General features: G+C 47.6%; 3 protein-coding genes across 4 annotated transcripts; 1 reads left to right on the forward strand and 2 right to left on the reverse strand.

Moving 5' to 3' along the window:
• Nucleotides 1-4,837: 4,837 nt before the first annotated feature.
• SLC15A4 (solute carrier family 15 member 4) lies at nucleotides 4,838-33,460 on the reverse strand. Its single transcript, XM_041728520.1, has 8 exons — nucleotides 32,898-33,460; nucleotides 26,774-27,069; nucleotides 22,708-22,876; nucleotides 22,231-22,308; nucleotides 21,613-21,781; nucleotides 12,728-12,883; nucleotides 11,487-11,645; nucleotides 4,838-5,827 (listed from the first exon to the last, which is right to left on the reverse strand). The coding sequence occupies exons 1-8, from the start codon at nucleotides 33,420-33,422 to the stop codon at nucleotides 5,679-5,681; spliced, it is 1,701 nt and encodes a 566-aa protein (XP_041584454.1). The 5' UTR covers nucleotides 33,423-33,460; the 3' UTR covers nucleotides 4,838-5,678.
• Nucleotides 33,461-42,772: 9,312 nt separating this feature from the next.
• Nucleotides 42,773-133,024, forward strand: GLT1D1 (glycosyltransferase 1 domain containing 1). 2 transcript variants are annotated; one of them, XM_041728522.1, is made up of 12 exons: nucleotides 42,773-42,927; nucleotides 55,824-55,972; nucleotides 74,515-74,620; nucleotides 79,091-79,142; nucleotides 89,701-89,737; nucleotides 91,400-91,456; nucleotides 99,084-99,179; nucleotides 99,744-99,793; nucleotides 110,897-110,940; nucleotides 112,219-112,339; nucleotides 124,177-124,275; nucleotides 132,429-133,024. In XM_041728522.1, the coding sequence occupies exons 1-12, from the start codon at nucleotides 42,860-42,862 to the stop codon at nucleotides 132,588-132,590; spliced, it is 1,041 nt and encodes a 346-aa protein (XP_041584456.1). In that variant the 5' UTR covers nucleotides 42,773-42,859; the 3' UTR covers nucleotides 132,591-133,024. The 2 variants fall into 2 exon arrangements, with proteins under 2 accessions (XP_041584456.1, XP_041584455.1); XM_041728521.1 differs by lacking the exon at nucleotides 42,773-42,927 and adding an exon at nucleotides 43,166-43,412.
• A 47,671-nt stretch (nucleotides 133,025-180,695) lies between these two features.
• Nucleotides 180,696-192,384, reverse strand: TMEM132D (transmembrane protein 132D). The gene is made up of 4 exons (XM_041728463.1): nucleotides 192,179-192,384; nucleotides 189,919-190,195; nucleotides 187,082-187,273; nucleotides 180,696-183,920 (listed from the first exon to the last, which is right to left on the reverse strand). Exons 1-4 carry the CDS (start codon nucleotides 192,340-192,342, stop codon nucleotides 182,739-182,741), a joined length of 1,815 nt encoding a protein of 604 aa, XP_041584397.1. The 5' UTR covers nucleotides 192,343-192,384; the 3' UTR covers nucleotides 180,696-182,738.
• Nucleotides 192,385-256,167: the final 63,783 nt, after the last annotated feature.

The following is a 256,167-nucleotide window of genomic DNA, read 5'->3' on the forward strand; positions in this document are numbered from 1 at the left end:
AGCAGGGCCAGGATTAGGGTGAGGACAGTGAGGTTGAGTATTGCAGAGCAAGGAGCTTGTGGCCCCTCCTTCCATCTTCCAAACCACCAGTGGCATGACTCTGCCCTCTACTTCTGTCCTCACTTCTGATTCTGAATCTCCTGCTTCCCTTCTTCACTTATAAGGACCCTGTGATTCCAAATCTCCCCAGACAATCCAGAATAATTCCTACATCTCAAAATCCTGAACTTGATCACATCTGCAAAGTCCCCTTTGCCACGTAAAGGAAACATATTCACAGGTTCCAGGGATTAGAACGCAGATATCTTTCAGGATGGTGGGTGGAGATTATTTAGCCTATGACAACGCCGATCTGAATTTTAGCCCACAGCTAACAGAATGGAGAAAAAACTCATCTATTGCTGGCACCCAAGAAAACTAATTATCTCTAAGAGGCCACCTCCAGGGCCATGTGCCACCATTTCTAACCTTCACTGCTGTGTGCAAGCCACAGGCCAGCTGTCCCATGTGCACCTGTTCATTTAAAATGTCAGGCAGTGGGAGTGGGGGGGGGGGTCGCGGGGGCAGTGACACTCTTCCTCTCACAGCAGGTTCCAGGTGGAGGCCAAGCCCCGCCCCAAGGGCAGTGAGGGCAGCAAAGCCTTTACCATCTCAGCACATTTCTGCTTCAAAGATGTCCCCTGGTGACAGCCCCAGAGCTCCTCTTTCCCACTTCCCTGGTGGATTTTAAATTGCGGTGAGAACACGAAGAGCAGCCGTACGGATGAGCATTCTGCCTGGCAGAGACAGGATTCTAGTTGGAGCAGTGAGGGTAATAAAGCGCTGTTTAATCTGCCTTAATAAGCAGAGTAAATGTTTAACTATCAATTGATATAAATGGCCTGTTGTAATTTTCTTGACTTTGGGAACATACCACTTTTGTGCTCAGGATGTAAAAAAAAAATCAAGAGTCCTTGACCAAAAATGATAAGTTGACATGACTGTGCGTGTTTTCTGGCTGGTGCGCCGTGCTCGGCATCTGGGGGGCCTGACAGTATGGGATTCATGGGAGCACCCATGTTCTTCCTAATTCAGTTTCTCACATACGCTAGTTTGTTCATGTCCACATCTGTACCATGGGAATGTATGTGATAATATAAAGCATAAAAATTCATGTCTGGATCTGTCACGATATCTTTAATTTCGCTGGCTATTAGCACCAGTGGACCTAGAGGGAGTGATGGTAGCATTTCACCGAGTGTGTGTGCAAGGTACTTTGATGGATTAGGAACTTCTCCCGTGACATGTCAGAGCCTCACACAGTGGCTTCGACCTTCTGGAATCTGAGTTGCCGGCCAGCCACTGTGGTAGGCAGAGTAGCGGCACATGCAAACACCTAAAACCTGTGAACATGGCCATACAGGCACCAACTAGCTGGCTCTGAGAGATTTCTAGGCTGCAGAACCATCAGGGGATTCGTCTCCAGTGTGCTGATCCACCCAGGTGGTGGACCAGCATCAGGGCGGCCCCAGGTAGCTGTTGTGCTCAGGGCAAAGTCCCACACAGTGGAGGGTCTGGAACTATAGAAATTCCCCCCCTCACACTCTGGAGGAGAGCCCCTCCTGCCTTTGGTGCTGCCGGTCACCATCGGCCTCCCGTGGCTTGTGGAGATGTCTCTCAGGTCTGTGCTGGTGGTTCTTTGGATGCCTCCCTGGTGCTCGCTGCTCATGAGGATGCCAGTTGTACTGGATTCAGGGCCCACCTAACTCCAGAGTGACATCTTGATTCTGGAAATAGGAAGATCCTATTTCCAGTAAGGCCACAATCACAGGCTCTGGGTGGACGTGACTTTTGGGGGACACCATTCACCCCAGTACCGCAGCCAGTTATTTCTCTGCCAGGACAGATACCAAGGGGGGGCGGGATCTACTACAAGCAGGGTCCAGGCTTCACACCCTCATGGCTGCATGTCTCACAGGGCCCACTTGGCTCTGCATGCACACCTGTGGGCAGCACCCAGTGTTTTCACACCCTTCTCCATTCCTTGCATTTCTGCTTAGGTTTCTGCTAACAGAGTTGAGGACACAGAGGCAGTATCCTTGACATACCGGGGCTCCTGTGTGCAGGTTTACGTCATGCCACATACAAGGGGCCTCCAAACATTCCCACCTTGACTCTTCTTCCCTCTCAGGGGACCTGAGTCCTGCCCACCTGAGGCAGGGAGGACATCACTATGGTGTCCAGCACTCTGCCACATCCCACATATCCCCTCATATAGAAGCTGAAATCTCCTAAAGCTTCTGATTCTCCATTCTGTAAGAGTTAGAATGACCACAAAGACCTCCCTTTGCCTGGTACTCTCGGAGGAAGGAGGAGGGCCGGGAGAGAGAGAAGACAGAAATGGAAAGAAGGAAGGGACAGAACGGAGGACCACCTCTGCCCCCACAGCCCGTGCTACAAGCCCCCTCCCTCTGGGTCCCTTCAGGGCAAGTGGGCACCTTGTCCACCTGCACAGCCAATGCCCTGCAGCTGGGCTCACCACTCCGCAGAAGGCGGTCATCCCACTTGGCAGGGATGTGGGGCAGACGCTCTCTCTCCAGGAAACACTCCTCCACCCTCACCTCCTTGACCTCAGGTCCTGGGAGCAGCCAGGGTTGGATCCTTCTCAGGGAGGCTCAGGCATCAAGCATCACCTCCCCACAGATGACTCCGAACATGGATCTCCAGCCCCAAGGAGTCAGCAGTCAGGTGGAGAGCCCTGATGGACATGTCCAGGGAGGTCTCCAAGCTTGAACTCCATATGTGTTACTAGTGACTGAGATGCTGATCTGATTTTAGGAACAAGTGCTGAGGGCAGCTGGCCCTGGGCCTGCCGGCAGTTAGGGAAGGTGGTGGAGGCTGTGTCAGTGGCAGGTTGCAAATGCTGGAGTCCTGCAGGCCAAGGGGCTGACTGTGCACTTCTCAAAAACGCCAGGCAGTCTGTCACCTCCTTGGCTCCTGATCTGGCCCATTTTGCTGGGTCCCGAAGTCTCTGGAAAATCAGCAGGGCATAGAGGAGAAAGGACAGGGTTCCTGCAAGGTCCCTTCCCTGCCCTCCGGGAGCCTGTGACTCTGTGATGCGGAAGCTCCACAGAGCAATGCTGGTTTGGAGGGCTGGGTAAAGTGTGTTGGACAGATGTAACCCCCAGCTAACACCGCGCTGGCTTCCCTTCCAAGGAGCCGTGGGCTTGCGGCCGATCTGAAAATTAGCGAACGCTGATTTTTCAGTTATGTGGCGTTGTTTCATGTGACTATTTTCCCCCTTTGCTCTCTAGTTTGTACTTCTCACTTAATATGTTCTGTTTCAATCAGGCACCCTGTTTCCTCAAAAAGGCCCTGTTTCCAAAAGAGCAAGGTGTTAAACATTCTAAAGCATTTGCTCCAAGGACTTCATTCAACTGGAAAGCGCCCCTACAATACTGGGCCTATTTTAATAACAGTGAATCACATGGTGTACACAGCAATCTCAGGTTATGACAGCACTGTGTTCCTCTTAAATGCGCTTTGATTTTTAAGTGATGGGGTCATTCTGCACCAATGGAACACTTTGGTATCAGATTCCAGAGAATCTGGCAGCCAGTGGGGGCCACTGCAGTCCTGCGAGGTCACACAGAGGACAATGTGTTCCCATCCACTGACAAGGGGCGTCTCAACCTCTGCCCAGTGAGGTGGCAGGATGCTCCACTGGACACCATCCCCCACCTCCCCAGGTCCCAGAGAGACAGCAGGACATACGGACTGGGCCATACCTGAACGTCATGGACAGGCTTCACAGGTCCCTTTGAAACCAAAATAAGGTTCTGTTCCCACAAGCTCGTGTGGGAAAGCTCCGTCTTATTAAAACCTCCTCTATGAGTCTGCTCCAGATACTGGGGAGAAATGAAGAGTCCCACCCTGCACACCCTCAACATATAAGGCAGGCGGGAGCGTCTTCAAATGGAGCGCGAGCGTTGGCCCTCCGAGGCTGACACCAATGAGCTAAAGACATATCCCATCTTCAGGGTACAGCATTTCTAAAGTCTCCCATGACAGGATATTGGTTTTGTGTATTTTTTTTTAATCTATTACTGCTTAGCGCCATAGGGTGAACCCGATCACCTACAACCTAATTCAGCTGAGACAGCCTAAAAGGCTGTCCTTCTGACTGCTTTGTCAGCCCTCCAATGACCTGGGGAGACTTTCCTGGATGGCCTGGACAGATCCAGGGATGCTCACAGGACATGTGTCCAGGGCGTAAACACTGTCAAGTGCACGGGGTAGGGACCGCCTGTCCCCATCACCCAACCCTCTCTTCCCTTTCCCCGCCACTTCCTTCAATGGGTTAACAGTATGGGTTAACAGTTTTCAGTATATCCTGAAGACATAAACTATATCTCTAGTGGACACTATTTCTGAGGGTGGTGCTTTTCACCCCAGACTCACACTGTCAGCCCCACTGACAACTGGTCATCTGTCTTTGCTCTGCCTGAACTCCACCAGTCAGAGGACTTCCTTATGGTTTTCCATACTTTCTATTACATACAAACAAATAACAGAGCAGGGGTTTTGTGTTCATTTTTTCCTCCAGGTATAAAACTGTATTTTAATACAGAGCAGGCTTAAGAATCACTACGTTGGAAAAATCAAAGAGCTGTGACAAGAGCAGGTATTAGAATTCTTGTCAATTTTTGATTCAAGAAACTGCACCTCCCACGTGGCAGTTTATGAACCCCTATAACGTCCAAAGCCAAAAAAGGGAAAACCAGGTACAAACCACGAAGAGAAGTAGTTAATGGGTCTCACATTTGAGGGACTTTTCATAATAAAGTTATACCAAAAATACAGCAACAGATAAAGAACAGTTTATTTGACAAAATTAGAACCCCCACATCCATGTAAGAGAACAATACAAAAGCCGGTGACTATCACACAGTTGAAATTCACAGGTAACGTTTAACACTGCCAACGGTCTTGAATGACACTAATTCTGTTCAAAGTAAGGTAACATTTCTCCATGACTGGTCTTCAAGCTCAAAGGCGTCCAAAAGGAAATGTCACAGGAGGACAGACTAAGCAAGGTTTAAAATACCCTGTAAGTTGCTTTGTAGCTTAGTTAGGACACCTGGTCTTAAATAGGTCCTGATGCAAGCTCTTAAGAAAAAAATTCAACGTCAAGAGTTGAAAAGGTAAGTCATTTCTGAAGCAGCAGATGACATACGCCCAGTACCAGCCTGCGCTGACAAGCCAGCAGTGGCAAGATTGGTGGCTTATGAGAGACCTTCACACAAAATCTCTGCAGCATCAGATTACATTTTTCTCTCTTAAAAAGCCCTCCTATTTCTCAAGATGTTTATTAATGAAAAAGGGGAAAAAAAAGTGAGATCATCCTGTCTGCAGGGAGGGAATGGTCACCCTCGTCTAACACGGGAAGACACCGACCAACACACTCGCAGTCTCCTCGAGCCCCTATCACCTTGCCACAGCTTCTGTCGAGGAGGAGCTTCGCATCTGCTCCAGGGGGCCCCGTGTGATGGGAGACCACAGAAAGGCACTTACCCAGCTCATCTGGGAGAACACGACAAACAGTCTAGGTGCCGCATGTGCACGGCCAGCAAGGTGGAGAAGCATCTCCTGCTTGGTGCATGGCCACCTACGGTCCACCAGACATGGCCTCGGGGGTATCAGGTCCTCCGGCTGGCAGGTACCCCATTTGCCCGTGACCGTTGCCGGTCGTACCTCACAGAAACAATCAGGAAAAGCAGGAGGGTGGCTCCCTGAATCGCAGCCAGGAGAAAGAAGTAGTAGTTCAGATGGCAGCCATTGATATTGCCTAAGAAGACACAAGAGAGAAACACATCAGATGCACTTAGGGACTTCTCAAGATTTTATCTATTATGTTTGGTTCCTATCAAGGTCAGGGTGATTTTTAACTGCAGTTATTAAAAAAGAAAGGAAATGAAAAAAATTGTATCTTTGTAATTCAAAACACACAAGCATTTTGTTTCTAAAACCACAGCAAAAGTCACTCTGAAGCCAGCTGTGTGTCTACCCCAGGCTCTGGACCGCAGTCTCTGGCATGAACCACACTCCCTGCTCCTCAAACATCTCCCCACTGGACGACAGAGGGATGAGGCCAAAGCCCCCGGCCATGGGAATGCAGTGACAAGGCCTATTTCTGACCACATCCTCCAGAGAATCCATGCAATGGGCTGAAGAGAATCTGAGGAGGTGAATGAGGTGAGCGTCCACTGGCCACAACTGAAACCATGTGGAGAAAGTCTTTTTTTCTTTTTTTTCCTTAAATTTTTCCAGCACAGAAAGTTTGGGGAAAGTGAAAAAACCACCCCACTGTGTTCCTGCCCCCACCCTAGAAGCAAACACTGGACGGGATGGTGTTTCGTCTTTTCCAGCAGCTCCCTCCCCTTTAGGACTGACAGCTGGCCTAGCATGGACAGCTGTTCCAAGGAGGCCATCCTCATGCCGATCCTGAAAGCCATGTTCTCCACGGCTCGGGTCTAGAATCTGGATCCTTATCAACACACTTCGATACAGCTTGGATGCCATGTCCAGTCAGGAGTTCTGGATGCCTTGTGCCATTCAGTAATTCAGGTATAGTGAGCACCCTCCGACACATGTGCCTTTCACAAGCTAGGGCGGGTAGCTGACATACACTCCACATACTACACGTAGATAGTGTGTTTTTAAAACTCTTCTCCCAAATGTTCAGGTTTTAGCATCCTCAAGGTGATACAGGGACACACTTCATCTCAGCAGCTAACCTACTGTATGACTGACTTTGGCCCAAGCACTAAGCATGGCCTTTCACACACATTGTTCCGTTTAGCTCCCAATACATCCCAACTAGGCTGAAGAGGTTAGAGTCACAGACCCTGAAGCTCAACCAACAAAGCTCAAAGCCAAGAGGCCTGCTGTATCTGGGCTGTTTCCCCATCTGTGAAACGGGGAAAACATAGCAGCTAGCAGACAGTGTCATCGTGAGGGCCAAATGTGCAGGTAACATACACAACACTGGACCCAGGACGCACTAAGACTGTACTGTCGCCTGCCTCTTACCATCCTCACTGTACATGTGGGTCCAGGACCGTCAGGTCTGTGAACTGGGAGGCTTTCTGATGGAGAACCGAGTTTTCAAGGCACCACTTACCACAACCACTCAATGTGGAGAAGTAAGAATGTATTGAAATACGATGTTCGTATTGAGGCATTCAGAGCCACTCACAGCACGTCACCCTGAGCTCCCTACAAAGCCTGACCCCCATCGCCATGGCCCACAAGTGTCCTACCATTTACACCATTTGTCACCAACTGAAAAGGCTGACACATTTCTTGACAGATGAGCAAAGAGATGTACTTGGTCAGCAGTGTCTCCAGAGAAAGCTGTTCTCTCACGTGTATCACACGCAGCTCTCTGATTCGCTTAATTTAAAAATCGAGGCTTCCATTTGTCTTGAAGGGCTTTGGAAAGCTGGGTTACTCTGGAACTTCCCTTCTGTGTCTGAACAAGTACTAATGGCCAATGTTTTATGGTGCTTGTATTTGTAAGCACAATTAAGGATCTATATAACACATATTTGTACAAGCGCTCAAGCAGGCTGCAGAAAACAGTGACTTCCCCACATGGATTGGTTTGGGAAGGGATCTGGTAATACTCAAATTTCTAGCAGACCATCTACAACAGATAGTTAAGAATGGTGACTGATTAAAAAAAAACAAAAACAAAAACGGTGACTGAGCCCCTACTGTGTGCTGGGCTCTGTCTCAGGTACTGGGAGGCCTGCACACCCCGTGGAGCCCAGGGTACACTGTCACCACTGCTGTGTTAGCTCCGTGCTACCAGAGGAGATTGCTGTCAGGATAACAATGACGTCATTCTACGCACTGATACTGAAACATGCATCTCCCCAAATTAAGGAGTCATTTAAAAGTTGTGAAGCTTGGGCACCCAGGTGGCCAGTTGGTTAAATGTCTGCCTTTGGCTCAGGTCATGATCCTGGGCTCCCCTGGGATTGAGCACCCCACTGGGCTCTCTGCACAGCGTGGGGGGGGGGGGGTCTGCTGCTCCCTCTTCCCCTCCTCACTACTCACTCTCTCTCAAATAAATACATTTCAGAACTTCTGAAGCTCACAGCTGGCATACCAAGAAAACTACACGCTGTTTTCCCTCTTTGGGTTGACCTGTGTGGGATTAGGAAGGGTGCTCAGAAGCCAGTTCACTACCTGTAAGCAGTCACCCTGTACTTCCTTGGGCTTCTTCGCAGACCTAAAGGTAGTAAACTCTGGGTGACAGATTCCTGGGCCCAGGAGCAACAATCTCACACAATGTCCCCAGACACACGTGCAAGAAGGTCCTTCACGGCTTTACTCATGACAGCCTCAAACTGGAAACATCACACCCAGCAAGAGCAGATCAGATCAGTGAACTGTGACTGACTCATCCACCAGCTACTCCTCAGAAGAAAGCAGTTATAGGGGATGATTCACAGATGTGTGGAATGGAGCTGGCCACAGCAGCACAAAATCAGCAGAGTCCACAGGGCCTGACATTGCAGAACATGGTGGTGAGTGGACAGGGTACACTGGGCCACAGGGAAGCCCCCTGAAATGTCCTGCATCCTGACCTGGATTAAATATGTTTCAAATTGTGCTTAAGACTGGTGTGCTTTGGGCAGCCTGGGTGGCTCAGCAGTTTAGCACCTCCTTCAGCCTAGGGCGTCGTGATCCTGGAGACCCGGAATCTAGTCCCACGTCAGGCTCCCTGCATGGAGCCTACTTCTCCTTCTGCCTGTGTCTCTGCCTCTCTCTCTAATAAATAAATAAAATCCTAAAAAAAAAAAAAAAAAAAAAAGACTGGTGTGCTTTAGGGGAGCCTGGGTGCTCAGTGGTTCAGTGTCTGACTCAGTTCTGGCTTAAGTAGTGACCGTAGGGTCATGGGATTTAGCCCTGCATTGGGGTGTGTGTGTGTGGGGGGGGTGTTCCCTGCTCAACATGGGATATGCTTGAGGATTTTCTCTCTCTAGAAAAAATAACAGATCTTTAAAAAAATCCTTAGGCACCTGGGTGGCTCAGTGGTTGAACGTCCGACTTTAGCCCAGGTTGTGATCCTGGGGTCCTGGGACTGAGTCCTGCATCAGGCTCTCCACAAGGAGCCTCCTTCTCCCTCTATGTCTCTATCTCTCTCTGCGTCTCATGAATAAATAAAATCTTAAAAAAAAAATCCTTAAAAAAAAGATAAAGATTGCTGTGCTTTAGTCTGAATTATCCTAGATCTAAATGATGATGTTCATGAAAACTTGGCCTCCTGAGAGAACAAGTACAGAAGGGAATGGTGTAAGAACAGGGGCTCTTCCACCACACCACATCCTGTAACTACACAGGATGCTCTAAATCTACCTGCTTCCTTCATCAGCAACCTGAACCCATATACAGAAAGGAAGCTGTGGAAGAGCAGAGCCAGGAAGAGCACAGTCCGCACAGAGACACACACAGAGCCCAGGATGACACCTGCCACTCCTTCTACTGAAGCAAGATTTTATTCTGGTGTGGGGGGTGGGGGCTTACCTGGTCCCATCCTCCCCCCAAATCCCCAGTGGGAGGGAGCTGAGAGGAGCTGCCTGACCCACCGGGCACTTCCCCCATCTGCATCCTCTTCTTGCCAAGTGGGCTGCGGGCATGGTTCACTGAACCTCTTCTCACTGGTGTGAAAATAAGGACAGGACAGGTCTCCTCGTGCCACGAGATGTGGTGTGGGGCTGGCTGTTCTAGGACACTGCTATGAAAATAACACTAACACACAGGATCCAGCTTAAACCCCATGTCTGTGCCATGCCTGACAAGTGGAGATGAACCTCACAATGGATGGGCTGGAAGCCACCTTGTCAGAAGTCAAGGGCCAATGACAGTAAAGTCAGAGATACTAAATCAGCAAAGAGGGGCTGAAATCACTCAAATTAATCTTTCAGAATACGCTGAAAAATAAGACAAAGAAACAGAAGAATCACAGAGTTCTGGTCTCTGTGGCAAAGCTTTCTCTGAAGGTTTGTCCTGTACGCAGAAAAACAGATCACAGGACACCAAGAATCCACGAAAATTCCCAGAAGCCACCATGCACCTGTTTCCTATTCCACAGCTGCTTATTGTCCAAGGGGCCCGGGAATAAACACCAAAGCCCCAGAGCCTCCTGCTCTCTTCAAAACAACCAGACCTGAGCCAGCCGTGAATATGCTCTGACAGCTGGAACGCAGTGTGGCCAAGGCCAAGGGCTTCGAGGGTGGCTTAGGTTTCTAGAAGTTACACTGGGACTCCATATCCTAAACTCACCCCTGAGGACAGGAATTTTTTTTTTTTTTTTAAAGATTTTATTTATTTATTCATGAGAGAGAGAGAGAGAGGCAGAGACACAGGCAGAGGGTGAAGCAGGCTCCCTGCAGGGAGGCCGATGTGGGACTCGATCCCGGAATCCAGGATCATGTCCTGAGCCGAAGGCAGATGCTCAACCACTGAGCCACTCAGGCATCCGTGAGGACAGGAATTTTAACTCAATCTGGGAGGGGCCTTTGGAATTCTGTATTTTCTTGGGGAAAGTCCCCAGGCTTTCATCAGAGTTACATGGGGATTTATTACCTAAAAGTAGAAACCTTCACCTCCTGCATCCAGTTAAAAGCTACCATAAATTGGGAAACAGCAAAACTCTCATCTTTTGTGAGTGATTTTGCTCAGCGCCCCATTAGGGCTATGTGCCACCTAACAGCATCAGCTATAAAATCCCCTCATGATGGTCACCAGTCATAGCTGTAATTAAAGTAAGGAAATTATCTGTCCATGTTATTAAAGGCAGAGAATTTGGGACGTCTGGGTGGCTCAGTGGTTGAGCGTCTGCCTTCGGCCCAGGGCATGATCCCGGAGTCCCTGTATCAAGTCCCACACTGGGCTCCCAGTATGGAGCCTGCTTCTCCCTCTGCCTGTGTCTCTGGCTCTCTCTCTCTCTCTCTCTCTGTGCATCTCTCATGAATAAATAAATGAGACCTTTAAAAAAAAATAAAAATAAAGCAGAGAATTTAAAGGTATTGTCAGAAAAAAAAAAAAAAACCCAAATACAAACCCAGGTAAATAAAAGGAACTTGGTGATACAGACTCTATTTGCCTCACAAAGATCGTGGCAGATATTAGGTGGAAAAGGCAGCCTACTAATGAAGGAGATTTCAAGTAAGTGGCAGCCCTGCAGACCCAGCACACTTGGCTGAGGCACTTCTGTCCCCACAACAGAATGAGGCTCATCTGTGTCCCAACAAACTCGTGAGGATGTGGGAGATCAGGTGGGGAGTAGTCTCAGGCAGCTCCAGGACCTACACATTAGCAGCTCCTGGGCGGCTGTGCTCTGCTAACACGACCTCAAACACTTGGGACACCCGCTGCAGCCCAAGCCCAGGTCCTGTCAGAGGCCATGTTCAAACACACAGTGCAGCCCTTACCAAAGTCTGTGTGGTTGCTCATCCACCCGATGGCTTTGATGGACACCAGCTCCAACAGTCCAGACCCCACGAAAGAGCCAACACCAGAGAAGAAGAAGAACAAGCCCATTATGGCGCTCTGCATGGATTTGGGGGCAGCTGAATAGGCGAATTCTAGACCTATAAAAAGAAGAGGATGGTTTCCGTGAGAGGAGGGCTGACCCCCTGCCTACATACGGTGGGGTTAGCAGGGGCCCCACTTGGGGACTTGGGAAAGCGAGGCAGCTCCCTTCCCTATTTGGAAGACTGTATTTAACACAAGGTCAAGAAATCAAGCGCCCCTTCTATTCACTGTGACAGTCTTTCAAGTCATGGAGCAAAACGTCAATTTGTTGCTCTCAAACTTAAGGGTTATTAACATCTGACTTGTTGGCTCTAGTATTTCTTCATCTGAGGGTTAAAGAAGCAACTAAGGAGACTGAAAACAATGTATACAGACTAAAATGGGGATTCTATGTAAGACTTCTACCTTAAAGGCAATAGGTTTTAAAATAATTTCAACATGGACATCTAAAAATTCTGATTTTTATAACAACTGCATGTAGAGATTTATAACGTACTCCGAATGAAGGACCAGTCTGATTTATTTCCTTTACAGATTCATGAGTCCATTCTGCTGAATCTGGTGAAGGTGAGGAGGAAGAACCACCACCTACATACCCCCGACAATAGATCGGCTCTGGTCATCGTGAATTTTCTCCCTCCCATCCAGCATCCGGGAACAGGTCTGCACACCATGAACTTGTCCACACCCCACAGAACCTTGCTCATAGGAGAGGCCTATGCGAACAGCTTTTAGGAATCAGGTCTGCCGCCTGCACAAAGCTGACCTCACACACTCAAGAGCTCTGGTGGCTCGGCTGCTGCAGTGTGACCAAAGGGCTGAGGTTAGGAAGTATCCAACCCGGGAGAAACCACCCACCACAGGCTCTTCCTCCTCCTTTCTCCTGTGGCATCTCCAAGGCAACAGACGATGTCATGGACATGTCTTTGGGAACCCTGTTTTTATATCTAGAAACGAGAACCTCAGCCAGGGTACCACTGAACAACTCACACCATGAACCACAACTGTTGCCATGAAACAAAAGGGGCAGCAGGGCATTTGTGTCTCCGTGCATTCTAACAGGGTGTGTACAAGACACCATGCTCCTGTTCATTTAGGCTCCTTCGAGCCCCAGAGCTGGGAAGGAGGGAAGCCTCACCTGCTATGCTGGCGAATATCTCACTGATGCCAATCAGCACATACTGTGGGACCTGCCACCATATTGGCAGGTCAGCAGCATAATACACCACTTTTCCGATGGTCTGATTGATGGTTTTCTCTTTAACAAGGTCCAGCCTTTTGCTCTCCAAAATTCCTAGAATTCATAAGCAGGTTAATAGAACACTGGTTCACTAACGTTTGCAATTAAACTACATGTTTGCTACATGTTTATTGACCATTCTGAAAAGTAGAAGGGATGAGGCCCAATGACACACCTGCTCCAAAACCACCCGACCTAAGGGACCTCTTGACTTCCTAATTACTCAAACACTGATCGTAACAGATTCTTTCAGGCGGGCGCTTTCCACTGCCTCAGGCAACAGATGCTCTACACACGTGGTTTAATCTTCAAATGTCTATATGGTGCACCTGTACTCTTCTGTTAAATAGTCCTACAGTAAGGACAGTGATAATGCACCCACTTCTGAGACGTTTTTCTCGCCATGGCAATGGATTTAGGCTGGTCCACTGACCTATTACCCTTATGACTACAACCCAGGCTACTACTGCTGATGCCAGTTCCCCTACTGGTGAACAGTGAACAGACTATCTAGCAGCCCTGTGAAACTACTGGTCATTTTTCAAGGTAAACAAAAAGACACAAGGACATGAGCAAGAGCAAAACCACTCCTTGTGAAACAAGTAATAAACCAATCAGAATGAAGTTTAAAAGCAAGAACTGTAGAACCAAGTTTTTAGGTTACAGAGGTCACCAGTTTTGTTTCTAAAGAACTCTGTGAATAGAATAATAAGCCCTAGTGCTTAATATATACGAAAACACTTAGTATTTAAAACCATGAGTATGAGGAAGGATAGCTGTCTGGGAGAGGACAATGGACTCCATCTATTAAAAATACGCATTTTTAAACCTGAGAATGAGAAAGGTCCAGGCTACCAGTAACAAGAGGAGGGGAAGACGAATTCTGGAATCTGTCCCCAAGCCTAAAGGTCATGTGAAATGTCCCAACAAGAAGTGTATCGAACTAGGGGTGGTAGAAAGGGAGGTGGGCGGGGGGTGGGGGTGACTGGGTGACAGGCACTGAGAGGGGCACTTGATGGGATGAGCACTGGGTGTTATTCTATAAGTTGGCAAAGTGAACACCAATAAAAAATAAATTTATAAAAAAAAATGACTCAGAAATGGAAAAAAAAAAAAGTGTGTATCAAGGGAGCACAGTAAGGACAGGCCCAGCTCCATCAGAAACACCTGCATCCCTTCCCTGGAGGCACATGGAGGGGCCCTAACCCCTGCACCCTGTCATACAGGGTGAAGCGTAGGAGCAGACCTAGAGCTGTCTGCCTGGCACTCCTAGCTGCTCTAGATGGGTTGTTTGAGGAGTGGCAGTGCCATGGCTATCTTTGCCACGATGCCGGTGGTGGCACCAAGTGCCTTAGCCACAAGTGACAGCTGTCCTGTGTCCACAGGACAAAGTATGACCAGCTTCCTCTGGGTTAGCCAAGGTTCCCCTCACTATAAGGTCACTGTACTGACCACCAGTGTGCAGCTGAAAGGTTGTGGAGCAATTCTAGTGTAGCTGGGTCTGTAGGGAGGGACCCTCTCAACCAGTCCTGAGGGATGAAAACAAGCTGGAGAAAAACACTCTCATCCATAGGGAAGGCAGGGAAGTTGAGAGGATTTGTGCATTTGTGTGTGGGGCAGAGGGGTTCCACTGGGGACAAGACATGCTCTGTGGTCCTACCCACAACACAGATGCTGTGCAGACGGGGGGAGAAGAGACAGAAATGAATGGTGCTGGCTGGGGGCACACAGAGGACAAGGCTGGAGCAGAACCTGTAGAAATAAATGAGAGCTGTCCTATGGAGGGCCAGGAAGGATAGGGAGGTGTGGCACACATGGCTGACCCTGCAGAAGGCAACAACAGAATGGGGCGCTGCCCGCAGGAGCTGCTAGGGGAGGAAGGGAAGCCAGCAAGCACCGACACTCCAGGTCCAGGGCATCCTGAGTAACAGCAGAACTGACAAGGAAGCATCAATATTAATGTGAAGGAAGGTGCCAGGACAGCCAACATGGCACCCTCTTTGTTGACCAACTGCACTCTGCAGAGATCAAAGCCAACCAAACTCATCAGTGTGGGCAGGATGGGGGCGTAATGCATACCAGCCCGGCTGGGATCAGGTGAGAGGAAGGACTGGCCAAGATACAGCTGGCAGTCACCAGCAAAGGAAGAGGTGATGCCACGTGACAAGAACAGGAAGGTAGATTCAAAAGAAACACACAGAAAAACACAAATTTGCTCCATTTCATTTCACAGACACGATGCCATTGGTGATCCACAGAAGCCAGAGATGCAAACAGCACCATGCTCCTGAAACATGAGTGCACTAAATCTGGCCTTGCTCCCAGACTCAGGATTCCAGGTGCACCACCTCCCCACCAAGGGGCCATCTTCCCATGGGAACACACCTAACCCCGGAGAAGACAGAAACATGTGATGAAGTGACGGACACACACCTCTCCAAGTCCTGGTTAGAACAAGTAGACAAACCCCACGAAGGCTTCATTTGGTGCAAGGGTTGCCATCTGGACATTCAAAGGCAAGCCCTGGCCTCCACTGATATGACACACAGCTCAGGACTCACTGAATGGAGACAGAAAGGTCAGTGCTCACGGGTTACTCTGGGAGACGCACACATCTGGGTGGGGCCCGTGCCTCCATTCACCTGACGATGCACAGACCACCACAAATTCCGGGACCGTGAGCACATCCACAGGATCCATGGGACCCCTGGGCCCCGCACAGGCACTGGGTTCAGAGCACTTGCCAGAACATGTCTGATGAATACAGCTGATGGCACTACAACAGAGGAACCATCATCCTAATCGGCTCCCTGAAAACATTTCCAGAAAGGAAGGCGTGAAGTCTGAATGCAAGGACTTACAAAGCCATCGTCTCCTCCAACACCACAATTAAACTAGGCTTCGTGAACAGATGGATAAACATCAGTCCTACAGAAGCAGTTCTCTGGAATTAGTCTTGGGTCATAAAGGAGGCAAACACCCAGGTTCAGTATTCTTAGAAAACAAAAATCACAGCAAATCAAAGCACATGAGACCTGACAAAGCAGCACTGACAGGCTAATTCATACCGTTCTGTGGTTTTCACCATTAAACAGGGAAGAAAAATCAAAAGTATATGAATACTCTAACCAATGAGAGAGAAAATCACAAAACAAACCCAAGGTAAAGAGAGAAATCATATTTTAATTTTTCTCTATTACTAGAAAACATAAAGTCAAATAGATAAATGCAAAAGATACGTCTATGAAAAAAATCATAAAACACAGTTTTGACAAGCCTAATATAAGAAAAAAAAGAGCACATAAATACATGAAACTAGAAATGAGGAAGGAAACACAACAGAGTTATTTATTCATGAGACACACAGAGAGAGAGAGAGACAGAGACGGAGACGGAGGGAGAGAGGGAGAGAGAGAAAGGGGGAGAGCGAGAGGAAGAGAGAGAGAGAGAGAGAGAGAAAGAAAAGGGCAGAGACACAGGCAGAGGGAGAAGCAGGGAGTCTGACATGGGACTTGATCCCGGGACTCTAGGATCATGCCCTGGGCCGAAGGGAGGCGATAAATCGAGGAGCCACCCAGGGATACCCTACTTGGGACTTTCTTTGAAGAACACTTAAGTGATTTAAGAGAAAACACAATCTGCACAAAATTGAGAAAAAGATGAAAACATCACCCCATTTCTCCTGAGAGTAACAGGCTCACCTGGGAGCAGACAGATAATTCTCCCCCTGCTGAAATATTCCCCTGCTCAGAGAAATCAGAATCTACTAATACCTTTTTTTTTTTTTTAGATTTATTTATTCATGAGAGACACAGAGACACAGGCAGAGGGAGAAGCAGGCTCCACACAGGAGCCCAATGCAGGACTCGATCCCGAGACTCCAGGATCATGTCCTAGGCCGAAGGCAGGCGCTAAACCACTGAGCCACCCAGGCATCCCTACTAATTCCTTTTATGAAGCTATATGACCCTGACACCAAATCACAGACTGATGTCAACTATGGATGGAGGCACATAGCAGAGACTGCACACAATCAAAGTCAGCCCTCCAGGGATCCCTGGGTGGCGCAGAGGTTTGGCGCCTGCCTTTGGCCCAGGGCGCGATTCTGGAGACCCGGGATCGAATCCCACATCAGGCTCCCGGTGCATGGAGCCTGCTTCTCCCTCCGCCTGTGTCTCTGCCTCTCTCTCTCTCTCTGTGACTATCATAAATAAATAAAAATTAAAAAAAAAAAAATCAAAGTCAGCCCTCTGGACAAACAGGTTTGTTTTAGAAACGCAGAAATGAGTATCAGGAATCTAATGTAAATTAAAAAAAACATGAACACCGGGTGTGTGTGTGTGGCGGGGGGGGGGGGGGGGCATAGAATCCTATTAGAAACCAAAATATGTTACCAGAGAAAAACTCAACATTTCTGCCAAAAATACTCAGTAGACTTGAAATAAAGTTTAGAAATTTAGCATCGCCATGAATATGTATCTCAAACCCAAGTTCAAAGCTTCCCAGTGAGCTGCCCTGGAGATGCCCCCGTTAAAGCCCAGGTGGGAGCAAGTTCTCCATCACCAGCAGCTCTACCAGCACAAAAGAAAGTCTCGCCAACACCACCTAACAGAAAGGGAGGGAGAGTCACCAATGAAGGCAAGAAAATAAACTATGTTATTTGAAGAAAATAAGTGACCATTTGAAAAGAATTCATCTGAACTCAGAATTTTAAAAAATCGCGTATGTGAGCAAGCAAAAATACAAAAGTAGTTAGGAATAAACCTAACATAAAATGCACAGGACCTAAAAGAAATGCATAAAACTGCAGGATACCATAAATTAAAGAAAACATGAAAACATTGTAAAGAGTATTCCTCAGATGAAAGTTCTGATTACATATCAACACGAACAAGAAAGGCTCGGCACAGGGGCCTGGAGGGCTCATTTGGTGAAGGGTCTGCCTTCAGCTCAGGTCATAATCTCAGGGTCCTGGGTTTGAGTCCTACACCAGGCTCCCTCCTCAGCCAGTAGTCTGCCTCTCCCCTCTGCCCCTACCCTCTGCTCATACTCTCACTCACTCAAATGAATAAATTAAAAAAAAAAAAAATCTTTAAAAAAAAGAAAAAGCAAACCTTGCTACAAAATGCCCCAGGGCATAAGTGTACACAGAATCTGATGACTGATATTGTGGGAGGGGAGCATCATCATAAAATACACATCAAAACGAAGATACACTGTATTTAAATCCTTCAGGTAAGAGATTCACAGAAAACGTAATGAGAAGGGAGCTGACAGGGCAGAGCTCATGGCCTGAGCACTTTCAAGTGGAGGAACCCACTGAGAGGACAGCGGGCTGAGAATACATGTGGATGCGGGGGTGGTGCACAGACTGGACGCAGCTACCTGCATACTATGAAGGGACTGGTCTAAAAACTGATGGTACATTTAACAAGAGAATATGATGCAGTCGTTAAAAAACACAAACGTGTAAATGACAAAAACGGTACAGATGCAACATACAAAAACAATTAAGTTTACACTGTGAATAGTTGGTTTCATTTCTTTTTAAAAACAAATGAATGTAGCTGTCCAGAAACTGTCTCAGGAAGATGTCACGCAGTCGTCCTGGACAGTGGGATAATGGCACACAGGGGTCTCCCCTGCTCTTCTGGGTGTTTGTAATGACCATGGACTGACTATGTGATAGTATGTCTGAAAACCCTGCTGCAGACCAGTGGTTCTTAACTAAGCAAGGTATGACCCAGGGAGAGGCTCTCAGTGGACTCTGCCCCGTTTCTGATGCTCTCTGGCCCTGAAGCCTGGGCACGGACTCCCACGTACAGCCCTGTGTGACGGGATACGCAGGATACCACCAGTGGGAGGGGGAGCAGGCAGGCGGACGGGAGGGCACTGCCAGCCTGGGATGATGGTGGAGTCACTACCTCTCTGAAGATCCTTCTGTCAGATTAATAAAAGCCTTAAGAGGATGCCACGGTTACACTTGTAGATATCTGAAGAGTAAATCAATCTCCCTGTAGTAAGGACTATAGTCACAAACCCAAGCACCCAAAAGCAATCCCCAAGAGAAGAGGACTACAGAAGAACGTCTGATATGGGAAGGATATTTGTGATACATTAGGGCTCGTTTTCAAAGTGCACACAAAGGAAATATAAACTATCTACCACATAACATGTATGTAATTTTCCCCAGGCATCTGAAAAATGGTAATTATTGGTTTCTTCAGGTGGTGGAATTACAAGTGCTTAAATGTGTGTGTGCGTGCACATGCAATGGCTCCTCTGTATCTCTGGTTTTTTTCCCTCCTTCTCTGTAGCATGCACAGCTTTTATTATACTCTTAGGGTTTTTCTGACACTTATTTTTTTTTCTCAATCAGGCTCATATCAGCTTGCACAACAGGATTTCGTTTTTGCAACAACACGGAGAGTATGTGTACACACACACACACAAACAAGATCAGAGAGGTTCACAACACCCCAGTGGGTGTTTCCTTAGAGCACCTCTAAGGAAATTACAGTTAGTTTTTATTTTCTTCTCTATGCTCCCAAGACCACCTTTCCTCCAGCAAGCATCTATTGCTCCAATAATTCAGGAGGATACACACAGTTCTTTAAAGGGAAAAGGAAATCTAACCAATGAACATACTTCCTTTTTCCTTATAAACACTTGAAAAAACCCCCAGGGCCTGCCTGATTCTCATCTGAGAGACCAGAAAGAACCATTACCAGCAGCCATGGTTCTACATGGAAGATACTGATTGGTTATGGGGGAGGGTAATAAGTTCAAAGGCAAAACAGTTCCCTTTCTATTAAAATTTTGGTTTGCTAGGATGGTTGCAAGTCTCTACTCAAAACTTATTAATGTTCCAACTAAATAATACCCACTAGAGCTGGAAGTACAATTGTGCGAAGCTCTGGCTACTGTTACATTACATTTAATAAACTATGCTTAAGTCAAGTACCACATACTTACTACCTTGGAACCAGTGACTTTGAGGCTCTTTCCTACTATTTAAGAACACAAGCGGGGTGCCTGGGTGGCTCAGCGGTTGAGCATCTGCCTTGGGCCCGGGGCATGATCCTGGAGTTGTGGGATCGACTCCTACTTCCTGCATGAGGCCTGCTTCTCCCTCAGCCTATGTCTCTGCCTCTCTCTCTGTATCTCTCATGAATGACTATATAAAGTCTTAAAATAAATAAATAAATAAGAACACAAGCATCGTGGGTGTCTTTCATTTCTAAGAAAACAATTCTACCTCAGAAGCCTGAGGGCCACATGACTGTATAGCTCCCCCTACCTGGGGTGCGGTGGGCAGGCAGAGCACAGACCATCCTGCCCATGCTGGGAGTGAAGTGCCATGTGCCACTGACCCTGGGGAAAGGTGGATGCCATGCCCACCGTGTGCTGTCAGTGGTCAGCCACCACATGCTGCCTCCTACACAAACACATGCAGAACACCTGCTGTGGTTCTCAGGGAGGCCGCCAGAAGCCACCTAGCCCATAACCAAACCAAAACACAAGATGGTATTAAAGGAGCCCTAAGCCAGAATCTCCTAGGAAATGCCTGTAAACCTCGAACACCTCCCTTCCCAAGGGGAGGGACAAGGGGAGCTGTGGGGCCAAGCTGAACCCATGGTGGGTGCTCAGAGGAGGTAGGACAGACAGCATCCCTGGGCAGCTCTGTTAGCCCAGACGGCCCTGAGGACCTCTGACCCTGCTTCACGAGACCCCAGCTCCAGCACCAGCATGGTCTGTTTGGTTGTTATTTGCTCCTGCTTACTCCTCACGTGCCACTGGGCTGGAGAAGTGGAATCACGGATGGAGCACACAGTATAAACATCATGCACACACGACCTCGCTGTAATTATCTGTTTGATCAAGAGAAAACCTAATTGTCTTCTAAAATGTCTCAGTCCCTGGAATATAGATTTCTTAAGCCTGGGGACTCATTTCTTTAAACCTATGAAGTACTCTATCAATATGTTCACTCCGAGGATAGTGCATGGAGGCTGCTGGGAAGCACTACTAGAGAATATTAAATTCTGTCTCAGCAATGCTTAATGTTCAATTTCTCATAACCCTGGGTGATACATAGTTGGTTCCAGAGTATCAGCTTTTCTGTTCTTATTATGTAACTGAGCTGTCTCACAGTTCAATGATTTTCAAATATTAATGAAGGAAGAACTCCAGAGTGAGTTAACCAAGCCAGCGGTATCTCGGCTCTATCAGCAGAAGGTATTCCAACTCTCAGCTCAGAATGTTAAGAATCACAGAAACACAAAGGGCCCCCAAGGGAAACTCCCCTCATCAGGGTTTTGGCGCTTCAGGCTAGGGGTTGGGGGCGGGTCACGAGCCTAGTTTGATAAAACCCTTCTCCTGACGGAAAGCACAGGCAATTGTTGAGGGGCACCAAAGCCTGCTTCTGTACCCAACAGGAAGAGTGCAGAGATGAACCCAGGTCTTGAGAATGATAGAAAAACTCACCCAGTCAGCAATCTCCATCAGAAGAGAGAACAAACCTCCTCTGATGCAAATCAAGTCACTTTGCAGAGCACTTTCCTGGTTTCAGCTCAAGAAGAGAAAGAGCAGAGCTCTAAGGAGAAAATCTTTCCCTTCACAAACAGAAACTAGAAAGTGAACACCACCTGTTCCCCAACAACTCCTATCTGTTCTCTTTCGGGGTGTGCACACGCGGCATGACCGGGCTGGTCACAGTACTGAGTCATCCACTGCTAATGCCAGTTTCAAGCCCCAGAAACGAGACAGAAATGCCTCCCCACCTGCAGCGAAGGCAGAACACATCACAAAGAACATTCCAACAGCGATCCTTTTTAGGGATGACGGGAGTAAGCCGTGTCTTCTCAGAATGGGATCAACCAGTTTATCCTTCAAGGGAATTAACAGGAGGATGAGAACCGCGTCAAACATGGTCAGCCAGGCCGCGGGGAACTGGAATCGAAACACACGAGATAAGGTTAGTTTTCTGAAAGAGTAAGTTGTCATTTATCTCATAACTCATAACGTATAACTGGGAAAATCTTATTCTAGAAGAGTCCATTATTAGCGTATAACCTCCTAGGGAAAAAGCCTCACTTTCAAGATGTTGGAATTGAAAAAGATTTTCATCTCTAAGTGCATTTGCATTTGTTCTTCTGTGCTTTTAGGGAGAAAAAAAATCAGATAGGAAATTAGTGTTTGGTTGACATTGGTCAACAATCTAATAAACAACATGGACAATAGAAGAATAGTCCCTAAAAGAAGCAGAAGTTCCATTCCAACGAGAATACTGCTGGTTCGTGCAACCGCTGATATCTGTGAAGGACCTAACCTGGCTGAAGGAACCTGCCTGTTACATAAGCTCTGCATGACAATTTTCAGATCGTTTCAGTTATTCTCACCGTATGAGGAGTGGCTGTAATACTGGATATTGCTGGAATCTTCAAATGAAGACTCTGCAGAACATACGTTGTCTGCATCTGGGTGTAAAAAGTGGTATTGTTACAAAAGGGAACACTCCAGCATGCTGCCCACCCCCAGACCGCTCCGTGAGGACATGCACATGGCTGGGGTCTGAAAACAGATCAATTATTTAGTCATCATACAAGTCATCTGGAGATCAACTTTCGAAAAGAAATAACAGAGGAATTAAACTCAAAGTCGGGGCCTGGAAAAACAGAAATGCACCCATTCTTAGCTTCTCTCATGGGAAGGTTCTCAAAATGCCCAACTCAGCAGAAGTGAGTTCCACGACTGGAAACAGGACTGCAAGATCCCAGAGACTCTCGGAAAGGACACCACAGCACCCTTGCACTCTAGTGGTGGCCAAAGCGAGCGTGGGGACAGAAAGTAATTTTCCCCCGACTATCACCACTCACTTGAAAGTACACTGTCCAGTATGGTATCAAAGCCAAGAAAACAGGGATGATCTTCACAAGGGCCTTCACGTCCTCCACTGTGTCTTCTGAAAACGGCCCTCCACGAGACCTCTTACATGAATCAAACAGACTGTGTTTAGAAGAGTGCTGAAGGACTCCAAGGCCTTCACTTTGGGAGATAAAATGAAGGAGTTAGTTTTCTTCCACCCCTGGAAATCAAGTACTTGGCAACAATTTAAGTTCGGAGGCAGGAAGCCAGCTTACTATACCCATCTGCTTTAACGCCATCCTATTCCTGACTGACCGCACACACTGAATACAGCAACCTAGGCTAGCCGGGAACACAGCACTGTGGACACAGCTGGCAGAGGGTCCCATCTGGAAGCACACCCATGCCTCCTGCCTCTGGACGAGGGTATAGACACAGCACGACTGTTTGGAACATGACTGCACTCTTCCCCAGCTCCGCTCACTCAGGCTGAGAAAGACCTACCATCTCACCTGAAGCTGCCCACTACTTCAGCTACATCGCTGGATTAGTGTTTGAGGAAAAAAAAAAAAAAAAAGGGCTGGATTGTTTGGATTTTGAATCCAAACAATTCAAATGTGAAAACTTCACAACCATAATACCGATGCTGTTAATAGAGGCATTTATTTAAATGCAGCCACAGATAGGACCATAAGGAAAGGTTCTGCTCTGGCAGGGAGAGCTGTGATCATGATGGTAACATGCCAATGTCACTGGCAGCAGGTGGCACTCAGTGCTTGCTCATTACCCTGGACCGTGCCCCTGTGAGGCATCAAGACCAGCTTATGGGCCCCAGGGCAGAGAACTGGGGCTGGAATTTGAGCCAGGCAGCCCAGGGCACACTACCTGCTCCTCTGTTCCCTGGCCACAAGCATCACCCCCATGCTCAGGTGTGTTGGTTGTGTTGAACCTTGTGGTCCTGGCTCATGCATTAGCAGCTGCACCTGCTCACTTATGCTAGGACAGTTTCATTAATTATAAAATGAACAGGTCCCAGTGGGTAGCTCCAAAACACTCTATTGGACATGTTCTTAGGGACAAAACAAAACAAAAATTGTTTTATTTGCCAACTATTCTCTAAAACTAGAAAAACTAGGACATAATTAATTACCATTAAGAATTCTTCCAATTCTGGGATGCAGCTATACATGGCAGTTGTCTGCTTTTTAGTTTATAAACGCCTATCCAAAGTAACTAAGTTACTACTATTTTAAATCATTTTTGTCTTATAACATTGACATTTTTTCATCTGAATATTGAGTGGGGGGGGGGGAGATAACCAAAAAACTGAAACCACAACTTAATATTTTAGCCAAATTTTGCATAGGACAACTAAATTCAATTCAACAAATATTTATCGAGCACATACTCATTATGCCCAGGTCTGTTATGCCTGGGTGCTAGAGATACACAAATAAATTTTAAAAAGATACTACTCCACTACTCGCATCATATGTAGCTTATCTAGTAAGGAAAATATCAGGAAAACCACACTCAAAGAGAAACTCTAAACTCCAAAAATACTATTCATACTGTCATTTGAAAGTATTCACAGCTTCTCCATTTTTGCGGGGGGGGGGGGGGGGGGCAAAAAAGAAGAATATGTGAAGTCCTTACAGAACTATTACAGAGCCAATCAGTGACTTACTACATCATACTACATGTGTTTCTCTAAAAACATGTCAAAGTCAAGTAACCAATCCATTTTTACACATAGAATCACTCAGACATGTTACTGGTTACATTACTTACTTTGTATCATTAAAATATTCTGGGAAGTACTAAGTCCACATGCACTTCAGGCTCTCCCTACCTCATACACATGGCTAGTGCATTATTATGAATACACAAGGGTCCAACATGGAGCCACAGACACAAATGACACGGAACAGATAGGACCAAATGGTGACCTAGCTCCACCGGGCCACTGCCCCCCTAGAACTGTCTGCAGAGGCTCTATGTGCACAGAGGCACTCTCCCGGGAAGGGGGGGGCTACTAATTTTCAGATTCTCAACTCAAAGAAGTATCCATCTCAAAAAAGGTTTAGAACTATTCCCAGATGAACTGAACAGATACACATGGATGTCTCACGTAAAATGACTGTTAAAACTAACCTTCGAGACACTGATCCACCTATACCAGCAAGAAACCAGAACTGGGCCACATGAAGGAAACAATGACCGATGTTGCACCTCTACAGAGCCGACTTTCTGCAAGAATATCCTAACCAAGTAGTTCATATCAATGGGGCTCTCATCACAGACCAGGCATTCCTGAGAACTGCACACACTTCAGTTTCTCAGGCCTCATGACAACCGTGTGAGATGAACCCCACATCCACTGTACAAAAAGAGAATGCAGGCTTGGCAAGATCATTAACCTGTCCAAGATCAGAGCTCAGAGTCTGTGTACCAGGAGAGCATAATGTGAGAATTCTCTGGACCACTGACCTCTCTGCAAGATCATCCTTTTTATCTTAACTGTGCCAGTCGTCAAAAACAAATCTAAAGGGAAATCAGATTCTGAAGTAGAAGTGCAGATCTTTCTCGTCATGACATCTGCGCGCTTAAAACCCAAAAATGTCCATGAAGCAGGACTGTCCTCTTGCAGAAATGTCTACCAGGTACCACCCAGACAGACACACAAACTTTAAAGGCTGTTCCTTCAAAAGGATGCATTTTGCTCATGAGTAATCAATCTACAGAACAAACATCTGGGCCATGAAACCCTACTTCTGCCTAGCTGAAGCAAGGCTCTGGCAAAGCAGCAGAAAGGCAGCACTATTTTAATGCTCAAAAATTTGTTGGTGTGGTGCCACCATTGTGGTTCTGAATGAGGAGTCTGAGTGCCACACTGACCCACAAGGATGCCAGGACTGGCTGGGAGATTGGCGGGAGCTCCGTGCAGGGACAGCTGAGGAACCAGAGTAGCCTGGAGCCAAGGGGCACAGCCACAAGAGCTATTCTGGTACAGCTTCAAACCTACTGCATGGAAGCAGGTATCAGACATTCACAGGACTCCAAGGGCATACATAAGATACATGCGGACCAGCCACAAAGGGGCAGAACTTTCCTGCAGCCAGGGCCCCCCGAGCAATGAGCGTGCTGCCCTGACAGCAGCTAAATGGTTAGCCTCTGGCTCAGGGACTGACCACCCCTCAGGAATGCCTACTTTGATCAAAATATTACTTGAGGAGAGTCAACTACAAAGGTTCCCAGGAACTTCTCTAGGGTGATGGAAATATTCTATATCCTGAGCGCTTGGTGGTTGCACAATCACATAAGGCTGTCATAATTCCAGAACAGTAAAGTTGAGAAGCCTGCACTGCACTGCACGTGGATTATGCTTCAATAACAAACACCAAAACTGCTGAAGTCTCTTCTCAGGCTAAATTCTGGACTTTCCTCTATTAATATGCAGCTGGGGTGACCTACCACCTGTCCCTATTTGTCTGGGACTTCCCAAGGATGTGGGGCTTTCGGTGCTGAAACAAGGAAGTCCCACACAAAGGGGATGATGTAGTTCCCCTGCCTGCATCTCAAAACTCTGCTCTTATGTCCTTCTGTCACAGAGTGGCTGCAGTGACCACGGGATGACAGGCCCAATCTAACCCACTCAGTGGCCCACTCAGAGTAGGAACAGGTTAGTATTTAAGGAATACAGAGAGGTACCTACAAAGCAAACAACTGCTTGATTTTTCATTCAAATGAATTTCAAAGCTTTTTAAAATACAAAGAGAAATGTACACCGTATGTGTAGTGTCTCTCCCATGCTCTGCCAATTTCTTTATAGAAGCAACAGATCCATCCAAATCAGCAGTAAGAGGAAATTCAACGTGGAAGTTAGACACCAAAAGTCTGCCTCTATGAGGAGAACAGACACCTTACAGCACCTTCTCAAACTGATGTGGGACATTGAAACCCACTGGCCCAGTTCCCTGCACACAGTAAGCCTGCGTCAGACACACACGAGTACTTTATTGACAGCAATGGGGAAGTCGTGTTAGGTGAAGCCTATGATCATAACCTGGTACTTACCCACTCTGACTGTGTTCTCCGATTCGCTTCTGGGGACGACACGAATATGCCAGTATCTTGAACATATAAGTGAAGGCACTGCCATCGGGAGGCTTGGTGATAAAGACGCTCTGGCCGCAGAGGAAGACCAGGAAAGCCACGCCAATGCAGACAGCTGGGATGAGGTAGCCAGTCACAAAGCCCACGTTCTGCTGAATGTAGGCAATGCCTCCCAGTGAAATGATTGCTCCCAGATTAATGCTCCAATAAAACCAATTAAAAAACCTTCTTGTGGCTTCTGGACCTCGGTCTTTAACCTAAAACAACAGGGAGGAAACAGATTTTAAAACATGGTGATCTCAAGGATGGAAAGCCTGTATAATGTGGGCACCTGGATGGCTCAGTTGGTGAAGCGTCTGCCTTTGGCTCAGGTCATGATCTCAGAGGCCTGGGGTCAAGTCCTATGTTGGGCTCCCTGCTCAGCAGGGAGTCTGCTTCTCCCTGTCCCTCTGTGTGCCTGCATGCACTTGCTCACATGCATGCGTGCTCTCTCATTTTCTCTCTTGCTGTCTCAAATAAATAGATAAATCTTAAAAAAAAAAAAAAAAAAGGAAAGAAAAACAAAAGCCTGTATAATGAAGTGACTAAATGACTAAGGTCACTGGAACACAATCGACTGGTGTTTACAGATACATTCAGTGTCCCTGACAAAGGAGCACCCTGTAACTTCCAATCACTATACTTTCTGGATTAGTGTTTTTCTCAATTATGCTTAAATCCAAGAAATCCAAGAGAGTTTCTCAAAGTAACATCTAGGGACCGCCTTCTCTGGAAACACCGGAATGCTCCCTAAAAGTGCTGATTCACAAGCCTCTCTGGCCAGAGCTAATGAGTCATCATCTCTGGGATTCGGACCCAGGGATTGGCCTTTTAAACATTTTCCAGGCAACTTCTGCTCACAGGTAAGTTTTAGAACCACTGCTATAGAGCTCCACGCACAAAGGAGATTCCAGACTGAAACTAACCCTATATACTCTTTCAGACCAGGAAGGCTATGGAGGGAATCAGAAGACATTCTGGTAAGGACAGAGATTCCTGGAGGCTTCAACAATCCCTCACCTCCTGAACTTTGACAGAAGTAGGGGGTAACACTGTTCACAGGACTACTGCCACGGGCCCCACGGTGCTGGTGGCACTCCACGTGGGGACAGGCGCCCCACACACCTTCCCTTCTTGCCATGACATCCACATCTACACAGATGCCACCTCTACACTAGCTGGTGATCTCATACAATTTCTAAACCAGCTTACTACCTAAAGGCTGACACTAGATTGCATACAAAGGCTGTCCTAGGAACCTCTGTTGTCTCCTCCTTACAAGTTACAAAAAGGAAGATTTCTATTTCAGTCACAGATGTGACGTGTTCCATGAAGCAGTCCCCACCTGCAGAGCACAAAGAAGGTTACCCATGGGGGCCCAAAGAACCAAGGGCCAGACATAAAAAAGCACCTTGTTAGCAGTCACATAACTTGATACAATACTGTAAGCTCTATTTTTTGAGATCAAAATACAGGTATAAAACAGTCAAAATTGTGTGCTCCTTAAAAGAAAAAAAATATAATCCAAAAGGATTAAATGTGGCTGTGTTGACAAGAGACATGCTTAAGATAACGACATGGTAACCAGCACCCCAAACTGAAAATCTGAGTTTTAAATAAACCACAGGTTTCAGGAGGAGCTTTGACTCTAGCCTATGTCAGATCTGGGTAGAGGTCCTAGACCAAATGCTGGCATGACGAATGAGTGATTCATTCTGGGAATTTCTCTTATTTCTAAGACAGCTCTTCATCGGGACACGATGCATATGAATGGTACTAAACTGGACACAAACATTCACTCTATCCCAGAGGCAGATCAGAAGAAAGAAACATCATAAGCAGAGAAGCGGTTACAGGGAAAATATAACTAAAGATATAAAACCCAGTAATGGGGCGGGGGGGGGGGGCGGGCGGTGCTCAGCAAGTCTTAAAGGGAAGAGAGCCGGTAAACAGACCATCTAAAATTATACAGACAACATACGTATTGGCTGAAGTACATCAGGCCCTTCCCATCGCCTGTGTCAGGCGCACATGGTCCTGTGTGAACTTGGCAGTCCCTGTTTTGAACGTCCAAGTGTAATTCTCCAACGTTACTTAAGAAAATGAAGCCTCTTACTAAGGCCTCAAATAACCACAAACCCGTGATTTTTTTTTTTTTCCCACAAATGGGAAGCTGGCTCCTATAAACTGCAAATCACATGCTTCTGCGCCCTGAGCTGGCAAGCCCACTGCCAGTCACATTACATCATCATCCGATCATCTGCGCAGGGACCTCCTGCCCTTCCTGGGCGAAGGTAAACAAGCCTCTCATGTGACCAGTCACCAGATGCAGCTGCCGTTAGTTCAGAAAAGCACAGCTAAACAGGATGGTGTACAGTAAGTCAGACAAGTTGGCTGGTTTGGAAAAATTCCTTAAAATGCACAAAACTGCCACTTTTTTCCCCACTATAAAAAAAAGTTGTATGATTTGCTTTCTGCATCTGTAAAGTAAGCTTTTCTTCTTTCAGTTCACTATTTGAAAGGACAGTGTGACCTTTGAAACAGGTAATGCACCGGGGAGGATGCAGGGGCTGGCACGATTTGCATCAGCCTGGATCACCTTGGACTCCTTAGTGGCCTACCTGCTGTCCCAGGTCAGCAGAGGCCTCCCAAAGCTGCACAGCCTGCGCCCGCTCATCTCTCGCTCAGAATGTTCCCTAAACGTCCTATGTTGGAGATAAAGGGGGAGTGACAGAGAAGCCTAAGAAGTACCTCAGAAACACAGTGGCTTCTGGAAAACAAGGGGAGCCAAGAGATGAGGAGCTAAGTTCCTCTGAGGACCAGCCCAGACCCAGGTCTTGGAGCCAACCCCCTGCCCCCACACACATACAGACAGCCCCTGGCATGGAGCAGGCACCCTGGCTGAAGGGTACCCACATTTTTCCCTCTAAATGCTTTTCACTGATACAGTCCACACACAAGAGTCAACCATTTTGAAACGCACAGCTCCCAGGTTTTCAGCCGACCCATACTTGGGCGACCACAAGCACTATCCAATTCCACATTTCATCACACCACTTCCCATTCCTTGTCCACTGCTCCCCACTACCACTCCTCTTCCAGTCTTTATGGATTTGCCCATTCTGGGCACTTCTGTACAAGAGGAAGGAAAGAATGTGTGGTCCTTCATGTCTGGATCTTCCCCCTGGCATGGTGTTTCCAATGTTCATCCCCACTGTAGCACGTACCAGCGCTCAGGGTGGAGGGATGGCCCCTGTACCATCTACTCTATCTATGCATCATGCAAGGACATCTCCACTTTTTACTTACATGCTTTAATCTCATGCAAAAGTTGAAGGAACAGTAAAGCATACACTTTTATATACACTTCACTTAGCTCCTTGGTTCTCTTTTTCTCTAGATTCAAGGACGTTATACTTGAGAAACAAAGGCAATGTGTGTGTCCTGATTGGATTCCCGGTGCTTTTCATTTATAAATGAAATACTCTTGAGGCTTAATGATTTAAAAATAAATTGCAGCATAACATTTCGGCCCATATGAATCTAAAAATAAAGCCACTCTTCCACAAACCATTATCACACCCAAGAAATTGAACATCAATGCCATTTTATCTAATGTGTGGTCTATCATCAAATTACCCCAATTGTCCCTCAAAATGGCTTAAAAAAAAAAAAAAAAAACAGGGATCCAATCAGGACACACACATTGCCTTTGTTTCTCAAGTCTAACATCCTTGAATCTAGAGTGGCCCTATTTCTTTCAGGATAGTGTCATATTTGAAGAGATTAGCCCAGTTAACTCATAGAAGAGAGCATTTTTTTTTTTAACGTTGACCCGTTCTTACACATCCTGTCACGCATTCTCGATAACCTCTATAAGACCACTCCTTCCTTTATGAAATGTTAATTGCTCATCCATCATGGACTGGAGACAACTGACTTCATGCTGGCCTGCCCAGGTCCAAACACAGCTCCTATTGCCCTGCTGTGGTTCTGGGCCGGTCAAACGTCCTCAGCCTGTGTTAAGATGGACACACGCAGTCTGTAGAGTGTCCTGAGGCTACGAGAAGGCAAAGTAACAAGTACAGTGAGGACACGACAAACATTCACATGGCATGTGGGCCGTGTCTTTCAAGGGGCTTCACTGAGCTGCCAATGCTGTGCCTTCACTGACGACACCCAAGACGGAAGCCATGAGCCTGGGCTCTGAGACCCAACTATGACCCAGCTGTGCTAGGCAGGTCTCAGAAAGCACATCTCGAAGCCATGGTTAAAACAGAGGTCAGGAAATCAGACCCGGACTACAACCGTGGCTTGCCCACTCACTACACGAAGTCATCTTTTGTACCTCCGCCTCCTTGGGGGATTCAATGAGGTCATGTGTGTAACACATGCTCATTTCCTGGTGCAGAGAAGAATCTGGAGCATGAGGCAGCGATCTCTCAACATTATTGAGATTCAGCAAGGCGCCACCTCACTGTAAGGGGTAGCCCGACAGGGTCCACTTAAAGCTCAGACTAAGGACAGGCACCTGCATCCTGGCTCAGTCAGGCACTAGCTGTGTGACTTTGGGCAAATGATTTACCTCTCAAGCCTTATGTATAAAATGGGCACAAGAGCAGCAGCAGCGTCACAACAACTGATGAAGCATGGAGAGAGGGCCTGGAGAACAGTAAGCCGCAGGGACCGTCACATGAAGTTCAGCACAAACACCTGGGGATCATCTTCCCTGCGGCTGCCGACTCCACCTCCATCCACCCTCCTCACTCTGTGTCCATTCGACCCACCTCCGTCCAAATCCCTCTCTGTGACCCGGCCAGCACGATGGACTCCGTTCTGGTACGCCTGTGGTCCTCACTTCCCTCCCTAGTCTCCACACATCGCAAACTTCTTCTGTGAACGTGCGGGGCGCAAACATTTTAGGTATTGAGTTGAGAGACATCTGGCCTTTGTCGCAAGTCCCCAGGCGTGCTACTGCAAGGTGACAGCGGCCACTGCACGGCTGGTATGGGACCAGCAGGTCGTGACTGTTCCGATGAAGCTTTAATCACAGAGACCGACATCTGAGTCTCATAAAAATTTTACCATGTCACAGGAGACTCTGCTTTTTCCTTAACCGCTTAAGAACCTAAGAACCACTCTCGCTGTTGGCTCGCAGGCCCCCCCGCCAAAAACAGGAAGTAGACCAGATCTGGCTGCCGGGACACAGCTGCTGGGCACAGCTGCGCTCTGGAGGACCCGCTTCTAGAAGACACCGCTCCACGCGGGAAACCCACAAAAGCTTCCTACTGTGCTCAAAACACACCTCCAAGTCTTTTGAAAGCTCCATGGGACCTGGCCTCAGCCTGCCAGTCCTTTCCCACTTCTGTATTTGTTTTTCATTTTTTATTTTTTAATTTTTATTTATGATAGTCACAGAGAGAGAGAGAAAGAGAGAGAGGCAGAGACACAGGCAGAGGGAGAAGCAGGCTCCATGCAGGGAGCCCGACCTGAGGTAGGACTCGATCCCAGGACTCCAGGGTCACGCCCTGGGTGGAAGGCAGATGCTCAACTGCTGAGCCACCAGGGCATCCCCGACCTTCTTTTTTTTTTTTTAAAGATTTTATTTATTTATTCAGAGAGAGAGAGAGAGGCAGAGACACAGGCGGAGGGAGAAGCAGGCTCCATGCACCGGGAGCCCGATGTGGGATTCGATCCCGGGGCTCCAGGATCTCGCCTCGGGCCAAAGGCAGGTGCTAAACCGCTGCGCCTCCCCGGGATCCCCGTGTCTGTTTTCTTTGCAACATACCGTCGGCCTAAGCGCGTGCCTCTGTGTTGACTTGACAGTGATGCGCCGTGGCCTTGAGCATCACCCAGGTCCCGGGATCGAGCCCCTGCTCCTCCCTCTGCCTCTCTTTGCGCCTCTCGTGCGTAAATAAATAAAATATTAAAAAAAAAAAAAAAGGGGGGGGGGACCGCCGGAGCGTCGCTCGTCGCCGGCCCCGCGGCTCTGCGCCTGGAGGCCCCGAGGTCTCCTCCTGGGGCCCCCGCCCGCCCCCGCGCTCACCTGGTCGGCCCCGAAGGGCGTGACGTTGGCCTTGACGGCGCCCACGCCGAGGCCCACGAGCGCCAGCGCCGACAGCGCGGCCGGGGCGCAGTAGCGGGCGGGCGCGTCGGGGCAGGGCGGCGCCGAGCAGTTGCGGACGCGCGTGGGGCGCGGGGCCCCGCAGAGCGCGGCGCGGGGGGCGGGCGCGGCCAGCAGCGGGAGGGCCAGCATGCCCAGCAGGTAGAGCGCCAGGCTGAGCAGGATGGCGCGCGCCCGGCCCAGCTGCGCGTCGGCCAGCCAGCCCCCGAACGGCGACACCAGGTAGGCGAGGCCCACGAACAGCAGCAGCGCCTGGCTGGCCTGCGCGCCCTCCCAGCCGAACGGCGCGCCGTTCAGGAACAGCACCAGGTTGGCCGTGACGCCGTAGAAGGCGGCGCGCTCCAGCAGCTCCGTCAGCAGCACGGCCGCGCACGCCGCCCGCCGGCCCGCGAACGCCCCCGGCCGCGCGCCCAGCAGCGGCGCCCGCTCGCCCGCCGCGCCCGCCATGCGCCCGCCGACACCCGGCCGCCGCGGCCGCCGCCCTTCTCGCGAGACCCGCCCGTCGCGCGCCCCTCCAGGCGGCGCCGCCGCCCTTCTCGCGAGACCCGCTGGGCCCGCCCCCGTGCGCCGCACGCCGCACGGCAACTTCCGTTTCCGCCCGGAAGCCCGGCGGGGCGGGGCGGGGCGGGGCGGGGCAGCTTCCGCCCGGGCCGGGGCGCCCGCCCGCGCTCCTCCTCCTGCTCCCTCCGCGGCGGCGGCGGCGCCCGCACAGCCCCGGCTCCAGGAGCGCGCGCTCACGGGGCTCCTGTCCCTGTGCCCGCTGCACCTGCAACAGCGACGGCGCCCCGCGACACCCCACGGTCGCTCCGGCCTCCGGGCCAGCCTGAGCGGTGGGCGCGCAGGTAGGGACCTTCCCCAAGGCCTCGGCGGGCGGCTTACCCCCTAGACCGCCTCCCGCCTCGGGGCCGGCACGCAGCGGGCGGTAGGGACCGTGACCGGACGGAAGCCCGGGGCGCCCGGGGGCTTGGCTGAGCATCTGCCTTCGGCCCCGGCTGTGATGCGGGCCCGGGATGGAGCCCCGCGTCGGGCTCCCTGCATGGGGCCTGCTTCTCCCTCCGCCTGGGTCTCTGCCCCTCTCTCTCTCTGTCTCTGCCGTGAATAAATAAATAAAATCTTTTTAAAGAAAAAAAAAATAAAAAAAAAAAAAGAGGAGCCCTTGCGTACCGGTAGGACCTTCACCCACAATGCATCATGCTCATCACTGTCACTTCTGGAGCTCAGATGTCGCGTTCCCGACCCTCCCAGGAGAGGGCAGATCCCTTCTCGTAGGCCCTTGGAGCACCCTGCACCTTTTTCTTCACGGCACCGTTTACATTTATGATCACAATTTTGCAAAAGTGACCTAACGTGTCTGCAAACCGGGAGGGATGGGAATTTCTTTGTCCGTTCCCCGCAGTCCCCAGGAATCCAGCACAAATCCTCGCAAGCGGTAAGTACATGTGGAATCGAACAAATGAGTCTTTGTTGATTTTTAAGTGGTGCCCAAAGAAAATTTTATGTTCGTGTTTTTTTTTTTTTTTTTGGAACGTCCCTGATGTTCTAGAGCATACATTAGGTCTCCTAATTTAGCTGAAAGGCAAACTGTCTGGGATCATACACTCAGTAGAGCGGAGTCTTCAGTTAAAGGCTTTTACTTAATTCCCCATACAAGGCTCTGCCTCTTCCGCATTCCGGCTGGAATCTGAGACCGGACCTTCGAGTATTTGCTAAAAAGACTGATAAAAACTGACACCCTCAGGCAAAGTGCAGAGTGGAAAGGGGATAAAAGTTAAGCCACTTGACTTTGTGATGATTTAGGGTGAAGCTCTGGCCAGTGCAGATGGGCCATTTCAGATGACGGCAACGAAACTGAGTTGGATCATCTCAGCTGAGAAGTACAAAGCTAAGTTCAGGATGTACCCGAGGAAGGAACTTTGAGCAGTTCCTCTCGTGGGTAAGGAAATCAGCCGTACGCTGCAGTCTCCGACACCGTGAAGCTGCAGAAACAGTCCAGTAGGAAGAAACGGTTTGCTTTGGTTGCCTTGTTTTTTAAAAGCCAAACCAGGTTTGTGACTTGCTTTGGTAAGGAGAATGTAGTGGAGTATCCCTGGGCAAGATCTGTCCCTAAGCCTTAGGAAGGTCTGGAAGCTTCTGCTTTTGTGCCTTCAAAGCCGTGAGCCACCACCACGTAAGAAGTTCAGGCACCTCGCTGGAGAGACCTTATTGAAGAAGACCCTGCAATCAAGTCCAGAGGTGGTCGCCATCACCCCAGCCGACCTGCCCGCTGCCCGCTGAAGGAAGCTACATAAGTCATCAGCAGCAAGATCAGCAGAAATTGCCCCAGCTGAGCCTCAAACCAGATTACAGAATTGTGAACAAATGAAATACTTGTTACTCTAAATCGCTAAGATCAGGGCAGGATCGTTAGGCAGCATCAGATAACGAAAATACACATCTTCTCCCATGGCCACAACCTGTGACACCAGGTAGCAGCCACCGTCTTATGTGGGGCACATACTTTACTTTTATCTGAATCCTGCTCACTCGCTGCTGTCATATCTTCTTACTGCAGAGAAATTTTCTCTCTGCCTGTCTGGTGCAGCAGCCGCTAGCCACGTGTGGCTATTTGAACTTAAATTACCACAAGTTTAATAAAATGAAACATTTTGTGCGTCAGTCACACCTGCCACATTTCAAGTGCCCAGTAGCCTCCTGTGACTGGTGGCCACCATGGTGAACAGCACAGTATACATCACCCCACTGCAGAAATTTCTGTTGGGTTAGTATAAGCACTGCCTTATACTAACGTGCAGTGGGCACCACACCCTTGATTACTGCTTGTCCAACATGCACACCCTCCTGTCCTTCCAAAGAGAATCCCGATTCCATTCAGCTGTCTATTTTTTTTTTTTTTTAATGTGGAGGTTTTTTATTTATTTATTTTATTTATTTATGATAGTCACACAGAGAGAGAGAGAGAGGCAGAGACATAGGCAGAGGGAGAAGCAGGCTCCATGCACCGGGAGCCCGACGTGGGATTCGATCCCGGGTCTCCAGGATCACGCCCTGGGCCAAAGGCAGGCGCTAAACCACTGCGCCACCCAGGGATCCCACAGCTGTCTATTCTCAATTTGTCCTCACCCCACCTTGCTCCCTACCATTTATCTATGTATCCATGTAGCTATCCATGTAGCTCAGGAGAAGCTGACTTCATCTTTGTTTCTAAATCTGACTATTCAAAGCCAATGCTAGTGTCTCATACCTCTTCACAATGACTGGTTGGGAAACCCAGACTGCAACCATTCAAGACAAATTCCCCCAGGGCCCAGCAGAGGACAGATAACATAAAGTGGCCCAGTCGGGCTAAAAGAAAGGACTTGTTCCATGACTGCAAAGAAGACACACTCTTCAAATGGGGCATGGATTCACAAGCCTAAATCCCTAATTGGTGCAGGCAGCTGTCTCACAAGCACGAGAGGAACCAGCTCAGGACGTGGATGGCACAGAAAATCAGAGAGAAGTTAGATAGTAAAAGATCATAAATCCTACCCTGTTCAGGCCACTGTGTTGGGTTTTCTGTTACTTGTAGCCACAAGCCACCTGTCATGATTCTATCAAAAAGCAGGAAAACAAAATAATAAAAGAAGGCAGCCTTAGAGTTTCTGCCTGGCCTGTGTAACCAATGTGTTCGGAGCTCCTGTGCTAAGCCCCAAGGATTGTAACGCTAAACTGACGTGAGTTGCTCACCACTTTATGGCGTACACTTGTAATATGCCCGTGTTTATGAAAGTAATCATGGGAGTCTCTCTTTGGCTGTCGAAATAAATAAGTAAATGACCGAACTGAAACAGCTGGTGTCTGGGGATAGGTAACATTATCTTGCAGAGTATATTTCTGTGGGCTGTCTCCACCTCAAGGGCCCTCTGGGAAAGAGGACCTTTCTGCAAGAATGCTTGCAGTGTGGGCTGAAATGCAGCATGTACTCCAAGACACTGGGCCCTTCTCTGTCACCGCCTATCCCCTGTTCTTGCTCAGTGTGGAACCCATAGGAGATGCTATCTGATGGAGTGGATTCAGAAACCAGTGAGGAACTGAGGACATTTCAGGGGCTGTCAACTTTCTCACGGTATTTCTGCTTCTCATTTCACATCAGCATGGCTCAGCCCTTGCCACCACACAGCCACGTCTGCTTATTCAGTTTCAGCTTCCTCAAAACTTTGGTTTACAAGTAGGCATTATGGATGTCCTGTACCATCTGTGTGTCACTAACCAACTCTTCTCCACATGTCAGGACGGCTCAATGTCAGCACTCATGGTGGATGCTTCTTCTGGCTCTCCGGTTGCATCCCAGGGATCACAAGAGGCCCAGCTCGTCTCTGTGTGCCAGGCTGTGCTATGAGGCATTAGCTGCATTAGAGTCAGGCCATCTTGTCCATCTTTTACTCTACTTAGATATGGAGTAGTCATAATTTCTGTTTATTTCAGGGAGTCCCTGTTGTAATAGTTTTGTCTGGCTGAAAATGTAGGTAGAAACAGAAAATAGAAGTAAAAACAGGGTCAACCCATGGGACAGAGTTAGGCCTTAAATTCCCAAGTCCAAAACAAAGCCACACTAACCTGCTGTTGTGTGAATTCATTTAGCTCTCACAATGACTTGTGTTTTATTTTTACAGGGGAGGTGAGACTGTGTGGCCAGGATGGGTTTTGGTTTGACTTTTTTCACTCATTTTCTTTGACCCTTGTTAGTAGCAACCTCTTTGGGTTCCTTTTCTCCTGTGCTTTAAAAAAAACTGTGAGACTTCTGCAAGAGGCAGGCATTCACCTACAGAAAGAGGGAGGCAGGAGAGAGAGTAGGTGAAAGAAAAGGGACTTCTGCTTCCTTCTGTTTGAAGAAGTGCAAGACGCAGGACTGAACCTGCCTGTTCAATGGCAGGATTCCATCTGTTGATACAGTGATTGGCTCAGATGGACTGTGACCCATTCTGATCTAGTCAAAGCCAATCCCTTGGCTTATTCTAGAGGACCAGGAGTGAATGTTCCTTTTGTTGGATTTGTAATCCTAAAGATAGAAGTCTGGAGTTGCCAAGGGCCATCTTGTAAAGCTTAAGAATGAAACAACTCAAAAAAGTAGGGATGCAGAGAGAAAGACCTTGTTTGCAATGGACATGTTCTGGGTCTAGGTTCTGCCCATCCTCTACAGGAGCTTTTTCCTGGACATTTCTGTGGTGAGCCTGTGACTTCCCTTTCTGATTAAGCAACTGTGACTTCTAGTTCCTTGCGATTGGAAAACTTCCAACTAATAGAAGCAGTACATATCCATGCATGCACCCACATGGGGGAAAAAAAAAAAGACCCTTCGAGGGGAAAAAAGTCAAATTACACCAGTAATTTAAAAACAAAAAGAGGGGACATGTCACTTGAACTGAAAAATAGTTGTGGCAATAGTTGGGCGGTGAAGTGAGTGTACTCAAGTGATCCGTGGAAAGGTAAATTTGTGTAGTGTTTCTAGAGGGCAATTGGCTATGTATATCAAAACCACAGTTGCCTGCATTCTGAATGTGCAGTGCCACTGTTAGGAATTTTAAAATGCATGTGGAGACTTAGCATGGACTTAAATGTTCATGGCAGTGTTGCTTAAAATAGCAAAAAGATTGGAAACAGCAGTCATGGATTAAATTGTCCATGGGTACACTGGGAAAGTATGTAGTTACTCAAATGGTACAGGATTCTGAGGTAGAAACACATTCGCAGTCTAGGGTTGCAGTCTACGATCCTGTTCACATTCTATTGTCACAAAACAAGTCACAACAACTTTGTTGCTTCAGATATCACCCATGTGTGAGCTCACAGCTGTGTGAGCCATAAGTTTGGGCATGGCTGACTGGTTCCCAGCCTGGGGTCTGGGGAGCAGAAGTGAAGGTGCGGGTTTGGCTGAGACTTCATCTGGAGCCCTTTTTGGCTTCTGTGATTGTGGCCAGATGTAGTTCTGTGAGAGGGGGTAGTAGAGGGCCCCACTTCCTGCTGGCCGTCAGCTGGGAGCTGCTCTCAGCCCCGAGAACCCCCAGTACCCCGTGCACCTGGCCGCCTTTGGCCCCAATGCCAGCAGCAGAGACTCCCTGACGTGCAGTCCCTCTCGCACTGGAGTCTTGATGACATCAAGAAATGCCCAGGGCCTTTACAGGGACAATGACTGGGTGAGACTCACCCTGTATGACCTCCCTATCTCAAGGGTGACTATTTTGGGAATTTATTCTACGAATTCTGCACCCCATCACCTGAATGGGCATCTGATGGAATAACTGGAAGAAGACCTAAATCAGGAGGCTAGAAATCTTGGGGCCATGTTACAATTTTGCCTACCATGATTATCAAGTTTTACAAATTGAGCAAATAACAGCAAAAAAACTCATATAAAGCATTTTTACTTTTTGTAGTGAAATGACAAACACAAACCAAAAAAAAAATTTGTTCATCTGCATATGTTAATTATATGTGAGTGTAATAAAAATAAAAAGGGGTGCCAGGGTGGCTCAGTCAGTTAAGCGTCCAACTCTTGATTTCAGCTCAGGTCAAGATTTCAGGGTCCTGAGATCCAGCCCTGCATCAGGCTCCACGCTCAGCGGGGAGTCGGCTAGGATTCTCTCTCACCCTCTGCCCCTCCCTCTGCTCAAATCTCTCTCAAATTAAATCTTAAAAAATAAATAAAAGTTTAAGAATAAATACAGGTCAGTACATACAACAGGCTGTTACTAGCAGCAGTTAAAATATCTTCTCTTTAGGGATGCTTGGGTGGCTCAGCAGTTGAGTGCCTGCCTTCGGCCCAGGGCATCCTGCATGGAGCCTGCTTCTCTCTCTGCCTATGTCTCTGCCTCTCTCTGTGTCTCTCATGAATAAATAAAATCTTAAAAAAATAAAAATATCTTCCCTTTAGTCAACCTCTGATGCACAAGCATTGGACATCTGTTTCTTGCATTATTAGAAACAGGAAGCCTTATAACTGCACCAATGCTGTCAGACGTCCTGTCCCATTTTGCAATGAGAAGCTTTGAGATGAGCGTCCTGGTGCTGTAGAGTCAAGAACCTGGTATGCCCCCCCCCCCCCCCACACACACACCCTTCATTCAGCACAACAATGGGAAGTCCTGCTTTTTTACCAAAAGCTCAAAGGGAAAACTGTCTAGTTCGAGTTGACTTCCCTGTGTTCATTAGGCATGACTGGAAGAAACTAGTTACTTGAGACCAATAACTTGTTCTTGCATTTGGTCACGTAGGACTGCTGTCAGTGAGAGACAGGAAAAGAGCACGTAACCAGGCCTCTCAGACCACAGTTCTGCCTGTGGCTTCTGTTTTTAGGAGGATCTTGCTTGCTCGCTCTCTCACATACACACCCCCCCCCCTTGTATTTATAGTTCTCAGTACTACGGTAGGGAAGAATGATGGTACAGAGATTGGGATCTGCTAGAAAAAGAGAATGAGAGTGCCCCACTTGTTAATGTCAGGAAGGCAAAAAAAGAAAGAAAGAAAGAAAAAAGATGTCAGGTGCTGATTTTTATCATGAACCATTTCTAAAGTCAATATGCCCATGGTGCTCTCCCCTGAAATGCTATCACTTTTCAGAGTAGATAATATACACAGGGTAGATAAATAAACTTTCATTTTTCCCTGGTGCCGTGAACTAGAGAAATGGTCTGAGCAAATACTATGATGAAAGAAAAAACAGATTTTGCTTTCCATATATTTTAAGACCCTTGAGTTAAAAGCATCTAAAGAAATCTTAGGAGATGCTTACAGCCTTTTCTGTTCTAGTCTTGCCCCCCCCCCTAATTATTTTTATATTATCCCATAGTAGCACATTTGTCTCTGTACCCTTTTCTATTATCTACTTGGGAGAATCATAACTAACTTTACCAAAATGAACTAATTAGTTGTGATACTGTTTACAGTCTTGTCTTATAAATGGGTGAACTGAAGCAACGGATGAATACAGTAATGGGCCCTCACGGATACGTCAGAACCTTTCACCTTACAGAGCAGGTGTATTCCAGAAAAATCGAATGAAAGTGAATTTCCAGTCTAACAATTCTATTGTAGCACCAACTTCCATTAAAAAATCAGGAATGCATTATCATAGGAATAAAATTTCACAGCAGTGCAAATCCAGTGATTTCCTTTAATTCAACAAACATCCACAGAGTGTCTTCTCGACATACAACATCATTCCAAGCAAGTGGAGGTTGCAGCCACGAGTGAGCTCAGACCCAGTGGAGAGGGAGAGGCCAGCTGCTCTGTGATTATTAGAATGGGACCAGCCTAGGGGAAGGGACGAAGAGCCATGGGTGTAGGAAGAGTGGCGAATAGTCCCTGGTGTGTGAGGCAGGGCCTTCATACAGTCATTTTTGAAACGCGGCAGTTAGTGGGTCGAGTTGCCCAGATAGATAGATCCACATCCAAGTCCCTAGAACCTGTGTTCTCTCTTAGTGACCACCATTTGATTCAGGGCAGCAGTGCGCCCAGCTGACAGACTGCCTTTCTCAGCTGCCTTGGACGCAAGATGTGGTCACGTGCACAATAAGATAAAGGCCTCAGGGTTGTATGACACTCCAGGAGGAGCTCCTAAAGTTAAACGCACCATTTTGGGTGCATCCTTTTCCTTGTCCTCTCTGCCGAGTGTGAACGTGATGTGCGGGGCTCCAGCAGCCATGAGAATGGAGGCCATGGTAATGAAGGTGCTGGGGCGCTGGAGCGAGCCAGAGAGAAGCCCGGGTTCCTGCTGACTGTCGAGCCGAGAAATAAACTTCCATTTCTTCTTAACGTTCAGGTGGAGATCGTGAAGGAATTGCCGTGAGCCCTCCTCCACTGTGGGGGACTGAAGAGCCCAGGTCCCATCTGTCAGATGATAGCAGGAGGCCACTAGACTGATGGGCCTCCAGGGCCTTGTGTACCAAGCCAAGAGGGAACCCTGTCAATGCCTCATGGTTAAGGTCACAAAATTGGAAGTAAGAATGACCAGTCACAAAGAGCCAAGCAGGCTTTAAGCTGGAGCCAATTAGTAATAGACTTCCTTTGTTTCAGCATTTTCTGTATAAAAGCCTCTCCTGGATCTCCTGCTCCCCACCAGCCACTTCCAGCTTAGTGCTGCTCTATTGAAACCAACGTTTTTGCAAATAAACTTAAAATGTTTAATGTGCCTCAGTTTATCTTTTAACACATCGAAAGGGCACAGCTTCTTCTTAGATCTAGTCGGTTTCGGAAATGATGGCTTAAGATTGCCACATCTCTGATTTTTCCAGCAACGTGAGATCCCCGGTGCTGGTAGCCCTAGGACACCTCTGACCACCCTGGTGCCAGTAAGAGTCTATCCGTGGCCGCCTTCGGTTCCAGAGGGAGGCAGTGCGGTCCCCCTGCTGTGGCCCCCGAGGAAAGGGACCCAGCGCCTCGTAGACCCCAAGGGAGCCCCTGCAGGTGCCCCGGGCCCTGTGGGGTGTGGGGTGGGGGCGGGTTGGTGGTAGCCGACCACCGCCTGCGGACAGGGACCTGTAGCCACCCCTGCTGACCCTGGGAGGGGGCCCCCTGAGAGCGGCCCTCTTCTCCCCTGGACCCAGGAGACGGCGCCCTCGGTCCCTTCTGGTTCCCCTGGGAGGTGGCCCGGGGGGCTCCGGGGTCCCGGTCCCTCGGAAGCGGTCTCGCGCTCCCGCCCGCCCCGCCGCTCGCGCGCCCAGGTCCCCGGCGCCCGAATCCCGTGAGCGCGGGCGCGGCTTCGGGAGCGGCGGGCGGGACCGACCAGGCGCCACCGCCCGCGCCCCGGCGTCCCGGCCCGGCCCGGCCCCGGGCCCGCCCCCGCCCCCGCCCCCGGCCCCGGCCCGAGCGGCGGCGGGGACGGCGGGGACGGCGGGGACGGCGGAGGCATGCGGCTCCTGTTCCTGGCCGTGCTGCGGCGGCACACGGGCAACGCGGTCACCGCCCAGCGCGTCCGGTAGGTGCGGCGCCGCCGAGCATCCGCGGCGGGTGGGCTCTCCGCGGGGCCCCGGGCCGCGCGCCCAAACCGACCGGCCTGCGCGCGGGGGCGGGGGCGGGGGCGAGGGCGCGGGGCCGGGATGCGGCGGGGGCGGGGGCGCGGGCCGGGATGCGGCGCGGGGCCGGGATGCGGCGGGGGCGCGGGCGGGGGCGCGGGCCGGGATGCGGCGGGGGCGCGCGGTCAGGGCGGCCGCAGCCCGGGCCCTCCGCGCCCCGCAGGCCTCCGGGGTTGCCCTGGGGAGGGTCGGCGGCCGAGAGGCGCGGGGCGGCAGGAGGGTGGAGAGGGCGCGGCGGGGCTGCCGGCTGCTGCGCACGCACACGGATGCCCTGCCCGGGAGGAGGGCGCAGGCCCCGGGCTCCGCGAGGACTCAGGTCGGGCTGCGCCACGGCTGCACCCGGGGGCCAGGGGGCGAGCGCGCAGGATGCCCAGGGCGCGCTGTGCAGGTATGAACGTGAGCGGCCGGGGCTGCGGGGGCGCGGGGGCTGCTCCAGGCAGGGGCCCTCTGCACAGGGGCCCCTGGAAGCCTGGGGCCGGGGTGCGCCAACGTGCAAGCCCTCCCTCATCCTCCGTGGGCCCTGACCCCGAGGGGCCCCTTCCCGCGCCCCCAGCATCCCAGGTTCCCATCTAACTCGTCCCGTGCGCCCACCTTCCCAGCGCTCACCTTGTTCTGCACTTGTCTTGTGTTCTCAAGGCTCTGTAGGCCCCGCAGGGCAGACTTGGAGCAGATTAGTGCCTGGACCTTAATGGAGACCTTTTTTTTTTTTTTTTTTTTTTTATAACTGACTTGCTTCATAAAATTTCTCAACTCACTTCCCTTCTCTGGGTCAGCTTCCCCATCATTAAAATGAGCGATTGGGGCAAAGCCAACTCTTTAATTTGCCCCTTTCCACAAAAGGATGCTACAGTTCTCCAGCTCATAAGTGGCAATGTGATAGAGGATAAATCAGTTCTCTGAGGTGTGCAATTAGGATTTCACAATGAAGATTTTCATCTACAGGTTTATCTTCGATCTAATTCCCGTGCCCCTGCTCTCACTCCTGGGCACAAGGAGGGAGGAAGTGCGGTGTGGCCTCTGCTCTGATGAAGCACATTCCAACAGGGGAGACAGACTGCAGGAGTCCACAGAATTACAGGGGGCAGTTTCAGGCTGTGACTAGTGCCCGGGGCGGGGAGGCTCTCTGACATGGTGAGATTCCAGCTCAAACCTCTGTGACCAAAGGGAGCAGCCACTCTGATCTGGGAGGATGGTTTGGGAGGGGCTAACAGCAAGAGAACAGGTCCAGAGGCCAGACAGAGCTTGATGTGCCAGAGAAACAGAAAGAAGGCCAAGCTCTCTGGAATCTAGTGCCTGGAGGGGGCGAGTGCGGAGAAGGGAGATCAGAGAGAGATGCCAGGTCCCATAAGAGAACTAGAGAAAGCATCTCTTTATTTAACATTTTGCTCCCAATGTGGATTGTACACATGAACCCCAATATTCCAAAGGCCCTCAGGCGCCCCCAGCCAGAGAGCCATTAGGAGAAGTAGGCAGGCATGTCCACGGGACCACTGACATTTAGCTGGGATGCAGGCCCCTTGAGCTACTTGTCTTTAGTTTTCCTGGCTGTGCACGAAGCATGACGACAATGGCTCTTTGTGCTTTTGTCTCTGCAGAGCCAGCTTTGTCTCCCCTTTACTCCAGAGGGAATGCAGAAAAGGGAAAATCAGAAGTTGCAAAAGACATCTTGGGTCCTGTAGAAATGGAGGCTCCTTGAGGAAAGAATGCCAGGTGTCCTGGAAGGGGAGGGGATCGAGGTTCCTATGGACAGTTTCTTGTGGAGCTAGAGCATCTCCTCACACTTTCTCTGCCAAAGACCTCTCTGATCCTCAAGTGACCCAGGGCCCAGGGAGTCCCTCAAATGAATAAGATTGGAATTCCCTTCAGTCTAAGAGAGGAAGGAGTCTGAGTTAAAGATTGGCTTTTTAAAATGAAGAAATGGGTCCATTCTTGTGCATCTGTCTGTGGTTGTAAATTAACACCCGGTCCATAAATCGCATTCCTGAATCCTGATGAGTACATGGATAGGGAGGTGTAAGTGCTTTGGGAGCATGTAGGCAGGTGACCCATCCCAGGCCGGACATGGGGAGAGATTTGGGGCCATTGCAAACTGGGGCCATTTGGGGCCATTGCAACAAGCTCTGGAGTTGCCTTCACATGCCGCTCCCCAGCAAGGAAAAGGTAGGCTGGGTTACATAAATGCTTTGCTGCTTAGTGTTCTTATCCATGAAGAAGGTATGCCGCTATTACCTGCCTCATAGGTTTGTTATGAGAATCAAACATGAATTAGTACATTTTCAGTGTTTTAAATCATAGCCAGGTGCTTAGTATGCATTTAATAAATGCATTCGACGGGGATCCCTGGGTGGTGCAGCGGTTTAGCGCCTGCCATTGGCCCTGGGCATGATCCTGGAGACCCGGGATCGAGTCCCACATCGGGCTCCCAGTGCACGGAGCCTGCTTCTCCCTCTGCCTTTGTCTGCCTCTCTCTCTCTTTCTCTCTCTATCATAAATAAATAAAAATCTAAAAAAAAATAAATAAAAATAAATGCATTCGATTCATGATACCATGGACTTTAATTGCCCAAGTGAGCAAGGGTTGGTAGGAAGGGAGGATGGGTGTCCCAGGCAAAGGGGCAGCAGGTGGGATCAGGGGGATGGCATATCCCTTCCAGATCTGAGGTGTGCAGCCTTAGCAATGTCAAATACACTAGGTAAGTGATTCTCAGTGGGATCCAGGGCTGGAAGGATGTGCAGAGGAGGAAGGAATGATTTTGCCCCAGGGGACATTGGGCAGTGTCTGGAGCCATTTTTTGGTTGTCATGCTGGGCATGAGAGGCCACTGCCATCTCTTGAGTAGAGGCCAGGGGTGCTGCTAGACACCCTGCAGTGCCTAGGACTACCCCACAGAAGAGAATGATCTAGTCCAAAATGTCAGTAGTGCTGAGACAAACCTCACTCTAGGGTGGAACGGGTAGACGTGGCTGCAGAGGTGGGCAGGATCCATGTCAGACTGGATGTATGGTTTTGTGCCACAAACAGAATTAAGCCACCAAGAGCTATCCAGTTTTAAAGATATTTGAGCTGCATTTTGAAAGATGGATCGGGTCAGGGGCAGAGGAAGTGAGCCTTTGGGTCTGACATATTTCAAAAGTAAAATAAGCAGTGCTTGGTTATTGAATGTAGTGAATGTCAAGTGAAAAAAAAAAAAAACATTTAGTAAAGAGTTTGATGTCTTTAATTCGAGGGAAAACAACCGATGAGTCAGGCTGCCCTGCCTCACAAGCAGGGTCGCACTTCCGAAAGATTTGAGGCTAGAGGGAGTTTCTTTCTTTCTTTCTTTCTTTTTTTTTTTTTAATTTTTATTTATTTATGATAGTCACAGAGAGATAGAGAGAGAGAGGCAGAGACACAGGCAGAGGGAGAAGCAGGCTCCATGCACCGGGACCCCGACGTGGGATTCGATCCCGGGTCTCCAGGATCGCGCCCTGGGCCAAAGGCAGGCGCCAAACCGCTGCCCCATCCAGGGATCCCAGTTTCTTTCTTTCTTTCTTTCTTTCTTTCTTTCTTTCTTTCTTTCTTTCTTTCTTTCTTTCTTTCTTTCTTCTTTCTTCTCTTTCTCTCTTTCTTTTCTTTCTTTCTTAAGAACGATTTTCATGGAGCCTTAGAAGCCACACTCTGGGGACAGTCCTGGCTGGCTAGGAGGTCAGGGTTCCTCTAAAGCTAGTAGATCCTGTCTGTTAGGGTGAGATGAGTTAGCCAAACTGAGTTGGAGGAGCCCGATTGGCATGTGTTAGGCTTCCCCAACAGTGATGCATTTCCTGGCTGACTGAGGTTCAGGTTTGGGATGTAGGCCAGGCCACTGGGCAGTCTCCATTTTGTGGGTCCTGATAGATGAAGTACGTTAGCAGGTGCAGGTGATAGCTGGGAAGAAGGCATTTGGATGGGGATCAGTAACTTAAGAGTGACTATTTTATTGTCTGTGTGGCACTTTGCCCTTCCAGAGACCTGTGTGCCATGCATGGAAGTTCACCTTGTGTTCTAAATCGGGGACTGTCAGCATTTTTTAAATACCCTAATTGGGCACCTACTTCTAGATTTGTTCCCTGAGCCCTGTGAGTGTTTGTTCATTAGTAAAGGGTTGTTCATTAGTAAAAAGCATCTCAGAAGTAATTACTGGTGTTGAGGGTCTTTGGTGTGCTGGAAAGGTTATGGGGTCCCTGTGTGAACATGAAGTCCTCACGGCGGGACTATACTAAACTGCCAAGGCTGGGGGTCTGGCTCTCCGAGTGGTCTGGCAAGGGCACCTGCAGTTCCCCACCCACCTCTGACCCCCTGAAGCTGTAAACATTTTTCAGAAGAACCTGACAATGATCCCAACAAGCCTCTAAATCAGGCAAATTGGTTCAGGTTAGCTCCTAACAAAAAAAGGTCACAATGAGAAGTTGTACCGGTAAATTGAAAACAGGGTCAGAAACCTAGGGAACAGGGATCCTTTGGCCTTTGGCCCAGGGCGCAATCTGGGAGACCCGGGATCGAATCCCACGTCAGGCTCCCGGTGCACGGAGCCTGCTTCTCCCTCTGCCTATGTCTCTGCCTCTCTCTCTCTCTCTCTCTCTCTCTCTGTCTGTCTCTGTCTCTGTGAGTATTATAAATAAATTAAAAAATTAAAAAAAAAAAGAAACCTAGGGAACAAAGTTAATTTCACTGGTGGCAGAGAAATAAATTGCACAAGTAATGGATGTGAAAAAAAAGTATTGACGCAATTGTTATAGTGAAATAGTGGCAAACCCACAGTATCAGAGAGCACTAACTAACATGGGAGTCTGGCCCTCAGAACCCTTGAAATATTCTTCTCAATCAAGGCTGGACAGAGTTGTGCCCAAGGGCCACGCAGAGGCAGCGCCTGTGTGGTGAGGAAAATCTGGAGGACAAGGTTGTGCCCAGGGGTGCCGGGGGCTGCTTCCTCATTTCCCCACCATAGTGGCTGAGCTGAGTGCTAGGACAGGGACCGTCTGCCCCAGGCCCAAAGATATGCACTCTCTGGCCACACTTCCAGGAAAGGATTTCTGACCCCTGTCCTACACCAAGCTGTGGGATGCTTGCCAGAGTACTGGGTACCAGTCCTGTAGTGTTGTCTGCAGAGCTCCTAAGGTCACAGTGAGGGGCAGAGGGTTCAGGTCCCTCCAGTCCAGAGGAGGGAGTTCTGAGGGTTAGTGTTGATGAGCCTATTGGCACCCGCATGAAGGTGAATGTCGCCACGTGGGAGCCGGACTTTGCGCGGAGGGTGGTGCTGCCTTGTTCTCTTCCTCCCTCGGGAACACGTTGTGTAACGATGGCAGCCACTTTAGATACCAGAAGCAAACAGGATCCTGCCTGGAAACATACTGTTGGGGAGGGAGAGGAGGAAGTGCAGACGCAGCCGTGCAACCAGCACAGCACAGACACCCAGCCCCACTGCTCCCTGCCCTTGTACCTCTGGAGTCTGCTGTGATTGCCCAGCCTTCTGGAAAGAAAAAAAGGCCCGAAGGAAAGTTTTCTAGTGTTCTAGCTTTTCTTTAGCAGATGCCAAGGAAACTGCACATGTACATTAAGTCAGTAGCAAAAGGCTTTCTCATTTTTCCCCTGGAGTAATCATTTTTGAAAGTCACTAATGTTTTCATTCCACAAATATTTGTTATTGAGCATCTCCAGTAGGCAGGGTGCCCGCGGGTGCCCTCCACCTCCCGAGCGCACAGCCATTCAGCCACACAGTCCTTAACACATCAGCTCAGTGCTCAGCAGATGATGGCAGAAAAGGTTCTAGCATTTCTGCATGGCAGATGAGCACATACATTTGCACAAATGACTCAATTTGCCTTGTCATCAGTGCAGGAAGAAGTGCAGGGTGATGAGAGGAGCAAGCCCTTCTGAGGGTCTGGCGAGTTCCCGTGAGAAATAGGTTTTTCTTTCTCCTACAGTTTGCTTTAAGATATACTTCACATATCAAAAACTCACTTTCAAGGTGTGCAGTTCAGTGATCTTTAGTATATTCATAAAGTCATGCATCATTGCTACTGTCTAATTCCAGAACGTTTGCATGTGTCTCACTGGACACCGCACACTTGTTAGCAGCCGCTCCCCAGCCCCCACTCATCTGCTTTCCGACTACGTGGATTTGTCTCTTCTGCACATTCCTGTAAATAGAATCACACACCATGTGGTCCTTTTTAAGGACTTTGCACACGTTTCACTACTAAACCCTTCGATGGCTGAGTCATACTCCAGTGGTGGGCACAACACATTCTGTTTGTCCCATCCTCCATTGAAGGGCACTTACGTTGCTTCCACTGGGAAGTGGAAATGAATAGTGAACACGTTGATATATGAGTTATATGGTGGATAACCGTCTAAGCCAGAGCCCTGTGGGTGAGCTAACTGAGGATAGAGAGCGTTGGGAATAGCATTCCGGGCCATGGGAACCATGTGTGCAGAGGCCCAAGGGCCAGAGACGCGGAGGTGCTGAGGTACAGCCAGAGAGCAGCTGGCCTGGCAGGTGGAGCCATGGTGAGGGTTCTGGACGCAGAGTGCTCATAGGGCTGCAGGCCGCTGCGGAGGCCCCTGTGGAATGGGAGACAACAGGGGTCTGATAGCGATGGGAAGGGCCTGGGAGAGAAGAGGGCTGCTTCTGCTGCCTCATGTGCCCATCGGGCCCAGGGCTCTGCGGCCAGGGGGACGCCCCGACCCAGGGTGGGGTGTGGGCATCCAAGCCAGGGTGGCAACGGACAGACACCCAGTGCTGGAGAGCAGGTGGTGCCAGTTGCAGGGGGAGCCGAGGGAGAGGCATGTGCCGGTTCCCAGTGCTGTGAAGGGTTCCTGAAACCGAGGGCCCGGGCTGTGACCATCACATCCCATCTCATACTCCCATCTCACTCTCCAACAGTGGCCACTAAGGCGTGGTGGCTGGAGCATCCCGGGCTGGTGCTTCCTGCCATGGGCACCTCGGATGCTACCAAAGGCCATGGGAGAGGAGAGGTTCATGTATTAACAAGAAAAATCATGGGAATGACAGGAAAGGGAATCTTTGCGGGATTGTGAGAAAACGTGCAGGCGGGGCTACTGGAGGCCAGGGTCTGGAAGGTCTGTGCGGTCAGAGGTCTTTGTGGTGTGAGTGATTGAGGAGCCCGGGGGAAAGATAAGATTGTGGTCAGAGACTGGATGGCTGTACAAAGAGCTTGATGTAGCAAGCAGCTTCTGTATGAAACACCAATAAAAGCTCTAAGCTGCTTGTCTATAGTGGTATCAGAGATTTTCAGCTTTAAGTAAGTGGAAACCCAACCCCAACTGCCCCAACAATGAAGGGAATTGAGCGGCTTATCCTATAAAAGGTCTAGAGGTGGGGGCAGGCTTCAGGCTTGATGTTGCAGCTAACATGATAAGCACAGGAGTCCACTGCTTGCCGCTTCTTGGGTCCACTTCACATTCTTGCTAGATTTTTCCTAGCCGGCACCTCCCACCACAGGCCCAGCAAGATGGAGCACCTGAGTCTCTGCAAATACAAGTGAGCACCCCGCCCCCCGCCGCAAGTCCATGGTGGAAGCATGGACACTGGGATGCTCTGATTGCCATAAGCCAGCAGGAGCACCCCTAGACTTGGGGGTGGGGTGCACCCCACTCAGATGGGTGATACGGACATTCAAGGTTATCAGGAAGGGGGGAACATGGGAATGCGTGCTCCAGGAGCCACACATATCCAGATATCGTGGGTGTGAAAGCTTCACTAATCCCTATAAAGAGAAGGAGAAAGCAGATCTCCACGAACTTTTGAGATTTAAGGGAATAACAAACGTTGGCATTGAAGGAGCAAGAAATACTTTGGGAACATTAAAATCAGGAAGTTTTCCATACAAATTCAAATACCCACCTTCTTTTAGTAAAATGACAGAACCAGCAATGGTGAGGAGCATGTCTGTTTGGTACTGGTTGAAGCAGTGTGAAGGCTTGTGTCATTTTACATATCCTAGGGGTCACATTAAGCACAGCAAAAGAAATGGATAAAATTAATGGTAATAATATATTCTTCTGAACTGATTATTTCCAAATAGCATGTCAACATGCCATCACTACGCAAATTATTAATGAGCTGTGTGCATATTTTACACTCGGAACATCTATTCAGGCTAGCTCATCACATCTCATGGTTTTCCCTAGCCTCCCTCCTTTCCCCCATTCATTTGTTTATTTATTAGTCCCATCTCAGCAGACATTGGGGCTTGGGATACTTTCTGATCTTGCCATTTTGCCTGTTTTTTTTCATGGGATTCCGCTGTCCTTTAAAAAGACTGGCTTCCCGATAGCAAATCTCTTAACTACCAGAATCCTATTAGAATCTCATTTAAAAAGTAGATCCCCTTTACAGTTTATAACACACATTGACCACATTATTCTAAGTAACACCCTGTCCTCCGAATGTGCTATTATCTCACTTAATCCACAGGAAGTTATGTGTGGTGCAGTGTCTTTGCTAGATCACTCTTCCAAAACTAGGGCCTGCGAGTTTGTGCAGGCATTCACAAAGGGCCTCCATCTTCATGAGCACTCTCATCGTTCCAAGGCCAGCGTGATTCCTTTTATACATCAGAAACTCTTGAAATACTGTCCAAGGGCAACATTTTCTTCAGCCCAGCCAACCTTTCCCCACCAGAAGTAGCACATCTCTGCTTCCCCCACAAGCTGCTGTTGAGGTGGCTGGCCTGCTAGTAGATGCTATGTCACTGGGCCTGGCCAGGGGCTCACACACTGAGAGGCCCACAGGGTGGGACAGCCCCAAATTGTACTGGACCTGTGTTCCTATCTCAGGATCATGCAGGGGTGCATGGAGATGGAACGGAATGCCCTTGGTGTTGCCCACTCTCGTTAAGTTCCTCCTGCAATATTTTGTATTCCAGACATCATAGTTTATGCAAATTTGCATACATTAAACACAGAAATGATCAAGGTTCTCTATTCCCTCAGTTAAAGAGGATGGCTTTCAGCCAGGTGGAAGCAGGTAAGACCGATTGAGTCTGGAGTCGGCCATGTGCAGATAGGTTCATCACTTCCTAGAACTACCAAGTAGTGCTTAAAATCCCATAATTTGTTAGAGATGATTCCTTTCTCAAAAAAAAGTCTTCAGTCAAATAAACGTGAACCCCTTGGACATATTAGGTGCTCATGGAGTTTATATTGAATCAAGTGATCACTTATAGAAGAAGAGGGCTAGAGCAATTTCAAGGCATTAAAAGTCAACCAGAAACAAGGGTAAATTCTTAGTCATAGATAATTAAGATATAAAAAATTATTTTGGAACATTTATAAGATAATGAACTTAGTGTTGAAATGCCATTTAAAAATAATGTGTTTAATAGATCAAGAACAACTCATTATCTGTACCTAACCACCTCCATTCCATATGTCCTATCTTATCAGTTTTGCATAAACCAAAAAATCTCAGGAATGGATTCTCTAGTAGGATTCAAACTGTTAATTTTCTGTTTATCAACATGTTTGTTTTTGGTTTCTTATTTCCTAGAGTTTTAAGAAAATGGAATAACAGTTATTCACTTATGCCCAGAAGCACGTTGAATTCTTATCTTATTTTTGTAAAACATTAACTTTTAGGCTGATCTGAGCTAGCTCTGCTTGTCCGTTGCCTGCAGCCCTTCCAGAGGAGTTGAGGTGGGGTGAGGTGGGGAGGGGCAGTGTTATTGGCTGATAATGATTGATCAGCATAGCAGTGGAAATGATAAGATCAGGATACTCCTTGTACTTCAGTAACTTAAGCAAGATCTCAGCTTTTCTGTATTTGTCCAGTGATAGCTACAGCAATGTGCATTTAATTATAGTCCAAAAAAAGAAAAAAAACCAAAGAGAATAATTGTCATTTGCAGAGTAGTGCAGGTGATGATTCTCACCCTACTCCCCAGAGTGGGTGTGAGCAAGATGTCTGAATCTGCTCTTTCCTCAGAGTTCCTGAATTTGCCTGAATTTCCCACATTGTAAACAACTGGGCCATTTTATGACCACTCTGCTCAAAGATTCTAGTTCCTTCATTCTTTTATTCTGATCTTTGTTTTGTACACTATTTCCCCTAAATACAGGCCAGCTAATGCACCTGGTGTTTAGCTGAAGAAATAACAATCTGTTTTATTGCTGGAGAAAAAAAAGAGCTATGTGGGATTTGAACTTTGTGCTATAGTGACTTCTGGATGATTTAAGAGATGCTCAAGGGTAATCTTAAGTGTACTTGATTGTCATCTCTTTGTAATTGAAGCCTAAGTGCGATGCAACTCCCTTGTTCGTACACATGCAGTACAGAAGGATCAGGAGCGAGAGAGGCTCAGCACGATGGTATTGGGAGGACAGGTATGTGGTGGGAGCAGGAGCCATCGGATCTCACTGCGAGGAGCTGGCAGTAGGAAACGGACAGTCGAATGCCTGATGTGCTGGGTGTCCTGCAGGTGGAAAAGCAGGTCTGGAGCCAAAGTGGGTGGAGTGGGGGCGGCTGGCACATGGGCTGTGAAGGGCACTGTGTGCTAGGGTGAGGTTTTTGGACTTGATCCAGAGATGTCTTCCGCCATTAGTTCATTCAGGAAGCAAGACAGATCCGGGCCTGTTCTCACAGAGTTGACAGCTGAGCTGGCTACCCTGAACTATGGCAGAGTTTTAGTCAAAGAGGCCTGGGTGGGTTCATTGTATATACACAGGCACACACACCTCCAACACTCATAATATCTGACCATGGTAGAAATATCCAGCAACATAAAAGGATATGTTTGTCCTCTGTAGACCTAATCATTGCCGCCTCCTGCTTGTGCGTCCTGCAGGTATTCTGTGCACACACACCATATATACACAAAGTGTTCTTCGCTTTCTCCTCATTAACAGTATGTCTTGGAGTTAATTCTAAATCACACTTGACCCTTGAACAACTTGGGGTTCGAACTTCATGGGCCCACTTAAACACGCAGAGTTTTCTCCTATATAAATACAGGACTGTAAATATATTTTCTCTTCCTTATGGTTTCCTGAGGAGCATTTTCTTTTCTCCAGTGTATTGTAAGAATACAGTATATAATACATATAACGTACAAAATCTGTATTAATCAGCTGTTTATGTTAGTGGCAAGGCTTCCTGTCAACAGTAGGTTGTTCGTGAAGTTTTGGAGGAATCAGTTATACATGGATTTTCGACTGTGTGGGGGAGAGTTGACGCCCCAAACCCCCGTGTTGTTCAGTGGTCAACTGTACTTCACTGTGGTCTACTGCATTCCTTTGATGGAGGCAGAGCTTGATTGTAATGAGTCCCCTACTGACCAGCACTGAGGTCTCCAGTCTGTTTGGTAAGTGAAATATAGCTGCAGAGCCTTGTCTTGGGCGCATGTATTTTTTTTTTTTAATTAATTCCTAGAAGTGGAGGTGTTTGGTCACAGAGTTCGTACATTTTAAGTACTCTAGCTGTTTCTTCATTGCCCACCAAAGAGGTTGTACCCATTTACCTGCTCAGAAATAATATAGGAGAGTGTTTATTTCACAAACTTTCAGCAGACTTCTTTTTTTTTTTTTAAAGATTTTATTTACTTATTCATGAGAGACAGAGAGAGGCAGAGACAGGATAAGCAGGCTCCATTCAAGGAGCCAGATATGGGACTTGATCCCGGGACTTCTGGATCACACCCTGAGCCGAAGGCATACACTCAACCACTGAGCCACCCAGGTGTCCCTAGGCTTGTGATCCTTACAATATTCTACGTAAAAAGGGTGACTGAAGTTGAGCACCATTTCCTACATCTAAAAGCCCAGTTGAATTTCTTTTTCTATAGCCTTTGCTCTCAAGTTATTATTGTTTTTTTCTTATTATTGATTTATGAGAGCTCTTTATTTATTAAGCAAATAAGCTAATTTTCCTTTTGTAAGTGGTGTAAGTAGTTTTTCTCAGTTTATCTGTCTTTTGATTTTGCTCATACTATGTCACCATTCAGAATATTTCTTTTATTAGATTTTTATTTCAGATTTATGTTATAAGAAACCGAAGCAGGATGAGAAGAAAGATATGTCTGAAAGATGTTTTGGAGGTAGAATGGAAAGGGCACATGAACTATCTTTGGAAGCTATGATAATGGGTGACTTTTGAAGTCTTTATTAAGAACTGAATTTTATTTTATTTTTTAAGGATTTTATTTATTTATTCATGACACACACAGAGAGAGAAAGAGAGAAAAAGAGAGGGAGAGAGAGGCAGAGACATAGGCAAAGGGAGAAGCAGGCTCCATGCAGGGAGCCTGAAGCAGGACTTGATCCCAGGACTCCAGGATCACACCCTGGGCGGAAGGTAGTCGCCAAACCACTGAGCCACTCAGGGATCCCAAGAACTGAATTTTAGATGCTTAAAAGCAAACTTTCAGTATCATCCATAATTAAGGGACAGGAGAAAAATGCAGAATCAAGGAGATTAAAAAAAATATATGGAACTCTGGTCCAGCAAATACCATTGAAAAATGTCAGTGTGTGTCAGCATGTGCCTTTTGTCTAAGGGCTGCCAAGAAGACTTCCTGAATTAGCCCTCATCTGACTGGCCTTGGTCTTTGCCATAGTCTCAGGGACCGGACACTGGTGGGTGAATCATTACTGCCATTGATGATGAGCCTTGTCCTGTATTTTAGGAGGATTGCCCCTACAGGGCATTTCAGAAGATGCATTTTATTAACTTTTTGATTTAAAATGTTAATCACAGTAGCCGCCTGTGACATATTTATGTTTTGCCCTCACCATTTTCTTTCCCTATTTATATTTTTTGGTAAAGGGAGCATCTAGAAGCCGCAGGCCACATATGTCTTCTGAAAGATACCTCTGACCTGGGGAGCTCGTCTGAAATCGCCCACTTCATCAAGGCAGAGAACCTCGAGGCGGCATTGGCTCTTCACCTGTACCGGGGAGGCCGACTTTTGCAAGGTAACCCTCTTTCTCTCCAAAGGTGAAACATGAGAAATCATGAAAACCAGAAACACATGCAGCGTCCGGTAAAACAGAGCTGAGACAGCTTAGCCTGTTTACCCGGTTCAAACCTGGAGGGAGCACAATCATCTGCTTTGCTCCGTCCTTAGTAACTAATGTTCTGGAAGGAGAGAACTATGCCTATCGAGAGGGGCTGTGTGTTGTTTTACTTCATTAAGGGAACTATCCTGAATATCTTTGAGGTATAGTTTCCAACTCAAAGTATGATTTTCAGAAGCCAAACATTTATGAGTCTTTTACAAACATAGAATGGGCACGTTTGAAACATTTTATTCCACTGATTTACTAACAAGGGAAACGCTGAGATCTAAAGCCAATTTAGAGCACTATTGAGGAGCTGGGTGTTAAGCAGGTGATGTAGTGGAGAGTGTCAGGATCAGTATGCCAGCTTAGCTGCAGAGCAGATTCATGTCCAGCGTGCCATGTAGGAAGCTCTGGGGCTGTCCTTCCCAGAGGTGCATTAGTCAGGGCTCCCCAGAGAGATGAGACCACTAGTGCATATCCAGACACATGGAAGAGGGGATTTACGGTAGAGATTGGCCTGCGTGATTACTGAGGCCCAGAAGTCTCATAATCTGCTGTCTGCAGGGGGGAGAACCAGAACTGCCAGTGCTGCCCTTCAGTCTGGTTCAGCAGGTCTGAGAATCAGGGGGCTCCGGAGCCAGAGTCTGAAAGCCTGAAAACCAGGAATTGGGATGTCTGACGAGCACAGGGGAAGACGGATATCTCTGCTAAACCGGGAAAGTGAATTTGCCCTTCCTCTGCCTTCTTGTTCTCCAGGGACCTGCAGCAGATGCCTTAACACCCACTTGCATCGGGGAGGGCATCCTGTCTTCCCCTCAGTCTACCAATTGAAATGCTAATCTCATCCGGAAACACCCCCACAGACACATCCAGAAATCATGTTCCACCAGCTGTCTGGTTGTCCCTTAGCTCAAACATAGCTTAACATCACAACCACACAGAAATGACTTACATCGCTACTTTACCCAAAGCTGCAAAGTATGTATAATTTTTTTGAGTGAGCTGTATGTACAAGATGGTGCTTGAACTCAGGACCCAGAGATCTTTCCATTTGCAATGACATGGCTGAACTAGAGGGTGTTATGCTGAGTGAAGTAAGTCAACCAGAGAAAGACATATGCTGTCACTCATATGCAGAATTTAAGGGGAAAAAAAACCAGATGAATATAGGGGAAGGGAAGGAAAAATAAAATAAGATGAAATCAAAAGGAAGAAAAACCATGAGAGACTCTTAACTCTGGGAAAGAAACTGAGGGTCACTGGAGGGGAGGGGAGTGGGGTGACGGGGTAACTGCGTGATGGGCATGAGGAGGATGTGATGACCACTGGGTGTTATATGCAGTGCTGAATCACTGAACTCTACTTCTGAAATGAATTGAATTGAATTGAGTTGAATTAAAAAGTTAAAAACAGGGCAGCCTGGGTGACTCAGTGGTTTAGCGCTGCCCTCAGCCCAGGGCCTGATCCTGGAGACCCGGGATCAAGTTCCACATCGGGCTCCTGCATGGAGCCTGCTTCTCCCTCTGCCTGTGTCTCTGCCTCTCTCTGTGTGTCTCTCATGAATAAATAAATAAAATCTTAAAAAAAAAAAAAAAAACAAGAGAGTCTAATGGTTTCCAGATTGAGTCAGCCAGGCGCCCAACTTCACAGAATATGAGCTCTTAATTAGTCATATAGAGTGAAGTTGATAACAGTACTCTCTCTTAAAAAATTAATCAATCCATGGGGAACCTTAAATCACTGATCCCTAGATCACTGAGGGGGACATGCACCCTTTTAGCTCTAGCTACATTTTGGGGATATTTCTTCTTAGCATCCCAAGACCAGCTTGACTTCAGTGAAAGTATAGAGACCTCCAAGTGAAGGCAGAAGAAATCACTGTGTTGTAGCCAAGCAACAAGTGCCTCTTCCCCAAAATGAATTCACTGACATGGCAGTGGTAGCACACTTCAGGGGTGTAGTATGTCATTTGAGGGCCAAAATTCTCTACAAAGATCTTCACATTGGGATAGAGCTTCAGGCAACAGGATAACAAGCTTCTGAAATTTTTGGAAGTTTCATTGCCAAAGGTGACTTTCTACTTTTCCACACTGGATCAAGCCTCGCTTCATCTCCCTGGTCTCCCTCCTGCCCTCTGCACCTAGCTGGGACTTAGGTCCTATCTGGATACTTACTTCCTAATTTTTTTTTTTTTTTTAGGTTTTTTTGTTCATTCATGAGAGACCTAGAGAGAGACAGAGACATAGGCAGAGGGAGAAGCAGGTTCCCTGCAGGGAGCCTGATGCAGGACTTGACCCCAGGACCCCAGGATCATGACCTGAGCCAAAGGCAGATGTTCAACCACTGAGCCACCCAGGCTCCCTCCCTTCATAAATTTTTAAAACTTAAGCTGCTATGCACACATATTTAAAAAATTCCTCCCAGCACGGAGTGAATGTAACTAAATGATAAAGCACAAAAAGTAAATCTTTCTCCCACTTCATATTCCAACTGTCTGATTTCTTATCCCCTGAGACAACTAGTTATTGTTTTCTTGTGTATTCTCCTGGAAATTTTTATAGGTACTACACTAGTTATCTGTCATTACGTAACGAATTACCCCCAAAAGTGAGTGACTTATAGCAGTGCATTTATATGGAATAGTTTCTGGGAGGGAATGGCAAGATGGAGGAGCAGGTGTCCTCAACTCACCTTTCCCACAAACTTACCTACATAACTTTCAAAACATCCTGAACACCTACGAATTCGACCTGAGATTTAAAGAGAGAACAGCTGGAATGTTACAAAGAGAAAAGTCTTCACTTCTAACAAGGTAGGAAGGTGGGGGGAAAAAAAAAGAATAAACTGGGGGAGCAACTAGCAGGGCTAAAGAAGGGTGGCAAAAGATTCAGGGGCATGAAAGCCCAGCCCTGGAGAAACGAGAACTTTAAAATCTGAGTCGGAGTTTTCCCTGATGGAAAAGTGCTTAGCAGGGAAATCGGGCAGACTCGAGAGAGGGGCAGTGAAGCCTCAAGATTCCTGGAGTCATTATAAGAAGGAGGCCCAGGGGAAAGTTCACCACAAACCGGGGTCTGATATCGGTAAAGGGCTGGAGCGCCGCAGCCCTCGGAGTATTTGGGAAAAGCCAGTCGGTCAGGTGGGCCCGCGGAGCTGCCTTTACCCTAGAGGCTGCCAGCGTGTGGAGGGGGCTGCCCTCTGTTCCTTGCGGGAGAGCGCGGGTCCAGCAGCACGGGCCCCGGTCCCAGGGCGCCCAAGCAGACAAGGCCTGCGATCCTCCGTGCCGCCTGGGACAGTCGGAAGTGGGGAGGGCAGGGGACAGCAAGGACTCTCACCTGCTACCAGGTGCCCCCAAGCTGTGCAGATCAGTGCACCTGTGCCAGCCCTGAGAGCACCTAGGCCAGTGCGGACTGGGAGACTGGTTAGTAACTTGCGGAGAGCTCAACTTCAGAGCTAGAAATCTGGCTGCCACCAGTTTTTATTTTCCTCTTTGTTTCACCTTGTGTGTGGGAGGGATGGGGCCGCCAGGGAACAGAGGCCTCCCAGGGTAAACAGCTCCCACTGAGCCCAGCACCTGGTGGGGGGGACATCTCCGCCCAGGTACACACGCCTGAGAGTCAGCACAGCAGGTCCTCCCCCAGAAGACCAGTTGGAAGTACAAGGGAAGAGCAAGTTTACTGAACAAGCAAGTTTACTGAACTTAGTCTGGAAAGCTCCAGGACTAAGGGTTAATAGTATACAGAACTAGGCGGTCCTTTTTTTTTCTTTTTCCATTACGACTCGTTTTTATATCAGACTAAATATTTCCAATATTTTTTTTCTTTTCCCACCTTAACTACAATATTTTACCAACTCTTCATTTTTTAAGTTTATTCCTTTTTGATTTTCATATTTCTATAATTATATGTCTTAGATATATTTTTCACTTCTGGATTCCCTTCAACATATTCAATTTAATTTTGGTAGATACATGAGATATGGGTTTTGTTGGCCTTGTTTTGTTTTACAATGGTGGAAGTTAGTACCTTCTACAACACGACCAACATAAACCTAGAACCAAGTGGAACCCTGTCGTGGTTCATTCTGTGAGATTATATTCTCTTTTCCTTCCCATTCTGCCCCCCCCTTTTATCTTGTTTACATTTTTATGATCAATGTTGGGACTCTGTATAAGTATTGCTGGTTTATATAAATTGGAGACTGAGCATCTTCTAACATACAGAACAAAATACACTCAGAATCAAGAGGATCACCCTCTAGGACCCCTCATTACACTACATTATTTCTCCATCATCATTTCCTCACCACCACCACAATCCATCCCCCCTTTTTTTCTCTTTTCCTTACTATTTTTTCTTTTTCTTTGTTCTTCTCCTTTGTTTTTGACTTTTTTTTTTAAATTTTTTTTATTTATTTATGATAGTCACACAGAGAGAGAGAGAGAGAGGGGCAGAGATACAGGCAGAGGGAGAAGCAGGCTCCATGCACCGGGAGCCTGACGTGGGATTCGATCCCGGGTCTCCAGGATCGCGCCCTGGGCCAAAGGCAGGCGCCAAACCGCTGCGCCACCCAGGGATCCCTGTTTTTGACTTTTAATTTTAAAATTTGTTTTTCACTTTAGTGGTCCTTTTGTTTTATTTTGTTCTGTTCTTCTTTTTCTTTTATTTTCTGGTCTCTGACCTCCTCAGAATCCTCTAGAGTGTATTTTACCTAGGTCATGGTTGATATTTTTGAGTCAGTCCACTAATACAGCCACTTTGCACTGGACAAAATGACTAGAAAAAGAAAAGAAGGGATCCCTGGGTGGCGCAGTGGTTTGGCGCCTGCCTTTGACCCGGGGCGCGATCCTGGAGACCCGGGATCGAATCCCATGTCGGGCTCCCGGTGCATGGAGCCTGCTTCTCCCCCTGCCTGTGTCTCTGCCTCTCTCTCTCTCTCTGTGTGGCTATCATAAAAAAAAAAAAAAAAAAGAAAAGAAAAGAAAAGAACCAGAAAAGAAAGAACCAGAAACAATACTCTCTGCCACAGAGTTACAGGATTTGGATTTAAATATGATTTCAGAAATTCAATTCAGAAGTATAATTATAAAGCTACTGGTGGTTCTGGAAAAAAGTATAAAGGATTCCAGAGACTTTGTTACTGCAGAATTGAGATCTAATCAGGGTGAAATTAAAAATAGATCAAATGAAATGCAATCCAAACTGGATGCTCTAACTGCTAGGGTTAATGAGGTGGAAGAGAGAGTGAGTGACATAGAAGACAAGTTGATGGAAAGGAAGGAAGCCGAGGAAACAAGAGAAAAACAATGAAGAACCCAAGAAGAAAAGTTTAGGGAAATAAATGATAGCTTGAAAAGGAAGAATATACGTCTAATTGGGATTCCAGAAGAGGCTGAGAGGGAGAGAGGACCAAAAAGTATATTTGAACAAATCATAACTGAGAACTTCCCTAATCTGAGGAAGGAAACAGGCACTCAGATCCAGGAGATAGAGAGATTCCCCCCCCCCACAAAAAAATCAATAAAAACCCATGCAACACCTTGACATTTAATGGTGATACTTGCAAATTTCAATGATAAAGAGAAAATTCTTAAAGGTGTGTGAGACAAGAAATTCTTAACTTATAGGGGAGAAATATCAGATTAAAAGCAGACCTCTCCACAGAGACCTGGCAGGCCAGAAAGGGTTGGCAGGATATATTGAGGATCCTAAATGAGAAGAACATGCAGCCAAGAATACTTTATCCAGCAAGGCTCTCATTCAGGATAGAAGGAGAGATAAAGAGCTTCCAAGACAGGCAGAAACTAAAAGAATATGTGTCCATCAAACCAGCTCTGCAAGAAATATTAAGGGGGACTCTGTAAAAGAAAGAGGAAGCCCAAAGAAATAAGCCACAAAAACAGGTACTAAATAGGTATTATGATGACACTAAATTCATATCTTTCAAAGGTAACTCTGAATGTGAATGGGCTTAATGATTCCACCAAAGATGCAGGGTTTCAGACTGGATAAAAAAACAATACCTATCTATTTGCTGTCTACAAGAGACTCATCTTAGACCTAAGGACACCACCAGCCTGAAAATGAAATGTTGGAGAATCTTTTACCATTCAAATGGTCCTCAAAAGAAAGCTGGAGTAGCAATCCTCATATCAGATAAATTAAAGTTTATTCCAAAGACTGTAGTAAGAGATGAAGAGGGACACTGTATCATATACTTGATCATATCAAAGGATCTATCCAAAAAGAGGACCTAACAATCATGAATATTTATGCCCCTAAGGTGGGAGCTGCCAAATATATCAATCAATTAATAACCAAAGTAAAGACATACTTAGACAATAATACACTTACACTGGGAGACTTCAACACGGCGCTTTCTGCAAATGAAAGATATTCTAAGCACAACATCTCCAAAGAAACAAGAGCTTTGGGGATTATAAAAAATAGTAAAAGGGAATAAAGGGGAAAGAAGAGAAAATGAGTGAAAATATCAGTAGGATGACTGAACATGAGAGACTCCTAACTGTGAGAAACGAACAAGGGGTAGTGGAAAGGGAAGTGGGCGGGGGGTTGGAGTGACTGGGTGATGGGCACTGACGGGGACACTTGAGAGGATGAGCACTGGGTGATATGCTATATGTTGGCAAATTGGACTCCAGTAATAAAAAAGAAAGAAAGAAAGAAAGAAAGAAAGAAAGAAAGAAAGAAAGAAAGAAGAAAGAAAGAGATTTAAATGATACACTGGACCAGATGGATTTCACAGATATTTACAGAACTTTACATCCAAATGCAACTGAATACACATTCTTCTCAAGTGCACATGGAACTTTCTCCAGAATAGACCACATACTGGGTCACAAATCAGGTCTCAACTGATATCAAAAGATTGGGATTGTCCCCTGCATATTTTCAGACCATAATGCTTTGAAATTAGAACTCAATCACACGAAGAAATTTGGAAGAAATCTAAACATGTGGAGGTTAAAGAGTATCCTGCTAAAAGATGAAAGGGTCAACCAGGAAATTAGAGAAGAATTAAAAAGATTCATGGAAACTAAGGAGAATGAATATACAACCATTCAAAATCTTTGGAATACAGCAAAAGCAGTCCTGAGAGGGAAATACATCGCAGTATAAGCATACCTCAAAAAATTGGAAAAACCTCAAATACACAAGCTAACCTTCACCTAAAGGAACTGGAGAAAGAACAGCAAATAAAACCTACACCAAGCAGAAGAAGAGAGTTAATAAATATTTGAGCAGAACTCAATGAAACAGAGACTACAAGAACTGTAGAACAGATCAACAAAACCAGGAGTTGATTCTTTGAAAGAATTAATAAGATAGATAAACCATTAGCCAGCCTTATTAAAAAAAAAAAAAGAGAAAAGACTCAAATTAATAAAATCATGAATGAAAAAGGAGAGATCACAACCAATACCAAGGAAATACAAACGATTATAAAAACATATTATGAGCAGCTATATGCCAGTAAATTAGGCAATCTAGAAGAAATGAATGCATTTCTGGAAAACCACAAACTATCAAAACTGGAACAGGAAGAAATAGAAAACCTGAACAGGCCAATAAGAAATAATCCACAAAAACAGGGACTGAATAGGTAATATGATGACATTAAATTGATATCTTCCAATAGTTACTCTGAACATGAATGAGCTAAATGATCTCATCAAAAGACACAAGGTATCCAACTGGTTAAAAAAGGAAGACCCATCTCTTTGCTGCCTAGAAAAGACTCATTTTAGACCTAAGGACACCTCCAGACTGAAAATGAAAGGTTGGAGAACCATTTACCATTCAAATGGTCCTCAAAAGAAAGCTGGAGTAGCAATCCTCATACCAGATAAATTAAGGCTTATCCCCAAAACTGTAGTAAGAGATGAAGAGGGACACTATATCATGTTTAAAGGGTCTATCCAACAAGAAGACTTAAGAATCATGAATATTTATGCCCCTAATGTGGGAGCTGCCAAGTAAATCAATTAATAATCAAAGTAAAAAGATACTTAGATAATAATACATTTATTTTTATTTTAAGATTTTATTTATTTATTCATGAGAGAGAGAAGGAGAGAGAGAGAGAGGCAGAGACACAGGCAGAGGGAGAAGCAGGCTCCATGCAGGGAGCCCGATGTGGGACTTGATCCCAGGTCTCCAGGATCACACCCCAGGCTGAAGGTGGCACTAAGTCACCGAGCCACCTGGGCTGCCCAGATAATAATACATTTAATAACCAAAGTCAAGAGATACTTAGATAATAATACACTAATAGTAGGAGATTTCAATATGACAGTTTCAGCAAATGACGGATCTAGGAAAAGCACCACCAAAGAAACAAGGGCCTTCAGTGATACACTGGATTAGACGGATTACAAAGATATATATATATATATATATATATATATATATATATACAGAACTTTCCATCTGAACGCAACTGAATACACATTCTTCTCATGTGCGCATGGAATGTTCTCCAGAATAGATAATATGTTGGGTCAAAAAATCAGGTCTCAACCAGTACCAAAAGACTGGGATTGTCCCCTGCATATTTTCAGACCACAGTGCTTTGAAACTAGAACTCAATCACAGAATAAATTTTGAAGAAACTCAAATACACGGAGGTTAAAGAGCATCCTACTAAAAGATGAATTGGTCAACCAAGAAATTAGAGAAGAATTAAAAAGATTCATTGAAACTAATGAAAATGAAGATATAACTGTTCAAAATCTTTGGGATACAGCAAAAGCGGTCTTAAAAGGGAAATACATAGAAGCCTCCCTCAAAAAATTGGGAAAAAACTCAAATACACAAGCTAACCTCGCATCTAAAGGACTTGGAGAAAGAACATCAAGTAAAGCCTACACCAAGCTGAAGAGAGATAATAAAGATTCAAGCAGAACTCAATGAAATAGAAACCAGAAGAACTGTAGAACAGATTAACAAAATCAGGAGTTGGTTCTTTGAAATAATTAATAAGATAAATAAACCATTAGCCAGCCTTATTAAAAAGAAAAAAGACTCAAATTAATAAAATCATGAATGAAAGAGGAGAGATCACAACCAATACCAAGGAAATACAAAAGATTTAAAAAATGTATTATGAGCAGCTATATACCAACAAATTAGGCAATCTAGAAGAAATGGATGCATTTCTGGAAAACCACAAATTACCAAAACTGGAACAGGAATAAATAGAAAACCTGAATAGACCAATAACCAGTGAGGAAATTGAAGCAGCCATCAAAAACCTCCCAAGACACAAAAGTCCAGGGCCAGATGGCTTCCCAGGAGAATTCTATCAAATGTTTAAAGAAGAAACAATACCTATTCTACTAAAGCTGTTCCAAAGGATGGAAAGGGAAAGAATACTTCCAAACTCCTTTATGAGGCCAGCATTAGTTGGTTCCAAACCAAAGACCCCACCCAAAATTAGAATTATAGACCAATATTCCTAATGAATATGGATGCAAAAATTATCACCAAGATACTAGCCAATTGGATCCAAGTGTACATTAAGAGGATTATTCACCATGACCAAGTGGGATTTATCCCTGGGATGCAAGGTTGGTTCAACAGTCATAAAACAATCAATGTGATAGATCACATCAACAAGAGAAAAAACAAGAACCGTATGATGCTCTCAGTAGATGCAGAGAAAGCATTTGACAAAATACAGCATCCTTTCTGGTTAAAACTCTTCAAAGTGTAGGGATAGAGGTATCATTCCTCAGTATCTTAAAAGCCATTTATGAAAATCCCACAGCAAATATCATTCTCAATGGGGAAAAACTGAGTGCCTTTCCCTAAGATCAGGAACACGACAGGGATGTCCACTCTCACACTGTTGTTCAACATGGTGAGGCTAGAAGTCATAGCCTCAGCAATCAGACAACAAGAAAGTAGTAAAAGACTCAAATTGGCAAAGGAGAAGTCAAACTCTCCTTCTTCACAGATGATATGATACTCTATATAGAAAGCCCAAAAGATTCCACCCCAAGATTGCTAGAACTCATATGGCAATTCGGCAATGTGGCAGGATACAAAATCAATGCCCAGAAATCAGTGGCATTTCCATACATTAACAATGATACTGAAAAAAAAGAAATTAAGGAATAAATCCCATTTATAATTGCACCCAAAAGCGTAAGATACCTAGGAATAAACTTAACCAAAGAGATAAAGGATCCATACCCTAAAAACTACAGAGCACTTCTGAAAGAAATGGAGGAGGACACAAAGAGATGGAAAAATATTCCATGCTCATGGATTGGAAGAATTAATATTGAGAAAATGTCAGTGTTACCCTGGGCAATCTACATGTTCAATGCAGTCCCTATCAAAATACCATGGACTCTCTTCAGAGACTTGGAACAAAGAATCTTAAGATTTGTATGGAATCAGAAAAGACATCATATAGCCAGAGGAATATTGAAAAAGAAAACCAGAGCCAGGGGCATCACAATGCCAGATTTCAAGCTGTACTACAAAGCTATGATCATCAAGACAGTGTGGTAGTGGCACAAAAGCAGACACATAGATCAATGCAACAGAATAGAGAACCCAGAAATGAGCCCTCAACTCTATGGTCAACTAATATTTGACAAAGCAGGAAAGAATATCCACTGAAAAACGGACAGTCTCTTCAATAAATGGTGCTGGGACAATTGGACAGCCATGTGCAGAAGAATGAAAGTAGACCATTCTCTTACACCAGACACAAAGATAAACTCAAAATGTTTGAAAGATCTAAATGTGAGACAAGATTCCATCAAAATCCTAGAGGAGAACACAGGCAACACCCTTTTTGAACTTGGCCACAGCAACTTCTTGCAAGATACATCTATGAAGGCAAGGGAAACAAAAGCAAAAATGAACCATTGGGATTTAATCAAGATAAAAAGCTTCTGCACAGTAAAAGAAACAGTCAACAAAACTCAAAGACAACCTACAGAATGGGAGAAGATATTTGCAAATGACGTATCAGATAAAGGTTTAGTATCCACGATCTATAAAGAACTTACTAAACACCAAAGAAACAAACAATCCAATCATGAAATGGGCAGAAGACATGAACAGAAATTTCACCAAAGAAGACGTACATGTGGCCAACAAGCACATGAGAAAATGCCTCGCATCACTTGCCATCAGGGAAATACAAATCAAAACCACAATGAGATCCCACCTCACACCAGTGAGAATGGGGAAAATTAACAAGGCAGGAAACAACAAATGTTGGAGAGGATGCGGAGAAAAGGGAAGCCCTCTTGCACTGTTGGTGGGAATGTGAGCTGGTACAACCACTCTGAAAAACCGCATGGAGCTTCTTCAAGGATTTAAGAATAGAGCCACCCGATGACCCAACAATTGCACTGCTGGGTATTTACCCCAAAGATACAGATGTAGTGAAATGCCAGGGACACCTACACCCCAATGTTCATAGGAGCAGTGTCCACAATAACTACACTGTGGAAAGAGCCATGATATCCTCTGACAGATGATGGATAAAGAAGCTGTGGTCTATGTATACAATGGAATATTCCTCAGCCACTAGAAGCGACAAATACCCACCATTTGCTTTGACATGGATGGAACTGGAGGGTATTATGCTGAGTGAAGTAAGTCAATCGGAGAATAACAAACATTATATGGCATCATTCATATGGGAATATAATAAGTAGTGAAAGGGATTATAGGGGAAAGGAGGGAAACTGAGTGGGAAAAATCATAGAGGGAGACAAACTATGAGAGACTCCCAACTCTGGGAAACAAAGGGTTGTGGAAGGGGAGGTGAGTGGGGCATTGGGGTGACTGGGTGACGGGCACTGAGGAGGGCACTTGATGGGATGAGCACTGGGTGTTGTACTATATAAAAACAATGTAAAAAATATATGTATATATATATATGGGATAGTTTATGTGGGTCTGGAATTTAGAAACAGCTATGCTGGGATTCTGTCTCAGGGTCTCTGGTGAGGTGGCAGTCAAGACCACGTACTGTGCGTTCCGGCTGGGGCTGGGTCTTCTGGAGGCCTGACTGGTCCCACAAGGGCCACTTGTAAGGTAGCTGTTGGCAGCAGCATCCTTGTGATGTGGCAGCTGGCTTCTCCAAGAAAGGCCCATCTAGGATAGAAATTGGAAGCTGACTGGTCTATCCTGACCCATCCTTTGAAGCCATACAGCATGAGTTCCAGAGCATCTGGATCACACAGATCAGCCCTCTCAGGCGTGAGATGGAACCTCGTTGGTCGTGACCTCCGGGAGCTGGCCATCTTGGAGGCTGGCTGCTGGATAAACGTGTACACATATTTGCATGTATCTCTTCCTTTACAAAAAAACATGAAAGGGAGCATGCATACGTAGTCAGCGTCTTGTTTTTACCACCGAACAATGCATCTGGGAGGTTTTTCTGCAGGCGGCACGTATATAGAGCTACCTCATTCTGTCAATGCTTGCCTAGCATTTTATGCATGGGAGTGCCATCATCTCACCAGGCTTCAATTAAGGGACATTTAAGTTGCCTTCAATATTTTTTTTTTCTCCCACAGTCATTGCAACAAATATATCTCTGTATGGACATTTTAGCCTGTGAATCTGAGAATATACCTGTGCTTCCATATTTTTACGACACTGCCTGAATCATCCACATGAATTGTTTTCCATCAGTAGGGAAGGGATTCCTGAAAGCATTACTCCTGGATACCTCTTTTCTGCTGACCAAGTATGACTTTGAACTCTGTTGCAAGTGTCCTAGGACACATCCTGAGGTTGATCTCAAAATACAAAAGAAGCATATAGGCCAAGATAAAGTTCATAGCTCTTAAAGCTCCTTGGGAATCTTTAAAATGTTGTCACTGACTGGTAGCTGTACTTTGCACTCACAAGGCATCAAGCACTGGGGCTGGTCGTTCTGTTGACCCTTAGATGTATTACTGTTTATAAAATATATTTTTAAAATGTCTTACACACATACACGTGGAGCATATTTATTTCCACAAATGTGATGTTTCCGTATATTTAAGCATGTATTTTAGTGATCCTTCCAAATCAGCAGAGCTACTTCTGCCTTTTTCTTTTTCCTCGCTGTGTGGTATTCCACCTGAAGAATGCACCATATTTATTAAATGTCTCTTAGGTTTTGCTCTTGGACGTAATGCCATAGAAACTTTGATTATATTTTCTACTTCACTGTGTGGGGGTACTGGTGGTATAAACTCCTTGAATAAACCGGTGGCCAGAGGACCATGTATTTTTCATTTGGATTGATAGCAACAAACTGTCTCCCAGAAAGGCCATTCCAGTCCGTGCCTAAGCAACAAATAGAAGGACCTTGTTTCCTCTCACTCTGGTCACATCACTGCATTTTCTCCTTCAAACTCTAGGTTTTCTCTATTTTAAAGAAGGCTTTCCTCCTACGACTTGTGAGAGAAGCAAGGCTCTGGGTGACTTTGTCCTTTCCCTACATTTATTTGAAGCAAAGGCCAAGAAATGGCACCCTTCTTTAAAACTGTTGCACAAGGGAAATGAGTCTTACTGCTCTTCAGTCTAACAGATGCCAAGAACTGAAGCACCAGCATTATTCATAAACATGGTTCTGCTTTTATTTGTCTATTCCTAGCCGTTGTCTTTATGGTAGTTACTTTTTTTTTTTTTTTCTGAGCATCGTCTCTTTGAAAGCATGCTGCCTCTGAGCAGTGATCCATAAGGAGCATTGGAACTGCCATCGGCAAATAGTGAGGATGCCACGCACCTTGTGATTCTCGCCCGATGCATTGGGGGCCTCTTTCCTCTCCTGTCCCTATAAGGAGCTGCCCTGTGCTTGTGTGATTTCATTCTATGAGAGGGCCAGATATTTCTGAGATAGTCTTCTATAAAATATATATATATATATATATGTATATATATATATTAAGATGCGTTTTTTTTTTAAGATTTATTTATTTTAGAGAGAGTGAGAGAGAACCTGAACCAGAGGGGCAGAGGGAGAAGGAGAATCTCAAGCAGACTCTCTGCTGAGCAGAGAACCTGGTGTGGGACTCCATCTCAAGACCGTGAGATTACAACCTGAGCCGAAATCAAGAGTCAGACACTTTACCGATTATGCTACCCAGGTGCCCCTCAATTAAACTGTATTTTAAAACATAGCATTTATGATTTTTTAAAAGATTACCTAAGCACATGATTTGGAAACTTCTTAAAAATACAAAGATGGAAATACAGCACTTTGCCTTTCACTACCCAGATGTGACCAATGTTTCCTGTGCATGTTTGCTTTCATTGATTTTTGTATTTTTATTCAAATTTAAATTTACAGAAGGAGATCCACTCTTACAATATAAACTTGCAGCTTCTTTTAGCCAACTATTAACTGCTGCTACCTGGGCTGAGTGCTGTGGTAGGTGCTATAAGCACAGAGATGACACTGTGTCTCACATTCTGGTCTGTCTCTCTCTGCAATTTCGATGTGTATTTTTAAAATCATGGTCATCTCCCAGCTCAGCAATCTGTCTTACCTACTGACATGTTAGGAACATTTCCTCGTCATTGAATGGTCTTCCACAGCATGATTATGAGCGGTCATATCCTATTTCCATCTTCCCCCTTGACTGTAAGCAATGTTGTGATGGGCGAGCATCTGCAGAAGCCCTGGTAACCCGTTCACTTTAGGATTTTCTAAGAGAAACACAGCCATCTCATAGGACATATCTGTGCATTTTTACTGCAGACACATATTGCCAGTGAATAATCAGCCACACTTAACATGTGTGTGCCTAGTAAATATAACTAAATAAAACCATAACGGCATGGACAAATGGAAATTTGCTTTTCTTTTTAAAACCAGTATTTACTGAGCAAATAATTAGGTAAATAAATTGCTAAGAAGACTTCAAGTGATGAGAAATAGCACGTTAGCAATATTAATATTTATTATAGCTAAATTACAGGTATACACGGTTTAAAAAAAAAAAAAACATGAATCTTAATGCTTTATTTAAGTCACGGACCAATTACCGTACTAACGTCAAAGTGATGTGTTGCATTTGTTCTTCCTTCTTGGACATGTCTGTGACAGAGGTTCACTGTGTATACCTACCAGCCTTTCAAGCGTGCAGGAAGAGAACTTCATAGCTACCCTTGCCTGAAATATAATAGAACACTGCTCTTGTGCAGAATGCTCCCTGGGCTCTCCTTCACAGGCCCCATGTAGCACACAAAGAAAAATTGCCTGGTGACCTTACGTTGGCAGAAAACCGGATGAGAAACATTTTGATGAAGCTCTTTCTCTGCTGCTTTTTGAGAATCTGCTTCAGGCTTGAACCTGGTGAGGAAGCAGATGGCATCAGGTGGCTGATTAAGGAGCCAGGTTCAGGAAACTGATGCTTTTTCTTGGCAGACTCCTGAGAATGACACATTTAAAGCAGAGGAGCTGATTTATGAAATAGGACCAGTCACTTGGGTGGCTCTGAGCAAATGCACTTGGAAAATAGTTTGTATAGCACTTTTCAGGCTCAGTTCATTTCCACAAATGCTGTTTAGAGATTTAATGTGTAGCAGGCATTTTATTAGGAGCAAGGGATACAAAATTAATAAGCCACGGTGCCTGTTCTCGCGGATTTTCCAGTCTGCAAATCAATCCTAAAGCCTTATGATACATGGCAGGGCATCAGAGTGGGGGATTTACTTCTGAGGGATCTGAGAAAGACTTCAGTGAGGAGGGCATGCCTGAATGAGGTTTTGAAGGGTCAGTAAGAGTTTGCAGACAGTTTATATGCATGATGCTATCTCAGAGGACTTCCAGAATTCCCCACTCATAATTATGGATGCATTTCCATTAAGACTAACATGCTACTTATTTGAAGCTCTGTTTTCTCAACAATAGAATGAGTATTGAAAAAAAATAGGAAAGTAAATGAAATACCTCACATTCCATTCTTCCAAGTGCTAATTTAATTCAGAGAGCTTCTGGATTTATGTATTTAAAAACTCGTTCATCGTAAAGCACAGTTATACTAGCATCACAAGCAGATTCCATCCTGTGCCTGTATGTCATGTGTATGTAGTGAGTCATTTAATCCCAGGAGTGAGTCAGCGAACTATCATGACCTCCATTTCATGGATGAGATGGCGGAAATTCAGAGAAACTGAGTGACTCGCTCAAAGTCACCATTTCCCAAATGGGGAACCAGGATTCGGACCCAGGATGATCTGGTGTCAAAGTCTTATGTTTTTCTTACTAAATTTGATCTGATATATTCGAGTAGTTGCCAGGGCTGATCATTTTAATTATTGAATATTCTCATAACTTTTGAGGAGCTTCTACGATACCCGGTGTGTATTTTTCTGGTGTCTATTTCTCTGTCTTTGGAGATTTCACTGAAAAAAGACTTTTTCTGTGATTTTTCTTACCCAGATTTTCCTAAACTGGCAGTTTTTATTAGGGAGGTACATTGTACTAGTTTCCTAGGGCTGCTGTCATGGTTTACCACAAACCCTGTGGTGTGAAACGACACACATGGTTAATCCTGTAGCTCCCGAGGTCAGAAAGCTGAAATGGGTCTCTTAGGGCTAGAATCAAAACGTTGGTAGGACTGTGTTTCTTTTGGAGGCTTTTGTGGCAAATCTGTTTCCTTATTTTCCACCCACACTCCCTGACTCATGGCCCCATCCACCCTCAGAGCCAGAGATGCATGGTCCAGCCCCTCCTCACACGGCAGTGATGGGAGCTCCTCCTTGCCTGCCTCTCCCACCTTTAAGGACCCCATGATTACAGTGGCCTCCCTGGGAAATCCACGATCATCTGTCCCGTTTTATGGTTAGCCAACTGGCAGCCTCAATTCTAAATAGCTTGATTTGCCTCTCCCCTGAAACATTCATAGGATCCAGGAATTAACAACGGACATCTTTGGGGTCATTATTCTTCCCACCTCACACCTCCCTCAGCCCCAGAGATTCGTGTCCATCCCACGTGCTAAAACCGTTCACTCTCAGCATCCCCACAGGTCTGCACCCATCGCAAAAGGTGAATCATTTCTACGGAGTGTGCTTTCCCTGTCTGTCTGTGGTTTGGGAAAAGGTCATAGTGCCAATAGCAAGAAGTGCCAATAACATAAAATGTTAAGAGTGTAAAGTAGGTTTCCCTTGCATCCCAGATCTGTGGGCTTGTAGGTCCCTTGCTGGAAGGCAACAACAACCCAGTTTTCTGTATATTCTTTCACAGAACTTATAAACATAAACATAAATATAAATATGTGTGTATAGAAATGTTTATATGTTTGTCATTTTTATATAATACTTGTAGACTGTATTAACCAACATGTGCTTGATTTTTCTCCTAATAATAGTGATAATAGATTTTTTACAGTCTTTTTATGTCAGTGTACACACACACAACCCTGTCTGCTTTCTTTTTTTAAAGGCTGGTCTCCACTGATGTATCTGAGTCGTTTCTCATCTTTTGCTCTTACTAGCAGCCTCACTGCTCCGAGTATGCTACTGTTGGGCTTAGTATCTAGAGGCTGAATTCTTAGCAGATTCCAGGGGAAGAGTCACCTTCCCAGAGAGAAGACATCTGCTCATTTGCATTGACAGGAATAATTCTAAGGCAAATAAAAGGAGTAGTCGAGTACCCTTTGACTGACATACTGAAATCTCAAGAGGGATGGTGTGTTCCAGAAATCCCTGTATGGACACTCTAGTTAGTCTGGTCAGTTTGGTGGTTTGCTGACCAGCATCTCTTCAAATTTTTGGTTGACTTTTGGAAGTCCGTCTGGAGGGTTGCTTCTGATGAGCACATCATTCAGCTTGGTCTGTGCATGTCTGTTGCCTCACTCGCCCTTGCTCAGCAAATGTCTCTCAACTAAGCCTGTCAGCAGCACAAAGAGCTTCCCCCAGAACAAACTTATATTCACCAGGATCCCTGGTGAATCCTTCCACACTTGACACGTGCAGTGTCTTGGATACTTTTGCTTCCTGCCATAGCTGTGCTGCATTCACCCCAAAGTCACAGTGGGCAGGGCGCCCGACATCACCCCAGTTCCTGGAGAGCATGACACCTGCTGTTGGGAGCCCCAGCCGGGCTGCATTTGAGCTGCTCTTACTCTGTCAAAATGCCAGTGGTTCCAGATCAGCCCGTTTCCCGAGAGCAAGAAGCTCAGCTTTGATAGATGGTGGCCAGCACGATTCTTCATTTGTTAAAATTTAAAGCTAATTGATTTAAAATGGTCCTGGCACCCGCGGTCTGATATGATTAATCCCCATGTCATGTTTATAATAGTGAGTCCTATTCTGCTCCTCAGGTGAGCTGGATAAAATGAAACAAACATCAAAACACGGTCCCCGAGTTCTGGGAACACAGGTTTCATGCTGCTTTGGGATGGGCTGATGAGGTCTGTTTCCAAAACCATGCTCTGCTTCATTAACTTTCATATTTTGCAGGTCATGGAATTCCTTTTGGAATCATCTTTGGTGGAACTGATTTAAATGAAGACATTAACCAGAGAGAAAAAAACCAAGTGATGGGGAAAGTCCTTGAGGAAGCCAGGTAATGCCTCTGAGAACTTCACAGGAGGTAAACACTGGGGCAGAGTTCATTGAAACCTAAATATTAAAGAAAGCAGTAGTTTGGGAAGTTTACATCTTACCATAATAAAGCTAATCTCTTTTTTTCATTTGGCACCTATGAATTTTGCCATGAAGAGTCATTGTAAACAAGTCATTGCATGTGAATGACTTTTTGAGGACGTTAACATTGGGCCAGCCTTCTTGAAATGTCCTACAGGGTAAAAGGCACAGCATTGCTGTCCTCCAAGAGAACACCACACACAGACTCCAGCTCTGTGCGTGCATGAGTCAGGTTCTACTTTGCATGTTTTTGGCATAACTCTGAGCTCCATAGATTTCTGAGCTACAGAAAACCATCTGTGAGGGTGTCACCAGCAGGATTTCTCAACCGGCTTACTGTGGGCATTTGGGGTAGGACGGTTATCTGTTGTAGGGGGCTGTGCTGCACATCCCGGAGCCTGGACACTGCACATCAGCAGCACCTGCTGGATGCTGCAGCTTGAGACCATTATGTTTCTAGCCCCTGGAGTGGGAGTTGTTGCCTCCACGCAAGAATCCAGAGTTGCACTCCCCAACATTTTCTCTGTCCAGACATGCTTAGAGAATCCTATTGGTACAGCATTGTGGAGTGAACCAGAAGGACTGGTGGGGAAAAAAATCACCCCCATTCCTCTGTATCAGAAATATAATGATAATATTTAACATAAATAGTAACAGTATAGAAATCCTCTATGTCCATATAAACATTGTTTGAAAAGGCTAAAGCAATCAAAACAAAGACTAAATAGTCAAAAATGCTCCCTTTCAACTCTTGTAAATCTTTGAATCATCATAAAACAAAAACAAAATAAAGCAGGCGATCATTATGTTTTTAATGTGGACAAACTGCTTTATTAATTCTTTTTAAAAACACTTTATTGAGGCATGATTGACGTGCAAAAAGCTGTATATAATTGATATATACAGCCCCATGAGTCTTCATCAGTAAAACTATCATCATGATCTGTGCCATAAACCCATCTATCACTTCCAGAAGTTTCTTCCCACCCCTCTTTATTATCATGCAAAGAGCACTTAGCATAAAATCTACCCTCCTTGCAAATTTGTAAGCTTACATGACAGCATCCTTAACTGTAGGCTCCAGGAGATCTCCAGGACCTACTCACCTCATGCAAGTGAAACCTTGTGCTCTTGGATAAATACCTTCCTGTTCCCTCTCCCTCGGACCCCAGCAACCACCGCCCTGCTTTCTTCTTCTGGGGGTTCTAGTACTTTAGATACTCCCACCAGTGGGATCATGCAATATTTGTCCTCTTGTGTCTGGCTCACTTCACTGAGCTTCATGTCCTCCAGGTTCATCCATGTTGTTGCAAATGACAGGATTTCCTCTTTTTTCAAGGTTGAGTAATACTCCACTGTATGTGCTTACTACATTTTCTTGGTCCATTTGTCTCTTGCTGGACATTTATGTTGCTTTCATGCCCCCAATAAATGACTGACCATGAAATGCCTGTGGCTCATCTCTAACCGTCTCACGGCTGAGAAGCTGTGGTAAGGGAATTCAGAACTCTTTGCCTCTTTATGTCACTGGAGCATTCCTGATCTCTTACAAAGGACAGCACTCCCTGTTCTACCATGAAGCGTTAAGGCAACCCCCCCTCCATTTTTATAAGGTGAGAAGCAGTCTTGCTCTTGGAAACTAGGGTCCCCATGAGATATCATTACATTTTAGGACCCGCTTCGTCCTGATAGCTTCCTGGACGTGAATGTGGCAGTACAGCCTTATCGAAATAGAGCCAAATAGCCATGTGTGCGTGTGTGAGCATGTGAGTCAGATGGAGAGAGAATTACAGTAAATAAAGGTACCCAGAGTTTGAGTTTGATCTTGAAAGGTGATCAGTTATTATAGGTTTTCTCGATATTGTTGTTCTTATGCTCTAAAAATTTATTACCTTTTGATCCATGTGGTTTACACTGTCTTACGGAGGGGAAATAATTCTGCTAGGTAGAAACAATATTGAATGAATCCATCTTACGGTATTATCGTTAGCATTATTCATTGCATTGTTATTAAAACACATTGATTTTCATTTGGAAGGGGTATTGATTGAGTCAGTGGTCAGGGAAGTTGGATGAATCGTAAATTTCTTGCCGGAGAGCATATGGCATAGTTTTCTGTAAAATAAAGTATTGGACTTGTCTTGCTTTATAATGAGTTTCATTTTTAATCAAATACTTTTAAATAGTTCTATTTTTCTTATAAGGTGTATTTTTTAACTTGTTTTATAGTTAAAACATTTTCCCCCCCTGTATGGCACAGTTTTGAAATTACTTCAGCATCAGCTTTCTGGCTTGTTTTATAATATAAGTATTTGGTAATTATAAATGCCAAATTAAGTAAGGAGCTTGAAACTTGTAGAAATTGCTCTGTGAAGAATCATCCAGGTGCATCTTAGAGAAAAATAATATTGCCCAGCAAATGAGCAAAAGAGAGTTTATATGAAATAAATTGCCTAAGAAATAGTTTCACAGTTAGGAAATACAGAGCACGTGATGGGTTAGACCATGTGAAATGGTAGGCCAAAATGGTTCAGTATGGGGTTTTTGAGCTATGATATTGCTAAAGATGTTTTTGACAAACAAAACCACACATCAAAGTGAGTATGTTTTGAAATGGCAATATTCATCTCGTGGTGTAAAAGTGGTAGTTTTACACTTTTCCTAAGAAATGGGTTATTTTCCATTTCTTTATTTTCTTAGGGTCACTGGGTCAGAAACTCTCTTGATGGTTATCTATTAGGAAGGTGGTGCAAACCCAGGGCCAGTGTCTCTGTAGTGAGGCCCCGAGAAGGAAGGTGTTATCTGCCGCTCCACAATAAAAGAACATGATGGAGTTCATGCAGACCTGCCACTGGATCCCAAAAGGTTTACACATCGCTCTTTCTGATGGAAACCTTTCCAAGGCTCTCCTTGCTCCCATCTGTGGTCCGCCGTGCTGTCGATCCCCTGGTGTCTGGGTCCAAGACAAATGGGGCATGCCGGCAGAAGGGGCTACAGGGTGGGGACAGTCACCAGCTGCTGGGCGAGCGTGCCCATCCTCCTGATTCTGCGGTCAGCCCCCCACACCTGCTCTCCCTTCTTCCTTCCCCTGACCTGCTTCCTGTGGGAATGTAAGGCAGGACTTCCACCCGTGCACTTGGTCATTTATTCAGTCTGCATACTCTTGCCCATCTCTGGGGTGCCAGGTGTGACTCCAGCCAGGGGCAGGTATGTGACAGCAAGCAGGTCTCCCCATTCAAGAGAAGGTGGCCAAGTTTGCCACAGGGGTGGATTAATCTTACAGGGGCCATCCTGAGGCTGCCCTGCGCATTTGTCTAGAAACTCTGTGATGGCAGGAAAGGCCTGGTCCTTCGGTCATTGACCTCATTCCCTGCTCTTCAACTTTTCTCTGTCTTTGGGGTCTTCTCTTTTCTTCTTTTTCCTATAGGTTTAAAGCTGTTCCATGGTCTGTTCATGGTGCACCATGCCGGGGTCATGGTGGTGGTGTTAGTCTTGGTAGAAAACAGTAACAGGAAATGCTTGCTGGGGACCAGGAACCTGGTGGCAGCTTACCCATGTTGTGCTCCCTGTTTGGCTCTGCAGTGTCCTGTTTTCACAGTCTCCCATGAAGGAAGGTTCCTGCACTGTCCTTGCGTGGCAATATAGGTCTCAGAATGTGGTGGATGCCCTCAGAACACACTTGGCCCTGTCCATGTCCAGGGGCACGTGGAGTGTTGTATGAGGGGTGCCGGCACACCCATCATTGCTGGGTCAGCCCATGCTCATGCCAGCTGCATGCGGGGCCTGGGTGGGGAAGATGGCCCCAGTGGAAGGTGTGATGCCCTCTGCGCCTCCTATCCCTCACCGGTTTTGAGCAATTTCTGACTGTCTGACCTCCATGAGATGTCCCTGGTTCATCCCATGTGTACTCAGCTCTAATTCTAGAAACAGCCATTGTTTGATAAATGTAGAGACTAACATCCCTTATCCATGTGCGTTTGGTACATTTTGCCTACTTTAGCATGGGCTTTCCTCGCTGAAGCTAATGGACTGGACAGCTTGTCCTGGGATGTTCTGAGTGGATTAACTAAATCCTTTGCTTCTCTTCTGCATCTGGCCTTCTGACCTTTCCCCTGCTTCTCTGACCTTACATGGAAGGAACAGTAACAACAAAAAATTGAAATGTTGAGCTTCCTTCGTTAATTTCTTGCATACACAACTTGTTTTGATGTGAGTGGAGATTGGACCTGAAAACCACTGACCGCGCACGATAAAGATTGATGACACTTGGAATTCAGCTTCTCACCTTGTCTCTCACAATTTGTTCCACGGAGCTGGTCCCTAGTTATGTTAATTGAATTCTGCGCTAATTCTCCCCCCTCCTTTTTTTTTTTTTTTTTTTTTTTACCAGATTCGCTGTCGCTTTCACGGAATCAATGAAGGAGATGGCGCAAATGCAGTGGGTATGTGTTTGTTGTGTGGTGTTGTGCTGGCTGAGCTGGGGAAAATGTGGGATGGGAGGGCTGTGGGGTCGGGGGGCTTCAGGGTTGGGGGGCTGTGGGATCGGAGGGCTGTGGGTTCGGGGGGTTGTGGGGTTAGGGGCTGCGGAGTTAGAGGGTTGGAGGCCATGGGCTTTAAGGGCAGCAGGGACCCTTGATGGGACCTGCTAGTGTTTCTATCGACCCTGCCCATTGTGGCCACAAGAGTGTATTACAGATCCCATATATTGATGTTTCTTTTATTCGTGTAGATACTTTTAAGACTTAACTGATTTTTTAAATATATTTTTGCCAAATGGCAAGAACAGCCCAATAGCCAAATCTTGTAGTATTCTTTCTGTTTTCTTTTTCATGAGCTCAGAATGAGTGATTTAGAGGCTGTGCTATAAAGGTTGCAGCCACCCCATGTGCACGGAGAGCCGCAATCTTTGAGGTGGTACATGTAGTTTCTAAGGTTGGACTGTTTATCTGAAGAGCTTTGAAGAGGAGAGGACTTTGTAGCTCTCTAGGCTAATTCCCTTATTGACTTTTTAAATTCATGGTGACTCGGGGGCTGGTGGGAAGAGCTGGTGGGAAGAGCTGATGGCAGACTGAGTTCTCAGTGGGGAGTTAGGGAAAGGCGCAGCACAGCTGGCACCTGCAAAACCAAAGCAGCCAACCCAGAGGCCCATTTGCCTCAGGGACCCCTGAGCATGCGACTTTGCTCTCGGGGGTGAGGGGGAGAGAACCTTCAAGGAGCCTTGGTCGCCAGCAATGTTGGTCCCTGTGCCATGCCAGCTCATCTGCTATGCCCCTATCATTTATCAGCATTATTCCTGGCAGGGGTACTTTGCAGGCTATGCACTTTCTTTTTTTTTTTTTTAATTTTTTATTTATTTATGATAGTCACACAGAGAGAGAGAGGCAGAGATACAGGCAGAGGGAGAAGCAGGCTCCATGCACCGGGAGCCTGACGTGGGATTCGATCCCGGGTCTCCAGGATCGCGCCCTGGGCCAAAGGCAGGCGCCAAACCGCTGCGCCACCCAGGGATCCCGGCTATGCACTTTCTTTATAGAATTTCAGTTTGGGGCGCTTGGAGACTGCGTGTTGGGGTGAGGGTACATGCAGTGTTTTGTGCGACCAGTGGTCCCTTACCAAGGCTCTGAACACTGTGCGTGTGTGGACGCTCATCTCTACAGCCACTGTGTGCCTACCCTCTTCTTCACATCACACACTTCCCAGGCAGGAACTGGAGGTTGCACTTTTTCAGGGCAGTTTAACAAACTGTAAATCTCATAATGAAAAAGGACAAGCTTCCCAGCTGCTGGTTTTATGTTGACTAGTTTGACTGCCTTCTTAAAAGGTGGTCGTCTGAACCAGTAGTGTCAACGTGTCAACGTGGGGATCCCTGGACTCCTTCTGGGCCTCCACAAAGTCAAGCCTATTTTCATCATGACACTGAGACATTGTTTGCCTTTCTCACCTTTAGGAAATGAGTAAAACTGCTGACCCCTTCATCCTAATGAAGGCAGTGGCGTCAACGTGAGCCAGTCATTGATTATCCACACCACCCCTTGGAGTTTAAAAGAAAAATCACTTTAAGATCTCCTTGATGAAGCCATAAAAACTTTTTATTTTATCATTAACCTTAACCTTAACCTTTGAATACATGTGTTTTTAAATGTTCGTGTGGTGACACAGGATGTATGCATAAACCTGTCTGCCACATCCTGAATGAAGTATGGCATTTACCTGCAGAAAAGGCTGTTGTGTGATTGGGTTACAAATTGAACCAGATACTTCTTTTTTTTTTTTTTATTTTTTATTTATTTATGATAGTCACAGAGAGAGAGAGAGAGAGAGAGGCAGAGACACAGGCAGAGGGAGAAGCAGGCTCCATGCACCGGGAGCCCGATGTGGGATTCGATCCCGGGTCTCCAGGACCGCGCCCTGGGCCAAAGGCAGGCGCCAAACTGCTGCGCCACCCAGGGATCCCCGAACCAGATACTTCTTAATACAATTTTGTATCCAAAAGAATGATTGGTAGACAAACCGGTTATCCGGATTTGGGCATTTGTCAGATGTTTTCTTAAAAATGAGTGGATCGAGCCAATCTCGTTAAGCAAAACAACTGGCGGTCTTTGTTGCCAACAAGAATGTTTGAATCGTTGAGAAAAATCAGAACTTTGGAAAGCCACCACACCACGTGGTTGACAACTTCCCCAGACGTAAAGGCTTCTCTGGTGAGGTCGGTGGCTGTACACTGAAGCGGGATTTTTGTTTGGATGTCGTATAATGACAACGCCCCAGCGTCTGGAAGACCTGCATCTCCCGGTGAACCCGTATTTCTCCAATGATCATACACAGTGTGACATAGTCACAGATCCCTCCAAAGTGAGGGGGAGATGGGTGGACTTGGATGGAGCGGAGCATCATAGGAATTCAGGTTCCCTATTGCATCTTACCTTGGGACATTCCCATTTGTTGAGTTTGTTTTTTTTTTTTTTTTTCCATTTGTTGAGTTTTTATGTAAGTCCCCTAGAATAACATCTACGATGATCTGAAAAGGCTCACCCCTTCCTGGCCACCTCTCAGCAAGTGCTGGGCTCTCTTTACATCCCTCGGTCAGAACAGATCTCATGGAGTAGCAGGTACAGAAGCCAACTGTTCTAAGCCAGACACGAAAGGAAGCTTTTACCTGTCAAAGCAGATGTTCCTTGTCCATGAATTTGCAACCCTTCCCCCAGCATCTCCATCTTAAATGTCACCTTCATCCATTGACCCTAGGGCCCTCCCAAATCAGTATAGATGTGTTCACTTACTGTATATGTTGTTTTTTGTTACATGACAAACCACACCAAATACAACACCTTAAATAAAACACTGTTTATTCCTTGTGCTGCTTGGGTCAGCTCAGCCAGACTGGGTGGTCTGGGGGACCCTCCTGGCTGACGTGGCTGGGACCTTTGCCAAGGACAGTGAGGACAGCTGAGGCCTCTCTCTCCTGGACCGCCATCCCTTGTGAGGCTGTGCAGCAGGAGAGGGCAGGCACCAGGGTGAAAGGCTTCTTGGGACTTCTGCTTGAGTAATGTTTGCTCCCATCCTGAGGGCCCAAGCAAGTCAAGGTGTGGGGGTACAGTCTGCCTCAGGGTCAGAGGGTCTTCAAGGTGGGTTTGCAGGGGCACAGACTCAGGGAGGGATACACTCAGAGCCTGTCCTTTCCTTAACCCTACAGGGTTGTGAGCTCCTTGAGGATGGGCACAAAGTAGGGCTTGCTAGTGCATCTCCAGGGGGTAACACACATCCTCGTGTTCAATAGATATTTGTTGAATTGAGTTTACCAGGGACAGATGCTTCCTTAGGACTCCTTACTACAGAAATTTCCACACATAAGGAAAAGTAGCAAGAATAGAAGGGCGCGCTGTACTCACCACCTGCTTACATTCTTCAATTCTTACTTAATCTACTGCCATTCTCTACACCTGGACACATATGCACATGCATGCACACACACATACATGTGCACACATGCGCACACACATACACTGCACACATGTGTACCCTTGCACCCACTCACATTCACATGTGCATACATTTGCACACACATTCACACATGCATACACATACACATATATTTTTTTAAGTTTTTTAAAAAATATTTTTTTAAAAGTTACAGCCATCATGCCATTTCACCTGCAAATATACGATTCCACCTTCTTTGTAAATGCACTTTGATAAAGATTTTTTTTTTTTTTTTTTTTTTTTTTTAGATTTTTTTTTTAACATAAGTACCAGGTTCTGGATATATTTTTGTGTGGGAATCCCATAGCATGTAAGGAAGAAATAAAGTGGGACTCAAACAGTAGCATGATTTAAGATTTTTATCGCTACATTTTGGAAGAACTCAAGTGAAAGAATTTGGAGGAGAGGAGTGGCATTTCTGAGTCCCGGACTCACTGAATTAGGGATACTCAGGCACCAGGCTCGGAATGGAGCTGCATTGTGAGTCTGTGCTCAGGAGAGGACGCACTTGGGGATACAGAGCCCCGAGTCACTGGTGGCAAAGGGACAGCTGACCCGGAACAGTTCTTATGGTAGTTTAACTTTCATATGCAGTGAGAAGGGGACTGGCCCGAACGCACATGGCAGGCAGAGTTTGGGCAGCCAGGACAGTAGAGGGGATAATGCCCCAGGGACACGCCCGTGGATGGGCCAGCTCCCGCCTTGGAGCCAAGTCCAGCATCTGCTGACACTGGTTCTCAGATAAAGGTGATTTGCCACCAGGACTGGGTGATCCTGGGTCTCTGCTCTTTGTTTTCAGAAAGATACTCTTCCAAGTATCTAACAAAGCATTTTTAAAAAATTGAACAGGCAACAAAAGTTCCGTCTTAAATGATGATGTAAGATGCACTATAATAAAAGCTAATAATAAGAAAGGGTGTTTCTGGTTTTAGAGTTTACAGTGGTGGGGGTTAGTTATTAAATTCGAACGTGAGCCCGTTTTTTTTTTTTTTAATACAGTTTTCTGTACTTTTTTTGGTGGATGACTTTTCAGTAAAGTTCTGTTCAATACCTTTATCTGATTAGTTTTTACAAATAAAAAGTACATATAAATAATGTAAGGCTTCATTACTCAGCCGTATTTATATAATTATTTTAGATGGATTTTTGTAGAAAGATGGTTTTTACTTGTATTCTGCACAGTGTTGTTTTTTGAGTAATTAAGTTTGCCTCTTTATTATCGAATTGTCAGCTTTTGTTTTTAATTTTGTGTTCTTTATTTTAGTGAACAGACCTGACTCAGGTTGTTGTTTAATTCATTCCGTCTATTATTATCAACCAGAATCTGATTTCCATAGTCCCAGATTAGAAAGATCTGGAGCGGGTGTTGGAGGGGAATGGGTGACGGGCACTGAGGTGGACACTTGACGGGATGAGCACTGGGTGTTTTACTGTATGTTGGTAAATTGAACACCAATAAAAATTAATTTAAATAAATAAATAAATAAATAAAATCTTAAAAAAAAAAAAAAAGAAATGTTATTGATTAGCCGATGATCAATTTTATCAATGTCAGGAGGGTGGAGAGGGCAAATTGCCTTCTTCTCTTTTTTAATGTCTCATTACCCTCACAACTTACGGATACACTTAAGCATTTTATAAACTACTTAACAATGCACCAATTTTAATAAAATCAGTATATTTGATATCAAATAAAAAAATTTAAAAAAAAAGAAAGATCTGGAGCATTTGCTTCTTACTGCATAGAACTCACTGACGATTGCTCTGCTCATAGCTACAGTTTATTCTAGGGAAATGATAGACTTTATTGGACTAAAACCCACCCCATGAAGAGCTATGTAGGGCAAAGACACCGTTATCCTCTTCCCTGTGGAGTCAAGCCTTCTACGCTCTGGTTATTGATCTGAGACAATGTGTGTGGAGGATTGCCAACCAGAGAAGCTTACCCAAGTTGAGCGTCCAATGTTTTTATTGGAGCTCTTCATTCTAGGCTTGAATGATTGGTTTACTGTCCACATGGTTGAAGCCAGTGTCTACGTGGACGGATGCCACTTGACTCCAAGCTCCTACCCTAAATCATGTGGGTGGTGTTTGTGGTATGGCCAATTGGCTCCAACCCAAAGACCAATGGTTGTGACTGGCCTCACCCTAAAAAAAGACACTCTGTCAGGTCTCAGATAAGTTATTTCCTGGAGGTCTCGCACAAAGACCAAGTTCTTTACTGCACACTACCTATATCCCAAATCTTATTATTTCAACATGTAATCACTATAAAAATGGCTAATGAGATAGTTCATATTTTTTTTTTTTTTGCACAAAGTCTTCAAAATACAAGCATACCTTTTGCACTTAGAGCACATGTCTGTTCAGACCAGTCCTGGTTCAAGGGTTCCATGGTCTCGTGTGGCTGGTGGCTGCTGCATTGGTCACCCCAGCTCTGTACATACAAGTGGGAGGTGACCTCTTTCAGGGCTGCTTAGATATGTGTGCACAAAGCATCTGGCAGTGGGAGACATCTTTGTCAGCCCCGAGTCCTCTGAGAAAGCCAGGGCTCTACTTTGGAAGCTATTTATGATCCTCTATCTATCTCTGGCTAACTAAACAAATTAGTTTGATTGGATTTCAATAAAGCTAGCTTTATTTTATCTCTTTTAATTTGGAATGCCTTTGTTTGGGCTTGTCTGTTATTCTTTTTAGTGTTGTTTATATCAACCTTAACGTGACACCGAACCCACTTTGTGAAGGTCACAGTCCCAGGGGGCTCTTTACCAGGTCTGCAGGCTGCATCATTAATATTTGTCACACAGGTTCAACACTGATCGTGTTTTGGGAAAACACTGCTCTGTTGGTTTGTGGAGTTATAGGCTCAATTTGGCTTTCTTAGGAATTTGATTCACTACCCACTTCTAACTTTGATGTATGCCTTATGGAAATGTAAAGCTAGTCTATGCAAGGTGTTGGTTTCTTATTACGGTATGTAACAGACATTCAGCCTGCAAATTTGTGTTAGAAGTTAAGGCTGCTTTCTCTGAATTCATCAGATTTCACCAGAAAATGTGACTGTTTCACAAAAAAAAAAAAAAAAAAAAAAAAAAAAAAAAAAAAAAAAAGTAAAGCAAATTAGGTCGATATCTTAACGGAAGGCTTTTCTCTCCATAGAATCAATGATTTTGGGTTTAATATGTCTCCATTGAGTTCAAATCCCCACAAGCCTACAGAAAATTCAACTGCACTGTCAACCCACTTTTTCTAAGGAATACTCTGGTAACAGGACTTTTTCCAAATTCAAATATTTATTTATGAACTAGCTGTTTTTTTTAGACATCTTGAGTTGGAGTAAATATTGCTTGAAGTGGTTATCAAATTTGGGGAAGCATGATGAGCACCAGCATGGCCCATCTGTACCCTTGGCTGAGGTTAGCACTGAGCTAAGCCTTCTGATGTCATTATTTTTTAGAAGATTGTGGGGGGTTTTGTTTGTTTGGTTTGGTTTGGTTTGGCTTGGTTTGGTTTGGAGACTGTGCCTGGCTGCCTTCTGGGGTGTCACTGTTGTGCCTTGCCTTGGCACTTATTAAACAATAAGAACTCTCTTGCAGCAGTTTGGGTTAGGCAGTAGCTAAAGTGTACTTTCACCCTCAGCGTGTGTATGTACTCATCAAAATTCTTTTGGAAATTAAAACGCAGAAAGCAAGACAGATTTCACTGGCTGTCACATGCGCAGTTCGCGGCACAGGTGAGCTCACCTGCAAATGTAGGTGTTAATGTCAGCCCATCTGAATGAGCCTCGAGTCGACTAATTGCTGAACTATATGTACTGAACGCATGTTGTCCTATGAGTGACTTGCTCCCTCTTCCTTCTGCATGGCCCATTGCTCTGTATCTGACTATCTCTGAAGATCACGCTGGCAGCAGCAGGAGCCACACAGACCACAGCTTTTGTTATGGTTCCACCTGCAACAGAAACTTCAAATCCTTCACCTCCTGGGTTTCATCCTTAAGATGCCCGCTTTGTAGGTGCCCCTCCCTGCAACTACTCTTTAAGAGAAACTCTGGGGTTGGAGCATACCCTAGGAAGCTAATCATTTTTAATAACTTCTATTAAGATTGGCTTTCCTCAGAGATTTCTTGATGGAACTGAAAATGTTCTTTGCATTTTTATTCCCCAAATGAGATCCCTGGGAATTGGAAAGTTTTAATGTGACTCAAAGGATGGAAAACTCATTAGGTCCAGAACACAGAATCCCACCTTTCACAGGATCATGACCTGCGGCTCAGACATCTCTGGAATGGTCAAAATTTCTTTGAATTTCTCAAATCACCAAGGCACAGAATGGTGGAGGGATGGGGGTCCGGGGTGGGAGGGGAGTGGAGCTTTAAATAACATCAATAACTCCCAGCTATTTACTCCGTGGATTTAACTGTTTTTAAACATCTTCCCTTGAGTTTTCCTGTCAGCATTCCTATTTCTGCATTGCCAGCTAGCTTTGGATCCCATGGGACGGGATCTCAATCCAGTCTTCAGAGACATTCCTCATCCCATTCATGTGTTTTTTTTTTTTCTTTTCTTTTTTATTTTCTTTTCTTGCTTAAAAACCAATTTCTAAGGGAAAAGGGTGGAGAGAGAAGGAAGAGAACCACGTCCCCTGAAAAGAGCCCAGTTTGTATATATTTTTTGGACATAGGTGTATTTTGAGAGCTTTCCACTATTTGATTGTTTTAAAGCAGTTTGTAGCTCTTTTAAAAGTCCTTGTTAACAAAGTCATCACCAGAAGTCACATTGTCATTTTAGAATAAAAATTAGTGTTTTTGTCACCTATAGACCATGCATTGTGCTGTATATTTAAAAAGTAGTATTTACTGTGGTTTATACTTGGAGAGAGCTTAATTTCAGAAGGTTATATACATTAAAAAGTGGAGGATCTATTTGTTGTCGCTGTCAGTTATTCCTTTTTTTTTAAAAAAGATTTTTATTTATTTATTCATGATAGACATAGAGAGAGAGAGAGAGAGAGAGAGAGAGAGACACAGGCAGAGGGAGAAGCAGGCTCCATGCTGGGAGCCCGACGTGGGACTTGATCCCGGGACTCCAGGATCACGCCCTGGGCCAAAGGCAGGTGCTAAACCGCTGAGCCACCCAGGGATCCCCCCTGTCAGTTATTCCATTATAAAAACGCATTAATTAGCATTTGTGTCTGTTAAGAGTCATGTGTACTTATAAGTATCTATCCAACAGGACACTGGCTTTTCATATCTAGTAAATGGGCCAAATTAAGTAATGGTTTCTCATAGACACCATGCAGCATCCTCCCTCCACACCCTCTACACACACACATACACGTACAGTCTCCTTTTTCATTTTCTGCATCAATGAGCTAATCTTGCAAGGGAAATGATATACAAGGATTTTGACTCTTATTTCAAGGCAAGAGAACCAACAATAAATATTGAGCAAAGAAAACTAATTTGTATTTAGAGCATTTTAATATAGATAATGCTTTTCAAAATCGATAGAAGCCAGTTGGCTTTAGCCAGATTTCTTTTATTACAAAGATTAAAAATAACCAAAGTCCAGATTTTTTAAATATTGTAACTCTATTTTCCTGACTTGCTAGGATAAGATCTTAAAATATTATTCATAACGTGTTTTAAATGTCCATATAGGACTTGATACTTCTTTATTTTCTCGTGGTTTTGGTAGATTTAGGGGAAGCAGTGCTCGGGGATATGTAAAGACCAGCGGATAAATTCAGGAATTTCCACATAGAGTCCATTCATTTTGCTTATGGAGTTGGGATGCCAGTTTAATTAATTTCTGTTTGTTTCAGAAGAAATTGTCTTGAAGGGAGCATCTTGGGTTTATGTATTTCTAATTGCAGATGGAGCATATTTCTAATGGAAACAGTGGCAAGGCAAAAACCCTATTTTGCCTTCCCTTAATTAATCAAATCTATGTAGAATTATATTGAATCTGTTTTTGTCAAATGCTGGTGTTCGCTTTAAAGTGTAAATGCCAGGCTGATATGTTTTTGCCAATGTGTTAGCATCCCTTTCTCAGGGCTGGTTGAAGAAGAAGCATGCCCAGCCTCCTCTGCATGCCAATAAAAGTCTCTTCAGCTTTCCAGTGAAATTATAATTACACAAAAAGAGTGTTTTAAGCCTCTAAACGTCAGTTTCTAATTTCAATTTGTTGCTTTTAGCCATTTTTTTCCATTAAAAACTTCCCTTTAAAGTTAACATTTTTGTTTTTGTTTTTGTTTTTTTCACTAGTAGGAAGGAGAATTTTTAAAAATATTTTTAAGGCTTACTATTGTAAGGGCATTTTCAAAGAGGGTGCTGCCCTGCTGTATGGTGAGTTGAGGAGGATAGTCCAGGCTTTAGAAGGTATCAGGTGCTTCTGCTGGTTAGATAAAGAATGTAATACTGAGGACAAAAGCAAAGCAAACAGCGATTCCTGTCCATGTGCAGATTTGCATTCAGCTGCCCTAAAAACAGCCGGATACTGCACCTCTCAGGCCCTTCCCATCCACGGGGCAGAGGGGAGGGCCGCCCCTATCTTCCCTCACCTTCCCTCCCTCTCCTTGTTTCTTCCCCACAGGTGGGGACTGGGGAGTGTACTTTCTCTGTTCAAGGATCTGTGTCCCCAAACTTCCACCTCGAGCTTCTGCACACAATAGATCGGCTCCCCACGGGCTCTGCCATTGGCGTGTTCTCTGAGCTTCAGTAGCTTTATACTAATGTAGTAACTATACGATTGTAATAACGCATTACGCCTAATTTAAAGGACCTCCTTCTTTGTGCTTCTTACCTTGAAAATGCTGCGTTTTTAATGGGCTAACCCCCATTAAAAGCAGAAGGAACTCTGTGCTCTTGGAAAGTAACCGGTATATGAGCGGCTGCGTGGATGATTCTTTGTGACTTGTTCCAAGGCGGCTTTTCTTACGGCCTTCATTTTATTTCTAAAGAGCAGTTGTAATGCACTATCCCATTTACTTATTTTCCTTTTTCCCTTCTTTTCAAAAGCCGCATGCCAGGGATAAGATCTATGTCCAGAGTCAAGGTAAGAATTTTTAAAGTTTACACATTTTAAAATATGAGTCCCTTTAGAGACGTGTACTGATGTGCCTGTGGATGAAATTATATGATGTCTTAGATTTACCTACTAATAATTTGTAGAATGGATGTGCCTATATTGCCTGACATGAAGATAAAGAACGAATATAATGACATTATAAAAAAAAATTACAGATCCTTTAACGTTTTCGACAGTAGATGTACTGTCCCAGGGGTATGTTACAAAAGGAGAAAGCTGAGCTTCTCTCTCTTAGTTAAGGGGAAGTGGAGCCCTTCTGCTCCAATCTACCCCTTCCTGCCCTCACCCAGTTCCTCCCAGACAGTGGCCTCCACAACCTCTCGGGAAACCCTCAGCGTCTAAACACAGTGAGGGTTTTCTAGGAGCTGTGGACCACAAGCCATGGACACAACCACATATATATGAGGAATATATTTTGGTCACCTGAATAAAAAAAATCTCACAGCAAGGGAACCCACTGTATTATTGTTTAAACAATAGGAATCATGGAAGAGGCAGTTGCAAATAGGAGCATGTAACCCCTTGCAAGCTCAGGTGCTGAGGCCCGGAGGGGCACAGCCCTCGACGTCTGCCTTAGCTGCACACCATGCATTATCACACGTATAAATGTCCCAGTGGTTTCAGTGACGTTTTTAGCGGAAGAATCACTTACCAAGTAAGCCCTTTCTTGGAACGCCCATTTTTTAAAAGATACCCTGACTCTATATATAATAAAAGGTGTCTTTAAGTGTCGGGGCAGGTGCAGGGTTGGCACCTCCTCATCCCTCTGTTGGAGCCTGATTTGTAGCCAGGGAACACATAGGCGCACCAGACACGCATGGGCTTTGAAGCAACACACAGGTTTGGACGTAGCCTCCACCACCTACGTGCTGAGTCGCCGTGAACACCATGTAAGCTCTGTGAACCTCATTCCCATCCGGATAAACTAAGGGAGTCAGTCTACTCAGCAGGGCTTTAAGGGGCTCCGAAGTGTGTGGATTGCACCCAGCTAGAGTCTACGCCCAGGACAGGCGTGCAGTGCACAGTCACTAAGTAGTACAATAGTGAGTAGTACCCTGTGTTGTTCAGTGCAAATGATGATCTCAAAGGTACATTGCAGAAAGGGTTATTGACTTAATTTAATTTCATAAAACTTTAGATTTGTCCTATTATCAGGATAATATGTTAAATGTTGCCTCTGAATTTCCTACATCCCAAAATGTTCAATTCAGGGAATTTTAAACTTAAATCTGCTCAAGGAGATGCCACAGATAGCGGGCAATTGTGTGTGATGTGGAGAGGGTTGAGATTAGGAATTTTAAACAGAGACACGATTCATATGTGGGGCTGTGTTTTAGAGCCTGTTGCTTTCAGGTGTTTGTTAGAGACTTGTGTTTCCCACGACCTGGCAGCTGCCCCGCACAGTAATGGAGGTTGAAAGTGATGTGCCCTTCCTTGTTGGGAACCTGTAGGCTCCCTTTGAACCTCCTTTGGGGGAGGAATGAACAGGTGTTCACAAAGCACTCAGAACTTTGAGTTCTTTGTAAGAACCAAGTATGAGACCAATATTTGAACATTGACCCCAAAATAGCTGGTTGCACCTCATCAACGTGGTCTCTTTCCCTTCTCTCTCTCTCTCCTTCAACCCAGGAATCGTGACAGTACCAAACGCCGCCTTTAACTGGAACACCTTCCTTCACTGTTCAGGTGAGAGATGAACCTTCTTACAAGATTTTTCTTTTAATTATTTATTTATTCATGAGTGACACAGAGAGAGGCAGAGACATAGGCAGAGGGAGAAGTAGGCTCCCTGCAGGGGGCCTGATGTGGATCTCCATCGCAGGACGCTGGGATCACGCCCTGAGCTGAAGGCAGATGCTCAACCACTGAGCCACCCAGGCATCCCTTCTTACAAGATTTTGACCAGAGTGCATCTTGTCAGGTACATGGTGTGCTCACGTGGTTTTGGAAAAATAGGTTCTTCAGGTCAAAGATGTCTACTGTTTTAGGTGAACAGGGAAGAGAGAAATAAGAATTGGGTTCAGGACACACCTGGCTTCTCTCTTTTGTCTTTCTTGAGAGAATGGGAGGAAGAGTGGGTTTGAAGGAGGATTTTTAATCCATTCTGGATTAATGTCTTTTGTTAGGTACATGCATATATGTGAATATTTCTCCTGTTTCCTCTGGTTTATCGTTCCATTTTCTTCTAATTTATCCACTTTTCATTAATGCTTAGCACTGCCTGAGCCCTGATCAAGAAACCTTTGCCTCCTCCAAGGTCACAGAAATATTTTCCCTATTTCTTTCCCTCCAGAAGTTTCAGTGTTTTAGTTCTATCATTAGGATTCTAACCCATCTGAAATTAATTTTTGCCTGTGGTATGAGGTAGGGATCAAAATCCCTTTCTTTGTGAAAGTTGTTCTAGTATTGTGCATGGAAAATGTTTTTCCTTCGTTGAATTGCTTTGCTCAAAATCAGTTTACTGTATATGAGGGTCCATTGATCTGCATCCATATGCCGACACTGTGTTGTCTTCCTGCTGCAGCTTTATAGTTGAGAAAAGGGGTAGTGTGAGTTGACAACTCTGTTTCAGAATTGTTTCAGCTGATCTAGGTCTTTTTCGTATCCATATACATTTCCGTTCATCTTGTTAATCTCTAATAAAATCCTATTGTATTGATCTGTAGATTGATTTAAGGAGAATTGATACCTTAAAAATAATTTGTCTTAAAATCCATAACATGATCTCTACTTCTTAAAGTCTCATTTATCTTCATAATGATTTGTGTATACAGGTCTTATGTCTTTTTTTCACGGATTTTATTGTTTTTGATGCTACTCTAAAGGTTTTTTAAGTTTTATTCTTGAATTATTTGTTGCTAGTATACAAAAATATAATTGATTTTTTACATTATATCCTGAAATCTTATAAACGTGTTTATTAATTCTGATTACAGCATAGTTTCAATTCCTTTGTAGTATTATTTTGAATTCTATAAACTTATTTGACCAATCCCTTTTTAAACATTTTGATATGTAGTGGTGGAGGTGCTAGGATTTCAACCTTCATACATTTGCCCAATTGTTTTCTTTGGAACACCTAAAAAACAGTCTCTGGGTTAGATTACGCACTCAATCGGAGCCCTTTGTACATCATGCGTCATGTCTCCTGGGGAGGTAGCAGCAGTGAGTATGTCCATCAGCAATGCTATGAGATGAGGGCGCTATTTTTCCTACACACAGTGGAGCTAATGGAGTCTAGCCTTCATATTTTCCATATGTGGTATGATCTAAGTGCAGTCACGAAGTTCAAACAAAATTTTGTTGCAAAATATCTTTAAATAAAGAAAGGTTTTTGTCCACAAATGAGGCCTGTAAGTATATACTCTTGGCAGCTATCATTGCCTTACAGGCTACTCAGCCCAGTAGTTCTGTGAAGGTGTGAGAACAGCTAACACTGACTCACCAAATGCAGTGGAAAGTTTAAGAATTCATCTGTTTTAACCTGAACTGCTTCTCACAAGAGTCAACAGTGCAAGGGTACTGGTGGGGGGAAGGGGCTTGATGTTGTAAGCCTGATATAAACTTCAGAGAAGAGCTGAAAATGCAAACTGTGGGCCACATCTGCAACACATGTAGACACCCCGAGCCGGTTTTCACTCCAGAAACATCAGACAAAAACTCCCATCCCCTACAGCATGTCAGTGTTAGGTTCCCTTGGAAAAAAGATTTCCAAGCATTTTATTAGAAACAATTTTCCAAGTGCATCCATCAACCTCGGGACCAGCAGCAGGGCCATTCTCTGCATCACAGATGAACCCCTGCTGTCCCACTGCTCTGTCACACTGGGGAGTACGGGCCATTATTCAGAACCAGTGGGCCCATTGTAAATTGCCTGTTGGGAGGTTATTTCATCTTCTATATATCATGGGACGCCGTTGCTGTGTGACTATGTCATAATTTCCAAAAGGAGAGTGATTTTTCATCAAGCCTGTAGCCTCATGGTTGTCTGTATCATTGGTCTTACTACTGAGTGATTAACGGAACAGGCAGCCAAGGGATGTTCAAGACTCCTCAGGCGGCACTTCCCCCGGAGACCTGCTGGGCAGCAGTTCCAACTTAATGTGTGCAATTAGGAGCTGTGAACGTGCTCGGGACACATGGCAGAGGGATGCGTGGTGGTGTCATAGTCACCGGCTCTGCTGGATCATGGCATAAGGTGGAGGCAGAATCAATCGGTGTCTCTGGGTTTTATAACCAGGCGTCTGTTCTCATTTGCGGGGTCATTCATCTTTGTCATCTTTCAGATTTTAGAGACGGACCGTCTTCCCCACCCATCCTTGATCTTACCCTGGTGTCCAGAGCCTGTGATTGTGATTTGTCACTTCCACTTGGAGCCTCAGACAGTGAAAACAGAAGATACAGTAAATTTGACATAGACTATTATGATCAGATACTCACCCTATGAATTCTTATGAACTGCTAACCTTGCAATCAAGAGGAATGGGTGGGAAAGGGTCTCATTTAACAGTGCCTACCAGCAGACGAGTGCTTCGTTAGCCGTCAAGGGGTACCATCTGCTTCTGGGGTCTCCGGTGCCGAGTTTATGATGCATTCTCCTTTACAGCGTGCCAGAGGTCCTTCTGAGAATATTCAGTGTCTCTAAGCCCCAACTAACAAACCACTAAATCCTTTAATTTAAAACATTGAACGATGTTTATGCTAACCAGATTTCACAGTCCAATAAATCAGCTAGGGAAAAATAAAGTTGGTTAAATACACTAAGTAGCATCGTTATAATTTTTCACATGATATTTACAATAGTTATTCTCATCAGAAGATACGTGTACAGGTATCAAGTCAGCCACCTTAGCGTTTCTCTGCATTTCCATGTCCAACTTGAATGTTGCTATGGTTCAAGGATGTGTGATTTTTGCTTTTAAATCCAATGACTATTGCACCTTATACAGCAATTCTTTGTAGGCCACCAAACCTAAAACTATGAAAACTTCAATTTGACCATACCTTCCTGATTTTGTTCTATTTGTATATTTATTGTTAACATGTTTATTTAATTTTCTTCCCCTCTCCTTTTGTAAACTGTATTTATATTTCTACGTGGAGATTCGAATCTGCCAAGCTCAGATGGTGGTATCTTTCCTCCTCCGCTGGGCCTAGGAAAACACATTTTTTTAAAAGATTTTATTTATTTATTCATGAGAGACACAGAGAGGCAGAGACATAGGCAGAGAGAGAACCAGGCACCCCACAAGGAGCCTGATATGGGACCTGATCCCAGTCTCTGGGATCACGCCCTGAGCTGAAGGCAGACACTCAACCACTGAGCCACCCAGGCATCCCTAGAAAACCCATTGTTTTTCACGTGGAAAATTCATGTTACCAGAACCCTTGATATTTTCACAGCCCAAAAATCAGATTTTCTAGCTAAAATTCACTATGTCTAATGTGCTCAACCAAAGTCCTTGTATTCTTTTCTCCTTATAATGACCCATGGAAAAACTAAAATAAACAGTGGCTAGAACAGAAGATGGGAGAAAAAGTGGCTTAGCATAGATGGGGTTTGCGCTGCAGAGCCAGCTGATGAATCATGCAGAGGGTTGGGGAGTATGGCGGACGCTCAGCCTTCAGGGACACGGTGCCAGCTCTCGAAAGCGACTCACTGTTTTGAAGATAAAAATACCATTCTCCAGGAAATGGTAACATCGGAAGGACAGACATGAAAATCCGAGCATTTGTGAGGGATGAGTTCAGACCTTGACTCCTGTTCAACCTGGATGCTCACAGAGAAACGACAGAAAGAAACAGAAGTTTGGAGTTAAAAGGAAGAAATGAAATGCACTAAAATGTTAGGTAGGCTCCTGCCTCACCTCCAGACGTCTGTAGGCCACTTTCTTTTCATTCTGCTGTGAAATCTAAGAATGGCCTCCACACATGTCCACAGCCCTGGCCCAGGACCCAGGCTGAGTTGGGTACTTCCAGGTTGGGGCCTCAGCATGTGCTTGCTTGATCATGACTCTCCAACTCTCATCTCCATATCCTTTTCTATTTTTTTAAATTTTTATTTATTTATGATAGTCACAGAGAGAGAGAGAGAGAGAGGCAGAGACATAGGCAGATGGAGAAGCAGACTCCATGCACCAGGAGCCCGACGTGGGATTCGATCCCGGGTCTCCAGGATCGTGCCCTGGGCCAAAGACAGGCGCTAAACCGCTGCACCACCCAGGGATCCCTCCATATCCTTGAAAACGATACTGTTGTGCTCGGGAAGTGCACAGACGCTACTCAAACCCAATGCTGCCTCTGTATTTTATATTTAAAATCTTGTAAATCCTACAAGAAGGCAAAGCATGTAGTCCTCTGTCCTGCCATGGCCTAATTTAGTTTCCTAAATTCTCAAGACATTTAATCTCCCAGGAAGAACATGAGGAGAAAGACAAGAGAATATATAGGGCTGGCTCTGTCTCCCTCTAGGGTCTGGTAAGTAGGGTTCTCAAAATCAGTGAGTAAGTTGAGAAACAGCACTTTTGTTTTTTTATTTTCATTTTTTTTTTTTAAGCTGGCACCACACTCAGTGTGGAGTCCAACATGGGGCTTGAACTCACAACCCTGAGATCAAGACCTGAGACGAGATCAAGACTTGGACACTCCAGTGATTGAGCCACCCAGGCAGTCCCAGGGGCCAGCACTTTAAAAAATTGAAATGAGTTAGAAAACACCAGAGTTCCTCATATTTAATTAGACTAGTTTGGGGGGTTGGGGAATGTGTGTGTATATAAACATATATATATATCTTGTGTATAAAGTTTCTTTTTTTAAGATTTTATTTATTTATTTGAGAGAGAGAGAGAATGAGAGAGCATGAACAGGGGGAGAGTGGGGAGCAGAGGGAGAAGCAGGCTCCACTCAGCAGGGAGCCTAACACGGGGCTCGATCCTAGGATCCTGAGATCATGACCCGAGCCGAAGGCAGGCGCTCGATCAACGGAGCCACCCCGGCGCCCGGTGTACAAGGTTTCAATGTGATAGATGTATACTCCCCCAAGTCATAGAGCGTTTTGAAGGTCAGTTTTGTCCATTGTGGGCTACTCTCTCTCAAGGTTAGCTTTCTAGGGCTCCTGGGGTAGGGGTAGGTAGAGGGACACTTTTTCCAGCTTCACCTGAGCAGAAGGCCCCAGATCTCCCAAACCTGCTGTTCTGAGTAGCTAATGCATGTCTCATCAAAATAAAGGGACAAAATAGATTTCCAGCATCTGTGCTTTGTCACACAGCAAACATACAGAAGTAAATGAAGTCTTTTTACTAGGACATCACATTGGTTCTTAGAATCGTGCTTTCTTTGGCTACTATCTCCGGATGGTCTTTCTGTGTTTATTTTGCTATTGTACTTTGTTTCAATTCATTAATACAGGTTTTCTGATTTCCCCCTTCTGGGTGCATCATGCATCTCCTTCTACTTTCCTTCTTACCTTCTTCTTGCCTGTTTGAGGGGATACTCCGTAGACATGATGATGATGATATCTGTGATGTTGTGTCCTGCCCAGTGGGTTACACAGCACATCAGCTTCCCCTGTACTGGTGCTTAAAAAAATATATATATATATATATATATATATATAAATATATAAAGTGTGTATGCACGCATGTGTGGACTTCTGTGTGTGTGTGCACCTGTGCCCATGTGTTCATGTGCCTGTGTGTGCGTGCACACACCACATGCCCTGGGCTAAGGCTTCCTCCCATAATTAAGTGGGCATCCCCTGAGTTTCTCCTTGCACCTCTGTTATCTTTCCATTGTCACTACTAACTAGTTTTCATGAAGGCACTTTTAATTTTTGTCCTCATCAGATGTTCACTCACTGGCTTCGGTGTCACTGATAGGTCTTGCCTGGTAATGTGAGATTTTTCTGTTTCTCACACCTCATCTTCCTGTCCCTTAAAGGTTTTCTTCAACTTTATCATTTATTAAAGGGAATAGCATGTCTTCTGGCCTCTAATGCCTCTGATCTTGGATTTGAATTCTGCACACAACTTCTAGCTTAGGCTTTTGGTCAAACAAATAGTAAGTTTTATATTCCTAAGATTAGTTTCGAGGTGCTCCAGATATTGGGGAAATATTTTACAAACGTACCATGCCTGAATGAAATTGACAGTACTTCGGAGCCTGCATTTTTAGGGCCTTTCCCAGGGGGACCCCCCAGCCATAACACTTCAGCACATATCCTCAGATGTGGTCACACGTGGTTATTGTGCAGCATGTGTGACCGTGTGAGGCAGTGTCACTGGGCCTCATCACGCTCACTCTGATGATACTACTATTCAAGGCTTACAAAAGCACAGAGAAACTGACAGTGTTTGCATAAAATAATGGGTGAAATAAAATGCATGAATGAAAACCTCTCACCTGCATGATTTTATGACCAATTATATGCATTTGGAAATAATGAAGTCTTAGGTTAGCTTGTGTTAATTTTACACGAATAATTTCTATCGAGTCACTTGCCTGTTGCTGCCCATCACACCACTTCAGCATAAACGGGCATGACTGCGTGGGGCTGGCAGCTTGGCCCAGGCTCAGGGGGCAGCTCCTGCTGGCCTCCCCGTTCTGCTGCGGGGTCCCCGTTCCCTCTGTGCTGGGGTGAGGCCTGCCGGTCCTGCGTGGCCTCCTCGGGAGGGCAGCTGGGCATCTCCCCGCAGAGCCTCCCCCTCAAGGAGGCAGCCGGCCCAGCTGCGAGCTGCGAGTCGGTGGTGCTCCAGGGAGTGAGACACCGCGACATAGGGTTCCCGAGGCGGGGACTCAGAAGTCACTGGCTGCCCTTCCACTGGGCTGTCCGGCGATGCTAATGACCAGGCCTGCCCAGAGCCAAAGGGCGAAGAAGGCGGTTCCAGCGCTCCGTGAGAGCAGCCACCCACCCCTTTATCTTATGGACCTGTGAGCTCACCCGCATCCAGTGTGTGCACCTCTGTATACACACACGGGCTCGGGAATACATGACTGTGTAAAACACCTTTCTACTTTCATGAAGAAAATGCTCTTCCTGACCACAATTGTATCCAAATATCTTCCAGGGTCCGCAGTTCACATTGTCCCCTTCCTCATTGCACAGAGCTGGGTTCACATTTACTGGGCTGAGCTCAGCTCAAGTTTACCCGCCAGGAGAAGCAGTGCGCGCAGCGAACCGTGTGCAGACTGGGGGCGGGAGCAGGTGCAGAGAGGTCCGAGCCCTGCAGCGTTGGAGCTGTGTCTCGGCATCTTCGCTCCCATGGCATCAAGCTGCCTTCTCTCTGCTGAAAATATCTGACCTCTTCTGTTGCAGGAATTAACCAAAGTGCTGATAATTTACACATCTTTCTCCTGGTGTGTGGACTTAGACAAGTTAAGGACCCTCTTTATTTGGTGGATGCATTCTCAGGTACGTTTTGTTTATAGAATTCTGTTTGGGGACTGGTCTTAGCGCCTCTCCCATTGGGATTTTGAGTGTTGCTGTCTCCATCTTTCCACGTGAGCAGAACTGCTTCTAGTTTGTTATTCTGGAAGAAAAACAGAAAAATAATAGTGCTGGGTAGTGATCTCACGCATTTCTACTTTCATGTGCCCTCGGCTTCTCAGGAAATCACAAAAATAGTGAATAATTGTAAGTCTAATATAATCTCAACCAGAGATATTTTACACATGTCAATTTGTGTGACGCGTTTGGAGATTTGCTGCATTGCTTGAATATCCTAAAGTCCATATTGGCTTGTGGACTGATTACTCCTGATTGTCCAGTAGGTGAGAGATCTGGATAATGCATAACATTCTAGAAAAAGCATTTTACTTAAAAGTATGTGATGTTCAATATTTACATTTTAAATACATATAACTTGACTGTTATGAGAGCAAAACAATATGAATGATTTATCACATAATTATTATTAATTATGTTTCCATCTATGACATGAAACCACTAAAATTTTTTTTTCTTTTTCTTCCCAAGAATGGCATCAAGAAGAGCCTAACGTTTACATGGTGATTGTAGGTCCTGAAGTAAGTGGATACGTCTTAAACATTGCTCTCATGTCTGTCTTCCTCTTTATACTTTTTACATATTTCCTAAAATTAGTTGACATCCCTCTTCTAACAAAATTATTTTTCTTCCTTTTTAAGTAACTGAACTCTGCTTTTTAAAAATGAAAACCAAGGTTAAAGATGATGAGGCTTCGTAAATCGTTATAGCTAATTTCTTGCTACAAAGGATAGGTTTTTAGCAAATGCGGAGGAGTCACATCAGATTAAAGTCCCATGAAGTGAAAGTCTAAATTGGTGTTGTAAGGCACACATTGTGTGTACATGGTCCACATTTTCTCTGAAACTCCTTTAAGCTGCCCAGCAAACAACACAGAGCTATTCCTTCAGCCGATCACCAGGTTAAGTAGTTGACTTGTATTTAGGAGCCAAGGGGTATGGGAAATAACTCTCTATAAGCATGGGGAAAGGAGATGCTCGGACCTGACCTCAGCTGCTGTCCAGGGAGCAGAGGCCGATGGGAAGCCTGCGAGACCCTGTGACTTGTTCACAAGCCTCTGGGAAGTTCCCATGTCCCATTAACAACGCAGGTCAAGTGCGTGCTGCTCTGTCTGCCATGCAGGGCTGAGCACTCAGGATTCAGGGAACCGAGGTAGAGACATGTATTGAGAATGAACTTTGGTTTACTCCAAGCAGTTTGGAAAATGAAGTAAGCTCTGTGTTTCCAGCAGGATAGGATATGACATCACAGAAGCAACCCCCCGTGCTCCATGGGATGTCTGTGCCGGGCTAGGAGGTGGCACCCTCTGGGAAAAGCATCACTCATTTCCTTTGTCCTGCTTGCCAAACTGGGATAGTTGAGCTTGCGACCTTGCTATGTCACCTACTTTAGACATCGGGGGCACCCCTGAGACCTTGAGTGAGTAGAGTCTTAGCTGTTGTGCAGGCTCTCCTCCTGGAGGTTTCCTAGCTCCCTGGGGACATACAGCATGCAGCGGGACACATGCGCCTGTCTCTGTATTTGCAAAGACTTCTGGAGACAATACGTTTACCTGGAAAAAGGCTTCCTAACCTAATAAAAATATCAAGGGCTCAAATCTACTATGTGAAAAATGAACCACCCGGTCCGTATTCCATCCATGTTTGGTGCAACGTGCGCTCACACATTTATACACGCCTGCACACACATATCCACACGGCACACACATACACACATGCTCAGCACCAGCCTTTTGGTGGCAACGAGATAAATCCCGGGTGCCCTGGTTAGTGTGAAGTCCCGGCGCAGCAGAGTTGTTTATTATGATGATTATTTTAGTTCTCTTTCCATTCTTCTGTTTGAAGAGCATTACTGAAAAGAAATAGTTTTAGTTTGATGCTAAAATCTTCTCTGAGAGAGAGGGCCTCAGGCTTAGAAAGAATTTAGTGATGTGGTTTCTCTTTTTCACTGTTTCTGTTTTCATGGTGACATTCTATTTATGGCGCATGATACTGGCTTTCCAGCTACGAAAATTTTCCTTAAGAATAAATTGTATTGTCTTCAAAAATGTATTAAATAAGCCGCAGACCAGATGGTATGCAGATATGACAAATTATAAAAATGCACACAAATGGCCAAAGTTTGGAAAACAGTTGTTATAAAGTGTTTTCAGGGTGCAAGCAACCCCAAAATGAAGACTTGGTGGACAGAAACATTTGCCTGCACCAACTGAAGGTTGGTGACCTGCTTCCTCCATTGGACTCTCTATTGCGTTTCCTTGTAAGGAAGCCTGTTGGCAGGTGGCCAGCTTGGGAACACACTGGGAACACAGAACTCGGACAGAAACCCCGTCCCAGGAGTGATGACCCCCGTGGTGCTGGAGCTGGTGCAGCGGCCAGAGGGAGGGGCGACTGGCACAGGTGGTGCTTCCCTGGGTCCACCTGGGACCCCCACCTCCAGCCCAGAGCCTGCAGGGACGGTCTGGCACTGCCTGCCTTCTGAGGGCTTCCTCAGCTGTCATCTTTCAGGAAAGACACGACTATTATTTTGTAGTTTATATTGAACAATGAGGACTGTTACTCGTGTCCCAGAGGAAAGGTGTCTTTTCTACCACTTGCTATTGGAACACATCACTTTCCTGTAACCTGTGCTTGCTTACTTTTGAAGGAAAAGTGAGGACACAGAATTTGTCTCTTTCCCCCAAATTTCAGGGCAGGGAACCTTGTGCCTTGGGCTTGTGCTAGGGGACAGGGAGCAGGGGAGGCCAGAGGCTGTGGCGAAGGGGGTGAGAGCTGAGGGGGGCGGCGGTGCAGCTGCGGCATATTTGTGTATCCAGACGTCCTGCTGCGGACTTCCCAGAGGAGCCACGGGCCTGCACGGCTGCTTAGAAATGTGTGAAATGGGTGCTGGGAATAAGTAAACACACCCACGTATGCACACAGACAAACCTTACAACATACATCTCTGTAGTTTCTTTTTGTGTTTTTAACTTCTGGAAGGAAGGTAGTGCCACGTGCTTTTGAGCAAAGGCTGTCATGACTTCGTCTCATGATGAGCCAATCAGAACTGGACATTCCAGGATGAGGGAACTGATGGTGGTTTGGAGCTGGGTGAGGGAAAGCAGGTCCTCAGTGATGCTGGAGAGCACGTCACTGGGATCCTTCATGATTCCATAACTTTCAGGGGCCCCTCTTTGCTTTTCCCCGGATAGTCTAATAAACCTATAATGCCTAAGAACAGCTACTTGCTTGGCAAATGCAGATCCCAGATGAGCCCTGGCTCACCTACGAGCTAGATGGCCAGCTGGGGCCCCAGGGACATCGGAGCTGCATGGACAGTCCACATGTTGGTCTGCTTTTATGGAGCAAAGGACCCAAAGTGGCAACAAGGGAGGGTAGCTAGGAAAGTGGATGCTTGAGTAGGGGGCCTGGGAACCTCCATGAAGCATTGTGACCTGAGATTCACTGGCCCTTTAGCTCACTGTCACAAATTCCTAATTTGTGACATTTGAAAGCATTTCTTTCACAAAATACTTCATGATCTAGAATTGAAACCCTGCAGGAAATGGGGAAATGCATCTGTTGGGTGCAAGTTTACTATTCAACAAAAGAAAGGGTCAGTACCCAGACATGTGCGATGTTCACACTCAGCCTGGAGCTTTCCTTGGATTTGCCTGCTTCTCCTCCACCACTGAGGGAGTTAGCATCTAACACATCTGAGTCCACATTGGGTGATGCACATCAGCACCCTTCCATGGGCCTGAGGGCAGAAGCGAAGGCTTTGGGCCTGACAGTTGATATCTGCCCAGTCCCTTTGGGCAGCTGCAGTGTAATCCTTTGGATGGGGTGATGAACCAGCAACAAAATTTATTTCTCCTGCTCCTGGAGGCTGGAAGTTTGAGGTAAAGGTGTCAGCATGGTCGGGTTCCAGTGAGGCCTCTCCCTGGCTCATAGCTGCCTCTTCCCTCTGTGTCCTCACATCAGGGAAGGGACAAGGATCTTCTCGGCGGTCATTTGTGAGACCTGATCCCATCGTATAAGACTGATCCTATTCCCAAGGACTCACTTCCCAAAGACCTCACCTCCTGACACCATCTTTGGGGGTTGAGATTTCAAGGTATGAATTTGGGGGGTGAGGGAAACAATACTGAGGCCATTGCAGTGCCCCCACCTCATAAAAGGTCTTTATCAAATCTATTTTTATCAAAAAAAACCCGCCACCAAAACCTTGATGTCATCGCAGCAGACAGAATAATTTGAGCTTCTAAATAAGACATCATTGCATCCAGTGAGTCACCAGTTCCTTCAGACAAGTTGTCTTCTTCTTGATTCTGTGTGTCTCTTGAAAGATGTATAACTGACATATCTAGACACACGTCTCAGAACCTCTGGTAACTCAGGCAGGCTAGTGTCAAAGTTTCGCTTGTTTGTTTGCTTCCTGACACAACCGGCAGTGTTCTGGTGAGGGTCCAACAGGCAGTGCCCATGGGGAGTGGGGCAGGGGAGCCCTATTTTCTGAAAGCCCGATTGGCCTATTTCCATGGTGTAGAATCTTCTACAACGGCCAGTTTCAAGCTATCGGGGGATGTCTCTGAAGAGAGTTGCATGTGTGCATATGTGGCCATTGTGGGTGGGCAAAACCGAACCAGCACACGGCACGCGGTGCCCTGCTACATGTGCACGTGAACTCAAGCTCCTGCGAATGCACCAGAAACAAGCTTTACTAGACAATGCTTCTATCACTTCATGCAGTTGTGCGCTCTAGTCCTTTTTTTTTTGAAGTAGGCTCCACGTGCAGCATGGAAGCCAATGTGGGGCTTGAACTCACAACCCTGAGATCAAGACCTGAGCTGAGATCAAGAATTGGCCGCTTAACTCTAGTCCTTTGTAAAAGACTGTCCTGTGCCACCCCTTGCTACGTTAGGCTATTCTATTTCATGTCACTTTTAAAAAGTTTTTTTTTTTTTTTTTACCCAAAAATTGATTTCATGATTTGCTTCCTAATCTGAAGTGTGAAAATGACTGACTTGGCCATGCTGGATGGTATGTGTGTAAGAAAGTCCCACTAGATGTATGTCCCCTCCAAGGCCAATGCACTAGTGGCTTCCGCAGCAAGAGCCCCTCCCCAGATGCTGGCCTTGCTCTGCTGGGATGCAGGCAGATATGCTTCCCCTGAGCACCGCATTGAAACCAGCCCTCCCCTTCATCATTATAAGATTTCCAAACATCTATCCATTTTCAGGGTCAAGGATTCAATCGAACATGGTGTCTGAATACCAAAGGAGGAGGGGATTCAAACAATTTTACACTTCGATTTGAAGCCTTGCTACAACATTATCCGTTAATAATTTGGAAATGGATTTGAGAAGTGGGTCAGAGGTCAAGCCTTGGGACGCATTGAAACCCACACTTTAATGACCATGTCACGTAAGAAATTGAACACCCCGAATATTCATTATCTTTGGCATCTGATAGGAGTCCAGTCCTATCCTATCAGATCCTATCAGATGCAGAGTTCTGCATCTATCGCCTCCTTTGTTAACTGTGAATCCGTGGCTGAATAAACTCTTTAGGTACGAATTACACACTCTCAGAGAGCTTGTAGCCTTTCCAGGTCACATGCTGGCTTCTCAGTACAAAACTGCATTGACTCGGTGAGCTAAAGCATCTGTTTCTTATTAGGGAATCACTGTGCTGCGCACAGATTGGTCCCTTTGGTCCTTTCTCTGCAAGGAGCCCCATCACATGGGACATACCAGCAAAGAAGAAATGGCACCAGCTCAGCCGGTGCCCCTGAGCTACAAGTGTCACACCAACTCCAGCGAATGCAACTTATGAGAAGATAACAGGAGCCACGAAGAGAATGGTTGGAAGGCTGGAGACCAGAAACTTCAGAGGCCAGGGAGTCTTAGCTGGGAACGTTCCATTCCAGGCATCCCGCTGGGGAGAAATGAACTCTACCCACTTCTTGGTCTCCAGATCCTTCTGTTCAAGGTCCAAGATGCAGCTTGGGTTGCATCCCACCCTTCTGTAAGGAGAGGATCAGGCCCGATTCCACTTTGACAAGCCGTGTCTAGGGGAGGAAGAGCCAAAGGAAGGAGGGCTCTGGCAAGAGACGTGGATGCTTAGTGTCAAAGGAGAAGTAGATGTTCAGAGCATGTGCAGATCCCGTTTGTTTTAACGCTCAAAGGAAGGGAAGACTCTTATAGGTCAGGTGATGGGAGTGACACAGCCACGACATTGGGTCCCAGAACCTCCCTTCAGGGAAGTGGGAAGAATGCCCCTTAGCAAGGAAATCTGTGCTCATTGGTAGAACTGCTGCAAGACTGCTCTTGCCGTGTCCTCCTCTCTGAACGTGTGGGTGTGTGACAGTGACGGTGAGCCACGTCTCAATAGGAGACCCAGCTATCTTTATTTATTTTATTGTATGTTCACAAAAACATGTACGTTGCAATAAATGTGTATGTGTAAGTGTGTGCATGTATAATTATGTATGCAAAACTTGACTTCTTCATCCAGTCCTTCGAGAAATACCTACTGAGTGCCACTGTATTGTAGGCATGTGACACATCCCAGTGGCTAGAACATACATGACCCCTGCCTTCATGGAGCACAGAGCCCAGGGCAGAAGGCAGACTGGAGCTGTGCCAGCAAAGGAGAGCCCAGGGGCTGCGGGGTGTTGACACCAGCTCCTGCCACTCCCCCGGCCCAGCCCAGACGGCAGGGCCACACTGCTCTTGGGACTATCTTTGCTCCACTTGTCAAGCAGCATTTATTGATTCTAGCAACCACTTTTAATAAGTAGCGCAAATGTTCTTAGGTCACTTGAAAAATCACTGATGCTGTGTGTGTTTTATTTTTTAGATGCCACACATATGTTTATTTTCATGGTAATTCTTAGCAAGAACATTTTAAAAAGCTGGATCTCTGTCCCATACGGCATCTACATAATCATTCATTGCTGCTAACTGCTGGCAAGTGAGTGAATACCTTTAGACCAAGTGGTATCATCCGCGTCATGCAAAGGGTCGTTCTGCGTGGCCCTGAAGTACAGCGGTCGCATGCACGGACTCTGGAGTCAGCTGGCTACACCTTGCCTCTCTGTGCCTCAAGATCCCCATCTGCAAAGTAGGCATGACCCAGACAATGCCACCTGCCTCATCGCTTCTTGTGGGGACTGAATGAGTATCAGCACAGTGCCTGGAACGGTGCCTCGCTCAGAGGCAGTGTCCTGTGACATTAAGGGAAAAAGACCTTTCCATGCAAATGTTTCCTTTGGGCACAGACATGCTGGGATTCTGCTTTAGCTGCAGGATGGTTTGAGTCTGGCTTTGGTTTTCTATTAAAGCTTCTTTGATCTCTCAGTTCAACCATTTTAGCAAAGCGTGTGGCTTCTGCTTGCAGGAGGGTCTTGAGTGGGTGCATTTTCTGGTGCTCTTTGATAAGGAGTGTGGTATGAGCATTCGGTTTGAGCATGACAGCTTAATGACTTCCCACGATGACTTCTTAATTTTTTTTTTTTTTTTTATTTATTTATGATAGTCACAGAGAGAGAGAGAGAGAGGCAGAGACACAGGCGGAGGGAGAAGCAGGCTCCATGCATTTTCCTTGAGCCTGGGAGTTGAAACAATATCTTTTGCTCAGAAATAAATAAGCTTAGAAGGAGGAAATGAGAATTTTCTTTGCTGCTTGCAATGGTTTTGCCTTTTAAAATTTCATAACGTGTGCTTTCATTACATAAAAAAAAAAAATCTACCCTTCTTTTTTTCTTTATCTTGTATTTTGTTCCACTTGGCTTCACTGGGAGATTTGAAAATGAACTGATGTGGAAGGTAAATCCAGAAAAGTTTAATGCAGTTTGTAGTTCCAACTTGGAAGTTGTTACACCTTCAGCTGAATTTCAGTTAACGTGCTAGGTACTTCAGCAGACTTTTAAAATTATCCTCACTGAATTACTTTTCTGTAGTTAATCATGAGAGCAGAAGCATGCTAATAAAATTAAAACTGAGGGCGTCTCTGGCTAAAAATGATCATAAGTAAAATATGACTTTGAGAATTAATATGTAAACCAAAAGAAGGCTTTCATTGGGTTGTTTGCTTTTTCACAATAAGATGTTGGAGTTATAATGTAATTCAGTTGTTTGAGATCATTTTAACAGAAAGAATCAGAAATGAGAACTGGAAAGGTGGGGCCAGCTGGATACCATGCATATAGTAAATTTCATCAAGCAGAGAGCTGTGTGCAAGGCACCGGGCCTGGTCTTGGAGGGACAGGGACACGCATATGGGGGCAAGGTGTGGACGAGTAGCAGACAAGGCAGGACTTGGTCTGTTAGCAGGTGGAAGGAAAGTAGGGGAGGAAACATTGCTTCTCGTTTAGATGATGGAGGAAGGTCTCCCATGGAGGTGGCATCTGCCTGTGTCTTGGGGATGAATAGGTTTTGGGGACAGAGGGGAGTATTCCTGGTGGCGAGAATGGCAACAATAAGAGAGGGAGGGAAATAGAAAGCTACAGACAGGAGATCATGGGGAAATAAATAGATAAGCAAGTACTTATTCCATAATGCATGTTGACTTTTTATGAACTATTTGATGAAATCCCTGAGTAGATGCCAGAGAGGCAGTGGGTCATGGTTTTAAGAATTCAGTCTCCTGGCCCGGCACCATTCTAGCTGTGTGATCCTGGTTAAAGTGCATGAGCTCTCTGAGCTTCACTACCCTCTCGTGTAAAGTGGGGTAATCATAACAGCATTGTTGGCAAGAAGTAAGTTAGTGCATATTTAGAACTTAGCATGCGTTAGGTCCAGAGTATGGGATGAATAAATACTGACTCCTAACAGCAGTAAATACATCGTTCATAAGTATGAGGGTTTCCTTTAAGGATCTTTCTGGGAATAGAAGTGTGTTTGCAGTCTCCGTGGGTTCATCTCTAACCCAGGCACTGCTTCTAGCTGACCCAGCTCCACTGAAGGAGAAGGAAGCAGGTGAGGAGGCCTCCAGAGCATGGTTCCTGCAGGGCCCACTGCCTGCAGGTTGACCAGTTGACCTGGAGCAAACCTCCAGGGAAACATCTGGCTACTAAAGCCACCTGCGAGCATGTGCCCTCTGCAGGTGGCCGATGGAACCTGCTTCCAGGCCTGCATGGGCATTCTGGAAACTGTCCTCATCAGAAGTGATGCTCAGACTTCGTTTCCGACGTCTGGTGCAGAAATTCCCCGGGACTTCCAAACAAATCTGAGCTTCCAGGGCTCAGCTGTTGGTGCTTTGCAAGAGGCAAGTGAGGCCTGTCTGGTTGTATGTCTGGAAGACACAAACCGAGTGTTATCCATGCCAAGTGTGTAATAACTTTGCCAAAAGACACACAGCTAGCACGCCGCACACATGGAGAATTCAAGAAACCTCTATGGCAGGAAACAGTTCATTCTTAAGAAACAAAAAACAGTGTGCCTGGGTGGCTCCATAGGGGAAGCATCTGCCTTCAGCTCAGGTCATGTTCTCATGGTCCTTGGATCGAGCCCCACATCGGGCTCCCTGCTCAGTGGGGAGTCTGCATCTCCCTCTCTCTCTGTCCATCCACCTGTTTGTGCTCGCTCTCTCACTATCTCTTCTCTCAAATGAATAGATAAAAATCTTAAAAACAAAGACCAGAAAAACCCCACAAACGGTTCTCTTCTTGTTATTGGTAGTCCTGAACACTAGATATCCCTCCTCCCCCCCCCCCCCCCCGTGGAGTTCTAAAGTACCCGAACAGGTGATTGTGAGTGGAAACTCAGGGACAGAAATCGGGTCTTGGCAGAATTTCCACTTTGATTTGTGTGCAAATTTTTAATACAAGAGTGGAGACTTCAAGCATTTGTGCAGGTTGAAATACTTCAGCAAGAAACTTAAGCAATTAGATTTTATAACAATCACACACAAACCCGTTCAGTGTTTCCAGGTCACATAAGCATCTGGGTTTTCCGAGAGCAAGCAAATCACTTATTGATGGCAACTAAATGGTGTTCACTGCATCTTGACCATAAGCTGGATTCTACCCACTAATAGTCATTTCTCACTGAGCTCTCCTGCATGCAAAGACGTCTGTCTTTTGTGCTATTCCTGTAACATCACTATTACAATACATTAAACTCTAAAAACATTTTTTCTGGGAATACTTTCAGTGTTCCTTATGCATTCACCCACATTCGATATGTTAACTTGTTGGGATACATTTCACTTATGCCAGTGGTTTGAAGGATTTGGGGCCCAGCACACGCACACACAGACACAGAGACGCAGAAACACACACACACAAAACTTAAAGTTTCTGGAAGGCGCAACATTTTTTCACCTGGCATGATAAAGTATAAGGATATTGTCATTCATTAGACTGACTTGTTCTGTAATTCCTAATACCTACTGGCAAAGTGTGAATGAGAATAGAAATTGATTCTGCGTTCACCGCTTGCTCTTCCCGAGGGCAGGATGCGTTAGGAGAGTGTGTTTATGTCCTCTTCTGTCTGTATCTTTGAGGAAGTACTCAGAATTTGGTGTCACACTGGCATACACTTAAGAATATTTGTTATTTTGGAAGTGTGTTCACTGTTGACAACGCCCACAGAGGGACAGCCAAGGGCAAAGCCGCTGTCTGCTGGTTGAGTTTGTACTTGGTGAGTCCAATGTGGTGAATCTACACTGCGGCTGCATCCTGGGTGGGCCTGTGGGAACCTGTGACAGTGGGCAGGTATCCCCTCATGTCCTCCTGGTGCCTCAGAGAGCAAGCCCACCTGAGAAGAGGTTGTACCAGCAAATGGTATTCCAGTTGGGTCCCCCAGGGCCGGGAATGTGTGTGTCCCTGTGTGAATCCAGCAATGGCCGACAGGCTTGCGGGGTCTTGCTCTTCACTGCTCAGTCCCGGGTGCTGAGAAGTGTGGCTGAGTCATAGTCCCTGACAACCACTTATCTACTTTCTTTCTCTTTGGATCCGCACATCCTGGGTATTCCATGTAAATGGAGTCACCTAGTACGTGGCCTTTTGTCAATAGCCTCATTCATTGAACATTACGTTTTTTAGGGTCATCCATGGCGTGGACTTCACTCCGTCTTGTGACTGAGTTATATTCCCTTGTGTGGATGGACCAGTTTGTTTATCCACAGATCAACTTGATGGATGTACTCTTGGCTTTAAAACTGTGTTTCTGGGAATGCTCCCTGTCAGAAATAAAATTTTAGTTCTATCAGGTCCTTTGTCTTAGATCTGCTAAGGATTCCAATGCACTCTGCCTCGAAGGTTTTATGACAAAGTCCACCTTCCCTCGGAGTGTCGTGTGGCCAGCAGATTGCCCCATGGCTGGGGATCACTTCTGCCTCAAGACCTTGAGTGAGATGGGGGGCTGGCCCTCCCGTCCCCAGGGCTGCACCAGGCTCTTGTGTGATGGCCCAAGAACAGACAGGAGGACGTATGTATTTCTCAGAGCTCCCTCCCCAGTGCTCCTCTCTCCCTCAGGATTCTTATGTAGTAGCGCCATCAGGTCATTAGTTCGTATTCCATGTGATTTTTTTCCTTTCTGAGTTGTGGAGTCTAGCTCTGTTGCCGTGATATGCAGTTCTCTTGAGACTTAGGCTCATCCCGGGCTTTTGCTAAAATCTGCCTTTGTCTCTTTTCAGGTCGACCCAGTGTTTACAAGGGAAGTAAAAGCCAAAGTAAAGAGGTACGTGGAGGGAGCGAGCCAGCATTTTGCAGGAGAGGAAAACCCAGTGGCCAATCCCACTCGAATGTTTGTGCAGCACTCACCGTGCCCAGGCTCTGTTCCTGGTATTCCCGAATGCTACCTCCTGTGAGCTCCCCATGATCCTAGGAGATTCAGGTGTTGTACTTACCCCCACTTGACAGGAAGGATACTGTGCTGGTAGTGTAAGCAATCCCTGCAGGAGTGGCGATGCCCAGCCTTGCTCACTCAGGGAAATGCTGATGCAAGCCACTTTGAAATTATAATTCCCACTGATCACATTGGCAAAAACCGAAAAGACCTAAAATATCAAGTGCTTGGTAGAACCAAGGGAAACCATGGTGCCTTTGCCTGCCAGTAGCAGAGGCTCCAGAACACAGGCTTGAACATGTGGTGGCTAATTGCTCACAAAAGAAACAACCATATGTGGTTGGCCTGGAACCAAGTATGACTTTGGGGAGAAGGGTCCTCAGCCTCAGTCCAGCCATCCTCTGCCTGTGGCTTCCGTCCTGAGGGTGACAGGTGGCCACAGAGCTCCGCCAGCACATCCTGAGTTTTCAATGGGGAGATGGGAAAGAGCAGGAGCTAAAAGGGTCACCTCCCATTTGGGCCAGCCCCCTTTCAGGTGATATCCTCATGATCGATCCCCCAGAATGACTCCTCCGTGTCACTGGTCATGCCCATCAGCAAAGGGCACTGAGAAGTCCTGATTTCATCCCCATAGATAAGCAGGCATCTTTCTATTATTGCTTATAGATCCTGAGTGCTCGCAGGTAAAACTATAAGCAGTTATATGAGTGATGGAAAAGGGTGTTGGATGGACATGAATCAGTGTTGCTGGGTGAGAAAAATAAAACAAAACCTCCGTGATATGTCAGTTTTGGGCAGTAGGCACCTGGGTGCTTGTTGCAATCTCTATTTTAACATTTCTGTTTCTGTTTATTGTATTTCAATTATTGTCCCTATTACTATTTAAAAAAAATCATTTGAAAAAAAGTTGCATTATTAGAAAAAGTGGCCAGAAACTTATATTTGGCTTCTGATACCTGGGAGGCATGACTCACGGTGCTGGCGGCTCATCAGGGTGGGGAAGGGGAGAGACCCCTCATCCCCACACTGCTTTTTCCATGTCAAACCCACTGTGCTATCTGTGATGCCGACTTTTCCTGGAGAATTTCTCTGGAGCTGTTGCCTGTCCTCCCCGGAACCCCCTCCCCATAAGATTCCCAGTGGCAGAAACTGTCCCTGCCCCTGTTTCAGGACCCCTGGGGTGAGGCTGCTCCGGGAGATGCCTCAGGAAGACCTCCACGCTGCGCTCAAGAACTGCTTCGCCGTGCTCAATAGCTCTGTCTCCGAGGGCATGTCTGCGGCAATTCTGGAGGTAATTACACAGCCTGGGTCCTGGAGGTGGGATCAGGGAGCACATCCCTCCTGCTCTCATCTATGAAGGGGGTGTCCTTGTTAATCCACTCGTGCACCCCTCAGCACTGTGGAAAGCAAAACAGCCTCTCCTTCGGACCTCGAAAATCATTTTTAAGTTCTATCTGAGACTTCAGAAAATATCCTTATATTTCTCTTTGCCAATTGTCCTTGGCAGCTATAAAATAAAATAAAACTAGGTCAGAGAGGTGACCTCTCATCTTTGATGGGAGGGCACCATGGTTATAAGAGGTTGCCCAGGAGATGGGGTTAAAGTGTGTTTTGGCAAGAAGTCTCTTTCTTGATCTTTTTTTTCTCCTTCTTTTCAGTATGCTCCATAATCCCAGAACTCAGTATGAGAATGGGTGGGACTTCTGCATGTGGCAGGATGGGGGTGACAGCATGGGGCGGGGGTGACAGGTACACGGGGAGGTGTGGGCAGGGCTGTGAGGGGAGAGCTGATACCCTCATCTAGCATTTGACCCCAGAGCATCACTTCCTCCACACAAGGCAGCACAGTACTGCCATCCAGTGCCGAGTCACTTGTTCTGCGGGGACAGGCAGGCATAAGGCGCCTCTGCCCTGGAAGTCCTGGCTGGCCGTGGCATGGCATCCAAGGAAGGGCTCAACCCAGCCCCAGAACCCCTGTGCATCGTTGGTCATGTGAGCCGTCAGTGTGGCCGGGCAGTTCAGCAGGACACCTGCTGCTTTGCACAGCTGCTTGAGGTGTCAGCATGTGTCTAACATAAGACACATGCTTTTTGTCGTTTTGTTGTTCCTTCATCACGGGCTGGACTCCTTTTCAAGAATGAGCTCGGCACAGAATGGCCTCTCTTTGTCCCAGACTGTCCAGACCAGCCCTCACTCCTGCAGTTCCTTCGTAACATTCAGTCACAAGCCACAGCCTACATGTCATCATGTGCTGTTGCTTCCAGCTTCGAACATATGCCCTGCACTTGGTAGATGTGCGTAAGAACTAGCTCACCATAAAACCTTCTCTAGAGAAGGGCACATTGACCATCGGGCCTCCAGGACTCTGAGACAGGGTTCACGTCTTCTTTCTCAATGCGTGAGAAATGCCCACCTAGAGCCATGCCATCATTTTATCATATTTGCGGTGCCCACTTCTTGCTTTGGACGCTAGTTGGATTTACTGAACTTGTTTGCAGAAGGTACAATTCAGCTTCACAGAACATGGTAGATCATGAAAGCAGCCAAAAGAATAATCCTCCCTAAACTGAAGAACTGACTGATGTCCTGTGCCTCATATTCTCTTGTGCATCCTCCAGAAAAGCAAAATCCCAAACCCAAAGCGATACAGGGAGCAGGGGTAGAAGCCGCATGACCAAACCTCGACGCCAGCGCTGGGGGCTTTCAGAGCGCACAGCACGACCATGACCCGTTGTCCCCAGGCAGAGCCAGGACCTCCACGGGACCGGAACGGCGGCGGCCACCCCTTCAGGCTGGCTTCGGTCCCGGGGGCCAGGGCTTTCGCGCCTCACGCGGGCGTTAGAAAGGCACGTTCTTACCCCACCAGTCCTTGATGGGTGCTCAAATGCCCTTTGTATGTAAATATACATTTTCTTGTTCAAGTTCCCAAGAAAAAGCGAAGTCGAATTCAGGCATGATTTCATCAGCGGCGCACAGCGCATCTCACAGCGGATGAACTACTGTCAAATCTCATTTCCTTCAAAGGAAAGGCAGCTGTTCCCAAATGTGACCGCCTTAGATGTTGATGCTGTGCTCCTTTGGAAAACTCCAAAATAACCTTTGGGTTGAGGGTTTTGAATAAAGCTGATTTTAGAGGAGTGGTCTGGGTGCATTTCATTAGAATCCATTCAGATAGCCAAAGTGGTTAATCACAGAATGAGTACGCATCGCTTTGGAAGGAAGAGATCTTTCGACCTCCCAGAATCAGCTTTGTTTTCTCTTGGAAGTATATAAAAATCTCATTTGCTAACACACATCTCTTACTGATAAACTCCGAAAACCAAGCTTGAGCCGGATGTGTGGGCAGTAGAGTGAATATTCCGGCAGCGAATCCACGGTCTCCAGCTTGGGCTTGTTATGGAGGTGAACGCCCTGTAAAATTATTATTTTTTTCTCTTTCTCTGTCTTTTCCTTTTCGCCCTGTAGAATTAAATTGAAGTAACACAGAGAAGTATTTTCTCACCTCAGTCCCCGTCCTTAGGCTCTTCCACCCCACCCTGGAACACACACATACATGCACAAATACACACACATGCACGCTACCCTCCAGGTCAAAGCGTTGCTGCCCACGGGGAGGGAAGGCCATATTCTAAGGCCAAGAGTAACAAGGTAATTGTCAGGCTCTTAGCTTCCAGGCCCAGTCCCTAGTGACTGAAGAGTCACTGAAGGGCTCTCCCCAAGGACAGTTGTGACTATGCGCCGTGTTGACTGTGGCTAGTGTGACAGTGAGTGTGTGTGGCTGGGCTGTGCCTATCCCACCCTAAAAAAGCGAACGGCCCTCCGAGTGGTCACAGTGGAAAGGGTGTTACTGGCATTTAGTTGAGGGTGGCGGGGAGGGACCTGCAGGGAGATGAAGTACTTCTCAAGGCACAAGATTGTCTCTTGCATCCGAGAGTGGTTTCCCAAATACAATGGGCCTCCGTGCTGAGAACCATTCTAACCTGCGGGATGTAAGATCCAGGGCAGCCAGTGTGTGTGTGTGTCAGCGGGATCTCGGACCCACCTTGTGCCCACCCGACAGGCCATGGTCACCGCCCTGAACACGCGCTAGTCAAGGCTGTGAAAACACAAGCAAACCTCTGCATGAGAACATCCAGGCCACGGAGGCTTTCGACCTAGGGTGTGCATCAGCAGCCCCTCCGTAAATACAGGTGACAGCCAGTGCCCACGCTTCGAGGCCTGCTCTCCCCAGCTTCGGTGGAGGGGCCCTAGCAGCTGCGCTCTACAGGCTGGTCTGCACGTGGAGGGGTGGCAGCGTCTTGGGACCTTTCTGGCAGCTCTGCAGAAAGGGGGGCACTAGCTACAAGGGTCTTTTACAAGTGGAATCTGATTTTCAGCCACCAACAACAGGTAGGAGAGCTCACGCACGGAGAGATGGGGCACCTCTGAGTCCCTGAAACCCGGGACCAAGTCTGCGCCGCTATCCTCCCCACGTGTCTTGCACTAGCCTCGTCTGTGTTCCAGAAAGTGCTCACAGGGTGCACGCGCCCATCTCCAACACCGTCTGGCACAAGACGCGCTGCTGGTCCAGGTTCTGTCGGGACCCACTTCACACCCTGTCCTGCCCTGGACTTCGCCTTTCTTAAGGGCAGCTTGTTTATAAGGAGGTGACTTCACATCCTGAGAAAGCAACTTAAGAATCAACCATCAGATTCCTGAATGCCATGTCCTGACCATATGAAAACAGCCTTCCCACCGGCTTCTTCCCTCTAAAGACGTTTCCTTTCCTAACGACAGTGTATTTCTGAAGAGGGGCCTTCACGGTTACCTGTTTGTGAATACACAACCATTGGGTCCCCTTACGTACCTTCTGCTCCACCCCACCGTAGGCCAGCACAACCCAGAAGGTATCGCAGCTCTCCCGGCCGACCGGAGCACATCTTCCCCGGTGTCTGGCTGAAATAGTAATAGTAATGGAAATAGTAATCAGATATATATTCCTGGGCATCCTTTCATTTGACCAAGGTGTGCTGGGTGTGCATAGTGCCCTGTCTTGGGCAATGCTCTGGGGACACAGCAGGGAGCAGGACATATAAAAGTGGTTTGTGGGGAAGGTATGCCCTTGTTTGGGGCAGAAAGAAGGAATTAGAAACTGGAAGTGAGGAAATCTGTCAGTGAACGTAGGGCTTTAGAAAGTAACAAATTCTTGGCAAGAAATGAGCGAGGGGGTGAAGGGGACAGGGTGGAAGGCGGCCAGCTGTCAGGGAGGGAGTGGTGGTCAATGGTGAGTGTTCGGGGCTGAGCTGTGAGCATCAGGGTCCTAACCATCCCGCCCCCCCAGGACCTCTCCTAAAGCTGCCGTCAGTCTCTACAGAGGCAGTCGTGTTAGGGTGGACCCCAAGCCACTGTGCTGGGTGTCCCAGTGAGAAGAGGGGATTTGGACAGATAAGCATGCACAGATACAGGGGGAAGATGGCATCTCCCAGCCAGGGAGGGATCCCTGGACCAGATCGTTTCCCACACCCTCGGAAGCAGTGAACCCTGAACCTCGCTCTCAGACTTCTGGCCTCTGGAACTGTGACGGCGCATTTCGTGCTTTAAGCCACCCTGTGTGTGGTCTCTGTTTCCCTAGCACACTACTGCAACAGGAGGAGAGCACTTGAGCTCAGCCCTGAATGATGAGAAAAGCCACCCCCAACAGGATCTGTGGGAAGAGAATCTGCTGAAGGGAACAACAGGAGTACTAGTGGAGCGACCAGAACCCCACACGGGCCCAGTTCATGGCTATTGTTGCTCTGCCTGACGACAAGCTACCTTCCTTGCAGGGTGGGTGTGGTGACCTTTATAGAAAACATGCGGCAACCAGCCATGCGGCAGCCACCCTACAGGAGATATGGTCTGCTCACCACATTGAGAATATGCAGTTGCGTGACCTCACCTGTTCCTGATGAAGGCCATCTCCAATAAGTGCTATTTCCACACAGCCAAGACAAGGTATCGCAGAAAGATAAAAGCACAAAATTTATCATGGGACTGAAAACAAAGAAGTTTTTGAGATAAAGAAAAACTCATTAATTAGTGTTCTATGACATCACCATCCTTACACATAGCATTTTATTTGATTTAGTACTGTAGCAATAAAAAGTTAGCAATGAAATATTCACTTACTCGGCAAGGAAATTTATTGAAAGACAATCTTTGGGCATGTGTTTTATAAATCGTTATTTGAGGCTTTTGTTCTTGATTATAGGACACAACACTCTGAGTAAATTCAGAGGTCTTTTTTTAAATTTTTTAAAATTTATTTATGATAGTCACAGAGAGAGCGAGGGAGAGGCAGAGACACAGGCAGAGGGAGAAGCAGGCTCCATGCACCGGGAGCCCGACGTGGGATTCGATCCCAGGTCTCCAGGATCGCGCCCTGGGCCAAAGGCAGGCGCCAAACCGCTGCGCCACCCAGGGATCCCTCAGAGGTCTTTTTAAAATGCTTCTTGAATACAACAGTTTTATTGAGATGTAATTCACGTGGGAAGTCTTCATGCATTCATTTGTTCAAAGCGTGAAACTCATTCAAAGTGTACAATTCAGGAGCTTTTAGCATGTTCCCAAGTTGTGAGCCATCAGCATTGTCAATTTTAGGAAATTTTCATCACCCCAGAAAGAAATCCTGGACACATCTGCAGTCACTTGTTTCTTCCCAGTGTGCCCTGGCCATGCCAAGCCCAGCCTGAGGCAAACACCTCAGATTTACCTCCTCCAACACTGCATATAAAGGGAATCCGACAACATGTGGGCTTTTATGACTTGCTTCTGTCACCAACATAATGTTTTCATGTTGCAGGACGTGTCAGGGCCTCCTTTGTATTGGTAAACGTGCCATTGCACGTATACACTGCACTTCTACATCTTCTCACTGGTTCATGGACATTTGGGCTGTGTCCATTGCTTGGCCATGATGGATAATGCTGCTGTGAACATTTGCACACAAGTGTTTGCTTGACCATATAGTTCCATTTCTCTTCGGTCTACACCCAGGAGTGGAGTTGCTGGATCCCATGAGAACTCTGTTGAACCCTTTGAGGAAGAGCCACACTGTTTTCCAAGGTGACCTCACCATCTCATATCCCACATCAGGGCATGTGGAGCCTCCAGTTTCTCCATACACTCATCAACTTGTTACCATCTATTTGGTGATAGCCACCCTATGGTGTGTGATGTCATAATGTGCTGTGGATTTGACTTATAATTCTCTAAAGACGAATGATGTTGAGCATCTTTTCAGATGTTTATTGTTCTATTTGTATCTTCCTTGAAGAAACATCTTCTCAAATCTCTTGCTTGTGTTTAAATTGGGCTACGTTTCTCATTATTGGGTTGTAAGTGTTCTTTATATATTATAGATACAAGTCCCTTACCAGATAGATGCTTTACAAATATTTTCTCCCACTCCGTGGGTTGTCTTTTCACTTTCTTAATGATTTTCATTGAAGTTCAAAAGTTTAAAATTCTTATTAAGTCCAGAGTATCTGTTTTTTTTGTTGTTGTTGTTTGTTTGTTTGTTTTTTGGTGTTGCTGTTGTTTTTGCTTTGGGTGTCATATCTGAGAAAGCTTGCCTAACTGAAGCACTCAAAGATTTACTCTTGTGTTTTCTTCTAGGAGTTTTTTTGGTTTGACTCTTACCTTGGGCTGATGATTCATTTTGAGTTCATTTTTGTGTATAGTCTAAGAAAAGGGTCCAAATTTATTTCTGTGCTTCTGTATGCTATCATTTTTATCCCAAACTTTAATAGAATTTTAATTTTTGTTCTTTCCAGCTCCCTAGTTTCTAAGGGCACCTGTTTTTTTATTTGGGATCATGGGGGTGTGGAATGCAGTCTTGAGCTCTGGGACATGTAGTTAAAACTACATTATGAATCTTAATGATTCAGGGAGAGAGAGACCATCAACAATCTCAGGTTTACCTGCAATGATAACTATGCCCAGAAATGAGCCTAAATTCTTCAGTACTGTTAGGTAATCCTCCTCACCACCCTTAATGAAGGAGATTTTATTATAGTCTCTATTTGACATCAGGGGAAACAGGCAAACAGCTGAGAGATTATGACATATACTCGAGATCATACAACTAGTGGAGTTGACCCTTACCCAGTGTGGAGATTAGGGGCACCAACTCCTGTGCAGTCAAAAATCTGCATTTAACTTTTGACTCCCCCAAAATGTAAGTACTAATAACCTAGTGTTGACCAGAAGCCTTACTAATAACGTGTAATGGTCACTGAACACATCCTTTGTATGTTGTATGTAGTATATACTGTATTTTTACCCTAAAGTAATTTAGAAAAAAGGAAAATGTCAAGAAAATCATGAGGAGGGGAAAATTTACAGTCCTATAGCATATTTGTCAAAAAAAAAAAATGCATGTGTAAGTGGACTTGCACAGTTCAAAGCCCTGTTGTTCAAGGGTCAGCTGTGTAAAAGAACCAGGATTCAGACCCAGGCACAATAGCTTCAGGCTTGCACTTTAAGAAAATGATTCTTATTTCTTGATTTTTTTTTTTTAAAGTTTAAGACCCATAGAAGAACTGAAAGAATGGTATACTGAGTAGCTGTATACACTTCACCTATACTCACCTCCTTGTTCCATCTCCCCCACCACCACCCCACACACACACGTGGTCATAGGATACCTAAAATTTAAATCCTATTACCCAGGGTCTTCCTTACCCTCCTCTGTCCCATATTTATATTCCCTTATCCCACAGCCATACCCTGGTTCCCAAAAAATGTGGTCAAAGAACATACTTTTATGTGATTTCAGTCTTTCTATATTTATTGGGTCTTATTTATTTGGATTCATCATATGATATGTCCTGAAGAAGGAACCATGTATACTTGGGAAGAACATGTCTCCTATAGCCATTGGCAGGGGGTGTCCTGTAAACACCAGGTCAGTTGGTTGGTGCTGTCAGGCCTTCTGTCTCCTGAATGGTGTCTGTCCATTTGTTCTACCAGTTATTGAGAGTGGGGTATTGAGATGTCTACTTATCATCATTAAATTGCCTATTTCTCCTTTCAATTCTGTCAGTTTTTGCTTCTGGTATTGTGGAGTTCTGTCCTAGGTGTGTGCACACTTATGATTTTTTTTTAATTTTTATTTATTTATGATAGTCACAGAGAGACAAAGAGAGAGGCAGAGACACAGGCAGAGGGAGAGAAGCAGGCTCCATGCAGCGGGAGCCTGATGTGGGATTCGATCCCGGGTCTCCAGGATCGCGCCCTGGGCCAAAGGCAAGCGCCAAACCACTGCGCCACCCAGGGATCCCCCACACTTATGACTTTTATGTTTGTTTTCCTGATGTATTTATCCTTTTATTATTATGGGATGCCCCTCTTATCTCCAGTAACAGTTCTTGTCCTAAAGGCCATTTTGTCTGATGTAAAAGTATAGCCAGGGCAGCTCTGTGGTTACAGGTTACAGGTACATTTTTTCTTCCTTTTACGTTCAAATTCTTGTGTCTTTGAATCCAAAGTGTATCCCTTGTAGGGAGTGAATACAGTTGAGTCTTGCTTTTTTTTTTTTTTTTTTACCAAGTCTGAATATTTCTGCCTTTTGAGAGTGGTGTTTAGTCCATTCACGTATAATGTAGTGACTGAAATGATTGGTTTCCGTGATTTTTTTATGTGCTTCTGAATTCTGTTTACTACTATTTTCTTTAGGATTTTTATGGAGAGCTTTAAACATGAGATTGGCCTGTGCCTTCCTTTCCTGTGCCATCTGTCGCATGCTTGCGTTTATTGTTGAACTTGTTTCATAACAATTATTTGGAATGTTTCTTTCCTTTTTTGTGATCTGGAGCAGTTCCTGCAGCACTAGGATGATACAGTCTGATGATTTTGTAGAATTCTCTTGTGACATCGTTGAGATGATCCTTTTGTTGTACATGGTTTCCTCGATAACTTCTGTTTCTCCTATAGGATTTGATCTGTTTAAGCATTTGTTTCTACCAGGGTTAATTTTTTTTAAAAGAAGTATTTTTCCTGGTAACTACCCACTTCAGCTAGGTTTTCAAATTTATTTGCAAAGATTTCTATGAATATCCTCCCATGACTTTAAAATTCTTCTGTGTTTCAGTGATCTGTTTCCCCTTGCTCTGTTTTGTTTTGCCTTCCCCTTTCTTCTGATCAGGGTAGCTGGTGACTTCTTTATTTCATTGACTTTTTTTCAAAGACTCTGCATTTAGATATATCATTCCCTTTGTTTTTGCTTTCTGTTTCTTTAATTGCTGCGTTTATGATTGCTTTCCTTCTTCTTCCTTTGGTTGATTTGTTGTTTCCTCTTTATGGCCCTTTGAGTCAAGCAAGGTGCCCCCTACTAGGCAATACTACATCATTATCCCCCTTCAACCAATGGGTCCCATCGCCTAAGCCTCCTGCATCCTGCTGTTTGCCGATTGATAACAAATATTTGTCCAACAAGTGGACAGTGAATGGACAGTGCTCAGTGGTGTGCAGCCTTTCATGTAGGAAGGGTCCTCAATGGGCACTGGTTGAATGGATATACAAGGGAGTCTATATAGGAGAGGTGATGATAAGATCTTCTTTGTCTGAGACAGAAATTTAAACTCTGTTATCCCTCAGGATCAGCCAATCCTGTGATGATCTGGTCATTGTTTTTATAAATCCACATTTGTCTCTCTCTACATCTACATTTCTAGATAGCTCCACTCAATCTGTGTCTGCCACAGATTCTTCTCAAATATTCTGGTGCTTATCCCAAATCAGGGGTCAAATGTACCATTGGAGTATGAAAATGCTATGGGGGCCGCCTGGAGGAGGGACACGAAATGGGGCTCACCATGTGCCCTGACATGCCAATCACCCTCTTTCTGAGCTCTGCCCTGACCTGAGATGGTGGGTGAGATAGGACAATGCCAGAGGTCTCATCCATATGGGGGGTGTGGCAGTTAGCTGACAAATGTCTAGAAATGAAATCACAGTGTGTTGTGCTAGTTTAACGAGCCAGCGACCTGCACCGTGTAACAAGCAGAGAGACAAGCCATATGACTCACAGCATCACTCACCATAATTATGTTATGGCCTCGTAACTGATGTAGTGGATGTGCTAGTCAGCTTATGCCACAAACCACATAATGGTATTTGTGCAAAATGACATCGAATTTTTCATGTGCTGTGGAGAGGAGAGTTTAGTTCCTTATTCCCAAATGATGCAACCAAGACCCAGTGAGATATCCAGGACCCCCTCGGTGTACTTGCTGCTTCACTGGTTCTTGAGCTGAACAGTAGGATTATGGGAGGAACTTTCACAGTTGCCTGACTATGGGCAGAGAAAAGCAGGGTGGGGTAGGGTGGAGTGGGGTGGAACAGGAGCCAAGGCAGGGTTCCTCATCATTCCAAGTGAAAGTGCTGCACTCAGAGGCTGACAACCACTGTGTGAACCCGGAGCAAAGATAATAAGACCAAGATCTTAATTCCAGACCAAGGAAGGCCTCTTGATCCCTGGCCCTGTGCCATCTTCCAGGACTCCAGACTGTACCTGCAGTGTATCAGAACCCCAGGGAGCCCAACCAGGGGTCCATAAGCACTTGTGACTCTAGAGCTGGGATGTGACCATTTCGGGTTACTTTTCCCCTCTGCTACCAAGGTGCCTCGTTCCTGAGTGTGAATAACCACTAAAGATTCTGCTCTTGACCCTACAAAATGAAAATGGAAAATCTGACTTGGAGACTTTCCATGCCTTCCCAACACCAACAGGAGAGCCTGACAGAGAGAGACCCACCACTGCACTGGGGAAGCGGATGGGTGGCTGGGGAGGAGCAGGACAACGGGGCTCTGGTCCGTCATCAGGCCAGCTCTTCCACTCTCCCCGATGGTGGGAACAGAATAGCCTCAGAGACGTGCTGAAAGGGAAAGGTGTTGCTAGCTCCCGCATTCTCTAGGGCCTGGATCTTAAACTCAAAGTAGACTGGGACGATATAGATGATGAAGAACCAGGAAACCAGGGAGCCTACCAAGACAGCAGCCGATGGTTAAGATGGCCACGCTGGACGACATTGCCATAGATGCTCCTGGGGCATCAGCTCCACGCTATTTATTGAGCATCTGCTGTGTGTCACCCTGTGCTCTGGGTGCTCTGGTGTTGCTGGCGTACCTGCCATAGGAAGGCCTCAGTGTCACAGAGCTTCCCACTGTGGCTGCAGTGGGGGAGCTTTACATTTCTGAAAATCGAATGTCACCGTTTCATGACCAGATTTGTATTACATGAAAGTAGATGCCACAGACAGAATCAGAGTGCCCAAGACATACTTTAGTAGAGTAAAAGCGAGATTATTGATGAGCTGTTGATGTAAGCCAGTCCTGCCTGTGGACGCCAAGTTACAAAGGAATGTCCCTCTCACCTGCTGAAGGGCACCTGCCACATGAGAGATGAGTGGTCCCAGGCAGAAGCGGCCCCAGGAGGCTCCACATAGGAGGCCAAAATAGACCCTTCCAGGTCAGGTTGCCCAACACGTAGGAAGAGAACCAAAGAGATGCTGCCTCGCCGGGGATGTGAGGCCAACTCTCCCCGCTATGCTCTTGGGCATTTTTCGAGACCTCGATGCCAGTTTGGGCTGGGCTGCAGATGCCGCATGCTGATCCCAGACCTTTGGGAATGGAATCTTCTCAGTGAATAATCGGTATGATCAATCATGCTCCTTCTTACTCTTGTCTGTGTGCCAAAGAGACCTGCTCGGTCCTCCTGTGCCATTCACGAGGCTTGTGCTGGGAGAAAATGACTCATTGGGGGAGTAATGAGGATAATTAATGATGTGTACTCCAAACTGTCACTGCACAAGTGTCAAGCGAACACTTGGAGAGAGGGGGTTTCTTTGTGACATTGCGGTAATTATGTCAGACAAAGTCTTGCAGTATAGAGATTTCCAGAATTTGCAACAGCACGTAATTAAAATGCAGTATGTACTTTGAAAATGGAGTGTTTAGATTGGGATATCGCTTTGACGAGCTGTATTTTCCATAAAGTGCCAGAGGTCTGGCTGACATAGAAGTTATTTTCCCCCAAAATTGGCTCATCTCTCCAGGGAAGCTCTTAATCACGACTGCCCACCTGTGTTCTCTCTCTCATATCCTCAGGCGATGGATCTGGAAGTCCCAGTGCTGGCCAGGAACATCCCCGGGAACGCGGCCGTGGTGAAGCATGAGGTCACGGGGCTGTTGTTCTCAGACCCTCAGGTAAGGATGGGGTCCCCGTGATCAGCTTATCTGGAATGGTTTTCATCAGCATTTCGCTTGGAGACTCCGCGGTTCCCATGTTTTCAGCAGTGCCCAGTGGTCCCCCTCGCATGATGGGAGCCCCAAGTGTGATGCGTGTCCGCTGTGGCCACAAGGGTGGACACGTGATTCAGAAAAACCTAGAACAGAAACTCAAACACAAGACCTGCGCCTGTTTCTGATTCTGCCTCCAACGTGCGACATGGCCTTGAACAAGTCAGGTCACTCCCGAGCTGCTTGGATTTCTGATCCAAAGCGGGTGCTCCCCCAGATACAATCTTCTATTTCTAGCGACCTACTGGTTTTCAGAAGATTGCCACATATCTGATCACTGCAATGCCTCCAAACAACGTGCAGAATAAGCCGAGTACTCGTGCATATACACGCACCTACACGTGTATTTGAAAGTAATATATAGGGTGGTGCAGCTGAGAGTGGACGCAGCCTGGACACGTGTGTGCATAGGGCCTCGAGGAAGCATGTGAGGGTCCCGAGTGTGCCTGTGCATGTCTGCCTACAGTTGAACCCCCCAGGACTGCGTGCAGGGCGTGTGGCCTGGCCTGAGTCTCCAAGCTCTGTTTTCTCCTCCGGACAAGCGGAGCTCATTGGCCCTCTGCCTCCTGGAAGTGTGACAGAGGCTGAAGGAGGGATATGCCAGAGTGAGTGTGTTCATGCCACGCGGCCAGAGCTCTGGACCTGCTGTCACCACAGGAGAGGCACCGCTGCAGCCCGTGCCTTGCGTCAGGCAGCAGCGAAGAAGAATCTTAGCCCCAAGTCTTGTTCTTTAAGTCTTTGAAAATTAGGTTCTACCTACCAGCGTCTTTATTAAAGCACATATCATATTCAGGAATACAGGGATTTATACTTAAAAAATCATAGTCAAGTCAAATATTTGAAAATTCAGGTTTCGGATTTCCTGTGGCAGATGCTTAATCCAAGAGAGCTTTCGGTTTCCCTTGCTACAACCACGGCTCACCTGTTTTCACTGCTGCCTGGTGCGCTAACCCCCCCCCCCGGGGGGGCCGACCGCAGCAGCAAAGGGGGCCTAACCACTAATGCCTTCCCTCTCCGCAGCAGCACCTACCAGCCAAAGCAGTATCAGGACAGGGAGACTTTGTAGTAGTTACTTGTCTCTTCTCCAAACAAAGGTCTATTGCTTTGAACCACATTCTGGATCATCTCTGGAATCAACGCCAGCCAAGCCTTTAGGTCAGACAGTAGTGTCTCCACCCTGGTAAAGGGACTTTAGTTTCATCTCTCCAAACTCAACAGCTATTTATTTCATAGCTCAATTTCCGAGCTCTCTAAGCGGCCAGTGAGTGTCTGAACGTGAGGCCAGAAGCAGTTTGGCTTCCTTATCTCACAGAGCTTCCAGCAAGCGATCCCTCCTGACATTTGCAAATAAGCGTCCCACCGCCGACAGGGTCGCGTCAGCTCTGCTCGCAGACGCGGTGCTGCAGCACACGCAGAGCTAAGTCTAGGGTTTATCCCGATTCCAACATCTCAACGTTGGTTTCACAAAGGATGTTTAAAAAAAAAAAAAAGAAAAGAAAAGAACACTTTAGATTTCACACGGGGAGAAGGTTGTGTTTTCTAACACACTTTAAAAAGTGCGCTAGACGTGGCTGTCACACCCGGCTTTGTTTTGTCTGCTTGATGGTGTCGACGAGACTTAATCAAGCGCAGGGTGGGAGCTCGCCGCAGAAGCCTAAAATGCATTTTCAAGAAGCCAGCAAGTGTGGTTCTAGTCCTCTTCGTGGAGAGGGGCTCAGGCTGGTTGCCAGAGGGCGCAAGATCTATTTCAAATCTGTATTCAGATACGCATCGGGAGCAGCATTTCACCTGTTAAGAGGGATCTTGTGCACCGGCGCCAGCCTGCTGAGGTTGGTGTATGGTGTAAACTGGGGGTGCGGCCCAGGCTGAGCTACCTCGGAGGGAGCCCTCTGTGCCCTCTGTGCCGGACGGAGAGGCTGCGGCAGCCTGACGGGAGAGGTGAGGTCGCCAAGCGCTCTCGTGCTAGACCCCGGTCACCCAGCCTTCAAACAGCAAACGAATTTCACGAAGCCTTTGCCTGAAGGATGTCAGGGGTTGTCGAAGGGCATCGCTTAACTTCTTATTTTGTGAACTTTTGTATGAAACTAAACCAGGGCAGCCCAGGTGGCTCCGCGGTTTAGCGCCGCCTTCAGCCCAGGGCCTGATCCTGGGGTCCCGGGATCCAGTCCCACATCGGGCTCCCTGCACGGGGCCTGCTTCTCCCTCTGCCTGTGTCTCTGCCTCTCTCTCCCTCTCATGAATAAAGAAATAAAATCATAAATAAATAAATAAATAAATAAATCCAGCAGCGGGAGCAGACACGTGACCTGAGAGCGCAGCCGTACTCCGGCGTCCCCCCCCAGCCCTCGCCCCTGTGCCCTTCCTGGAGCCTTGTCTTCAGGATCTGCGAGAGCCTGTACATCCTGGGCCATGGCTCAGGTTTGGGGCCAAGCTGGCCGAGTGTGCGGGTGCTGCCTCCCAGAGCCCCCCGCGGCCCTTAGGTCTGGCCACAGAGAGTAAAAGATCAGTGGCGGCAGGTACCAGCTTAATACCTCGGTCAGTCCCGAAGGCAGGAGGCGAGAGGCGTATGATAAGTAAGTGTGGCCGCGGTGTTGGGAGGCAGGGAACAGAAGAGAAGCAGGTTTGAGGCCCACTGGCGCGTGCTGTCTTGTCTGGGGGCGCGGGGGAGCCAGGGGCCTGCACAGGGCCCACGGCCGGCTGCCCTGGGGACACAGCCCTTGCCGAGCGTGAGGAGAGGCTGGGATTCACCAATCTGTAAACGTCGGCAGTTCAGTCGGTTATTGGTTTAAATGCTCTGCGGCGTATCCAAACAGTCAGGGGAGGGAGGATTTGCCAGGCAGGCCACCAGATAGATGTCTGCTCGGGACGGGGGCTGTGCCTTCTCTGAAGGAGCAGGGCATGAGACTGTCACCCACAGGAGTGACATTCCCAGTGAGGTCGTGTCCAGTAGCATCTTCCTAGGCCCGGGACCACATCTTGTCCTCCAGACAGAAGAGAAGGCGAGGGGTCCTCGGGCAACGTCAGGAGTGGAGGGGGCCGGACTGTAGGTCTCCGCAGCCAGAAAGAGGAGTTTGGGCTTGGCACGACGGGACCAGCGTGGTGTGTTCTGTCCGTCTCGGAGACAAGGCAGGTGAATCCGCTCCCGCCACACACCAGGAGGGTCAGGCAGGGAACTTTGCTCAAGGCCCCGCTGTGTGCTGGGTTCTGCAGGTAAGAGCTGAGGGGAGAGGCTCAGGGCCTCTGGGGCCTACAGTGTCAGCAGGTGCTTCCAGGCTAGGGCAGCCCAGCCTCTCCACCGTCCTCAGCTCCACGGGCACCACTCCCAATGGGATGTTGGCCGCCTGCAGCTTTGTAGGGCTCGACTCCTGGGACTCGCACAAGGTCTGCCCGGCGAGGGTGAGGCCCGCCTCAAAGGAAGCAGGGAAGGGCTCTCACAGCAGGCAGACCCCCGTGTACTGAAGCTGGGGCGTGGGGACGTGCGGCACGCGGGCCCCGCAGGGAGTGGCAGAAATGAAGGAGACCTCACATGTAAGGTGTACAGGACACGGGAGTAGGCGGGCATGGCTCCGAAGGGCCCTCGCAGTCCCCACCTCTTGGTGTTAGGCTGTCATCTTTTTGCATCACCCAAACATTTTTTTAATAGAAAAATCAACAACATAGCAATTAAATTAAAAAGTATCCATTGTTGGCTATTTGGAAACAACCTCATATTTTTCCAGGACGCATTTTCCAGGACCCATCTGGACGGTCAACCAGGAGGCCCTTTGGTTTCCGCGTCCACTGCCACTGCTCTCAGCCGAAGCCATGGGTGGCGATTCCATCCTTGTCTTTGTTCTCATGGGCATAGGGCCAGTGCACTTCTTCTCCCCAGGGTACCCGCACACCAGAGGTAGAGTGTGCTTGTCAGAGCAGAGCAGTTGCTTGCGCAGGGAGGGCACATGACCCAGACGGCTTGGTTACGTGCCATCTAGGGGCTCCTGCTTTGCCGCGGCCATTCTCAGAGCTGGTGGTCCGTGAGAACCATGGCTTGGAGCCACTACTGGCACCTGCAGGCATGGCTGGTGGCTGAGGTCAGAGGCAGGGCGAGCCGTGCCCACAACTAACAGGGCAGCGTGTGGACGGACATTCGTGTGGCCAAGGAGGGCAGCCACCAGCCGAGGTGCAGCTGTCACCCTCTGGAGGGCTTGTGGCCCAGGTAGCCTCCCCCAGCCTCAGCAGGGCAATGCTGACCAGGAGCCTTTGCTGCAAAGCCCCCTGGGCGGCCTCCCAAAGCCCAGTTCCTCAGGTGACCTCTTTCAGTTAACCCCATGTCATCCCGTGTCCCCGTAGCACAGCCGAGATGACTTCCTGGCAGATTCACTTCCACATTTCTCGAGGGCTTTGCTCTTTCTCTCTGACCTTCTGAGACCCTGACCTGGCTGTGTCACTCTGCCCTCTGGAACCTTCTCGGGGCCAGCTCTCCTCCCACCGCATTCCCTCACATTCTGGTCTTTGCTTGCCAAGACTGGAGGAGGAGCACATGGGCCCAGAGCTGAACCGTCCAGTGTCGTCCGGTCCTGGCCGCTTACTGCCCCCTTGGCGGCCCTGGGCCCGGTTCCGTTCCTGAACCTCTCTCTGCTCCTGTTTCAGTCTGAGGAAGGAGTCATGGGGATAGCACACAGTCCCAGTCCCTTTCTTCAACTGCAAAATCCAAAATGCGCTTGAAAAACAATTTGATTTTTTGGGAGTTTGGTGCCAAAACTGACTTGGCAGCAAAGTCGTATCTGAGCTGATGCGAAGTTATCTGTGGCTGTTTGTCCTGCTTTGTGTGACTATTCATACGTTTTGATTTGGAAATTGTGGTGTGTTGCGTATGGGGCACTGCTTAGAGCCACCATGGGGCCTAGGGTAATGAGAGAGGGCGTGAGCCCCATCACGAGATCCCCCAGATCCTGGATTCTGAACGTGAGCTGCTCCCTGGCGGTAAGCATGTGACAGATGCTGGCTGTATGCTGATCTGTGGCCGGTCCAGCCCCGCTGGAGGCTCCAGGCCACACACCAGCTGCCCTCGGCAGAAAGCGTGTGGGGGCAGGCTCGTGCCTCTCCTGGGCTTTCTCCTTGACTCGGGAGCAAAACAGAAGTGGAAGGGCATGAACCGTCCCAGCATGCCGGTCACAGCCGAGGACTGTCCCGTCCCAAGCAGCCCAGAACGGGGGGCAGGACATGCACCCAGGCGTCTTGCGCTCTGCCCCGCGCTCCTGGGCCTCGTGGGTTCAGGGACCTGGTCTGTGGGCTGCCTAGCTGGGCGTGAGCCAGGTGCCCTCCTACAGGATAGCCTGAGCTTTAGGGCTGTTTCACTTAGCATCCCCAGCCTCGAAGCTGTTTTTATACAGTGGATTTTAGCTTCTGTTGGACAAGAGGGTCCATACAACTTCCAGAGGTGGTTGGAATGGAATGTTCCCCAAAACCGTCCCTGTTGAGAGCCACGTCCGGTGTGCTGCCTGCAGGGCCGTTTGCTTCTCCCTGAGATCCCCCTGCCCTGTGATGTTAGGGTGACAGTATTATGACAAAGATCCCAACAGGGGTCTGAACACCAGCTCTGTCAGAGGGACTCCACTTCTCATCCCCTGAACCTTGGCGGTGCCTCCACAAGAGAAGGCAGGTCCCCTGCCCCTGATTCAGAGGGAAGTTTCCCAGCAGCCACTGGAGGAAAGGTGAAGTGCTCATCGTATGATGACGAAAATAGAACCATGCTCTTTTGTATAATTTTTTGTTGTTTTGTTAACTTCAGAAACATATAACTGGAGCCAGGGCTTGCACACCTGTGGTCCTGGGGTTGGTCTGGGCCATGTTCTTAAAGTTTTGCATGGCTCATGTAGCACGAGGTGCTTTTCTGTAGATACCCCAGGCTTTAGGCCTCTCTTGAATGGAGGATGTGGCGTCAAGTCCAGGCCATGGTTACTGTGGTGCGGGGTGGGTGCTCGGGGTCCCAGTCCTGGCCTAGAACAGTGTCGAGATGGGCCTTCGAGCTCTCACAGGTGTGGGATACCCACACATGGGTCCTGTGTATGCCCTGAGCGATTTTCAAGAGCAGATCCCAATGCTGCAGGAAGCAGATCCCGACACTGATGAGCAGGCCGTCCTCAAGGAACCCCTGTTTGGCAATCAGTTGACTGGTTTTCTGGCAAGCTCCACAGATGGCAGTGCAGGAATCCACAGTGCTCTTGCTAACACGCTGATCAACTGGCACGTGTGCTTCTTTCCCAGGAGCAGTGCCGAAGCTCCTACTGCCTCATTGTCCAGGCCAGTCAGTGAGGCATCCTCACCGTGTCCTCGTGGGGTCTCTGTCCACGCACTGTCATCCTCAGGGGGCAGCCCAGGCCTCAGGGCATGAGTGGGAAAGGGAGATGCCAGGGAGCTCTGCTTGGGGCTCAGACACATCACCTCTGACTTAGTCTGTGGCTGGAGCACAGGCTCTGGAGCTGGGAGACAGACCCCCTCCAGCACATGGGAGGAGCCTGCACGGTGGTGCGCGTGTGCGGACAGAGAGCACATGGTCTGCCCAGCAAGTGCCTGGCCATCTGTCACCACGAGCATCTCAGGGTCCACAGGCGTGCACTTACGTGTTCCCTCTGCTCATGCAGGAGGGCTTGGCCCAGGGCCCCCGGGAGTGAGTCTGACAGCCCACGAGTCCGGGTTCCCTTTGCTTTTCCCGACGTTCTTCCTCACTCTGCCCGCAGCTCACACGGGGTTTGGTTGTGCTGCGGCCGGGGGCTTCTTCCTCGCCACCCACGGCTCTCTCGCTTTACCGAAGTCTGTGTTTCTGCTGGGTCTTCCGTGAGGACCGCAAACCGAGCACTTTCTCAGGTTCCATCCCTAGAAGCTTCATCACTCAGCGCTCGGTTGTAAAGTGGTCAGTGTTCTGTCCAAATCCTAAGAGGTGGCTGCCGCCGTGGTCTGCGGGCCAGATAACCCAAGATGTGACTAGTGTCAGAAAATAATAGACCAAAGGGATCCCTGGGTGGCGCAGCGGTTTGGCACCTGCTTTTGGCCCAGGGCGTGATCCTGGGGACCCGGGATCGAATCCCACGTCGGGCTCCCGGTGCATGGAGCCTGCTTCTCCCTCTGCCTGTGTCTCTGCCTCTCTCTCTCTCTCCCTCTCTGTGTGTGACTATCATAAATAAATAAATTTTTTTAAAAAAAGAAAAGAATAGACCGAAGTTGTGTCTTGAATAATTTTTATACGAGCGTTGTTCAATTATGAGGTAGGAATAAATGTGTTTCACTTTTATTATAAAAGAACACCAATTTACTAAAAAGTGTATACATAACACATAAAAATATAACTGCTGTATCATCAATATTGCTATTTATGTTGCTAGCTATAAAGAGCATTCAACATTTAGTTAACAATAATTTTGAAAGTACGTGGGCATTCTTTTTAAATGGCAAAGCGCCGTATGTTCCCATGAGGCCTGGCTGACTAATTGGAACTTGCATGGGCTTCGGGGGTTCCTGGTGATAATGATGGTGAAGTCTGCGTCAGGCTGTGCCAGGGCCCCATGTACCAACCCATTCATTCCTGCCAACACACCATGAGGCTGGTGCTTCCATCGTCCCTCAGTGACACACGAGAAAACAGAGGAAGAGAGAGGCTAAGGAATGTCCCCAAGGTCAATGGCGTGAAGGTAGGGCATGAGGTCACTTGCAGGCCTCCGGCTCATGCACTCTGCCCTTGACTTTGTGCAACGTGACACACATGGATGCCCCCCTCCTTTCTCTCAATAGTCTTGAACAATCGAAATCATTCTAATTCTTTCTGATTATGGAGCGGGGTGGGGGGGGTCCCATGTGGATGGTCATCCTGGCGCGTGTGTGCATGCATATGTGTGTGGGTTCATGTGCCTTGTCACTCAGCCCACGTCTGAATGACCTCTCATCCCCCCTGAAAGCCACGTCTCCAGAGCACAGGAAGTGGATGAAGGAGATGCTGGAAGCTAACATGGGCACAGGCTTTGGGTGCCTTTGCTAAAGCTTGTCACCAGTTTATTTACACCTGTTTCTCTTCTACCTCCTTGCAGGAGTTTGTTCAACTGGCAAAGAGACTGGTTAGTGATCCTGCATTAGAAAAAGAGATTGTGGCCAACGGAAAGGAATACGTGAGAATGTATCACTCATGGCAGGTGGAAAGAGACACTTACCAGAACCTCATCCGTACCCTCGAGGGGAGCACCGAGGAGTAAGGGTGCTGTCACATGCCTGCCCTCGGCCCCAGCCCAGTGCCCAGCCCTGAGGGAGTACCCAGAGACGGGGCTCTGGGCCAACAGGTCCAGCTCTGTATGAATCAAGCCAGTTTAAATGAATCACTGATAAGCAACATCATTTGTAAGGCAGGACCTCATCCAGAATCCATCTGGGCTTCCAGATAACATCCTGGATGTGTCTACCTGGTCAGTCCTGGTGGAGATGAGGATGCTCATGGGCACACGGGGCCGGGAGGGGGGCCCTGGAGAGAGTGGCCTTAGCTGCTGTAGGACTCTTGGACCAGCCACCCCCCTACAGACACTTCCCACCTGTCTTCTGATGACCTATGACTCAGTGTTCCACAAGCAGAAACTAAACTCAGACATGTCCACAGACAGGAGTCCACAGAATAAAACGTGTCGCTGTCAGTCCACAGAGACAGCCGCTGTGTGTTGGTGTTGTGCGCAGCATCGGCGAGAAATCGCTCCCCCGCCCCGCCTCCAGTTCCTGCCCCTGAAAGAGAGGTGCTGATGCTCCAGCACCTCACGAGGAGCGTTTTTCATGCACAGTCACTATTTTAATGCCAAAGTGCAGATGTGAAACACTGCTTTTCTATGCACACTGTAGACGGCCCCAGTTTCATACTTTGTTTAAATATCTTGTGTATCGTTTTCAACTTGTTGAAGTCCAGGTTTGAATGCTCCAGAAGTAAACCTCCAGAGAGAACGGAGATACTGTGGCTTTGCATGCGGAGGGACAATGCATGTAATGGGGCGCCGCCTCCCTCGGCTTCTCCCGGGCACCATCCTACCCCCTTCAGCTGTCCCAGAAAGCCGAATGCCACAGAAGCTGTTGGATGGGCAGCTTCACATGGGTGTTCAGGTCTGCAGAAGCAGACTGCGTGGGCTCTGCTGGCTGAGCCTGCCCACCTGTCACTGAGCCGTAGCTTTCTACTGTGTCCAGAGCTGCTCTTCTGCATGTTTCCAGTGATGACACAGCATCTTCTTTCTCCCATCCCCTATGTCCTTTTTCCTTGCATCTCCCCACACCCTGCCCTCGCTTACTCTTTCTGACCAGTGTCCTCTTGGAAAGCCAGGGGCTGATGCAGGAATGACAGTCAAAAGACCTCCCCACCCAAGGCCACCCTGACAAGAGAGGCCACTCCTTAAAGCAGTGGTTCCCAGCCTCAGCTTCTAAAAATCCTGGTTCCTGGGCTGCATTTCAGACCAGTAGCATCAGATCTCAGGGCTGGAGACACGCAGGCCTGCAGCTTCCCAGCGACCCAACATGCCGCCAAGATGGATGGCTACTGCCTTACATGGTCCATGTCAACAGGGACCAGAATTTCACAGTAAACGAACATCTGAGAAGAGGCTGGATGGTGATGTCGTATTGAAAAGTGAATCCAGAATGAAAAAGAGAGGTTACATTTGCCTTGTGTTTAACATGATTGATTATGCCCATAAAATTGAAACTCCAAGTGCAGGGCCAAGAGATATTTCCCACCAACCAGTAGCTGACAAGCACAGCCCAGGACTTGTCAATGCTCCCCAGAGCTTCTCCCTCCTCTGGGCTTCACTTTTGTCTGCAATGTCTGTCCCACAGTCCTTGGAGACTGTCCTGCCCTCACCGGCTACCTGGTTTCAGGCCACCAGGGACCTGCCTGTGGTTCACGTTGCTCTCTGACACCTGTCCATCACTTTCATGAGATCCCTCATCTCTCACAAGATGTGCAATTTTACTTCTCAGTTGATTTCCAGAGGTGGTGGTATTTAAACACTTTGACCATGAAATAGTAAGAGGGACCAACCCTACCCGGGTATAGGGAGCAAGAGGATGTCACGATTACACCTGGTTGCACCTGACCAGAAATTCAAGGTAACAGTGGCATAAGCAGGAGGGAAATGATTTTTTTTTTTTTCTCTTCCAAGTTCAGGGATGTGGCATTCCCAGGGGCAGGGACTCAGACCCTCCATCCTCTTGTTCCTCCATTCTCAGTATGTGGCCATCTCTACCTCGTGCAGCAGGTAGCTGCCCAAGCACTGCCATCATGCCTGATTTCCAAGCCACAAGAGGGTAAAAGGAAGGTGGGAACAGAGACTTCCTGTTTCCTTTCTTTCAGGACAATTCCTACCTCCAGTCACACACTGTGTCCCACACCCAGTTGCAAGGGACACTTGGGAATGCTGGCTTTACTCCCAGTAGCCATATGCCCCCTTAAAAATCAGGGATGAGGGGATCCCTGGGTGGCGCAGCGGTTTGGCGCCTGCCTTTGGCCCAGGGCGCGATCCTGGAGACCCGGGATCGAATCCCACATCGGGCTCCCGGTGCATGGAGCCTGCTTCTCCCTCTGCCTGTGTCTCTGCCTCTCTCTCTATCTCTCTGTGACTATCATAAATAAATAAAAATTAAAAAAAAATTTTAAAAAATAAAAATCAGGGATGAGTCTATTATCAGAAGAGACAAGCAGATTGCACATCAAGAGACAATGTGCAGGTGCCTTGGCCATCGATATAGGCTGGTAGTAGACTCTGCAACCCCAGACATCCTATTACTAACCACTGGGTACCTTTGAATGCCAAGAGAAGCATTTTCCACAAGGTTTTAATTTACTTTTTCAAGTCATCCAGACACAGCTCACCTGCCCTCCCCAGGATTTCGTTTGTATACAAGCCCTCCGCCAGGGCAGCATATCCGTTAGAACTTCACACCCCGCAGCCACGGAATGAACGGCTCTGAGTCAGAGAACACATGGGTTTTCACTTGAATCTCCCAAAATGTTCATTCCCTTTGGGTGACACACAACTGACCCTGGAAGACACAACAAAGCGATAAAGTGTATCGACGACGTGTATGTGATCTCGGCCACGAACGCGGTCCTGGTAGCCCCAGGTCCTTGTTCACGGTAGCAGGTCTTGGGAAATTGGAATCTTTTGGGAAGGGATCCATACTTCGAGTTCGGCCGAGAACAAAGAAGAATTTGTATTATAAAGAAGATACAGTGAAGTTCCTTCGGCCTAGCTCTTAGGCCCTACAGATCACGTGTGAAACAAACGCTGCGCAGTGCGAGCTCTGGTGGAAGCCCCCCGCGTGCACGCAGGCTGAGTGTGCACACACCTGCCCTGCACACAGAGTCTGGCTCACGGTGAGTCTGCGCAGTGCTGCGTGAGGTCCGGGGCAGCCAGCCCTGAATGCCTGGGGATCCTATGGTCAGGATTTTAGGTGGAGAGCTGAGTCCCTAAGCAGGACATGGGGAAGCCCTCCCTGTTTCCTGTTTTCATATCACCTGTGTTCCACACTCCCTCTCATCCAGCAAGCAGTTACCTGGACAGCAGACAGTGGCCGTGCACTGGTGCTCCAAGGCCGGGGACCCAGCTGTCAACAAACGGAGCTCCCTCCCTCCCGCCCTCGCAGGGCTTCCCTGCCCCAGGAGCCTCCCCGCTGCGTGGACGCCGACCAATGCCTGCGCCAGGCTTCACTAAGCCCTGGAGTCAAGCCACACAGAGTCCTTGGGGTCAGAGTCGGGCAGGACATAGCCACAGAACCACGGAGCCCCAAGGGTCTCGGAATGGAAACCACAGCCAAGGGGGGGACAAGCAGTTTCCAGGAGAATCTCACAGACTCTACAGGAGCTTCTGGTACAAACGAATACGGATAAGGTGGGGGTGTCCTCGAGTTCATAGGAATGACTTCACCTTTATCTGTGGCCACATCTCTTTTAAAGAGGCTATTTTACAATCTATTCCGTTCAGACTGGTAAGTAGGCCTTGGAAATCCAGGCTGAGAGAAGCGTGTTTCCAAAAATGTATGCAATTCAGCTAAATGGCAAAAGCTTTCTCTGCAGGGAGGAGAAATGAGCGTGGTGCAGCCTTGCTCAGCAGAGGCCCTGGAATCACCCTCACGTCCCCAAGCCTCTGCTACCAGAAGGGTTGCGCTCCCCCGAAAACGGATTTTCTTCTTTATCATCTAATAGAAAAATATGCTAAGTATTTCCTGCAAACCAGAAAGGTTAGCAACCAGATGTCTGCAAGAACCTGGAGAGCGAGGAGCTCCATCTTTCTGCCAGGGAGCTTTCTGACTTGGTTTTTGGTGTCTGTGTCTGTTCCCCCATTTACAAATACCCAGAAAAACCACTTACAAAGTCTGAAGACCTGCTGATCGCCACCTGCTAGGAAGGCTTCCTTCCTGCTACTTCCCTGGCCCCTCTGCCCGGACCTCTGGCCCCATTTAGGGGCTCAGCAGGCATATAAACAACGGGGACTGGAAAGGCACCTGCATCTGTGACACGGTGCTGTCACCGCAGGTCTGTCACTGAGAGTGAACGTTAGGGGACCCCCTGTGTCCCCGGCACAGTGCTCAGTGCTGGCAACAGAGACTGTCCCCCAAGCCCCAAGCCCCTGGCGAACAACAGAGGTTAAGAAATGTCCCCAGCAACATGAGAGACTCCTAACTCTGGGAAACGAACTAGGGGTGGTGGAAGGCGAGGAGGACGGGGGGTGGGGGTGACTGGGTGACGGGGCACTGAGGGGGGCACTTGACGGGATGAGCACTGGGTGTTATTCTGTATGTTGGCAAATTGAACACCAATAAAAAATAAATTTATTACAATAAAAAAAAAAAACGTCCCCAGCTTTCAGGTTCTGGAAGGGCCTTACTGCAGGGGACCGTCTCCCCACAGGACTCCGGGGCCTCAGGGACGGCGCCCCTGCCCCCTGCCAGCCGGCCCAGTCGCCACAGGTCCCCACTCGCTCTCCTCAGGCCTGGGCTGCCGCGCTGCTCCCCACTGATCCGTCAGCCCCCCCGGGGCCTGCTCGCTGCCCCCGTCCTCTGGGGGCCTGGCTGTCCCCGCTGGGCCAGCCACACCCCTGCCTCTCCCCCAGCCGCGTGGGCTCCTCCCCATAAAGTAGAAGCCGCGTTCCAACCCCCACGAGATGCCCACAGCTCTGATGGTCAGAGTGCCCTCCCCATTGTCAGAATCCTCGGAATCCCGCAGAGAAGATCCCTCTGTACCCAGCAGGATTTGCTTCCCGTTCGGTGGGGACTTCTCCACACCTCAGTGCCCACAATTCCACTCTGCCTCTCCCTCCCTCTCCCCCTGTCTGTCTCTCCCTGTCGCTCTGATGCTACATGGGACCATCTCCATATCCCATCCAGGAGTCGGACAAGCGTTCAAACCAGGTCAGAGGGAGCTGAAAGGGGCCAGAGTAGGTGACCCCCAGGTATGCCCCTTTGGTACCTGGGCTGTTCTGAGCTGGAGGCCACTGGGAATGAACGGATGCTTCCCTCACCTGACTCGGAGCTCGCACTTCTGAGAAATGAGGTCTGCCATAAAGCCCCCTCCCGGGGCACTTGGACAGCCGTTGGCCTGCGTGCACGAACTTTACTAAATAACCCTGATCCCCCGAGAGTTCCCTGTGTATTTACCTTCCCACACTTTACTGCCCTGGAGGCTCAAAACCCTTTCCCTTCTACTTGTCACTTCCCCACAGATGCATTGTCCTTTGTTCAAACGGGTTTTGTAAAAGCCTGACCACCACTTTGGGGCTCATTTCATTTTCTGTGAGCTCTCGCCCCATGGGCATGAGAAATAAGCCCTTTCTTCCTCTCCCTGGGACTGGGTTTGCAGGCCCTCATTCATAGAACCTACAAGGCATCTCCTCCCCTCAGAACCATCAGTTTTAACATCCACTTTGAATGAGTTACAAAGGTATAAGAATTGTTATTTTTCAGCAAGTAGAATGGAGATGGAGTTCTGATCTGCAGGACTTAAATACAGTAAGATATTATTGTTTCTAGAATATTTTAATAGTTTGGCAGTAACTATTCTTTGAATAACTTCATAAGCTGAGATTCTGCCTTTATGCAAATTTTTCTAGTTTTTGGGAGCAGGATAATATACCAACATATTAACTGATAAGTATTTTTTGCATGCACACACTTGCATAATTCTTTATGCAAATGAGACCATTGAGAACTCATTGCATTTGGGGATGGTGATGGGCACATCCACCACCAAATTCAATAAGAAACCGTCAAATCCTTGGCTTTCAGTTTCTGAGGAGGGTTTTGAATTTCCTGGGAGAGAAAACAAGTCTTGAAAACCGAAGGTCTTGCATCAAAAAGCAGGAGTATTTGAAACAGAAAGGCTTTAGCTTTCAAAATGCAAGGTCTAGACAAGTATCAGAAGCAAAGTCCTGGAGGACTGGAGGAATACTTTAATTATCAGATTAGAGAGAACTGGATGAGGAGTCAGGTGATCGGGCTGGGGGTGGGGGAGCAGAGCCTGAGGCTGGACGCTGCCCCCCTCTACACTGCCTGGGGCATGAACTAGATACCAGACCCCTCTCCTCATGGAGCCTCTGCAGCCTGGTGAGCCCCAGAGCTGCATCATGGTCCCCAGCAACATTGGGGCAGGAAAGACGTGACCTTATTTATACATAGCACCTGCTCTAAAATGCACCCAATAACACAACCATTGAGGCAGGGTAGAACCAATTGATCAGCTGCCATTTAAAAGACAGATCTTCCTCACAGTTCCCAAGAGAGGGGGCATGCCCTGCCCCCAGGGCCCCATGGGAGCACCAGGGCTCTCAGGAGGCAGCAGGAGCGGGGACTGTGGGCAGGAGCCTTTACTGTGGCCCCCGTGGGGAGGAGCAGGCTAACCAGGGGCAGCAGGACTCGGGTCAGCCAGTGTGAGTGATGTCCTCGGGCTCTGGGACCTGGCGATGGTCTCTGATGCTCTGGCACTCATGGGATCAGGCCAGGGGGACAGGGCCCTGAGTGTGGTAGCCCGAGGGGGCCGGCTAGGGTGTGGTCCCAAATTGGTTGAGGGGAGTGACCAGGAGGCAGGAGGTCAAGGCAAGGTGACACAGTCTTGTCCAGAACAAGGCATTTCCACATATGGATTGAGGACCCGTGTTAAAGCATCAAATTTACCAAAGGTAGAAGATTGTTAATACAGAGTCAGAGATCAGTGGGAAAAGGAAGGGATGGGGGTTGGGGGGACCCTGAAATGGTTGAATCTGAACCTGATATTCAAGGTTCTAAGAACAATCCCAGATGCTATAGAGAGCTCAGTATGTGCCAGGTGTGATTCTGGGTGTTTCCTGTTGATTTAGCCTCAACGTAATCCTAACAGACAAGGATTCAGACATAATCTGAATCACAGACATAATCACACACATATGAGGAGACAGAGGACATGGGGAGAGGACACGTTTGCCTGGACGTGAGCAGACCACACCTGGTTTGCAATGCAGTAGTGCAACAGCAGGAGGGGGCTTAGTGGGATATGACTTGCAGTAGACCCTGGGAACCCTTCCAACTCCCCTCTGGGAGGGCATCCTGATGTCCCATTTCTCAGAAACTGCAGGCAGACTCCTCCACCTTCTCTAGTGATGGCCTGAGCTCTGAGAGCTTCCCTCCCAGGGGGGCCTGAAACCTGGGATCATCCTGTGAGGCTTATAAAGGCCCAGCCCCCTCACTCCACCCCAGCCCGCTCCCGTAGCATGGGGCAGGGGCCGTCCTCGGGCAGCGTTGCACATGGGCATCTCCAGACGCTTCCCTTCTTTCCTTCCAAGACAGTCTCCGTGTAGGGGTCTGCTTCCTGAGAACGTCGACCTGGACAGTTCCTCGACAGTTCCAGAAAGACAACATTGCCCCTAGCTTGCACCTGAATACGTGACCTGAGAAATCTGCAGGTACCACGTGCAACTTGTCATGCCTTGTGCAAACTCATCTTGCTTGACGGAATGTAAAATTCTTCTTACTCCATGAGGGCGGAATCTTTCCAAAGTCTCCTTCAGGAAAAATTGGCGTATGAAAGGCAAGGTCCTGCTCTACTGGCCCCACCTCAGAAGGAATGAGGTGGAATTCTCTAGGACCTGCACCATCAGTGGAATTTTTAAAAATTGTAAAATAAGGGAGCCTGGGTGACTTGGTAAAGCCTCTGCCTTCAGCTCAGGTCATGTTCCTGGAGTCCCCTGTTGGGCTCACTGTTCGGCAGGGAGCCTGCTTCTCCCTCTGCTCCTCCCCTTGCTTGTGTGCACGAGCGCTCTTACTCTCTCTCTCTCTCTTGCAAAAATAAATAAATAAAAATTGTAAAATAAGATCAGGTAAAGCCATACACATTGTGGTTGCACTGCAGTATGACAAAGGTCATCTTTTAATATCTGGTTTTGCAAAGTTCTACATGTCTGAGTCCTAATCAATAATATATATAATATACAATCTCTTCCACTGGCCACAATCAGTTGGTCCAGGAATGAACATTTGATCCATGAAAGGCAATCAGAGTCTTTCTCTGAGAATTTTGAGCTGGGAAGAAGAGGAGGAAATTCAACAAATAGAAAGAGCAATATGAGGAATGGAGAGAGACAGAAACAGATACAGGGACAGAGAGAGGGCTTTAAAGGCATTCAATCCCCAGATTCTGGTTGTTCCCACCATAGTTCCAGCCCTTTGGTGCCAAATGACACCCTTATCTTCAAAACAAATTCTCTCTTCTACTTGTTGTTTTGAGTTGAACCTCAATGAAAAGAGGCTTGTAATTACCCCCGTGACTATTGGTGCTCTAGGCTCTTGGGAAGACGGAACTGTCATTGGAACGGGGCACTGGCAGGTGGAGTTCCAAAGCTCTACGCCTTAGTGCTGGGTGGGTCCTGGGGACTGGTCCAGACCCGCGATGAGCACCCTGTCACCACTGCTAGAGCTGCTTGGTGGGGACCCGCTAGCTCTGACACTTCCAGCCAGTGGATTCCCTGTGGGTGTCAGAGAATGCTAACCGCATGCCCAACTCTGCTCTCTCCTTCCTGCTTACCACCAACCCTGATTTTGTTCAAGGAGGTGATGCATCGAGGTAAAACCACAAACCGTGAATCCAAGTTGTAAGCAGAATTTTCCAGGTATGACATTGTAAGAGAAAGATGCCTTCTGCTCTTTACCTTTCCCCTTTTTGTTCAGAACTCAGGCATGATGGTTGGCACTCCGGCAGCACCTTGCAAGCATGAGGATGATAGGAAGGTGGCAGCCAGGTGCTCCTGAAGGGTTATCTAGAGGATCTATTTCCAGGGCTGCAGTAACCTTTCTAGTTTTTTTTTTTTTTAATTGTTGTATTTTTAAACCTTTTCTTGTAGAGAATGTTGAACATACATAAAAGCAGACATAATAATATAATGATTTGGCCACACACCCACCATCCAGTCCCAACAACACACTTTATCAGTCAGGGTACCAAGGGAAATAGATGGTCACTCCAATTTTGAGAAGAATTTCACAAAAGGGCTATTTATACAGGTGTGGGCAGAGCAGGGGAAAACTACAGTGAGGGGTGCATATCAGGGGATGCACCTCCTTTACCTGAAGGAGCACGGGAGGGCGTGATGACCAGATCTTGGAGAGGACCTTTTGACAGGAGCTGCGGCCTCGAGTGGAGGGATGCAGCCCAGCTTCTGCGGGTCCCTGCAGGGAGCAGCCCCTCGTCTCCATCTTCATTCTGTTCTCCTGGGCAGAGCCCAGCTGGAGGCAGCAGGTCAGCAAGCCCCCTGCTGTGGTCCTTACAAGCTAGTGCCCGGAGGCGGAGTGTGGATGGAGAGGAGTGGACAGTGGGCATGCTGGGGTGCTTGCGAGATATCCAGCTCCATTAGTTCTGAGGCTGCCGTAACAAATGGCCACAAATACAAAATATTTATATGTAAGACACATATGTAATGAATTTGTTATGATTGATAAATTATAACAATTTATCATAAATTAAGATTATAAATATGTATAAAATAATTAATATGTATTTATAAGCTTATAAATAAAATAATACAAGTCAAAATGATCTATAATTTAAAATGAAATTAACTTATTAATTTTACTAATATAGTTTTAAAATATCTATAATTAAAAATTATAATTAAAAACTAACTTATGTCTATAAATATTTTTATATATAACCAAATATATAAACATAAAGAGGTGATTATTTATTAATTTTGTTAGAGTTAAAATTATACTAAAAAGGAAAATTGCAGTAAAAAGGAAAATTTTATCTACAACTATATATGCTATATATAATATATACATATACATACATGTACATATATAGTGTATATAATTGAAGATATATAATAATATATAAATATTATATATTATATATAAATATATTATATATAAATAAATATAAAAATATATATTATATATTTATTTTATTATACATAATTATATATATAATAATATAAATATATTTATATTTATATTTATATTTATATATAAATATATAAATTTATATATATATTTATTATATATAATAATATAAATATATTTATATTTTTATATATAAATATATAAATTTATATATATATTTATATTATATTTATATATATAATTATATATATAAAATAAATATATAATATATATTTATATTTATTTATATATAATATATTTATATATAATATATAATATATATATATTTATATAATATATATAAATATATATAATTATATAAAATAAATATATAATATATATTTATATTTATATATATTTTTATATATTATATATAATATAATTATATATAATATATAAAAATATATATAAATATAATAATATAAATATATTATATATAAAATATATAAATATATTATATATTTATTTTATATAGTCATATATTTAGTATATATAGTATATAAAACTATATATATAGTTACATATATATATATATAACCTATATATACACACACATAGTCTTTGACCAAGCAATTTCACTTTCTGGAATTTATCCTTAGGACATAATCAGGGGTGATCAAAAAGATTTATGTAGAAAGTAGAGCCATCACAGCATTAATACTTAAGATTTCAAGCCATGCAAATATCCAGAAATAACCAATTAATTTATAAAGTTTTTATATAGTTAAGACATGGGATAGTGTGCCACCCTTAGAAACTATATCATAATAGAGAGACATAGTCACCGTAGTACGTGGAGTATGATCTCAGTTTCATTAAAACTTATGCACACATGTGCATAAACCAGAACTTGTAACTCTACATGTACATGTATTGGGGTGATGAAGTTATGGGTGATATTTATTTTTTTAGGCATTTTTTTCTATAGTTTTCTAGTTTACCAGAAGAAATATATTATTTTGTTGTAGATTAAAAACTGTGTTTGTTGTTTGTCTTAATGAAGGAAATGAAGCAGGGAAATTCATCATTGAGACCAGACTTCTCCATCTCTCAGTGGCTATTGCTCAAGCCCCACCAGATCCAAAAACTCACATGCGGTGCCTACGTGTTATCTCTGGAACATAGAGCTGAGGGCATGACATAAAATGAAGGGCATCTCTCCCTCTTGTTTCTGGGTGTCTCACTGGAGCTCCTTCTTCAAAAATAGTCTTGAAATCATCAAAAGCTAGTCTCATGTTTTGTTTTAGTATTTCCCAGGCTCCTGGTTTAAGGCTGTTTTTTGATCTTCTTGGAAATAGTTAAGGAAATGGTAGCAAACCAGAAGATTGACATAAACTTAGGGCACGGTCCAAATACAGTCTTGGAATCGAAAGGCAAACTGTTCACATCATACCCAGGCCAGCTCCCGACTTGCACCTGCCAGGGTTTCCGGGGAGAGGTTTGGACTCAGTCTCCGTCAAATATAGTGTGCTGTACGGCCAATGCACTTCTCGACCCAGTTGAAATTAGCGGTTTTTGTGACCGTCAGCTTCTCAGCCACGTCCAGTTGGTAGAAGACTCTACCATGTGAAATCCTGACATTTGTAGCAAGTGTGCTCAGTGGATCAATGGCAGACACTGGGGTGCCAGTTTCAATTCACAGGAGCTTAGGGTGATCTGAGCACCTAACGGCCAGCTCGGGAGTGCAAGATTACCCAAATCTGACCTCTCAGAGCTTAAATTTTCTTCCGTTACTTAATAATCTCAGGAGAATCTGATAATCCCCAGAGAGGGAGGGGGTTTATTTTTCCTGGCAAAGAGCAGTGATGATGAAATACATTGAAAAAGAAAGCTAGCCCTCCTTCTATATGAACCATTTATAACTCTAGCCAACTCAAAAACACATAATTAATATCCCATTATAATTGCATACAAAAGCATCATCCATCTTCGAACTTTCTTGTCCTTCCACCCGTTAAGCTGAGTCCTTACTGCTGAGTGGTGAAGCTCAGAGACAATGCGGTAGTTGGGGGGGGGGAAACTTTTCTGGTTCATTTTATTTTCTGCCCATAACACTTCCAAGAAGAAAAAAAAAAAACAACAAAAACAAAGGAACAGTTTGTCAAGGGCTTGTCCCATGCGATGGAGGCTTCCATGTGGAAACCAACTATTTAATGCCTCAGCGGGACCTGAGAATTTTCCATTAAGTTGTCCAGTGTAATCTCATCATTCGGGAAGAAGTCCTGTTTCCTCTGTTCTTCTGGGTTGAACGGAAGCCGAGACATGAGCACGTCCACACTAGCTCCATCTCAGTGCCCCGCTTCGTAGTCGGGGAGGAATTCTCAGAGCTCACTCTCAAGATGTGTTATTTACTACTTTGTCCTTAACCGATTTGTGAGCATGGCTTTCCATGGTTTGTTCTTTCGAAATGGACCCTGGGTGATTATCCCCAGGCCTGCTCCAGGCTTCCAACTGCAATCGGCTCTGATCTCATCCAGGTTGACCTCATGTGAGATTCGCTCATTTATCCCTCCATGCATTGTCTCAACAAGCACTTGTGACACACTTGTTAGGTGTCAGACCCTGTTGTGCACCGGACTGGGGCCATGAGCCAGGACAGGCAAGCTCTTCCCCCTCGAGCGTGGTTACAGGCTGGAAGGTTTTAGGAAGATATTTCCAGGTAGTGACATGCGTGGTGAGGAGAGAGAACAGGGCTTCTGAGCGGCTGGGGTGTGGGTGAGCAGGTGAGATCTGTGGGCCCTGAGTCGGGGAGGGGCCCTTGCACCGCAGTGGGAATGATGGGAAGGGTGGAGGTGTGCAAGCAACTGGAAAGAGAACTTGTCACTCTTCCCAGAGTGGGAAGAGTAAATGCCAGCGTGCTGGAGGGGAAGGGAGCCCCTGTGCTGGGGCAGTAGGGGAGGAGGCCGCTGTGTATGGAGCTCATGAGTAAAGCATAGCAAGGTGGGCAATGAGCTTGGGTCTTGGGGGCTCTTGATGGCAAGGGGTCTTCAAGTCTGAGTTGTTAGCATGGTCAGACTTCGCACTTGTACAGAGGTGGGTTGTAGGGAGCAGATGTGTGCAGGAGGAGACGAGCCATCGTGGAGGCTTGCAGAGGATAGCAGGACAGGGAGAACTTAGGGTGTACTGCGGAGAAGGGACTGATGGAGTGTGTTGGTACTTTGCCATGGAGGGCGCACCCTGTGCTTCTGGCCGGGGCAGCCAGAGTGGCAGGCGTGGATGGTGCCCTGAGCCTGCCAGCTGCCACCCGATGCCTGCCACCCTCCCTCCAGGCCACAGGACCTTGGCTTTATGAGGGGTGGCACCTTTCCCAGCTGGCTGTCCACATGTTCTAGCTTTCCTTGACCACACAACTGTCTGTTCTGGTCAATCAGATAAAAGGGGCAGCCCTGGGAGGAATTTCCAGAAAGATCTCTCACAGGGAGCAGCCCCAGAGCCTCACTTCCTCCTTCTTGTTCTTGGAATGGTTATGTGATAGTCGGAGCTCCAGCATTCATCTTGTGGCATTGAGGTGGAGGCCTGGGTCCCTGGAGAATTTGTGGGTTCACCACATCAGGCCCAGGCTGCTCACCTCTCAGCCTCTGCGGTACACGGTCAGAGCCCTTGTGTTTCTGTGGCTTTCTTCCCCACGCACCTACTCCTAGGGGAGGGACGGAGGTAGAGAGCTCATGGATCTGGGCCAGAGCCAAGGATCTGGGCAGGATGTTCCAGATGCCCTCAGGACAACCAGCTAGAGGTGCCTGGTAGAGATTTATGCACATGCCACTTGGGCCTTGGGTTAATTAATTGGTTAATTATCAATCCTGATAGAGCGCAATAGGAAATAAGTCTGCTTTTCATGTCCTACAAGAAGATCTTCATCAGCTTTGCAAAATCAAAGAACAAAAGGAGGGTCTTTCCAGAAGTGTTCCAAAGCAACGGTAACTTGGTCCCACTTCTCCTGATGGCTTCAGTTTATGCTTGGGGCCAGGTGGGTCGGAGTCCAGGCTGTGGTGGCGGCTCTGGGGTGGGGCCTCCTGCCAACACTGCCGCTGGGGCCCGTAGGTTTTCCAGAAGTGCCAAAGCAACAGTTCACCTGTAGGAGCTCTGCTATAGGGTGACCCAGGAGGACAGGCTCCAGGAGCACGTCTGCTACCCACACTGTGGCTCTCAGAGCTGGGCTGACTTTTACAGAGATTTCACCAAGGCTGCCCCATTGGGAAAAGCAGTAACTGCAGACACTCGTGTGCTTCCTGTATGCCAAGCACCAGCCACTTAGCCACCTCGTGCTGGGCAGCAGGGTCCCGGGGGCCAATGCTGACGCCCCAGGGAAACCCAGGTTCCCAGGGACCCGAGGATGGCCTCCCACCATCTCACTTAACTGGCACAGTGCTCCCCACTCTGAGGCATGATAAGGACACAGAGGGGAAGGGCATGCCCAGCTCATGTGGCTGGCTAAGGGTGGGGTGTGGGAGCCAGGACAGTCCTGCTCCCAAGCCCAGCTTTTCTGAGGGGCCCTGGGCCTCTCCCTGGTCCTGCAAAATCAGAGCCTCTGGGTGGAGCCCAGAAACAGTTCTGCTAGGTTTTATGCCCAGACATGTGAGGAGCGTGGTCTGGTTGGGGGCCACACTGAGGCCTTCCCCAGGGCCAGAGGGTAGATGGGGCAGATCGAAGACTGGACCCCAGGGCCAGGAGGTGCCGTCCTTAGCCAGGAAGAAGCTTGCCAGCTCTTTTGGAAGCATGTGGCATCCCTTCCACAGCCCGTGGTGGGGTGGGAGTGGCCACGCAGTGACAGAAGCAAGTGCCTGTACCACATGGTCCCTAGCTCAGAAGCGTGCAGGCTCATCCTCCATACTGAGTTCTGTGTGGCCAGCCTTCATGTGCACTTGCTCTGTTCCCACCTGTGGGGCTCCTGCGTCAGGCCTGAGAGCCACCTCGAGTCCCCCACCACACAGGCTCCCCTGGTCAGGGTAGGAGAGGCTGGAGACAGAGCCCCAGCATTGATTTCAGCACTCCCTGCTCCCAGGCCTCTGTGCCTCCAGCCTCCATGACCTGCCCCGATGGCGGCCAAGACCCCTCCCAGCTCCTCCACCCCTCCCCCGCACCTCCCGTGTGCAGCACCCCTGTGCGAGCTTGCCCATGGTTGTCCCCACGTGTTGCTCTTTGAAGGCCTGGCTCCATGCACTGCATCACGTGGCCATAAATGCTGGCAGGAGGGCAGAAGTACCTCTTCATCTTTTCTAAGATACACGAGCAAACACTCATATAAGCACAATAGGATAAATATTGCTAAGGGAAAGAAAGAAAGAAATGTTCCAAACCAAACATATGTGTGTCCTAGCCACCTTTACCGTATCTGGGCGGTTTCCATCCTGTCCTCCTGAACAGCGCTGTAGGCCACGCGGTAGGTGAGCTGGGGAGCAGAGGGAAGGGAAGGGAGGGGACTGTGGCGAGCGTGTGCTGGGTCTGAGCACAGGCACACGTTGCTCTACAGAGAAACAAGGATGGGCATCCGTAGGACACAAGGGGCATTCTTAGGGCCGTGCTAGATCTACAAAGCTTTAGGGAGACAGGAACCAGAGGGATGGGTATCCCTTCAAATGGCACATCTTCACCACCTCTCTGGATAAAGGTCATTTATAGCTTAAGCTTAATTTAATCAAGTTTTCACAGACGTTCGGGGGGATCTGAACTGTTTTCAGAGCCTACTTATGCCACAGAAAGGCCCAAGTTATTACCAGAGCCCCAAGGAAATTAAATGTGAACCAATAGCTTTAATCTAACGTAAGTAACCGGGTAGAATTTACGTGTGCAAACAGGTTCACACGTGCACACACATGCTCACAGTAGCTCGAAGGCTCACACACAGAAGCATCGCTCCCATGGGCTTATGGAGCTATTGTAGCTTCTCTTCTCCTTGGATTGATTTTTGAAATGGCAATATGTGACCTTAATACCAGCTACTGTGTGTTTTTTTTTTTTTAAAGAATTTATTTATTTATTTATTTATCGAGAGCACACCTGCAAGAGTACAAGTGTGGGGAGGGGCAGTAGGAGAGGGAGAGAATCTCAAGCAGACTTTCCACTGAGCGTGGATCCCCACGAGGGGCTCCATCCTAGACCCTGAGATCACAACCTGAGCCAAAACCAAGAGGCCAACTCTTGACCAACGGAGCCACCTAGGCGCCCTTATTATGTGTTTTATTTTATTTTTTTTTTTTTATTTATTTATGATAGTCACAGAGAGAGAGAGAGAGAGAGGCAGAGACACAGGCAGAGGAAGAAGCAGGCTCCATGCACAGGGAGCCCGACGTGGGATTCGATCCCGGGTCTCCAGGATCGCGCCCTGGGCCAAAGGCAGGCGCCAAACCGCTGCGCCACCCAGGGATCCTTATTATGTGTTTTAAAACTAAGTTTGAAGGCGTAGGGGTGGAAGGTACAGCACGGGGAGTACAGTCAGTGGGGTGATAGTGTTGCGTGGCGACAGGTGGTCACTACACTTGTGGCTGATTTATTTAGCATAATGTATAGACCTGTGGAATCACTGTGTGGTACACCTGAAAGCAATGTGACACTGTGTCAACTATACTTCAGTAAAAAAAAAAAAAAAAAAAAAAAGATTTGAAGCTCCCTAAGAATCAGACATATGTTGGATATTGTTAACTTTTTTTCCCCAGTGCTAGAAGCTAGAGGCACATTTCCTGCATTAACACACTTAGTCCTTCTATCCACACTGTGAGGCATGAGCTAGGACTACTGCCCATTGTGTGGATGAGGACACTGAGGCACAGGGAGTGGATAGCTGGACGACGTGCTGTCTGGTTCTGGCGACCACCACCTCAGCCACGTGCTGGGCTCCTTGGTGGGACTGGAGAGGCTGATGTTTGAACTAATTAGGAAGCCTCTGCACCCATTCCCATCCGCACTGATTGCTACGTCTGCTGTAACAAGTGACCGCACACTCAGTGGCTTAAAGCATTTATCCTCGGACAGTTCTGGAGGCAGAGGCTCTGCATCAAGGTGTTGGCAGAGCTGCCTTCATTCAGGAGGCTCTCAGGGAAAATGATTTCCTTCCCTTTCCAGGGTGAGGGGCTGCCCACGCTCCTTGCATTAGAGACCCACCCTCCATCTGCAAAGCCAGCTGCTCAGCACCTTCTGACCTCACCTCTCCTCTCACTGTGACCCCCTGTGTCCCTCCTCTCCGAATCCGTGAGCTCATGGCCCCCCGGATGATCCAGGACAATCTCCTTGCCTCGAGATCATTAACTTAATCACATCTGCAAAGTCTCCTTGGGGCACGGAAGGCAACCTCTTCATCCACAGTTTCCAGGGTTTAGGATGTGAACTGGGGAGGAGGGGTTCGCATTCTATTTGCCATGTCATCTAAATGAAGAGTTGGGGAGAGAGCCTGGCACAAGTCTGATTAATCCACATTCTTGGCTTCTGCAGACCCATTTGTGCTGGGTTCCCCTGTGAGTGCATCAGTCTGGGAATCAAGCAGTAAACCTATGTGATCAGCTGCCCTTCTCCTCAGTGGACATTTATTAAATCCTACGACATGCATTTGTTAGCACATGTGGCACTGAGTAGGTTCTTAGTAAGATTTCGTGGAATCTGAGTGATAAGAGTGATCGCGTGTATGTGTATTGTTCACCCGTGTCCCAGGCGCTGTCCTGCTGTATTACTTGCAATATGTGCATTCTGCAGGAAGGCAGGAGAGCCATCTCTGGTGGTGGTGCTAATGCATTACCAAACTTCCATTTTTGCTAAGTTTATACACTTTCCCATTATTTTCAAGGCTTGCAGTCTGTAGAAATAACTCTCAATGCTGTTGGGCTTCTAATTTTGGCTTCTTTAGACGGCTGTTTCCCTGGGAATAGGAGTGAAGATTAAAATTGGGCCTGAACAGTTGGAATTTATCAGGTGTCAATGAACCATTTCCCTTAATCGCCCTTCTGAAAGCCTAATTGCTCTTTTCCACACTTTGAATTTCATTAAAATGATCAGCAAAGGTTTCAAAGGGGAATCCAGACAGAGAGGTGGTAAGACTGCCAACGACCCCAGTGCCTTGCCAATACCCTCATGGAGGGTCTTGTCTCCCCACCCATGGGTGAGAAGCACTGTCCGGCCTTTTGACTCTCTTTAGCAAACAGAATGCAACAGAACCAGTGTCTCATGGGTTCTGAGTCTGGACCCCACGAAGGCTTGCATGCTTCTGATTGCTTTCGTGGGAACCTGCCGAATTGCCACCGTGCGAACCAGCGCAGGCCATACTGGGGGCTGAGAGCCCTGGTGGATTTTTGCGGGGGCGGGGGGACCACTCCAGACTATCTGCCCACGGCCAACACAGATGCATGTGCGAACTCAGCCACAATGGGCACGCGATTCATGAGCAACAATTATAATAATCAGTCATTAAAATAATTAGAAACCATATCACGTATTACAATGAATAAATGACAATAAAAAAGTGCACCATTTCATTTTTATGTCACGAACCTTGGAGCAGGTCTGTCATGAAATAAACAGGTATACGAAACGGAGGGTAAACTTTGTGGGAGCTCCTTGGGCTAGGTCTCACCGAATCACTGAGACGCTGCAATGTTGCTGTCCACAATTTTTCCTTTCTTAAGATTTTATTTATTTATGAGAGAGAGAGAGAGAGAGCAGAAGCAGGGGTGAGGAGGCAGAGAGAGAGGGAGAAGCAGGCTCTCTGCAGAGCAAAGAGCCCAACGACGTGGGGCTGGATCCCAGGACCCTGGGATCATGACCTGAGCCAAAGGCAGACACTTCGCCGACTGAGCCACCCAGGAACCCCGCTGCCAGCATTTTCAAGCACCATATTTTTTATCAAGCTCTTATTCTAAGGATGTGGTGTGATCTGAGTCAGTTTTTAATTGAGATATTTCATAAAGAAATTCTGATTTTGACCTCTTCTAAGAAAATGAAATGTCTGACGATGCCGAGCATGCCTTCCCCAAGGGCAGCGATGCGCGGAGCGGGCTTCCCGCTGCTGCATCTGCGCTATACCCGCCTCCCCACGGCCTGCTAAGCTCTGAGTCTGCTGCTGGCTGCAGAGTCGTGACCACACGGGACGTCCGCGCTCTGACCTCTGGCCCACCTTGCTCATCTAAGGTTGTGCATTCCACAGAGACCTGTACTGAGACCTGATTGTGCCACCTGGTAGCCATAGCAACAAGTATGTGGCTCAGATTGCTTTATGCCTCAGTGTCCTCATCTGTAAAATGGGAATATGAAGGTAGCTACTTTATAGGCTTGTTGTGAAGTTCAAATAACTTAGGGCATGCAAGGTGATTTGCCTGGTGCCTGGCACCCTGAAAGCACTAGGAAGTGTTTTCTATTATTTATTATGATTATTATGATTATTACCTGTGTTACCAGCTGTGCTTTGTAAGTACATGAGTTTCCAGCCCCTGATCTAGTTCCCATCTACTGCTGTATTTCCCACTCTGTTCCTGTGTTGTGAAGCTATACCAGTAAAAAGAAAGGACAGCACTTGGAAAATACATGGGAGACATTGTAGGATTCCTAATATGGAGATTTCCAATTCCCTGTTGAGGTTTCCACAGACTCCATGGCGGGAGTCATGTTGCCTTTAAGAAAAGGCCATTGGTGCCCATGGATGCCGTCACTTTCAAGACAGCTTAGAGGAAAATACTAAAATTAAAGATGTGATGCCCCGGGATGAAGAAACCTCTTTTCTGAAAGGCTGCTCCGGAACGAGACTTTTGTGAGTGCACAGACCGTCAGGATGGCATGTGCGCACAAGCGATAGCTTTTACAAATTAATTGAATATTCAAAAAATTAACAATTAAACATTCTTTCCTCTGTAGTTCCATGAACTTTAACACACGTATAGACTATGGACCCAGCACCATGATCAGGACCCGGGAAATTCCCTGGTGCCGTCCCTTCCTGCTCCTGCCCTCCCTCCCATCTCTGGCGACAGGGACCACTTCTCCATCAGCACTGGTGGCGTTGTTTTGGGGTTTCTTTTTCTGAAGACAGTACAGAAACAGAAGCAGGTGATATGCCTTTGGAGACTGGCCAACATCATTTTTAATAACACAAAATTGAAGAGGATCCTCCCTAAGAGGATGGTCCCAGAGGAACAGTTACATAAACAGGTGCAAACACTGTGTGAAACACCATACAGCAGTTTAAAAAATTAGGCATATGTGTATTAATACTGATAACATTCCACGACATATTATTATATAAACAACTGCCAACAGATATGCTCACTATTATCACTTACATGAATTCCCCCCCCACCCCCCCCCACCCCCGTATACCTAGGTTCTACGTCACTGTACAAAGGACTGTCATGGAAGATTCCAACCGGGTGAGAGGGGCTACGGGACAGGGCCGGGGTGCTCCCTGCCGACGGCCAGTCCTGCTGCCCCCCGTCCCCATCCCTGCCCTGGCGCCCTGTCAGTGCTCCCAGCTCTGTGACACCTGGGGATACGGGGTCTCCAGCACGGTCCCCCCCATCCTGGTATTCACACCTGCTCTCGTCACCTAGGGCAGATGCCACCTTCGGCAGTAATCGCCGGATTCTAGTTACCCCCCGAACTCTCCTGGCTGTCTCGCCACATCTTAGATTCACCCAGAGAAAACCACCCCGAGTGGAATCCAGTCGTCATTTACTTCCTGGCTGCACCCAGGCAGGTAAAGACGGTCGGGGAGGGCACGTGCCTGTGCCGCTGGTAACCTGCGGTGGATCCTCAGAGCAGCCTGGCCGTCGCCAAGACAAGCGCCCCGCTCTCTGGGCGACGCAGTGGCGGCGAGGACGGTTCCACAGGCTCCTCGTCCCTGCACCTGCCACCTACACGTGAGGTTCATCCCATTCCTGTGACTGACCTGTGCTCTGATGGAAGCTTGACCCTCTCCTTGGACCCTGGATCCCATCTGTCACCCCCTGAAGGACACCCTCATGCCAAAAATTATCCCTGGCCCCCTTGCAGTATTATTATTTTTCTTCTTTCTGCGGAATCAGCAATGCAATCAGCTTTAATATTATTGATTTTTAAGAAATCATGGCATCTTTCCTTTTTCCATACTATCCGCGTCCCTCGATTCCTCGATGGCACATCTTTGCCTCTCGTGCAAGCGGAACCAGTCTTGTCCAGACCACCCAGCATGTAAGTCCGGGCGCTGCAGAGACTCGGGAGCAGCAGTTTACACAGCACCCAGGGCAATTCTGCAGCTCGGGAACCTGATCTCCCAGCTGGACCCCATGGCTTCTGGCCTCACCGCCGCCGGTGTCTTCCACGGGAGCCCCTGTGAACGCTGTGTGTGGAATGGTGCCCGCACAGCCTGACACCAGACACACACACACACACACACACACACAGAGCAGTGACCACACACATGCACACACGCAGACACACACACAGACACACACACACACACAGCACTGACCACACGCACGCACACAGAGAGCACCTGTGTGTTTGTTGTCTCTTCCCGCCCCCCCTCACCACTGGCAGGTAAGTCCCAGAAGGGAAGAGACTTGGTATTTGTTATTGATCACTTTTTCACTGGCAACTTGAACAATACCTGGCCCAGGGCAAGGCTCAAAATATAGCTGTTAGTAAATAAACCAATGGGCTCTATCTTCTCCTCGGTGCCCTTCAGATTCCTTTCCCCAAGACAGCTGGACTTTTGAAAGAAAGTGGTCACTATGTAACCAGAAAACAAGAGCCGCAGATAACTGATCATTATATCCAAGGGCCACTGCTACGAGAAAGAAGCAGATGGACATTAGCAGATCGGGGTCCGCGTAAAAGTTACCACTGGGTGGAGAAGGAGATGGGGCTAGAGCATTCTGCATACGAGATAGAGATGGAGGTGATGAGCGTCTTCCCTTGACAGTGTGGAAGCCCTGAGAGGGCTGCTTCAGCAGCCAGATTTACTGCTCCTTCCCGTCCAGGGAGATGTCTGGTTTTGATTTGCAAGAATCGTCTCCAAGATAGGCTCAAATAACCTGTAAGCACATTAGAGCCCAGGACACCTGGGAGATGTGGCATGAGAATGCAAAGCTTCCCTCTCTTGGGAAAACGAACCAGACTTTCCTCTCTGGGTGCTAATAGCTGCACGTACCACCTGCTAGGATTGTATGACTCGAATCTCACAGAGTGGCTGCCCCCCTGGACTATATATTCCTGGGGACGGAGACTGAGCCTTTGTGGTCTTTGCCAAATACATCGAGAGGCAGATCGTGTGTAAGCGGGTTCAGGGTAGAGGACGAGTATCTCAACTACAGCGTGCTGGGCAATGCCCGGATCCTGGCTGTGGACACCTGCAATGTGAATACAGGCCACGTGGAGCCTGGGATGTTGCATCAGTCAGGTTAGGGATGAAAACAGTCTGGTTCTAGTTCTGGTTCTGGTGCGTGCTCAGGGCAGCTGTATGGAGGGCATCCGTCCACGTGTGACTCTGGGACCGAGGTTCTTCTATCCTCCTTCAGAGCTTCTTCGTTCAGCTGGTGGATGGGGCACAGGAGCTAAAAGGTTTCCACAGGCCTTACCTGGCACATATCATTTGCGTGTAAACGGCGTTGGCCAAATCTCAGGCATTTGCTTTATTTCACTGTGAGAGACACCAGGACAGCTCGCTTAGCTGTGTTCCCAAGAGAAAAAGAAATTGGGTTTTGGCGAACCTCCAGCAGCGTAGGCCACGGTGCACCTCCTAGCTACTCCCTCACGCCAGGTGGGACTGGGTTCACCCAAGCTCGCTAGTGTTGGAAGCAGGGCTGCGAGGCCGAGGAGGACAACGACGCGGGAGGAGTGGAGGTACAGCCCCGGGGGAGCCGAGGGCTCCCTGATGAACTGGCGAATGCCGGCCGCAGAGCCCTGACCGGATCACCTGTAAGTGCATCCCTTGCTGCGCCAACTGTTGGTAAGTATTTTTAGCAAGGCCAAAAGTTCCCTTAAGTACCATAATTATCTCAGTTGGAGATGTCAGGAGAGTTTACAGCTAAGGAAGTTAGTCTGCTGCCAGCGTGGTAATAAGGTAGACTCTGCTGTTTTTATGGGCTCAGAACAGAACATTCCCACGGCCGCCTTTACATATGGACAGAGGACTCAACTGTCCTTTGGGGAGCTGTAGAGACATAATTTCTCTTCAGTAGAGCCAACTAAGTTATTCTGACCCACACAGTTGACACCTCAGGAGGGAAGAAAATAAATCAGCGCTCCGTGGAAAACCTTCCCTCGTTAGGCCCAGCTCTGATGAGGCCCCGTGGGTTCCTGCTGGTCTGAAGGCAACACACAGGCTGACTTCCCCAGAAATAAAAGAGACCCGAGGTTATGCAAGAGGCTTGCTCAGAAGCTAGGGGCCGTCTGAAGGGAAATGGATCCCGGCAGGAGAGAGGTTCTGTCGGAATAAATGGGCTCAGAGGAGGTGGGGAGTTATGCATGGGGGCAGGGAGGGAGTCCGTGTGGCACGTATGCAGATAGGCAGGTGCATCCGTGTGCATGCACAGTAACACACGCAGTGTTGCCCCCCTCTTGGGGGCACATCCCATTATGACTTTTTTTTCACATTTATGCGGCAAAGATGAAAAATAATTGCGGTAAATGTACTAAGTGAACACTTCACGTGGTTCCTCATTCTTAGACCAGCGAATACGGTTGCTGCAAACCTCTGAAAAAATATTTCTGGATTGTCGAGATTTGTTTTATTTATTTATTTATTTTTTGAGATTTGTTTTATTTTATTTTGGAATTGTGGATGAGGGATTGTAGATCAGTGAGGAGGCATAGAAGCCCTTAGCACAGCCTTGGGCACGTAAAAGACCTCAGTAGACACCGATGTTATGTGTTAGGAGTCAGAGCACGTTTCAGACATCCCTCTGGCAAAGCCAACAGGAGAAAAGACTGAGGAGTTAGTGATGCTCTAGCAGAACATGGCGCAGCCCGGACCCAGCATGGGAGGAAGCAAGGTGTGGGTGATGAGCACATGCTTTGGCATCAGTTAACCTTGCATCGGCTCCCAGACCCAGCATCTCATCATGCATAACCTTGGAGAAGACACCTGACCTTGCTGTGCCTCCTGACCCTCATCTGGGCCATGGAGATGCTAAGTGCTCTTTGCTTTGGGGCCGCTGTGATGATTCGAGAGGCCGTGCCCCATGACAGCATGCCACCACTTTTGTCAGCGAGGAACAGATGGTGGAGACAAACTGCATTTGGGGAAGAGCATGTATGCCCAGGGGACAGTCCAGGAAGGAAATCATTCCAGGGAACATTATTATTACAGCCACACTCAGAGAATGCAGACTCCTCATTTGACAGACGAGCTCAGAGACGTAAGTGACTGGCCTGATGTCACACAGGAAACCCTTCACAAAGCCCACCTTGGGACTTCTGTCCTCTCATTGCTGGTGCTGTCTTTTCCCTGCATCGTTCTTTTATTTTTCTAACACAGGAGCAAGCAATCTCACATTTTCTTGGGATCAATGTATGTGGATTCATGGGGGGAACGGAAGTGTGATGTAGTAAGAACAGCAGAGCAGGACCATATTCACCGATCTGCGGCTAGTACAGCATAGACCTCTGAGGCCGTGCCCCGCGGGTGGCCTGCGAGGCACCAATACAAGGCACGTCCCCAAACAGACAGATCTAGAGCACTCTGCGAGCGTGCGGTCTCTGGCCCTGGGTTAGAATCTGGAAATTCCTGGGTGTTCCTGTGCTCTAAGACACCAAAGCCCTGAAGGCCGGTGTGAGCTCCCCAGAACGACGTTGTGCCCTGCCTGCCGGGGATGCCATTGGGGGTTGGGGGGCCCCATGGAGTAAGGCAGAGAAACCACACACAGTGGAACCACGATGCCTGGACACGGCGGCGCCAGATGGTGGCATTTGGAGAAGCACCATTGGCTGCACAGTCTTTGGATGTTACTCGGCCTCCAAAAAAAAAAAAAAAAAAAAATCCCAAATTAGTGTCTGTTGCTGGCATTAAAGAGCTCGCACTGAAACAAACGGAACCAAGCCCGTTCTATTTTTTGTTTTCGTTTTGTCTCCCTCCATTCATTTTTAAAATTGTGGTAAAATCTGTGTAATACAGCATTTTCCATGTAGCCCTTCCTGAACATGCACGTCAGCGAGGTTACGGGACTCACAGTGCCGTGTGGCTGCCACCACTCCCTGCACCCAAATGGCTTCCAGCATCCGCGACAGAATCTCTGTGCTCCTCAGGCAGTGACTTCGCTGCCTTCCTCACCCAGCCCTGACCTGGCCTACTGGGGGAGCCTCACGCACTATGCTGCTCTGCATCTAGCTGATTCAACATCCTCCAGTGTCGCAGCGCAGGGATCAGCACTTGGTTTCCCTTTGTGGAGGTGTGATACCTGCTGTCGCCGCACACCACATTCTGCTGATCCGTTCGCCTGGCCTGTTTGGGACCTTCTGCCCTCGTGCATAATGCTACTAGGACCTTGGGGCACAAATAACTCTTTGGGACTCTGCGTTCGATTCTGCAGAATCATTCTTGCTGACCCCGTATGAGGCCCCATGCGGTAGCCCCATGTCCCTGCCTGTGTATGGGGAACCCAGCACCCCGCTCTTTATCACGCCCCCACAGGTTTCCTTTTCTCTGAGCAAGTATTGGTGAATTTGATGAATTTAATTGTCCTGACTGTGTCTGGGGGTTCTCCTCACTAGTTCTTCAGAAAGCCCCCTTTCCTCTTCCTGGGAAATTACATGCTCATTTATAACTGGGACATCAGCTAACGCATTCCCTTCCTGCTGCTGTCCCCGACCCCAGGGAAAACAGACCGGTCCTGTGCACCACCTTGCTGAGTAACAACAGTCAATCTTATCAAGCCGTGTCTAAAATAATGGATTAAAGTCACTTCCTCTGGCAATGTACTGCATTCACCTAAGACCTAAAGTATCTTAACTGAAAGCAATTTCTTTTCTTTCTTTTTTTTTTTTTACGGGGGGGGGAGGTGCAGAAGGAGAGGGAGAGAGAGAACCTCACGCAGACTCCACGCTCAGCATGGAGACTCAAGCAGGCCTCGATCCCACGACCCTGAGATCATGACCTGAGCCAAAATCAAGAGTTGGACGCTGAACTGACTGAGCCACCCAGGCACCCCCAAAAGCAAGGTTTAATGTAGGGGTTTGTGGCATCCAGCCACCTAGATGGAAGGAAGGATAGTTTGAATTTGAGGGCTCTTTGAGGTTTAGGAAGCCACCGCGTGCAACATGTGCCCGTCGGTCGGGTCTGCCAGCCTTGTGCTTCTAAGGGCACAGATGCTGCCCATGTCTCCAGTCTGGCAGCTTTGCCTGGGGCCTGACGGGTCCTGAGAGAGAAGCTGCTCTTCACAGCCTCCTGCTCCTATGAACAACCAGATGATCCCCTCAAAGGTCATTTTTGTTGTTGAGAGATGTGACATTTTTCCAGTGTTTAATGATGAACTGGGGATTTGGAGTGTGTAGGCCTGTGGTGCTCAGATTGGGGAAAGACATATGGCTCGTGTTTGAATTTCAGTCCGCGGGTGAATTAGTAGAAATTTGCTTCCACACCTCCAGCTTGCTGCCAGGGGTCACAGCTCACGATACTGGGGTGTTGGCTGGTCCTTCCTTCGAGTGGGTCCCAGACGCACAGTTGGCTCTTCTGTTTCCCTCGAGTAGTGATTTCTTAGTTATCATTGCCCCTTGCATGGACTCCAGCAAATTGTGAACGTGGTCCTTATGCACCCCACCTGCGAGGGAGAGCCCCTCTGTCCCACCCCTCCATGGTCCATGCCTCGCCGGCACTCAGAGCCATCCCTACAAGATGCAGACAAGACTCTGGCCCAACCAAGAGCTTCTCTCGCACTTAGGAGGATTCCCTCATCCTGGTCAGGGGGCCCCACCCAGGGCCCAAGTGTCCTGCCCCAGCGCCACCCTGCCACCCCCCCCCCCCACCCATCCTCTTCCTGGATCTAGACACGTTGCGCCTTGGCCCTTGGGGTCCCCTTTCCTGTGCTAACCAGCCTGCCTCTTCTCAGAAGGCTGGCTCCCATGTCCAATCCTTGGGGAGACTTCTCTTACCACTTTCTCCAAAGGGTTGCCCATCCCAGGACGGTCATGTATCCCCCAGGGGCATGATCTGTAATGACCTTGTCCATGTACTGCTTTCCTCATGTGCTGGGTACTCGTTCCCCGCCCCTTACCACAGGAGAGCTCTGTAAGCTCCGTGGTGCTGGTCATGCTAGGTCCAAAGCTGCGAACCCTGCCCTGCCTGGAGGGGGTGCTCGAGGGGCATCTGAGGAAGGAACGAGTATGCACCTCACAGAGTTGCCAGAGAATCACAGGACACATGGTCTGTAAAGCTCTTAGCCTGGGCTGGGCGCAAAGGTGGGGCTGCATGAAGACACCCATCTTTATTATATCTGAGGAGTGCCAGTAGTCGGTAGGGGCGGCGAACTGGTGGCCTCGGAGTCACCTCTGAACTCCCGGCTGACTTGGTATGGTTTTCAGAATGGTTTTTACAGATTGCACCAGTATTAAAACATTGGAGGGTTTATGTTAAATTCTGGTATCTAAATACTTTTCCACTCCCTATTACGCCAAAAAAAAAAAAAACCCACAAAAAATACAAAACAAAACAAACAAACAAAAAAAAACTGGCAACACTAGACTCCTATTTCATACAGCAACCTCTGGGTGGCAGCGGAAAGCACCTGCTCCTGGACACCTGGCTACCGGAGCATCTGAGTCTATAGGATGAATAGGGGCACTGTGATCACAGCAGGAGCCTGGATCCCTAAGGGTCCACCTTTCTGCAGCAAGGAGAGGTTGAGGTAGGGGAACCATGGTAGATCTAACCTTTCTTCCACTTGAGGCAGGCCCATGGGGGTCATGGGTCTGGCTAGCACGTCTGTGGGTGATGTTGGCCTCGTGCTTGCCCCTCAGGAAGCCGACAGCCATCAGCCTTCTGCACCCATCCAGCCAGGGACCCCGATTCCACTCTGTAGGTCCTAGCCTTCCGGCTCTCAGACGCTGGGGACTGGGGAGTGTCCCACACTGCCACCTAGCCAGGAGAAGGGCAGAGCCGAGCGCGTGTCGGAGTGCTGGACGCGGTGACCAGGGAGTTCTTGCAGGGGTGCTGTTGCTCGAGATCTGCTGTGGCCAGGACCCCTCCTCCAATGAATGAATAACAAACAGCCCCCAGACCTCCTGACAGCCCACCGTGCTTGTGCTCTCACATAGGCAACAACCGTCCTCTCAGCACAGTGACCCTGGGGCCCTCCTGGGCACGTACGGGTCTGACCAGGCAGTCACTGACCCTGGGCCCCACCAGATTCAGGAGCGGCCGTGTAGCAACTCCAGTGAGAAAGTGTCCTGGCTGCCGTGGGCTAGCCTGCCTTCCAGGCTGTCGCACTGGAAATGTTATGTCGCTGCAGAATGTGGAAATGGAGCAGTGGGTGTGGCCGGCATGCCCCCCTGGGCCTCTGGGTGCTGCAGAATCTAACAGATTTCTCCTTATTCTTGGAGAAAGGGCTGGGAAGGGGCTCCAAATGTGCCCTTTTGTGCAATGTGCAATGTGCAATGAGCCTCTTACTGGCTTACTGTCATAATTGGCCAGCACAGCTAGGAGTTTTCTTTCTAGAATCAGGCAGTTAAAGAAGTGGTTGGTATCATGCCACTGGCAGAGGGCAAATGTTCTCAGATCCACCCCCCACCCCAGACTGAGAGTGAAGAAAAGCCCTGTGCACAGTTGATAATTCTAAAGGACCCCCAGTTCCCCTTGATGTGCTGTTCTGTCTCTGGAAACCTCCCTTCAAACGGACACACAGGCGCATACGGGCACACATGTCTTGGGAGAGGCTGCCCACATCTTGATTTCAGACTTGCTGCCTTCAGAACTGCAGGAGAGTACCTTTTTGTTGTTTTAAGCCACCTGGTTTGTGGCATTTGTTACAGCAGCCCCAGGAAGCCACTATGGTCTCTGAAGGACATGAGAAGTCCTGATGACGATACGCTTATCACCCTAGATTGTAATCACTGGTCTTCTTCAGTTGACTGTAAGCCTCTATACTTGGTTCTGATCATGGCACCTAGTTGGCAAGACTCAGCTTGATGAGTGAGTGAGCAAGACAGTGAATGAATGGCTGTATGGGGCTGTGGGAGACCATGGTGCAGATGGGACCACTGAGGCATCATCCCACCAGGAGCCCTGGCTGTCTGTCTGGGCTGAGAACAAACGGAGGGAATGAACCTTGCCCACAGACCCCTTCTCTCCATTCCAACCAGAGAATGGAAGTGTCAGACTACGAAGGCTCATTTTGGGGCATAATGCCCAGAGCCCCCTCTTGAGGGCATACACCAAAAAGAAGTAATGTTGCCCATTTGGAAGATGAGATGCAGCGTGGGAGTGAGTCTATCTCCTGTCTGCACACCTGTGCTGTCTCACAGCACCTGCTCAGTCACCACCTTGTGCAGAAGGGAGCTGTGAGGAGGTGCCTCCCTCGGCTTCTCCTCGACCCTATACACAGCTGGCAACAGTGACCCAAATGTCCACCGTCACCATCTGCCCTTTGGACTACACCGGATGGAGCACATGTGGTTGGGGACAAGAAAAAAGCACAATCTCCATGGGTGATGGCTGCTTTGTAAGCAATTATGGCCCTTGGCATCTCCCGGTCACCTGGAGACGGGTGGGCCTTCGTGTCTCCCTGTCACCTGGAGGTGGGGGGCCCTTGGCGTCTCCCTGTCACCCAGCGGTGGGGGGCCCTCAGGTCTCCCGGTCACCCAGAGGTGGGGGCCCTTAGGTCTCCCGGTCACCCAGAGGTGGGGGCCCTCAGGTCTCCCGGTCACCCAGAGGTGGGGGCCCTCAGGTCTCCCGGTCACCCAGAGGTGGGGGCCCTCAGGTCTCCCGGTCACCCCGAGGTGGGACCCTTGGCGGAGGAATGGAGTTTGTTAGAAGCTTATGGGAGTATCTTACAAAGTAACGCATGAGGCTGGAAATCTGGATTTAGGTTGGATGGGAAAGAATGAGGCAGCAGAAGTGTACTAGGTCACAGGATCAGAGGGCAACAGTGGGGACATCCCTTGGGGCAGGGGGAGAGGGCGATCCAGGATCTTGATTGACAGCTGCACCTGCATCCAATAGAGGAAATGTAGCTCCCAAAGCAAATTCAGGTTGCTGCTACCCCAAAACGGACAAACAGCAAAACAGCACATGACTCTTCTTCCCTCTTTGACCTACCCTCTCATGATAGACACAGGACTTGTATTGAAAATATTTAATGACTAGTATAACACTGGCCAGAGAGGAAGTGGCAGTCAGCAACGGGGACAACTGTACTGGCCACACCAGCTGAACAGCAGCCCCAGCTGCAGACTCGCACCATCCCGCACTTACAGAAGCATTTCCTGTCCTGAAGGCTAGAGAAGTCGGTGTTAAAACACACTGGTTTCCCGTTTACCTTGTCTTCCTCCTCTGTATGGTCTATGATAACTTTGGACAGCGTGTCTAATGGGATGAGCACCAGCTTTGGGAATTCTGACATTCCGTCATCTCTACTCGCCTCTTACCTTAGGCCCGGTTGTTTTATTTGGGCTTCAGATTTCCCATTGTGAAACTGAGGCTCTGGTCCTTTAAATCTAATTGAATTTGACAAGTTTCTTAAAATCCTGTTCACCTAGCATTTCTCTGGGACGTGTGATGGATGACAAATTCATTAGCTGTCAAAAAGCAACATTTCCTGAGTAAGACAGCCACTCGTCTTGCGGCTGCTCTCTTAGATGGAAAAGCAAGGTCGCAGGGACGTGAAGATCCCTGTCTCTCACGTTGATGAAAGTTACAAGTACACACACTCGTGCTGCCTGTTTAGTGTTTTTTTCTGCTCTCAGAGCTGGCTTTATCTGGAGAAATCCGCCTCCTCCAAAAAAAAAAAAAAAAAAGGAAAAATAAGAAAAAACAAAGCCAAGCCAAGCAGTGTCTCTTTTCATCCAGGAGAACAACAGCTTAATTGCTTCAGCCATTTAGTTACCAAATGCAGTGATATGTTCACTAATGAAATGTTTCATGCTATTTGGATCCTTTGAGGGGAGAAAAGAAAAGAAAAAAGCTCACTCCAATCTATAAATCAAGTTAAATAATTTCTGTTCCTTTCTCAGGAAACTTTTTGCACCCTCTGCATATTATATTATCTGTGTCAAACAGACGCTGGCAGAGGGAAAAATGGAAGGACACTGTAAGCAAATTTAATAAAGTAGCTCTAAATATTGTATCAAAATAAATTAAGTGAATGCAAGTGAAGGATAATGCAAATGAAGTGAATGCAAGAGCTCATTCTTGTTTTTTTTGGGTTTTTTTGTTTGTTTGTTTTTTGTTTTTTCCACAACACGCTCAGTGTGCAAGCCACAAGCAGAGGTGACTCAGGTGGGGGGCTGAGTTGGAAGGTGGCCCCGTAACGTGTTCCTTACCAGGAGACAGCAGGCAGCCTCGCCGCTGTGTTCAATTTCAGAAGTTCGTTGGGTCCTGGAACTGAGAAGGAATGGGAAGGTGGGAGAAGAAGAATCAGAACCCTTCCTCGGTCCAAGGTTTTGCCTTGGATTCCCCCCTGGACAGCAGAAGATAGGTTCTTGGGGTTTAGGTCTTCCTGGATCTGTGAGGGGACTGCCTGTGTGAAATGTCATCTTCGAGGGGAGCGTTGCTCAGATGCTGGTTCCCACCATGGTAGGCGCTTGGCGTTTTCAGGCAGCAGCACTGAGTTCCTTTGCAGGAAGCCTCCCTGGGTGTGGTTCTGGATGCGGAAGGGGGAGACGATGCTCTCTCTGTGTGTTTCCGTGACCTTTGCTGGGGCACCCCGTATCTAGCGCTCCATCATCCCCTGGTTTCTGCTCATTCATCCCCTTTATTCTCTGAGCCCTCATATCTTCCCAGTAATGGGGTCACTTTCTATTCCCTATAACCAGGATCCCCAACCATCCCCAACCAGCTGCTTAGAAGAAGATACCATTTGTTTTTAAAAATGCAGAGATTTTTAAAAACATCCTGGGTTTGAAGATGATGGCCAATCTCAGCAAATTCATTGAGCTCTAGCTAAGTGCTAGGAATTGCTCTAAACAATCTATTGTTTCTTATTATGTATTATAATATAAAGTTATATAAATATGCTATTAAATAAAACAAGGAAATATATTACTAATAGCAATGTTAATTAAACATTAAATATTTTGTTATTTATTATAGATAATGTATTATTTAAAGGTTCTTAACTTAATCCTCACAATTATGATTGCAATTATGATTGAGCTGGTTCACTATTTTCCCCCATTTTATAGATTGGAGAACTATAAAGCGGGGAGAGAGTAAATCTGTTACCAACCTGCTTGGGACCAGGGGGCAGAAGGGTCAGCAGCTGGACCCAGGCAGTGTGGCTTTGGCTCTTGCCTTTTAAGGACCACATTCCAGTGCCTCTCTTGAGCCATAAAACTCCTCCAGATGATGCCAAACAATACGGCTGCAGGCGGGGAATGTCCCTTACTGCGGGGCCACAGGAATAGTGGCTTCCATGAGGTCATCACTTGGCAATGAATACAGATGTCAATTTACAGTGTTGTACATCTGACACGTATATAATGTTGTATACTAAATTTTGTGTCCACTAGAGAAAGAGAATTGATTTGCTTGATGGATAATGTTGATTTGGTGCTGCTCGGGGTCCCCTCAGCATCCTCTCCCAACACAGTGGCTGACAGCAACCTCATTTTCCTACCGTCCACGGTATCATACTCCACAGTGTCCTATCACTCAGATGCCACGACGGAATGCGTACATTTAATTTTTAACCTTGCAGACAGCATTTGCTGCTTTTAACAGTAATCTGGTGGCCATGTTCCCTGTGTGGAGGTCCTGGCTAAGCTTGCTGTGCCTGATCCCTTTCAAGCCCTTCTAGATTTTAGATCCCGTCTGTCCAAAGACACCATTACACAGTTACATGCACAGCATGGCTTGCTTTGCCTTTTTCCTGTGACTTGTGGGCAACATAGTAAGATATGTGATCTTTTACTCAGCACGGCACGTGGAAATTGAGGAGCTGTGGTGTGCTCGAAGCAGTTTTTGAAATCAGGAAATGTGGTTCTGGGGTCTTTTCAGAGCAACATAGCTGGGGGTGCGGAGGGAGGCATGGTAAATTCCCACCTGGGGCTTCCTGCAGCCCTGGGCAGGCAGGACACCCTGCTGCTACTTCCCTTGGGGAATAGGAAATCTTATTGAGTATCACCCTTCCAGAGCCCTGGAAGCCATGCATGGAAACACATCCTCTGAATTCATCACAGAATCTGTGACTTGTATAAGATTAGTGCATCAGACTGTTCCCTCCTTCAAGCTTCAGCCTCTTCTCTTCACGGAACTACTTAAGTTCGTCTCTCTGCTTTTCTGCGGTGATTTTTCAGCTTGGCCAACCTCCTCAGAATCTTGCAGATTTGGAAATGCAAGTCTTGCTCCCAGACTTCTCTGCTGCAGAGCAAGGGGAGATGGCAGGGTTGTGTCTTGATGAACACATTTACCCTCCTTTATTCTCTAGTGAGTTAATACGCGCTGCTGACAGGTCTATTCATCTGCATCTCACTTATTGTGGTAACAGCCAAGCGGAGTGAGCTCTGGGCTCAGCCTCAGTGTCATAAATGCATGATCACCAGCCCAGCCCAGTTACCAGATTGAGGAGCTGCAATTAACATGATAACTTTGTGTACAGGTCATTTAATCTGAGGATATAAATCACAAGGAACATGCATTGTTTTCAGCTAAGGTGCACTCAACCGAATCAACTGAGAAGTTATGGCCTCACCTAAACAGCTGAGTGCTTTGGAAACAAAACCAGAAAAGGCAGAAATTAAATGAGTGGATCTTCTCTGTAGTAGACATTACATAGGCATAAGGCGGGTTGTCATCTTGAGCGTGTGTGTGTGTGTGTTTGTGTGTGTGTGTGCACACATACCACATATATCTATAGAACAAGGGTTAAGAATGCAGGCTCTGGAGGCAGCCAGTCAAATGTCACACCCTGGGTAAGCTACTTATGGGCTCCATGATCCTGGGCAATTACCATGGAGCTCAAAATTTGAGCCCAGGCTTCCTGACTCCCAAGTCCTTGCTTTAAATCACTCTGCTGCACTACTTCTCTAATGTAGCAATAAATGTTAAGCCAAGAAGACAAAAAAATGTCCTTTCCACCCCATCTTTTGTCCTGATTCCTTGCAGAGCCAAACATAGTCACTGATTTCTTATGCATCATCCCAGTAATACAGATTTTGATTGACCAGGTATCTGACCTACTCCTTAGATTTGTCCATGCTTGACTTAACAACAGGACATAGAGTGTTCTGCATCACGTGAAGATATTCTTTATTCCTTTAATGCACTTTACGTAAACCCTGTTATGTAGAGCTGTCCCTGGTGTGAGACATGATGGCGCCACTCTTGCTAGAGCAACATCATGCTGGTGAAGAAGGGGGTGGGCAGCTCAGCCAATAACCAGATTGACTTTTCCAAAGTGAACTACGATAACCACAGCCCCTTCGATGGCTCTGGTAGCACAGTGACCCATCTGTTCCCCAGAAACCATCACACCACCAAAGGTACCGTGTATCCTATATAACCCCATGGACCCTACATAACCACAGAGCCTGTGGTACCATGGATCCTATGTGGTGCCAGGAGACCACATTGATCCTACAGAGACTAGTGAAATTATCACGGCCCTACCAAGGTTTATCAGCTAGTTATTGCCGCATTATATCCAAGCACAAAAATCCAATGGTTTAGATTAATAAGTATTTGTTTAGCTCACAAACCTGTGCATTGGCTCCACACTTCTGGTCTTGGCTGGGCTTATACTCTTGTTTCTATGTTGGCTGGTAAGTTAATTGTCAGACTGACAGGCTCTTTGGCGTTTAGGGCTTTGGCTAGGATGATACAATTGCCTCTACTGCTCCGTGTGACTCATCCCCAGCAAGCTGGCCTGGGCTTGTTCATCCAGAGGCAGAGTTCCCAAAAGGTGGCCAGGAGCAGGGCTCTTGTGACCCGGGGTGGAACGGGCACAATGTCATTTCCACCAAACCATAAGACCAACCCAAATTCAAGGGGGGCTGGGGGAGCAGAATACACTCCACCTCTTCATAGGTGGGACTGCAAAGTCATGTTGGAAACAGTGTGCATATGGAGAAAAACTGGACCCCTTTATGCAATTGGTCAGACGTACCAGTAGAGTAAGGGTCCCTGGAGCCTGGAGACACTTGTGGGTGTAGAGAAGGCCTGGGCATCCCAGCCTGCCCTCAAGGGCGCCTGTACTGACTCCTTCAGGCCTGAGAACCTGGCCCTGCCTCAAGGGAGCCCCATGGATACTTCAGCCAGTTCCCTATCGGTAGACATTGAGGTTGTTTCCAGTGTTTTGTCACTGCCAAGAGCTCTCTAAGAAATATTTACGTGCCTCCATCTGCCTTTGTGCAAATGTGCAGGTCCACCCGTAGGATCAATTATCTAGTGTGCTTTGAAGAGGAAATCTCTCTTTGGGTGTGTGTGGGGGATGCATTTGGCGAGGTATCTAAATAACTACATGCAGGCTCCAGACAAGAACAGAGCTCCTTGAAACCTGCTCTGGGAAGTCATTCATCATCAGAGCAGCGGTGCCAGGGCCAGTGGCCAGTGGCCAGCTGTGTCTGCCGCAGACGCTATGCTCAGTGCACCTCTGCAGTGGTCAGCATGGGCTTCCAACATGGTCATGGGGCTCCGCGTTCCCCCGAGGCCAGCTGCCATGCACGCGAAGCACAAGGCTGTGTTCAGTCAGATCTCTGCAGGATGGTTCAGAACTGCAGAGCATCCTGAATCCAGCCCAGAGGAAGGGTCAGTGCTAGTGTTTCAGAAGAAAGTTCCTTGCCCATCTCTGACCTTGTGAACCAGCCCAGCATGTGCACGGGAATGCCAAATGCTGAGAGGAAAGTTACCGATCAGGTGTGGAAGGAGGAAGGAGGATGGAGATTCATAAACACTTATTAATGGCAGAGAAGGGATGGATGATGGAGTTTCTGGCATGAAAATAAAAGGGCAGAGAAGGAATTTAGGGAATTGGAATATAAAATCTCAGAGTTGGAAGGCTGCTCCCAAACCCAGCTATATATCAGCCTCAACTGGGGGGAGCTTTTAAAAACAAGATACAGATGCAGTGAAACGCTGGGACACCTGCACCCCGATGTTTCTAGCAGCAATGTCCACAACAGCCAAACTGTGGAAGGAGCCTCGGTGTCCATCGAAAGATGATGGATAAAGAAGATGTGGTCTATGTATACGATGGAATATTCCTCAGCCATTAGAAACGACAAATACCCACCATTTGCTTCGACGTGGATGGACCTGGAGGGTATTATGCTGAGTGAAGTAAGTCAGTCGGAGAAGGACAAGCATTATATGTTCTCATTCATTTGGGGAATATAAATAATAGTGAAAGGGAATATAAGGGAAGGGACAAGAAATGAGTGGGAAATATCAGAAAGGGAGACAGAACATGAGAGACGCCTAACTCTGGGAAATGAACTAGGGGTGGTGGAAGGGGAGGTGGGGGGGGGCCTGGGTGACAGGCACTGAGGGGGGCACTTGATGGGATGAGCACTGGGTGTTATTCTATATGTTGGCAAATTAAACACCAATAAAAAATAAATTTATTATAAAAAACCACACACACACACACACACACACACACACATACACACACACAAACAGGAACCCCCAGGCCCTGCCCCATGTCTACCAACTTGACATTTCTTAGGGGTGGGTCTTTCCGTCTGTAATTTGTGAACACTCTCCGAATAGATCCAAGGAGCTGCAGACACAGCCCAGGGTGTAATCCATTCCCCGACGCCCACAAAAGATGGATCTGGACTACTTCACAGTGACGGTGAGTCCTGCTTGCTGAGCACTTACTATAGCCAGGCGACGCGCCTCATTCCCTCACCCCTCACTAGCCAATGCTGTGTGTGCTATCACCACCCCCACTTTCCACGTATAATGATTGATGATTGTAAACAGGAAAGCATCGAGCTGGGAAATGGCAGAGCAGAAGTTCAAACCAGACCCTGTGCAACCTCAAAGCCCGCACTCTTCTTTTCCTGAATTGCTTCTTGCATGAGATGGGGCAGCAGTAGCAGCCAGCTCAGACCCTCACCTCCAAAGCCCTGAGGCCCTGACTCTTGACCTATAGACTTCACTGCAATGCATAGGGTAAGCTTCTCCAGTTAAAGATGATGCCCAGTGACTTTTCTTACAACCTCTACCTGTTCTGGGCTCCCCTGCCTCTGGGGAGCACAATAAAATACATATATACTTATATATATAAATATGTAGATAAATGAAGATATCTAAATTGTGTGTATGTGTGTGTGTGTATATATGTAGGTGTGTGCACATGCATGTGCATGTGTATAATACACACTCATCTCCACACATATCCAGCCAAGGCGACTTCAATCAATGGATCTTCTTGGCACATGCCTTTGGAAGACCCCACGAGATGGGCTTTCAGAAAGGTGGTATGTCAGGACCTGAGCAGAGATTGTTCACTGTCCCCAGAATCCATTCTTTCCGTCTTCCTTTTAGTAAAAGGATCTCCCAAATTTGTGCCAGGCACATGGCTGACCATCTGGTGACATTTCCCAGTATCCCTTGCAGCTCAGGGTGGCATGGTGACGAGTCCAGGCTAATGGTATGTGAGTGGAAGAGGTGTACAACTCCAGAGTCATGTCTAAAGAGAAATCGCTCCCCTCCCCCTGCAGCCTTTTATTTCTCCGTGTGGGTTGGGATGAGGGCTCTGATTTGGTAGAGGAGAGAGGTCCTCTACCAGAAGAAATTCTGCCTCCCATGGGGCAGGTGGAAATGTTTGGAGATGCTGAGGCTGAGAACGGATGTGATGTACATCTGTATCTTCTTTTTCCTGCAAATTTAGCTTGTACCTCATACAGGACTTTATCAAAATGTAAGGCATCAGAGATCCCGAACGACTGTGGCCTAGATGCCTGTACTAGGAGAACAGACATGCCCTGTCATTATCAGGAAGCATATACTAGGAAGGTCAGTTTTCTCAGATAGAATGTTTGACTGCAGGCACAAAACTGACTCCCATTCATTCAAGTGGAATATAATTTTCTGGAAGGCCCTAGAAGTTCACAAATGCATTGAGGAAAGAGGAAACAGAGAGGAGCATAGCTTTGGAGACTGGGAAGCAGGAATGACCCCAAGCAGGGATGAGTGTGTTGAACAGGTCTCGATGGGATGGATGTATTTTAGCTGCCTCTTCTGGCCTTGGGTCACTTGTTTGAGAGTTAATGGCTGGAGTGAGCATGTGCCCAGTTAACCAAGCCTAGAATGTGCCCACCTGCTGGCCGGGCACCCAACAGTGATGAGAAGGCTCTGAGTCAAAGAGTGTCCAGGTGACTTTTGACTCCTGGGCAGACAGCCAGATGTTTTTACTGTCCCACAGAGAATGCTCACAACCTAGGTGATCCCAGGTAATTTGGAGTGTCACTAGAAAGTGGGATTGGATAATCCCGTAGCCCTAAGCAGCAAGCACTGAGTGGGGAGTCAGGAGACAAGGTCAACTCCTGGCTTTGCCACTTGTAAGCCGTGTGACTCTGTGAAAATCCCTTTGACTTTCTGTGCCTGAAGCTCGAGACTAGGCTCTCTCACATGCATATACCCCTGCACAAAGTCGCTCAGATCCACTCAACCACTCAATATGCTCAACTGTTGCTGGTAATAGATGTTTCTCCCTGCCAAGATGTATCTATTGACACATAGGCTCAGGCTATCTGTCTGTACAATTATACATCAAAAAATGGAAAATTTTAAGTGCACACATTGTGTCTCACTTATTTGACGAGCATTGAGACAGGGTGAGGATTATTTTCAAAGCCTTCATATACTTTAAAGCATCTCAGAAATTGGGAAGAAACAGAGCAGAATTTACTGTGCTGTGAATATTCCATATAGCCAAAGAGAGGCAACTAGGGAATCTCATCTCCCCTTCATCCCACAGGAAAGGTCCCGAGGTTGAACCTCCGATGCCCATCGATCTACCTGGGGAGTGGAGAACATGGCCAGGAGTTGAGCACTGAACTTCAGGGCAGCCAATTCTTTGTTCTCTTTAGGAGCAACTAGAGCCTTAATTGACCTTGGTTGATCTTTCCTGCTATCAATTTCCTTTTTATATGAAAATAAGATAGCTTACTCAAATTTTTCATGAGGACTATCATGTGATTTGGAAGGAGAGGATTGCTGATGAGTGGGTATAGGGTCAACTTTGGGCCAGTGGAAGCTTTCCATTCCCTCCTGGTGGTATGGCGACTGGTTCAAGGATGGGCGCATAACTCAGATTAGATCAATGACTCCATTTCTAGATTTTTGTTGAAACCATTGGGAAAGAGACAATCCCTTTCCTTAGGGGTTTTCTGAGCAGTTGGATGTAAGCTCATCAATATAGAGAAGACCATTTTTGTTGGTAGTTGGAGAGAGCCTACCTGAGAAGGTGGTGATCTCCAGCATCCAAGGTGGCACACCATGGTTCTTACCTCCAGGTATTCAGGGCCTTGTGTGGTTCCCTCCCACGCTAAGTACGACCACTCAGTGTAACTGAAAATGCCAGAAATGATGGCGTGGGACTTCCACAGTGGGGTCATGAAACATGCTATGGCTTCCTTCTTGCTGTCTCTTGGATCCCTGGCTCTGGGGGAAGATGGTTGCCATGTGTCAGGTTACTCAAGCAAACTTGAGCAGAGCTGAATGTTCAAGAATCTCAAGCAAGCACTAACTTTTCAGACAAGTGGGTGAGCTGCCCCGAAGTGCATCATCCAACCCCAGCTAAGATCTGGTGGCAACCTCACAAGAGACCTGAGCCACAACCCCCCAGTGAACCATGCCCAGATGTCTGGCCCTCAAAAAGTGTGATGAGTAATACACATTGTTGGAAGCTGCTAAGTTTTGGGGAGATTGCTGTGCAGCAGTGAATCATGAACACACATTATTAGTTTGGGCAGTGGTTACTCCTACTGTAGGGATACCTAGTCTTGGTGTTCCCTCCTAGGCAGAGGGAGAAGCAGGCTCACTGTGGGGGGTCTGATGCAGGACTTGATCCCAGGACCCCGGGATCATGACGTGAGCCAAACGCAGATGCTCAACCACTGAGCCACCCACATGCCCTAGGGAATGCGGGCTTCTTCAAGCAACCTGACCCAGTTCTTCCAGATGGGATTGTCCAGAAGATGAATCCTGCCCTAGTAAGCAGCCCACGCAGTGGTCTGGCTGCGGTGTTTCCGAGGAGGAGACAGCCCTGCATTCACTGAAACTCCAGTGGGGGATTTTCCGGGCCACAGGTTCATTATTTAACCTGTGCTCTCTCTCTCTCTCTCTCTCTACCACAATTATTTTCAAATACCTTAAGGAGAACACTGAGTTTTGCATATTCCTTGAGGCTTTTTAAAACGGGGAAGGATTTAGATTTTGTTTATTTATCCATGGGGGGAGAAATGCAATTTGGAAAGTCTTCTTGCTTATAGGTGGCTGGGCTCTGCCTCAGGGGTCCCTCCAGGTCCGGTGCCTCTCCTCTCCGCAGTGAATTATAGGTGACAGTCATGGTTGGCAAAGTGCCCCTTGGGAATGTGGCGATCCCCACAGAACAGCGAGGCCACTCTCATGTGCGGCGACAGTGGTGCCAGCACACAGGAAGGATGGGAAGGTGAGAGGGAGGAAATAAGGAGCACGCCCCTCGGGGACAGATGGAGTCCACAATCACCCCAGATAGCGGAAATGGGTGGAACCTTTGGGGGAAGTGAACATTTTGTTTGTTTATTTATTTATTTATTTATTTATTTATTTATTTATAAAATTTATTTATTCATGGGAGAGAGAGAGAGAGAGAGGCAGAAACACAGGCAGAGGGAGAGGCAGGCTCCATGCAGGGAGCCCGACGCGGGACTCGATCCCGGGACTCTAGGATCACACCCTGGGCTGAAGGTGGCGCTAAACCGCTGAGCCACCGGGGCTGCCCGGAAATGAACATTTTGAAGTATCAGTGGGATATTTAGCTTCATTGCGTGACTTGATAGATTTTCTTGGGTTTACATTTTCCTAATCATGGGAAAAGGGGAGGGGCTAAAAGAAAAACAAGGATCTCATCTTCTTTTTTTTTAAATAATAAATTTATTTTTTATTGGTGTTCAATTTGCCAACATATAGAATAACACCCAGTGCTCATCCCATTAAGTGCCTCAAAATGGATGAAAGATCTAAATGTGAGACAAGAGTCCATCAAACTCCTAGAGGAGAACACAGGCAACACCCTTTTTGAACTCGGCCACAGCAACCTCTTGCAAGATACATCCATGAAGGCAAAAGAAACAAAAGCAAAAATGAACTATTGGGACTTCATCAAGATAAGAAGCTTTTGCACAGCAAAGGACACAGTCAACAAAACTACAAGACAACCTACAGAATGGGAGAGGATATTTGCAAACGACATATCAGATAAAGGGCTAGTTTCCAAGATCTATAAAGAACTTATTAAACTCAACACCAAGGAAACCAACAATCTGATCATGAAATGGGCAAAAGACATGAAGAGAAATCTCACAGAGGAAGACACGGACATGGCCAACACGCACAGGATCTCATCTTCTTTGTGAGCTTTGGTCCCAGCAGCTGAGGCCGCGCTGAGGTCAGAGCCGGTGGTCGGCCCCGCTCCCTGCTGGGAAGGGGCAGGAGAGCCCCGTCCCCTCCCCTCCCTGCGGCTGCCCGGTGGGTGGGCACAGCCAGGTAGGCCTGAGCCTCCACGGCACCTGCAGCCCCGAGTCCTCCGAGGGCACACGGGGAAGGTGCCAGCAGCGCGGCCGGGAGAGCCAGGCGGCACAGAGGCCTCTGGGGCAAGTCCTGGGGGACGGAACAAAGCAGACACAGTCCTGGGCCAGCTAATTAGTTCACAGCGGCAGGCAAGGGGTCCCCCGGTTTCCCTTAAGCTGGTCTCAGAATCAAGAAGAGGCCCCACTGTCTAGGTGGTGCGTCTGTTCTGCATTTCCAGGCCAGGTCCCCGGGGGCACCGGACGGGGTGGGGGGCGGGGAGGAATCCCGTTGCTTCCCCACACCCCCAAGTTCTCACCTCAGCACGAAGGTCTGTTCTCAGGAAACCAGCCACTCGGCGAACTAAGTAGCATCTAACGAATATATTGTATTTAACGGGCTGTATCAATCAGGTTGCTGCTACAGTAATAATAAAGCACAAGAGCAGTGGTGTAAGGAACACAGATCTATCTCATGTCAAGAGGGGCATGTGAGGGTGGGGTGCTCTGCAGGCTATACTCCTCCTGCCACCACGGGGGGGGCAAGTGTGGGGAACCCCCACTCACTCCTCATAGCCCCCATTGGGATGTTACTGTGCACAGTCCTTGTCACTGTTGTTACTGTGCACAGTCCTTGTCACTGTCAGTCACAGGGTCCCAAGTGCACCACAAGGCAGGCTTGGACTGCCCCAACTCCCACGTGCCCCAAAACTTCCAGTACAGGGAGGGGGTGCTAGAGAGGAAGGGAGCCCCTTCCTGTCCATGGAGGCAGGAGAGAGCCGGGGAAGTTCTGCTCGTCAGCAGACTTTGCAGACACTCGTGGGTACAGCATGACTGGCACAACCCTGAGATTAATCTGGGAAGAAGAGGGACACTGAATTCATCCTGCACTCTGCATGCAGAAGCTCAGAAAATCAAAGTAAACCAGCAAAGGTCTTAAGAAAGAGACAAGGGCAGGTATTATCATCTGTGCGTCTCCTGAGGGCAGGTATTGCTTCTGACTTACTTTTCCCTCCTGTAAAGTGACCACATCTGGACTTGCCTACTTGGCCCAGAGGAAGAGGTTGGTGTCACATCCATATGGTGCAGCAGTTAGATAGATGCCTTTTTAAAATTCCCCTGGCAATAGTTCAGTTTCCTGGTTCCCACCACGTGACCAACTTAATTTATTAGATGATGCCTTTATCACCTCTGTTCTGTAAACCATTCATTGTCCATCTGTTTTCCCATCCATCCATCCAAACATAAAATCATCTGTCCATCTGTTCACCTATCCATCCATCCATCCATCCATCCATCCATCCTCCTCATCTCCCCATCAATCTATCCCCAATCCCCCCAACCATCCACCCAGAAATGCTTGCTTATTGGCTGCTGACTTGCTAGGCATGGCTCCAGTCATGGGGTATATAGCAGAGAGCAGGTTGGATGAGATCCTTGCTCTTTTGAAGTATATTCTAAGGTAAGGCACACAACAAGCAAGAGAGAACATACTTAGAAAGCACAGCTCCAGAGTGCCCTGAGAACCATGAAGGGTAGAAAGAGAGAGGGTTGGGTGGGGAAGGAAGAGGAGGGTGAAGCTGCTTTAAGGTCATCAGAGCAGGCCAAAGGAAGGGACGTAGGAGCCGGGGGCTGAATGATGAGGAGAGCTTACACAGGCAGAGGTTCCAAGGTGCAGATGAGTCTGTTTTAGGAGGGGAAAAGACCAAAGGAGACCAATGAGTCTGGGACTTAGTGGGAGAGCAGGACAGGGGCGTGATGAGGATGGGGTGATGGGTGGCACCACGTCACTGGGTGCCTGTGGGCCTTGGTCTGGACTCTGGACTCCACTGGAGGACGTATAGGCATCATTGGAGGGTTTTAAGCTGGGAGTGACATGATTTATGTTTTAAAAAGGTCACTATTAATTTTCACTTAACAAACATCAACTGTCTACTTCATAGATTCATTTAAAAGCCATGAAATACTCTGAATGCAGGGAGAGCAACGTAGAACAAGGCAGGAGCTTTTAAAGTTATGAACCAAACCACGGTGCTTTGAGTCCGTTAGCATAACTGGAGGATCAGACTTAACTGAACATCAGAGAAAAGCAGCCACAAGAAATCCAAAGTCTGGCCGATCGAGAAAGAGGCAGTGACACAGAGCATGTGGCCCATGGGACCCTCAGGGGGACCCAGCCAGAGTGGTGGGGCTCCACGTACTCTTCACGCAGGTTATCTCTGAAGAAGGCTTGGTCTCCCTTCCACAGCCTGGCCCTCGATTTTCTGGAGCCCGTATTTATGGCTCCAGCATGGGGGGTGCTGGAAAAAGCAAGGAAACAGTAGCACGTCAACTGCGTCAACTGCATGGCAGGACCAGAACTATTCTTATGGCAAAAGTCTTTTGATTTTCCTCTTGGACACCATCCCCTCTCTGTTCTGAGCCCATGTGGTGTAGATGGGGGCTTACTCCCTTCCCAGCTTCCAGGCCTGGAAGGAGCAAGGCCTGGGCCCTCTGAGCTTGCAGGCGACAGATTTGATTTCACTTCAGCTTGTGATGCAAACAGGCCTTCAGGGGTCAATTGAGGGCCTTTTTCTGAAGATGAGGGGACGGTTTCTGTCTTTACTCAGATTCTTAGCTGGGAAACTAACGTGGCTGGAGCTTCTGGAAGCCCTTGTGTGGAAGAGCTCTGCCTGAGAATGAAGTCAAACAGGTAAGCGCAGAGCTTGGACATGGTGCAGGTAACACAGGACCCCCCAGATCAACCACTCTGGGACTAGGACGCACCTCTGCTTGTGCAGCCTTCAGAAGACTAAATTCTGTGTTTCTATTGTTTTTCCTTTCTGAAGCCCAGTTAAAAAATTTTTTTAAAAATATCATTTGCAATGAAAAGATTCTCACTAAATCCGACATCAAGACAGGTCTTCTTCCCATCTGAGGGGACTGCTTCGTCCTTGGAATAGGGTAGAATCATATCCCCGAACCCCCAAGTTATACTGCAGTCCTGGCCCTCAGAACCTGTGAATATGACTTGATTAGGAAAGAGTCTCTGCAGATGGAAGTGAGTTACGATGTGGTCAAACTAGAACAGGGCGGATCCTAATCCAGTGACTTATGTCCCTGTAGGAGGAGGACTATTTGGACCCAGGGACGCAGACAGAAGGCGGCACCAGAACCTAGGGCAGAGGCATGCATGGCAGACTCGATCATAGCCCTCAGGGGATCCAACTCTGCCAACACACTCGGATATGGGGCATCTGGCGGCCAGGACTGTGGGGCAGTTCCTGTTGTTTTAAGTCTTCCAGTCTATGGACAGTTGTTATGGCAGCCCCAGGGAAATGAACACATCTCCCAAAATTCATGTAGCTCTGGCCTTTTCCTTCTCCTACTCACACATGTATGACACACATGTTTGTGTTTTTTCCCTCATAAACACATCAGTTGGGGCCAGATATAGGGCAGGTGTAAGGACAGATTTGGTGCAGGGGTATGGCAGGTATAGGGCCAGATGTAGGGCAGGTGTAGGGCCAGGTATAGGGCAGGTGTAGGGCCACATGTAGGGCAGGTGTAGGGCGGGACTTTGAGAGGAGGGACTCTTGGTTCAGGCAGGAGTTCTTTTTTTTTTAATTTTTATTTATTTATGATAGTGACAGAGAGAGAGAGAGAGGCAGAGACATAGGCAGAGGGAGAAGCAGGCTCCATGCACCGGGAGCCCGACGTGGGACTCGATCCCGGGTCTCCAGGATCGCGCCCTGGGCCAAAGGCAGGCGCCAAACCGCTGCGCCACCCAGGGATCCCCAGGCAGGAGTTCTACTGCTCCAAGGCAGACTTCCATTAGACCTCTGGCCACAGCATCCTCTTCCCACTACCCATTTCTCCATTACCCCTTAGTCACCCCCAGGGCAAATCCAAATCATCCATGATCGCTGGACTTGGGGACACAGGCTGCCCTGGGGTGCACTCCCGGTCACCCCCATCCTACCAGAGCCCCGCTGGCTGCTGCTACAATGGCTGGGGGGATCCCCTGGAGAGGAGATCATGACCATACCTGGGAAGTGACAAACAAGGTCATTCACAGTTCTGAACCTTCCCAGAGGAAACAGATACATGCTCCCTGGCACTCTCAGGGTGTCCTGGCACAGCCCCGCTTGTAAAGTGGGTGTGGACAGAGGGTATGTAAAGACTTTTGTGGACGGGTTCATGGTGGGCCCCTGCCCAATGCTGGGTTGGCCTGTGTTGTAGTCAGCTGCCCTCAATCTGCTCACAAGTGGAGCTGACCAGACCTTGGGCCAGAGATGGGCATTATAGGTTGAAATGTGTTCCCCCAAATTCGTGTGTTGCAGTCCTAATCTTCAGTAGTAGGTGGGACTTTATTTGGAAACGAGGTCCTTGCAGATGCAATTTGTACCCCACTCCGATACACCTGGTGTCCCGATAAAAGGATGAATTCAGACACCGATGCACACACAGCGTGTGGAAATGCCATGTGAACGTGAGGGCAGTGCGGGGGTGAAGCATCTACAAGCCAAGGAGCGCCAACGTCGGCCAGCAAATCAGCAGGAGCTGGAGAGGGGCCTGGAACAGTCTCCCCCACAGCCTCAGAAGGAGCCGACCCTGCTGCCGGCTGACCCTGGGACTTCTAGCCTCCAGACTGTAAGACAGGAAATTTCTGTTTTCACAGCCCCAGGTCTGGGGAAGCATGGAGGAGGCCCTGGCGGCCCAACTCACCTGACGACAGACAGTTGGCCAGCCACGACCAGCACGAAGGGCACGGCTCCTGCTGCCCTGGGGGTCTCCGCCAGCAGGTGGGGAGCTCACTGACGCCAGGGGCCCCACGGGAGCAGAAACAAGGATGCAGGCGGGTGTGGGGGAAAGCAGGACAGCTGCACTTCATTCACATTCAAAAGGCACTCTGTTGGAAAAGCATTTTGTCAAGACTGTCAAATGGGGAGCACCTCATTTAGGGGGTGCTAAGGTCGCTTCTTCTTTCTGGAGTTCCGAGCACAGAGACGGCGTTACAGGCTGTGTGAAGTCGTGTTTGTTAGACAACAACGGTCTGTGTTTTCATGGGAGACACACAGGGCTGTTCTCTCTTTCGAACAGCAATAGACTTTTCCCTAATTGTCTTGGGAACACACGACGTCCCTCTGCCTATACTTTCTTTTTGCACTTTTGGGTAGAGATGTGACCAGGAAGGACTACTTCTCTATTCTAGGGAAAGTGGTAGCAAAGATGGCGAGTCAGTCAGGGAGACAATCTGGGTGTCCTGTCTGGAGGTGGCAATAGCAAATCCGCTGTTTCCGATGAGGGCCAAGTGGGGTGGTAAGCCTCATTTTACCAAAGTGTCTGTTTTCAAAAGAAAATAGTTCAATATTGACTCAGTTTTTGTCTATCCTGTAATCTGTTTTATCATCCTTTCTATAATTTATGATGGATCTGAAATTTATTTTGATGTCATCCCTTGCCTGGTTAGCTGTAACATTCTCAAGAGCAGTCATGTCACATTTACTGCACCATCTCCAGTGCTTGCAACAGGTCTAAGCACATAGTAGGTGCTCAGTAAATACCAGGTGAATAAGTAAGTGATCCATCATCTGATACTGTTGCATGGATCCAAGGATTTCATGCAACTTCTCTTTCTGTGGAAAGGTCTCAGGCTGCATTTGGCCATTGGAGGAATCTAAAAATCAGCCTTTTTCATGCAGCCCAGAGCCACCGTGGGCACACCTCAGGAAGCTGACATCTGAATATATGTGTGAGATCCAAAGGAAGGACAGCAATTTTGCTCGCTGCAGCCCAGAGGGAGCTGGGATATACGCTTGCCTGACATGGTTCTCACTTACCACCATCAGTCAGCAGGCTTTTAGCAGGGAATTGCACATGTGATTTATTTGAAAATCCTTTCGGGTCTTGAAGGACAGGTAGTTAGTACACAATGCACTTTGTCATCATGTGTCAACATTGCCTTGATGCAGAGAGTAACATTACACCATGTAAGAGTGTAATTGGATTGTGCTGGGATCCTTAAATCTGCATTTTCATTTACCAAAAGCCACAGCATTTGGAGAGCCATCTGCAATCGGGCGCCAGCCCCTCGGAGGGTTTCAGTGTGTAGAAAAACAAAGGACAGCCATAAAGCCGCTGAATGCAAACTTTATATTTACAGTCGGTAAGTGTATAAACATATATTACATTCTTACGATCTACAATACGTCGTTCTGCAGGGGGATGGATGTGAGAGTGGGCAGCAGCTGCCACATGAAATTGGACATCACGCGGGTGCGAAGGGAAAGAAATATCAGGAGGTCGACTGAAAGCAAAGGAGAGTCATGGAGAAGGGCTGACAGTGTCATCGCCCAACCAGACAAGGTGAGTAGACTCGGGGACGGGAGCAGGTGGCTCAGGGCTGCTGGAATCCCAGTGGAAGAGCAAATGGGGAGCACCTCATTTAGGGGGTGCTAAGGTGGGAAGGCTGAGCTGGTGGAAGTGACACCCGTGATCTAAGGGGAATTCAATTATATTCATTAGACAGAGGGTGTGAGGAAGGAGGAAGGGGAGAAGAAGAAGGAAATGAGAAGGGGGAGGGAGAGACACAGAGGAAGCAGAGAAATAGGGTCAGGGAGAGACACAGAGAGAAGGAGAGAAAGCAGAGAAGAGCATCACGGAGCAGAAAGACAAAGTGACAGAGGGCAGGGACTAGGAGAGAGCCGGCCTCGCTGTGCTCCCCCTGCTGTGCTCTCTGGGTCTGGCCCTCCTTGCCTGGGACCTCCTGCTCCTCCCGCCTTGGTGGGAGCTGGAGCCGGGACAGGAACCCGCTCCTCTCTCCCCACACCTGCCTTCTTACTGGCTCCATACCTGTGCAGGGAGTTGGGGACACATTCAAAATCACTCTGATTTCAAACAACCACATTAAAGCTCTCAGGACAGGCAGGGCCTCCCTCTCTCCCCCAAGGGCGGGCACCTCTGTCCCTCCATCTGTCCAAGCCCGCACAGGGGTATGGACGGGCCTCCTGAGGCCCACCTGCAGCACGGCGGGCCCCGGCTCACCCCAGCTCCCCAGCGCCCCCCACACCACACCGACACCCACGTTAATCTCTGCAGCTGGGTCCGGGGGGACCCAGTGTGGACGGAGACCTGGTGTGGCCGTCCACAGGGTCATCACAAAACGGCTCTCTGGTCCTTCCAGAGGAGCAGAGGGACCAGTGTCCCTTGGTGTTGAATTCGCCGTGACAACCGCTTCTCCTCTAAGATCCGCCTCTTCAAGGAAAGGACACGAGTGATGTTTGCCTGGTGGACCCACTGCAGAATGTCACCTGGAACCGATGCCCAGGCCACGGGGAGAGGGTGGGTGCTGGAAAGGCACCCGGTGCCTACGGGTGAGCGGCAGCTTTTAGAAAGCTGGCAGGGCAGTGGAGTACAGATTCAAACACAGCGATCTTGCCCCCCGAAGCCTGGTTCTTTGAACAGGATTGACATCCTGTGCCCTATATCCCTCGTTTATAAAGAAAGAAATGCCCCACATTGCCCAGAGGGTTTGTTCGTTTGTTCTGGAGATCTAGTTACAAAAACATTTGTGGCCTACTTGCCCATGTGCTCCCCTGCAATGCCTGTCAGCAGCCGCAGTGCCTGGGTCTAGGGAGGATGACATCCCGCCGTGACACCCGCTGGGAGCTGCCCACGCTCAGGACGCTGCCCCTGGTCCCACTCGCGACGGGATGTGTGCCTCGGCTCAAATCACTCACTGCCTCCCATCCATCCACTCCCATCGAGGCCCCTGAGTCTCGGAGTTCTGCAGTCTGCGCATAGTGAATTCTGGACCCACGTGGATTCCACAACATCCACAGGGCTTTGATTAAAGAGAGAAGGAGAGGGGCGGACAGAGGGGGGCTGTTCTCTCCTGGAACCTCTCGGAAGCTCAGCGATTCAGAACTCATCTTGTCTTCCAAGTTTTAAAAATCTCGCCGTGCACAATCCGCCTCGTCACACCGGCCAAGACACTGGATGCCAGAACGTGTGCATCAATCCTGACATGGGATAGGTGTTGTCGACCAGGGCTCTCCCGATATCGGGGCGATCTTATGTGGTCCTGTCACCTCACTCTTTCCCGGGGGCACCCTTGCCACACATCCCCAAATTAAAGGCTGAGAGGTGAGTGAGAACCAGCGTCTGCAAGTGCCCGGCTACACATCCTCACGTAACCTTTCCATGTAGCTGTGTGGCTGTCTGCTCTCCTCAGGGTCCAGGTCCTGGCAGACCCAGCTCACATCCTCACCACTGGTCGATATGGAGTTCACAGTGGGACATCCTTCATCCGAGGGGATGGTGGTGAACGTGGTGAATTTTACTCTTTTCCGTTTCGAGGTAGGGGACGTTGGGGGCTCACTTTTCTGATCCTTCCCATCAGCAACTGGGGGTCCCGAGCACTTGAACAGCTGCCCATTGATGCTCTGCTGGGAGTTTGTGCTGAGGAGATACTTACTCTCTTCGAAATCCATGCCCCTGTCAATGGCAGTGATCTGCTCATCTTGGGAGGACGCAAAGTTCGTGTGGATCTCCAGCAGTTCCGACCGGTGGCTCAACCCAACCCAGTCGTGGGAGTGACTCATACCTTCTTGCTCCTCGAAGGGAACCTGCTTGCGCCTGTACTTCAACGCAAAGGCCACGCAGTTGATGAGGAAGACCATAATGGCCAGACAGAAGACCCCCAGCAGAGCGTACATGCCGATCTCCAGGTCACTCAGCCCTTTGGATGCCTGGGTGAGGCCATTCTCGTCCATCTCCCCATTGTCCCTGGGCAGGTCCCCCTGGGTGGGGAAGCTGGTGAGGTCGATGGGGATGGTCTGCAGGTGGCTGTCATCAATTAAGAGGCTTCCCTGGCTGTTCTTTCTCTGGAACGTTGACTTCTCTGTTGTAGATCCTCTTCCTTCCACGAGCCCCATGGAAGAACTGCCATAGGACTGTCCCCCCTGACTCCCCCATTCTTGAGAGGGTTTTTTGGCTCTTCTGTCACCGACATTATCTTCTAGGTGAACTCCTGACCCAGTGTATCTGCTGTCACTGGCATTGGGGTTAGCATCATTTTGGCCAAACTTAACTTTGACATTGGCTGTTCCCACAGCCAGCACACTCTTCCGCTTGGATTTCTGGCACGATTCGCTAATGATCATCTCAACTTTCACCAGAGCGCCCTGCCCTTCGGTTTCAGCAGCGATTATAGGCCACTTGAATTTGGGGTCTTGGTGGATGGAGACCACTTTCTCATCCAGGGATGTGGTCACCAGGGAGAAGTCTTTCCCATCGTAGATATCCAAGGGGGTGATGGAGCCGTCACTGAACTGGACCCAGCAACTGATGGCTGCTTCCTGTCAAATAAAATAAGTCAATGAGCACGGGCCCCAGAGCTCACAGAACACCAAGTCTTTGTAAAGTAGGCATTCAGTGGCAAAGATGATGCAACAAGAACAAGCACTTTAAAGCAGTGCAGAAATAAGAGACCACATGCACGAGGGTCATGGAAGAGAACCGATGCTCACGAAGATGCAAAACCAAAAGAACACAACACGGCGTTGACATGACAGCAAAGCAGGGCCCATACCAAACGCTCCATAATCAGATCTACTTTTCATCCCTGAACAGTTGAAAGAAAGATGGAGTCTTTAGGTGGTGCAAGATCTACTTCTGCGTAACCATAAATCACATGTCAAAGGATGTTCCCGGTTAGTGAGATCACTTATGAGTGTCACTTATTTTTTTAAAATTATTCTATTTATTTATTCATGAGAGACACAGAGAGAGGCAGAGACACAGGCAGAGGGAGAAGCAGGCTCTATGCAGGGAGCCCGATGTGGGACTCGATCCCAGGACCCCGGGATCACGCCCTGAGCCGAAGGCAGATGCTCAACCACTGAGCCACCCAGGTGTCCCAAGTGTCACACATTTAAACGGAAAATACTTATTACATTATTTTTGGCCAAGGTCTGTACACATTTCAATCTCTTGGTGCTTTAGATCAACTTTCCTTGGGACGAGTCAGACCAGGCAAACCATAACGGAGGAGTTAATCTCTGACTTAATGCGAGCCTTTAATTTCAGGGAAGATGTCACTGTGCTTGACAGTGAACTGGTGACCCCATTGCTTCCTCTCTTCCCTAGATCTTGGAGAACCTGCTCTACCCAGAGCCCAAAAGAATGAATAGCCTGGAGAGGCACATGACCCCACACACCCAGCCACAATGCCATGGTGGATTGGACCAGGGACAGAGTGGCCATCAGAGCTGTTCATCTCAGCAGCTCTGAGCCAGTGGCTACTCTTTCTCTCTCTCAAATTTGAAATAGGACAGATGGAAGTGAAGACTTAGCTGTGGGAAGACGAGTGAAGGCTCAGGTAAGACGGGGGTGGGGGGGCAACCAGAATAAGCAAATGTCTGGGCCCAGCATTTATCACAGGGAAAGGAAAAAAATACACCAAAACAAAGCCACAGGGGAGGGAGTGGGGGCATGTGGATACCCCACCTCCTCTGAGCTCCTGCAGCTGGGGTCTGTGAAACCCTGGTAATAAACCCCTCGTTTTTCGAGCTTGCTTGAGTGGATTTCTCTTTCTTGCAACCAAAGAACCCCCCAGGGGACCATGAGTGAAGCCAGGTTTCTTCCGGAGCTGTTTGGTCTCTGGAAGTAGGAAGAACCCCTCCAATGTGATGGGTGGCTTCTGCTCCTCTTGCAGCTCAGCCACTAAATACTGCCATTGTTAGGTGTTGGCTTAGACCAGCCACTGACTGCAGAATGCTGCCAAGACACAGCGCAAGGGCCCCTGGGCGTGACACTGATTCAACCGGGTTCTTCCAATCTGCCATGAAATTGGAGCAGGAAACTCAAACGCCATTGGATTTCCCAAAACCTAAATGTCAGAGCCAAGTGCATGCGTGGACTAAGGGCCATCCGAACCAAGTATGGGGCAGACCACAGGGTAGTGTGTTCAGCTCTGCATGTTGGAAATGGATTAGCTCTTTAGCCTCATTCTCACTGTGTCTTATTGCTCCCTTAACTCCTGACAGGCGGTTGCCTGATTTTTATCACCCCTTGAAGAGAGAAAGCAGCCCCCAGTTATTTCTCCTTTGTTATCTGTGCCTTGCATCCTGGCTGGCATTCTGCCCTGAGAAAAAGCAGGTTTGTCTTTGGCAAGAATTCATATCTGTTACTGGAATCATCTACGTTCAAGGGTTTTATAATCCAAACCCCGGCACACAACAACCATAGTGAAGGGACAGAAGGATTAGCTAAGCCCTGATGAGCGCTGAGTGACAAGTACCAGCTGGGATAAGAGGACAAGTCTGGCTCAACTTGGAGCGTGGTCACAGCCTCAGCAGTGCTGGGGATGGGGGTGCTGGGGGTACAGCTGCCAGGAAGGCTTCCCACCCAGAATGGAGGCTGCCAGGAACTCCCCACATGTCCTGGAGGCTCTCCAGCACCCCCACCAGGGGACAGTCCCGCTTCACAAGCCATAGAGAGAATCAGCAGCTGAGACCACTGTCTTGTTGCTCAGCAAGCTTCACCAAAGCTTCCATACTCCCTCCATAAAATAAAGTTTACCCACCTCTAATGAGGGAGAAGGACCTATAACATTTGCAAATGTCCTGTTTCCGGCGCCTGTTGGAAAGCATCATGTCGACACACAAAAAACACTTGACATCCACATAGCACCACTGTCAGCAGACACTGGTCTCAAATACAGAGAAAGGAGATGCTGATGGACATCACCACAGGGCCCCTACTCCCACCCTAAGCTAACTGCAAACCTGCTGAGAGCAGCTCCTCCGATCTCCCATCACCCCAGGCCCGCTACCCCATTTGCCTCGTGGGAACCGAGCAGCCAGCTGTGGGCACCTCGTGGCATCCCCTGTTTCACCACTGAGGGAAGGCAGCCACATCCGGGGCAGTGTGGGCAGCAGAAGAGAGGGACGCAGTCCAGGCGACTACCTGAAAGCACTTGGCATTGTGGTGAATGGGGAGTGGAGTCCTCGTCCAGCCCCTGATCTCCTGGCGCCCTATAATCTTTTACCCTGGGCAAACTTTTCTTCCCTTGTAGCTCTGCTTAGGAGAGCTAGGAGGCATGAGCCAAGCAGTCACCTGCCTCTCAAACCCCTCTTCAGGCTGAGAAACCCATGACATGAGATCCCACTGTTCTATGGAATTCCCCAGTTGGTGACTCCACCAGATAGGTAACCTGATCTAACGTGTGACCACACTCCACAATGTGACCTTGAGCGATATATGACTCACTCAGTGTAGGACCTGCTCGATGAATCACTCTACCTAACATGTGATCTGGCCCGACTTTGGGATTCTTCCGGATGTCTCACTCACATGGTGCGTGACCTCCTCTGATGTGTGACCCACCTGATGTGTGACCTAACCTGATGTATGATTCACCTGGTGTGTGACATAACCTGATACGTGACCTCACCTGATGTGTGACCCACCTGATCGGTGTCCCACCTGGTGTGTGACCCCAGCCCTGCCCCTGTACCTGTCTGGGTCTTTGCAGAAGCTCCTGAGCCACTGCAGTAGCAAAGATGGCTTTGTTGCTCCCTGGGCTGAGCTGTAGGGAGAGTGACAGCCCTGTCACCAGCTGGACCCCAAGGTCTGTGATGGTCACCTTCTCATCTAGCACGGTGATGGTCTTTTCTGCCAAGATGGCATCTGACAGAGGTGACAGGATCTGAAAGGCAGAACCAACATGTAAAGAAACACTTTCTGTGGTCCCAGAATTTCCTCCAATGGCATAAATGATGCTCACGGAGACAGACGAATGAGCCAGAATGAACAGAATGGGTCTTTTCCATTGAAGTCTTCTTCCAAAGGACATATCTCTCTTGTGAAAATATAATGTTTTTTTAAAGTAACAGAAAGGTGGTGTCTGGCAGCAGAAGGGGGGACCTGGTGCCTCACCCCACTCTACAGACAAACCTCACTACCCACTAGGCACCACCATGGTCCTTCAGAGGAGGAGTTAACATCGTCATTCCCTGAGTGCTAGGTTTATGATTCTTGTACTGCACTGGCATTTTTCTGTTATCTAGTGCATATCTTATTTAAAATTATTTTACTTAAATAATTGATTTAAGAAATTTCACAGCATCAAGGAGAAATGATTTTGATGTGCGAGCTGCATATTTATATGTTTCTCTCTTACATATGAGAGGGGAGACCGTGTCTGTGTGTCACCTGCGTCATCTCGTGTGTCACAGCTCACATTCCCTACCTTGGGAAACACTGAGCTTTTGGGAGACCAGCTGACATCCCCAGAAACAGAGCTGTGAGTCTCTGCCGTGGGTGCTAACATCCCAGAGTCTCATTTCTCCCGTGGACACCTATGGCATCCAGAGGAAATGAAGCTTATTCTCCACTTAGATCCTGCAGAGAAAATCTTGCTTTTGTGGAGCCGCTTGTCCTGCTCACCCCGCACTCAGGTTTGAAGAGTTAGCTTTGCTCCCCGTGGACGTAACCCAGGTCTTCTTCAACCTGCTTTCCCTACATACTTCTCCCTGCGAGGTGGTGCTGATAATTATGAAGACAAATGTCAAGATGGCAGTTTCCCCAAGATCCCTTAAATTCGTTTATCAAGCTCCACATCATTTCTACCCAAAAACCAGTTTCGGTCTCTAAGTCTGGTTGGGGCAATTTGAATGGCAGTGAGCATGAGATATGAGTCCCCAGAAGAAAGTGGACAAATGGATTTATAACCCAGGAGGACTGAGTGGGAATAAAGAAAAGGTCTCAGGACTTGCTGCCCCACCAGGACAGGGTCCGCGTTGAACACGTGGCCTACGTCCACCACCGCAAGCCCTGACTCGTGCTATTCTTCTTCTGGCCCTTATGCTACTGCTTAGGGGGAGTGGTTAATGCCACACTGGTTCCAATCTCTGACTAGCTCCAATACTGACACCTGGAGATTTAAACCAAAGATCTAAATCCCTTCAGTCTATCCACAGGTTTAGATCTTTCAATGAAAAGTCAATCGTGGAGGTTTTTGAGCTCTCGTCTAGGGCACAGATATGTTTTGTTTGACATAAATAAAACTTTAAGATAGAATTCATGGCCATGCTTTAAAAAATGAGAGGATGTCATGCAAAGAGATTTCTTGAGGGACACCTGGGTAGGTCAGCAGTTGAGTATCTATCTGCCTTTGGCTCAGGGTGTGATTCCAGGGTCCTGGGATCCAGTTACGCATCGGGCTCCCCACAGGGAACCTGCTTCTCCCTCTGTCTATGTCTCTGCCTCTCTCTGTCCAGTGTCTTTCACGAATAAATAAAGAAAATCTTTAAAAAAGCAACAAAACAAAACAAAGAGATTTCTTGCTTTTCTGGAAAAGTTGCAACATCTGGCTGTGCTAGATTTGCATTTTCTTTGGCAGCTCTGGGATGTGACTGGCAGCCCCGTCCTCCCCACACTCCTCATCAGGCCCCATCCTGTTCTCAGCACCTGGGGCCCAAGTGAGTTGCTGTCTTTTGGCTCACACCCAGCCTGCTTCGCTCACTGTCATCTTCTCTGGTCTTAGACACCATCGGATCATGTGACCTCTGGGTCACTTCAAATCCATTTATTTTCCTCCTCGAGTAAAATGATGTCTTTTATATACCAACCGATTTTCCAGAATGGATATGCTTTAAATCTTGCATAATCCAAACTTTCACTGATGAGGCTTCTCACATGCAGCAGTGTCAGAGACCCCACTGTCAGGCTAGTAGCAGGATCAGGGCAGCCTTGGAGCCATCATATTTGTTCTTAGACAGGAGGTAGATGACTAAACCCAGGGGACCTCCTGGAACAGTGTCTGGGAGAGTGTTTTTTCCAAAACCCCATGTTGCACCCTTGTCCTCTCCCATCTGTTCCTGGGGAACAGGTGCTTCCAAGATGATGAAGAGCATAACAACTTTGTTCCTTTCCTCAGCTTGCTTCTGAGATGTCCTAGTTTTCACATGGCCTGGGGTGGGACTTGAGGCAGCATGGCCTCACGGTGGAGGGAACGCTGTTACCCATGCTGATGGTCAGTGGGGCAGGGGGCTCAGGGAGAAGCTGTTGGCCATGCCCACGGTCCCCATGAGGCCAGCTCACATCCGGAGCTTTCTCTCCAAGGTGGTAACACCAGCCATGCTGTAGAGACGACAGCATCCTGGGCTTTCAGACATAAACCAACCAGAGAAGCCGTCCAGTGTTTGTCAAATGCAAACAATACGTGAGCAATTTCAAGACTCTTGTCATATCTTATATAATTTAGGTATGACCTAAATGACAAACAGTTCTCATCTGGGAGAGAAGATGCAGGGATACAGAGACAGGGTCCTTGCCCTGGGGGTTGCTTACCTGAATGGTGGTCATCCCAAGCTCCTGGCCCATCAGGACTTGTCCCCCTCGCAGCTTGGCAATCCGGGGCTCCTCTACCTGCATGAAGTCATTCACTAGCTCCGTGATGTCCACCTGCCAGTCTGAGCCCAGCAGGTGGGCCAGGTGCCCGCCGCGGTCGGCCGCCTCGGCCACAAACTGCGTCAAGACCCGCACCATGGCATGCTGGTACTGGAGCGTGCAGCCGCGACCCCCCCTCCTGTCGTCGTCCTCCTCTTCCTCGCTGTCGCGAGCTGGCCTGTCAAAGAGTCAGGTCTGGTTAGTAGTTCTGACTCGGGCCGGTGGCAGGGGCTGTGCGTGGAGTGTGGCAGGGGCTGCAAAGGCGAGTGGGCAGTGAGCCAGCCTGGTGGGGCTCAGACAGTGCACGGGTGATACCCTGAATACCTGACCAAAGGTGCGACACGAGTCCTGACACCCTGAAGGAGCTGGTGTGGTCAGCAGTGCTCCAAGGTGTCCCCATTGAGACCCACCTCCCGGAATGCAGTCGGTGGAGTCTCCTCCCTTTGGCTGGGAGCTGCACCTAGTAACCTTCCTCCAGTGGAAGATTACAGCCAAAGTTAGGGGAGGTCACTTCTAGGATTCTGCTTTAAAAGACTATGACATCTGTCTTGCTTGGTATTCTTTCCTTGGTCTTCTCTTGCTTGCCCTGATGGAGGGAGCTGCCATCATCCTACGGGGATGTTGCGATCATCCTACGGGACTAGCCATCTGCCAGGACAACAGCCAACGAGGAAGCGGGACCCTCCGTTCCATAGCCTGTGAGGAGCCAGGGCTGCCGATGGCCACATGGGCTTGCATGCGGAGCCCTCCCCACCCTGAGCTCCAGTTGGCACCCAGACCACAGCTGTGAGAAACCCGGCTACACCCAGGCTGTGTTCCTGAGGCAGAGACACTGTGAGATCATATGCATCTTCTTTAAGGCACTATGTTTGGGGACAAGGCATTGAGTTGTGCAGCACGAATATGCTAGGGCTGTGCGGATGCCTGCTATCGCCCCATAGACGAGCACACAGGGGTTAGCGTTGAACTCAAGGTAAGGTAACATGACAGGAAACACAGAAAGGACCGGGAAGCTTTGGCCTGGGGACCGATGTTAGCTGCTCCCCTCGTGTCTGACTCTTTCCGTACAGTCAGTTTTTTCTGGCACATCACGGCATCCAAACAACAGCCCGGGTCTGTGGCCAGACCTGAGCTAGACAGCCCTGACGCTGCGATGCGCCACGATCAGACTCAGCCAGTCCCCTGGCGCGTCCTCCCGGCCGCACTAACCTCTCCTAACCCCAGTGGCTAGGGGAGGATCCCTGCAGAAAACACCTCCTGGCCCTGCATCCTTGAAGCTGTCCCCTCTCCCAGGACCACAGGACAGACAGGTGGAGCAACAAGGGCAGGGACGTGGAGAGGATCCCTCTGAGGAGTGCCAGCTCTCTTCCCCTGCGGAGCGCACGCAGCATGAGTGCTCCCTTCTCTGATTGCCTACGCTCATTTTCGACTTTCTACACGTGGCCAGCATGCGGGTCCTCAAGCATGCATTTCTCTAGGGTGACAGAGTCCCTGAACAAAGAGCCTGTCCTCTTGCTACTCTCTTGGTCCCTGCTGACCCATGTGGATAAAGGAGACCTGTCCCCCCAGCAGATACCACCAGAGTAAAAGGCCAGGGCCATGGGTGACAGGCTCCGATTCCATCTCCAAGACCATGGAATCTCAGAGCTTCTGGGCAGGGGCACAGAAAGGGTGCCCAGGCCAGCCAGAGTCTGCTCCCAGGTCTCTCTACTGGACGTCTGTTGTTCATGCCTTCCCAGGATCTATTAGCCCTTTCTTCTGGTTCGGGTGGGATTGACCTCGTCCAGTTCCTCTGGCTCCAGCCAGGGGATGGTGGCTGAAACCTGGCCAGTCAGTGCATGTCATCACTACCGTGACTGCTTCAGGAATGGGCACAAAGCCCATGTGAGGCTAACCTAACTCCAGGACTTCTGCTGGGACCAAGGGGAAAGAGAGGATGCATTTTCCGCAAATCTGGACCTGCAGGAGAAACACCTGGTAGAGCAGGAGGCCAACATACAGCAAAGCAGCCTGAGAGGTGGGGACAGACACCATCCTTAGGCTGCCATTTGAATCCCTGGATCCAGCCATGCCTGAAATTAGCTACTCTGCAAAGTTCCATTTTTTAGCGAAGCATATTTGACTGGGGGCTCTGAGAGGGGGTTGTGACTAGCACACCCACCTTTTGTTGGAGATGATGGGCACCCTCCAGCCCTTGATCTGGTTGAGCTCGGTGTCTGAGACCTCAATCTGCAGCGGGAGCCGGGGAACCCACACCGTCATCTCCAGAGGGCTGCTCAGGTGCTGGTAGGTGAAGTTTACCACCACGTTCACCTTGCCTTTCATTTCCTTCCCATTGACAAAGACATAGTCACATCTGTCAGACACCTGTGAGGAGGAGAGAGGGGTGGGGAGCATGTGAGTTCTCACTGTATCCCGTCGCCTCGGGAGCAGCAGACAAGGTGGAGGAGGTGAGGAAAAGTGCCCTCGCCCTTTGCGGGAGGATGAGCCCTGGAGTGGATGCCGCCCACTGCTCTCTGCTGCAGCACATTCAGTGGGTGTCCGACTGCTTCTCCTGGGACCCCTTCTTCTAGTCTGCACACAGCCCCCAGGCGCTGTGGGCACGCTGCCGACCTCTTTTGCTGCTCCTCCTCTGCCAGGTGGCCCATCCCTTGGGTGCCAGGAGCAGTGACCTCAGCTACCTGGTAGCTGTGTGCTGCCCGTGTGCCTCTTGGCCCGCCAGCCCCTGGTTTGCCTGGAGGAGGGACAGTCTGGGTGCATGGCCACCACTCCAGGTGCCTCCTGTGGTCTGGCTGAGGCCAGTTTCACTGGAACCACCCTGCTGGGTTTCCCTCACCTGTGCACCTGTGGGTCCTGTGTTCTGTTGCTCCCATATGGATTTCCCCCAGAGAACATCCCTTCACAGTCATCGGGACGGATCTGATGCCTACTCTTCATGGTTCCTTACTGAGTCCCTCAGGACTTCTCCCCACCTGCCCAACAGGGTCGCTATCCCCATTGGTGTCTCTTCTTTCACGTGTCCTGTCCTGACCCCCACTCCCTCGCTCTTCCTCATGGAGCCACTCCCCGGGTAAGCCCATGTCCCAGGCTCTGTGTCCCCAACAATACAGACAGGGAGATGCAGGTGCACGTTAGCTCATGCCATCCCTCCCTGGGGCAGGGGCAGAACCCAGCTGGGCACGGAGGGGGGGTGTTCTGCAGTCCGAGGTCTCAGCTACTGCCCCATGCAATGCTGTTCCTCCTGCCTGCATCTGAAAGAAGAGCCGAGTTCAGTGAAGGGGCCTCCCCTTCCTCCAGTCCTGGTTTTCTAGCAATCCAGGGGCATTTCTCCTCATTCTTTTTTTTTTTTAATTAATTTTTATTGGTGTTCAATTTACCAACATACAGAAAAACACCCAGTGCTCATCCCGTCAAGTGTCCACCTCAGTGCCCATCACCCATTCCCCTCCAACACCCGCCCTCCTCCCCTTCCACCACCCCTAGTTCGTTTCCCCGAGTTAGGAGTCTTTATGTTCTGTCTCCCTTCCTGAAATTTCCCAACATTTCTTTTCCCTTCCTTTATATTCCCTTTCACTATTATTCATATTCCCCAAATGAATGAGAACATACACTGTTTGTCCTTCTCCGATTGACTTACTTCACTCAGCATAATACCCTCCAGGTCCATCCACGTTGAAGCAAATGGTGGGTATTTGTCGTTTCTAATGGCTGAGGAATATTCCATTGTATACATAGACCACAGCTTCTTTATCCATCATCTTTCGATGGACACCGAGGCTCCTTCCACAGTTCGGCTATTGTGGCCATTGCTGCTAGAAACATCGGGGTGCAGGTGTCCAGGCGTTTCATTGCCTCTGAATCTTTGGGGTAAATCCCCAACAGTGCAATTGCTGGGTCGTAGGGCAGGTCTATTTTTAACTCTTTGAGGAACCTCCACACAGTTTTCCAGAGTGGCTGCACCAGTTCACATTCCCACCAACAGTGCAAGAGGGTTCCCCTTTCTCCACATCCTCTCCAACATTTTTTGTTTCCTGCCTTGTTAATTTTCCCCATTCTCACTGCTGTGAGGTGGGATCTCATTGTGGTTTTGATTTGTATTTCCCTGATGGCAAGTGATGCAGAGCATTTTCTCATGTGCTTGTTGGCCATGTCCATGTCTTCCTCTGTGAGATTTCTCTTCATGGCGTTTCTCCTCATTCTAAAGAAGTGGGTTAAGTGTGCCGGGCTAACTCGTAGCCCCAAAGAAGTCAGGTCCTAAGCTCCTGGAACCTGGCAGTGTTACCTTTTTTAGCAAAAGGGACTTAGCAGACCTAGTTCAGTTAAGGATATTGGGATGGGCATGTTATCGTGGGTCATCGGGGTGGGCTCTGAGTGTAATCTGAGTGCTCTTAGCAGGAAGGAAGCAGAAGGAGGTTGGTGGCTGCGGCACAGGAAGGCCACGTGCCATGGGAGCAAAATGCCACGCTGCTGACTGTGATGACACAGGACAGGACGGAGACACCTCCACAAGCTGGAGAGGCAAGGAAATGCTTCCCCCTTGAACCTCAGGAGGGAGCGCAGCCCGCTCACCTCTGGTGCCCAGACCGCTGAACTGCCTCCAGACTCCTGCCCTCCAGAAGGTGCTGTGTGACACCCCAGGTGTGCAGTGGTGTGTTCCAGCAGCCCCCGCATGTGGACAGAAGCCCAAAGTGAGTGTGGAGGGAGCACCCACATTTACTGAGCACCTAACACATGTGCCGACTGGCAGCTGAGCACCATGCATGCGGTCCCAGGTGTTTCTGTCCTTGTTTCACAGATGGCCAGCCTGAGGCCCCGAGACATTTGCTAGTGCTTCCCTGGGATGCACAGCTGGAAACGCAGAGCCCAGACCCGCGGCCAGTCCACCCTGCTGCCTCCTCCTGCAGCTGCCCCATCCCTGCCTGGATGGTCCTCCCTTCAGTGCTCAGAGGGGTGTGAAGAAAGCAAAGCAGAAATTATCAGGTTGTTCAAACATCTGTGGCGAGGCAGCAGCGATACCAAACACACAAAGGGGCACCAAGAGCTTCGGCGTCTGAAGATGGTCAACAGCTCTGTGGAGAACCATGGACATGGGCCCGTTTACGAGTCACAGGAGGTTGTCATCCTAAGTATCCGCCAATAGCAAAAGTGCTTAAATCTGGTTGAAAGGACAGATGGAAGGGCCCAGGCGGCTTTGTCACCACTGTGGTCTGGCCACGGGTCTCCCTGCCACTGGCCTGTTATCTCAGCCTTTTTCTTTTTCAAGTCTTTGGAATTCAGGCTGAATTGTCACAGATAAGCTGAGTGGGGAATAGAGAGGGAGGGAGGGGGAGGAAGGGGGAGGGGAAGGGGGAAGGAAGGAATGGAGAGGGCGGGAGGGAGAGGACAAGGGAAGGACGGGAAGGGGGAGGGAGGGGATAAAGGTGGAGGGAGGGGACGGAGGAGGAGGAAGGAAGAGGGAGAGGGCAGGGGGAGGGAGGGGATGGAGGGAGGAAGGCCGAAGTGTAAGACCTGTTCAGGGACAGGGGCTGTTTCATGAATGTACCTTTCTGGTCCTCTTGCTGAAGCAGGTGTTCTAAGAGGAAGAGGTGAGAGAGCACCTTAGGCACGCCTGCCACCAAGAGCCTCCATGGAAGACAGAGCAGGTGCTGAGGTCGATCGTGAATGTAGAGCTAAGTCTTCATGTTGTGCTTTGCTTTGCTTTTTTTTTTGAAATTCAGTGTTTATTCCTCAAAGTAATAAGGAAAAGGAGGATCTAGACACGAGTGAAAGATGAAGGAAGGTAGGACTTCACAACTATGCACCTAGGAGCAAGAGGTGGGGGCAGCGGGGTCAGAGGCAGGAACTGCAATACTGGGGCTGGGGGTGGGGCACTCAGGTAGAGGTGTGCCATGTGTGCAAGTGTGCACAGGTGTGTGGGTGTGTGCACATGTGTATATGCCTGTGTGTACACATGTGCAGGGTACACACAGATGTGAGTGCATGTATGTGTGGGCTTTGTGTACCCGTGTGGGCGTGCAGGTTTGTGTGCATGCAGGTGCGCACGTGTGTGTGTGTGTGTGTGTAAGGATGCATCACGTGTTTATGGCAAGTAATAAAAACAAACTGTCTGACTGGAGGGTCTGTGAATCTCCGCCCCTACAGTTCTCTGGTAGCCAGAGTCTGCGTGGAGGCCGTGAGTGGGAGTGCTCAGCAGCAGTGTCTGGCCACTGGGCACACTGAGGGACTCTCCTAGCGCACGTTGTTCGACAGGGATGGGACTACCTTGATAAAAAGTTGTGAGCAGGTACCATGTGTCACCTCCTTGTGGGAATACTTAATTTCCCAGGAGGGACCTCCTAGGGCTCCCTGTCCATGGTGCCGGCAGGGCTGGTGGTGGTGACTCCAGCCTCGGAGCCCCGCAGCCTGGACCCTTGAGAGCAGAGACCCCCACAAAGCTGTGGACATAGGTGGCACGTGACAGCGGTGGCAAGCACAGCTGTCTCATTTGAAGTCACTGATACCCCTGGATTATGTTACTTCACGTGGACCAAGCTATTTCCACCCCAGCAACGTGCACAGACATGTTCTGATTACTGAGTTAATAGAGAAAAAGTGCACCAAATTAACAGATTTTGTGGATTGGGGGAGGGGGATGAATGAGACACATGAAGGCAGATGAAATAATGAGGAGTGGGGGTGGCTAGGAAGATCCTAATTCCTGAAAACACAACATAAGCCAGGAACGTAACTGGGGTCTGACCCCGGGGCCAGAGGACTTAGTTATAAATAAGCATCTTTCCATAATGCCCAATGTAGGGGACCCCACCCCCCAACGCTTCCTAATACTATGACTTTATAAGGATGGAAAGGGGGTGCAAAGGAAGGAAATGAAATTCTAAAAGGAGCGACTTGTGGCCTTGAACTCTTCACCTTGGACAAGGCTCCGGGGAGATTGGAGGGGATCCGAAGAGAGAACGAGATCCCACCCAGGAAGGACTTTGCCAGTGAATGAAAGGGGGCGTCCGGGGCCTATGCGCTGGATAGCTCAGGGGCACAGCACCTACCTGGGGGTACCGATGTTCATAATGGCACAGTTTGGGGACTACGGTGCTAATGGGCCCTGCTTGTTGCCATTTTTGAGGGGACCTCAGCCTGGGTGTGTCAGGAATCTTTCTCTGTCTATGACTCAGCTTGGGCTGTGAGTCAGGGGGCTACCGCCTTGCTGGCTCTCCTGGTCCCTTGTTGCTTCCAAATGTGGTCTAGCCCATCCAGGGGATGCAGAAAAGGGGAGTGTGTAAAAATACCCCAGAGAGAGGGAGAGGGAGTCACATGGAAGACATAATTCAGTTAAAGATTTGGAGATGAGATTATCCTGAATTTGGGGGCAGGCTGCAAAAGCGATCAGTATCCACGTAAGGGAAAAATAGGGGGAGATTTGGCAGACAGAAGAGGAGGAGGCCGATGTAGCAGGGACCACATGTGGCCACACGTGCACGAGCGCTGGCTGCCTCGAGCCCCTGCAAGAGGCAGGAGCAGACTCTGCCCTGGAACCCCCCAGGGGGCATCATGCAGGCTTCTGGCCTCCAGAACTGTGAGGAAAGCATTCCTGTTGTTTGAAGACGCAAGCTCATGGTGACTTGTCCGAATGGCCGCAGGAGACTAACTCATCACCTGGGCATGGCTGTCTGTGCTCTGTGCCCCAATTACAGGCCTTACTTCTGGGGCTTTCCTCATTGAGCCTCTTGCACAAGGCACCAGCCCACAGCTGGGTCCAGGGAACCTGACTGAAGGCTGGGCCCACCCTGAGATAGGAAGATACCAGCCTGGTTCCCCAAGAGCCCACCTGGGTCTGCCTGCATCCTGTGGTCTCCCCAACAGCCAGATGGGCAGGACTTGCCCATCTGGCCCTCAGGCCCCCATCTCCCTGACTGTCATCAGATGAATGGACACACGCATCAGTCCAGATGAGCAGACAAGACCTGGCCATTCCTTCCGAATGACCCTGCATGGTCTGAGGGAAAGATTGGGTGGGACTTGACCCTCTCTCAGAGTCTGCTTCCAGCCAGCTGTGCCATTGTAAGGATATTGTTAATAATTTTGACTCTGCTATGCACAGTCCATCACTTCTGTGAATTTAATGCCATTCCTCTTTCCTCGAATGCTGTAGGAATTTAAATCTTACTTAAATTATCACTAACATTCATGGTAAAATTTATGTTCTTCTATTTTTTTTTTCTTTCCTTTTTTCTCCCCCAAAGAGCTAGAGGTAAGGATGTTAAAATTCTACCCCTCCACCCAGATTTGGCCAAAGTAAACAGCCGACAGGAATATTTGCATTCAATTCCCAAGCCAGGTTTTACCTGTTTGAGATTAGTCTTTATCCTGCACAAAAATCATACCGTTAATAATAGTGGTAACGACAAAAGCGGTGTCTAATCTTTACTGAGTGTTTATTACACGGAAGGAACCTATGCTGAGCATCTAATATGCAATTCCACGTAATCCTCAAAATAATTCTGTTGGGGGGTACTATTGCCCCATGTTCCAGATGAGAAACAGGCACCGTATCCCATAGCCGTGAGGGGCGCGGTCCACTGGCTAACTGCTCAGAAGACAGCTTTATCTGGCTTACCACGCTAGGCGAACTTATCGGGAGGCCACCTACCTCATTGGTGTCTGTTAATAAAACATAGGCAGGCTCCTGCCAAAGGACAAGTAAGTTTTCAGTGGACACGTGGAGGAGCAGGAGCCGAGGCTATGTGTGCAGGGGGAGTAAGAGCTGACTGTGCATCGATGGCCCTGTTAGGGGCTCACCTGCAAGCCCCCCATGTCCCTCTGTGGAAGCCCTGGCTCCCAGGACCTCAGAATGTGACTGAAATTGCAGACAGAGCCTAGAAAGTGCTGATAAAGTGAAGACATGGCCCTTAGTGGGGGAGAGAGCAGGACACGCAGAGGCCCTGGGGTGCTCGCATGCAGAGGGAAGACCATGTGTGGACACAAGGAGGGGGCGGCCGTCCCCAAGAACAGCAGCCTCAGGAGAAGCCAGCCCTGCCAGCACCCTGGCCTTGGATTTTCAGACCTAGTATCGTAGGAAAAGCAAAGTCTGCTGTTTAAGCCCCTGGCTGGGGTATCTCCCTATGCGGCCTGAACCCAATGATGCAGCCCCCGACCCGATTCCCAGAGCCTGTTTTCCCATCAAGGGAGGAGACGGTCTGAGTGCAGGGGGCCCGTGGTGCCCAGTGGGAGCTTCACATGGTGGAGAGCGGGTGCCCAGGACTGTCTGCTGGCTCCCTTCCCAGGGCTTACACGCAGGGGTTGTCTCATCCTGGACAGTCATCCAGCACGGTGGGGGACGAGGCCCACTGTGCAGAGCAGGAAACCGAAGTACCACGTGGTTGGGGGACCAGTTCAGGTTTGCAAGGCTGGGAAGTGCTGGGGTTTGCATGCAGGCCGTCTTGGCCCCCTTCTGACACCATAATAGTGTGACCACGGAGGTCTCTGGGGAGCAGACCCCGAGACAGGAGGTCTATGAGGCAGCAGCACCCGTGAAGGGAGTGGGAAGGGGCGCAGGGCAGGTGAGGGGCTCTCTGGTCAGGTGCAGAAGTGATGGCACCCCTGCTGGCTGCACCGAGGGCCCAGGGCCAAGGCCGGCTGCCCAGGAGAGGAGCCGGGGCCTCATGCCACCATCTTCGTCATCAGCCAGCTAGGGTCCCCCGAGGAGCAGCACAACTCAGCTTGGAATCGAGGGGCCCAAGAAGCTCAGTCGCCAACACTCCTGTGGCAGAGTTGAGAGCCCTTTCTGGAGGAGCATCCCTAGCACCACCCAGGCCTCTTATTTATGACACCAAACACGGATATTCTGGCATCTTTGGAATCACCTGTATGCGATAGCCTATTTTTCCTTCTAAAACCCTAAATTTAAGTTCCCGGGAAGCTCTGTTATTTTCAAATCAAACCCAAACCTTCTTACAAGCTGACGTTCCCACTCGCGGTGTTCCCCTGGGTCAGAAGGAATAATGTACTTGGTGAATGCTCCCTTGTCTTTGTTCTCCAAACAACCCAAAGTGTGACCTGGGCCACAGGATGACAGTGGGCACGTGTCCCATGTCCCCCTGGGCAGGCAGGAGCCGCGCACATGGAGGCTCTTGTGTGTGTGCATCTCCTTCTAGGGCAGCTGGAGAAACGGCTCCCCATTAATCACAGGCAGATACATGGACCAAAGAACGGACACGGAGGGAAAAGGGGAATCCTTGGGAAAAGCATCTCTTAGAGGACTGACTTCACCGGCCACCAGCTATTGATTTCCGCTTGCTCTGTGCTAAGCCTTTCCTTAAAATAAGTTCTGTCGGTCCTGGGAAGCAGGAAGCCCCCTTCTGGAAACTGAATGTGGGTCTCTCTTCCTTCTCTTTTGGGTGCGGCTGGGCAGGCCCTCCGCTTTGTGGCAGGGAAAGGAAGAAGAAGCGGCTTCTGGGAGCTACAGAGACAACACACATTTCTCTTCCATGCAGCGAGGACAAGCCTTCCTGTTAATGGCTTTCCTCTCCTCATCAATCCCTGTCCTAACCTCCTGGCTGTGCTCATGTGATCAGCATACACCAGCCACAAAGTGGTCCACCTGCAATCAAGAGTCATGCCTGCCCTCCTCTGTGCTGACAACACCGTCAATCACAGGAAGCGGCCAGGGCCGGCCCCGGTACAGGGTGTCCTACTGCTGGAGGATGCCCCAGGCTCGAGCCCCCGTCACTGCTGCCAGTGTTCGTCAGAAAGCAGAGGGCATCCTTCCTCCAGGCAGATGCGTCTGTGTGAGTGGCACCCTTCCACCAGAGTTCTGCAGTGCACAACCTGTCCAACCACACACAGCGATTCTGGAAGACAGCTCTTGACTTTGTAACAGGGAGAACAACACTAAATCATCACATCACCAGCCCCGTTGCCAAATGCATCATGGGCTCTTCTTGCTCAGTTCTTTTCCTGGCAATGAGCCTTCCCTCCCAAGCTGGATGTGCTGCAGTCCCCTCTGCCGTCATTCTCCCGGCTGCAAAGCACAGGGTGTTCTGGAACTCCTGTCTCAGGCTTTCCCAGTCAGGATTTACTGGTAAGTGGAACTATCTGCTCTTACTCCTGGGACCATCTGCGCACCGGCCCCAGCCTCTCCTTCTACTGAGGTCCTCTCTGCAAGTCACCAAGGTGGAGGGCTCCCTTAGTTGTTCAGATGCCTGTGATGTTGTCCCCACTTGTAGGGAAAGAAACCCCACAAACATCCCACAGACAGCAGCTGGACAGAGAGGTGCAGAGGTGCAGAGCGGGAGCTCCCCTGGCTCCACGGCTTTCTGAGCTGGTACTGCAAGCTGCTCGCCTCACCTGCACGCTCCTCACCTGCGATACGGGAGCGATCGTCTAGCGTTTCCCTCACGGAGGTGTGGGAGTAAATGGTGGTCGCTCAAGGCACAAGGAGCAGGTCCCAGCATGCAGTAGAAGACACTTAGTTGATGTTATGCAAACTCCTCTGCTCATCACCCACAAAATCTACAAGCACCTGCTGGCGCTTCTCTGTTTCCCCACGGGCGAGGCAGTTATTTGTCCCATGTCGAGGCTGGCCTAAATCTCTGCACTGCTGCAGGATGGATTCATGCCCAGTGCTGTGTCTGCCAGGCATATGCCACCGGTTCTCCGAGAGCCGTGTGCCTGCTCCCCCACACCAGCCTCGGCCCTGTGGCCCCAAGGAAGCTTGCTGAAAATTGCTTTTCTCCTGATTCTGGCAGGTGGGCCTGAGCTGAGCAGCTTATCTCATTTCCCGACCTGGTTTCTTGGCAGCACTATTGGGTTTGGGGCGATGGCTCTGATCTAAAACCTTTGAACAGCCTGCCTAGGGTGGGAGCAGCTACGGCCCCGCAGGAAGAGGGGAGATCACAGCCCCACGCAGGCCGCTGGGGAGCCCCTCTGCCACCCGGGGAGCCTTCTCTGCCATTGCCTCCGCCCGCTTGCTCAAATGCAGCATCTCTCAACCTTTGGCAATGCTCCATCTACCTGCACAACAGCCATCGGAGTCAGACATCATCTATAGTTTTAATATTTTGATTAACATTTTTGACCTGCTCTTTCAACATTTTATTATGACCTATTTTAAATGGAAACACTAAAATTGTACAATGAACACCAGAGACCCGCCACCTAGCTTCTATTTTTTCTCTGTATTTGCTTTATCACAGATCTCTCCACATTCCAACTCTCTTTCCATCTTCTTTTATGATTCATTTCAAAGGAAGTTGCAAACACCAGTATCTTTAATGCTAAATGCTTCAGCCTGCAGCACCTGCCTCTCTGCGCTATCCCTCCCAGATATTCCCCTCACAGAGTGGCTTGCACGCCCAGTTCCGCCCACTCCTAAAGAGGCACATGGCCCGTGGCCCGAGTGTGCTCCCCGTGCTGGCATCCGAGAGCCTGGGCACAAGGAGAACACAGCAAACTCTATCACGTCTTCTACCTCCCTCCTCCAATTTAAAAAATTCACCAGTAGTGATTTATTCTTTTGGCAATAAGGCTTTTCGGTCCCTGTTAGCCCCAGAGTGAGCCACCCTTAAGTCTTTTTTTTTTTTTTTGAATTTTGCATTCTTTTCTTTTCAGTTACAAAATAGGACATATTTACAAATGAACATTAACCATGTAAGATGGTACAAATAATTACAAAGCAAGCATAGATCACCAAGTCAAGAAACAACTCATTGCCTCAGAAGAAAGAACTCCATGCCGTGATAACAACACCCTCCCTTTCTGTCTCATCCGTGTTGCCTAAGTCAGCAGAGAAGAGGGACAGCGATGCTGACAGGAAAGGGGCAGGGAGGGCCATGCTCTGCCTGCTTCCTCTGTTGGCACAGACCACCCAGGCACTTGCCGATCATACACGTCCAAGGGCCACAGACACTATACATGTGCACAAAGGAGCAAGCAGTGCTCTGTGTACTGACTGGAGGGACGACCAGGGTAGACCTCTAAGTGACAAAGGTCAAGTGTAAGGCAGCTAGGGCCTCTGATCATCACTCAGCACCCATGGTGAAGGCCGAACTTGCCCTGAGCACTGACCTTGTTGGCGGTCACTGTCTCAGTGTCTAAGTGGCCCCTGCACCCTTAGGACCCAGGTTCATAGTGTCCTGGTTCACAGGTGCAGTCTTCTCGCTGTGTCCTTGCATGGTGGAAGGGCGGGGGAGCTCTCTGGGGTCTCCTTTATAAAGGCACTAATCCCATTAATGGGGCTCCACCCTCATGACCTTGTCCCCCTCAAGGACCCCACCTCCCAATGCCATCACCTTGGGGACCAGATTTCCACATATGACTCTGGGGCACATGGAGTCAGGTCTATGCATCACCTATGGCAAGAGCTTAGTCTCTTCCTCCAGGCAGCCCTTGGTTTGCATCGTGCCAGTGGAACAGGTGCACATCAGCGGGGTTCCCCACTACATAGTCATGGACCAACGACAAGGTTCTGATGCGTGAGACCCCACCAGCAGGGCACTATTGCCAGATAGGAACCGCCCACATAACATTTGTATTTTAAACCATGTGAATATATCACCAAATAAGAATAAACTATAAAAATGGGATCTCCAGGACCCACTGCAGACCTTCTACATGGGGTTTAATAGTGTCCCCCAAATTCTCGTCTACCTAGAGCCTCAGAATGTGATCTTATTTGGCAATAGGGTCTTTCCAGACATAATTTAGTTAAGATGCAGTCATACTGGGTTGAGGTGGACTCTGAATCCAATGAGCATGTGAGAGACAGAGAAGGAGAGACACAAACATCCAGGGAGAAGCCCACGTGATGATAAAGAGAGGCTGGAGGTATGGGGCCACCAGCCAGAGGATGCCAGGAGCCCCTGGAAGCGGGAGGAGCAGAGGAAGGACCCTTCCCAAGAGACCTCGGAGCAGGTGCTGCCCTGTTGACACCTGGTTTTGGAGTCTGGCTTCCAAGACTGAGAGAGAATTAGGGTCACTGTTACGGAAGCCCCAGGAAACTAGCCTGTCGACTGAGACTCCTCGGTGAGGCTGGCGAGTCTGCATCCCAACAGCTGCTTCTCATTTCTGATTCTTATCACCCCGCAAGCTGAGGGCCTGAGCCCAGAGAAGCGCAGTCCATGAAGAATGGGCTGACCCAAGGGCTTCTTACAAAGATGAAATGTGCCCATCGGTTCTGAAAGGCTCCGCTTTTGACTGCGTGTTCCAAAGTGGATGAGCACTGATTTCAGAGTCTTCCCTCCCTGTAAGTCCTTCCAAGGAAGCCCAGCTTTCCTGGCTGCTTTCAGCTGGAGGATTCTCTGCTTAATATCCAGCAGTACTGGGGAGTGATACTCACTAGGGCTATGTGAATGCTAACACGGGCATTTCTTTTTGAAATTTTTTAAAAATTTAAGTTCAATTCAATTAATGCACAGTGTATTATTAGTTTCAGAGGTGGAGTTCAGTGATTCATCAGTTGCATGTAACACCCAGTGCTCATTCCATCACGGGCCCTCCTTGATGCCTATTCCCCAGTCACCCCCACCCCCTCCTCTCCAGCGACCCTCAGTTTCCTAGAGTTAAGAGCTTCATCCATATCATTGCAAATGGCAAGAATTCATCCCTTCTGGTGGCTGAGTAATATTCCACTGTGTGTGTATGTGTAAGTGTGTGTATATATATATATCCCACATCTTCATCCATTCATCCATTAGTGGACATCTGGGCTCATTAACACCAGCAATTCAAGCACAGCCTTGCCACATGGGGTCGACTCAGCATTACCTACTTGACTTTCTCTTTCCCCACCTGCATATGTGGTGTCACTGGAGGTGCAAAGGCCTTGGCCACAGTCCTGAGGAGCCACTATAGCACCTTTGCTCAGTGGTGGTGGTGGTAGGGTGGCGGTGCCATGACAAGAATGTCTGCTACTTCTCCCCATCCTTCCTCCATCTTTCACCTTCTTCCTTCCTATCTTTATTATTCAAAAAAATCTTCTTATGAACTTATGTTCTGTTTAATGCCCTTATGACATCCAGGTAACTGTGCACACCAAGAGTGTACAGCTCAATGACATTTCATAAAGCGAACAAACCCATAACCTGGACGCAGCTCAAGAACGAGCATGTTATTATTCTGCTGGATCCCCTCGCACCCTCCAGGGCCCCCTGCTCACACTGCTCCCTGAGGACATGCTAACCACCCCCTAATATCGCAGCCCACACTTCCCTGTGTCTAACCTTTGGTGTAAATAAGGTGTCATCCCATGTTCTTGTCTTTGTGAGACTGGTTTGTGGGAATGCACACGGTTCATTCATCCATCCTCCTCTTTTGCAGACATTTAGGTGTTTCCAGGGTTTGGCTACACCAGAGGACACTGCCATGACCCGACATGTATACGTCCTTCAATGAACAGATGCAGGCATTTTGGTCGGGGGCACATCTGGGTGTGGAATCCTCGGCTCACAGAGTTTCCGTATCTCCCCTGTTTAGTTTCCCCAAATCACTTTTATTTGGACAAAAGGGCACAGAGCCTTCTTTTAAAAACACAGACTTATCATATTAGTACCACATTCCCCTCAGGACACCATTCTTAAAACTCATCCATGGGTTTCCATCGCTTTGGGATAATACAGTAAACTCCCACTGTGCCCCACGTGGTCGGACATGGTTTGGCCCCCACTGGGTTCGTCCCTGGCATCTTGCTATGTGAAAGAAGCCAGTCTGGAAAGGCTGCGTACTGCATACTGCTTGTAACATTCTGGCAAAGGCATGACTCAGGAGATGGTGAAAAGATTGGGTAGAAAGATCAGGAGTCCAGAAGGAGGGAAGAAGGAATAGCAGAGCACATATTTTCTTTGGGGTGACAATACCAAAATGCTGGATACACGTCATTATGCGTTTGGTGAAAACCCATAGAATGCACAACCAGGAGAGGACCCCAAGGGAGACCCTGGGCCTTCATTACTGATGAAGTATCAGTATTGGTTCAATAAAATCCCCAGTGTGCCCATAATATTTATTATGTACCAGGTGCTATTCTAAGTGTTTTCCATGTTTTATTTAATCTTCTTAACAACCCAACAAGGCCAGCGTTATTACAGCCTTGTTTATGGGAGGGGTACTGAGGATGGTGAGTTGAAGTCGATGGCTGGGGTGTAAGCTGCCGTGAACCTGAGCTCGCTGCCCACTGCCCCCAGTGCTCTACTCAGAAGAGCCCCAATGAGCCCCGGTGACAGTCTGATCTCCACTCTACTGCAGTGGAAGAAACAATGACATCAAGGAGTACATCTTCTTTTGTGATTTTCAAAATTCATCAAGCTTTGTTATGTGTTATGAATCTTTCATACTAGCTTTTCAAGTCTGCATACCTCGTTGGAGATTTTCTTTCCAATTGCTGATTTTTTTTTGGCATAAGAATGGAAAGTCAGTACTGGCGTATGTGAAAGAAAGTGAAGAAAGTGAACGAAAGAAGTATGCACCTGTGAATACCTGTGAATCGTAAGCCCCGCCCACACCTGCCAGTCTCTGGGTCCTATTCCCTGGAAGTGACCCTCATCGGTACCAGCTCTGGTGCAGCCTTTCAAAGAATCTATGCATGTACACACATTTAAGGACGCATTCTCTTACTTTTTTGAAACACATCATGGCCAGCATCCTATGTTCTGTGGCTTTTTTCCTTTTTAAGGAAAAAAGATAGTCCTAAATCATTCTCAATGAATTTCAGGTTCCTAATATTCAAAAATCTATGAATCAAAACCATCCTTTTGCAGATGATGGTGAAGTGGAAAATGGACACCAATTTTCCTTTAAACATAGGGGATGGGTATAAGCAAGGCGTGCTCTGAATTATCAGGAAATTTCTGCAGAGTGGCCTCCCTAGCAGCTCCAGAACACATGACGCAGCAGCTCTTCGTGTCTGGAATGCACCTGCTCTCCAGCCGTCATGCCCCCAGGGCAAGGAGGCACCCACTCTCTCATCCTCTGCCCCTTCTGCACTGCTGGACTCTGGGATGGGGCCCGGCTGCTCTGGTTTCTTGAGATGAGGCACACAGGAATATCTAACTGGCCACTAGCCTGTTGGACCTGCATGTGTTCTCTGGTAACTTCTCCATTTAGCAATCCACCCGAGGGCCTTTGAGAGAACAAGGAATTAGACAGTGCTGCAGCCAGTTAATGGGAATGCAGAATGTGCTTGGCGCTGCTGTTCTGATGTCCAAATAAGTCTTTGGTGAAATGCCGTTAAATGAAATGGGCCCTGGAATGTCCTGAAAGCCCCGGCCATCCATCCCAGACAGCGGCCCAGTCTGCCCGAGCTCACTGCCTGCGCTGTAAGCATCCAGATATGGCGCGACGCTGCGGCTCACCTGCAGGGGCACCTCGCAGGCCTCGCTCACAGGCTCATGTGCCCCCCACTGCTGTCCTTGCCTGCTGTGCTTCTATAGGGGATGTCTGACAAATGAATTGTCCTTAGAAAGGGCTTCCTGCACCCCATACATCAGTCCCCAGAAGAGAATAGTGGACTCTATGCTGCCCTGGAGATCATCCTATGGGCCCATCCCACAGGCTTTTCCATGATGGGAGGGTGACCCTGTGATTGAGGGGTTGCTCATGGAGCCACAGAAGAAGATGAATCAAAATGATCAATGGAATTCCAGCTTGGGAACACAAGACACAGAAATGCTGTTTCCTGACCAGACTTTGCATAAAGGAACTCAGCTGCCAGATCTGGAGGTGCGAGAATTAGGAACCACCATGGAGTCCAATGAGGGCCATGTGAATGCATGAAAATAAGTGCTCCTCCATGCACTTGGCTAGAGCTGTGGGCTGGGCACATGAGATTAAAGAAATTCATTCATTCAACAACTATTTTATGAGCACCTCTTTGTCCTCAACACGAGAGACAAAGCAGTGAATCACGGAGGTAAAGTTTCTGATTTCATGAAGCTGATGGTGCTGTTGGGGGCAAAGGTGTAAATCCAGACAGTGGCAGGGGGTGAGAAATGAAATGGGACATAGGAGAGGGCGCTGGTGGGAGGGTTGGTGGCCACGCAGGGAGACCATGTTTTCCTCGAGACCTGAATCTTAAGTCACGTGTTAACCATGGGAGGACCCATGAAGGTTAATTATTAGGAAGAGTGCAAAAGTCAGACAGTGGGAATGAGCATGGAATACTCGAGAAATAAAATAAATGCAAGGCACTCTGGCTGAAGCCTCAGTGAGAGGAGTGTGTGTGGAGGGGTGGGGGTTGCCAGGGCCAGATCACACAAGGCCTGAACGTCCGTCCTGGTGAGGAGGTTGGATTTTATTAAAAGCACTGCTGGAGGCCATTAAGATGTTTCATGCACGAAAGGGATACAGCCTGAGTCACATTGTGAAGAAGCCTCTTTGGCATCTCGGTGAGGAGCGGACTGCAGAGAGCATGAGCTGAAGCATCGTCTGGTGGATGCCACCAGAGCCTGTGAATGCCTGAGGAGGGGCAGGCCAGCTGCCTGTCAGGGTACCAGCTGAGGTGGGTTACCGAGGCAAAAAAGAAACTTCACAGTGGGGTAATCTTAACCAAGAAACCTATGAAAACACCATATTGATGAAAAACATACCCTCCATCCAATCATGAGGAAATACCAGACAGACCCAAGCTGGGAAGGATTCTATCACACAGCTGACCAGCACACTTCAAAATTTCTGAGCTCACGAAAAGAAGAGAAGGCCAAGGAGCAATCCCAGATTGGAGAAGACTTAGCAGATGCAAGAGAGAGCTCCCCACCACCCTACTTGTCCCTTCCTGCTTTTCCACATGAGGCATGGTCCCTGGGGCTGCAAGAGCCACCTTCTAGTCATGGGGGGAATCTCTGTTCAAGGTCACAAGGAGAGAGGACAGTGAAAGGCTAACTTCATCCTGGAACTGCCTACCTGATACTTGCAGAACAAGTATCTGCACACAATGTTTCTCAGCTGTGACTGCACGTGAGAATTACTTGGGGCGTTTTAGAAAATATGGATTAATGGGCTTCACCCTGGAGCATCCTAAATCTTCACTTGGTGATAGTGGAGGTAGTATGGAGCCAAAATTGTTATTTTTTTAAAAATGCTAAATGCTTCCTAAATTATTTGAATGTGCAGCTGAGGTTGAGATCACTGGTTTACGCTGCTGTTAGCGGTTGGATATAGTGTGGCTTGCAGTTGAAAGCAGTCTTAATGGGCATCGTCACTGTTTCAATGCCTACATATGTGCCCAAAAGTATGGAATTCAGGTATTATATGTCATAAGGACTTCTTGCCTTTTGGAAGTTAGCAGAGTTTAAAAGAGATCTGTCCCAAAAGAGATTTATCGTAAGGCTAGTGAAATCCAAGTAGATGCCTTGAATGGGTTCTCCTTCTAAGAAATGTGTTCAAAGTTCACGTGCTTTTGTAACATTTGCAAAATAAGTGATTTAACCATAATTCTTTAAAATCTTTCCTTTTTTTAAATTTATGATAGTCATACACACACAGAGAGAGAGAGAGAGAGAGAGAGAGAGAGAGAGGCAGAGACATAGGCAGAGGGAGAAGCAGGCTCCATGCACCAGGAGCCCAATTTGGGATTTGATCCTGGGTCTCCAGGATCGCGCCCTGGGCCCAAAGGCAGGCGCCAAACCACTGCGCCACCCCAGGATCCCCCTCTTTAAACTCTTTCCATTGCAACTTTATCCTCATTATACTTCCTCTATGCCAGACGGGTTCTGAACGGCTGTGGCAGTTTTATGTCCCGCTATGATAGGGCAATTGGACTTGGGCTATATTTCATCTGGCTCTACTAGGATCCGTTTATGTGGTGTGTGGTTACTTCCACACAAAGTGAAGGAATTGCTGGCTATCTTGGTGTAGCACGGCTTCCAGAAGTATTCAGATGGCGCCGTGGGACAGCTGGAGCATGTGACATCCTGCATCCCGTGAATTTGTGTATGGCATCCGGCTATGGAAAATGTGGATGGTAGAGAAGAAGCAAGGTGTGTAATCTGAGCAGTCAGAAGCTTGACTGGAAAATTGTCCCAATCATGTGACATGTCACATTGGAAGTAGAGAATTCAGTGCCCATCTTTATGATATGCTTAGTAACACATGTTCCACCTTGTTAGGAATTGACTTGATAATGCAGCATGCACAGCAATAAACACACTCCACATTTTCTTTTTTTAGTGGGAATTATGCAAAATAGATTTTATCAGAATTTCTGTTTTAATGTCTTGCTTACTTGACGTGAACTACTGACAGTGACAAAGATGACATAAGACTCCTAACGTCGCTCCAGAAAGATGCTGATGACAAGCTGGTGGAGGCTAATGATTGCCAGGAATTCAGAGTATTTAGTCACTTTGTAAGAACACTTGAAATTCCCTGAAACCTTACATCTCCTAGAAAGATGACACTTGATAGGGTTCACTCAAATTTGAGAACAATCATAAATATGTGCATGGGATTAAGCACATCAGGTTATAAAGCTAAAGGAAACCTCTCTGAACTATCAGTATTTAGCGATGCTAAAAGAAATACTGAATTACCTTCCAGCCCTATCATTAAGTAAAGCACTTATAAAATCATGTTCTGGATTGTTCAAAGCAGATGTAGCCAGAAATATGTAGGAAGAAGGCACAGTAGAGGTGGGTCAATTAGTTATTTAGTTACTTAAAAATAAAGGTATTATAATACTGAGGGGGGCACTTGACGGGATGAGCACTGGGTGTTGTTCTGTATGTTGGCAAATTGAACACCAATAAAAAATAAATTTATTATTAAAAAATACATTTTATATATTTTGTGATGTTTGTAGCATTTTCCCATTTTTTACAACTTATAATTTGTTGCTCATTTCTCTACTGAGTATAAATAAATATTCAGTAAGTTTATGTACATGATTCTGTATTTATTTTCTTAGAGGTGTGCCTCTAGCTCAAGTGTGAAAGCTTCAAGCTGCTGGGAACACGGGTCTGGCCCTGCTCCAGCTCAGCTCTCCTCTCTGTTCTGTCCACATGGGCTCTGTTAAATTCATCCCAAGCCAGCCCACAAGATAATCCTCTGCTGGTTCCCACAACGGATGCCCTCACAAAGTCTGCTATGAGTTCCTGGCAGATTTGCAGGTGATGGGGGCCTTGCACTGCCTGCACATGCCCTTGCATGGTCAACATGCCAACCCTTCCTTCCTTCTCCTCCTCTAAAATAACATGCCATGTGCTCCCCCTGCCCCACCAGCGATGACCCCACCCACACTCAGCACTGCCAAGTGTCACCTGGTATGCATGGGTAATTTTATTTCTACAAAAGTTGAGTTATAACCTAATGCCCAAAGAGCACCTGGGTGGCTCAAGTTGGTTAAGCATCCGACTCTTGATTTTGGCTCAAGTCATGATCTCAGGGTTGTTGAGACTGAGCCCTGAGTTGGGTTCCGTACTGGCTGTGGAGGCTGCTTGGGATTCTCACTCACTCTCTCTCTCTGAAAATAATAAAATAAAATAAAATAAAATAAAATAAAATAAAATAAAATAAAATAAAATAAAATAAAATAAAATAAAATAAATAATGCTCAAATGTGCACAGACCTTAACTAGACAAGTCAATGGGCGTGTACCCATGTGTATGCTTGTATAAGCATCCTGAGATCAGAATCCACAGCACTCACAAAGACTCCCTAGTCAGTTCCTGCTCTCCATCATCCTCTCCTGCACCTCATTAATGGTTATTCTGACTTCTCTCCCTATAGGTTAGTTTTCCCTGTTCTAGAACAGAGAAGAAACCATACAGCATATAGTCTTTCATTCCCAGCTTCGTTTTCTCACTGCTGGCCTGAGAGGTGTCTCCATGCTCACGGTTCTTCGCCGCTGATGAGCATACACGTGAACACACAACACTGCATCCATCCATTCTCCTGTTTGCAGGTGTGGGGGCCATCTCCAGCGGTCGGTTATCATGAATGGAGCTATTGGGCATGTGCTCATCTACAACTTCCATGACGCATGCCCTGGTTTTTCTTGGGGATAGAACTGCTTTGTTGTGGATGGACAGATGTTTTTCATTCCCAGAACTTTTAAAGGCTTTCCACCCCCTATCGGCCAACAAACTCAGTTTCTAGAGGAATTCTGGCGCTAGCTATTAATGTAATTACATTTCCCCATCTTGTTACAATTACATGACTGTGGCTGGAACTAATCTGGAGAGGGAGACAAGGAGAAAGCGGTGTGTTTACTTTTGGGATGAAGCACATCCTGACAAGGCCAAGGGCAAGGGGGATGCCTGGAGCTTATTAATGATGCTTTGTGCTTTTCTGATGGTTTTGCACGGATCAATAGTGGTGAATGAATGCAGGAATAATATGACGTGTTCCTGGAAGTGTGTGGAGGCATTGCAGATGTCGATAGCTGGAAACTCCAGCCCTGTGATTAAATACCTTGCAGGACACTATCTCCTAATAGAAGTAGTAGGTAATGAGGGCAGCCGAAGCACGCAGCCTGGAAACCCCTTCCTTCTTCCCTTTCAGATCAGAATTTAGCAAGAAACTAGCTCAGTGGGTCTGAGTTATCTCAACATAAGAACTCAGTCCTTCTAGCTCAGGGATTTTTAAGCTTCCTGTGATAAAGTTATATTTTTTTCTTTAATGTTCAAGCCAGCACAGACTAACTCTTTTGCAAAACACAAAAAAATGTGTTTGGAGGATGTGATAGTGTCCAGTTGCTGTCAGAATTTCTGGATGCTTACTCTTGACTTCCAGACCAAACTCACTGAGGACCAGCGATGGGGTCTGGACCTGGGTTAGTATCCCATCCACCCCTGGTTGAGCATCACGGCCCATCTGTTCCTGGCCAGGAAGCTCCCTTCCAAACACCATCAACATGGTGCTGCTTGTCCCCACAATGTCCCTGCTAATTCACTTGGTGTACAGGGGCACCATCTCCTAGAGGCCATGCCCTGGCGTGCCCGGCCAGAGCAACCCTCATGTGTGTCAACCCACATGTGCCTCTCAGGAGGAATAGGGAACTTGGGGCATTGCGTGCCTTGCTGCCCGTAAGTCTTCCCAATAAATTTACTTTTACTTTTGCTCAACATGTCGCAAGAAGTACATGTGCTTTAAAATTAGCTCAGGCAAGACCTATCAGGTATTTAAATGCACAGCTATTAATATCCATGGATCTCTCCCTATGTTTCTATCTACATATCCATATTCATGTCTGGGGCTTTGGTATCTATTCCAGTGGCATTCCCCAGCCAGGAGCAATCTTTGTGTGGTTCTGTGACTGGAGAGAAGGCTTTCCTTCTGTTGCCTTCACCTTCTCTTTTTCCAGCAAGATCTGGTTTGCGGGTTCTGACCCCTAGACCCCTCTACCAGCAGAGCTCCCGGAGCACAGAGCACATGCAGAAGGGACAGGCATTATAAACAGCAGCTTGAGAGGCTACAGTGGGTTCCTTCTGTCTCACTTTAATTAGTGTGGATAACATCGCATGTACACTAACCCACTCAAGGCTGCAAGCACCCCATCAGTGTCTAAGGGATTTGGCTCGTTAAAGTATAAAATATGCCAGCCCTGTCAGGGTGGTGGGTGAACGGTATGGGAATAATCACATTACAATACGTATGCATTCAGCAGGAGTGTATATTAGGTATCGAATTAGCATTCCTTGAATTAACACAGGGTTCTACTTTAATACATTTTTCAAGAGTTTGATAAAATGAGCCAGAGTGGAGAGTTTTTATCTATCTTAGTAGCACTAACATTTTAAATTAACAAAGAGCTTTTTCCTGCATTATTAGCATCAGGCAGTTATAAACGAGGGCCAAATTCTACATGAAAAGATGTGTCATTAGTGCTAACACATCTGTCACTGGAGCGCCAAGATGCATCACGAGGAGGGTATCACATCTGCAGTGATTTTGGGCGTGCGATGCTCTGCATTTGGGGATGCCATCTAAGGGACAAGTATGCCATCCAAACCAACTCATCTGCTTCAGGGAAACACTAAGAGGGAAAACATTCGATGCCAAGGACCAGTAGACCTGCCCATCAGTCATGCAGGCTGAGAGAGATCGCTCGTAAAATAGATGAACGCATTTGCTTCAAGGCTTTACTTTTGGACTCATACTAAATGCACCAAAGCGCACATTTCCCTGATTAAATTTCTGATATTTCCAATCACTCACATCCAAAGGGCACTTTTTCTCCTCACCTTAGGATCTTTCAAAGCAAGACTAGCACCCAATGAAGAACGCGGTACAAACAGAAGTTTGGTACCCTCTGCACCAAACGCCTCAATGCCCCCAAATCCAAAAATGTCCAGAGCAGTGGAGGCTCATTTCATCACCATTTCACTGGAGACTCACAATCATCAGATAGGGGAGACTTGGCAGTTGCCAGTGGCTTCCAGCAGGTCCAGAAGCTTTCCCAAGAGTCAAATTTCGGTCTTTATTCCTATATACATGAATGGAAATAAGCCAGATGCACAAGGAAATGGGCTGTTTAAAGACATGTAAAAAACCTGCTCTCTAGGCATTTGCTAAATACTGAGGCTTTTGAAAGCACTTTCTCTCTATTTTACCCTCAATTTTTGGATAGGTTGACAGCAGAAGGCCACATAAACACTACCTCAAGCCAAGAAAGAAGCAACTAATTCAAACACAGCGAAACAGACTTTTGCATACTTGGTGCATTTTTTTAAAAAGATTTTTTATTTATTTTTTCATGAGAGACACAGAGAGAGAGAGAGAGAGACAGGCAGAGACATAGGCAGAGGGAGAAGCAATCTCCCTGTGGGGGCCCATTGTGGGACTCGATCCGAGGACCCTAGGATCACAACTTGAGCCAAAGGCAGATGCTCAACCACTGAGCCACCCAGGCGTCCCTACTTGGTGCATTTGAGTTTGTAGTTTAGGCCCTGGACAACCAAAGGCATGATCGAGGCTGGTTGACGGTGTGTGCTGATGCTTCCCGTGTCCTATGTCTGCATCCCCACCTACCTCTGGTTCCATCAGCTGCATCCACGTGCAGCCCACCAGCACCTCGCCTTGCTCCCTGCCCTGAGGCTTCTCTATGGCTCCACATGGGCACCTGGGAGAACCTGCTTGGAGGGTGACACCCACCTGTCCCCGACTGGCAGGACTGCAGGCTTCCATGAGACCTGGGACCTTCAGCCTGAGGTAACCACAGGCACAACAGGACAGTTGGTTGCCCTTCTGCTCGGCCATTTGGATGCATGTGCAAATAGCTAAGAGCTTGGCAACGCTTGAGCCACGGGGGCTGTGGGCAATATTCCCTCCTCAGGAGTGCTCCACATACCTCCTCCAAGGGCCCTGAGTACCTCTAAGCCTCTCACCCAGGCTTACGGATGAATGGATCCTCCCCTCATTTCCTGCTTTGCTCCTCCCAGTCTCCTAAGCCTGCTCCTTGGCACCAAAAATATGTACCTGCATGCAAGCTCCAAAATCAAAGCACTATTTTTTGGAGTGGGGACAGAAAGACATACTTTCTGAAATATTTTTGAGCACTGTGGTGGTTGCTGTAGTGTTAGTGCAGAGCTCAACCTTCCCCCATTCAACCCAGGGCAGCTCTGAAGAGCCACAGCAGCCTCAGAACACCTGAGGGGTCCAGTGAACCCTTCTGAGGGCTTCACTGTGCTCAGCTTCTCCCTCTGCCCCGTCCTGCCTCTGCCCCTTCCCTTCTACAGGTGTAGGCCCCTGAGGGAAAGCCTGCCTGCTCACCTCCACCTCGGGGTCTGCTTCAGGGGAGCAAAACCTGCCTTGAGCACTTTTTAGATACTTAGTACAGAAGTTAAAACAAAAAAATCCCATCCTCGTGGAACTTATGTTCTAGAGAAGCATATAGACACTAATCAAAGAAGCAAGAGGATTGAGAGTGTAGTGTCCGGGAGTGAGGCACACAATGCACAGAAAATCAGGGTGTGGGACAGGGAGTGCCGGGCTGCTCCTCTAGACACCGTGGACAGGAAGGCGTTCCGGGTGGTGCCAGGCTCTCCAGAACCAGCAAATGTTGATGTCCATAAACCACCAATGGAACTACAATGCCCCAGGACCAGTATCAGAGGCAGAGTAAAACGGCACTGCTGTGATGCTTACCCACTAGAATCATCGGGGGTGGGGGCAGCTTCAAAAATGTCAATTCCTGGACCCACGGCTCAGAGGTTCTGATTCAAGTGGACAGCAGTGGGGCCCGGGCACCTGCGGTTCTACAGGTATTTTTAGGCACAGTCGGGTTGACATCAGTGATCCACACACTCGAGTTGATCCACGTGGGAGAGCATGACATTCAGGTAACAAAAAGAACCAGTGGGGGGAAAAAACCCCATAAACCATCTCATGTCTTCTGTGTGCAATTACGTGTGTATGCAGCCACATGTGCCCCCCGTATGAACCTGTAAATGTGTGCCCTCACACACCAAGCACCCAAGGGCAGGAGCCCACAATCCAGAGCATTTTCCTGACTTGGGGTCGAAGCACCCACATACAACACATTCTCCTAGAAAGCTGCACGTCATTACCCAGTATCAGAGCCAGGTTCATTCAAAATATATTTTGTAAAATGTGGGAAAAATCCATGAAGGGACATCCCAGCAAGGCTGCCATACTGGTGGCTGTTCCCTGAGCTTCATGAGGCCACCCCAAGGAGGACAAGAAAAAGAAAGATGCCGGAAAGTGGGTCAAGAAAGACAAAGACCCCATGACCCAATCTGGGAACATGAGCTGTGGTCCAGAGGCCAAGTATGGGACAAGTTCCATGGCCTGGTCTTCTTTGACAAAGTGGCATGTGACAGACCATGTATGAAGTTCCCAGCTACAGCTCAGGACCCCAGCTGCTGTCTGTGGGGGCCCAAGGGTGCATGGTGCCCCGGGCAGGGTGGCTCTGGCTTCCTTGAACTCACTAGCAGCCTGAAGCTCACATCATGTGCATCAGAAGCACCCAGGGTGGGGCCCTTCACTGCCTGCTGCTCATGGAGGTGCGCAAACAAATCCTACCAGCTGTGCCTTCAGAGAACTAAAACTTCAATACATCCAAAAAAACTCCCAGAAGCATGAAAAAGGGGCTGTCAAGCAATGCACACAGTGTTATTATGCCACCAGCCCCCCAGCTGTACTTCCCTGAGAGTCCAAGTCTGTGGGGCCACTGTACCCGTGACTCATTCAGTTCCAACCCAGTACAGTCTCTGTTCTTGGAAACTTCAGTGAAACAACCAAAATTAAACGCAAATATTTTCTTAGTACTCCCAAACTTTTACAGGAGGACAAATATCGAACGTTCAACTAGGCTTCGCTTGAGTGGTTGCAAATTTTGCTGTCCCAAATTAGTGAAAGCGAGACTGCAGACTTTACGGCACAAAGCAATTATCATCTGTTTACAAAAGATGTTGAATTCTAAGTGTTATCCTATACTTTTGCTGTCGTGTGTATTTCCAATAAGTGATTTTATGAGCATTTTTAAGAAAAAGAAAAGCCGGTGCAGTCAGTTGCTTTAAAAAGAGAAAAATTGGAAAAAATGTTTGCTGGGAATCTGTAAAGCAGCTCGGAAAATGTATGTATATATCTGTATATACACATATAATATATAGCATAATTATATATTGTAAGCTATTTATAGTACGCATATTTTTTAAAGATTTTATTTGTTTATTCATGAGAGACACAGAGTGAAAGGCACAGACATAGGGAGAGGGAGAAGCAGGCTCCCTGTGGGGAGCCCAATGCGGGACTCAATCCCGGGACTCCAGGATCACAATCTGAGCCAAAGGCAGACGCTCAACCACTGAGGTGTCCCTGTAGTACACATAATACATACTATTATTTATAATGTAATTATATATAATATAGTTATAATTATATATCTTTTAATATATATATAAATATGTCATATATCTTTTAACATAGATATGTATATACACACATATGTATCTCTTAAGTTCCTAAATTTAAAAGAAAGATTCTGTCTTGAGGAAATAGCAATGTAGTCCTTATAACTACATTTATACATTTACATAAAAAGTTAAATTATAGGTAACTGTGTCTCTGGTAAATTAAAAGGAACAATTTCCATTTCCAGAGACCTTTAATAAAAAGGCAAAGAGGAGATTTGTCTTGTGCAGTCCTGGAGGTGGTGGGTGCAGCAGCAGATCACTGCCCATTTCAGTGGTGCTGGACTGATTCCAGGTTAGGGTCTAGGAGGCAGCAGCCGAGGATGTTCAGACCAGGCTGAAGGGTGCTGGCTGCTGGGTGTGGGGCTGGCCGACAACTTTAGATCTCACAAGGTGTTGGTGCTGAGACCTCTTTCTCTCCCACCTGCTTCCTCCCCTCTGTTTCTCTCTCCCACCTGCTTCTCCCTCCCTCACCAGCTTCTCTCCCCATCACCAGCTTCTCTCCTCACCAGCTTCTCTCTCCCAGCTGCTTCTCCCTCCTCCACCTGCTTCTCCCTTCACTTGCTTCTCTCTCTCCCCTGCTTCTCCCTCCCTCCCCTAATTCTCTCTTGTCCCTCCCTCTGCCCCCTTGTGACTCAGGACTAGCTCTGCTCCTCCTACGTCAATATCTTCAGCTCCAGGTAATTCTTTTTCCCTGACCTGGACAGGGGTTGGACATGATTTCGAACCCTTACTCTGCCAGGCATTGTTCCAGGAACCTTTGTACAGTATCTAATAGAGGCCACTTGACCAATGTACGAGATCATTTATATTATTCCGCTTAATAGTTAGAAGGTAGAGACACTGAGGGAAACCCTGGGCAATGTTCCTTAGTAAGGAATTAATGGGCCAACTTCAAACCTGGGCAGTCACCTCCAGAGACTGACCCTTCTATGAGGGACATGTGGTGTTATGCAGGCTTGACAAAGCCTCTTCCCAGGGACTGGGGGAGACTCTGGGGTTCAGCTGGTCAGACAGACACCATTTGTGTCTAATAGCTTGATGTTTGGTTACAGAGAGACTGGGCAAGAACCTAAGTGACTCCTCTCGTGGCCTGGTTTTCGACCACCCTGTTTCTTCTGAGACAGGCCTCATCCCCTTGCTGCACAAGGGGCAGGTCTCAGGCAGGGCTGATCACAGCCCCTGGTCACAGTGACTGGTTCAGGGCTATGTCCCTAACCAAAGCCGGGCAAATCAGTGTCCTGCTCTGATATTTTGTTTCAAATTGAAGTCTGTGAAGATCTAGATGTTCTTTTGTCCTCTCTGGTCATGGGGACATGTAGGAGAAATAAATAGAATTGCCTAGGGCCGTGCTCCCATGGCCATGGTAAAAGTCTGTTGGATATGGAAGAAGTCATGTGAACAAAGATAGAGAAGTCCAGCTAAGGTAGAGACATCACAGAGTGAGGGCAGTTCCTCAGCTTTTCTTGTCTCTCATGACCTTGAGAATTTGGGGAGCTATTTGGTAGAATTGCCCTTGATGCTGAGATGCCTGGTGTTTTCTCATGATTAAGTTGAAATTGTGTGCTTTGGGGACGAGGTAATATGCCTTTCTCAATGCCTCATATCAGGGGTACATTAGCACTACTTTGAAACTCTATTTAAAAAGCCTACGGCTTTGATTTATAAATTCTACATGAAAACTCATTGTTATCATTATCATCACCACCATTACCACCATCACCATCATCTTTACCACCTCCACCATCCTCCCCATCACCATCATCACCACTCTCCCTATAAGCACCACCATCATAATTACTATCATCATCATCACCCTCACTGTCATCACCATCATGATCATTACCGTCATCACCATCTTTTATGATTGCCAACCATGTGCCAGGTACTGCACAAGTTACTTCATAGTCACCGAGTCATTAGCTCCCATGGAAATCTTATCTGATAGGTGCTATTACTATCCCTATTTACCAAATGAGAAACTGAGGGTCAAGGAGACTAAGTAACTTGTCCAAGGTCACACTGGAAGTAAGTGGTTAAATTAGAACTTGAATCTAAGCCTCGGTGATGGCATATCCCCTATTATATTCATGCCTCCTTGAATTCCCTTCTGTCTGCCCCTATAGTGTTCAATGCTGCAATGAATCAACCTTTCCAAATTCTCTTGAAGATAGTAGTGGCCATATGATACCTTGGGGGAAATAAGCTAATGTGTTTTTTCTTTTTTTTTTTTTTAAATATTTTATTCACTTATTCATGACAGAGAGAGAGAGGCAGAGACACAGGCAGAGGGAGAAGCAGGCTCCATGCCGGGAGCCCGACGCGAGACCCGATCCCAGGACTCCATGATCACGCCCTGGGCCAAAGGCAGGTGTCAAACTGCTGAGCCACCCAGGGATCCCCAAGCTGATGGGTTCTGGAAATGTTTTGCTTTCCTGACATAGTCTATGCCCCCTTCTTGCTTCATTCTTATTCCTGCTTGGAATGTAGACCTGTGGCTGAAGATATGACTGTCATTTTACAACTATAAGGCAACAGACAGGAGCTGTTTCTACTTCTGAGTATTTACCTAAAGGAAACAAACACACCAATTCAAAATAAGATATATGCACCTTTATGTTAATTGCAGCATTATTTATAGCAGCCACGATATGGAAGCAGCCCAAGTGTCCATCAAGAGATGAATGGAAAAAAGAGATGTGGTGTGGTATGGACACACACACACACACACACCCACACACACACACTGAATGGACACAAGGGAATAGTACCCAGCTATAACAAGAATGAAATCTTGCCATTTGCAGCAATATGAATACTGTGTGTATGCTTACTTTGCTACTGTCGGATACCTGTTATTTGCAAACATGTGTGATCCTAATTGACCCCCAAGTACAAATGTAGCTTCCTTTTGTTTAAAGTGTGATATTTTCTAAACCTTTTCCTAAAACTTTTGGTTTAGTTTGGGGGTCACAAGCTCAGATGGCTGTGGAGAGCCAAAAACCTAAGTAAACGAGTTAGACATGACCTAGAAAGCTCCCTCTCCAGTGGATGAGCAACTGCCAGGTCACCCCCCTGTTGCCTTTGTGAAAGAGAGGTCAGTGCTGCCAGGTATTCCATTTTCTAGGAGAAGCTATAAATTCTATTTTCAATGCAAATTTTAATGTAACAATTCCAGATTTTAAAATCTTGGCCAATAAATAAATAAATAAATAAATAAATAAATAAATACATAAAATAAGTAAAATTTTGGCCAGGATTCAAAAACTTCCAGGCCAAACACAATATGTGTAGGACCCAAGGACCTCCAATTTTCAACCTCTGACTTAGAACAAAAAGCTAACTTCATGACATTTGTCTACTTGAGGGATATAAGAGAAGGGGGATTTTGCAAGAAACCAAGATGGAACTTTTTTGATCTTTGAACTGGCAATAAAAACGGACAGCAAAAACAAGTTGACAAATAGTGTCTTCTCACATTGCCATTGTTCTTCAACACGGAGGCTGCAAAGCATGAAATATTGTGACAAGGAAGCCCATTTTTCCAGCCTCTGCTGAGTCTCTGATGGTAGCAACACCAGTGACCCAGCCTTCGTTCTGATGACAAAAAGCTGCCTCCAGACCCAGCCTTGGTATGCTGACTTCCAGGGCTGGAGGCAGCAGCCCTGACAAACTATTTTAGTAAGAGCACATTGAAATCCTCTTGTGCAAACTCTGAATTTTTTTTTTTGTGATATTATTTAAAACCTGCATGGGGGAAGAAAGACGAGACCCAGTTTACAGTTAGGAAATAGAGAGGGAAAAAGAAAATTAATTCTCCAAGGTCCGGCAGAAGGAAGTGCAATGTTGCCTGGAGCAAATGATAGGTTGTTTGCATCTCAGATTTTTTTTCTCTTTCCGGATGAGTTTCCAACTCTAAAAAAGTTATGTGTGTGCATGCGCATGCACGTGTGTGTGTGTGCATGTATGCACAAGTGAATGGTTTTCAGGTACTGTCAGACGCAGTGCCAATTTTCAGACTACGCAACCACCAACATGGCCTGCTTAGAATGGCCATCTCAGCAGACACCAGCCACAGAGCAGTTCAGGCAGGCCAGTGTGATCCTTCTGAATATCCCCTGTGGCCGCAGGGAACACCCCAAGTGGTAAGGACAGCAGGAGGGAAAGGAGGCATATTTATCTGACCTATTGCACTTGCCACTGGCACTTAACAACAAATACAAACACATTTCCAACCTTGTCTCCACCGTGGAACCGTTGCCTGTCCAAATAAACAACTGATGATCCTGTTGGTTTTACGTACCTGTTTTAGTATCTGATTTTAACGTCTGTAGAGAAGCATGCATTTTCAAACTTGCTGTGAACTTCCTTTTTTTTTTTTTTGTTTATTAGAGGACTATTCACATAGAATAAAACTCCACAGTATGAAGCATAAACTTCAATGAAGTTTGGTGATGGTATACAATCATGTGACCACCACCGTATCAAGACACAGGACGGCCTCTCACCCTAAAGGTACTTATGCAAGTTCATGTTTGACTTCCTGTCCCCACCATGGACCACAGGCAATGACTCATTGGCTGCCATTATATTTTTTTCTTGGAATTTCATAAAAAGGGAACCTTATATAATCTTTTATGCTTGCTTCTTTTGGGTTTCACAATGCTTTTGAGATGCAACCATATTATTGAATGTATTCATGGCTGACCTACCCTGATGGCTCAGAAGCATTCCCCTGTAGGGACATTCTACAATTAATTTATCCATTCACCATTTATTGGACATCTGGGCAATGGGGCTGCTTCCAGGTTTTGGCTTTTATGAAGTATATCACAAACTCTGAATTTTGGCTTGACTTTCAGCACCACACATCACATGGATGACCTTGCAAATCTTAGTTTGAAATATATAAAAGAAGAGAAATGGGAATAACTTTGCTTTAATGGGTTGATCACTGGTGATGCTAGAACTAGAACAGCCACAGGGAAGGTTGATGCCCTGGGGTTTATGACCCATTTCAGGTTCCGTGGCCAACATGATTCGATGGGAAGTCATTCATTCATCCAACAAATGTTTTTTGAGCACTTTTTATGCCAAACCCCTTTCCAGGACTTGGAAACATAATTGTGAATTAGAGTCTTTATTTTTTCAGTGATTACTATTTAAATGCGAGGCTGGGCAGTGGGTACACAATGTGAAAGAAATAAACTAACAGGATTATTTTCAGCGATTAAATGTATGATGGAGAAATTAAAACATTGTGGCACGATGGTGAGCAATTCTCTGGGCTAAATGTTTAAGGAAGAGCTCCTGGAGGGATGTCAACAGGAAAAAGACAGTGTAATCAATTGACAACTATCCTAGATATAATTGTAACAATCAAGTATTACCTAGAACAAGCAGTTGGAAAAAAAGGCTTATACTGGGCTGTGCTTTACAGGCTGTCAAAACAAGTATGATTTTCCCGGAAAAGACAAGGTTGTTTATAATAATGGTCAGGCAGAAATAGTAAAGTGGGCATCTCATAAGTAGACGAAATGTAACTATAAATAAAAAAATCCTGTGCAGCTAGTCACACATTTGAGAACTGCCTTAGAAGTTACCCCCAAATTTCCTGGCCCGTCCTCAGTGTAATGACTGTCACCTATTCGTATGTCTTCAACCTCAGCTGACAGCAACCCTGATTGTCTGTGTTGTTGAGGAACTTCATTCCCTCCCCAAAGAAATAATAAGGTCAATCAGAGATAATGAACACAGTAGCAACCATGGTATTAGCTCTGATTTACAGCCACGATAGCCCTCGAATTGGTTCTATATTCCTGGTTCACTGTGTATCTTGTCAAGTTAAAAACATTTATGAAAATCTCATAGATGAGATTTTGATTTCAATGGAATGTTTAGAAATGTATAATTAAGTGTGTAATCGATATTTAAATCTAATTTAATGTGTTAAACTTGTTAAAATCAAAGTTTTAAGCTTATTTGTAGCCCGAGTAGCCGATGACCATTTAGAGAAATGTTAATTGTTTAAAGATTGAGGAATTGGACTGGAGACACAATACAGGTCTTGTGCTGCTTTCCAGCTGCCACACTGTCATCGGGAAATGGTCTCTGTCCGTGGCTTTCCTTTGCTTCCCTGATCGCAAAGACCCTCCGGCAAGCATTGCCCCTTACGGCGTCAGATGCCTGCTGGTGGTTTCAGGCACTTTCCTGAGAGCACTCACTGATTTCTCAGATCCGGTGTGATTGGACAGAGTTGGGTCCCGTGCTCATGCCTCTCCCAGTCCTGATCAAAGTGTTAAAAACCCTTGACAGTTCTTGAGCCAGGGAGGGTTGTAACAGGTGGCCCATTCAAGCCACAAGAACACATGGGGAAAGTTCCCAAGGAAGTGAGACCTGGGGGGAATTGCCAGACAGAGCCAACACCTGCAGGTGCATAAAAACTGCAGAGGGAAGGAGAGGCAGCCGCTTCGAGCTCTGAGTTCCTGGCAGCACAGGATTCATGCAGATGAAAGGCCTTTTTATGCAATCCCTCAGCTTCGACATTGTTCCCCCTTTTCTTCTGAAGGTCAGTGCAGTTTGAGAACTCAGATTACGCCGCTCAGAACAGAAGTGAGCCAGAGCCCTGCCGAGTGGACTGATGACTCTGCTCACTTTGAACTCCCAGGGGAGATTCCTGCACTATTCAGGCGACGCTTAATTGGAGCTGTCTTGTGACCGGTGGGCAGCCGCCTTGATTTAGTATTTGGTATTTCTCTGCTGGACCCTCATGGACTCAGGTGGCTCATCCGTGGCCTGAGCGGCCAAGATGCTATCGTCACACCCTTTTTGGTATTGTACCCTGATCCTAGCAGAGGTTTCCCTGCAGATTCTCAGTTAATGAAGAAGGAAGGTGGAAAGAGAAGGAGAAGAAGGGAGGGGCAGCAGCGATGAGCCAGGCTGAAGGACAAGTCTTGAAACTCTGGAACAAGTGGAACACAGAAGTTAGGAATTGTGTGCTTATCCCTCTGTGGCGGAGCTCAGGCGAACAGCCCCTAACCTATCATGTCCTCAATATCCAGACCCTTGTGCAGTCCCTTCCCACATCAACTGCGGGCTCGGTGTCAAAATGATGATGTTCCAACTCGCTCTGGCTGGCGTGACATCAGCTAACACAACACAGAGGTTTGGGGGGCGCTTGCACACCGGAGCTTGCCCTTTAGAAGCCAGGTGCCACACGAGGAAGCCCCATCCAGCTGGCAGAGAAGCCTTGTGCAAGGAAACCAAGGTCCGGGCTGATTGCCAGACCTGTGAGTGAGGCGTCTGGGACCATCCAGCTCTACTGGACCATCCAAATGGTGGGTGCCACTTGTGTGATGGCAGCTGAGACCAGCCCAAATTGTAGAGTCAGGCATATATATATCAATGCTTGTTTTCACGCAGCAATAGGTAACTGGTACACATTCCATTATCAATAATCTAAAGCAGTATATATACATATAGACATGATCTGTATTGTGTGTCTGTGCATATCAAAGCACACATATGAACTACTCACATATAATTTTTATCTGACACATTTATCTGTTGAAACACAGTATACACATATATAAGTGCACTAACCCAAAGTTATAGAACACGGACTTATGTTCCGGCATGTGATGCACGATAATATTTCTACTCCTTTCTTCCTTGTTTTGTTTCATTCTTTCTCTTATTTACTCTTTTTTTCCTTCTCTAGTTCTGGTTAATAATCCACTAACTTAATTTCACAACTCAGGAGTGCATCAGTCACATTTTGAAAACCCCTGGTCTAGATAACGTATTTTTAACCTGGGGCAGGAAGGAGGGTAGCAGGGATGAGCTTCAAGGCATAGTTCCTTAAATTTATATGAAGACTTCTCTGTGCAAGTGGGCATGTGCATTTTCCAGAAGCTGGCCCCAGACTTTCATCAGACTGGAAGAACCGGCCATTGATATTGAGTCACTCAGTGATGCGGCCCGTTGTCACACTGTCACCAAGGGGAAAGCCATAACCCTGAATCTCTATCTTCAAAACTGAGCTCTGGATTTGCAGCCAACAGCCTCCTGGACACTTCCATCTGGATGTCCTAACGGCACACCCAAACTACTGGTTTCCAAAGCTTTTGAGTGTTTTTATTACCCATGCCCTCTACCAAATCCCAGCTGCTCCTGCAATTTTCCACGCCAGAAGCCTGGAAAACTTCCTGATGCTTCTTCCCCCCTTGGACTATGTGGATTCTGCTTCTACAAATCCTTCCTTCTTAACTAGCCTCTGGGCATCTGTTCCTGTCCCAGTGCTCATTATCTATTTCCTGGATTGTCACCAGAGCTTCCCTAGTGGCTTCCCCATGTGGGATTTGCATTTGTCAGGTCCATTTCGTATCACAGCCACCAGAGTGGTCTTTGAAAATTACAGATGTTATGACATCGCTTCATTCTTTGAACACTAAGTAATTCTCCACTGTCCACACTGCAGAACAATAAATCACAGAAACTCCTGTGCGTGGGCGAACGGCACTTCACAACTGGCCCCAGCTCACCTGTCAAGCTTTCCCTTAAGCCATGCCCTCCTCACACTGTAGCATTCAGCAATATCCTCTCAACATGCCCCGTCTCCAATCTTTGCACACTTCCCCTATGGCGCTCTTACCCTGTCTGTCCAGCTGGCAAACTTCTACACATCCTCCAAACCTCAGCCTAAATTTTGACTTTTCTGGGAACAATAGTGACAATAGTAGAGATTAGCGCCTGATGAGCACACAACGCTTTGCCAGCTGCCAATGGCTTCACATGAGTGAGTTCATCTGAGCTGCAAATAGCCCTAGAGGGGAGGTGCTTTTAGTATCCTTAATTTACAGATGGGAAACTGAGGCCGAAAGGAATTATGAAGTCACAGGGCTAGCAAGAGGGCATTGGCAAGACTCAAACCCAGGCACTCTGGCTTCTGAAGTCAGTTTTGATGACCGAAAAATACTTTTTTTAAAAAATAATAAACTTATTTTTTATTGGTGTTCAATTTGCCAACATACAGAATAACACCCAGTGCTCATCCCGTCAAGTGCCCCCCTCAGTGCCCATCACCCATTCACTCCCACCCCCGCCCTCCTCCCCTTCCACCACCCCTAGTTCGTTTCCCAGAGTTAGGAGTCTTTATGTTCTGTCTCCCTCTCTGATATTTCCTAAAACACTTTTTATTTGGAAATAATTCCACATTTATTGAAAAGTTGCCAGAATAATACAAAGAATGCCTTGTCTACTGTTAACATTATGCCCATTTTTCATTATTTGTCCTATTATCTATCTATCTATCTATCTATCTATCCATCATCTATGTATGCATCTACCTGTCTATCAGACTTTCTTTCCTTTCTGAACATTTTAAGAGTAAATTACATGCACCATGGACATTTACCCTTGGACACTCACGCATGTACTTCTCAAGAATAAGGACACTCTCTTACATAACCTCAGTACAGTTACCAAGTTCAGGAAACTTTTAATTTAAATTGATTTAATCTTCTGTCCATTTTCCAATTTTGTCATGTGACCCAAGAACATTTTTATAGATTTTTTCTCTTCCAGTATGAGGTTCTGTCTTGGATAGGGTGTTGCATTATATATCATATTTTTCTTTAATTTGGAACATTTCCTTGACCTTTTGTTCTATTTTAAAGTATTGACATTTTTGAAGAATATTGCCAATTTTTAATAGGATGTTCCTTGTTGGGGTCAGTCTCATAGTTTCCTTGTCATTAGACAGATCTATGCATCCCCAGCTGGGACACCACAGAGACGATGCTGTATCCTGCTCAGCATGTCACATCGCAGGCACTAAATGCCCACCTGCCCTTCATTAATGACATTAATTTTGATCACCTGATCAAGGTAGTGTCTGATTTCCTCACGCCACTATAGCTAGTACTTTTTTCCTTTCAACTAATAACTTTTCTTTGAGAGACACTTAAGAACACGAGTAACCTGCTCCACCAAATATCCTCCTCCTCACCCTAGATTTAGCATGACTTAATGTTTCTTGTCTGAACCAGCTTTAGTGGATGGTTTCAAAATCATGATCCCCCCCCCATTTCCAGCACTCCCTGCATGTTCTCCAATTAGCACCTGCACAGATGCTATGATTCCGTTCTTTCTCCCAGACAGATTTAGGCATCGCTTACCTATATCCCCATGTTACTACAACAGAAATTAATTGCTTGGCAATTGTTTGGTGTACCTAATTTTCTCACTATAAAACTTATAGTTTGAGGGCAAGCACTCCACCTTTCCACCTTTGTATCCACAGGCAGCTGAGAAGGGCTTGTCTTAAAATGATCAGGAATATTTGCTTTTCCATGAGATAAAACCTGTTGCCTGATGTGGTAGAAAGACTAATGGCCCCCTAAAGCTGACCTCATCCCGATTCTTGGAACCTGTGAATACCTGTGCCTTACATGGTAAAGAGAACTCAGCAGATATGATTAGGTTAGCACCTGGAGATGGGCAGATTACCCTGGATATTCTGCATGGGTCCAGGATCATCAGAAGGGTCCTTCTAAGAAGAAGGCAGGAGGTCAGAGCCAGTGAAAGACATTAGAAGGTGCTCTGCTGCTGGTTTTGAAGATGGAGAAAGGAGCCAAGAGCCAAGTACCATGAGGTCCTTTTAGAAGCTGCAGCAGGGCAAGGATGGGATTCTCCCCCAGAGCCTCTAGAAGAAATGCAGCCCTGCCCATACCTGGATTTTAGCTCCTAGAATCCATTTCTAGACTTCTGCCCTCCGGAATGGCAAGAGAATGCATTTCTATTTCTAAAGCCATTATGTTTGTGGTGGTTCATTACAGCACCACTAAGACCCTGATACTCAAGTTTTGATGGGAAATGTTCCCCACCTCCTCCCCCCAACTGGCAAGGTGAAAGAAGGTCTCCTTGTGTGCAGGGGGCACCCCTCACACCCCATTCCCCTCCCCAGGAGGACTACCTCTGAGGGCTTCCTGCTCTCCAAGCTACCTTGTGAAGCACCAGGTCCCAGTGTGGGCGGGCCACGTTGTGGGCTGGCTCCCCTTTTGTCAAAAGGAAAGTGTTCTCCACTGTGGGTCCCTCGAGCTGATGCAAAAGGATCTTTCATAGAAATGCTGCCCCAAAGCCATGAGGCTCAAGTCTTCCTGGCCCTGGAACAAAAACAGGGAGATGCTTACCCCAGATTTCTGTGATGGTTCAAGGCTAAGATAAGGGAAAAAAGCCCAATCAGGGATTGCGGGAGAGAGCAAAGGGTTTGTACTTCTGTTCTTGCAAAGGTGTGAGTATCTCCTGGGGCTTTCGGGTCCCTTTAGACTTGCGGGACTGATAAAGGATAAAGAGAAGGGATACGGAGGGGGTGAGGCGGTGATCTCACTTTTACATTCCGCCTCTTCGCCTCCAGGAACCATGCACACTCCTCTGCGCCAGGGGGGCAGGGCAGGCACAGCGAGGCGTCCAGCGGCAGCAGGAAGAAACCGAAGCAAGCTCACGGTGACCCACGGCCGCCGCTCCTGCAGCTCGCTGGCCATTTCTCTAGTTCGTGAACCTGGATGCTCATTTGCTTTTTCTCTCTGGGCATAGCCCAGCCCTTTTGGTCAAAAACCTAACGTACACCCCGGGATAGAGAGGAGCAATTTCTGAAGCACTGATGTCATTTTCCCACAGACATAAAACATGGGCGGCAGCCGGACAGGAAGCCGTGACTCCTTGGGGAGGAGTGTCATTCTGCCCCCATGACAGCATGAGCCTGGAGCTCTCAGCTGACCTTGAACATGCTGTGCAATTCACTCGTGACCTCATGTCCTCCATGAATGAGTGAGATCAACACCAACATGCTATGAGCTCATAGACACAATCTCCCTGACTCCCTGGAAGGCGGGTGGCCTCATTCCATGTCTAAAGGGCCAAGATGCTTGGGCTTAAAGGTGTGAGCATCATACGCTGGGTGACAGGGCTCATAGGTGGCAGAGCTCCCTATGCGAGGAGTGTTGGCAGGCTCCATCACGGGACAGGAGAAGCACAGAGCAGTGATCCCTTCCCGCAAACCTTCACAGCCACCATGGTTGTGCACAGCTCCAGGTGGCGGCCCAGGAGCCAGTATGGAGGGAAAGCATGCTCCGTCCCCCTGCGGTCCCCCTGGAGAGAGGAAGGATGGGGAGGAACATGGCCAGTCTCTCCGGGGAGCCTTGCTCACATCCCAGGGCAGGAGGGCAGGGACTTGCTCAGTTGGCAAGTTTAGCAGGAGGAACAGAGCTTCCCAGTGGGCTCCATTTTGTGAAAAGTGCATGTCCCAACCTCCTCTGAAATGGATCGAGGCCACACGGCCAGGTCTGGCCAATAGGTCATGAGCTCAAGTGACAGGTGTCAGATTTGGAGCCTCCTGGACCCCAACGTCCCCACCGTGAGTTGTCCTTGGAAACCACATGTGGAGAGACGGCAGCATCATAAGATGGGTGGAGGTGGCTCCCGAGTAACGTGGAGGAATAGCAACTTTGCCTAGTCAGAGCGTAGGGATAGAGGGAACATTCCTCGACATCTTAAAAGCCATCTACGAAAAGCCCACAGCAAATATCATTCTCAATGGGGAAGGACTGGGAGCCTTTCCCCTAAGATCAGGAACACGACAGGGATGTCCACTCTCACCACTGCTGTTCAACATAGTACTGGAAGTCCTCGCCTCAGCAATCAGACAACAAAAAGACATTAAAGGCATTCAAATTGGCAAAGAAGAAGTCAAACTCTTCCTCTTTGCCGATGACACGATACTCTACATAGAAAACCCAAAGCCTCCACCCCAAGATTGCTAGAACTCATACAGCAATTTGGCAGCGTGGCAGGATACAAAATCAATGCCGAGAAATCAGTGGCATTTCTATACACTAACAATGAGACTGAAGAAAGAGAAATTAAGGAGTCAATCCCATTTACAATTGCACCCAAAAGCATAAGATACCTAGGAATAAACCTAACCAAAGGGGTAAAGGATCTATACCCTAAAAACTACAGAACACTTCTGAAAGAAATTGAGGAAGACACAAAGAGATGGAAAAATATTCCATGCTCATGGATTGGCAGAATTAATATTGTCTAGTCAATCTGCATTGAATGTTGCAAAGGCAAGATGGGGGATTTCAGGGCTTACTTTTTCTTTTAAGATTTTATTTATTTACTTATTTGAGAGAGAAAGAGGGAGAGAGAGAGAGAGAAAGAGAGAGAGACAGAGTGTGTGTGTGTGTGAGAGAGAGAGATCAAGCAGGAAGGAGGGGAAGGGCAGAGGCAGAGGGAGAAGCAGACTCCCTGCTGAGCATGGAGTACAACATGGAACTCGGGACCCCAGGATCATGATGTGAACCAAAGGCAGATGCTCGGTCGTAGGGCAGATCTATTTTTAACTTTTTGAGGATTTACCCCAAAGATCCAGATGCAATGAAACGCCAGGACACCTGCACCCCGATGTTTCTAGCAGCAATGTCCACAATAGCCAAACTGTGGAAGGAGCCTCGGTGTCCATCGAAAGATGATGGATAAAGAAGATGTGGCCAATGTATACACTGGGATATTCCTCAGCCATGAGAAATGACAAATACCCACCATTTGCTTCAACGTGGATGGACCTGGAGGGTATGATGCTGAGTGAAGTAAGTCAATGGGAGAAGGACAAACATTATATGGTCTCATTCATTTGGGGAATATAAATAATAGTGAAAGGGAATAAAGGGGAAAGGAGAAAAAATGTGTGGGAAATATCAGGAAGGGAGACAGAACATGAGAGACTCCTAACTCTGGGAAATGAACTAGAGGTGGTGGAAGGGGAGGTGGGCGCAGGGTGGGGGTGACTGGGTGACGGGCACTGAGGGGGGCACTTGACAGGATGAGCACTGGGTGTTATTCTGTATGTTGGTAAATTGAACACCAATAAAAAATAAATTTATTATTAAAACAAAAACAAAACAAAAACAAAACAAAACAAAACAAAAAGGCAGATGCTCAACCCACTGAGCCACCAGTGCCCTGAGCCTTACTTTCTATGGACACACAGCACAGCCTACCCTGACTAACCTATCTAATGCCCTTTCTACCATCAGCTTTAAAAATGGTAAAGCTGAGGGATCCCTGGGTGGTGCAGTGGTTTGGCGCCTGCCTTTGGCCCAGGGCGCGATCCTGGAGACCCGGGATCGAGTCCCATGTCGGGCTCCCAGTGCATGGAGCCTGCTTCTCCCTCTGCCTGTGTCTCTGCCTCTCTCTCTCTCTCTCTCTCTCTCTCTCTCTCTGTGTGTGTGACTATCATAAATAAAAAAAAATGATAAAGCTGATATTTTTATTTTTGTCTCTTCAGCTGCTTGATTCTCATTTTTCAGTTAGTTCTAAATCCACCCTGGGGAGGAAGACAGGAGGATTTTTTTTGCTTTTGCTTCCTTAATCTCAATACCCCACCCACATACTGCACTCTCTAATGGGCCACCTTCCTTGGAGGGCTCTGCAGCTCTGGGAGGGAGTGAGACAAAGATATTATAGAGCAAATCTGTGGCAGCATCTCTTTGCAGCTGGACGGCCTCCATCCAGAACGTTCTGGGCAGGGAGAAGGCATTCGTGTGGCTGCCCAGGATTATAGGGCGGGACACATGGCAGGGCAACGGGTCAACCGGAATACACAGCATCACAGTTCACTGAGCACTGAAGTACGCCATGTACTCTGCACATAGCTTTAGAAATGATTTTTATTAGTAGTATCTTCAATAAAATGTTTAGTTATTAGACTTATTTTACAATTTGTTATTTATGCATCATTTCACTCAGTGTTCAGGAAAATTTCCAAGAGATATTTTGCAGAAGAGGAAGCTGAGGTTCCGATGCCAGAGCCTGTGTTCCTAGCCACTGGGCTTCATCAGTGAGATCATCCGGGATCTCGCTGGGCCCCCCAACCGAGCTGGGGTCTCCCCTTTTTGGGATTGCCGGCCCCATTGTCCCGTCCCCTGGTTGGTGGCAGCCAGGGCTCCTGCATCTCCCTGCCCTGAGGGGCTACAGGCTGGCTGCTGTCCCTCACAGAGCACTCACAACCAGAATCCCAGGGTTGCTTCCTGGGACACGAGCACAGCTCTCCTGGGGCAGTGCGAGGCGTCCAGGGTGCTCATCTCCTGTCTCAACTCTGTGAAGACCATCCCCTGAGCTCTGTGACATCTCCAACGCCAGCAGCTCCATGTTGCTTTCCCAGTGGCTGCCACCTGCAAACCCCATCACGACGCTCTCACATCCCAGGTGAGACTCAGCCGGCAAGCATATAGTCCCCACAGTTATAATATTCTGGAATATTTCTGCACCAATTAGCAAACGAGCACACTCTCAAGCTCCCCAAGGACCCCATCCACCTCCATGGCTGCCCCAATCCCTTCCTGGGACTGGAAAAATGGGCTGTGCCCATTTTGTAAAACACCAAGGAGCAGAGTAGCCTTCTGGGACAGACTCCATGTCCACTACCCGCCTCCACCCTGGATTTTCTGTGCTTCTGGCACCTGTGCTAAATATTTGTATATCAGCTGTCCAAATCCATGTGCCATTAATACTGATATTCATTTATTCTTTTTAATTTTTTTATTTATTTATGATAGTCACACAGAGAGAAAGAGGCAGAGACACAGGCAGAGGGAGAAGCAGGCTCCATGCACCGGGAGCCCGATGTGGGATTCGATCCCGGGTCTCCAGGATCCCGCCCTGGGCCGAGGGCAGGTGCCAAACAGCTGAGCCACCCAGGGATCCCAATACTGATATTCATTTAACGTAAACCCTTATAAACTTCAGCTTTACTGAGATATAGAATTAGAAGATTTCTGAATGTACATGGGGGCGATTTGTAAACACGTAGTGTGGAAGGACTCCCCATCTCATGAATTAATCCATCCATCACCACACACATTTATCTTCTGGGGGTATGGACATTCAGGTTCTGCTGTCAGCAAATGTCAGTTTTGTGATACAGTGTTATCAGCAGTGTTGTTTGGACCTCCTTCATTTTTTGTACCTTTTGAATCAACTTGCTTTGAAATCAATTCACTTTAAAGCAAGCGCCCGACGCAATGGGATCTTCCTGGAGTGGGGATCTTCCCTCGAGGTCCTGTAGGCCCTCCCACACGGGGAACAGGGCGTCAGAAGAGAGCACGTCTCCATGTTGCTGCCAGCCTGAATGCTCTCCGCCAAGGCTTTAATAATGCAGAGCCCAAATCCATCTCACCTTCCATCTGCTTTTTAATCAGTGTTGGGGAGGGAGACCAGGGGCAATTGGGCTTGTGATCTCACCACTGCTCAAGACCTCCTTCTCAGGAAGGCAGGGGCCCAGAAGGGCTTGAAAATCACCCAGGTTTAACCCAAAATAGGTCTGGGCTCCCGTGTGAGGGCATTGCAATAACGAGCAGTTTGCCCGGGATGACAGCCACTTCTAAAATCTCCAAATACTCCTGTGAGCACGTTTTCTCACCAGGAGGTCAAAAAGGTCTCCCAGAAAGACGGGGTTTTGGAGCATCAGGGCATGACCAGGGGTCCTGACACAAGCTCAGTTAGCTCTTCTGTCATTCAGAAATTATTTTCTGGGCATCTGAAGTGTCCCTCCTAATTGCTCCCCTTCCTCTGCTCCATATCACAGGCCTTTGCAAACCATTCCCAGGCTTCATGGTCGGCTGGCTTCCAGGTGGGTTCAGTCATGTGGATGCACTGGTGGCAGGTGTGGTGGAGGAGGGGAGATGCCCGGGGATGTGTCCCCTCTTTCCCTCTGTGCTCTGGACGGTGTTTCTTCTAGAGGCTGGGATCCTCTCACCGTTCCACCTCTCACTGGGCACCTCCAGCAGGAGTCCTGGGTTCTGGCGACAGCAGCTCTTCTGCTTGTCTCCCAGACCTAGAGGCGGTCCTTGCTGCCAGCTGTGGCTGGTGTCTGAGCAGCTCACAATTTCCCCTTTGCACTTTCAGGTCTGCAGCACTAATCCCACATATTAAATTCCCTCCAGGGAGCTCCTCACTGTGTTTTCTGGTTTCTTGACTGGACCCTGTTTAATGTACCTCCTGGGCATCCAGCCCTGTGTCAGGCACCTGGAGGCAAGCAAGTCGGCACGCGGTAACATTGCAGGTGCAAGCCAGAGATACGTGCGTGGCATATCTAGGAGAGCTCACCGTGCGCAGAATTTACGTGGTGCTGCCCATGGCATGTAGAGACCGAATATGGTAAGATCAGAGGTTTCCACCTAAACAAATGGAAATCAAAGCTCTGTAGCTTTTGCTGTGTCCCTGTGAGTCTGGATCTTGGTGCTTAGGTCACAGGGAAATGTCACACCACCCGAGGCTCCGCTGTGAGAAATGGAAGCAGAGCTATACATACTAATTACTTCTACATCTGGCTTTTCATGCTCTTCGTGACCATTCTCAGGCTGATGTTATGAGGCATTTTCATAACATCATAGTTTTAAAGAAATATAATAAATATTTCACCTGAAAATTAAGTAAGTGCTTTTCAGGATGCTGGAATCAGAAGGAACATGTCTTTTCAAAGAACCCCAGACTCAGCTGGGTGAGGCCACCCCAACAGGAAGACAAGGAGATCCTGGGGCCCCTCATTTGAACTGGGGATCAGTGATGAAGGCAGAAGCATCAGGTGAAGGTGATTTTGGGGGGCTGGTGGTCCTGAGCCTTCTCTCGTGTGCCTGGGGCTGGCAAGTGACACGGGAAGTGCATTCTGTGCCCCTCACCACACTAACAGGTGGGAGATGACACATCACAGCAGACGCTACCTCCCACTCCAGGTAAGATCATTGAATTTCTGGTTAGTCTTTCATTGTCAAAATTCGCTTTGAAAATTGTCACTAATCTTATATTTAAAGTTCAAGACATCTAACATTTCAGTGCCTCTACTTGGCCAACTGATCGCAAGCTTGACAGGTTGGTGGGTGGTCCATAGCCCATATTTTGCGATGCTCTGGGGATGCGGTGAGGGGCAGTGAGAAAGACAGTGCACGGGTGGGTTACAGTGCAGTGGGTCGGAGCCTCTTAGGGAGCGGGAGGGGGGTCACAGGACACATGAGCAGGGACCAGAACCCGAGGGGCCACAGGAGGGCTGCCTGCCTCCACATGCTTAGGAACTGTGGGAAATATGCGTTCGTTCCCCAAGTTTGGCAATTTATATTAGTGAGCCAGAATGAGATGACAGAGTTATTCACAAATTCAATACATACAGATTTCTCAGCACCCATTGTGATACGACATCTACAGGATTGTACAAAAGACGGTCCTGTGGCTGGGCATTGCTTTCTCAACATCTGGCCCCCTCAGATCATTTAATATAATAGCCATTTGGGTTATCACAAATTGATAAAATAAAACATAATATTTAAAAACTTAATGGTAATGACACTTGTTACTAGGAAGGATCATATTGTTTGTGATATTACTACCCTGTGACACCTGTATCTGGCTCAGTGACAGATGGCTGGTGCCCTAAGCCATTTCTCTTTCTTTTTTTTTTTTTTTAAAGATTTATTTATTTATTTGAGATAGATAAAGAGAGAGAGAGACAGAGAGAGAGAAGGGGCAGAGGGAGAGGGAGAATCAGACTTCCCGCTGAGCAGGGAGCCCAGGGTAGGGATCGATCCCAGGACCCCAGGATCATGGATGAGCCAAAATCTAGAGTTGGACACTCAACTGACCAAGGCACCCAGGTGCCCCCTAAGCCATTTTCTCAACTATTTGGGTTACTTTTCATTTTTTTCTCCTTCCCTCCCTCCCTCCCTTCCACCCCTTTCTTCTGACGCTAGTTCATTAGTTCCAACGGTTCTGGATATTTGAAATGACCTCAGACCTGGGGCATTTGGTGTGGCTTCTTGCTGCCAATCGCATCCTGAGAGTCACCTAATGACTGCACATCTGGCCACACGTCCCACCGAGAGAACACATTCCCAGCTTGTCTTTGATCACATTTACACTTTTTTGCCCTTACAGAGTCAAGATCAGGGAGCACACCGTTGGCCACAAAACGATGAACAGACTATGAAGTAATTTACCATTTCTCCTCCACACACGCACAGCACACATCCTGAGAGCTGTTTTGTATGAGACATGCGCACCAGTGACTCCTTACAAAGTAAAATATTTGCGAGAATACGGAGACAAGTAATTGCTTTTGCACACAGAATGCCGCCAACAAAGGAACCCGCCAACACTGTACTGCGCGCACTCCCCAAACCTATCTGGCATGCAATTTGCACCTGACTTTGCAAGCTTCCCAGAACTGGTGTAATTTGTACTCATTTTGTGCTACAAGCAGCCCATGCATCTTTGATGGGGCTTATAGTTTTGTTTTCTTTAACTAGAATGTTAGTTTGTTATAAAAGCATTATGTGGCTCCTGTTGTAAAAGGTTTTATTAGAGAGGTGCTTCTTATGAAGGGCTGGAAAAGACCCATGTCAGTTTAATAAAATCCAGTTTTCAGGGAGCCATTAGCATTTTTACACTTCAGCCTTTCCTTGGTCATTAACAGATCATCGTATTTCCAGATTCACTTATCTCAGTACGTTCAGATTTACTCTCGAGGTCTGGCCACTCTGTATGTTAATATCGACATTCCAGATGTAACATGAATATTATTACGTTCATCATCATGTCTTACACTTGGTATATCTCTGCTGAGCCACTGATCTATTTCTATGAATTCGGAATATAATGCCGACACAACAGAAACAATATCCATCGCAGACTTCACAAATGTAAAGGAGACACACACATTCTACACAAATACGTCAGCCAATATTAATTACACACTGATAACTGAGTGCTAGCTGGAAATACAATCCCAGACCATCTGGTCTTTGCATGGCCTACATACTTTAAAATTGTAATGATTATTAAGAATATAATGTGGTTTTCTTAATAATCATAATTAATCTTATATTTAAAATTTATGACATCTACAATCTCATCGCTTTTTCCTCTGCAGCTGTGAAACGACGTGCTAGCCTGTTGTACATCATCTGCTAGAACGGGGGGGGTGGCCTAGTCAGTGGGAGGAGACGTGTTTATGGAGATATGGTTTGGTCTGGCTGGAGAAATGCAACTGGACAGGTGAGTGGGGGCAGGATGGCATGGGAGAGGAAAGAAGTGGCAGGTCACAGAGCACCTTGGGGTAAGAGACGGGTAGGCCAGGTGTACACTTCAGAGACCATCATGTGTTTGGGGACCCTCATCAGCAGAAGTGCATTGGCCGGTCCAGATGGGGCCACGGACTCAGCTCTGCAGAAAGGCAGAGCCTCCCACTGGATCTCTGCATGAACACTACTGCCAGCAGGACGTAGCCTACCATGATCTGGGTTCCAGGGGCTGGGAGCCTTGTCTCTGTCTGATCCCCAGCCACTCCTGTGAGGTATGACCCAGTGGGCCTCACGAGGAGCGTCCTGCCACTCTGGTGCTGCTGGGTGTGCAACAGGCTCCCGGTCCCACTGTAGAAGCCACAGCCCCAGGGACCCATGTGGCGTGGTGCGGTGCTGGCCGGGGTAAGGTCAGTGCGGCTGCTCACTCTTCTCGTGCTATCTTTCTCAGACTGGCCTCCACACTCGTGGATTTTCAGTGGTGCCTCGTGGATGGACAGTTGCTAGCTGGTCCTCCTGTTCAGGGGACCAAAGCAGGAAATGACTTAGGCCATCATTTTGATGGCTTTGCTTCCAGGGGCTGGCAGCTCACAGTCAAGGGGGACCAGAGCCAACACAAGGGCCACTGCAGAGTCCACAGCCAGGACTCAGGTCCCTATGCCTGTTACCCAAAGCCTGGGTGGCCAAGAGTCCTCCAGGTCCCTTGGCAGATGGTCCTGGGGACAGAACCAGAGCCAGCCAGGGCTGCAGCTGAGTCCTGGGCAGGGTGCTCTTCCTGGGTCATCGCTGGGACCATGGTGGAGAGTTTGGGTGTAGGTCTGTCTTCAAATGGCTCTTCTTGGTCTTGGAAAACCTCTCACCTAGATTCTGCCACTCCCAGAGGCACATGTGTCTGGGGGTGCTGCCCGATGACTGCTGAGGGCCGTACACCTGAGGCCGTCTCTTCTACCATCTTGCTGACGTCACCGCTGGCTACTTCCTTCTGCTCAGTAAGAATTCACGGCTGCTCTTAGTCCCCTGGGTTCCTTTGGGGAAAACCATCCTCCCCAAGTCCTTGTCTCTCACTGCCGGGGCTGAACCTGGCCCCACAGGTGGGCAGGACTGAGGCCTGAATTGTGACATCCTCCAGGCTAGGAACTGCCTTAGTGACAGGCATGTGACTGAGGCTTTGGCTGAGGTCCTGCAGAGAGGTGCGCTCTTCTCCTCCTGTCTTGGAGTGTGAGCAAGAAAGCCTGGAGCTGCAGAAAGCAACATTGCTACTACGAAGGAAAAGCCTGCTGGAGAGAGATGGCAACATTGCAGAGGACGAGAGGACAGAGACCAGGTCCTGATGACCAAGACCAAGCTGCACCCCAGCTGTGGTAATCCCCTCGCCTCCCTTTCTTGGGGGTGGGATTAGGTCACGGTGATTAAGTCTCCATCACTTGCAGCCAAGACCTCAGACAGACATTCCGTCTCAGTGGGTTTTGCTCAGACCATGCTATGCAGGCGATAAATGTGTGTTGAATGACCAAGAATCGTGATATGGTTAACAACTAATACAGTGAATTTCTTTAGCATCTTGATCTCCCTGTCAAGTATATGCTGCTTCAGTCCCTGAATCCACCTGAGACATGTTTCCAGGAGTCATGGAAGCAGGGACCTGGTCTGGCTTTGAGTTGGGAGTCCAGGAGAAGAGCCAGCATGTCTCTGATCGAGTCTGCGTTTATTCTGAACACACTGTAAGAATTACCTTTACTCCCAATGCTCACACTAATACCAGAACCCAAACAAAAATCTTAGCAGGGGTATTTAACTGAACATTTTGAATAGGTATTTAACTGAACACGCATCTAGAATAGGCCTCTAGGGATCCCTGGGTGGCGCAGCGGTTTAGCACCTGCCTTTGGCCCAGGGCGCGATCCTGGAGACCCAGGATCGAATCCCACATCGGGCTCCCGGTGCATGGAGCCTGCTTCTCCCTCTGCCTATGTCTCTGCCTCTCTCTCTCTCTGTGACTATCATAAATAAATAAAAGTTAAAAAAAAATAGAATAGGCCTCTAGACATCAAAATCCAGAACCTTCTGGTGAGCTAAGCTTTCTGCAGACATTTAGCATCACAATGGACTAATTTCAAGGAATCATCTCAAAGGGCTGGGGAACACTTACAATAAATTCCTTTTATGTTAACAAAGCAAAGCAAGTATCTAATTTCTCATTTCGAAGCTGATCCTTCATGGGTTTCCAGTAATGTGAGAACCTCTTAGGCGACTATTAACGAGTAAGAAGTAAGATCACAATCCCACTATTTCTTTTCAATGTCCAAAAAGCATCACTTCCCAGAGTTTGCCAGAAGTCATATAAAACTGCTAAGTTCTCCTTCTATTTATCTGATCCTGTTGGGACAATGACACATTTCTTTTTCTGACTTTGACATTTTCGGTGACTTTTGTCACAGTCCCCCACAATGCCAAGATCTTTAAAGAGGGAGCAAAAGCTTTCAGCAGATTCTGGGAAGCTTAAATTCTCTCCTATTTTGTTGTTACATCCTAAATGCTCACATTGTAAATTCCTCTCTACAGTCAGGGCCGATTCTCCCCCGGTGAGCACAGGAGCACATGCTGGCTGGTCTCTGCTCCAACAGTGGTACCCGGGCCACCGTGGGCCATGCACTGCACTGACCGCCAGCTGTCCTGCTAGGAGAGGCCCACGGTGGTCCCCTTCTCTGCACTCCTCCCTCTCCTTGGGCACAGGAACTGAAACTTTTACTCCCTTCTCAACAAATAGTTGGAATAGACAGGAAACCCTTGAAATGTCCATCAGTAAATGACTGATTCAGTACATCATGATACATGATCCATGATTCCATAAGTAGAATACTATGGAGCTGTCGAAAAGGAATGGAGCAGCTCTATGTATGCTAACATGGCATGATCTCCAAGTTTGGTGGAAATGCCAGCCAGGTGCATGACGCCAGATGTGGTGTGTAACACTCTGCACATCACCGAGTGGAGGGTAGGTATGCAAAAGTCACGAATGTCACTGGAGCTTGAGCTTGACACTAATTATAGTGGCAGATGAGCTTCAGGAGGGCCCTGACATCACTTCGTGAATGCTTATGTGTGGGTCCCCTAACCAGACTGCCTGGGGTCTCATCTTGCCTCCTATTATGTGAGTCACCGTGCTGAGTGGTTCAACCTCGAGCCTCAGCATATTTGTCTCTGTAATGGGGATAATATTAGTGCTTCCCTCATATGGTTGCTGCAAAGATGAACTGGATTAATATATGAACAGAACCTGGCTCAAATCAAATGCCAAATGAGTGTGAATTATTATGCTATCTCCAGTGGGAGCGCTCTACCACGGACACGTAAAGCCTTTTGCAAATCAGCAAAGATGCATGAAAAACAGATAAAGGTAAAACACTAAAACATTCTAGGTTCAGAATCTTGTTGGGACTGAGAGGACCTCTTGTCCAGCCCAGAAAATGAACCTTTCTCTTTGCTGCCTGGCCCCTCTGCTTCCAGGATGAAGACCCAGGATGAAGGCAGAGAGAGGAAAAGACAGAGGTTCTGAAAAGGATGGAATGATTGTGCCCCGGTGCAGGTCAGCAAATGCCAATGTGGATGAAACCCAGGTATTTTCAAGCTGGAGGGCTCCGGGCACCAACTCTGCTTGAAAGTTCAAATGAACAGCTAGGCACCTCCATCCCGGCCAGCAGGTGAAGGCTCCCCCTGGCCCTGAGGAGCAGACTATATGGAGATGGCACAGGCTTCTTTTCTGTCTCTTCTCTGACCACGTCTGTGTCACCCCTGCGCGAACAACGCCACATGCATCCACCCGTCCTCCAGAACGCTGCTGAGACATGGTGAAAGCACCAGACATTTACTGATGGTTTGGGCATAAGAGAGGTGTTCATGGGACAGAACACCGCAGACGATGTTCACACCGCATGGTGGACACTGATGCCCGCGTGTCCTGCTCGGGAGCGTGCACTGGCCCGCAGATCCACCCTCTCTGCCATCTCTTCCTTCCAAACGCCAGCCCCCAACCTGCACTTTGTTGCTTCATTTCTCACAGGACTGATTACATCCTCTCCTTCCAAGCCACACCTGTCGTTACCAATTGAGCTGGTGGCAAGGGGAGGGCGTGCAGGGTGGGGAGGGGTACTGGCTAACTTTCTGTTCTCAGAGAGCTGCTCACGTGGTTCTCTGAATACGTCAAGATAGTTTCCTACACTCCTCTTCTCAGAGATGGCTTTTGCCTCTCTCTGGATCCCTCTGCAAGGCAGAGATTAGGCTGGAAAGACATTGAAATTATCTTCCAAATTAGGCCAGCCTCTCCGGTGGCCCCCTTGAGGATGACCTAGTTGGCTCTGTGAGGATCTCATCATTCAGAAATGCAGGGCTGGCAAGCATCTATTGTCCCGAGAAGGTGTGGTGACAACCACCTCTGTGCCAGGTCCTCACGAAAACCCCTCTGCTGCTAGAGATGGAGGAGGTTTTGAGAACCATGTGAGAGTGCTGAGTGATCCAAAGTGGTGGCCTCATCACAAGGACACTCGAGTCTGCACTGGTGACTGGGGCTCACACAAAGACCCAATGGTTTTATTGGGGGGCATTTGGTGCCATCGTCAGTGTCATGTTTTAGAGAATAATGAAGAGAAGTATGGCCTAAAGCGTATCCCCCTACTTGTATGCTAAGGCCCTAGCTAAGGCCTTGTATGCTGGGCCCAGAGTGACTGTATTTGGAGAGAGGGTCTTCAGGAGATGAGTAAGGTTGAATAAGATCATAGGGTGGGGCCCAATCCACTAGGACTGGTGTCCTTACAAGAAGAGATGCCAGAGTGCTCTGTCTCCCTGCACGCCAGAGAAAGGCCACATGGAGGCTGACCCAGATGGTGGCCACCCACAGTCCAGGAAGGGAGGTCTCACCACAAACCAACCCTGATGGTACCTGATCTCAGACTTCCAGCCTCCAGAACTGGGAGAAAACAAATTTCTATTCAGTGAGCCACCCAGCCTGCAGGATCCGGTTATGGTGGCCGAGGAAGCTAACGCAGTCAACGTGGGACAGCTAAGCCAGTGTTAGCGTTGGCATCCATGACGTGCCCTTGCCTTCCTGCAGGCCTGTCTCAGACCCGAGCCAGCAAGGTCACCACCCAGCATCAACCACACGGCCCATTCACGTTCAGAGTTACTGGACTGCTGGGGATTTACCCCAAAGACACAGATGCAGTGAAACGCCGGGACACCTGCACCCCGATGTTTCTAGCAGCAATGTCCACAATAGCCAAACTGTGGAAGGAGCCTCGGTGTCCACTGAAAGACGAATGGATAAAGAAGATGTGGTTTATGTATACAATGGAATATTCCTCAGCCATTAGAAACGAGAAATACCCACCATTTGCTTCGACGTGGATGGACCTGGAGGGTATTATGCTGAGTGAGGTAAGTCAGTCGGAGAAGGACAAACATTATAAGGTCTCATTCATTTGGGGAATATAAAAATTATTGAAAAGGAATAAAGGAAAAAGAGAGAAAATTAGTGAAAATATCAGTGAGGGTGACAGGACGTGAAAGACACCTAAGTCTGGGAAATGAAAGGGAGGTGGGCGGGGGTGTGTGTGTTGGGGTGACTGGGTGATGGGCACTGAGGGGGGGCACTTGGCGGGATGAGCACTGGGTGTTATGCTCTATGTTGGCAAATAAAACTCCAATAAAAAAAATTAAAAAAACAAAAAAACAAAAACCAAAAAACCACGCGGCTGCGGGACCCCACAGACCCGTCCTCATCAGAGACACGGCGTGGCTGCGCCTGCCCCACAGTGCCCCCTGTGGGTGGCATCAGAACCCTCCCCCGCCTCCGCATCCTGGCATGCTCCGCAAGCTTGGACAAGGCACCAAGTGGGTGGCTGCTGCAAGGAGATTCTAGACGTCTTGATAATAAGGCAGGTGTGTTCTTAAGAAATTAGTCTGCAACAATATAAGAGGTAATTGTATTTGTGTCTGGAATCGGAGAAGCATTTCTCAGGATAGCAATGTCAAAGCAGTGCAGCAGCTTTTGTTTCAAATCTCATTTTAATTTCTTCCTCCTACAGTCAAGCAACAGCTACTATGAATTCAATGAGCCTTGGGATTGTGCTGTGATTTTTTTTTCCTCTCTGCCTCTGCAGACACATGGTCTGCCCTTCCCGGCCCCTGGCCTCTCCCAGAAAGCCCATGGTTCTGATGCACACCATCAGGTAACCTTCCTCACTCGATTCCAGGCCAGGGGTGGCCAGCGGACAGCAGGGGCAGGAAATCAGAGCAGGAGGAGAGAATGGCTGGGGTATTTGCTCCCTGCACCCCCTCCCTGCTGGGCTGTTGTTTGCCATCTGCTGCCTCTGGTTCCTCTACCTGTGCATGGAGCTCCTCCAGGGTCCAGAGCCAGCCCCTTCTCCTTGCCCTCCAGGCCTACAGGAGACGATGGCTTCTCACTGTTACTGGTCCCTAGGACTCCCCTCTCCTCTGTAGGTTCATGCTGGCCCAAGAGATACCCTTATTACCCCTGTAACCCACTTTACCCCCAGCTCTACCTTCTGCATCCTTCAATCCTCTGTACTCGAAATGGCAATCTTCTCTGCAGGAAAGAGAAACATTGAAGTCCACTGCTTAATGGAAGTCAGCACATGGTGATGGTCCATTCCTGTTCAAGCATATGGCTTCTGTGTGGCTCTTGTGCCTCCCTGGCTGGGACTGGGCACTTGAACACTGTGGCCTCTGGCAATTTAGCAAGTTCCCCAGTGGGCAGCTCGAGTTATGTGCACAATCCTCAGAAACAACCCACAGCACACACCTGGGGTCTGGAGGCTGATGGGAGGGTCGCTCCCAGCTTTGTGCTCACCAGGAGGATGCTCCCTGGCCAGTGGGTAGCCAGCGAGGAAGGTGAGGGCACCTGCTCTGCACCAAGTCAGGTATTAACATCCCTGGTACCCACACGTGGCGTGGGCCTGGCAGTGTGGCCACCGCAGACAGACCCGCTGTACTACAAGGGGCTAAAACCATCACGTGTTGCTGAGAATGTGGAGCAGCTGGAATTCCCAGACTCTGTGGACAGGAAAGCTGGCGGTTTCTTATCAAGTGAAGCACATACTTGGCTTATGACCCAGGTATGTCACTCATATGTATTTACCAGAAAGAAGCAAAAATATGTTCCCACCTACAGATTTGCATATGAATGTTCACAGCAGTATTCATATACGCTGAAAACCAAAAACATCCTAGGTGTCCATCAAAGGAAAAATATACACACAAATTGGCATATTCTTGCAGTAGAAAACCACTTACCACTCAGAAGGAAAGAATTACCGACTCACATGATAACGCAAGTGAATATCAAAAATATTACACTGCATTGAAGAAGGCTTCCATGCTGGATGGTCCACTTACGTAAGATCTTAAGATAGGTCATTGGTGGAACTTAGCACCTATGAGGTCATTGGCCTGCTCTCCCCAGAGGAGGGGTGACAATGTCTCTAGCTGGTGGGCAGATAGATTCCCCCCCAGACAACTCCTCGAAAGAGCTCATAGCAAAACCCAGCCTGCGGTGCACAGGTGGTCTGTCTGGAACCATCGCTTTGACACCTGCCAGGTAAAAATCAGCACAGGCAACAGGAGTCAGGGCCACTTTTCCATATGCAGCCCACAGTCCCAACATTTCACTCCACAGAGTAATGAGCGATCAGAGGACTTTTGCCTTCCCTTTGCTACTTCTTGACTCACAATTTTCCTCATTAAGGCTTATTTCTTGACACATATCACATGACATCATGGAATCTGCCTTAAACCACTTTGCACCCCAGTAGACATAACTTAGATCTATAGGATGCGCATCTCTTTAACATTAAAATCATCTAATTTTGAATTTAAATGGCAGTCTGACAAATTGGGAAGCAGCCCAAGCCCTGCATTCAGAGTTTCTAAGATACGGGATCTCATGGAAGTGTGAAGAATTACCCTTTACCCAGAATATTGCAGGGGGGACGGCGGTGAGCAAAGGCTAGTACGGGTGAAGTGAACCCCCCCAGAAGGAGAAAGCTGTAGAAAATAAGTATTTTTCCCCTCTGGTTGGAAGACCAAACAATCAAGCTCTGAAAAGGTAAAACTGAGGGCCACATTCACCAAGATAAAATGACAGATTCAGAGTTCAGAGAAGGGAAAAAAAAAAGTCAGTCGTGGCAATTCTTGGAAAAATGTATTCACTTTTGAAAAGCGTTAAGGGCTTAGCCATAGGGAGAAAATGCAGCTTCGTGTAAGACTTATAACTGTAGTTTCTTAAGAGAAAGAAACATTCCTACCACCAAATAATGGTTTTGCTAAAAAGTCTTCGACCTGCTAGAACTGATTTCCTGAGCTATAATTCACGTACCACGCAAACAACCCTTCTTAAGGGTACAAGTATGTGTCTGTGGCATCCTGCCAGAGCCGCGCAACCATCACCACTTCTAACCTTTGTCACCCCCCAAAAGAAACCCCATATCCATTCTGGCCCCCTTCAAGCCCCTGGCAACCTGTAATCTGCTTCCTATTTCTATGGATTTGCCGATTCTAGATATTTGATATAAATGCAATCATACAATATGTGACTTTTTATGTCTGGTGCCTTCTACTTAACATAATGCTTTCGTGGTCCATCTGTGTCCTGACACACCTAGAGCCTAAGGTGTGCTTTCAAGTTCATCTAACATTGTCACTGCTGATATTTTGGGCTGCATCCTTCTTTGTTTGGGAGGCTGCCCTGCCTAGGACTGACCTGCTCACCACCCTCTAGACGCTAGCACCATCTCCTCCCATGTTGATGGCAACCACAAATGTCGCCAGATAGAGCCAAATGTCCCCTGGAAATTACAGATTATCAGTCCCAACCCTCAGAGTTTTTGGTTTGATAGGTCTGGTGTAGGGCCCTAGAACTTGTATTTCTTTTTTTTTTAATTAATTTTTATTGGTGTTCAATTTACCAACATACAGAAAAACACCCAGTGCTCATCCCGTCAAGTGTCCACCTCAGTGCCCGTCACCCATTCCCCTCCAACACCCATCCTCCTCCCCTTCCACCACCCCTAGTTCGTTTCCCCGAGTTAGGAGTCTTTATGTTCTGTCTCCCTTCCTGATATTTCCCAACATTTCTTTTCCCTTCCTTTATATTCCCTTTCACTATTATTCATATTCCCCAAATGAATGAGAACATACACTGTTTGTCCTTCTCCGATTGACTTATTTCACTCAGCATAATACCCTCCAGTTCCATCCACGTTGAAGCAAATGGTGGGTATTTGTCGTTTCTAAGAATTTGTATTTCTATCCAGTTCTCAGGCGATGCCGATGCTGCTAGTCTGGGGATCCCACCCGGGGAACCATCTGAGAGTCACCTCATCTTACCCCTTTTTATGAACTAAGATGCTCAAACACAAGCTCCTGCTGTGGCCAAACAGGAAACATAATTATGAGACATGATGGTAGGATGATGTTGTGGCTGGAGCAGAGCTGTGGCAGCCACTATGTGGTCCTGAGTCCAGAGCCAAGAGAGGTGCTGGGAAGCCAGCCTGAGGAGGCTGATATCATGGAGCTGCTGACAGAGCCACATCTGAAATCAGCGGTCTCTGAGCTTGTGATCCTGCAGAATGGATTGTAACTCCTATTATTAGCCACTTCTGATCTGTTGTTCTTTCAGCTGATAATATCTTTGAAAATCCAAGTACAACGAGGGAAGTTAGGCCGCCTACTCTTGGCTTATCTCTGTATCTAGAAGTGGGTCTGATAGAGACGGGATTTAAGACACAACTGGTGAAAGAAGGAAGGGCTTCAGTGCCACCCCTCGCAAGCTTCCGCCCTGTCCGCATCTTGTTTTCAGGGTTTACACAGCATGCCTAAACACCACGTCTACTAATACTTACTTAAAAAAATACTCTTTACCTTCTGCTAAGCAAAATATTTGCAAAACCAGTTTTGATGTGTTACTTATAGTTTTGAAATACATTAAGTGCACAGACTGTATTTTGAAAGCATCCATCTACATACCATCTAGAATCCTTATGCCTGCTATGGGCTGCATCCTGCCTGCATGTCGGGATGGCATGCTGGACCACAGCCAGTGCTTAATTGGGTCCACGGGGGTCTAAGTTGTTCGTGAATAATCATGAAGTCTCCGGACCCCATTCTCATTTAGAGCTGCTCCTCTCAGGTCAAGGGTGAGGCACTGTAGGGAGAGTGAGTCCAAGTGCTCTTACTGTATGCAAACCGAACAGACAAAGGATAATGAGATCTGAGTCTGGAACAGGGCCCCTCGAAGCCGTGGCTCATTCACCACCATGCTCAGGGTGGGGTTTACCGAGCAGGGAGTGAGCAAATAAGCCCAGCAAATGTTTGCTGATATAAAGATTAATAGGTCTTGGCTCTTCCAAAAGTATTCCAAATGAGCTGTTTTAAGAAAGACTGCTTTTGAGATGAAGAACATGATGCTTCATGTCCCCAGACATTTTTCCATTTTGTAGCTAAATATTACAAAACAGAATTTTCTCTAATGATTCTTTATTTCTCACACCAACTTAAACAGCTTCTGCTTTGCCAGCTCCTTTTGTCCAAAGCCAGGCTTTTTCTCCCCGAAGATTTCCAGCCCGAGGGACTCTTCACCCCTGATGAGTGGATGATCTTTTTAACACCTGCAGTTTCTATCATGTTGCATTAAACCAATCTTCTTTTGTGATTTATATTTATGCCAGTGTTCAATTCTATCACCTTCTCCTTCCTGTATTCTCGATTTCCTCTCAGATTCTTTTTGTCTCGATAATATCATTTCTGTAGCTGAGTCAGAGGCTGTCACTTTGCATTTATGAGCCGAGACATAAATTGTCCATGATTAGTTTTGTGAATATCCGTAATGACTAATGAATGCATTGATTGGATCTCCAGGGAGGGGCTTTAACGTCTTCGTAATGGATTGTCCTCACCCCATACCTCCAAATGCCCGGATATTTAACAATGCATGGGATGGAGAGGTGATAAAAATTTGTCATTCCTTTTCGGGGTTTTTAGATGTGAAGAAAGGCAAGGCTATATCTTAATTGTTTGAATTTTGGAGTAATTTTAAGTCGTGGTTCAAGAGAGGAGGGGAATGAACATCTATTTTAATAAAAATGCACTAGAATGAACCTAGCCTGGCTACGTAAATACTCATCCAAAGTGATAATCAGACCTTCTGAGAAACAACGCCCTCTTCTAAGGGAAGAGTAATGTGCTGGAGTAACAGGGTCCCAGGGCGTGGCACCAGGATCCAGGTTTTGATGCCACCCCCTGAACTGCCCACCTGATACCAAGCATGTCTGACATGGATTTCAGTCCCCTCATGTGTTTTACAAGTTTGTTGGTAATGAGGAGAATATATGAGAAGCCTTCATATGCTCTGAATATGTTCATATATTCAGGAGCGCACACAATGCTGCATCAATGAAGTCATCCTAATAAGGCAATGCCATCTCGCTGCTGTACCTACCTGCCTGCCTCAGTTTACCAAACTTGTTACTGTTGCAAGTGTAGTGGTGATTTGTCGACCGAACTTCCTGGAATTAGCGTTCTCAAGAACCTTCTGGGTTTCATCTCATACGGGGGTTGGGACTTGAGGGCCAATATTTGGCAGAGTGCAAGATGCCCTTGTAAATTATATAGGGCAGCATCGTGTTGGGTCTGGAGATCATCCCAGCAGATCTGACAATATCCCTGCTCTTCCTGGCAACTGAAATGGTCCCAATTTCTTGGGTTGGGCATGGGATGTGGGCAGGGGGCTTGTGTCAGAAACTACATTGTGTGGAACTGGGTGTCTCCCAATGCTGACTGTACCAGACGCCGACACCCCAGAGGCACTGGGGAAGGGAGTCGTGGGGATGCGCAGGTTCCGGCTCCCTCCTCACTATGACCACAAGGGGGATCCTCAGTGCATGCAAGGTGTGAGATCTCCCTCATTACTTAATGGTGATTTCTCTCTCTCTCCCCTCTAAGCCCATGTAAGTAAGTGCATCTCCTGACAGATTTGCACAGCGTGGCTCCCCTGTACTGCTCAGAAGCAGCTGCCTGCCGCACACAATCCTTGGGACTCATAACGTTCATTCCTGAATCTCAGGAAATCTTTGGACTGCTTGGCCACGTCCGCGGATGAAGGTGGGCCTCCAGGAGGAGAAGTTAGAGCATCAGGAAGAGTCATTCTTCTCTATGCCAGGTAGGGGATTCCAGTGCCTTCCGGGATTCTCAGCACCCCTCCACTCTGCTTTGATGGCTCTCTCTCCACCACGGCAGAGGATACACTGCTTTAATTACAGTGAATTAAAATCCATTTTGAGACTCCTGTGGCCTCTGAGAGAATGTGAGACGTCTTCCTGTCAGTAATTAGCTTTGCAGAGGGGCGGTCGGTGACGGCAGGCCTGGCAGTGCTCATCACAGGTGTGAGGACCAAGTCTGGCGATGAGCTTCCAAGAAATCAGATCATTTCTGTATGTGTGTTATGGGCATTGCTCCGTCACAGCTGTCAAGAAGCCAAGTGCTAGGCAGTGAGGTGTACTTAGCCTGAGAACAGAAGCTGCCATCTGGGGACAATTCTGTCAAGTACCTGGGAAGAAAAAATGCAAACACAGCCATGGTAGCCTTCGCTCGTGGCTGGCCTTTATCCGAGGGTCTTCGCTGTGATGCAGCGCCTGCTGTGCACACTCCTTACCCCGGCTTGAGGGGTACCATGTTGGCAAGTGCACAGTGGGCAAGATTAAATTTTTAGGAAATGAGGAATTAATTGGACAAAGAAAAAAATGATACGAATCCTTAGAAGTGAAATCACAAGTCAGAATGACTTTACTTGTGAGTTAGGTTCAAAAGTCCATGAATTCATACATTAAGACAAATTCTTATCGAGATTCTGAAGTGGTATGTCCCCTTATGGGCTCCCTCAGTCACTTGGTGCCAGGGAGAAACAGGACAGGTGTCTTGGTGAAGAGGGTAGTACTAGTGTGTGTGTTTGCTCCGGGGCCTGATCCCAGGCTGAGCCCCGCACAAGATGAGCAGGAACTAATCTGCTAAACAAAGCACACTGAACACAGGTGCAAATTATTTCACCAAACCGCAAGTCTAAAACCAATTAATGTGAGCCCGGTTGAACCTGAGCTGAACTTCTTTATTTTCTAAGATTACAGAATGGTCTCACACTTCAGCTTGAAGCTGACCTTAAAGGTCAAAATTCCCAATTCTACCTCGAGGGAGGAGGATCCAAGGGCTCATTTACACCACCCCAGAGAAGTGGGCCAGGAAAGAAAGGGGGCAGCAGGGCACAAATGATCATCGTATTTAAAAAAAGCATTTCCAAGGTTTCAAAGAAAAGATTTCTGTTATCTGAAATAAATGGAAGATGTGACAGTGCAGAAGAAAGAACAATTTTTTTTCAGTTCAAAAGAACTTTTGAAAACAAAATGAATGAGAACAAGTTATCAATGGTTATTTCTCGATTAACTGTGCACCTTGAAAGTAAAATTTTTTTTCCCCAGGTGTTGCCAGATGTAGCAACAAATGTTCACTTAGTATGCCCAATATTCTACATTTCCTTCTCAAGTGGTTGGCTTTGAGATGGATTTCCTGGAAGAATGCTTAAAGTTTATCTATATTTCTATATCTTTCCATTCTATCATCCATCCATCCATCCATCCATCCATCCATGTATCCATTTATCTATCATGTCTATATCCATTCTATCATCTATCTATAACTATCATCTATCTATCTATCATCTATTATCTATCTATCTATCAATCATCTATCTATCTATCATCTATCTATCTATTATCTATCATCTATCTATCTATCATCTATCTATCTATCTCCATCCACCCTGTCTATTATTATCTATATCCATTCATCCATTCATCTATCCATCCAATCTGTCTATCTATCCATCCACCCACTTATCTCTACATCACTGAATTTAAACCACTTTGTTCTGAAATATACTGCACATAGAGCTCTAGAAACAGTCCAGAGGTCCTGGAAATGTGTCTAGTTTTAATGAAGTGATCTTACTCTGACAACACCACAGAAAGCCTCTAAATTGAGCTGCCACAACAAGAATTCCTCAGAGCTGTTGAAGGTTTGCACAGAGAGTCAGAACCTCGTGCTGAGCTCCTGGTTCCCGCTGACAGCAGAGCTCAGAGAGTTTTGTAATCTGCAAAATGCCAGACTTTTCCTTTCAGAGCCTCTGGCACTCCCACCAGGAGGGTGGGTCCGAGAGAACCTAGGTCCCTACAGCGGTTTTTCGTACGCCCCTGTTGAGAGCACACATTTAAAATTCAGGTAAGCCAAAGGCTCCATGATGCACATCTGACTTACTTCCTGCTCCTCTGGGACTTGTTCTGGCCACCCAGGCTATGCCATGTTTAGGGAGCCCTCCAGACCCACCTTGCCTCCTTCTGTGCCTCTGCTGGGGCAGGGACTCTGACCTGCATTCTTCCCAGGTTTGGTCCCCTGGGAAGGGGTCCACGGAGCAGAGGGCCCAAGCCCCCTCTAAGCCAACCTCATTGCCGCCGGTGCCCACGTCCTGGCTCTCCCATCAGGTGTCTCCCAGTCCATCAAGAATTGTGTTTATTTGTGATGGGTCCTGGTGCACCCTGGAGCCAGATTGCCTGGGTTCAAACTTGGGTGAATACTTCAGATTCCCCATCTGAACCCGGCCCCCCTCCCTTCAGGGATGTCACGAAGATGAAATGCGCTATTGCAGGTCAGTGCTCAGAATAGTTGTGGGACCTGAATAACCATGAACAGTGGGTGTACTGATCATTATCTGCTCAACTACAATGGTCACTGTAAATTCACTGCACAGATGACAATTTCATTTTTTCAGATCTGATTCTGCATTATACCAACGTCTTATGAATGTTCAGAATTCATGGAAATAACACTATTTAATACATGTTTGATACAGTGTTTTATGTATTATGAAATATGAGGTAAATCCCACATTCTTAGCATGCTACGTATTAAGCAACTATTGTCCATTTAATGTAAATAAGCAGCTGTTACAGATTCTCCTACTTTCTTGGATTTCAGGGCATGTAAGGATCCTGCAAAGTGACAAAGCACCTTTGAGAAATCATTCACCCAAAGTGCAGTTAACAAGCTCAGGATTCTGTTCCCACGGGACAGTGTGGATTTCCTGGGTTCCCTTAAGGCCTCCTCTGTTCGCTGTGCAGCACCTGTCTTACCCACGCGGGCCCGTGGCCGCGTGCTGTGTTTGGGCCACAGGGTGCTCCTGTCTTGGTGGTGCAGGATGTCAAGGTAAAAATCAAGGATGACTGAAATGTGATGAAATGTTAAAAATTGATTTATTCTTTTATTTTCATAAGCATTGTCAATATTTTATTATTTCATCCAACGGGTTGTATGGTATTTAATTATTTTGTGATTATAGCTATCACAATCCCGTTTGGTTTACAGATTTTGTTTTCCCTGAGAGGGAGCGCTAGAATAACGTCTGGTTTCAATATTAAGTGAATTTTTGCTGTTGTTAGCTTTCCTCCCCCAGCTTCTTCAGGATATAAATTACATGTGGTATTGTGTGATTTTAGGGTGTATCACATGATGATTTATTTGACACACATATATACATTGTAAAAGGAGCACGACAGGATCGGTCGGCACCTCAAGTGATGGTGCTTTCTCCATGGGGAAGATACTGAAGGTCGCCTCTCTCGGGAGCTTTCAAGGGCGTAACACAGGATCATTAACTATAGCCGCCCGCCGTCCATCAGATTCCCAGAACTTAGTTGTCTTACAACTGGAAGTTGGTGCCCATTGACCTACATCTTTGGAACATGGAAGAGTGAAGGAAACAGATCTTCCCCTGGAACTGGCCACGAAGGATGCTGCCCTACGGCCCCCTTGACTGTTAGCCCACTGAGACGCATGCTGGTCTAACCCACAAAACTGTAGGATAATAAAGGCTGTTTGAGGACAATGCACGCGTGGCACTTTGTCACAGCAGTGGAAGACCGACACCGGTTGCACGGGGGTGGAGAGAGCCTAGCACCAGCGGCCAGGGCTCAGTGCACAGCAGCTGCACTGCATGCTTCTGGGCCCCCAGCCTCCCCACCCGGCCGCAAGCAAGCACCGTCCTGCTTGCATCCTGCTTGCTTCCTGCTGGCCACGATCTGCTTCGCGTGCCCCCGCCCCCCTCCGTGCCTCCCATCCTCTGCCCTACTCAGGTCCTCTGGCTCTAGAACACACTGGGCATTCCCCACCTGAGAGCCCGTCGGTGCTGTTCCTCCTGCTGCAAACACTCTTCCTTCCTGCCCACTCTCCACGGGACTCGCTTGCCCCTCCCCTGTGTCAGGGCTGAACTTTGGGTCTCTAAAGTCTTAATCTGTTTTTTAGAAAAGACTATTTCCATGTAGAGAGGTCGCTGAATACGACCCGGGGCTGGGCCTCCACGGTGTCCTACTGTTGTGTGTAACGTCTAAGCCTGCAAAGAGGCCTCTCTGGAATAGATCTCTGGGCCCTGCATCCTGGTGGATGTGTCCCGAGAAATGTTGCTTAGAGGTTTGAGGGTCCGTACTTGGGATTTGGGACCAGGCTGATTCTCTCATGGACTAAGCGCACCGCCTCCAGCAATGAGAAATCTCTGAGTTCTACTGGGAAAGGCTCGGAGCTTGGTTCTCCTTTTTGTCACAAACACACATTATCCTTCCTGGTACATTCTTTCTCTTTCTTCTTGGATCAAAAACCTTCCCCTCAGGGGAAAGACAGCAGAAGTTTCTGTAATTCACCCTAAAATTAAAGTCAAGATTCTACATCAAGCTCTTGTGAGACAGGAATTCTGATAAGACTCTGAAAGAAAATAATTTTTAAAAAATCCCTTTTGGGTAAGTATAATCTCTAATTTGGGGTTCTACATGTACCTTTTCCCCTCTATAAATTTGCCTCTGTAGAAGAAGAAGACAAGGGGATGCTACTGGTACTAATTATCTATCACTATTTCATTAATGAGAGTTTCTGCTGTATGTTGGGCTTTATGTCACGGCTGGTATATGGTGAACTCAGAACCATTCTGACTGTGGTTTGAGCTGACATCTGCATGCCCCATTTTAGCACCAATGGAGGATGGAGGTTTGTCTCCTAAATCACCATGCAAAACACTACTGTTCTAATGCTGGGTTAAAAACAAAACAAAACAAAAAACAAAAAAAAAAAATAAAAACAATGCAGGGGAAGCCTGGGTGGCTCAGCTGTTTGGCCCCACCTTCAGCCCAGGGCCAGATCCTGGAGACCTGGAATCAAGTCCCACATCGGGCGGGATCCCTGCACGGAGGCTGCTTCTCCCTCTGCCTGTGTCTCTGCCTCTCTCTGTGTCTCTCATGAATAAATAAAATCTTAAAAAAAGAAAAAACAATGCAAAGGCTTTGTGCCAATTACACACATTCTGTTTATGATACACAGTGTTTAACTGCCTGAGTGCTGAGTTAGAGGGTTTAAGATGAGTTATGGCCTGTATCTCATGCCTTAATGCACCTGTTGTCAATATGGTTCCTTCTTCATATAACAGTGTGTTTGCAGTCATGGATGTACAAGTCAAATAAATAATTTCCATCATAGAAATGGAGGGGAATTAGCGAGGCTCCCCTTTATAGGAATGTTACAATCCTGGAAGGTGCTATGACTGCAATTTGGGTTCCCACCACCTGGTAGTGCCCATCAGGAAGTGGCGTCTGTGGTTCCTGGCAAGGAGCCAGTGTCTGGCCCAGGTGTGCCTCTGACGTGTCCAGCTGATGCACCTGAGCATTCACCAACCAATGCCTCCAAGACCCAACTTCACTAAAGTAGCCCATCAAACGCAAGTATGTGTGTTAATAAAGTCCATCTAACCAGAAATAACCATGGAAGGGAAACAGGAGATGTGATACTTTGTACCTTGCTAGATGTTTCTCAATGTTTAAATACAAATCTAGGTTTATTTTGCTATTCATTCATTCATTTACTCAACACATAAGTGCTCAGGTACTACCACAGGCCAGGCCTTCGGTTTAGTCCAGGAATGCAGAAACGCATTAAATATGTCCCCAGTGTAGAATTTCTCCAAATGCATCAGCAGTGCCCACACATAGATAACTTAGGGTAAGGACGATCCAAG

Source organism: Vulpes lagopus, chromosome 14 (assembly GCF_018345385.1).
Source record: "Vulpes lagopus strain Blue_001 chromosome 14, ASM1834538v1, whole genome shotgun sequence".
In the NCBI taxonomy this organism is placed as follows: Eukaryota; Metazoa; Chordata; class Mammalia; order Carnivora; family Canidae; genus Vulpes; species Vulpes lagopus.

Coding starts and splice junctions, on each gene's coding strand:
- SLC15A4 (XM_041728520.1), bottom strand. CDS start 33,422: ATGGCGGGCGCGGCGGGCGAGCGGGCGCCGCTGCTGGGCGCGCGGCCG. Junction 22,877..26,773: donor GGAGAACACAGTCAGAGTGG/GTAAGTACCAGG, acceptor TATCTCCCAAAG/TGAAGGCCTTGGAGTCCTTC. Junction 5,828..11,486: donor GAGCAACCACACAGACTTTG/GTAAGGGCTGCA, acceptor GTGTCTTCTTAG/GCAATATCAATGGCTGCCAT.
- TMEM132D (XM_041728463.1), bottom strand. CDS start 192,342: ATGAAAGGCAAGGTGAACGTGGTGGTAAACTTCACCTACCAGCACCTG. Junction 190,196..192,178: donor CCCATCATCTCCAACAAAAG/GTGGGTGTGCTA, acceptor ACTCTTTGACAG/GCCAGCTCGCGACAGCGAGG. Junction 187,274..189,918: donor TTGGGATGACCACCATTCAG/GTAAGCAACCCC, acceptor TCTGCCTTTCAG/ATCCTGTCACCTCTGTCAGA.
- GLT1D1 (XM_041728521.1), top strand. CDS start 43,291: ATGCCCTGCCCGGGAGGAGGGCGCAGGCCCCGGGCTCCGCGAGGACTC. Junction 79,143..89,700: donor AGATGGCGCAAATGCAGTGG/GTATGTGTTTGT, acceptor TCTTTTCAAAAG/CCGCATGCCAGGGATAAGAT. Junction 89,738..91,399: donor GATCTATGTCCAGAGTCAAG/GTAAGAATTTTT, acceptor CCTTCAACCCAG/GAATCGTGACAGTACCAAAC.